At 42.0% G+C, this 288,358-nt stretch overlaps 1 protein-coding gene and 1 long non-coding RNA gene across 3 annotated transcripts; one reads left to right on the top strand and one right to left on the bottom strand.

Annotated features, from left to right (window-relative positions):
- Positions 1 to 105,680: 105,680 nt before the first annotated feature.
- Positions 105,681 to 252,452, bottom strand: fgf10 (fibroblast growth factor 10). Of its 2 annotated transcripts, XM_033030990.1 has the most exons (5): positions 252,269 to 252,452; positions 205,033 to 205,386; positions 204,242 to 204,899; positions 118,359 to 118,462; positions 105,681 to 107,172 (listed from the first exon to the last, which is right to left on the bottom strand). In XM_033030990.1, the coding sequence occupies exons 3-5, from the start codon at positions 204,528 to 204,530 to the stop codon at positions 106,951 to 106,953; spliced, it is 615 nt and encodes a 204-aa protein (XP_032886881.1). In that variant the 5' UTR covers positions 204,531 to 204,899; positions 205,033 to 205,386; positions 252,269 to 252,452; the 3' UTR covers positions 105,681 to 106,950. The 2 variants fall into 2 exon arrangements, with proteins under 2 accessions (XP_032886881.1, XP_032886879.1); XM_033030988.1 differs by lacking the exon at positions 252,269 to 252,452 and having other exon boundaries at positions 204,242 to 205,411.
- On the top strand, positions 234,281 to 272,939 carry LOC116979483. Its single transcript, XR_004413736.1, has 3 exons — positions 234,281 to 234,397; positions 252,753 to 252,873; positions 272,865 to 272,939. It is a non-coding gene; the product is annotated as an uncharacterized LOC116979483 (long non-coding RNA).
- The last annotated feature ends 15,419 nt before the right edge of the window (positions 272,940 to 288,358 follow it).

Here is a 288,358-nt window from a genome sequence, read left to right as displayed (position 1 = left end):
ACTAAAATTGATGAACAAGTATAACATACAGGATATTAACTATAGCTTGAGCGCAAAACAAGTCAGAAGTGACAATATATACCTAATGACTACAGTGAAAGATATACCAGAATGTACTGTAGAAATATATGACAATTAATTTATTCCAAAAGTGGCTACAGAATGAATTACAGAAGAATTTACACGTCAACAGTGAGATGAGTGTGAATATTCTACATATTCAAGAAATAACCAAAAAGCTTATTACCCAAAATGGCTCAGGAAGATCTAAGTGTCTGGGAAAACCAGTGAGCAGATTGAACCTGTACTGTTGTACACATGTTAAACAATCAAAGAAAGAAAGGCAGGGGTACGGTATACAGAACACTAAATAAATGAGTCATGCATTTATGTGAAGGACATGAAATAAAGAATGCAAACATGTGACAGTTGTAAGTTGCAATAAAGTGCTTCTGCATGTTCTGAAGCACTTAGTGTCTCCTTATAGTTTATATTTGCCTTAATTGCCCGATCTTGGTAGCCATAATCCTCATTAACATTAAGCAAATATAATGTGAGGGACGATCTGCTAAAGAGTAAACTAATATCAGTTTGGCGGATATGTGCAGTGGCCCGGTGCAGTAAGAGGGAAGCTTTGGAGATTTGCAAAGGGGTTATTGTTTCAAGCATGGACACCACACCACAATGTGGCAGCTATCACACATCAGGATGGAAATGTGTTTGCACTTACTGCAAGCTGTTTCGTTTTCTTAATAGGCAGATTAATGGCATAAAAATGGATGCTACTGTTCACATTCACAGGCATGAAATGTGTTCAAGGTTCAAAATTGTCACCAAAAATATATCATAACAGGTGATTATGTTTCAGCAAGTGTGGTAAATGAAGCCAGATGCCTCTTTATGCATTGGCTTCTCTTTTACTATTTGGAGCAACACAACAGCATCGTGTTTCATTAATTTCAAACAAAATACAGGATGGACGATCATAACTTCCCTGCCTGTAAATCCTGATTCCGTGAAGTGAGGTGAGAAGCCAATGGAACCAAAAACAATCCTGAACAAGATAAGCAAAGCCTTACTTTTAACAAACTGTGTGATGCTGGAAAGAAGCAGACGCCATATTGAAATCAACATTTCTAGATTTCAAATGAGAATTGAATACAGCGACTGGTACATACCATGTATTTTCAAATTCATCGCCAACGCTCTCTTGAGGAATTAGTAAAGCAATATACAATGAGTTAACTCACAAATTTATATTTACCCAACTCATTAGACAAAAAGGGCGGCACAGTTACACTGATGCCTGACAGAGGCAGAGCCCCAGTTTCAATCCCGACCTTGGGTGCTGTCTGTGTAGAGTTTGCATGTTACTCTGTGACATGTGTTTCAATAGACAATAGACAATAGGTGCAGGAGTAGGCCATTCTGCCCTTCGAGCCAGCACCGCCATTCAACGTGATCATGGCTGATCATCCCCAATCAGTACCCCGTTCCTGCCTTCTCCCCATATTCCCTGACTCCGCTATCTATAAGAGCCCTATCTAGCTCTCTCTTGAAAGTATCCAGAGAACCGGCCTCCATCGCCCTCTGAGGCAGAGAATTCCACAGACTCATCACTCTCTGTGAGAAAAAGTGATTCCTCGTCTCTGTTCTAAATGGCTTACCCCTTATTCTTAAACTGTGGCTCCTGATTCTGGACTCCCCCAACATCGGGAACATGTTTCCTGCCTCTAGTGTGTCCAAACCCTTAACAATCTTATATGTTTCAATAAGATACCCTCTCATCCTTCTAAACTCCAGAGTGTACAAGCCCAGCCGCTCCATTCTCTCAGCATATGACAGTCCCGCCATCCTGGGAATTAACCTTGTAAACCTACGCTGCACTCCCTCAATAGCAAGAATGTCCTTCCTCAAATTAGGGGACCAAAACTGCACATAAAACTCCAGATATGGTACAATTCGGGCCCCGTATAACTGTAGAAGGACCCCTTTGCTCCTATAACTCGACTCCTCTTGTTATAAAGGCCAACTTGCCATTCGCTTTCTTCACCGCCTGCTGTATCTGCATGCTTACTTTCATAGACTGATGAACAAGGACCCCCAGATCCCGTTGTACTTCCCATTTCCCAACTTGATGGCATTTAGATAGTAATCTGCCTTCCTGTTTTTGATACCAAGTGGATAACCTCACATTTATCTACATTAAACTTCATCTGCCATGCATCTGCCCACTCCCCAACCTGTCCAAGTCACCCTGCATTCTCATAACATCCTCCTCACAGTTCACACTGCCACCCAGCTTTGTGTCATCTGCAAATTTGCTAATGTTACTTTGAATCCCTTCATCCAAATCATTGATGTATATTGTAAATAGCTGCGGTCCCAGCACCGAGCCTTGCGGTACCCCACTAGTCACTGCCTGCCATTCTGAAAGGGACCCGTTAATCCCTACTCTTTGTTTCCTGTCTGCCAACCAATTTTCTATCCATGTCAGCACTCTACCCCCAATACCATGTGCCCTAATTTTGCCCACTAATCTCCTATGTGGGACCTTATCAAATGGGTGCTCCAGTTTCCTCTGGGTGCTCCAGTTTCCTCCCACATCCTAAAGACGCACAAGTTTGTAGGTAAGGTAGCTTGTGTAAAATTGCCTTTAATGTGTTGTGAGTACATGAGTAGGATAACATAGAACATATGATCGATGGCCAGTGTGGACTTGGTGGGCAAAACGGTCTGCTTCAATGCTGTACATCTAGAACTAAAAATGTAGAATTATGGATGCAATGTGCAAAGTAAAGAAATAGCTTGAAGATTGAGGATATGGTTAAAAGGTATACATTTGTGCATTTGAAAACTTAAAATTTTGAGATTATGGCATCATTATCAAAGTTGGCAAAATGCCCACAGTGGAACACCATTTACAACTTAAAACATTCTTCCTTCCAATTGCAACGATGCTTCAGCAGCTTTTGATCTGGTCCACTAATACTTGCCTTTGAAACCTTAGTTCCATGACTGAAGATTTCTGCTTATCTGCTCATGAATTGGGATCAATTGTCACTTTCCTGTTAAAAGTCTTTGAACTTGTACCATTTCCCCTGCATGGTAGCAGAGCTCTGACACGACATCCTTTGGAATGCAGTGCCTCGCTGATAGATAATCCCACTGATATACTTTGAGGGTAGCTCAACTCTCACCTGGGTTAACGTGGCTGTCAAAGTATTTAAACGTTTATTCACCTCATGGTGTGTTACATTGGGAAGGCTGGAAGTGTCGTCATGGGTTCGTGTCAGTTTGGCCATTCTCTGTTTTTCTCTTCTACCTTGTGGGACAAGTTACAGGGCTTAAAGGCTCAGGATTCCAAACTCAAGAGCAACTTCTTCCCCACTGCTCTCCGCCTCCTGAACCAATCTTCACTTTCTCGCCCCATTCCCGAGATGATGACATGTACTCTCATTGTTAACTCTGCCTCATCTGGTTATACTGTTATTCTACTTTTGTTTTGTTTTTTGCATTACCTCAGGTCGCACTGCAATCATGGCACCATTCTGCTGTTTTGCATTCAGCATTGTATTTATTGTCGGATCTGTCATTACAATGTATGCTGTAGGAAGGAACTGCAGATGCTGGTTTAAACCAAAGATAGACACAAAGTGCTGGAGTAACTCAGTGGTACAGGCAGCATCTCTGGAGAGAAGGAATGGGTGATGTTTCGGGTCAAGACCCATCTTCAGACTGGTTAGGGATAAGGGAAACGAGAGATATAGACGATTATGTGGAGAGATAAAGAACAATGAACAAGAGAAGTGCAAAAAAGTAATGATGATAAAGGAACCAGGCCCTTGTGAGCTGTTTGTTGGGTGAAAACGAGAAGCTGGTGTGACGTGTGGGGGAGGGATAGAGAGAGAGTAAATGCCGGGGCCACCTGAAGTTAGAGAAATCAATATTAGAGCCTCATGCAAACAACAGATTTCATTACACTCTTGTGTAGATAATAACAATCTAATCTCTAATCTACTAAAGGCACCGCATGAAGGCCCCTCTGCCTACAGTCTGTTCGTTTTCCCATCTTTTTTTAATTTTTAATTTTGTTTAAAAGTATGTTGAGGAGTTTTCTTTCGTTTTTCTATGTGGGGGAGGAAACTGTCTCCCAGTTGCCTCCTGGCGAGGAAGCGACTATTCTCCGAGTCGCGTCCTCGCCCCCCTCCTCTCGGCCTACCACCTGGATTGGAGCGGCCTTTCTTGCCGGGGACCGGACCAGAGCTTCAGCAGCGGCGGCACAGCGCTGGATACATCGCGGAGCGGGCGATGCCTCACCTGGGATTGTCGTTGAAGCTCCGGAGTGCTGGGCCTGCTGCAACAACATCGTGGGCTGTGGTTTGAAGTGCTTCCAGCGCGGGCGGCACTGACTTTAACATTGCAGTGCCCTGGGAGCCTTCAGTGTGGGTCTCCGCTCGTGGACTTCGGGACCCGCGGACTCCGGTTGGAAGTGGCCGATTCGGAGGTCCAAGCCGCTGAGGTTGTATTCCCGTTCCGACGTCGGAGTTCCATCATCCCGGCGAGAGGGCCTGAGCATCGGGCCACCCGTAGCGGCGACTGCGGAGGGCTGCGGAGGGCTCGGGAGGACCCGACCACGTGTGTACATCAAAGAACATCTAAGAGGAGGATGACTGAACTTTGGGCCTTCCCTCACAGTGGGAAACTTTGATTCCGCTGTGCAGGGATGTTTATGTTAAAATACTATGATGTTTTGTTCTTTTATTGGTATGGCTGTATGGTGACCCCAAATTTCACTGTACCAATTGGTGCATGTGACAATAAATGTCTCTTGAATCTTGAATCTTGGATATAATCCAGCCCAATCTATATTAATCTCTAGTCTAATCTAATCTAATCCAATCTAATCTAATCTAATCTAATCTAATCTAATCTTTCAGGAACTGTGAACAAGTAAAAAATACCAAAAGAAAAGAAATAAAAATATGAGAGGACAGTTTGTGTACTTGGAAAAATGCTCCAAAAGGAGACATGGTTGGAAATAAAATCCATCAATTTTAAAAGCTATTTAGGAGCAGAGATCCTTCAGATAAAATATGACCATATTCTCCTTCAATTAGCGCAAACATCAGCTCCCATTTCAGTCCAGGGCTGAGGGTGGGCTACCTAACATTGGTTGATATATTAAATTGAGCCCCATTTGCTCTTTCAAATGAAACTAAAGAATTCCATGGGAACATTATGCTGAATGGGAGATGCCAGAGAGTAATGGTGGATGGCTGTTTGTCAGGTTGGAGGCAGGTGACTAGTGGGGTGCCTCAGGGATCTGTGTTGGGTCCACTGTTGTTTGTCATGTACATCAATGATCTGGATGATGGTGTGGTAAATTGGATTAGTAAGTATGCAGATGACACTAAAATAGGTGGTGTTGTGGATAATGAAGTAGATTTCCAAAGTCTACAGAGAGATTTAGGCCATTTGGAAGAATGGGCTGAAAGATGGCAGATGGAGTTTAATGCTGATAAGTGTGAGGTGCTACATCTTGGCAGGACAAATCAAAATAGGACGTACATGGTAAATGGTAGTGAATTGAGGAATGCAGTTGAACAGAGGGGTCTGGGAATAACTGTGCATAGTTCCCTGAAGGTGGAATCTCATGTAGATAGGGTGGTAAAGAAAGCTTTTGGTGTGCTGGCCTTTATAAATCAGAGCATTGAGTATAGAAGCTGGGATGTAATGTTAAAATTGTACAAGGCATTGGTGAGGCCAATTCTGGAGTATGGTGTACAATTTTGGTCGCCCAATTATAGGAAGGATGTCAACAAAATAGAGAAAGTACAGAGGAGATTTACTAGAATGGTGCCTGGGTTTCAGCAACTAAGTTACAGAGAAAGGTTGAATAAGTTAGGTCTTTATTCTTTGGAGCGCAGACGATTAAGGGGGGACTTGATAGAGGTTTTTTAAATGATGAGAGGGATAGACAGAGTTGACGTGGATAAGCTTTTCCCATTGAGAGTAGGGAAGATTCAAACAAGAGGACATGACTTCAGAATTAAGGGACAGAAGTTTAGGGGTAACATGAGGGGGAACTTCTTTACTCAGAGAGTGGTAGCTGTGTGGAATGAGCTTCCAGTGGAAGTGGTGGAGGCAGGTTCGATTTTATCATTTAAAAATAAATTGGATAGGTATATGGATGGGAAGGGAATGGAAGGTTATGGTCTGAGTGCAGGTAGATGGGACTAGGGGAAAATAAGTGTTCGGCACGGACTTGTAGGGCCGAGATGGCCTGTTTCCGTGCTGTAATTGTTATATGTTATATGTTATATGTTATATATGTTATTATCATTAAAAGATCGTGTCTTGAAGCATTGCTAATATTTTTCTCACAATGAAATTGCTAACACAGATTATCTGATTATTAACAACTTATTCTTTGTGGGTGCTTGATGCATATTTTCTGCATATGTTGTGTGGCAACATTTCACATGTATTCCATTGGCAGTAAAGTTGTTGGTGATATCTTGATATGATGAAGGGAGTTATATGAATCTAAGACTATTACATCATTGGAACTTTTGTTTAATATTAGCTTTCATACAACCACACCTGATCAGTGTAATGCTTATAATTGTTTCTCCGTCTTAAAACTGTGAAGGGATAGATGGGGATAGATGGTGTAGGCAGAGAGAAGCTATTACCATTGAACGTGGGATGAAGAATTCAGAGGTTTAGAATGAATATTTTTGGCAAAGCAAGTGTGCCTGAGGATTACTTCTCAATTTGATGACTGTCAGAGAGCAATATATCATGGAAACAGACCCTTTGGCCATCTTGTCCATGCTGACCAGATTGCTTAACCAAGCCATTCCCACTTCCCAGCACCTGGCCCATATCCCTCCAAACATTCCTATTTATGTACATGTCTAAGTCACTTTTAAATGACGTAATTGTATCACTTCTCCCGGTAGCTCATTCCATGTATGCACGACAGTCTGTGTGAAAAAGTTGGCCCTCCTTTAATCCCCTTTTAAATCTTTTCCCTCTCACCTTAAACCTCTGCCCTCCAGGTGGAGCAGGATTAGAATTGCTGCTTTATAGACTCTGGTTCGATTCTGACTAACGGGTGCTGTCTGCAGGGAGTTTGTACGTTCTCCCCGTCACAGCGTGGGTTTTCCCCGATGGCTCTGGGTTCCTCACACACTCCAAAGATGAACAGGTTAGTAGGTTCATTGGCATTGGTAAAGATTGTAAATTGTCCCTAGTTTGTAGGTTAATGCTAGTGTACGGGGACCACTGGTTGGCGTAGACTCGATGGGCCGAAGGGCCTGTTTCCGTGTTGGATCTCTGAACTAAACTAAACTAAACTAAACTAAACTAAACTAAACTAAACTAAACTAAACTAAACTAAACTAAACTAAACTAAACTAAACTAGTATTAAACTCCCTATTGCCTTTGCAAAGAACTAGTACATACACTTAATGGGCTGATTGGAATCCTTTCCTGTAGCTATTCAATGATTCTGTAAGTCTTCATCTGGGCAAACTGTAATCTGGAAATTCCATTCTTTGTATTGATTGCATATTTCTTTGTAGAGACCTTTAATGTATTACTACAATTTCCTTATTATATATGCTGTTCAGGATATTCTGTCAGGACGCTGTGGCTTTTCTGTAACCAAAAGTCTGTCTTCTGGATGGAGATGGTGGGTGTACGCATTGGAAAGCCATCTGTTAGTCATTCAGTGAAGACCCTATTGAAAAGGCATCTGATGCCAATAAACTTTCTGTACATGAAGGATCACAGCACAGGATAAAGCAAGTTTTATAGAGTGTCTGGCATACCCAATGCCTTAGAGGCAATTGATTGTACCCACATTGCTTTTAAAGATTCTAATGAGGATGAGTTTGCTCATGTGATTAGTGAAGGATACCATAAAATTCCAGATGGTGTGTAAAGCTGGGGGCAACAATTGATTGAAGCTACTTGGTGGCCCAGTGAGCCACAATATTCTTTTATCTAACTGGATTGCTCTTTGGTAGTTTTTAAACTGTCAGTCTAAGTTTTTAATTCTGTGCTGAACTCAGCCACATTTCACAAGAGAATTCAACTATATGCTAGTACTTTTGGAGAAAATGCCATATGCAATCAGACATAGAATATTGACTGACATCTATGCAAACCCACTGACTCCCATAACTATCTTGACTACACTTCTTCCCACCCTGCTTCCTGCAAAGACTCTATCCCCGACTCCCAATTCCTCCGTCTACAATGCACCTGCACCCAAGATGAGGTGTTCCATACTAGAACATCCGAGATGTCCTCATTCTTTAGAGAACGGGAGTTCCCCTCTCCCATCATAAATGAGACCCTCACTCATGTCTACTCGGTACCTCGCAGCTCCGCCCTTGCTCCCTCTCCCCCTAGTCGCAACAGAGACAGTGTCCCCCTAGTCCTTATCTTCCACCCCATCAGCCGTCGCATACAACACATAATCCTCCAAAATTTCCGCCACCTCCAAAGGGATCCAACCACTAGCCACATTTTCCCATCTCCACCCCTTTCTGCCTTCCGCAGAGACCGTTCCCTCCGCAACCCTCTTATACATCGGCGAGTCCAAACGCAGACTGGGCGATCATTTCGCGGAACATTTTGTTCAACCCGCGTGAACCAACATGATCTCCCGGTTGCTGGACACTTTAATTCTCCTATTGATTTCTCTCACTTCAGGTAGCCCAGGCATTCCCTCTATCTCTATCCCTCCCCCAGTCAAGTCACATTAGCTTCTCATTTTCACCCTACAAACAGCTTAAAATGGCTCGTTTCTTTTAACGTCCTTACTTTTTTGCATATCTTTCATTCATTGTTCTTTACCTCTCCGCATCACGGTCCATATCTCTCATTTCCCTTATCCCTAACCAGTCTGAAGAAGGGTCTTGACCCGAAACATCACCCATTCCTTCTCTCCAGAGATGCTGTCTGTCCCGCTGAATTACTCCAGCTTTTTGTGTCTATCTTCAGTTTAAACCAGCATCTGCAGTTCCTTCTTACACAATAAAATATAAATATTTATTGAAAGTTTTGTGTTCAAAAGTTATAACATAAGAACCTAACATATTAAATTATTCTCATTCTAGAGCTCTGCAATTTGAAGATGTGCATGATTTCACAGAGGAAACCAACTGTGGGAGCATCTGGCCTGTGTTCCCACTTGTCTTTGCTTTCAACCCTGGGTTCTTGTAAATTTAAAAAGTGAGGTTTCAAGGTCAAGATGTGGTGAGCAGTAACAGGAGCACACAATTTGTACGTTTTGATCTTCATCTCCATCTCTACAAAACCCTCAAATTACACACTGAGAACCAAATATTTTTAATGTTTAGCTTCTGACTACATCTCAACAAAAATGTTGAAAAGACACTGTGAGGCTACATAGCTTTAAAAAGAATTGTCCAGGTTCCATGCAATTCCTTTTACCATTCAAAGGATTGGAAACAATTAAATAAAAATAATCTTTTTTTTTCCTTGGGTGAGTGAAGGCTTTACAAAAGTCCCATTATCGATTTGTGGAGGCTGTCTTAGAAAGAGTATTCAATAGAAATGAATTATATAAATAACAGCAAAATAACTACAATGCATTGTGCCTTGCAGAATGCAAATACAGATGATTGGATTCTTGCAGAATAGTAATTTCTACCAACTCAGTTTTCTGGATATGCACAGAAATGGTCTCATATCTTTTTTGCATTGTGTATACAGGTGACTTGCATCTGATTTTAGAAAGATCAATAATATCGATGAAAGCTGATACATTGCTTCAAATGAAATGCATAAATACTGAGGGTAATATGACCAGAATAGCTGCTATTCAGAAAGTTACTGACTAAAGATTTTTACAGAGATATCTATATTACTAAAAGTCTGATCTTGATCACTTCCTGTTGATCTGTATATTGATTTTAGAAAAAACGCTGCCACTTACGGCTGTGATTTTTAGCCATCCTACTCAGAGTCTGCGCAGGACAAGAGGATTTTTCCCATTGATGAAAAATAAGAGTTACTAGTGTTTAAAAAATGTTGAGATTCTCTCTCCTGGAGGCCACGCCCCTTCCGGAGGGTCTATAAAACCTGGAAGTGTGGAGGTGCCTCAGTTCTATGTAAGAGGGGGGAATGAGAGGTCGCAATTCTCAGTCTGAGCTGTGAATAACACTGAACACATGTCTACTAAACTGTGAGTGGTTTTACTGACCTGTCACCTTAATGTGGTTTGAAAATGTAATTTGAAAATGCAAAAGTGTGTTTTGGTTTGAAAGTGCTAAAGCTGTGTTACCTTTGGTTTTGAAAGTGCTAAAGCAAGCTGTGTTACCTTTGGTTTTGAAAGTACTAAAGCAAGCTGTGTTGCCTTTGGTTTTGAAAGTGCTAAAGCAAGCTGTGTTGCCTTTGGTTTTGAAGGTGCTGAAGCAAGCTGCCTTGCCCAAGGTTTTGAAAGTGCTAAAGCAAGCTGCCTTGCCTAATTAGAGCTGCCTTGCCTAATTAGAGCTGCCTTGCCTAATTAGAGCTTCCTTGCCCAATTATAGCTGCCTTGCCTAATTACTGCCTTGCCTAATTAGAGCTGCCTTGTCTGATTAGAGCTTCCTTGCCTTCGATATAATGAAAAGTCTAATCTTGACCACTTCCTGTTTGCGCTTTGTATAGATTTTAGAAAAAACGCTACCACGTACGGCTGTGATTTTTTGCCATCTTACTCAGAATCCCTCTCCGCTCATCAGGTGCCGAGGATTTTCCCATCGATGAAAAATAAAAGAGTTATTAGTGTTTAGAAAATGTTGATTCTCTCTCCTGAAGGCCACGCTCCTTCCAGAGGGACTATAAAACTAGGAATGGTGGAGGTGCCTCAGTTCTCTGCAAGATGGGGGAGCGAGAGGTCGTAATTCTCAGTATGAGCTGTGAATAACACTGAATACATGTCTAATAAACTGTGAATGGTTTTACTGAACTGTCAGTCCCCTTAATGTGGTTGGAAAATGGTGTTTGAAAATGCAAAAGTGTGTTTTGGTTTGAAAGTGCTAAAGCTGTGTTGCCTTTGGTTTTGAAAGTGCTAAAGCAATCTGTGTTGCCTTTAATTTTGAAAGCGCTAAAGCAAGCTGTGTTGCCTTTGATTTTGAAAGCGCTAAAGCAAGCTGTGTTACTTTTGGTTTTGAAAGTGCTAAAACAAGCTGTGTTGCCTTTGGTTTTGGTTTACTCAGAGTCCCCCTCCGCTCATCAGGTGCTGAAGATTTTTCCCATCGATGAAAAATAAAAGCGTTATTAGTGTTTAAAAAATGTTGAGATTCTCTCTGAAGGCCACGCCCCTTCCATAGAGACTATAAAACCCAAACGTGTGGAGGTGCCTCAGTTCTCTGCAAGATGGGGGAGCGAGAGGTCGCAATTCCCAGTCTGAGCTGTGAATAACACTGAACACATGTGTCTTAAACTGAGTGGTTTTATTGACCTGTCAGTGCCCTTAATGTGGTTTAAAAATGTAGTTTGAAAATGCAAAAGTGTGTTTTGGTTTGAAAGTGCTAAAGCTGTGTTCCCTTTGGTTTTGAAAGTGCTAAAGCAAGCCGTGTTGCCTTTGGTTTTGAAAGTGCTAAAGCGAGCTGTGTTGCCTTTGGTTTTGAAAGTGGTGCTAAAGTGAGCTGTGTTGCCTTTGGTTTTGAAAGTGCTAAAGCGAGCTGCCTTGCCTTTGGTTTTGAAAGTGCTAAAGCAAGCTGCCTTGGCTAATTAGAGCTGCCTTGCCTTCTATATAATTAAAAGTTCAATCTTGACCACTTACTGTTTGTGCTTTATATTGCTTTTAGAAAAAACGCTACCACGTACGGCTGTGATTTTTGGCCATCTTACTCAGAGTCCCACTCTGCTCATCAGGTGCCGACGAATTTTCCCATCGCTGAAAAAAAAAAGAGCTATTACTGTTTAAAATATGTTGAGATTTTCTCTCCTGTCAATCATGCCATGAAGGCCACACCCCTTCTGGTGGGAGGGGGGAGGAACTATAAAACCTGGAAATGTGGGCGTGGCTCAGTCTCTGTAAGATGGGGGAGGGAAGTGGCCATGCACCCTGCTTGCAATGGTATGAAACTGCACTTGAATTTGGGGCCCTTGCACCCTGTTTGAAATGGTATTTCAAGGAATAGCCGTGAGTCAACTGCGAGTCCACCAGCCATGAGTGAGTGAGTTGCCAGCACAACACACTTGAGTGACTGAGCGTTGGGGGGCCAGCCATCCCATGTGATGCTGGGACCCAACGGGTCCCACTTAGTCTAGTAGAGTCATATAGCACTGAAACCGGCCATGCAGACCAACTCATTCATGATGATCAAGATGCCCATCTCCCTTAGTCCCACTAGTTTCCAGTGTTTGACCCATATCCTTTCAAATCTTTCTTCTCCTATTTTCTTTGAAAGGTATACTGATCCATAAACATTGAAAGCAGAAGGAAAAGCAGGCAGATTTACATCAATTCGCTGGCTCACTATCTTGAAAAAATCCCTTCTTCTTCGGCACCATTTTGGGTTCAAGTTCAACTTAATTCCGCTCCAGTTCTGTCAGATCTGAGGTGGTTGATGCAGCTAATGAGGGATCTGGAGGCTCTGCCACAGGTGGAGCAGGCGGTGCTATATAGTGTGAATGGATAAATGAGGATGGGCAGCTCTGGAGGTTGCGGCTATTCTTTATTGTTTATACAGGGCTTCTGTGCGTTCATGACTAATGCAGTCAATGCAATGCCATCCCAAACATTTATTCTTCACTTTGAATGGTTATGGCTAGGGATTCCCACAAATGATTGGGAAAGTTAATCCATTTTCAATGGGGTTGAAACCTTTCCCTTAATCCACTCGATAATCCTTGAACATTTCACTTAATCCATTTGATAATCTCCTAGGATGACAGAGCTCAGAACGGTGGTCCCATTTCCACTTGGGAAAGCATCTGTATTTAACTTGGAGGCAAATGTTAAATGGATCAGTATCTAGTGCACGACATACATGTGGTTTATTTAGCTCTAGGTGATACATATCAATGTTCCACAAGGAATATTCAGAGCACCTCATGTCCTGATGTCGAGACAACAATCTTTCTCTCAATGTCCGCAAAACAAATGAGATAGTGATCGACTTCAGGAAGTGAAGTGGTACACATACCCCAGTTTGCATTGACGGCGCCGAAGTTGAGATGGTTGAAAATGTCAAATTGCTAGAGGTCAACATCACCAACAACTTCTCCTGGACCACCCATATTGAAGCAATGACCAAGAAAGCACACCAACGCCTCTACATCCTTGGAACGCTTAGGAACTTCAGCATGTCCCCAACACTCTTACCAATGTCTACAGATGCGTCATAGACAACATTTTATTAGGATGCATTACAGATTGGTTTGGGAACAGCTCCATCCAAGACCACAAGAAATTGCAACAAATTGTGGACGCAGCCCAGACCATCGCACAAACCGACCTCCCTTCCATTGACTCCGTTTATACCTTACTCTGCCCTGGCATAATCAAGGATGAGTCACACCCTGGCCACTCCCTCTTCTTTCCTTTCCCATCGGTCAAAAGGTATAGCAGTGTGAAAACGTACACCTCCAGATTCAGGGACAGTTTCTTCCCAGCTGTTACCAGGCAACTGAATCATCCTACCACAACTAGAGAGCGGTCCTGAACTACTATCCACCTCATTGGTGACCCTCAAACTATCCTTGATCGGACATTACTGGATTTACCTTGCACTAAACATTATTCCCTTATCATGTATCTACACTATACACTGTGAATGGCTCAATTGTAATCATGTCTATAAATCACTTATAGAATCTGTACTCACCTTTAACATCACATCCTGGTTCACCCTCACCTCTGTCAAAGACAAATCAAAGCTTTCCCGGATCATCAATCAAGCAAGCAAAATAACTGGCAAAACTCAAAATCAATTATCAGTACTTCACACCCAGGCAGTTAAAAGGAAAGCCAACCTCATTACACAGGATCCCACCCACCCCCTGCACAAGTCCTTCCAACTTCTGCCATCAGGCCGCCGATATAAAGTCCCCCTATCCAAGAAAAACATCCACAAAAACTCATTCATACCCATTGCCATAAACAGCTTAAATAAAAAATGAACAAGGGACAAATTAACCCTGACGCAGTTACTTTACACGTATCCACAACTTTTATCTTGTCTATTTTTACAGTTTCTAATCATTATACTTGCTTTTAAGATCTATACACACTGTGTGTGCTCGCAGAAATCTGTGTTGTATGACTGCTTATCAGTACATTGTCCTGGTTGTATGTTGAGCCACGTCAAAGAAGATTTTCTGTTACGACAGACAATAAAGTTTTCTGAATCTGAATCTGAATCTGAATGTATTGTCTTTCCGCTCACTGGTTAACACGCAACAAAAGGTTTGCAGTGTACCTCGGTACACGTGACAATAAAATAAACTGAACTGAATTGAACTACCTGGTACAATGCCCTGAGTTCCTACCTGAAGTTCCTATTTTCTCAGTTACCTTGTCAGCTCTTTGCACCCAGGAGTCATGCAATGAGATCCCAGTGCCTGAGGTTGGACTGCACCAGCAGACTTTGACATTGAACAAAACTTGGAGTGGAGCCCTGACTCCCGTTGAAGTGTTTACAGACTGTAATGGCTTTTAAATGGCTCAAAGGCATTTAAGATCGACTAAAATCATTGAAAACAGGCCGTACAACAAAGGAATAGTATTACGACAAACAGAATTGCCCTGCAGTCAGCCAACATCTTCTGAAAAAGATACAAAATGCTGGAGTAACTCAGTGGGTCAGGCAGCAACCCCTGGAGAACATGATGAGGTGATGTTTTGGGTTGGGACCCTTCTTCTGCGTGTGAAGAGGGGTCCCGACCTGAAACATCACTTATCCATGTGCTTTAGAGATGCTGCCTGACTTGCTGAGGTTCTCCAGAATTTTTTGTCTTTCCTTGGTAAACCATATCAGCAGTTCTTTGTTTCAGCATCTTTTGTGGATATCCTGTACTTGGTGCCTCGGCAGATATTCTTTCCTGATGATACAGATAATGACAACTGCTTCTTGCATTTTCTGTTTTTATCTCAGATTCCCAACATCCACAATTGTTTGCTTTTTATTTAGATTTAGATGTACAATACAATGCAATACTACTTTATTAGCCAAGTATGTTTTGCAACATACGAGGAATTTAATTTGCCAAGTCAGTCATACAAATAAAAAGCAATGGAACACACAAAATACATTTTGACATAAACATCCACCACAGTGACTCCACATTCCTCACCGTGATGGAAGGCGAAAAAAAGTTCAATCTCTTCCCTTCTTTGTTCTCCCACGGTCGGGGGCCTCGAGCCTTCTGTTGATGGGACGATTCCGACTCCCGTAGCCGGCGGCGTTTGGGCCCTTCGCATCGGGGAGATCATCTCCCAGATCAGGAGGATGTCAGCTCTCCCGCACCGGGCAATCAAATCCCTGGTCGGGGCTTGCTGAACCGCTGTGTCGTTGGAGCTCCCGACTCGGCCTCTTCGAGACTGCAAGCTGTCGATGTAAAGTTCGCAGGCCGTGGTTGGAGCGATCCCAGGCAAGGGATCAGCTCCGATGGTAAGTCCACGTCCCGCGGTGGGGCTCATAGTCAGTCCGAGAAGGCCTCCAGCTCCACGATGTTAGGCCGCAGATCCGGAGAACAATCGCATCTCCGGCAAGGTAAGAGACTGAAAAGTTTCCCCTGTACCCCTCCCCCTCCCCCCACATAAAACAAACCACAGAACACTTACACAAACTATTTAAATGCACTAAAAATAACAAAAAAAGACGAAATCCAATCGTGCGGTGCCCCTGGTGGAACATCATGGTGAATGAAGGCCCTATTCTTATTCCATATGACACCAGGAGTAAAATAGTTAAAAGATAAAAATTATTAAAATAAGCTTCAAAGGTTATAAAATATAAAGCTCTTCAAAAATGCTGCTTGTAAATCACTAAAACTCAACTATTACTTAAAAAAGATTCCCAATTTCCTCATTCCACAGATTATGAATCCCCATTCATAAAGTGTGCAATAGGGAAATCAGGAATATTTTTCAAGTGAATGCAGTGTGCAGTCTAACTCCAAGTCTGACGAAATGTAATGAGTGAGTAGCGATTATCCAGCCTTATTGCGGGACATCCTAACGAGATCCATCACATGTAGATTCCTGCATAATGAAGGTTGGTTGCGATCCGTCTCTCTGTAAACCACGGACTTAACAGTTCTTTTAGCAACAGGACTTTCTACAGTGGCAATGTTTTGTTTTGGATCTTCCATCCAGAACTATATATAGGAAGGAATTGCAGATGCCGGTTTAAACTGAAGATAGACGAAGATAGACAAAAAGCTGGAGTAACTCAGCGGATCAGACAGTATCTCTGGAGAAAAGGAATAGATGACGTTTCGGGATAAGACCCTTCGGTCTCGACCCGAAACGTCACCTATTCCTTTTCTCCAGAGATGCTGTCTGACCCATTATTACTTTAGCTTTTTGTGTCCAATTTCCATCCATAACTCGTTTGGCCCCTTATATTATTGTTATGCAGCTCGCTCCTATGGATCTAGGCATTGAGTGGAAGGAACTGACTAGAACATCTTTAATTACTTTTGCTCAGTCTTTAAAACATACTCACTCTTGTTCTTTGGGAAATAATGATCTCTGTATTCTTTGGATGATGCTCATTATCTGAATTAAACAGCCCAAGAATGAGATTCAAGGAATACTCAGTTCAGTGACATGAAGCAATTTAACCCAGTGAAATGACATCTACAATAATATAATTTGAAAACTTCTATGAATTATGATTTTACTGTTTATAAAATGTATAGAACCATTAAATGTACAACAGGGTGAAGTGTTTGCATTGGCACAGTAGTCAAGCGGAATTTTTATGAGCATTAATGTATTATGTCCTGTATTAATAACATAAATTTATCTCTTTAAGCATAAATATTGTGTTCTCAGCTTCTACCTTCTGTGCAGATTTTAGACCTATTTGGAGAATATACTTTGCTCAGAATTATCTGCCATATTGTCCACCATTATGGTAGTGAGCACATGAAACTGCATAGTATAGTACTTATGTCAATTAGTTTCAAATTTATTAAATTGTGTGCAATCATTTATAGTGCAGCTTACACCAGCCACCATATTAGCGAGGACAGCGTTGTGTGCAATGATCATGCATATTGTAACTATGCAGACTCAGGATCTTGAGGATTGCTAAGATCCTCAATCTTGGTATAGTGCTGATTTGATGTGAGTTCCCAGTTTGTTTTCAATCAAGCAACTAATAACGCATATTTCTGAATAAAAACGCAGTATTTGGCTGCAGTAGGGAATCCCATGATTACCTGCTGTATTTAAATATATCACCTGTAACTTGCTGTCTTGCTGATGATAGATCTGCACCAGTACTAAGAGAGAGACATTCCTTCATGAGTACAAACCCTGTCACAAATCCTGAAGTTCACAGGGAAGTGTGGCACAAGGAAGATATCCATCCAGATTTTTACGCTTCAACTGAGCCCTGTTCTTCCTGAGCATGGGTCACCATTCTTCTTAGTCTTCAGCATGTTAGGAAGAATGGGAAGAGCAGGGAAACAGGGCAACTTGTTAGAAGAGGGAAGATGTCTGTAGGAGAAGGGCTCATTGCAGGGATTTTGCTGCAGCTGTTTCCCCACATAAACCTCAAAGAGGAATGATACTGGAGCCAACTTTGCTTCCCCACGGAGTTAATGACAGCGATATATCACTTGTTGAATCTGGAGAACCGGGTCAGCTCTCAGTGCCAGCTTCATTGAAAAGTTTGATGGTCATCTATTTTCATACCTTTAGATCTTTCATGGCTGTTTGTGGGGACATAACTGATATCTCCCAAATGACAATACATTGTTGTGTTAGGGAGGTGACAAATGTGCTCCACACCAGGAGAGGTGCCGTTCAGCTTTTGTTCTCTTGCTATACCAGCAAGATCCAAAAGCAGATGAAATGTATAGGATTGGGAGCTTTCAATGTAGCATGACGTTATCACATTGAATCATGAGATCTTTTGTAGGGATTGCATTCCTTCCAGATGCAGCTGGTCAGTGCTATTAAAATGCACACTCTGTGGCAGCCTTACAAGCTCAATGGAGATGAAGAAAAGAAAAAGGAGGTGATGTGAGTGGAGAAAAGCTTTGGAATATGTTAAAAGAATTGCAAGAAGCAGTATTCTGAGGAACAGACTCATCGGGTCAAAGACCTGTACACGTGGAAAGAGGCTCTTAGGCCTATCTTGTCCATGTTGAAAAAGTTGACATTCTGGGTCAGTTCCATTTGCCTACATTTAGGCCATTGCCCTCTAAACCCTTCCTATCTATCCAAGTCTTTTGAAAGACAATTATTTCTACTATAGTTTCCTCTGGCAGATTCTACCAGATACAGACCACTCTTTGAATAAAAAAGTTGTCCCTGATTTCCCTCTTAAATCTCCCCACTCTCACTTTAAGGCTATGCAATCAAGTTTTATAATACTCTTTCCGAGTAAGTGTATTGTAAGTGTTCACATTATCCATACCCCTCATGATTTTGTATACTTCAACATTTGGAAAGAAAATGTCCTAGCCCATCCAGCCTCTTCTTAAAACTCATGCCTGAATGTCCCAGTGACAGCCCAGTGAATCTCTTCTGACCTTTTTACAACTTAATGACATCCTTCCAACAGCTTTAATCTATTCTCTCTACAGCAACCCTTTTACTATTAATATACCCTATAGAAGATCTGAGGATTTTCCTTTACTTTGCATGTCAGATTAATCTCATGTCCACTTTATGTTCTCCTAATTACCTTGTTAATTGGCCTCATGGACTTCTTATAGTCAACAAGAGACCAACCAGCTTGATCTTGACTGCCAAAATCTGATATATGTATCTTTTTTTCTGACCGGAGCCTCAACGACTCTCATCAACCAGGGTTCCTTATATTTGTTGTCCTTTCCCTTCATCCCAACAGGAACAAGCTGCCCCTGTTCTCTTGTCATTTCACTTTTGAAGGTCTCCCACTTGCCAGTTGTCCCCTTACCTGCAAACAGTCAAGGGAAATGTTAGAACATCTCAGTTATATCTTCTCATGAGGCAGAAGAAACAATAGTGTCGTGGGACTTCCTAGGTGTGATTGGAAAGATATTATTGGGCACATATTGTAAACTACTAATAAGTTGCTACCTTCTTCACCACAAGGCTGAATAGTTGCTTATTTTAATGTTTTTTACAATTTTTATTCTTTTTTTCCTCCTCTCTCCCCAGTCTAAACATGAAAGAGTCGGTGGGGGTGCTACGAGTCGGCAGCCCTGTCAGCAGCGTGTTCGTTATTTTGGCTTTTTTGTTTTTTTTTGGTGTGTCTAATGTTAGTTTGGGTGTCTCTTTAGATTAGATTAGATTAGATTAGATTCGTTTTATTGTCATTCAGACCTTTCGGTCTGAACGAAATTTTGTTTCCCTGCAGTCATACATATAATTTTTAAAAATGGCAAAAACACACAATCAACACAAATTTAACATCCACCACAGTGAGTTCACCAAACACCTCCTCACTGTGGTGGAAGGCAAAATCTTAAAGTCTCTGTCTCTTCCCCCTTTGTTCTCCCTCTGCGCCGAGGCGACGGTTCAAACTCCGCGGGTGGTTGCTGCCTCCGCCGCAACTCCAGGGCCGAGTCGGGTCTCCGCCGCTGCTGCTGCTGCTGCTGCCGCCACCGCAGCTTCTGTGCCGAGCCGGGTCTCCGCTGCCGCTGCTGTTGCTGCTACAGCTCCAGGGCCGAGTCAGGTCTCCGCTGCCGCTGCTGTTGCTGCTACAGCTCCAGGGCCGAGCCGGGTCTCCGCTGCCGCTGCTGCCGCCACAGCTTCTGTGCCGAGCCGGGTCTCCGCTGCCGCCGCCACCGCTCCAGGGCCGAGCCGGGTCTCCGCTGCCGCTGCTGCCGCCGCCACCGCTCCAGGGCCGAGTCAGGTCTCCGCTGCCGCTGCTGCCGCCGCTACCGCTCCAGGGCCGAGCCGGGTCTCCGCTGCCGCTGCTGCCGCCGCCACAGCTTCTGTGCCGAGTCAGGTCTCCGCTGCCGCTGCTGCCGCCGCCACAGTTTCGGGGCCGAGTCAGGTCTCCGCTGCCGCTGCTGCCGCTGCTACAGCTTCGGTGCCGAGTCCGGTCTCCGCTGCCGCCGCTGTTGCTGCTACAGCTCCGATGTCGCCAGCTCCGCCATTAGGCCTCGGCGCAGACGGAGACGGGGAATACGACCGAAGAAAAAGTCGCATCCCCCGAAGGAAGAGACCAAAACATGTTTCTCCCACCCCACCCACACACATACACAACTTAATAAAACAAAATTAACTAAAACATGACAATGAACAAAACGAAAGAAAAAAAACAGACGGACTGCAGGTGGGCCGCAGCTGTGTCTTGTGTAGGGGGTAGGTGGGCCGCAGATTGTGTCTTGTGTAGGGGGTAGTTGGGGGAGAAAAGGGGGGAACCGCTTTCGGTCGCCTCCTCAACGGAGAGGCGACTTTTTCCATGTCGCCTCACTCGCGGCCTAACAGCATGGATTGGAGCGGCCTTTCCCGGAGTTGGACACGGAGCTTCAGCAGCGGGCGCAGCATGGACTTTTCCATTGCGGAGCGGGCGAACTTTTGCCGGGGGTCGCCAGAGAGGAGTGCTCCGATCGCTGGACTGGTGACGTTGACATCGTGGGGCTGTGGTCTTCAGAGCTTCTAGCCACGGGTGTGGTGTGGACTTACCAACCGGAGCCTGGGACCCCTCGCCGGGGATTGCCAGAGAAGAGCTCTGACCACCGGCCTGTGGCCTATAACATCCTGAAGCCGCGGTCTTCGGTAGGAAAGTGCCAAGTCGGGACCTTCAAGCCGCCGAGTGTGTTTGACCATCCCGACGTCGGAGTTTGGATCCCCCATTCAATTATGGTTGACTCCTGTCTTCTCCCCAAAACCCCCAACACTCGTCAGGGGTGACACACAAGGTGTGCAGCACGGCTTATGTAATGGTAAGATATATTAACCTAAGACTGTCTGGTTTTCAGGCAAGGTGCAAAATGCCATTCCTCTTTTGAGGAAAAATCTGTTTCTCCAGGTATAACCTGTAATTCCTACCCTAACAAAAAATACTTAAAAGCCAATTGCTGCATCCTGCAATACTGTAGTACTGGTCTTTAGGCTGTGCAAAATACAGAGTGCTTATTCAGTGATTGCGCTTCAAAATGCATTATGAAGCTTCTTAAAATGTGAGGGAGTGCTACACATATTCAAGTTTTATACTCCAGGCTATTGACTTATCTTGTGCTAATTTTTACAAGGACCATATGTGTTTTGATTGTGAAGGATTTAGACACCTATGCTATTGGAAACTTCAGCAAACAAAAAATCAAATGATTTGCTTCAACAAATTCCCAATTGCCTATTCCATAAAGAGTGATGCGCTTTGTTGTAAACTTGGTATTGTATTTTCCTACAATTATATTTTCTGTGTTGCAACAGAACACATCCAAACATTTCTGCTCTTTTGGTTTATTTCAAATCCAATCAACCTGGGCTACCTCTTTGAAAGAACAAGCCAATTAGTCCTCGTTTCTCAAAGCCCTAGACATTTTCATGGTTCAAATAATTAACTAATTTTATTTTGAAGTCACGTGAGTGACTACGTGAAGAGCCCGCCAGCCCGCATGCGCGTCAATATGTGGACCGCATGGGGCGCGAGTCGGAGCAGTTCGCTCCGAACGGGAGCACAACTGCTCTGACAAGTAAGTTAATTTTATTTTCAGCGGGCCGCTGCGGCAGCGGGCCCGGAGTAGCTGATGGAGGCGGCCAGTCTTGAGCCGCCGTGGAGGCTCCATTAGATTCCATTTTGCGGCTGCCGCCGTTGGAGCTCCTTCATAGGCCGGTTTTGTAGCTCCGAACGGGAGCAGGCGGCCAAATTTGGAGGCCGCCGTGGAAGCTCTATAGGAGCTCGGGTTCGTTATTGCGGCTGCCGGCTTTGGAGCTCCAAACGGGAGCAGGCGGCCGGATTTTTAGGCCACCGTGGAAGCTCCATTAGGAGTTGGGGCTGCCGTCGCAGCTAGTGAGCTCACTGCTAAGATTAGCAGCAGACAGTTTAAATTAGCCGCGGCTAGTTTTTCGATCGCTGTTAAAGATAACAGCAGCCGGTGCTTTTGAAAATTAGTCGCAGCCAGGGCAGAGTACGCTAGGTAAGCTCAGCTGCCATACCGCCAAAAAAACTTTTTAAACTTAGATGCTGCTAAGGCAGCATACGCTGTAGACTATATAGAGTGTGCTCTTTTTTTAGGGGCATTTCTATATTCTGCAGATAGTTCTTTAATTGGTCAAAAATCTGTAGAACTGTGTAAGGCAGTTATAAATAGAGTTGGCAGTTTTAATAGCGGTTGCTGTTTCGGTCACGTTTGTGACTATCGCAGCAGATAGGACATTTATTATCATACACCATATGATGTAGTAAAATTTGACTTGCCATTACGGCACAGTATGGGGTTCCACTGGAGCGGGCGGCTGTTCAGAGGAACTCCATTGAGGCTCCGGGAAGGAGCTCCTGGCTTTGGAAGCCTTTTTTCAGCTGTGTCTATTAGACACCTGTGGAGCAATACCTAGTGCAGGGTTGGGTCATGATAATTTCCGCTCAGTAGAGGGGACTGTTGGAAATTTTTTCATAAGAAACCACAACCATGTGGATATCGACTTTGAATCTTTGATCCAATGGGACTATGCTTCTGTTTAATCATATGAACTAACTATGTTCCATATACCGGAGGCATTACAGACGGCTCCAGTAATTTGCCTGTGACAACACCTGGCGGACTATCGGGAAGAGGTGACTCCGATTATAATGCCGGCTCATCAACGTCATATGGGGGACAGAGGCCTGAGGAAACAACACCTGGTGCAGGGTTGCGCTCTATTTCTCCCTGAAATAACCCGTTGAGGCTCCAGAAAGGAGCAAGTGCTCGGAGTTACTAGCAGGTGCAACCTTGTCTGGTAATTATAATAAATAATGATTTATACCGACAGAGCGCCGATCTGCACAGCTAGTCCTGATTCGGCTCCTAGAGGGAGCAGCTTGGCAACCCGAGTCGGGGCAAAGCAAAGCCAAGTCTGTGGGACAAGTCCTGTCGGACGATTTGGATCAAGGGGATTCTGTCCCCACATCTATGGAAGATGTGTTTGGCCATTTGTCTCAATTGTAACATCTGATGAATCAGATGGTGACACAAAAATGCTCCGTGTTACGGAGGCATGTCAGGCAGCAGCTCCTGGTTCAGGATTGCAATATTCCTCCCACTTGGGTGAAAGGAGTGTTGGAGATGGTGCCAAGTAAGATGCACATATGCCTGAGGCAGCTCCTGGTTCAGGGTTGCAATATTCCTCCAACTCGGATGAAAGGAGTGTTGGAGATGGTGCCAAATAATATGCTCCGTGTTACGGAGGCATGCACAGGCAGTTCAAGTCATATGCCTGGAGCAACTCCTGGTTCAGGATTGCTCTATTCCTCCCACTATAAGGGAATGTTCAGAATATGGAGATGAAACCGAACGTGATTCCGAACATGACTTATGCCTGAATCCCATGCTTTCCCAACATGGTCCCTGAAGGACCATGTTGGGGAACTGGAGAAGCAAGTGGATGACCTCAGGTTCGTCCGAGAAACGGAGTCGTTCCTCGACAAGTCCTACAGTAAGATTGTTACACCTAAGGTACTGGAAGAGAGAAGGTGGGAGATGGTGAGAAAGGGAGGGAAGCATGGAATGCAAACGTCCCCGGGTGTTGTACCTCTTGTGAACAGGTTCACCCACTTAGAAGCTGTCGGAACAGAAGGCGTTTATACACTGAACGGCAGACTAGCTTGCGATGCGAATAGGGCTGTTGAGCCAAAACTAAAAAGGCCAAAGTCGGGCAACGCCATTGTAGTGGGAGACTCCAATGTGAGAGGTACGGACAGGGGTTTCTGCAGCAACAGACGGGACTCGAGGATGGTGTGCTGCCTTCCTGGTGCCAGGATCCAGGATGTCATGGACAGAGTGCAGAAAATCCTCAAGGGCGAAGGTGAACAGCCGGAAGTGGTAGTGCATGTCGGCACAAACGATGTTGGAAAGAAGGGGATGAATATTCTGCAGCATGACTTTAGAGAGCTCGGAATAATGCTGAAAAGCAGGACCTCCAGGGTTGTTATCTCCGGTTTGCGTCCAGTTCCTCGTGCTGGCGAGAGCAGGAACAGGGAGATACGGGACCTGAATGTGTGGCTGAGGAACTGGTGCACAGGGCAGGGATTTAGATTCTTAGATCACTGGGATCTGTTTTGGAGTAAGGGGGAACTCTACAAAAGGGACGGATTGCATCTTAACAGGTGGGGGACCAGCATTCTGGCAGGCAGGTTTGCCACTGCTACACGGGTGGTTTTAAACTGAATAAGGGGGGTGGGGTGTCAAATGGGATAGTTGAGGATGGTGTTAAAGGGAAAAGGTTTCTTAAATGTGTGAGCGGAGAGACAGAGGGGTGTAAAATGAGGGTAGAAGCAAGCAGGCAGACAAATCCAGGGCAAAAATCAAAAAGGGCCACTTTTCAACATAATTGTATAAGGGGTAAGAGTGTTGTAAAAACAAGCCTGAAGGCTTTGTGTCTCAATGCAAGGAGCATTCGTTATAAGGTGGATGAGTTGAATGTGCAGATAGCTATTAATGACTATGATATAGTTGGGATCACGGAGACATGGGTCCAGGGTGACCTAGGCTGGGAGCTGAACACCCAGGGATATTCAATATTCAGGAGGGATAGACAGAAAGGGAAAGGAGGTGGGGTAGCGTTGCTGGTTAGAGAGCAGATTAACGCAATAGAAAGGAAGGACATTAGCTTGGAGGATGTGGAGTCGATATGGGTAGAGCTACGAAACACTAAGGGGCAGAAAACGCTAATGGGAGTTGTGTACAGGCCACCTAACAGTAGTAGTGGAGTTGCGGATGGCATCAAACAGGAAATTAGAAATGCGTGCAACAAAGGTAAAACAGTTATAATCAGTGACTTCAATCTACATATAGATTGGGTGAATCAAATTGGCAAGGGTGCTGAGGAAGAGGATTTCTTGGAATGTATGCGGGATAGTTTTCTAAACCAACATGTAGAGGAACCAACAAGAGAGCAGGCTATTCTAGATTGGGTATTGAGTAATGAGGAAGGGTTAGTTAGCAGTCTTGTTGTGCGTGGCCCCTCAGGCAAGAGTGACCATAATATGGTTGAGTTCTTCATTAGGATGGAGAGTGACATTGTTAATTCAGAAACAAGGGTCCTGAACTTAAAGAAAGGTAACTTTGAGGGTATGAGACGTGAATTGGCCATGATAGACTGGCAATTGATTCTTAATGGGTTGACGGTGGATATGCAATGGGAGGCATTTAAAGACTGCATGGATGAATTACAACAATTGTTCATCCCAGTTTGGCAAAAAAATAAATCGGGGAAGGTAGTGCATCCATGGATAACAAGGGAAATCAGGGATAGTGTCAAGACAAAAGATGAAGCGTACAAATTAGCCAGAAAAAGCAGCCTACCAGAGAACTGGGAGAAATTCAGAGTCCAGCAGAGGAGGAAAAAGGGCTTAATTAGGAAAGGGAAAATAGATTATGAAAGAAAACTGGCAGGGAACATAAAAACTGACTGCAAAAGCTTTTATAGATATGTGAAGAGAAAAAGATTAGTTAAAACAAATGTAGGTCCCTTGCAGTCAGAAACAGGTGAATTGATCATGGGGAACAAGGACATGGCAGACCAATTGAATAACTACTTTGGTTCTGTCTTCACCAAGGAAGACATAAATAATCTGCCAGAAATAGCAGGGGACCGGGGGTCAAATGAGATGGAGAAACTGAGTGAAATCCAGGTTAGCCGGGAAGTGGTGTTAGGTAAATTGAATGGATTAAAGGCCGATAAATCACCAGGGCCAGATAGGCTGCATCCCAGAGTACTTAAGGAAGTAGCCCCAGAAATAGTGGATGCATTAGTGATAATTTTTCAAAACTCTTTAGATTCTGGAGTAGTTCCTGAGGATTGGAGAGTAGCTAATGTAACCCCGCTTTTTAAAAAGGGAGGGAGAGAGAAAACGGGGAATTACAGTCCAGTTAGTCTAACGTCGGTAGTGGGGAAACTGCTAGAATCAGTTATTAAAGATGGGATAGCAGCACATTTGGAAAGTGGTGAAATCATTGGACAAAGTCAGCATGGATTTATGAAAGGTAAATCATGTCTGACGAATCTTATAGAATTTTTCGAGGATGTAACTAGTAGAGTGGATAAGGGAGAACCAGTGGATGTGGTGTATCTGGACTTCCAGAAGGCTTTCGACAAGGTTCCACATAAGAGATTAGTATACAAACTTAAAGCATGCGGTATTGGGGGTTCAGTATTGATATGGATAGAGAACTGGCTTGCAGACAGGAAGCAAAGAGTAGGAGTAAACGGGTCCTTTTCACAATGGCAAGCAGTGACTAGTGGGGTACCGCAATGCTCAGTGCTGGGACCCCAGCTATTTACGATATATATTCATCATTTGGACAGGGGAATTGAATGCAACATCTCCAAATTTGCGGATGACACGAAGCTGGGAGGCAATGTTAGCTGTGTGGAGGATGCTAGGAGGCTGCAAGGTGACTTGGAAACGCTGGTTGAGTGGGCAAATGCGTGGCAGATGCAGTATAATGTGGATAAATGTGAGGTTATCCACTTTGGTGGCAAAAACAGGAAAGTAGACTATTATCTGAATGGTGGCCGATTAGGAAAGGGGGAGATGCAAAGAGACCTGGGTGTCATGGTACACCATTCATTAAAAGTAGGCATGCAGGTGCGGCAGGCAGTGAAGAAGGTGAATTGTATGTTAGCATTCATAGCAAAAGGATTTGAGTATAGGAGCAGGGAGGTTCTACTGCAGTTGTACAGGGTCCTGGTGAGACCTCACCTGGATTATTGCGTACAGTTTTGGTCTCCTAATCTGAGGAAGGACATTCTTGCCATAGAGGGAGTACAGAGAAGGTTCACCAGACTGATTCCTGGGATGTCAGGACTTTCATATGAAGAAAGACTGGATAGACTCGGTTTGTACTCGCTAGAATTTAGAAGATTGAGGGGGGATCTTATAGAAATTTACAAAATTCTTAAAGGGTTGGATAGGCTAGATGCAGGAAGATTGTTCCCGATGTTGGGGAAATTCAGAACAAGGGGTCACAGTTTAAGGATAAGGGGGAAATCTTTTAGGACCGAGATGAGGAAAACATTTTTCACACAGAGAGTGGTGAATCTCTGGAATTCTCAGCCACAGAAGGTAGTTGAGGCCAGTTCATTGGCTATATTTAAGAGGGAGCTAGACGTGGCCCTTGTGGCTAAAGGGATCAGGGGGTATGGAGAGAAGGCAGGTACAGGATACTGAGTTGGATGATCAGCCATGATCATATTGAATGGCGGTGCAGGCTCGAAGGGCCGAATGGCCTACTCCTGCACCTATTTTCTATGTTTCTATGTTTAATGCATGATGTACAAAAGTCGCATAGGAAGAGTTGCCTGCTCTTGCCTCTAATTTGCTGTTCCCTCGGGGATGGGCAAGCCACTACAAGAGGAGTTGGCCAGCGGCATCAGCTATGTAACATCACACCAGCTGAAGAAATGGCAAGCATGGCAGACAGGGTCTGCAAATGGAACTTCGCTGTAGCTCCAAGAAGCAAATCGACCCGGGTTCAGAGACGCTGGCAGGTAAGGCCTCTTTATTTACCTCCGTAAAACTCCAAAATGGAGCAGTCTGTCGGCCCAGGTTTGGGTTTTCTGGCAGCATGCGCTGTCTCATATTTTCTTACTGTCTCTGGGATAGACCAGGTTGATGGAGAAACATTGGCAGGGTGCCTTGCATTGTAACTTCAGAAAGAACAGCTTGGTTACTCTGGTTCAGGGTAGCCCATCATGGACTGGCTGGCTATATGGATCATATTGGCCAGGGAAGCACTGCCTCATCATCTATGATTGAGGTTATCAGGCTGCTCAGTAGAATGAAGTAGTTTTTTATTTAAACACATGTTTAAATTTCTGCTCAGTTAGCAGAGTTGCCGGTTCATTGGAATCATCATTGCCATCCTCTCTGGGATAGGTAGCTGCCAGCAGGAAGCTGGTCTGGCATATAATATTTTTATCCGACCTGCAGGTTCATGTTGTGAATCAACAATGTATTTATAATCATCCGTAGGCTCTCGATACCAGTATTCCTGATTGAGTGGCGGGCCGAGGAGATTGGGTTGTACATTCTGGCGACTCAGACAAGTGGTTTCAGTCAGAGGACTGTGAAGCAATTCCTGATTCAGGTTGCATTATGCTTTATTCCACTCTGAGGTAGAACGCTGAGAATTTGGGGTGACTCTCATAGTCAAGAGTTGACACGGTACTTGTATTCCCACATCAAGGGGAGACTGTGTTTCAGCTTTAGTCATAAGGTTCTGACTATAGGTTATCAGCGAAATGTATTAATCACTAGATAATGCATCTTCCGCGGCAAGAGAAGCCAGAAAAATTTCCGTCCGTATGGTCAATAGACGAACAGTCGTTCCGAGGACAATCAGTGACATCTCATCGGAGGATGAGTGGTCTGGCCAAGTACTAGAGGGGTATATTTCTGATACTTCTCAAGATTACAGAAATATGGAGCATGCCGAATCAGGTTAGCATTTGGCTAATCTGATCATGTGTTTAGTTACCCAGTTTAAATGGATGATTGGGTTTCTGCAATTTAACTGATTCAGAGAATCGATCTTGAAGATGCATATTTTACCATATCTATACACATGAGCCACAGATTATCTGGTGGTTGATAACAAAGCCAGTGGTGGAAGCCAATGCTGCCCTACTCAGACCTAAGGGCATTTTGGCATCAAGTTTTAGATAATATGCAACATTTTGCAGCTGATAAAACTTGAGGGTTATCAGTAGATACTTCTTGCGATATTAAGTATGAGGCAACATGACATTTAATAGTGCCAATTTTGCCTATTCATTCAGGCCATGGTAAGGCGGCTGAGGCAACTCCTATTTACTCGCTCACGAGTAATGGCTGGGGCAGCCTGTCTTCTCGGGTAGCTAGCTCTGCACGATTGTATGGGAAATTTGTGAACAAAATATGTGAGTTATTTTTTAAACGGAAGTAACAGAGGTTTTATGTGGCTTTCAGTTTGAGCCTAGAGAAGCGTTTATGTGATAGCATGTTTGACATTGCTTGTGCTGCTTTGTCATTCTCTATAGTACCATAAGTGGGACAATAAATTATTGGTTATTCACCTGCTGTTCACTAACGTTATGCAGGGTGTCTTTTATATGACCACTCTAATAGCCTACACTCATTGTAGTGTGTGATGTATATCAGTAAATTATTATGCAAATATTCTTCTACTGTATTCCTATTGGGAGCAGTATTTTTAAGATGATTATGTTTTCAGTAACTGATCTCAGCACAAACAACACAGAGATGCACTATTTACTACAAATGGTGGCTTGGGAGCTTTGGTTTATAGTTCAAAATGCACTACTTACTGCAAATGGTGGCTTGGGAGCTTTGGCTTGAAGTTTAAAAAAATCACCATTCTCTCTGCTGCACCTGCTAGAGGGAGGTAGAGGGACTATAAAACCAGGAAGTGGTGTGCCTTACTCTCTCTCTGCAAGATGGATGAAGCCAAGGGTCACATCTCTCTGAGCTCTGAATGACACTGAACAAATGTCTACACAACTGTGAGTACCCTTAATGTGGTTTGAAAATGTAAATATGTTTTTTTTTGAAGTAAAAAGGCACTGCCTGCAAATGGTTGTTTTTGGTGCTTTGGCTTGAAGTTGAAAGGCACTACTTACTGCAAATGGTGGCTTGGGTGTTTTGCTTGAAGTTGAAAGACACTACATACTGCACATGGTGGCTTGAAACGTTGGCTTGAAGTTGAAAGGCACTACTTACTGCAAATGGTGGCGGGTGATTTGGCTTGAAGTTGAAAGGCACTTCTTACAGCAAATGGTGGCTTGGGTGCTTTGGCTTGAGGTTGAAAGGCACTACTTACTGCAAATGGTGGCATGAAGTTGAAAGGCACTACTTACTGCAAATGGTGGCTTGGGTGCTTTGGCTTGAAGTTAAAAAGCACTACTTACTGCAAATGGCGGCTTGGGTGCTTTGGCTTGAAGTTGAAAGTCACTACTTACTGCAAATGGTGGCTTGGGTGCTTTGCTTGAAGTTGAAAGGCACTACTTACTGCAAATGGTGGCTTGGGTGCTTTGGCTTGAAGTTGAAAGGCACTACTTTCTGCAAATGTTGGCATGAAGTTGAAAGGCACTACTTACTGCAAATGGTGGCTTGGGTGCTTTGGCTTGAAGTTGAAAGGCACTACTTACTGCAAATGGTGGCATGAAGTTGAAAGGCACTACTTACTGCAAATGGTGGCTTGGGAGCTTTGGCTTGAAGTTTAAAAATTCACCATTCTCTCTGCTGCACCTGCTAGAGGGAGGGGGAGGGACTATAAAACCAGGAAGTGGTGTGCCTCACTCACTATCTGCAAGATGGATGAAACCAAGGGTCACGTCTCTCTGAGCTCTGAATGACTGAACAAATGTCTACACAACCGTGAGTGCCCTTATTGTGGTTTGAAAATGAAAATATGTTTTTTTTTAAGTAAAAGGGCGCTGCCTGCAAATAGTTGTTTTTGGTACTTTGGCTTGAAGTTGAAATACACTACTTACTGCAAATGGTGGCTTGGGACCTTTGGTTTAAAGTTGAGAGGCACTACTTACTGCAAATGGTGGCTTGGGAGCTTTGGCTTGAAGTTGAAAGGCACTACTTTCTGCAAATGGTGGCGGGTGTTTTGCTTGAAGTTGAAAGGCACTACTTACTGCACATAGTGGCTTGAAGCTTTGGCTTGAAGTTGAAAGACACTACTTGCTGCAAATGGTGGCTTGGGTGCTTTGGCTTGAAGTTGAAAGGCACTACTTGCTGCAAATGGTGGCTTGGATGCGTTGGTTTGAAGTTGAAAGGCATTACTTACTGCAAATGGTGGCTTGGGTGCTTTGGCTTGAAGTTGAAAGGCACTACTTACTGCAAATGGTGGCTTGGGTGCTTTGGCTTGAGGTTGAAAGGCATTACTTACTGCAAATGGTGGCTGCAAATGGTGGCTTGGGTGCTTTGGCTTGAAGTTGAAAGGCACTACTTGCTGCAAATGGTGGCTTGGATGCTTTGGTTTGAAGTTGAAAGGCATTACTTACTGCAAATGGTGGCTTGGGTGCTTTGGCTTGAAGTTGAAAGGCACTACTTACTGCAAATGGTGGCATGAAGTTGAAAGGCACTACTTACTGCAAATGGTGGCTTGGGTGCTTTGGCTTGAAGTTGAAGAGCACTACTTACTGCAAATGGCGGCTTGGGTGCTTTGGCTTGAAGTTGAAAGTCACTACTTACTGCAAATGGTGGCTTGGGTGCTTTGCTTGAAGTTGAAAGGCACTACTTACTGCAAATGGTGGCTTGGGTGCTTTGGCTTGAAGTTGAAAGGCACTACTTACTGCAAATGTTGGCATGAAGTTGAAAGGCACTACTTACTGCAAATGGTGGCTTGGGTGCTTTGGCTTGAAGTTGAAAGGCACTACTTACTGCAAATGGTGGCATGAAGTTGAAAGGCACTACTTACTGCAAATGGTGGCTTGGGAGCTTTGGCTTGAAGTTTAAAAATTCACCATTCTCTCTGCTGCACCTGCTAGAGGGAGGGGGAGGGACTATAAAACCAGGAAGTGGTGTGCCTCACTCACTATCTGCAAGATGGATGAAACCAAGGGTCACGTCTCTCTGAGCTCTGAATGACTGAACAAATGTCTACACAACCGTGAGTGCCCTTATTGTGGTTTGAAAATGAAAATATGTTTTTTTTGAAGTAAAAGGGCGCTGCCTGCAAATAGTTGTTTTTGGTACTTTGGCTTGAAGTTGAAATACACTACTTACTGCAAATGGTGGCTTGGGACCTTTGGTTTAAAGTTGAGAGGCACTACTTACTGCAAATGGTGGCTTGGGAGCTTTGGCTTGAAGTTGAAACGCACTAATTTCTGCAAATGGTGGCGGGTGTTTTGCTTGAAGTTGAAAGGCACTACTTACTGCACATAGTGGCTTGAAGCTTTGGCTTGAAGTTGAAAGACACTACTTGCTGCAAATGGTGGCTTGGGTGCTTTGGCTTGAAGTTGAAAGGCACTACTTGCTGCAAATGGTGGCTTGGATGCTTTGGTTTGAAGTTGAAAGGCATTACTTACTGCAAATGGTGGCTTGGTTGCTTTGGCTTGAAGTTGAAAGGCACTACTTACTGCAAATGGTGGCTTGGGTGCTTTGGCTTGAGGTTGAAAGGCATTACTTACTGCAAATGGTGGCTGCAAATGGTGGCTTGGGTGCTTTGGCTTGAAGTTGAAAGGCACTACTTACTGCAAATGGTGGTGCGTGATTTGGCTTGAAGTTGAAAGGTACTTCTTACTGCAATTGGTGGTTTGGGTGCTTTGGCTTGAGGTTGAAAGGCACTACTTACTGCAAATGGTGGCTTGGGTGCTTTGCTTGAAGTTGAAAGGCACTACTTACTGCAAATGGTGGCGGGTGATTTGGCTTGAAGTTGAAAGGCACTTCTTACAGCAAATGGTGGCTTGGGTGCTTTGGCTTGAGGTTGAAAGGCACTACTTACTGCAAATGGTGGCATGTAGTTGAAAGGCACTACTTACTGCAAATGGTGGCTTGGGTGCTTTGGCTTGAAGTTGAAAAGCACTACTTACTGCAAATGGCGGCTTGGGTGCTTTGGCTTGAAGTTGAAAGTCACTACTTACTGCAAATGGTGGCTTGGGTGCTTTGCTTGAAGTTGAAAGGCACTACTTACTGCAAATGGTGGCTTGGGTGCTTTGGCTTGAAGTTGAAAGGCACTACTTACTGCAAATGTTGGCATGAAGTTGAAAGGCACTACTTACTGCAAATGGTGGCTTGGGTGCTTTGGCTTGAAGTTGAAAGGCACTACTTACTGCAAATGGTGGCATGAAGTTGAAAGGCACTAACTGCAAATGGTGGCTTGGAGCTTTGGCTTGAAGTTTAAAAATTCACCATTCTCTCTGCTGCACCTGCTAGAGGGAGGGGGAGGGACTATAAAACCAGGAAGTGGTGTGCCTCACTCACTATCTGCAAGATGGATGAAACCAAGGGTCACGTCTCTCTGAGCTCTGAATGACTGAACAAATGTCTACACAACCGTGAGTGCCCTTATTGTGGTTTGAAAATGAAAATATGTTTTTTTTGAAGTAAAAGGGCGCTGCCTGCAAATAGTTGTTTTTGGTACTTTGGCTTGAAGTTGAAATACACTACTTACTGCAAATGGTGGCTTGGGACCTTTGGTTTAAAGTTGAGAGGCACTACTTACTGCAAATGGTGGCTTGGGAGCTTTGGCTTGAAGTTGAAAGGCACTACTTTCTGCAAATGATGGTGGGTGTTTTGCTTGAAGTTGAAAGGCACTACTTACTGCACATAGTGGCTTGAAGCTTTGGCTTGAAGTTGAAAGACACTACTTGCTGCAAATGGTGGCTTGGGTGCTTTGGCTTGAAGTTGAAAGGCACTACTTGCTGCAAATGGTGGCTTGGATGCTTTGGTTTGAAGTTGAAAGGCATTACTTACTGCAAATGGTGGCTTGGGTGCTTTGGCTTGAAGTTGAAAGGCACTACTTACTGCAAATGGTGGCTTGGGTGCTTTGGCTTGAGGTTGAAAGGCATTACTTACTGCAAATGGTGGCTGCAAATGGTGGCTTGGGTGCTTTGGCTTGAAGTTGAAAGGCACTACTTGCTGCAAATGGTGGCTTGGATGCTTTGGTTTGAAGTTGAAAGGCACTACTTGCTGCAAATGGTGGCTTGGATGCTTTGGCTTGAAGTTGAAAGGCATTACTTACTGCAAATGGTGGCTTGGGTGCTTTGGCTTGAAGTTGAAAGGCACTACTTGCTGCAAATGGTGGCTTGGATGCTTTGGTTTGAAGTTGAAAGGCATTACTTACTGCAAATGGTGGCTTGGGTGCTTTGGCTTGAAGTTGAAAGGCACTACTTACTGCAAATGGTGGCATGAAGTTGAAAGGCACTACTTACTGCAAATGGTGGCTTGGGTGCTTTGCTTGAAGTTGAAAGGCACTACTTACTGCAAATGGTGGCTTGGGTGCTTTGGCTTGAGGTTGAAAGACATTACTTATTGCAAATGGTGGCTTGGGTGCTTTGCTTGAAATTGAATGGCACTGCTTACTGCAAATGGTGGCTTGGGTGCTTTGGCTTGAAGTTGAAAGGCAGTACTTACTGCAAATGGTGGCGTGTGATTTGGCTTGAAGTTGAAAGGTACTTCTTACTGCAATTGGTGGTTTGGGTGCTTTGGCTTGAGGTTGAAAGGCACTACTTACTGCAAATGGTGGCTTGGGTGCTTTGCTTGAAGTTGAAAGGCACTACTTACTGCAAATGGTGGCTTGGGTGCTTTGCTTGAAGTTGAAAGGCAGTACTTACTGCAAATGGTGGCGGGTGATTTGGCTTGAAGTTGAAAGGCACTTCTTACTGCAAATGGTGGCTTGGGTGCTTTGGCTTGAAGTTGAAAGGCACTACTTACTGCAAATGGTGGCATGAGGTTGAAAGGCACTACTTACTGCAAATGGGGCTTGGGTGCTTTGGCTTGAAGTTGAAATGCACTATTTACTGCCAATGGTGGCTTGGGAGCTTTGATTTAAAGTTGAAAGGAACTACTTACTGCAAATGCCGGCTTGGGTGCTTTGGCATGAAGTTAAAAGGCACTACTGCAAATGTACTTACTTCCTGTTTGCACTGTATATTGATTTTAGATAAAACGCTACACTTATGGCTGTGATTTTTGGCCATCTTACTCAGTCCCCCTCTTCGCTGAGCAGGTGCAGATAATTCTTCCCATCAATGCAAAATAAAAGTGTTATTAGTGTTTAAAAAATGTTGAGAATCTCTCTCCTGTCAATCACGCCCTGAAAGCCACACCTTTTCCGGTGGGAGGGGGAGGGGTTATAAAACCCGGAAGTGTGGGTGTGGCTCAGTCTCTGCATGATGGGGGAGGGAAAGGTCATGACTCTGTCTGAGCTGTGAATCAACTGAACACACTGAATGTCTACTGATCTGTGAGTTTGTGTTTTGTGTGGTTTTATGGTGGTTTCACCTTGCATGAAATGGTATGAAGCTGCATTTGAATTTGGTGGCCTTGGACCCTGCTTGAAGTGGAATATAACTGCACTGAATTTGGTGGCCTTGCACCCTGCTGAAAGTGGTATGAAACTGCACTTGTATTTAGTGGCCTTGGATCCAGCTTGAAGTGGTATGAAACTGCACTTGAATTCGGTGGCCTTGCACCATGCTTGAAGTGGTTGGAAACTGCACTTGAATTCGGTGGCCTTGCACCCTGCTCATAGTGGTAAGAAACTGCACTTGAATTTGGTGGCCTTGAACCCTGCTTGAATTGGTAGGAACATGGATTTGAATTTGGTGGACTTGCACCCTGCTTGAAATGGTAGGAACATGGATTTGAATTTGGTGGACTTGCACCCTGCTTGAAATGGAATTTCAAGGAATAGTCATGAGTCAACTGCCAGCCCACCAGCCGTGAGTGAGCTGCCAGCAGATCTGGCTTGAGGGACAGAGCTGCCACCCCAAGAACCCATACCAGCACTCCAGAAAGCCCCCCCCCACTGGCCACCAATATTGGAATTGGTGGAGAGGTGGAATATTGCGTCGGGGAACCAGCCCTCCCATGTGAATATGGGACCCAATGGGTCCTACTTAGTCTAGTAAATTATAAATTTCGTTGAATATGTCTGAATATTTGCACAATGTTGCATGAGTTATTGTCCAACTCAAAGTTAATTGCGACTATGGTCCGGTTAAGAACAATGGCCATGTATGCAAGTTAGCATCATGGTATTAATAACCCATGTTTTTTCTACCATTAATGGTTTATCTGTTTAAGTGTTTCACACACAGATTGGGTTACTGCATGAAACCATAGAGCTTTGAAGTCTTCACGTAGCACTAATGTGACTTCGAAATAAAATAGAAAGATTAAACGAGAACTTACCATTTGAACTTTGATCTTTATTTTATGAGAAGTTGAAATGAGGGATTACGTGCCCTCCACTCCCAACCCTACTTCTCATAAAGATAATTCGGTAGTTCTAAGGTCATTAATCTTTCTATAGTTTAAGTTCAGCAACTAGTCTGTGATTTCATACAGCTGCTCTGAAGATTGACGTGCATGCGGGCTGGTGAGCGCTTCACGTATTCCCTCATCTCAACTTCTCATAAAATAAAGATCAAACTTCAAACGGTAAGTTCTCGTTTAATCTTTCTATTTTGTTGGAAATGTGTTATTTAATCTGTATTTGCCATTTTATAAGATAAAGCATCCAAGTTAAAATTACTCATTTTGTAAAATGTTCTTACCTCATGATGTCTCTGCTTCTGTTGCTAAGCATCTCCGATTATTTCCTTCCATTTGCAAACGCAGCAGAAACAATTTCTTCTTGTTCCTTCTATCTCATACCTCAAACAACTTGATACCTTAAACACCTCTCTCAAATCTACGTTTAACTGTCTCTCCTCTAAGAGGCTTCCTCTTGCATCCAAGTGGCAATAATCCCTTTTCCCTGGGATTTTCAATTAATTATTTCATGTGTTCACTCCAAAGCCTTTACTGCTTTCCAGAAATGCAATATTAACAATTAGAAGGTACACAAAATTGCTGGGGAAACTCAGCGGGTGCAGCAGCATCTATGGAGCGAAGGAAATAGGCGACGTTTCGGGCCGAAACCCTTCTTCAGTCTGAAGAAGGGTTTCGGCCCGAAACGTCGCCTATTTCCTTCGCTCCATAGATGCTGCTGCACCCGCTGAGTTTCCCCAGCAATTTTGTGTACCTTCGATATTCCAGCATCTGCAGTTCCCTTTTGAACATTAACAATTAGATGCTGGTTTCAACTGAAGATAGACACAACATGTTGGACTAACTCAGCGGGACAGGCAGTATCTCTGGATAGAAGGAATGGGTGACACTGAGTCTGAAGAAGGCTCTCAACCGGAAACATCACCCATTCCTTCTATCCAGAGATGCTGCCTGTCTTGCTGTTACTCCAGCATTTTGTGTCTATCATATTTTACATGGTTTAGTACTCTTGCTTCTATTTAGTAAGCCCATTTATTCCTCACTTATTTTTAGTGTCCTCATATTTTCAACATTAGTCTATGCAGTTCTCTTCTTGCATCTACTTTTAAATGGTACCATTTGTCATGATAACCTGGCCTTATTTTGTCAACCTTATACTTTTCTCATTGGATTTCACCTATCCACACATTATCCATTATCTATTATGTGTATATTCCACTGTTAACTACATTTCCAAGTTTTGTGTAAATATTAAATTTCTGCCTGTGTGCTCATTTGAATCAAATGTATTGAAATCAACAGCAGTCCTGTTTAGATCCTTAACTATATTTCCCTGCTGTCCAAAAAGAAAAGTGTTATTTAATGCAGCACCATTTTCTACTCTTTTGGCCATTTTATATTCATGCAGGAATTGCCATTTTTATCCCATAGCTTTGCTAATTAGCTTGTTATGTGGTGCTTTGTCAATGTCATTTGAAGATTCATAAATTTCCACAAGTGCTCATTGCTGGCACTTCTTTACCAGTCTACACATGTCCATGTGGTTGCTGATATTCTGCATACTTTTTCCAAAATCTTTCCCATGAATTATGTTAAACTAACTAGCCTACAATACCCAGGTCTTCCCTTCATTTTTAATCAAGTGGGTAACATTTGCAATGCTGCAGTGTTATGGGCCTGTCCCACTTAGGGGATTATTTTAGGTGACTGACAGGCGACTAGGCTGACGCCACATGGTCGCCGTGGTGTTGCCTGCATGATCGTGAGTAGTCTCCTCAGTCGCCCAAAGAGTCGTAGCGTCTTTCTGGCCGCTGCTAAATTTTCAACATGTTGAAACATTTTTGGAGACAGTCGGCGACAGTGGGTTTGACGCCAATGAGCATAGCTTAACTTCTCCTGACGTAGGTGCTGTTGTAGTTGTCGCCAGGTTAACGTAGGTTGTCGCCAAGTTAACATAGGTCGTCGCCAGGTGATGTAGGTTGTCACTGGCGCTGACTTCAGTTTTTTTTTTGCTGTTAATGTAATGATTCTATTTCAAATTTTATGTCGAAAGGTGGTCCAGTGGCCGTTTTTTCAGCGACCTGCTATGACAATGACAGTCACCGGCAGTCGCCTAAAAATAGCCTTAGTAGGACAGTCCCATTAGGCTGCATCTTTGCCATGGAAGGAGAATGGAACGTTATGACAAATACCTCCAAAATGTTGACTTTTGTTTCCTTTGACACTGCATCTTGTTTATGTACCGTTACTTGTTCCCATTTCCTCTGTAATTTATAGTTAACATCCACCTCAACCAACTCTGTCATCCATCTCCAGTTTTGATTGCTCAATGTGGGAATAATTTATTAAAAAGTTGAAGGAGACTTAATTGGAAGTTTTGATAGTGTTCATTGCTTTTATGTTTCAATCACAAGTAAAGGGTAGTCATATATAATATGATGTATGCATTAAAATCTTCATTATGATTACCTAAATTTAACTTTTCTTTTAATCAAGATTAGGAATATGTGGTCATTATACAGACTACTTTCCTATTTTGACAATTAGAGATTTCATTTTCTTTATAGAGAAGTCATAACATAATATGTAATGAATTTATGTTATATTCCTTCCCGTGTAATTTTTTTGACATTATTAACTCATTCTTTTAAATAAGTCAACGATTACATCTAAATAATATTGACATACATTTTACGCAATAACCAATGAGATAAAAACTGTGGAATATACATCTTAATTTATCAAGATCGTTACAGGTAAAATTAATTTGTATACTATGGATGCATTTGTGAAATATATTTTCTTGTCAAGGAGATGAGCAAATTTGATAATCCTCTTGCTCAGGGCAACTTTAATCGACGGATAATCCTGCAAAAGTCAATCGACGGATAATCCTGCAAAAGTCAAAGTCAAAGGGGCGCTCCTCTGTGTGCAGCCATGTCAGCAGCGCGTCAGTTTTTTCACTTTTTTAAATTTTTTAGTATGTTTTAAAGTATGTATTTAATGTTCCTTCGTGTGTCTTGTGTGGGGGGTGGTGTGGGGGGGTAAGGGGGAAACCGCTTCGGTCGCCTCCTCCATGGAGAGGCGACTTTTTCCAAGTCGCCTCCCCCGTGGCCTAACATCAAGGATCGGCGCGGCCTTTCCCGGAGACGCGCCCGGGGCTTCAGCGGCGGGCGCAGCGTGGACTCTCGGCGTGGAGCGGGTGAGCCCTCGCTGGGGCTCGCTGGAGGGGAGCGCTCCGTTTCGCTGGCCCGGGGCAGCCGGCAGCCTGAAGTCGCAGCCCGAAGCCGCGGTCTGCAGAGCTCCAGCTGGTGCGGCGTCTACAGCCCGGGATCCCTCGTGGGGGACCCGGGGGAAGAAGGAGCCATCACTGCCGGCCTGCGGCCAACTTCTACCGCGGGGCCGGCGTGGACTTACCATCACCCCTGGAGGGGAGCTTCGACCGCCGGCCCTGCAGTCTACGGTGCTTCTGGCTGCGGTGGAGACTTTAAATCTCGACCGCCGGCCTGCGGCCTACACCATCTTAAAGCCACGGTCTCCGGTGAGGAAGAGCCGATCCTGGACTGACTCTGGACTCTGGTCCTGTACACGGGGGGGAAATGGAGGAGGACTGGCCAAATATTTGTGCCTTCCACCACAGTGATGAATGCTGTGGTGGATGTTTGTGTTACAGTTTTATTGTGTGTTCTTTATTATTGTATCGCTGCTGACAACCCAAATTTCCACCGACCCTGGTTGTGTGGCAATAAATTATATCTATCTATCTATCTATCTATCTATCTATCTATCTATCTATCTATCTATCTATCTATCTCTGCACTATCTTAAATTCTAATATCCGAAGCTCTGGGTTTGGAAAGAAAATTCACAGAAACATGATGCCAAAGGTAAAAGAGTTATTTTTGAATACAGAGGTGAATAGATACTAATCCAGCTGAGATTTCAGAAAATATACTTTTCAATCACAGATTGTCGGCATGGTAACGCAGTGGTAGAGTTGTGTTTTACAGCGAATGCAGCACCGGAGACCCGGGTTCGATCCCGACTACTGGTGCTTGTCTGTACGGAGTTTGTACGTTCGCTCCGACCTACGTGGGTTTTCTCCGAGATCTTCAGTTTCCTCTCACACTCCAAAGAAATACAGGTATGTAGGTAGGTTAATTGACTTGGTAAATGTAAAAATTGTCCCTAGTGGGTGTAGGATAGCGTTAATGTACGGGGATCGCCGGTCGGCGCGGATATTTTCCCTACACCTTTGCCAAAAAAGTAATGTCATTTCCTATAGAATGTTTGAAAAAAAATTGTCAAATAAATGGGATGATGGTGATCCAAAGTTGTGATTTAGATAGATAGACTTTATTAATCCCCTTATTCAGGGGAAATTCTGATGTCCTTGCAGCACACTAATAAAAATACAACACAGTATTCATAAAGAAATTCAACACCAAAACATCCCCCCACTGTGGGGGAAGGCACAAAGTCCAGTCCCCATCCTCTTGTCCACCCATAGTCGGGCCTATTGAGACCTCCACAGTCGCCGCCACGGCGCCCGATGTTCTCGCCGGGTGATGGTACTCCGGCGTCGGGAGAACCCCCAGCGGCTTGGGGTGCCAGGAACGGCCGCCTTCCCACCGGAGCTTGCGGCTTCCAAGCCAACAGACCACGTCAGACGGAGCTCCGCACACTGGTGATCTCGGCGAGATGTAAGTTCAACGTCGCAGCTGGCCGCTCCGCAGAAACGCGGCTCCACGATGTTTTCCTCGGCGGTACCAAGCATACTGGAGTCCCAGCGCGGCGACCCAGGAAAGGCATCGCCCGCTCCACGACAGCGCTCCAGCGCTGCGCTGCCGCCAAAGCCGATGTTCTGCGCCGCCACCAAAGCCGATGTTCTGGCCAGGTCCCCTCAGGGAAACGTCGCTCCAGGACCCGCTGGTAGGCCGCGAGGACAGGTCGAAGACGCTGCTCGGAGGAAAGTAACCCCTCCGACCAGGTAGGGACTTAGAAAAGCAGTTTCCCCCTTCCCCCCCACCACCCCCCCACACATAAAAGATTTAGACCCCCTGACTGTACACTTAACTAACTAAAAATAATAAAAAAGAAGGGAAAAAAACGGACAGCTGCAGGACAGGCAGCCGTTCAGGACAGCGCCTCCTCCGGGGTTTTATACATGTTTGGCAAAATTTCCTCTTCCTAATTTTTTTTATTTGCCTATATTATGTTTTGATCAATCTACGTGATCCTGTATTAGAGTAAAAAAGACTGATAATCATAGATAGTAGACCTTGAAATACAGAACAGAGAGCCACTGACTGGATTCATTGACTTTAAATTCACTTTATTGGTCTGCCTACCCACTGTTTTCAGAGACATTGATTTAATGATCAAATGCTCCATGACCTATGTGAAAATTTAACAGTGGATTTGGGTATCATGATTACACTAATTATATTTTGTGGTGCCAGTGAAGGTGACTGTTGTACTTACACTCAATGCTAAAGGCATTTTACAGATCTCCCACTGGGGTGTCCATTGGTATCAGTGGACAGAAAAGTCCAGCCATTTCTCAACTGCATGCTTTATTCCCTGCTCTAAACCCCCCAGACATCCCCACTAGAACAGAGAAGTGTGGAACCTTGTTTCTTGTCATTGACTCTTTCAGTCGCTGAATATTTGCAAGCTTTTTGCAATCAGAAAGATTTTTTCTTTTCCCATTTCACACTTGGCCTCATCATCCACTCTGAATTTGCTGATTTGTATTGGTATTTGTTTATATAAGTGTGTCGTGCCATCTCAAGACAAGTGACTGGTCTAAGTGTGTGTGAGAATTGTCCGTATTGGCAGGCTATGAATTCTTGGTCGGGAGGCATCACAACAACAAAAACACGCAAATCTTCCTCTAAGAACAGGAGTAAGCTACCAGAAGTATGTATCCATTCTTATTTCAGGAAGACGTTTTTTGGTTGTATTTCAACTAGATTATTCCAAAGCACTCATGACCGGGTTCCCTCATTCTACCCTTAATACATTTGAGGACATCTTAAGCCATGCAGCAGCCTATATCCTAGCTTGACCAAATTTCCTGATCATCTATAGCTCATTCTCGATTAACCTCCAGGTTAAGCAAACACCCCAATTTCACTCTTTAAAAAAAAAATTCCCTGCTTCATTACGCTGCCCCATATCGCAGTCCTCATCCTTAAAATGGTTTAAGATATCTGTGCTCCTCCAACTTTGACCTCTTCAATGCAATGACTAGATTTAACTGTTCCACCAATTGCAGCCACACCCTAATCCACAAACACCCATAGCTTTAGAATCATCTCCAATCTACTCACTGCTTTACCTTTCTTTCTTCCTTCCTATAAGACACCTCTTTAACTAAGCTCTTGGCGATCAGACTGAATAACTACTTCAAATATTGTTTGATAATATTCCCATTAAATCTCTTTAAACATTTTGCCATGTTAAAGACACATTATAAATGGAAACTGCTGCTCTTATTGGTTGGTGGTTTGAATCATGTCCTGGATACTCGGAGAAGCAACCATTATTTTAACAAGCTACCTTGTTAGAAAAGGGAAGGCAACACTTCACCTTTGTTTTTCTCACGCATCTGTATGTAATTCCAGAAACATCAAATGAAGGTACGGTTCTTTCCAGTGGGGCAAGACTTGCACTTTGCTTGTGCTCCAAGTAGCACAGATCCCCGTTGCTCACAATTACTTCAGGCAATGCTGCAGATGATGTGTCTTTAGCAAAATGTAAGATACCAGGGATATCTAGTGCTCATGTAACTCACCGGTTCAGACAGCATTTGTGGTGGGAAAAAAACAAGCGGCTTATTGGGTTGGGACCCTTCCTCAGACTGACCCGACCTGAAATGCCGCCTTTCCATTCCCTCCACAGATGCTGCATGACCCACTAGCACTTTGTGTTTTGCTCTACAGTCCAGCATCTGCAGTTTCTTGTATCATCAGGGACATCTGCTGGCCCTTAGGGCAGGGTGAAACCCTACAGGCCACATAGTTGTTCAGCATAGTTCATAATTTGGATAATATAGAATCTTACAGAAGACTTGTAAATAGATTTGTTGATATTTGCAAGTCTTCTGTAAGGTTCAATATTATCTTCTATATTATGAACTTTGCTGAACAACTGTTGCTGAGCAACACAACAATAAGAATAAGCAAGAACAAAGAATGCATTTTCCCACATACCTGCCCATATTCATCATGACAGCTCAGGAAACAAAACTTCTACCCATGTGATGCTACCCAGGATAGCAGCACATGGCACTGGGTCTGTACTCACTGGAGTGTAGAAGAATGAGGGGGGACCTCATTGAAACATACAGAATAGTGAAAGGCTTGGATAGAGTGGATGTGGAGAGGATGTTTCCACTAGTGGGAGAGTCTAGAACTAGAGGTCATAGTCTCAGAATTAAAGGGCATTATTTTAAGAAGGAGATGAGGAGAAATGTATTTAGTCAGAGGGTGGTGAATCTGTGGAATTCTTTGCCACAGAAGGCTGTGGAGGTCAAGTCAGTGGATATTTTTAATACAGAGATAGATAGATTCTTGATTAGTACAGGTATCAGAGGTTATGGGGAGAAGGCAGGAGAATGTGATAGATCAGCCATGATTGAATGATGGAATAGGCTTGATGGGCCGAATGGCCTAATTCTACCCCTATCCCTTATGACCTTATGACCTTCACTTGTGTGCTCCTAAGTGCCATTAGTTTTATAGAGAGGGATTAAACAGATATAATAATATGGGTTAATTTACCAAAGTACCACTTAAAATTTTTGTTTTCTTTTTGTGTCTCAAATATAAATTGAAATATTTTACAGACACATGAAGAAAAATGTTTTCTTTCCATTCTTTATCATCTTGTTGCTTTGTAGTTTTTGCCCATATCACCTTCCTGGAAAGACACAACATGCTGGAGTAACGCAGTGGGTCAGGCGGCAGCCCTGGAAAACATGGATAGGTCAGAACCCTTCTTCAGACTCAGCAAGCTTGGCTTTTCAATAGAACATACAACATAGGACGTTACGCACAGGAACAGGCCCTTTGACCCCTGATGTCTGTGCCAAACATGATGCCAAGTTAAACTACTTTCCTCTGCCTGCATGTCATCCATATCCCTCCATTCCCTACATATTCACATCTATTGAAAAGCCTCTAAACTCCACTATTGTATCAGTCCAGGCAATGGGTGATCCAGGCACCTACCATTTTCTGTGTGAAAAATCTATCTTGCACATTTCCTTTAAATTTTGCATCTCTTACTTCAAAGCTATGATCTCTAGTATTTGACATTTCCACCCTGGGAAAAATATTTGGATTGTCTATCCTATTTATGCTTCTCATCATGCTATACATCTCTATCGGGTCTTCCACCGCAACCAATGCACCAGGGAAAATAATCTGTTTGTTCAAACTATCCAACAGCTAATGCCGTCTAATTCAGATAGCATGTTGGTGAACTTCTTTTGCATCCCCTCTAAAGCTTCAACATCCTTCCTGTAATGGGGTGAAGTCACTTTTAACTTCTAAATTGATTCAGTTCATGCCACCATGTACCTGTGGTTCAGTCTCGCTGTGCTCTAGAGTGGTCCCAGGTGTATCACCTTACCACTGATAATATAGGAGGGCACTGACAAAATAGAAGCCTCACTGGGTTTGGGCTAAATGGGCAGACACCCAATGAATAGTGCTGTCCCACATGGAACCCTGTTCCACCTTATTAGCTTTGCATTGGGATACTGTATCCTCTCCTAGGACATTGGAGTTGGTGCGGTGGTGAAATTGAAAGGTTTGTAGTGTTTTTGTATATAACATTGATTTTAGGTTCCTACTTCTTATCATGAATAGTTAAGCATAAGCTATACCACATGGAGCCAAGGTCTTCAGCCCAACCGCAAGGAATAGCTGAGAATGTTCCACACCAATCAATCAATCAATCAGTTTTATTCATCACATACACATATAAGTTGCATATACATCAAGTTGCGTAACTGATGTAGTCCCACTTACCTAAGCTTATCTCAAACCTTTTCTATCCACGTACTTATCCACGTTTCTTTTAAATTATGTAATTGTACCCGCTTCTATCACTTCCTCCAGTTTCCTGTTTCTTTCATTTTTGAATGTCATTAAGAAGCAATTGGCAAATTCATGCTGCATTCAGTCACACTGTTCAAGAGGTTGGCATTTTCAAATCTCCATAAACTTATCTTGTTTCATCTAGTACCTTAGAATCTTTGGAAGGGATAGGAAATCTCACTGGATTGGTGCTCAGATTGTTTCCCAAAAATCTTCCAGCTACCATGTTGCAATGATACTTACAAATCAAATTATCTGCTGATATTAATCAATGCATTCCCCAATTTCTGCTCTATTTTATCATCATCTATGCCATATTCCTCGACTGCAGAATCAAAAAGTATGGACCCAGTTCTGTATTTGTGCTGGTGATACTAAGCCCCAGCTATATCACTCCTTCATTAATCCAAAAGCTCTTGCTGCATTCTCCAACTTTCTATCCAATATCAAACCCCAATAGACCAACATATTCTCCAGCTAAATATTGGCTTATTTAAAGCAATCAATTTTTGGCTATAGATAATCTTAGCTATTAATCTCCCTGTCTGAGTCAGGAAGTGTAGAATTGTGTACTGCATTGCTCTGTACTCACTGTCATCATCTCAAACCACTTAACTCTCAGCTTCTATTCCTTGCTGTCCATTTTCTCCATTAGCTCACATTCACACCTCCATCACTTTGAAGGTAGACAAAAATGCTGGAGAAACTGTGGGAGCGCTGGGAAGGGGAGGGGAAGGAGGGAGAAAACAAGGACTACCTGAAATTGGAGAAGTCAATGTTCATACCACTGGGGTGTAAATTACCTAAGCGAAATGGCCATGGAGGAGGACCAGGACAGAAAGGTGGGATTCGGAATGGGAGAGTTGAAAGTGCTGAGCCACCGGGAGATCAGGTTGGTTATTGCGAACCGAGCGGAGGTGTTTGGCGAAGCGATCGCCAGGTCTGCGCTTGGTCTCACCGATGTAGAGCAGTTGACACCTGGAACAGCGGATGCAGTAGATGAGGTTGAAGGAGGTGCAGGTGAACCTCTGCCACACCTGGAAAGACTCCCTGGGTCCTTGAATGGAGTTGAGGGGGGAGGTAAAGCAACAAGTGGAGAGCGAAAGAGTCACCACCTCAGGTCAACGATCATTTGGTGTCGGCCTTCTTTCCTCACTCCTCACTCCATCTGCCCCTTTCTCACCGGCTACTTTTGCCTCTGAATCTTTGCAATGTGACTCAAAGGACTAATGGACTGTTCCTAGTTCTAATCCTTGCGTTCTTAAATACTGTTTCAATGTGAAGAGTTCTTAGAAATATAAATACCTTTTCTAAGGTCATACTTTAACAAATGGCAGGAACGATAACACAATTTAATTCAGAATTTCATAGGAAACTGGAGAAATGAAGAAATAGGAAAAATTAACATTATTTTTTTTAAAGTGGGAATCAATCTTAGTTGAATCCTAATTGAATCTTTACTTGACTGAACCAGGAAAGCATTATTTTCTTTACCAAATTGTAAAACCGAGTAATAGTATATGGAATATACTTTTGATCTATGTGAGAATTGTAGAAAGGTTAGAATACTTGAAGGGTCCAGATGGTCCTTTTAAATAGGCAAACAAAAGTAGTTTATCGAAAAAAGAGACAAAGTGCTGGAGATACTCAGCATGTCATGCAGCATCTCTTGAGAACATGGATAGGTGACTTTTCGGATTGGGACCTTTCTTGGAAGGGGGAGAAAGCTGGACGAGAGAAAGTGCAGTACAATGGCTGACAAGTGAAATGCAGATCAGAGACCAGAGGTCAGAGATGAAAAGTGAAAAGATGTGAGATAAGGATGGAAGAGGTATAAATTGTGAAGTCAGGAATTATGAAGGATTATATATGGAGGGATAGGGGGGAGAGGAGAAATGGGTGCATGTCCAGGTGGAGCATAGGAAAGGGTGGGGGAGGGGGGGGGGGGGGTGGGTGGGGTGAAAGGAAGGAAGGGTTGTTTGTAGTTCAGTTACCTTAATTTGAAGAATTCAATGTTGATACCGTTAGGTTGAAGGCTACTCAAGCGGAATATGAGATGCTGTTCTTTCAGTTTGCATATGGCCTCATTCTGGCAATGGAGGAGGCCCAGGACAGAAAGGTCAATATGGGAATCTGAACCTCATCATATATTATATCCTGGAAATGCTTTGCAACTTGTAATATTCTTTCCAAAATTAACTGTCTGATATTTATTTGGGCAGTTTAATTATATTTTCAGCCAACTGTTTCTTTTTGGGCCACTGGCCAATGTCATGGTGGAGAACAATAAATGGCAGATTCCCAGAGCTGAGACAGTAAATTGTATTGCAATGCTACCAAAGGTTATTTCACAGTGTGTCAACAAGGAATTAAATTGTCCATGTGCATAATATAGATGAACCATACCGACTGTCAGGATACTCTCCAAACACACAGTTGTGGGGAACGAGGGCATCTGAGGGAAGTGTAAATGCAACACCTCTGAGCCCACAACACATTTACAATAGTTCATAAACCTACTGTCATTAAAAAGAACACAGCAAACCTGTGATTTCTGGTTGTTTATTAAAAATATATATGTATGAGAAAGCATTCTCGCAATATGCATGTACTACCAAGATAATGAAACTTTGAAAAAACAAATGTGTGGAGTTCACAAGTACGCTGTAAGGCATTTCCTTGGGGATTTTGAGAATATCTTGTTAAAGCTATTACAAGAAACGGGTAGAGCTGGGCAGATTTTCAAAGTTGGATTAGGACAGAGGTTCCTGGTTGTTTCATAGAGGAAACACATTGGCAAATAGTGTAATCTTTTGAAAACTAGGCTGTAGAAAGTTATGCCCATTCCTTTCCCTGTGTTCTTTTTAACTTTGAGAGGGCAAACATTTCTCTTTGAAGCAAGCTTCTGCTAATTTGGGACTTTGGTGCCAATGAGATCAGTATGAGGCCTGCTTCAGATCAGATTCAGATTCAACTTTAATTGTCATTGTCAGTGTACAGTACAGAAATGCAGTATACTACTTATTGCAGTAAATTGTTGGTCATCATCAATAAGACCAATGTTCTTTATTAATCTACTCCAGACTTTGGAAACAACTCACTCTTGTGGTACAAATCCTGGGCTTAATCAAGCATTATTCCTACATTGATAGCCAACTTTTTTACCAACAAACTTCAGTGATAAGATCCAGTAAAGGGTTCAATGTGTTAGTAAATCCTATGAACACCACTTCTCTGAATCAAATCCAAATGTTGTTATCATTAAATGCTTATCCTACTTATTGCATAGACATAGGGCTATACAACATTAAAATAGGCTCTTCGGCCCATCTTGCCCATGCTGACCAATGTGGCATTCTGGAATAATCCCTTATGGCCTCTATCTCGCAAACCTTTCTCTATATCTCTACCCCTGCCCTCCAACTCAAACCTTTTTGATCCATATATATGCCCTAAAATCTTTTCAAAGCCATTATGGTATCCACTTCTATAGTTTCCTCTGGTAACTCATTCCAGACTACACTCTGAGTAAAATAATTGACCATGAGGCGCTTCTTAAATTTCTCCCCTCTCACTGTTAGCCTATACCTGATAGTTTTAAAGTCCCCACCCGGGGAAAAAAACAATGAGCGTTCAATTGCTCTATGCCCCTCATGATCTTGTACACTTCATAATGGTACCATACCTTAATACAGTCAAATCAAGAAGGCACTGAAGTATTGTGATAATATTTCCTTTGACCATCATGGTATCATTAGCAGTAAATGATCAGGGATATAACATATGTCTAGCGAGCTGGTTTCTCACATAGTGTCCAACAGAGCTGATACCCAAGGCCTTATTGCTGGTGATGTTGGCCATGGTTAGAGCTGAGACAATGTAACAGTTGTCTTTTTCCTTTAATGTGAATGAATTTCTGGAGGCAGCATTGATTGTGCTGATAGGTCATTGTTCACTCAATGTAAACCTGTAGAGAAAGGTTGGAATGATAACAATATTTGGATTTGATTCAGAGAAGTAGTGTTCATAGGATTTACTAACACATTGAATCCTTTACTGGATCTTATCACTGAAGTTTGTTGTTAAAAAAGTTGGCTATCAATGTAGGCATAGTGCTTGACTTAGCCCAGGATTTGCACCACAAGAGTGAGTTGTTTCCAAAGTCTGGAGTAGATTAATAAAGAACATTGGTCTTATTGATGATGACCAACAGTTCTAGGCTTTGGTAAGTTTTTGAAAGAGATTTAGCACATATTTTAGTTGACTCTTTGTGTGTGTGTGTGTGTGTGTGTGTAAGGATGGAGAATTGTAGTGAACTAGAGATCAATGAAGATGCCTTGGAAATGTTGGTTTTGGAATGGAGATATCTAAGATGTTTAACGTCAATTCCACCAGGAAAGCAGTTTTTGTGAAATCAAGGAAGATTGCCTGGAAGATATTTAAACCTCTGAAATATTATGTGCTCTTCTATTCATCGCTCTTTAGGAAGGATGTGATTGCACTGTGGAGGGTGCAGAAAAAGTTCACCAGAATGTTGCCTGGGTTAAAATATTACAGTAATGAGGAGAGACTATGTAGAATTGGTTTGTTATGTCTGGAGCGGAGAAGGATGAGGAGGAACTGAAAAAATGATGTACAAAATTATGAGAAGCATAGATCTTTTAGTAAGATACTTTTCCCCATGGCAGAGGTGTCTAAGCCTGGAGGGTATACATTTAAGATAATGAGAAGGAGAGTTAGCGATGATCTGAGGAAGAATTTGTTCATCCGGAGGGTGATTGCAATCTGGAACATACTACCAGAGGGAGTGGTGGAAACAGGTACTACCACAATATTTAAGATATATGAAATGGATCTTGCAGGCAAAATAAAAGAAAGTCCTAAGAAATTCTACAGGGTATATTGTTTGTAAAAGAGTGGCTATAGTGAGAATATGTCTCCATGAAGATCAGCATTGTTTTCGTTTAGTAGAGTCAGATGAGGGAGATATCAAATGAATATTTCACGTCATTTTTTACTGAGAAGATCATGAAAGCTACTGAATTGAAGCAGATATGTTGTGTAAGAAAGAACTGCAGATGCTGGTTTAAACCGAAGATAGACAAAAAAATGCTGGAGTAACTCAGCAGGACAGGCAGCATCTCTGGAGAGAATGAATGGGTGACGTTTCTGGTTGAGATCCTTCTTCAGACAAGAGTCACGGGAAAGGGAAGCAAGGGTTATAAACGGTGAAGTAGAGAGATATAGAACAAATGAATGACAGATATGCAAAAAAGTAATGATGATAAATGAAACAGGCTATTGTCAGCTGTTTGCTGGCTGAGAACCTGAAGCTGGTGCAAATTGGGTGGAGGTGGGACGGAGAGAGAGGGAATGGAGGGGTTACTTGAAGTTAGAGAAATCATACTTCAGACCACTGGGTTGAAAGCTGTCCAAGCAAAATATGAGGTGCTGTTCCTCCAATTTACGTTTAGCCTCACTCAGACAGTAGAGCAGGCCGAGGACAGAAAGGTCAGTGTGGGAATGGGAATTAAAGTGTTTGGCAACCAGGAGATCAGGTAGGTCCAGGTGTTCAGGGAAACGATTGCCCAGTCTATGTTTGGTCTCAGCGATGTGTAAGAGTCCACATCTTGAATAACGGATACAGTAGATGCGGTTGGAGGAGGTGCAAGTAGGGGATTCTGAGGGACAGGATTTACAAACTTTGGTTACGTGGGGACTGATTAGGGATAGTCAGCAAGTCTGTGTGTGGGAAGTCATGTCTCACAAATATGATGGAGTTTTTTGAATAAATCACCAAGAGGATTAATGATGGCAGGGCAATGGACAAGGTCGCAGTGGTAGGCTAGTCAGGAATGATGGATCACATGGAATCCAAGGTGAGCTGGCCAATTGGATTCAAAATTGTCTTTGAGAAGGTCAAAGGTTAGTTGTAGAGGGATTCCTTCTGACCAGTGATCACATGAGTAAGTGCTGGGTCTGCTGTTGTTTGTTATCTACATTAACAATTTGGATGACAATCTACTTAACATTGGGTGTAGATTTGCAGATGATATTAAAATTGGACAGAGGAAGGATATCTAAGTTTTGCACAGGATCTAGATCAGTGAAGGAAAGTGAGCCAAGTAATGGCAAATGGAATTCAATGCTGACAAGTGTGAGGTGTTGCATTTTGCTATGTCTAACCGTTAGGATTTACACAATAAATAGATTAGATTAGATTCAACTTTATTGTCATTGCACAAATACAAGTACAGGCACAACAAAATGCAGTTTAGCATCTAGCCAGAGTGCAAAGTAGTAAAATGCTGATTAAAACAATATATACAAATGAGGATATATTGATCTATGTACATAGGCATATACATATATACAGATAAAAGATTGACATGTGCTATATTCTGGTGAACAGAACTTAACTGTAAATTATATAAACTATAAATAATAGTGATGAGAAGGGGGTGGGGGCTAGTGCCGGGCCTGTGAGTTCAGAAGGGTAATGGTGTTTTGGAAGAAGCTGTTCCTTAGCCTGAGTAGAGGCCTGTAGTAGAGGCCTGTAGAACGTTGTAGATTAGCGGGGTGGTGAAGAAGGCATTAGGCAAACTTCTTGGAGAAAGGCATTGAGGACAACAGTTGGGACATCATGGGACACTGCACAAGTTGTTGATTATGTCACACTTGGAATGCTGTGTTCATCTCAGATATAGGAAGGATGTCATTAAGCTGGAAAGGGTGCAGAGGAGATTCACCAGGCTGTTACTGGGGCTCGCAGCCTTATTTTAGGGACAGGCTAGATATGCTAGGACCTTTTCTTTGGAACATAAGCAAGTTGGGCTAAAGAGCCTGTTTCGATGTTGTTTAGCTGTATAACTCTGTGACTCGCTATGTATCAAGAAGAGAACTTGAATTGGCAAGCTATAGAAGGCTATGGACAAAGTGCTAGCATGTTGAACTTCGACAGGTGCACAGTAGAGAGCATACTGACTGGTTGCATCATAGCCTGGTTTGGCAACTTGAACGTCCAGGAGTGGAAAGACTGCAAAAAGTTGTGACCACTGCCCAGGCCATCACCAGCTCTAACCTCCCCACCATCGAAGGGATCTATCGTAGTCGCTGCCTCAAAAAGGTAGCCAACATCATCAAAGGCCCACACCATCGTGGCCACATACTCATCTCACCACTGCCATCGGGTAGGAGGTACAAGAGCCTGAGAACTGTAACGTCCAATTTCAGTAACAGCTTCTTCCCTACAGCCATCAGGCCATTAAACACTACAACCTCATGCTATGAATTACAATAGACTATTAATATTATTATTATTATTATTATTATTATTATTATTATTGCATTGTTATTGTTATCAGATCATGCAGAAAGCTCACAATTAATTTTGCATGGCAGGCAGAAGTAAAGATTTCATGATTTATGGAGTCAATTGTTTTTGTTAGCCTGAGTTCTGGCACTCAGATCCTGAGACATGAATTAAAAAAATTAAACTCGGCGGCTGATATAGAAAAGACTTAGTACAGACTTTCTGAGCTCCTGGCATATTTCAGAACTGCAATCATTTACAGTTATATGGGATGATTAAACAAAAAGAGGCATCCTAATCCTTTGGGCAAGTTTCCATACATGGAACGAGAATTAAGAAAGATACGTCTGAAGTGGCAATGGATGGTATGCTGCTACCTTATGTTCTTATAATATATGAATAATATATGGTCACAGTTAAACTCTTAAATAAATCAATTTTTAAAAATCAAGGTTGAAAATTGGAACTTTCTTGAACTCTGGTTAGGCTTGTTCAACAATAGGAAATACAAACAAGGAGTCTTTCAGTAGCTACTAGAGCAACACTCAATAAGTTCTTGTCTCCTTAAATATAGCAATAATGCTGGCATTTTTTCAAAACATCTGGGTCTTTACTTTGAAGATAGACACAAAATGCTGCAGTAACTCAACGGGACAGAGATGTACTAGTTCTTGAAGAAGGGTCTCGACCCGAAACATCACCCATTCCTTCTCTCCAGAGATGATGCCTGTCCTATTGAGTTACTCCAGCATTTTGTGTCTATCCTCGATTTAAACCAGCATCTGCAGTTCTTTCCTACACATTGGGTCTTTACTTCAGTCTTTAGACTTTAGAGATACAGTGCAGAAACAGATCTTTTTCCCCACTGAGTCCATGCCGATCAGTGATCACCCCGCCCACTAACCCTAGCCTACACACTCGGGACAATTTACAATTTTACCGAAGACAATTAACCTGCAAACATGTACGTCTTTGGAGTATGGGAGAAAACCGGAGCATCAAGTGAAAACCCACGCGGTCACAGGGAGAACATACAAACTCCGTAAAGACAGCATCCGTGGTCAGGATCGAACACGGGGCTCTGGCGCTGTAAGGCAGCAACTCTACCACTTTGCTATTCTGCCGCCCATGATTTCTTGATTTTCCCATATTTGGAAAATAAGGGAGATTAAGTTGCAGTTTTGCACGATCAGCCATGAAATCTTCAGCCAACATGATATTTGCTCCGGTAGCTGTTGTCCTTGGCTTGGTTAATGATGTATCTTACTTCTTTGATGGATTGTGGAAATAGCATTTGAAACGTTTTACATTATTCCCATTTTTCAGGATATGGGTATCACTTACAAAAGTGGCACTTATTGCCCAACCCATTTGTCCTTCAACTGAGTGGCTTGCTAGGATATTTCAGAGAATATTTAAGAATAAACTATATTGCTGGAGTCACATTTGTTCAGATCATGTTAGGACAGCAGATATGTTTTATTTTTCAACATTGATAGTGACCATTTATCCACTCAATGCAGTCTAATTTTTCTGACTTATTTCCTGAAAACCTTCTCTCTCACATGCTCATTAACTCGTCCATATTCTCCTACGAGCCAGTTTGTTGAACTAGTAAATGTTAATGAACTAGTACATCTCTGGTAAGTGTGAAGAAATGGGTACACCCAGGAGAACCCATATGGCCACAGGGAGAAGATACAAATTCCCTACAGAGAGCAGGTGAGACCAGGATTGAACCTGGTTTGTTGAAGCTGTGCCTCAGCAGCATTAATTGCACTACCACTGTGAGATACAAGCTTGTGATTTTTCTGGAGTTCTAATGTGCCTTTGTGGGCATGGAGATTCTAACATAATATCTTCTGATTTCTCTGCAGTTGAAGATAAGAGCACCCATTGTTGGGATTATAACTTTCGCTGTTCCATAATGCACCATCTATGAACCTGAGTGCAGTAAAGAGGTGAGAGTCACCTCAAGGTTTCAAAGCTGCTTGCAAAAGGCACTCAGATAAACCAACATAAACATCTTCTCCCAAGTGGGGTTTGTTCTTCACCCTATGACTATGTGCATTTCCACCAGATGCTCCGGTTTCCTCTCAAATACCAGAGCTATGTGGGATGAATGGTTAATAGGCTTTGTAAATTGCCCTTGGTGAGTAGGTGACGGCAAAACCTGAGGGGGGGGGGGGGGGGGGGGGGTGGGGGGAGTGATGGGGAGAGGGAGGCTAATGGGAATGTGGGGAGAATAAAATGTGATAGGGTAGTATAGTGGGCCTGTCTCTGTGCTGTTTCTCTCTAGGGCTCTATGATGAAGCTGTCCATCATCTAATGTTCCCAGTATGTTTTTTTATTGCTGCAAAGTTGGGCGAAGATCGAACAGTTTCCACCTTTAATGTCTCTCAAAAACATTCTCGATGTCGGTCTCAACAAAGAAATCCTTGAGAAAGTTGGCCCACAATCAATCCAGATTATGCTGGATGCTTGCATGCTTCACAAGCTGGGACTTGTGGTGTGCACGCCTTTATGAACAAATTTGTTACTTCTCCTTTCATCTGTCAAGGTGTTGGATAGCCTTTTAATAGAATGTCCAGAATGCAGCACAATGCGCCAACCACAGCCGACTGATTTTACAGAAATTAAATATTACCTCCACTCTCTATACATTGTGGAGAGAGCACAGTACATGCGACTAATATTAATCACCATGGAAGCTTAGTTCACTTCCAAAGAATGCAAAACCAGAGTATAGAGTTATAGCTGTGTAGACTACCGTGTACTGGGAAGAGAATAATTTATGCAAAGTTCAAAACAATTCAGTTGAAAAAAAATCAAGTGGCAAATTAAAGTAGTAATAGTTAAGACAGCTAAATGCTTGGTGACATTACAAAATGATTGAATCATGCTTCGATAATGAGCTATGGTGTATTTTCAAATCCCTCATATTATGTGATGAACTTTATAAATAAACATAAATTATGTTTACTGTATGTCTGGCAAACAAACACAGTGTCAGTAGAGTTCTGCACCAGTAGAAGGAACAAGGCAGTTGTCTGTAACATCTTCCAAACTACTTCAGGTTTGAAAATATCTCCTATTGAACCAAAGGTGCATGTCCCTCGAGTTCTAAAGGGTGCTGTTATGCTTAGTACTCCCAGGAAATAGGTGGGACTAATGTAGATGGGGAATGTTGGACGGCATGGGCAAGTTAGGCCAAAGGGCCTGTTTCCATGCTGTATGACTCTATGATTCAATGATTCTAAACATGTTGTCTTGATACAAGCTGCAGAAGAATTCATAATATTAATATTAAGCAAATTTGAAAATCCCATTCTTAAAATATTTCATCTTCAGAATGTAAAGGCATATGATAGTGAAGAATGGATTACATTAGCAAATACTGTACTTTTTTAAATAGCTGCCATTTCTATATCAGTTAGTTAGAGTTTTCTGTCCATTCTGCTTTCATCTCTGGCCTTTGTTCCAATCATCTGCCTATCAAAACTCCCCTGCACGTGAACACCAATTACTTGCCATGCCCTGTCCTGCTTCTCCTCTATTCCTGCTTTCTATCCCCGCCCCACGCCCCCACTCTCGCCCCCCCCACACAGTCAATCTGCTGACCTGAAACATTACCTATCCATGCTCTTTGGGGATGTTGCCTAACCCGCTGATTTACTCAAGCACTTTGTGTCCTTTCGTGTCAACCAACATCTGAAGTTCCTTGTTTTTACTAATTGCCATCTCACTTTGCTGTTCACAAGGTTTGCATAATGATTTACTGCAATCTAATGCTTTTCCTGCTATGCTACTCTGCTGTATTCATTCATCAAACTAGAAGTGAGATGCTGTCAATACTGGACTTCTTAATGGTCAAGTGCTGCCGGAGTCAGTCGAGAGTAATCATGCTTCACAAGAAAAGAACTGGCAGTTATATTATTATCCCCTAATAAGATACATTCTTATCCCCTAAACGCTAAATATCTCACCTCTGAAGCAGATTGGACTCATTTCAGCATCTCTGTGAGGGAACTAAATTTACAGCCTGGTTGGGAATCTTGCAAAATATTGGGCACATCTGTATGTGTTGCTTTCCAATTTAATTTGAAATGCTATTTTTCCAAGCAAACATCTCATTGTAGCTGCCAACCACTGGGGGTGTGAGTGTGATATGATACAAATCACATGCACTCTGAAGTCTATCATGGAATGAGTGGTCATCTGGAGGGATGGTGCATATGGACACAGTAACTAGCACTTCAAATTTTGATTGAAGTCTCAACTGGTCTTATTCAGACTCTGGGTATTACCTTGTAAAGTTTCACGAATGAAGACATAAATTGCAGAAATGAACTCCTACAACAAGGAGTGTCAGGTCAGAGAAAGCCACATAGAGACATGGTAGCAAAATGAGGAGTGACTCAAATTGCTAAACATATGATCAACATAACAGTGTTTCTGCGGCACAGATGCTGGCTGCATCTGAAGCATGACAGATAATCATTGGGGATTATTCTGGAAATTCCTGAGTTTAAATTTCTTGCATTTTATTTTTAAATCCAGATTATCCTAAATTTCCAGTAGTTTATCCAAATTCCTTTAGTAATTTCATATCATTATTTACGAAAGAACTGCAGATGCTGGATACATTGAAGGTAGACAAAAAATGCTGGAGAAACTCAGCGGGTGAGGCAGCATCTATAGAGAGAAGGAATAGGTGACCATTCGGGTCGTAACCCTTCTTCAGACTGATGTCGGGGGGGGGGGGCAGGCGGGAAAAAGAAAGGAAGAGGCAGAGACAGTAGGCTTTGTGGGAGAGCTGGGAAGGGGGAGGGGAAGGAGGGAGAAACCAAGGGCTATCTAAAATTAGAGAAGTCAATGTTCATACCGCTGGGGTGTAAACTACCCAAGCGAAATATCCTCACTTTGGCCATGGAGGCCCAGGACAGAAAGGTCAGATTGGGAATGGGAGAGGGAGTTGAAGTGCTGAGCAACTGGGAGAGCAGGTTGATTAGTACGAACTGAGCGGATGTGTTGGGCGAAGCGATCGCCGAGCCTGCGCTTGGTCTCACCGATGTAGAGAAGTTGACACCTGGAACGTCTTAAAGCTGTGTAAGCCCCATCAGTCTGAAGAAGGGTCCCAATCCAAAATATCATCTGCCCATTTCCCTCCACAGATGATGTCTGACACTTTGAGTTCCTCCAGCACTTTGGTTTTTACTGTACTTATTATTCCTAGTTCTTGTGAAAGGTGCCATAACGAAATGCTGATGCTGGCAAAAGGATTTGAGTATAGGAGCAGGGAGGTTCTACTGCAGTTGTACAGGGTCTTGGTGAGACCACACCTGGAGTATTGCGTATAGTTTTGGTCTCCTAATCTGAGGAAGGACATTCTTGCCATAGAGGGAGTACAGAGAAGGTTCACCAGACTGATTCCTGTGATGTCAGGACTTTCATATGAAGAAAGACTGGATAGACTCGGCTTGTACTCGCTAGAATTTAGAAGATTGAGGGGGGATCTTATAGAAACGTACAAAATTCTTAAGGGGTTGGACAGGCTAGATGCAGGAAGATTGTTCCCGATGTTGGGGAAATCCAGAACAAGGGGTCACAGTTTAAGGATAAAGGGGAAATCTTTTAGGACTGAGATGAGAAAAACAGTGGTGAGTGGTGAATCTCTGGAATTCTCTGCCACAGAATGTACTTGAGGCCAGTTCATTGGCTATATTTAAGAGGGAGTTAGATGTGGCCCTTGTGGCTAAAGGGATCAGGGGGTATGGAGAGAAGGCAGGTACAGGATACTGAGTTGGATGATCAACCATGATCATATTGAATGGCGGTGCAGGCTCGAAGGGCTGAATGGCCTACTCCTGCACCTATTTTCTATGTTTCTATGTTTCTATGTTCCTCCATCTACAGACATTGCCTAAATTGCAGTGTTTTGTTTTATTTCAGATTTCCAGCAGCCATAGTATTTTACTTTATCAGGTTGCTCTCAATCCTGTCTCAGATTTACAGTTGTGTTCAAGAAGGAACTGCAGATGCTGGAAGATCGAAGGTACACAAAAATGCTGGAGAAACTCAGCGGGTGCAGCAGCATCTATGGAGCGAAGGAAATAGGCGACGTTTCGGGCCGAAACCCTTCGAAGGGTTTCGGCCCGAAACGTCGCCTATTTCCTTCGCTCCATAGATGCTGCTGCATTCGCTGAGTTTCTCCAGCATTTTTGTGTACCTCAGATTTACAGTTTGCAGGTATGCACTAGTGATGTAAGGTCAAGGTTGATATGTTTTTAGGAGATTGCAACATGCTTCACACTTCCTAGGAAGTCACTACGGGGCTGTGAATATGGTTAAAAATCACAACAGCGTTATTCCAGGAATAATGTCTTGGAGCTCAGCCTGATTGGAACCCGACACAATAAAGTGGCTTATATCGGCAGAGACGTTAGTGGCTCAAAAGCTGATAATGTCCAGATGGTACACTCAGACAGAACAATCACCCTGTTAGTCACTGGATACCACACACAGCTAGGCATTGTAAACACAAATTGATGCCCTCTGATTCATACATGACCAGAGACTGAAAACCCCGAGGGAAGAATGTAAGACTTGGGTTGATTTTTAGGAAGTGGTTTAAGCTCGCTGCTGGCAGGCGAATAGAAATTGTATCTCAATGAGTTTGAGAGAGGGCACCTAATAAAAGGCATTATATAACGCAAAAACATTTTGGAAAATCTGAAATATATTATTTACTTTTCAGTTATTCCAATGTGGTTGTTTCATGTAATTTACCCACATAACTCTTGCTATGTTATGAGGAAACATTTAAAATTCATCTTGTTTATGTCAGTGAGTTTGCATCTGGCTTTTGTGGCTGTAACAAATCTTTTCGAAGAAATGGGAGGCACTAACAAAACCACCAACTCTTAATCCAACCTTAGGGCATCTCCATGGATGGAAGTTTTTTGAATGGGTAGTGTTATTTATCCAACTTCATTCCTCTAATAGCTTAATTCTTTAGAAATCCTCTCCTTCCTTTACCCTATATTATTAAATACTGCATTGTGGAGTAACATAGATGGCATTTTATAGATTGCTAAGAGTTAAACTGTTTGTAAAAGCAGGGATATATAAACAATCTTTGTTGCTGCTCATAAAATTGTAGGAAAGATGTATATGCTGTCTAAAAGTATGGTATGTTGTCAGCTTCCCAATGAATATGTGGTGCTGGAACTCACTTATGTATCGCACCATCAATCGTAAATGTCTATTGCCTTTCTTGAAAACATTTTTCTATCAGAATGCATGCTTTAATCACACAGTTCACCAACGAATTGAAACACATTGATCATCTATGAGAAAAGTCTAGTATTCCATAACTATATTCTGGGCAAGGATACAATGTGCAATGGCAACAGGCATGGCAGATCCACATTGAAGAAAGCAATTCCAGTTCAAATGGATACACAAGAAACTGCAGATGCTGGAGTCTTGAGCAAAACACATAGTGCTGGACGAACCTAGTGGATTACACATGATCTGTAAAGAGAATGGACAGATGACAATTTGGCTCGGGACCCTTCTTCAGAATTCCAATCAGAACATCACTTTTAGTAACATATTTCAGTTTATTAAAATTTTTACACAAATCTGGATTTCCGCACCTTGATCATGAAAATCATTATATTACTGAAACTGTTTGGGGATGTTGTAGTTGGTTGCTGAATTTTCTTTAATGTTGGTAGATTATAAATTTGAATAGAAGGATCAAGGTAATTATTATCTGTCATCGGGGTTGTGAAGAAATCATCACTTTGATGTGGCGGAAAGTTAAAAACACAACGGTGCCAGAACTGCAACAAGTAAATATTTTTCAATTATTGTGGATTCAACACCAGATTTATTGCATGATGATGATCTAATTTTTGTACATATGTTTGTTAATTTAGAGTGTGAATCTGCAGAATAATTTGTGGATCCAAGCCACGAAACCACATACATTCAAACCATACTGACAGTGTATTTTGGATTGATAAACTTCCTGGGATTGAAGTTTTCTAATTACTATAGACGAGTGTTTCTTAAACTGGTGAATGGTTCACCCAAGGGCAAATGAAATTATTTTGGGGTGAATGAAACTAGAGGGGTGAATGAAGGGCGAATGACTTAATTTTTTCAGATATTTATATATTTTATTCTATAGTTAAAAAAGGCATTAAAGTGTTTAGTAAGCTCTTATTGGTTTTAATGGCAGTGGAGCTGGAAATTTGATATGTGTTTTTTCTCTCTACCTATGGTTTTCTAATTTCAAGGTACAGGTAGTAGGATATTTCCCAAATTTACTGTAATCTCACCTTTTAGGAAAGACCAGACGAGCTAGTGGAATTATAAATTTATAAATGGCAACACTGGAGGATCGCGGTAGACAACTTTTGAACTGTAACTTTACTTCGTGTTGCCAATTTAGCTACTTTTCTGCTAGAACTAGAATTCTATATATATATATTTACTGTACTTAAATCTACCAGCACCTATTTGCATCGCAACATGAATTCTAGCTATATTAAGGAAATTTGAGCCTCGTTTTTAGGCAATCTAAAGTTAGATTGTGCCATTTTCTTGTAGTGATATTCTGCATTTTCTATTCCAGCGACTTCAGTATTTTGTGAGTTGAATAACATAACACTTAAGAAATTAATTATTTTATGTTTTTTGCTCATGTGACAAAATAAATTATATATACAATTATATGCAAGGGAGAATGACGAAAATTACCAAAAACATAAGAAAATTTTGTCGAGTGTAAATTAAATTTACCAACAAATACTCAAGGGTGAATGACACTGAAATATGACACAGTTAACAGTATGTTGGGACAATACAACAATCTGCAAGCAAAGCTCAGGTAATTAAACCCAGTTATCTTCTAAGTCCTTGTGCCGCACATTCTTCAAATTTGGTGAAAGTTGATAGTATTCATAAAACCAATTCAAATCTTGTTTTTTTTTTCTTGTCTTTGCAGTTGGCCTATACTTCATACTAGAAAAATGTTTTGCTGGAAGCAGATTTTCCAATAAAAGGTGCAACCGATCATTCTTCACACACAAGGTCTGTAACAAGACTGAACAGTGCTGATTCAACAAATGCCCTGTGTCATAGCCATAATGCAGTTCAACAAATCTGAGAAGACCTTGTCAAAAGGAATAAATAGTCTCAAGAAATATGACTTAAAGTTACATTGGCAACAGTAAGAATAGAGCAGTTTACCATTTGCCAAACATTTGCACTGTGTTCACCAGGATCTGCTAGGTATCCCAGTTGCTAGCCATTTCTAGCCACTCCCCTTTCTATTCCCATGCCAACTTTTCTGTCCTTGGCCTCCCCCATTGCCAGAGTGAGGTCAACTGCAATATAGAATAATGGCACCTCATATTCTGCTTATAACCCAATAGTGTGAACAGTTCTCCAATTTCAAGAATTACTCCAAACCTCCACCCCCTCTTTCCCCAAATTCCAGTGCGCATATATTCCTTCATCACTAACCATGCTCCTTTCCCCTCCTCCATACACTCTTCTCTCATCCTTGAATTCCATATATCCCTTATATTCCCACTATTTTCCTTCCCCCAGTCTCTTTCCATCATCATCCCTCTCTCTAGCTGTCCATTTCACTCCTTTTATCTGTCACTCTTTTGTCACCTTTTCACCTCTAGACTTTGTCACTTACTTGACCCATCTGCTGACCAGCTCTCCTCACATATCCACCTTCCACTTGCTAGTCTTTTGCCCACCCCCACTTCTCTTTTCTAGCTTAGAGAATGGCCAGCTGGGCTTGTACACTCTGGAGTTTAGAAGGATGAGAGGGAATCTCATTGAAACATATAAGATTTTTAAGGGCTTGGACATGCTAGAGGCAGGAAACATGTTCCTGATGTTGGATGAGACCAGAACCAGGGGCCACAGTTTAAGAATAAGTCATTTAGAACGGAGATGAGGAAACACTCTTTCTAACAGAGATTAGTGAGTCTGTGGAATTCTCTGGAGGCAAGTTCTCTGGATACTTTCAAAAGAGAGCTAGATATGACTTTTAAAAATAGCGGAGTCAGTGGATATGGGGAGAAGGCAGGAACGGGTTACTGATTGGGGATGATCAGCCATGATCACATTGAATGGTGGTGCTGGCTCGAAGGGCCAAATGGCCTACTCCTGCACCTATTGTCTATTGTCTTTCTCCCACCTTCTGCATTCAGTCTGAAGAAGGGTCTCGACCTAAAACTTCTTCTGCTCATACTGTCCATGGGTGTTGTCTGACCAGCGAAGTTTAGTTTAGTTTAGTTTAGAGATATAGCGCGGAAACAGGCCCTTTGGCCCACCGAGTCCGCACCGACCAGCGATCCCCGTGTACTTACCCTACCCATACTTGGGCAAATTTACCATTTGACCAAGCCAATTAGCCTACAAACATGTACGTCTTTGCAGTGTGGGAGGAAACCGTAGATCTCGGAGAAAACCAATACAGGTCACAGGGAGAACGTACAAACCCCGTCCAGACAGCACCTGTAGTTGGGATCGGACCCGGGTTTCTGCCGCTGTATGTGTTGTAAGGCAGCAACTCTACCGTTGCGGCACCGTGCCGCACAAGAGTTCCTCCTGATTTTCTGTAGCCTTTGTCATTTGCAATCCTCAGAAAGATTGTCATTTCCAATCCTCAGGTCTTCTGCAATATCTTCCTTATTTCCTTCAGCATCCTGGGATGCATCACATCTGGACCAGATGATTTATTCACTTAGCGTGGCAAGCTTTGTTAATACTTCTTCCCTCACAACTCATCCAGAAACTCAACTACTCACATGTTTGCTGAGATTATTATTCACTGGCTTGGAGGTTTGATTGGCAAATATATTTTCCTTCCATTTTAATGGTTATTTTCCCACCTGCACATGATTGTGCCAATGAGCCACTGTTGTTGGTATCATTATCACTCAATAGGTAACGGTCTCGTATTTTAATTCATTTTAAACACACAGAATTACTCCAGTACTTTGTGCTTTTTGCTCGCTCAAGATTCCAGCATCTGCAGTTCCTTGTGTCTACTGAGCACTGTATGTGCTGCACCAGAATGAAAGTGATACATTACGATAGTCAACAGATTTTGACACAACCATTTTATAACCAAAAACAGCAACAAACAATCTCTGAAAAGATTTGCAGAAATGTAGTGGTTTGGTCAATGCCCATCAAAGAGATGTCTGGCAGAACAATTAATCCAGGAAAGAAACATACTCCATTCCTTCCCATTAAAAAAGTCAAAGCAAGAATTATAAATACCTATAGCTTCTATCCTAAACAGAAAATGAATCAATTTAGGAGAAATAATAACAACGTTAATAGTAAAAATGCTTCAGTCTAGAATTGTGCGTCATTCTAACTCTTAAGTGTAAGATACTGTCGTCCCCATCTGTTAGTTATTTGCATCCATTACCCAGCAGTAGTTGAATAATGAAGTACTAATTACAACCTCTTCACAATCATAACCATTTCCTCAAAGATCCTAATTGGAACAATACTGAGTAATCAATGTTCGTTATGTTATAATCATCTCATACGTAATTAAAATCTATTTTGACATATAGGGAATCGCTTAAAACAGGATTATTTGAACCACCAACTTATTCCTTCCTAACGCAAATCATTTTTATTTGGCCACCATTCTTTTTATGTCTGTGTGGAAGGTGATGATAATCAACCAGTTAGGAAATATATAGATTGATTAAAGACGGTCTGTATTTACTGTGAAGGTCATAGAAGCCAGCGAACTTGGGGAAGAGAATAGTGATCTTCTGTGAAATAACAAGAAGAAGATGTGTTGACGGACTTGAGGAGCATAAAGGTTGATAGATCCCTCTGGCCTGACCAAATGCATCCCAGAGTATTGTGGGAAGCAAAGGAAGGAATTGCTGGGCCTCTGGCAGAGATATCTTTCTTATCTACACGTGAGATACTGGGAGGCTGAAGGTGGTTAATATCATGCCTTTATTTAAGAAGGGTCATGAGGACAGGACTGTGATCTACAAGCTGCTGAGCACAACATCAGAGATACACAAAAAAGCTGGCGAAACTCAGAGGGTGCAGCAGCATCTATGGAGTGAAGGAAATAGGCAACGTTTTGGGCCGAAACCCTTCTTCAGACTGATAGGGGGTGGCGGGGAGAAGGAAGGAAAAAGGAGGAGGAGGAGCCCGAGGGCTGAGGGATGGGAGGAGACAGCCCGAGGGCTGAGGAAGGGGAGGAGACAGCAAGGGCTAACAAAATTGGGAGAATTCAATGTTCATGCCCGCAGGATGCAGACTCCCCAAGCGGAATATGAGGTGCTGTTCCTCCAATTTCCGGTGTTGCTCACTCTGGCCATGGAGGAGACCCAGGACAGAGAGGTCGGATTGGGAATGGGAGGGGGAGTTGAAGTGCTGAGCCACCGGGAGGTCAGGTAGGTTCTTGCGGACCGAGCGGAGGTGTTCGGCGAAACGATCGCCCAACCTCCGCTTAGTCTCACCGATGTAGATCAGCTGACATTTAGAGCAGCAGATGCAGTAGATGAGGTTGGAGGAGATACAGGTGAACCTCTGTCGCACCTGGAACATCAGTGTTGGGAAGGTTGCATGAGTGGATTATGAGAGAGGATCTATCTGCTTTAGAAAGGTAATGACTGATTAATAATAATTATAATAATAAACTTTATTTTGGATTCAAGGTCCAAAATGGACAACATTACATAAAAATACATTGCATATAAAAACACCATAAAATACATATAACAAATCTTAGTATATCACTTATAAAAGCATCATCAATTTTCTATAAAAAACACAATACATGATTTAAAATCCAGAATAAAAAAGAAAGATCAATGTCCTACAATAAGACAGTGATTCCAGTGTCTCCACAACTGGGATTCGTAGCGTGTGGTGCTAAACCTTATGTTTGACAAGGCCACGATAATTACATTTTTAGAGTCATTTATCCTGCAAATGAATTTATACATATGATTTCTTAGGATAGCTTCTAATGTACTGACTCCTGCAGCCACAAACATGTTACCAGCACAACACCATCTAGGTTTCCTTAACTGTTCTCATGGCATCATTATAGGCCACCTTTAGACTCTGTAAACTTGTCTTTCCCTAGTTCAACCACAGGGTGCACAGTATATAGAATGGTGTGCAATATGCTCTAAACAGCGACATCTTCACCACATCTGTACACGCATCAAACTTACGCAAGAGAATATTCGGTCGTACATACATGATTAGAGATACACAGCATGGCTTTAAGCAAGGGAGAAGTCTCATGAATTTAACTGAGATTTTTAAAGAAGTGACAAAGAGTATTGGCAAGGGGAGGGTGGTAGATAATGTTTACATGTACCTTAGCAAGGTTTTTAACAAGATCCAACATGGTACAGCTGTCTGGAAGGTGAGATTCAAGATGAACTAGCTAAGTGAATATGAAATTGGCTTGTTGGAAGGAGTCAAAGTAGTAGTGGGGGGGTTATTCTGATAGGAGGGTTGTGACTAGTGGTGTGCCATGGACTTTGATGCTGGGACAACTGTTCTTTGTCATATATGTTAACGATTTGGAAGAGGATGTTGGTGACTCAAAAATGTTGAGGACAGTCAAGAAGGTTGTTTAAGGTTACAACAGAATTTAGAACTGGGAAAGTGGGAGAAGGACTAGCAGATGGAATTTAACTCAAACAAGTGTGAAGTGATGCATTTTGGAAGGTTAAACCAGGGCCGGACATATACTGTCATTGGCAGGGAGCTGTAAAATAATGTTGAGCAGCTCAAGAAAGCACCTTGGTTGGCATGGACCTGTTAGGCAGAAGGGTTGGTTCCTGCACTATATATCTTTATGACTCTAAGCCCCTATTCATTGGGGTCTTAATGCCGGCCAAAAAGGGAGGATATGGTTGACCTCAAGAGATGCTGGAGGCATAGACATCTGCAAGGTGGATCCTGTTGCTGTATACATTGAAGAGTCAGCACACGCATGCTATACTGTGGAATACCACAGTAATTGAAAGTATAATCATCCATAATTTACTACATGCTGTGGTTGTTCACAGCTAGAAGGCAATCTGATAAATTCAAGAAGTATCGACTGCAGATAGCATTTTTCTTACAAATGCTGCGACCCTCAAGTGCCCATTTTTGTTGCCCATTTTTTGTTGCCCTTTACCCTTCACATGCTTACTGAATCCATCTGTCCTTCCAGCTCACAGCCTTCGACACACAGTTTGCTGGTTCCTGGGCCAGTACTGGCAAAGGAATGAAAGAATGAGGGGCCTCTTCAGAAAGGTTTGTCTCTTTCGTCTGCAAGGCTGCACAGTTAGAACTGTCTGAAATAATCCAGAAAAATGCTGTGGGTAAAGGTTAGCAAATAATGGGAATGGAATATGATGGCTTGTGAATGGCAGTATGGCCCATGCTGTCATTTGTGCTTGTGTGAATTTCTCATCTGGAGAGGCGTGGGATCAGAATACGTCTTACTGCATGTGGCCTAGAGATCTGTCATCTCCAATGCTGAATTTGCCCCGTCTGTAAATCTTATTAATGGTGGCATGATACTATGGAGGTCTGCCACACTCAAAATGGGAATTATTTCTCCAATTACGACATGGAATCAAGTATCCTTCCAACAAGGCATATCTTGCAATAATATACAGCTGCATTATTTACTGCTTGGGAGGATGGTTAAACATTGTGGTGATAAAATATAGAGAGAGAAGGAAATACTCCACTATTAAGAACAATTGAATCGAAAATACACTGGCGAACATGGCTTGGTTGAGGAAAGGACAGTCATGAGGCTGTAAAACCCTGCATTGAAGCTTACCTTAAACTCTCACCTGATCTTGCCATATTTGGATGCTTGGTAGATTGGGGAAGATGTCTTAATCCCCCAGCAACATTGTCACCGAGTCCCCAATTACACAACAGATCAGATAACACAATAATTTTACCAGAATCAAGGGACTCCACAACCTTGCTCTGTCTGGCTGTGTTGACTTATAACCCACTTACTTTTTCCTCTTCTCCCCACTCCCATCAGGCAAAGGGTACAGGAGCTGGAAAATGCATACCTCCAGATTCCAACACAGGAGCTCAATCTGAAACATGATCTATTCAGAATAATGGAAAGCAATGGGATGATTAATCTATCTTATTTCAATTAATAATAATCTAAAATGAAGGACAACAAACTTAAACATCAGTGTAGGAAGCAACTGCAGATGCTGGTTTAAACCAAAAATAGACACAAAAGGCTGGAGGATCTCTGCGGGTCAGACAGCATTTCTGGAGAAAAGGAACAGGTGATGTTTTGGGTCAGGTTTGAAGAAATGTCTCGACCTGGAACGTCACCTATTCCTTTTCTCCAGAGATGCTGTCTGACCTGTAGAGTTACTCCAGCCTTTTGTGTCTAAACTTAAACATTTATTGAATGCATCATTAATATGCTGAAGATACAGTCACATCAACACCACAACTAGATTTATCACTGACGCTTCCCCACTCATTTGTGGGTGTTTCTGACCACTGGAATTGCATTTAAAACTCTATACTCAAGTTAAATAATTTCAAAATCGCACTTTTCTACTTCACACGGGAGGGCTGGTACCCCAACGAAACGCAATATTCCACCTCTCCACCAATTCTGGTGGCCAGTGGGGGGGAGGGGGGGGCTTTCTGGAGCACTAGTATGGGTGTTGTGGGCTGAAGGGACTGGTTTCAAGAGGGCTAGTATGGACATTGTGGGCCAAATGGATTATTGGGCTGGCGGCTCAGTCACTCAAGCCTGGAGTGCTGGCAGTTGACTCACGGCTATTCCTTGAAATTCAATTTCAAGTAGGGTGCAAAGCCACCAAATTCAAGTGCAGTTTCATGCCACTTCAAGCAGGGTGCAAGGCCACCAAATTCAAGTGCAGTTTCGTACTTTACAAGCAGGGCGTAAGGCCACCAAATTCAAATGCAGTTTCCTGCCATTTCAAGCAGAGCACAAGGCCACCAAATTCAAGTGTAATTTCATGCCATTTCAAGCAGGGCGCAAGGCCACCAAATTCGTGCAGTTTCATGCCACTTCAAGCAGGGTTCAAGGCTGCCAAATTCAAGTGCAGTTTCATACCACTTCAAGCAGGGTGCAAGGCCACCAAATTCAAGTGTAGTTTCATACCACTTCAAGCAGGGCGCAAGGCCACCAAATTCAAGTGTAGTTTCATACCACTTCAAGCAGGGTGCAAGGCCACTGAATTCAAGTGCAGTTTCATACCACTTCAAGCAGCTTGCTTTGAAAATGCTAAGGTGTTGATTGCTTTGAAAATGCTAAAGTGTTGCTTGCTTTAAAAATGCTAAAGTGTTGCTTGCTTTGAAAATGCTAAAGTGTTGCTTGCTTTGAAACCACTACATTTTCAAACCACATTAAGGGCACTCATAGTTTAGTAGATATGTGTTCAGTGTTATTCACAGCTCAGACTGAGAGACCTGATCCTCTCGCTTCCCCCATCTTGCAGAGCCTGACTGAGGCACTCAACACTTCCGGGTTTTATAGTTCCTCCCCCACTCCCACCGAAGAGGCGTGGCCTTCATGGCGTGATTGACAGGAGAGAGAATCAACATATTTTATTTATTTTTTTCTTCTTTTTTTCACTTAAATTTTTATTGATTTTTAAGAGATATTTTCAAAACAGTGCAACACCATTACCATAAATAAAACAAAGTAAGAAAAACAGCAATCAAAATAAAAAAATAAGTAGATGGGGAAAAAAAAAAAAAAGAAGTAAATAAAAAAAAAAATTTGGAATAAGACCGTGTGGTTCACTTACCAAATTAAAAAAAGAAAAACCATTACATTGATTAGTTATCTGGAGATAATTCAACATTCATACAAACATACCATCTAGTTCTATATAACGCAATCTTCCCATATCTAGCTCGGCATTTATCTAATTGGTGTCATGGCTCAAATAAACAGTCCATTTTTCCCAGATCTTCTCAAATGAATTCTCCTTGACTCTCAAGGAATATGTCAATTTCTCCATATTAAAGATGTCTCGCACAATTTCTAACCACTGTTCCTGTTTTGGACTTTTTTCATTAAGCCACTGCCTGGTAATGGCCTTCTTACTTGCTGCAAGCAAAACTTTAATCAAATATGCATCTTCTATTTTTACACTATCTTTAATACGCCCCAGATACATCACAGGGCAGGTATTTGGGATTTTATAACCCAAGATATTATTTACAGCTGCATTAACATTTTCCCAGTATGGCCTTATCTTTACACAGTTCCAGAAAATATGCGAGTGGTCTGCCTCCGTATTCCCGCACAGCCTCCAACAGTGTTGTTGGACAGCAAGTTGTCTGCTTTTTATTTTGGGTGTTATAAAAAAGCAAGATAGATTCTTCCAGCAAAATTCTCTCCATACTAGTGAGCTTGTGGATGAACATTGTGTTTCACACATTTGATACCATTCTTCTTCTGTTATTTGAATCTTTAATTCTGCTTCCCATTTTGTTTTTATGTAGAGCGTTGATTCTCCCCTGCTTTCCACCAGAGCTTGGTAGAAAGCAGAGATGACCCGAGACCCCTTCTGTTTGTATGCATCCACAATCACCTTGATCACATTATTTGAAGTTTCATCTAGTTCTGGCCTTATCTATTTTATAAAGTAGTCTCTTAATTGCAAGTATCTAAAAAAATCTTTGTTTTCGAGACCATACTTTGACTTTAAATCTTGGAAGCTCATAAACTCGCCATTTTCTGAAACTGTATACATTGCCGTTATGCCTTTTTGTGCCCATTCTTTGAATTTTGAATCATACACCCCTGGCTTAAACTTTGAGATATGCGAACCACTTCAATGCGTGAACCCCTCTTTTTAATTTGTATTTTTCCACTATAACATTCCATATTTCTAACGTAAATGCTACTATTGGATCCATAGCATGTCTCAAAGCCCCTCTCAGATATTTGTCTCCCACCAAAATCTGGGTCTGGTAACCCTGTATCTCCCTTTCCATTTCCTTCCATCGAGATTCATAATCAGGTCTACACCAACAAGCCAGAGGTCTGAGTTGAGCTGCATAAAAGTATTTCTTCAGATTTGGTAAAGCCATTCCACCCTTGCTTTTCAGCAGTTGAAGTGTTGTTAATTTTATTCTTGGTTTTTTGCTATTCCAAATGAATCAACATATTTTAAATATTAATAAGCCTTTTATTTTTCATCGATGGGAAAAAATCCTCTTGTCCCGCCTAGCGGAGGGGGACTGAGTAAGATGGCCAAAAATCACAGCCAAAAGTGGTAGCGCTTTTTCTAAAATCAATATGCCGGGCAAACAGGAAGTGGTCAAGATGAGACTTTTAGTAATATAGATGATACAATTGACATTCTTATGCATCAGCTCTTTTTTTTCAGAAAGAACATAAATATATTGTTGAGACACAAGAAACTGCAAATGCTGAAATCTTGAGCAGAAACAAAGGCTGGGGATACTCATTGGGTCTGAGGAAGAAATGGACAGATGATGTTTTGGGTTGGGACCCTTCCTCAGACTGATTGCAATCATGGGGAGAAAGCTGGAAAGGAGAGGTGGGGGTGCAGGAAGGCCTTGCAAGTGATAGGTGGGGTGAGGGTGTGGTGGTGATTAACCATTGAGGGTGTGGTGGTGATTATAGCCATTGCTTCCTACAAGGCAAAACCAATTGGCAGCTCATGCGAGAGCGAGGGATCACTCCCACATGATCTCAATGCACATTTCAAAAGGGAGAATACTGATATGTGTTCAAAGCCCCCGATGGCATTGTAATCTCAGTCATCGAGGCTGACGTCAGTAGATCCTTCATGAGGGCGAAACCTAAAAAGCATTTGGACTTGATGGTGTACCTGGTCGTGATTTCAAAACCTGCGCAGACTAACTAGCTGGAGTTTTTGCGGAAATCTTAAACCTCTTATTACTGATGTCTGAGGTTCCCACCTGTTTTAAAAGGACAACAATTATCTCTGTGCCTAAGATGAGTAAGGTGACATACCTCAATAACTACCGACCAGTGACACTAACGTCCGTGGTGATGAAGTGTTTTGAAAGGTTGGTTATGACACATGTCAACCTCTACCTTAGCAAGAACCTGGACCCTCTACAATTTTCCTACTGCCACAATAAATCAACAGGGGAAGCGATCTCACTGGTTCTCCTCTCTGCACTGGACCATATGGACAATAAGAACACTAGTGGGAGAGTCCATGACTAGCGAACATAGCCTCAGATTTAAAGGGAGTTCTTTTAGGAAGGAGATGAGGAGAAATTTCTTTAGTCAGAGGGCGGTGAATGTGGAATTCTTTGGCACAGAAGGCTGTGGAGGCTGTCAGTGGATATTTTTAAGGCAGAGATAGATATCCTTGATTAGTACAGGTGTCAGAGGTTATGGGGAGAAGGCAGGAGAATGGGGTTAGTAGGAGAGATAGATCAGCCATAGCGGAGTAGACGATCGGCCGAATGGCCTAATTCTACTACTATTTTTTTATGATGTTATGACATAACACATACATCAGACTGTTGTTCATTGATTACAGCTCGGTGTTCAACACCATAGTCCCCTCCCACTGTGTTACCAAGATCAGGAAACTGGGTCTTTGCACTTCTCTTTGCAACTGGATCCTTGACTTCCTACAGGTGCACAGTAGAGAGCATGCTGACCGGTTGCCTCGTGGCTTGGTTCAGCAACTTGAGTGCCCTGGAGAGGAAGAGACTACAAAAAGTTTTAACCACTTTCCAGTCCATCATCGGCTCTGACCTTCCTTCCATCGAGGGGATTTATCGAAGTCGCTGCCTCAAAAAGGCTGGCAGTATCATCAAAGACCCACACCATCCTGGCCACACACTCATCTCCCTGCTACCTTCAGATAGAAGGTACAGGAGCCTGAAGACTGCAACGACCAGGTTCAGGAATAGCTACTTCCCCACAGCCATCAGGCTATTAAACCTGGCTCGGACAAAACTCTGAACATTAATAACACATTATCTGTTATTTGCACTTTATTTATTCATGTGTTCAAGAAGGAACTGCAGATGCTGGAAGATCGAAGGTACACAAAAATGCTGGAGAAACTCAGCGGGTGCAGCAGCATCTATGGAGCGAAGGAAATAGGCGACGTTTCGGGCCGAAACCCTTCTTCAGACTGATGGGGGTGGGGGGGAGAAAGGAAGGAAAAAGGGAGGAGGAGGAGCCCGAGGGCGGGGGGACGGGAGGAGACAGCTCGAGGGTTAAGGAAGGGGAGGAGACAGCAAGGGCTAGCAAAACTGGGAGAATTCAACGCTCATGCCATCCGGACGCAAGCAACCCAGGCGGAATATGAGGTGCTGTTTTCCGGTGTTGCTCACTCTGGCAATGGAGGAGACCCAGGACAGAGAGGTCGGATTGGGAATGGGAGGGGGAGTTGAAGTGCTGAGCCACCGGGTGTTCAGGTAGTTTATTGCGGACTGAGCGAAGGTAGGGGGCGCTGCACTGGCAGCAGCCTGTCGGCAGCGTGTCCGTCTTTTTTCAACTTTTTTATTTTTTTTAGTATGTTTAAAAGTCTGTTTTTAATGTTTCTTTGTGTGTTAAGTGTGGGGGGTGGTGTGGGGGGATAAGGGGGAAACCGTTTCGGCCGCCTCTTCCATGGAGAGGCGATTTTTTCAGGTCGCCTCCCCCGTGGCCTAACAGCATGGATCGGCGCCGACTTTCCCGGAGACGCGCCCGGAGCTTCAGCGGCGGGCACAGCGTGGACTCTCGGCGCGGAGCGGGTGAGACCTCGCTGGAGGGGAGCGCTCCGTTACGCTGGCCCGCGGCAGCCGGCAGCCGGCAGCCTGAAGCCGCAGTCTGCAGAACTCCAGCTGGTGCGGCGTCTACAGCCCAGGATCTCACGTTGGGGACCCGGGGGAAGAAGAAGCTTCCACCGCCGGCCCGCGGCCGTCTTCTACCGCGGGCGTGGTATGGACTTATCATCTCCCCTGGAGGGGAGCTTCGACCGCCGGCCCTGCAGACTGCGATGCTTCCGGCTGCGGCACGGCAGGTACTTTAAAACTTTGACCGCCGGCCTGCGGCCTACACCAACCTGAAGCCGCGGTCTCTGGCTGGGAAGAGCCGATCCTGGACTCACCTTGACTTTGACTTTGTCCCTTACCATCTGGACGCCCGCAGCAACGGCTGTGGAGGGTGGTGGTCCCGACCACGGGGGAAAATGGAGGAGGACTGGCCAAGCTCTGTGCCTTCCACCACAGTGATGAATGCTGTGGTGGATGTTTGTGTAAAATTTTTATTGTGGTTGTGTTCTTTATTATTGTACCGCTGCTGGCAACCCAAATACCACCGACCTTGGTTGTGTGGCAATTAAATTATTTCAATTTCAATTTCAAAAATTTCAAAGGTGTTCGGCGAAACGATCACCCAACCTCCGCTTAGTCTCCCCGATGTAAATCAGCTGACATCTAGAGCAGCGGATGCAGTAGATGAGGTTGGAGGAGATACAGGTGAACCTTTGTCGCACCTGGAACGACTGCTTGGGTCCTTGAATGGAGTCGAGGGGGGAGGTGAAGGGACAGGTGTTGCATTTCTTGCGGTTGCAACGGAAAGTGCCCGGGGAGGGGGTGGTACGGGAGGGAAGGTAAGAATTGACAAGGGAGTTGCGGAGGGAGCGGTCTTTGCGGAAGGCAGACATAGGGGGAGATGGGAAGATGTGGCGAGTGGTGGGGTCACGTTGGAGGTGGCGGAAATGGCGGAGGATTATTTGTTGTATTTGCCGGCTGGTGGGGTGAAAGGTGAGGACTAGGGGGACTCTGCCCTTGTTGCGAGTGCGGGGATGGGGAGAGAGAGCAGTGTTGCGGGGTATGGTTGAGACCCTGGTGCGAGCCTCATCTATGGTTGCGGAGGGGAATCTCCGTTCCCTGAAGAACGAGGACATTTCCGATGCCCTGGTGTGGAACGTCTCATCCTGGGAGCAGATGCGGCGTAGGCGGAGGAATTGGGAGTAGGGGATGGAGTCTTTACAGGGGGCAGGGTGGGAAGACGTGTAGTCCAGATAGCCATGTGAGTCAGTTGATTTGTAGTGTATGTTGGTCAGAAGTCTGTCCCCTGCGATGGAGATGGTGAGGTCAAGGAATGGTAGGGAAGTGTCGGAAATGGTCCAGGTGTATTGGAGTGCCGGATGGAAGTTGGTGGTGAAGTGGATGAAGTCAGTCAGTTGTGTGTGGGTGCAGGAGGTGGCCCCAAAGCAGTCGTCAATGTAACGGAGGTAGAGGTCGGGGATGGGGCCCTGGTACGTATTGAACAAGGATTGTTCAACGTACCCGACAAAGAGGCAGGCGTAGCTGGGGCCCATGCGTGTGCCCATAGCTACGCCTTGTGTTTGGAGGAAATGGGAGGAGTCAAACGTAAAGTTGTTGAGGGTGTCAGTGGCTGGGTATAGGTTGCTCCTCTGGTCGAGGAAGAACCGGAAGGCTTTGAGGCCATCCTGGTGGGGGATGGAGGTGTAGAGTGACTGGACATCCATGGTGAAGATGAGGGGGTGAGGGCCTAGAGAGTGGAATGCGCGGAGGCGGCGGAGAGTGTCTGAGGTGTCTAGAACATAGGTGGGAAGGGATTTGACCAAGGGGGATAGTATGGAGTCAAGGTATGTGGAGATGAGTTCGGTGGGGCACGAACAAGCAGAGACAATGGGTCTGCCGGGAGAGCCGGGTTTGTGAATTTTGGGGAGAAGGTAAAATTATTTATTCATGTGTTTTGCAGTCAATGCCTACTATGCTCTGTTGTGCTGAAGCAAAACAAGGGACACATGACAATAAACTCACTTGAACTTGAACTCATCAACAGACCACAATTGATGCAAATTGGCAACAACACTTCCTCCTTGGTAACTGTCAGCACAGGAGCACCTCAAGGATGTATGCTCAGTCCCCCGCTCTACTCACTCTATGACTGAGTAGGTATACACAGTTCCAACTCCATTTTAAAGTTTGCCAATGATACCATTGTTCTTGGTTGAATTTTGGGTAATGATGAGTCAGAGTATAGGAGAGAGGTTGGTCATCTGATTGAATGGTGCCAGAACAACAACTCTGTTCTCAATGTCAGTAAGCTCAACGAGCTGATTGTTGCCTTTAGAAACGGCAAGCTGAGGATCCACAAACCTGTCTTCATCAACGTGGTTGTGGTGGAGAGAGTCAACAATATAATATTCCTGTCCTCAGCAGAGCACATTGGTGCAATCATATAGAAAGCCCATCAATGCTTGTACTTCCTTAGAAGATTGAGGAGATTTGGTATGTTGATGATTACTTTGTTAAACTTCTGCTGGTGTACGGTAGAGAGCATATTGACTGGTTGTATCACAATCTGGTTTGGCAACTCAGACACCCAGGAGTGATGGAGATTACAGAAAGAGGTGGACACTGTCCAGTCCATCACGGGTACTGACCCCTTCCACTGCCGAAGGGATCTAAAGGAGGCGGTGCCTCAAAAAGATAGCTAGAGTCATCACCACCCTCATTTCACTCCTGCCATTGGGAAGAAGTTACAGCAGTCTGGAAAATGTGACCTCTTGGTTCAAGAACAGCTTCTTCACAACAACCACCAAGCTCTTGAACACTACAAATACCAATTAAACTATAAACTACGACTGTCTTTGTTGCAATAAGTCCTTTGGATTTTGTTTTGCACTAATATTGTTTTTTTAATTGAATTTTATTTTGCTAATTGTGTTATCTATGTGTAAGTACGATGTTTACCAATCTGTTGTGCTGCTGCAAGTAAGAATTTCTTTGTTCTGTTTTTGGTGCTTATGACAATTAAACACTCATGACCTGACCATTGATTGACAGATGGGTGGAGTAAATGACAAACACTAGTGAAAAGGATATCAAAGGGTGTCTGATAAAGAATGAAGATGTGGAGTGGAATATAAAGCCAGAGGGAGGGATATGGATGAAAGTGGTAGGGGGAGGGAAAAGAAGGGGGAAAAGTGGAGGTATGGGACTTGGGGATGAGACATGAGTGAACAAAGGAGGGGAAAGGAGCAGAATGATGGTGGGAGAAATGTGTTCTAACTGGGGCGGAGATGGGGGTCATTGGAAAAAGAGGGTAGGTGAGAGGGGGTATTATCAGAGTGAGGCCACACACAAACTGGAAGAACAATGCCTCAATTTCCGCAAGGGTAGCTTACAACCCAACAAAATGAACATTAAATTCTCCAATTTTAAAATAACCCCACCCCCCAGCATGCCCAGTGTCGTCTGTCCATTCCCTTCACATATGCTTTCTGACTTGTTAGTCTCCCAATAGTTTGTTTTATGCAAACACCTTGTTGTAAGAGCTTCTATAAAATCGAACTTAGGGAGGGATGCTTTCATTGAGAAACGGCCACATGTCAGAGCAACACACATGCTTCTGGTTAAATGGTCCCATGGGATCAATATAGATTGACTCTGGTTCCCTGATGGATACTATAAAAGTTCATTTTGCAGCATTAACCAAGGTGTCTTTCTGCACAAAAGGCATATTTTAAAATAATAAATCCGTCCTGCTGCTATGGGCAATAATTTTGTATTTGATCAATTAAACAAATGCTATTTGCAGAAGAGTTAAATACTTTGAAGGGCAATGCAAATATTGATCCTGGGCAGAGAGTGAGGTGCTATTCCCACCTCAGTGAGAGTGTTCATGATTGCAAATCTGCACAGAAGAGTGTGGGACCAGCACTGCTGTTTTTCTACCACAGTCATGGAAGAGACCATTTACAATCAATACAGCCTAGGCAGGCTTGTTATTTGTGGAACTATACAGCTGTGAAAGGGCTGTCCCACTGCGGCGACCTAATCCGCGAGTTCTGGCGAGTTTGCCTTCGACTCATACTCGCAGCATGGTCGACACGAGGTCCTAGGAGGTCTTTGTAACTCAAGATTCTAGATTCAAGATTCCCCACAGCCATCAGGCTATTAAACTCAACTCATACAAAACTCTGAACATTCATAGCCCATTATCTGTATTTTTGCACTTTATCTGTTTATTTATTCATGTGTGTATATATTTATATAATGGTATATGGACACACTGATCTGTTCTGTATTATTTATGCCTATTATATTCTGTTGTGCTGAAGCAAAACGAGAATTTCATTGTCCTATCTGGGACACTCTCTTGAATGTTGAACTCTCCTTCATGCTCGAGAGTAGTCCCTGCGTACTCAAGGCCTCAGCTAGGTCGCGCCGTATTTTTCAACATGTTGAAAAATGCCCATGAGTAAAAAAAGGTCGCCATGGAAAAAATCGATACTTTTTTTATTCGTAGGTTTAGTCGAAGTAGGTCGTAGTAGGTCGGAATGTTATTCGTAGGTAATCAAGGGAAGTCGAAAGTAATCGAAGGTAGTCAAAGGTAGTCGTAGATAGTCTTTAACATAGTCGAAGGGAGGTCGAAGGAGATCGAAGGAGGTCGTCCTCACTCTCCGCTATTCGGTGTCCAATTTTCCCGAAGCTAGTCGAAGTTATTCTTCAACATAGTCAAAGGAGGTCGTAAGAGGTATTCCACATAGTCGAAGGAGGTCTTCAACATGACATTTTTTCAAACTCTCCTAAACTCTTCTAAACTCGCGAATTACGTCGCCACAGTGGGACAGCCCCTTGAGAGCTTGAACAAAATAAATCTCCTGCTGAGCAAGACATACTTTCTTCTCCTCTTGTCTGACATTTTTTGGTAAATACTGATATTTACCCTAAAATGTAGGCTTTCACTTACAATGCTCTCAGATGAAGCCTGTACTTTGCAGCCAGGGTGTAAATTGGTGCCTGCTGTTTGAAAATATGTACTTTTAACCTTTCATTTTCAAGATTTTTTTCTATATAAAGGGTAACTTACCCTCATTTCTTCATTTCTTTGCTGAGCTTGGTTGGGCCTGATCTGGTTTGATAGATGGAGACACAAGAGAGTGCAGATGCTCGATTCTTGATCAAAAACAGGCCGTTGGTGGTACAATTAACCTGGTCATTAATGCTGATACATCACTGGTGCAAAAAATATAAATTATAATCACAACACAACTGCAAATTAAAATCATTTACAGGAGTTTTTACTTGTTTAAAAGGCTTCGCCCTGCAGCTAATCACGCACAACATACATTTCTCACAAAAGATAGACACAAAATGCTGGAGTAACTCAGCAGGACAGGTAGCATCTCTGGACCTTCAGCCTCTGAAGAAGGGTCTCAACTCCAAATGTCACCCATTCGTTCTATCCAGAGATGCTACCTGTCCTGCTGAGTTACTCCAGCATTTTGTGTCCATCTTTGGTGTAAACCAGCATATGCAGTTCCTTCCTACACATACATTTCTCACATATGGTCTGAACTATAAATATTAAAATAGTGAATAATTGTATAAGATCACGAGAGGAAGAGATAAGGTAAATGCAGAGTATTTTACCGAGAGTAGGGGAATCGAGAACCAGAGGACTTAAGTTTAAGGTGAGGGAGGAATGATTTAATAGGAACCTGAGGGGCTACCTTTTTACAAAAAGGGTGGTGGGTATATGGAACAAGCTGCCAGAGGATGGAGGCTGCCAGCATCTGCCGTTCCTTCCTACACTGAATTAACATTGAAAATCAATGTTGAAAATCAATAACTCTATAATAACTCTTTTTACGCTGATGACAGGCAGTTCGGTTGTTCTGGAAATACACTTATTAATTTGTAATTTAGAGCATGATTTTCATGCCTTAGTTTCTTTGCAGCCAAGTACTTCTGCGCCATCCATGCTTTTTTTTGTTTGCATCAGACCTTAATCCACATTATGAAAGCTCACTGGGCTTTCGCGTGCAGAGAATCCAAGGCATTTGGTTGTTATTGCACAATGAATGGCTTATTCATACATGAAAAATGATTGCATTACATTTTTTTTGAAGTTTGAGACTGATGTCACTAAAATTGTAAAATTGTTGCCTGCCTTCATCCAATTATCGCTGGAAGGTTATCGAGTCAGTGATGAAATATGCTTTATTATTATAACCAGAAATGGTTTTATGTTCCAGATCTTTCAATTAATGACTAACATTTTATTCAGACATGAGTCTTGAATCCTTGGCTTGGCTCACTTGCCATTTTGAATCAGATGGTGTATTCACTTACTGGAATTGACTTGGAAGTGTTCCAAAGGATGAAGGGCATTCTCAACAGGATATGAATTTGTGAAAATTTGATGGATGAAATCTATGTGAAGTGACACAGTTTGGTAGGAAACAACAAGGAAAAACAATAAAAAAAGTACAAATCTAAAGTAGGTGCAGGAACACAGTGTCTTTGGAGTATATGTGCACAAATGTTGGAAAGTAATTTGAAAAACCCAGGGTGTTGTGGGGATAGGCGTAGGGATGGACTGGCGACACGATTAGATCAAACCTCCCATAACACACATATTCTGCTGCAACTAGAGTATTACATTCAAATCTGGTCACCAGACGATTAGAACAAGGTGGAGGCCTTGCAGAAATGCAAGAAAGAGGGTCTTATATTAATAGACTGCAGTAATTGTTGTTCCTTTTAGTGTAGAGAGGATTGAGAGGGAATTTGATAGAGGTATCCAAAGGCAAATTAAGCCTTCTGACAGCACCCACTGACTAAACTCATGTCTGATCAATGGCCACACAGATAAGATAGTAGGTGCAGCCAGGACCTCTGAAGTTATGGTTCAGTGTGTATCAGTGGAAAGAACAATAAAGGAAGAGGAAAGAACAAAAATCAAATCAAAATGCAATCAAAAATCAATTGCTGAGACAAATTATATAATACTAAATACGCTTCAGGAAATGACCACTTGGTCAAAGTGAAAATGATTACTCACGATAATTAATTTAATTTATTTGATCTGATTCCAATTATATTTTATAGAATTGCAAGTCATATTATGCATTATAAGGCCCATGTCCCCTGGTTTATTGTGTAATTTTGTGAAATGGAACATGATGCTCTTTTATTTGAACGAAATGACATAAATGGCATAATTTTCCAAAGACTGAATAAATCAATTGACCTTCATTAGAATATGTGAACTTAGTTATTATATTGAAATATATGTTTGTACTTCAATTTGGTGATTCAAATTTGACGCAGCACATGATAATTACACCAAATTAGACGGCCTAATAATCATATTTATTTATTCATCACAATTAATTTCAAACTATTCAAAGACTCAATACACGGTTAAAATAATTCCGAAAGTCACCAGTTGGGCTCGGATATTACTTGGTCTCGATGAACCTGGTTGGGGTTTGAGGTGACGTGTTCTTGTCTGAGTCCTTGACTCAGGGTCTTCGTCTGTGCTGGTTGGTTTCTGGAATTAGCCTGTTAGACACCATTTTATATATTCCTTTGTGTATCATCTCCCAGATATAGCCTGGTCCTCACATCCATTTGTTTGGCTGTATTGAAGTCCTTTCCCTTTATGTTCTTATTCCTTTAATTTCTTCAAATTTCTGCTGAGACTGTTCCGTTATTACTGTAACTACCATTCATTGTTAGGGGAACTGTTTATGCTTCTACAATATGTTGGACTATTGGTTACAAATGTCATAGAATGTTTAGTTGTATCAGAACATTTTGATCTTCTTATCTTCGTGTTCTTTTTACTTTTTCTTTATGTTTATATTTCTAATAATTTCTGAGTGTATTAATCTGTTTAGTTTTTAAATTAATTTCAATGTGGAAAATTATTTAAAGCAATTTTAATAGTTTTTGTATTAACTTAATGTCTGGGAAAATTGCAAATTTTTACAAAGCTCTGAAAGGTTTTGGCAGGAAGTGGGTCTGTGCCTGCATCTTTGCTTTCTGCCCGTGGCTGTCAGGATGTTCCAGTGGTGTAGCCTCAGCTGTACGCTCTCTCCTCAGATGTGCGTGGGTAGTTTGCTTGTCCCTCCACATCTGGCTCAAGTAAGTGCAAAAGGTGGGCGGTGGGGAGGAAGACTGATCGAGCTCTGGTCAATTCTGTCGACTAACACGACTCACAAAGCCATGTGGAGAAAGCAAGAACTTACAGCAGGTGTCACAGCATCTAATTTAATGATATGCCATAAGGTCCAGCTTTCTCCCTGTTCAAATCAATCTTAAAACTTGTGATCACAATCCCCACAATACTCTTCCACTGAAACACCAGTCTGAAGAAGGGTCCCGACCCAAAACATCACCCATTCCTTTTCTCCAGAGACTTTGCCAGACCCGCTGAGTTACTCCAAAACTTTGTGTCTATCTTTGGTACATACCAGCATCTGCATTTCCCTCCTATACTCCAATCACCTGGCCAGGCTCGTTTCCCAACACAAGGGGCAGTACATTCCCTTCTTGGTTGGACTATCCACATACTGTTTCAAGACAGCATCTTGGATACACTTCACAAATTCTGTCCCGTCTAAGCCTTTGGCACTCAGCAAGTCCCAGTCAATATTGGGGAAGTCAAAGTCACTCACTAAGCCAACCCTGTTGCTTCGGCATCTTTTGATAATCTGTCAACATATTTGTTCCTCTATCGACTGCTTGCTATTGGTGGAAGAGGGAAGCCTATAGTTAAAATTTAATTGGAGTGCTTTTACCTTTCTCATTTCTAATATGTCATCTCTGAGTGCCGCCATGACAGTCTCCCCGATTAGTAGTGCAACTCCGCCACTTCTTTTGCCTCCCTCCCAATAATGCCTAAAACATCGAAATATTGCCAGTCGTGTTCCTCTTGCAACCATGTTGGCCAAAACATCATAGTCCCAAGCACTGATCTAAGTTCTAAATTCATCTGCTTTCTCCACAATCCTCCACGTTTCATCTAAGAGAATTAGGAAGCTGCCCACAGTGGACTTTATTGTAATAAAATTGTACTTTAAGGAAATAATGGAGGGCCTCAAAGCTGTTCATCGGCGGTCACTCGAAACGAGTATGAATGTCCTCTCCTCTCCATAGTGTCGTCTACTTGTGGGTCTGCAGATGTCTGTAGCGACTGATCTGTGATCCACACACCTTTGTGCAATGTGGGCAGTGGAGACTGGCAGTGGTTGGTAGTGATCGAGCCCCCTTCTCTCTCTCCTTACGGTGCTGTCGCTTTGTCTCTGCGACACGGCGTAGCTCCGTTTCATGACAGCTCCTTCCTGCGTGGATTTCCTCCAGGAGCATCTGTCCAGTGCAATTTGCTCCCAGTTGCTCAATGCGATGTGGAATTTCTTCAGACTGTTCTTGATCTTGTCCTTGAAGCGTTTCTTTGGCCTGCCGGGGGCTCGCCGACCTTCCTTCGGTTGAGAGTACATGATCTGTTTAAAGAGACGTGTGTTGGACAAGCGGATGACATGGCCAGTCCATCGAAGTTGGTGCTGCATTATTGCGATGGTGATGCTGGTCATGTTGACTTCCTCCAAAACGCTAATGTTGGTGCCTTTGTCCTCCCAGCTGATCCTCAGAATCTTTCGTAAGTATCTTTGATGATATTGTTCCAGGGCTCTGAGGTGCCTGCTGTAGGTTTTCCATGACTCGGCTCCATACAACAGGGTGGGTAGGACAATGGCTCTGTGGACCAGCAGTTTTGTTTGAGCCTTTAGGTCTCGGTCTTCAAACTCTTTAACTGAGTCTGGCGTAGGCTCCGCTGGCACAACTCAGGTGATGGTTGACCTCAGACTCGATGTCAGCTTTTGAGGAAAGAATGCTGGTTACACAATGACCAGGATCCCTATGAAGTTCTTCATCACTTCTTTTTATCCTGGTACACAGGGTGGCACAGTTGCACAGCTGGTAGAGCTGCTGCCTCACAGCATCATCTATCCGCTCCCCCGGTGCTGCCTGTGTGGTGTTTGCACATTCACCCTGTTGGCCAAAACATCATAGTCCCTGGTGCTCTAGTTTCATTCCACATCCCAAAGACATGCGGGTTTGTAGGTTAATTGGCCTCCATAAATTACCCCCAGTGTGTAGGGAGTGGATTAGATAGTAGGATAACATAGAACTAGTGAGAATGGGGTGACTGATGGTCGGCATCTACTCGTGTGCCCAATGCTGCACCTCTAAATGAAGCCTGATTCTACCAGGCCCACATTTGTCAACCCCATCTCTGCCCGTTGTAAACTACAGGACTCAGATTTAAAGTCTTTGCCCCTATCTTTTAAATCAAGAATTTCCTGTATTTTTGTATCTATGCTATTTAATACAAAAAGAAAACACTATGTCTAAGTATAATTGTCTGGTTAAGTCATAATTATTTTCAATATATTTATTCAAGCTTGTCAAAGTGGGCTTATGCAAAATCTTTATCCTTGGGAGACGCCGATGAGGTGGGGAACATAAGGGATCATTACCAAGATAATTCCCATTGCTAGTAGAATAAAATGATGAAACACTTGTAGATTTGACAGTTTATAAAATCTTACTACACCGCTCCCATTTTGGACCAGTGGAAAATTCATTCAGTTTAACTGTTAGAGAAAGCTTTGAGTGTCTATGATGTGTTAGGGAATAAATGAAACTGGTACTTAGAAAAAATACAGTCCATTTCCAAATGACTTTTATGCCAAACAAAATGTACATCAATATCCTGACAACGATGTGATTTGATGAAGACCTTGTGTGGTTCACAAATTGACAAGCACACTTTATTAAATGAATGTACAAGGTACGATATCCAACAAGCCAACCAGTGACAGCAAAGAATAACATCCAACATAATTTATTTTCAGTATTTTACTAAAAGAACACAATATCTCGATCAGGTTATTAAAGCCTATTTACGATCATCTTTTATTTGACCAAATAAATAAATAATCATTGTTTCACTGCATGACTATTGTTTATTGTAACCTTCTGGATACTATTAACTCAAAGGATTTGACTGCTGTAATGAATAGGAACTACAGTGACAAAAAGAAAGGGGAAGGAAGAAAGATGAAAATGAATCTTATAAATAAAATAAAAGTGTTGTGGTTTGGTAGTGTAGTGGTTTAGGCGCACCCTTTATGCTGCTGTGGTTGCTGGCTTAGATTTTCAATGTGGTTGACATTCAAATCTGCTAGCCACATGTCCAATACTTTTGGAGAAGGACCACCAGATATTTTAAGTTTATCAATGAGTTGCTATTTTTTTTTTCATTTTCTCTTACCTTCTGCTATAAGGAAAACCTTATATAGTTCTTGGATTATTCACCAAAAAATGGCAGTGTGACTATGAAGTCTATTTTTTTAAATTTGGTTTGTGACAGAGTTTTCTTCTTATAACAATATGACGCGGTTATTACAATGAAAACGCATTAGAATTGGAATTTGCAGCAATTAGGTGCAGAATTCTAGAACATAGACCCAGGGGTGATGGAGGAGCATGCAATATATTTCCAAAATAAGATGACGTGATTTGGAGGAGAACCATAAGATTGTACTCCCCATGCATCTTAAACCATTGTTCTTCTTAGTTGTAGAGGAAGTGCTATTAAATGCCCTTGCAAATACCTGTGATATATTTTTGTAGCTGGTATGCACTGTGTGTCACTGTGCACTGTGGTGGAGGGAACAAATGTTTAGAATAGTGAATCATTGTTAATATAAGCAATCTGCTTTGTTCCATGTAGTATTGAGTTTCTTGACTGCTCTTGCAGTTGTGGTCATCCAAGAAAGTGGAGAGTATTCCATTACATTCATGATGTGTGCCATGAGGAAGCCGGAAAGGCTTTGATTGTTGGAGGATGAATCCATGCATGATACTCAACCTCTTCCTGGCTTTGCAGTTACAGTATTTATGTGCTTGTCCACTTAAGTTTCTGACCACTGTAGTTATGTAAGATTTGTTGATAGTAATGCCATTAAATTCAAAGGGTTTGTGTTATTGTTTCTTACTCTATTAATTAATTAAAATTAATGTTGATATAATATTCATAATATTGCAATATCAATAGCATTATAATTATAATTCTATAAAATAATAATAATATAGTTATTCATATAAATGTAGCTGCCATTCTGTCTTGCTAGCTAGCACTTCTCACCCCATATGTAAATGTTTCTCAGGTCTTGCCACGTGCAGACATTGGCTGCTTCATTTGCTGAGGAGCTTCAAATGCAACTCAACATTGTGCAATCATCAACAATTATTCTCATTTCTCACCATATGCTGGTAGGAAAATCATTGAACTTGCTGCCAGGATTGGTGGTGGAAGCAGATAAATAGTGGCCTTTAAGTCCATGAATATGAATATGAATATGAGCAGAGATATCCAGGGAATGGACAGATATGATCACATTAAGAAGGACATTAGTTTAATTTTAATATTTTATATAGACATTGTGGGCTAAATGGTCCTGTTCCTGCATCGTGCATTACGAGGAATATCTAGACTATTTCCAGAATGTTGGGTACATGTCAAGTTGTATTTGCAGGAGAACACCTCAACGGATGGTATAGTTTGCTCTGGAGCCCATGTCTTTAGCACTTTAGCTGTACTTTAGCTCCCAGTTGCTAAGCACTTTAACTCCCCCTACCATTCCCATACTGACCTTTCTGTCCTGGGCCTCCTCCATTGTCAGAGTGAGGCCCAGTGCACATTTGAGAAACATTGGTGAGGAGGTTAGATTAACTGCAGATAAACGCCGCACTATATCTTTTGCTTCTCTTCTGGCTCGGCAAACAATCCTGCTCAGGTGGACGGAACCTACCCCGCCCACTCATACACAATGGCTGACAGATATTATGTCCTGCCTAAAGCTCGAGAAAATCAGGTACTCACTTCAACATTCAAATGGAAGGTTTCAGAAAGCATGGGGACCTTTTTTAAATGCATTCCAGACTTTATAAATGCTTGATCATCAAGCACAGTTTAACAGTTTAACAGTCTACCCATTCATTTATCGTGGATTATTGTTGGGACAGGCTGATATTTGCATATGCTCACTGGCAGTGACTGGGGAGGGATTCTTTTTGGTATCTCATTTTTCTTTTATTGTTGTTGTCTTGTTATATGTTAGCATGTTGGGAAGCTGTTTCCTGCCTCTAGTGTGTCCAAACCCTTAATAACCAAGCCGCTCCATTCTCTCAGCATATGACAGTCCCGCCATCCCAGGAATTAACCTTGTAAACCTACGCTGCTCTCCCTCAATAGCAAGAATGTCCTTCCTCAAATCAGGGGACCAAAAGTGCACACAATACTCCAGGTGTGGTCTCACTAGGGCTCTGTACAACTGCAGAACTACAACTGTTGAATCGGAGAGTAATCCTGTGTTGTGGCTTCATATTTTTGCTAATTCCTGTTTCCCTTGATCTACCTTTCTCATTCTTTGAATCATATTCCCCCCCTCTGGGTTGATAGTAAGATGGTGAATCAATTTGAGGTGCCAGGTCAATTTTGGAACTATCACATTTAGTTTAGTTTAGTTCACAGATGCAGCGTGGAAACAATCCCTTCAGTCCACCAACATGCTGACCAACGATCATCTGTACACTCGTTCTATGTATCCAAATTTCACAACCTACACACTAGGAGCAATTTACAGAAGCCAATTAACTTACAAACCTGCATGTCATGAAATGTAGGAGGAAACCAGAGCACTCAGAGAAAACCTATGTGGTCACAGAGAGAAAGTAAAAACTCTGTATAGACAACACCCTTAGTCAGGATCGAACCCGATGAGTTGAGCATAGGAGCAAAGAGGTCTTCTGCAATTGTACAAGGTCCTAGTGAGACCACACCTGGAGTATTTTGTGCAGTTTTGGTCTCCAAATTTGATGAAGGACATTCTTGCCATTGAGAGAGTGCAGCGTAGGTTCACAAGGTTAATTCCCGGGATGGCGGGACTGTCATATGTTGATAGAATGGAGCGGCTGGGCTTGTATACTCTGGAATTTAGAAGGATGAGTGGTTATCTTATTGAAACATAAGATTATTGAGGGAATTGGCCACACGAGAAGCAGAAAACATGTTTCCAATATTGGGGGAATCCAGAACCAGGGGCCACAGTTTAAGAATTAGGGGTAGGCCATTTAGAACGGAGATGAGGAAAAACTTTTTCACCCAGAGTGTTGTGAATCTGTGGAATTATCTGCCTCAGAAGGCAGTGGAGGCCAATTCTCTGGATACTTTCAAGAGGTAGTTAGATAGAGTTCTTAAAGATAGCGGAGTCGGGGGATATGGGGAGAAGGCAGGAATGGTGTACTGATTGTGGATGATCAGCCATGATCATATTAAATGGTGGTGCTGCCTCGAAGGGCCGAATGGCCTCCTCCTGCACCTCTTGTCTATTGTCTCTGGCACCGTAAGGCAGCAGCTCTACTGCTGCACGATTACACCACCCTTAAATACACATGAGTGCCACATGAGTACGACGGTAGTCTTTAGTGTGAATGTAAGACTCACTGCCTGCCAGAAATCCAGTCTGAAGACTATTTCCTTCAGGATTCCGCAAGCCTGAATGATGGATATTGCAGTTCCCCTGTCCCTTATTCAATGCCCTTGCTACTCTCTAAGCATCTTTCCAATACTATAGAGGAATTGATTCACCATTAACTACTGATTCACCAGCTGCAGGAGGAATGTGGGTGGTAATTAGTAAAATATATTTTTGGCCGTGTGTGACCCAATGTCATAATAATTAAGGGGATCTAGAATCAATGTGGAAAACACTTAGGAAAATTCTTCAGTCAATGGTGGATCTGTTCTGATGGACCTATTTGTAATCACAGAATTTTACCTGCCGGCATTCGTCAGGCTGTTGCTTGACTAGTTTGTGGGAGAGTTTTCCCAATTTGGACAATTGTCCACAAAGGTTTGTGGGAGGATTTTGGCTGATCAACCTAGTAGGGAGTAATTTTGTCATGTTGGTGCCTGTGTTATCGGCTAGTGCTCCATATGATTTTATTATGATGATTTATTGCAATGGTCTAGATACAACTGAATTGCTTACTTGATCATTTCAGAGGTTACAAATATGCCGGATGAGTAAATGTGGACATCAGTGAATCTGGAAAGTTATATCACATGGGATCCAAGGAGAGATAGCTGAATAATTAGAACATTGGCTTCATGGAAGGAAGCAGAGGGTGATGGTGGAAGGTTGCTTCTCGGACTGGAGGCCTGTGACTAGTGGTGTGCCTCAGGGTTTGGTGCAGAGCCCATTACTGTTTGTCATCTATATCAATCATTTGGATAAGAACATACATGGCAAGATTAGCAAGTTTGCTGATGATACAATAGTGGGTGGTATTGCAGAGAATGAGGATGGATGTCAAAAATTGCAGCAGGATCATGATTGATTGGCCAGGTGGTCAGAGCAATGGTTGGTGCTCGATGCTGGGACTCGGTGCTGGGACCAGTTATTTACAATATATATTAATAAATTAGACAAGGGAATTAAATGTGATATCACCAAGTTTGCGGATGACATAAAGCTGGGTGGCAGTGTGTGCTGTAATGAGGATGCTATGAGGCTGCAGGGTGACTTGGATAGGTTGGGTGAGTGGGCAGATGCATTGCAGATGCAGTATAATGTGGATAAATGTGAGGTTATCCACTTTTTTGATGGCATGAACAGGAGGGCAGATTATGATCTGAAAGGTGTCAGATTAGGAAAAGGGGAGGTGCAAAGAGACCTGGGTGTGCTTGTACATCAGTCACTGAAATTAAGCATGCAGGTACAGCAGGCAGTGTCACAGAGTCATAGAGCGATACAGTATGGAAACAGGCCTTCAGCCCAACTCGCCCACACTGGCCAACAATGTTTCAGTTACCCTAGTCCCACTTGACTGTGCTTGGTCCACAACCCTCCAAACCTGTCCTATCCATGTAACTGTCCAACTTTTTCTTAAACGATGGGATAGTCCCAGCCTCAACTGCCTCCTCCGGCAGCTTGTTCCATGCACCCATGTGAAAAAGTTACCCCTCGGATTTCTATTAAATCTTTTCCCCTTCACCTTGAACCTATGTCCTCTGGTCCTCGATTCCCCTGCTGTAGATTAGTTACTCTACACTAACCAATTGTAGTGCCTTATTTGTAGATGCTCCGCATGCACAAGCTATGTGCTGAAGTGTACTGTAAGTGATCTTTAATAAAACTATGTTGTACCATGTTGTGCGAATGACTGGGTCATTTACACCTACTCTGGGTAAAAGACTGTGCATCTACCCGATCTATTCCTCCCATGATTTTGTATACCTCTACATGAACTCCCCTCATCCTCCTACGCTCCATGGAATAGAGACCCAGCCTACTCAACCTCTTCCTATAGCTCACACCCTCTAGTCCTGGCGACATCCTCATAAATCTTTTCTGAACCCTTTCAAGTTTGACAATATCTTTCCTATAACTTGGTGCCCAGAACTGAAGACAATATTCTAAATGCAGTCTCACCAATGTCTTATACTACTGCAACATGACCTCCCAACTTCTATACTCAATACTCTGACTGATGAAGGCCAATGTGCCAAAGGCCTTTTTGACCACTCAATCCACGTGCGACTCGACCTTCAAGGAATCATGCACCTGTACTCGTAGATCCTTCTGCTCTACAACACTACCTAGAGCCCTACCATTTACTGTGCGGGTCCTGCCCTTATTCGATGTCCCAAAATGCAACGCCTCACACTTCTCTGTATTATATTCCATCAACCATTCCTCCGCCCACCTGGCCAATCGATCCAGATCCTGCTGCAATCGTTCACTACCATCTTCACTATCTGCCACTAACTTTTGTATCATCAGCAAACTTGCTAATCTTGCCCTGTATGTTCTCATCCAAATCATTGATGTAGATGACAAACCGTAACGGGCCCAGCACCGAACCCTGTGGCACACCACTAGTCACAGACCTCCATCCTCCAGTGAAGAAATCTAATGACATGTTGGCGTTAATTGCAAGTGGATTTGGGTTTAGGAACAAGGAGGTCCTACTGCAGTTGTACAGGGCCCTGGTGAGACCGCACCTGGAGTATTGTGTGCAATTTTAGTCTCCTTAGTTGAGGAAGGACATTATTGCTATTGAGGGAGTGCAGCGTAGGTTCACCAGGTTAATTCCTGGGATGGCGGGACTGACATAAGATGAAAGGATGGGTCGACTGGGCTTGTGTACACTGGAATTTAGAAGGATTAAAGGGGATCATAGAAATATATAAAATTCTTAAAGGGTTGGACAGGCTAGATGCAGGAAAAATGTTTCCAATGTTGGGAGAGTCCAGAACCAGGGTTCACAGTTTAAGAATAAGGGGTAGGCCATTTAGGACTGAGATGCGGAAAAACTTCTTCACCCAGAGAGTTGTGAATCTGTGGAATTCTCTGCCACAGAAGGCAGTGGAGACCAATTCACTGGATGTTTTCAAGAGAGAGTCAGATTTGGCTCTTGGGGCTAAAGGAATCAAGGAATATGGGGAAAAAGCAGGAACAGGGTGCTGATTTTAGATGATCAGCCATGATCATATTGAATGGCGGTGCTGGCTGGAAGGGCCGAATGGCCAACTCCTGCACCTATTTTTCTATGTTTCTATGTTTTTCTATGGTGGAATTTAATACAGAGAAATGTGAGGTGTTGCATTTCGGGAAGTCTATCATGGGCAGGACCTACACTGTGAATGGTATGGATCTGGGGAGTGTTAGGAATAGATTGGGTGGAAGCACGAAGTCTCTTGTCCAGAGTAGGAGAATCGATGACCAGAGGCCATAGCTTTAAGGTGAAGATTTACTCAGAATCTGAGGGGTAACTTTTTCCCACGAAGGGTAGTGGGTGTTTGGAACAAGCTGCCACAGGAGGTAGTTGAGGCAGGCACTCTTGCATCATTTAAGAAACAATTAAACAGGTACATGGATAGGACAGGTTTAGAGGGATACGGGACAAACACAGGCAGGTGGGACTAGTGTAGATGGGACATGTTGTGTCGGTGTGAGAGGTTGAGGCAAAAGGACTGATTCCACTCTGTATGACTCTATGAATGGGTTTTTACCATAATCCAGTATTTTCTTTATTAAGTTGACTAAATTTAAGTTATTGAACTGGTTGGATTTATGTATTAGATCAATGGTTTAAATATATAGATTACTTGACCTTTGGGGTTGAGGGTGACTTACTCATGCTAGTTATAAACCAGTAGGCCTCCATCCTTAGCCTGCTAAATGAGGTATAGAAAATACTTTTCCAAATTTATTTTCAACACCATCAGAGTTTTGTCTCTACTATCCTTCTGATCAGTGAGATCTTCTCCAATCTTTATGCCTTAGGTTGCTGTTATTACCACAAATATATGTCCTTTTGACATTGACTTCATTGCTTAGGGCTAGAGGTCCAACCGATTTACATTTTATAGGCTTTTTATAACTTTATACATTATGTTACTCTAAATCTAATTATTTATGAAAGCCATGTCAAAAGTTCATTCTGATGTGAAGCAAGTTGGTATTGTAAGGTAACCATTGTTTTTTAACGAATAATGTATGTAAAATATGGTAGAGTTACAAAAAGTTGCTATAAGTAGCGTTGTTACAAAACCTACCATCAGCGGCGCTGTAGATCTGCCACTGCCGGTGCGGGGTAGATCCGGGGGGGGGGGGATTAAAATGCAGGTTTGTATTGGTTGTAGGAGAGGGGTTTCTTCGGGCTGCTAGCTGATGAAGAAAAATCGTTCGGGCTTCCCTTCCATTGCGTCGCTGGATTGAACTTAAACGCGACTAGAAACGCATTCAATGCATTCAACATCACGGATCGCAATATCAGGACAAAACAAAAGGTATGCCGTTTATTTAACATATTATTCTGCTTTTTGGTGTGGTTTCATCAGTACCCCTAATTCTTATGATGCGAAAAATGTTATTTAGGCCCACATACGAATCGGCCATTTCTTGCCTGCCGATATGGGCTTAAATTTATGGCAACGGCAACATTCCAATCGATCACTTTCCAGAAACATCCACTCTCAAGATAATCAAATTCATTATTTTTTTGCACAATCATGCCATAAGAACATCTAAATCATCTATATTTTGTGTTATTGTCCATCCATGATCAATATTTTCATACAAAATATCCACAGTACCGTTTTAGTCAGATGTATTGTGCAAAAAAATAATGATTTTGATTATCTTGAGAGTGGGTGCTTCTGGATTAATTTATGGGAATTAAACATTAAATTCCTTCCATTTGGCATATAAATTCATGACAAAGTGAGATTTAAAAATCATGTTATATTGTGAATTCTTGTGTGAATGGGATCAGTTTGTTATTTGTTATTTGGATACTTAGGCTATTTAAAATGTTTAGCCTTTTCTTAAGAAATGGATAGATGTTTAGATCTAGTAATTGAATTTAGATGAATTTAATTGATTTGATGAAACTGATGGATATGAATTTTTGTTGGGTATTTACTACTTGTTTTAGCGTTTAAATTTATCAATTCTACCTTTTTTTCTAAAACTGCAAATAATAACTTATTTCTGTTAATGCTGTTCAGTGTTTTCTTTTCTTTACATTTTAATCAGATGTCTCCGAAGAAGGAATGCAAAATTGTCAATCCAAATGCCCAGCAAAAGAGACGGATTTAGACAGCATTCACAGAGATTATTCGAATTTGGATTACTCCAAATGTGATGATCTATAGGACATACATAATGGGAAAGTAGTGGGCAGAAAGGCATGTCATGCGTGGTTTGAAGAGCAAAAACTTGTAGTTTATAACGCCAAATTGAAAAGTTGAGGAAAAACAAGGTGTACAGAGTTGCTTATTGGTTACAATCTGAGGAGTATGATGGTGCTACTGGTTATGGTATGCCAATGTACCAACTAGCAACTGATCTTCTCCATAAAGACCTGGTCTTTTGCTGGAAATTGTAATTGCTTTACCTATCTGTTACAGACTTACAGCATATAATACAATAATATTAAAGTTCTGATCTTGAGAATATCACATTTTTGAATTTTCAAGGTAGTCTGGGTGTTTATTACTATTTCCGTCACAACAATTTTGAAATTAACTACAATTAGGTAATTAACTAATTATATGCTTTAATTTCAGGTCATCAAGTAAAATGTTTCATATTTGTTTCAGAATGCTTCTGTCTATAATAACTGAAAATTCCAGAATAATAGCCATTCTATCTGTGGAACTGGTTTTCTCTGTTTCAATTAAGACACTCGAACTGTTCAGACGCTTACCAGACAGGCTTATCTGGCTTTTCAATAACACAGCCCGAATTAAATTTCTGAACTGAAAGCACAGATGGAAGCTCAAGGTCGCAGGCTCGTTGCCAAGTCCTTCAGCCCTGACAATTATGATACTGTCCCCTTTTGACATGGCCATGATATGATGCATCTGTCCAACATTATATGACCTATTATTTACACATATAACATATAACTAACTAACTAATTAACTACTTAAGCGCAATAAACTCAACTAACGTTAAAGGCATAATGTACTATACTAACACGACTAACTATATAGCAGGAAGGATGGGGGAGGTTAGACATATATTTTAAATACTAATTATGAATTAACTAACATACAGGTTAATGAAAAGTGTAATTATTGACGAGGTAATTTAACCCATAATTACCTTTATTTTAGTCCAAATCTTCTAGCTTCTCTTTTATTCTATTTTAAACTATTCAGCTATTAATTGACCTGATATGATAATTTTGGTTACAACTAGAGGGAACCGACTAACGTTGGGTCACACTTTAATAGGGGGGTAAGGCACAGTGCATAATTTCATCGACGGAGGTCAATTTAAAAACAAACCTAGCTACCATAGGTGGCTTTTTTGTAAGATATTGCTTTTTTGATAACTTACACTCACTTTTTTTGTTTATTCACAATTATGTGTTGTATGATTTAACAATTTTTATGTACACTTTATGTTATGTTTTTCTCTTTCCCTTAATTATGTTTAATAGTGTCAGGAGATGTAAAGCTACTGCAGAAATTATGAAGGACAACTCTGGAATTGGGATCCCGAGGTACTTGGCTGCATCACATGAATCATACAGTCTGGTAATAATAGCCAATGCAAGATAAAAGTCGAACAAATATCGGAGGTCTCACTTTCTGTAGTTGGAACATCAGAGGTGCGAACGAGCCAATTAAGAGGGGTAAAATTCTGGCACAATTAAAATCATTAAATATGGATATTGCTTTCCTACAAGAGACACATTTGAAACAACAAACTCAGATCAGATTAAGGGCAAACTGGATAGGTCAAACCTATTACTCCTCATTCACCTCTAAAGCAAGAGGCACGGCCATTATAATTCGGAAGGGTATACCTTTTAAATTAAAGAAACCCATATCTGATAAAGAGGGAAGATACGTTATAGTCACGGGAGAAATTTACAATACACCATTAACTATGATAAATATTTACGCGCCTAATTTTGATAACCCACAATTTTTTAAGAAAATAATAGATTTAATCGCTGAGCATAATTATCAAAATATAATAATGGGGGGAGATTTTAACTGTGTTATAGATCCATACTTAGATAAATCAATAAAGGTAGGGAAGCGTCTTGTTAAAACTAAGACCTGTGAATTTTTAAATACTTATATAAAAAATAACAACATAGCTGATGTTTGGAGAATAGCAAATCCAAGTGGTAGGGAATATTAATTTTACTCATCAGTTCATAAAACTTATTCACGAATTGACTATTTCTTATTGGACACAAAATTAATCCCGTATACGAATAAACCATCATATCATAATAGTATTATTTCTGATCATTCACCATTGACTTTTATACTTAAAATTGAAGGAATGCCGGGTATAAAACCTTTTTGGAGATTCAACGCACACATATTAAATAACCCGCAGGGCTATGAGTATATAAAAGAACAAACAAATTTTTTTTTCGAAATAAATGACACGCCGGGTATTTCTGCACCGCTATTATGGGAAACCTTCAAGGCATATATTCACGGCGTCATAATCTCTTACCAAAGTTTTCAAAATAAGGAAAATAAAAGAGAACTTCAGCGGATAGAACAGGAAATAAAATTACTAGAACTGGACAATGCAACTGACCCAACCATAGATAAACATAATAAGATAACTTTATTGAAATATAAAATCAATAGAATACTATCGGCAAGAGTAATAAGATTATTCCAAATTACAAAACAAGCACACTTCGAATTTGGGGATAAGCCACATAAATTACTTGCGAGGCAACTGAAGCAACAAGAAAAGGAAAAAACTATCACTAAAATTAAATCGGATAAGGGTGAGTTTCTAACACTGCCAAAGGATATTAATAAGAGGTTTGCCCAATTTTATCATAATTAATATACATCTAAAATAAATACAGATGTTAGTAAAATTACAAAATTGGATAGTTTAGAACAAGAGCAATTAGGAGCACGGATTACTAGTGAAGAAATAAAACAAATAATAAACTCACTGAAAAATGGGAAGACCCCAGGACCAGATGGTTTTAGTAATGAATTTTATAAAAGATTTCAGGTGTCAATTGTTCCAAGATTATACATGCAGGCTTATACCGAAAATAAACTACCAGAAACCCTAGCAGAAGCAACAATAACGCTTATACTAAAAAAAGATAAAGATTTAGATGAACCGGGTTCTTATAGAGCTATTTCACTTCTAAATACGGATCAGAAAGTTTTAGCAAAGATTCTAGCTAGAAGACTAAATAATTATATTAACAATTTAATAAATACGGATCAAACGGGATTTATACCCAAAAGACAATCATTTAATAATTTGAGAAGGCTTTTCAATATAATGTACTCTCACAATGAGGACAATGAAGATATTTCAGTTGTTACGCTGGATGCAGAGAAGGCATTTGATCAGGTAGAATGGCAGTATTTATACAAGGTACTCCAAAAATTTAATACAGGAGAGAATTTTATTAGATGGGTTAAACTACTTTACGATAGACCTACGGCAAGAATATTAACTAACAATATGCTATCTCCAAAATTTTACTTATCAAGGGGTAATAGGCAAGGTTGTGCCTTATCACCATTGCTATTTGCCCTTATGATAGAACCGCTGGTCGAAAAGATTAGAAATCACCCGAATATTCACGGATATAACACTAAGGACTCAAAGAATAAAATTTCATTATACGCTGATAATATCCTTTTATATATTACTAATACACAAACGAATATACCCACATTATTAACATTAATTGAGGAATTCGGCTCTTTTTCAGGATATAGAATAAATTGGAATAAAAGCGAAATTATGTCTTTAAAACCACAGGATTCGAGACACTTACTAAAATTCCCCTTCAAAATTGCAACAGAAAAATTCAAGTATCTGGGTATTCAAATTACGAGAAGACACAAATCATTATTTAGTGCCAATTTTATGCCACTATTAAATAAACTGAATGATATGATTAAATTTTGGAAAACGCTCCCGCTCTCATTGATAGGTAGAATTAACGCTATAAAAATGACCTTCTTACCACAATTAATATATTTGTTTCAAGCGAACCCAATATATATTCCAAAATACTTTTTCAAAAAACTAGATTCTACTATCACTAATTTTATATGGGATTACAGACCACACAGAATTCAACGAAAGCATTTGTGTAAACTTAAAAAAGTTGTGGGGTTTATCATTACCTAACTTTATGTATTACTACTGGGCAGTGCATATTAAGAACATAATGTACTGGTTGGATAGTTCCACTCAGCAGTTGGAGTGGATAAGAATGGAGAAAGAGGAGTGCTATCCGCACGATATAGGAACGATCCTGCTCTCACCGATAAAATTGAATAGTATAATATATAAGAATAACAATTATTCACAATACAATAAGAATTTGGAAACAAACAAATAAAAGTATCCTTGAAATTAAATAATCTATCAGTACTAACCCCACTAGTGAACAATCCCGCATTCAAACCATCTCTCATCGACAAAACATATCAACAATGGGATAGACTGGGGATTAGGAAAGTAGGGGATATGTATGAATTGGGTAAACTGTTATCATTTCAACATTTAAAATTAAAATTTAAACTGAAGGATAATCAATATTTTAAATATATACAGATATGTGACTTTATGAAGAAATATATACATAGATTTCAAACTATATTTTTAGACCCTTTAGAATAAGCAATGAATATTAAGGCTGATTCACAAAAACGAATATCATACTTTTATAATAATATATTAAATAGAGAATTACCCTCAACAGAAGCACTAGGAGAAGATTGGGAACATGAGCTAATGATAAAGATCTCGAAGGATAGATGGGAAAAGTATCTGATGAACACACATAATTGTTCTATTAATGCAAGACATAATTTAATTCAATTCAAATTATTACATAGACTATATTATTCAAAAACGAGGTTGAATATATTTTACCCAAACGTCTCTCCCAGATGCGATAAATGTGTGTTTCAAAACGCTAATATAACACATTCATTTGTAGGATGTACAAAGTTGAATAAATTTTGGAGCGATATATTTGATATATTTACAAAGCTTTTTAAGTCCACGATAGAACCTAAAACGGAATGGATTATATTTGGAATAATAGTAGAAGATATCAATTTAAATAAAGACCAAAACGTTTTTTTTAATTATGGGTTAATAATTGGAAAGAAATTGATACTTAAATTTTGGAAAAATACAACCATACCAACTGTTAAAATGTGGATTAGGAATATGATGGACATAGCACGCCTTGAAGAAATGAGACTCCGACTAATAGATAAATATGACCAATTCTTAAGGAGTTGGTCTCCTTTCATCGACTTTTTGGAATCATGTGATGCAGCGGTACCGTAAGGATTGCTGATTTCAGTTCATGACGCGGATAGATTTACATCTCCGAATAAAGATTTGAAAATTTCTCTTTTAATGGGCCTTCTCTCCTATTTCTACTATTTCTCCTATTCCTATTTCTACACGTTTTTCTATTTTCTACCATCTATTTTTCCTCTTTTTCCCCTTTCTATTGTTTTCTTTTTCTTGTCTTACTTCCCTTCTCAAAACATAAAAGTAGAAGTTGTACATAGAATGGATTACGGTATGACATAGTTGGCACCTAAAATTAGGTTCCACTGTACTGTTTTGTACTCTAAAAATAAAAAAATAATAAAAAAAACAAAAACAAAAACAAAAAACTGAAAATTTCATTCAGTTCTCTTAATTTTTAATAAAGTTATGGGCTTTTGACTGTCCTCAATCACAGCTTTTGTGTTAAATCAATGGAAAAGCAATAGGTAACAAGATGCTAATTTCCGAGTATGAAAAGGACCATAGCTTTTTTAATGCTGAAGATATGAAAGTAAATTAGGTATAAAATCAAAGTTCTTTTTATGCTTTATCTGATGGGATAAATTAAAGGCTTGATTTTTAAAATCTCAAAATTTTGTAACATTCCTACTATAAGGAAGCAGCTTTAATTTTGTGATATTTTGTCCAACTGTTACTCCTAAATCCAGTAGATTCTGTATTAAAAAGATTTAAAACATTTGAAGGTCAGGCTCCTTATCTGGTCAATAGACCAATCCATTACTATATTTGTCATAGGTTTGCTGGAAAATCACACACATCAACTTGTATTGCTTGGTAACCAGGAAAGGTAACATCAAAAGATTTATCTGGACATCTAAACATTCAATGTTTTTGACTTTTCTCAAATCCTAAAATAGGAAAAAAAAAGTTTGGGATAAAGTAAAAACCAAAATATGGACAATTAAAATCTAAATTGAAATATATTCCAAAATCAAATCAACGCTTAATTAACATCTCGGTGCTAAATCGATACTTATAATTTAATGAATAATTGCTGACAGGATAAAGATATGTTTTTAATTCTTAATCTGGTGAATGGAGACATGCATGGAATCTTGACCTCACTGAACACATATCCCTGACCACGCAGTTGTTCCAGGATTCAAGAGAGTCAAGAGAGAGAGTCAAGAACGTTTAATTGTCATATGTACCAACAACGGAGCAATGAAATTCTTACTTGTCCTAGGTAGCTGCACAACGTAGGAAGTGTTAAAGCTCAATTTTGAAATTTGAATAACAGTGGTGCAGTAGTAGAGTTGCTGCTTTACAGTGTCAGAGACCCAGGTTCGATCCTGGCTGTGGGTATTGTCTGCACGGAGTATGTACATTTCCCTGTGACTGCGTGGGTGCTCCGGCTTCCTCCCTTACTCCAAAGATGCACAGGTTTATAGGTTAATTGACTTCTGTAAATTGTAAATTATCCCTGGTGTGTCGGATAGTGCTTGTGTATGGGATGATTACCAGACAATAGACAATAGGTGCAGGAGTAGGCCATTCGGCCCTTCGATCCATAACTGCCATTCAATATGATCATGGCTGATCATCCACAATCAGTACCCTGTTCCTGCCTTCTCCCCATATCCCCTGACTCCGCTATCTTTAAGAGCTCTATCTAAATGTCTCTTGAAAGCATCCAGAGAATTGGCCTCCACCGCCCTCTGATGCAGAGAATTCCACAGACTCACAACTTCCTTAGAGAAAAAGTGTTTCCTCGTCTCCGTTCTAAATGACTTACCCCTAATTCTTAAACTGTGGCCCCTGGTTCAAGACTCCCCCAACATCGGGAACATGTTTCCTGCCTCTAGCGTGTCCAAACCCTTAACAATCTTATATGTTTCAATAAGATATCCTCTCATCCTTCTGAACTCCAGAGTGTACAAGCCCAGCCACTCCATTCTCTCAGCATATCCTGCCATCCCAGGAATTAACCTTGTTAACCTACGCTGCACTCCCTCAATAGCAAGAATGTCCTTCCTCAAATTAGGGGACCAAAACTGCACACAATACTCCAAATGTGGTCTCACTAGGGCTCTGTACAACTGCAGAAGGACCTCTTTGCTCCTATACTCAACTCCTCTTGTTATAAAGGCCAACATGCCATTTGCTTTCTTCACTGCCTGCTGTACCTGCATGCTTACTTTCATAGACTGATGAACAAGGACCCCCAGATCCCGTTGTACTTCCCCTTTTTCTGTCATCTCTTTCTGTCTTCAAGGGACCCACATTTGTCTTAACTAGTCGGCGTGGACTCTGATGTTCTCTGATCTCCTCCCACATGCCAGTGTTGTGCTGCTGGTAGGTTAATTGACTTTTATGAAGAAGCAGGGAAATGAATAATACGGGGCCAGGCAATTGTTTCTGTGGTGATGAATGTGATTCCATTATGGGTGCAATTTCCCATTTGCCAGGATCCAGCATATAACTGAATGGTTGCAAAAAAATTCTAAGGAGGAGCATGAACACTCTGAACCCTACCATTCACTATTATCAGTAAAATGAGATCCTGCATAAAAGAGGTAGGATGTCAGGTACTCAGTGGGATAGTGGGAGAGTATTGACGAATGATTGGTTGCAGAGATTATGCAGGAGGAAAGCTATACCCAAGTTCTCGGCGAGGTAGAACATCTGTAACTTAACATTCACCTCAACAAAGATGGGGTAAATATCTATGCAAGGAGGAGTACTAATGCAGCGGATGACAAGTTAATTTAGTTTGGCTGGGATGGGAATCTTGATGTGGCCTTAGAGAGAACAAACAATAGCATAAAGTTTTGAATGTTACAGACGGCACTATGGCAAGGAATACAGTATTTAATGGAGTCATTCTGAGAGGCAATATATCAACATCTAGTTGGGTTTTGTAGCAAACGTACATAAATGCACAAATTGTGGTGAACAAGAATAGAATTATAAAATTGTGGCTATGCAGGGTCACAACTATAAATTCATGAACTTTCCCTTTGTCTTCCTTTTCCCTGTTCTTGCAACAGTTTGTTTTTGTGTGGCTCCAGCATGCTAACTTGGGACGTTATTTAATGAGGAAACATAAATGGTCAATGGGTGTTGAATGCGCTTAAGCAATTTTAACAGAGTGACACATAATAAGCTTATCAGCAAAATAGCACAGTGAAGTGCTAAGTGATACATTTATTTAGGTGGAATGAGTAAAGAAAATGTAATATAAAGCATTAACTCTGTAGAAAGTTCAGGATTAATGTCTTGTCTGAAAATTAAAAACAGTAATGCAGCTTGAGACATGCCATTTGACTTGGCATGGACAAGTGGGCCGAAGGGCCTGATTCCAAGATCATAATCACAATCATATTCATACTTTATTAGCCAAGTATGTTTTGCAACATACAAGGAATTTGATTTGTCATAAAGTCATACCAATAAAAAGCAACAAGACACACAAAATACATTTTAACATAAACATCCACCACAGTGACTCCTCCACATTCCTCACTGATGGAAGGCGAAAAAAAAAGTTATCTTCTCTTCTTTGTTCTCCCGCGGTCGGGAGCCTTCCGTTGACGGGATGATCTTGGCTCCTGTAGCCGGTGGTTAGGCCCTCTGCGTTGGGGCGATCAAGCTCCTGTATTGGGGGGAATCTCAGCTCCCCCGCGGCAGGCGATCGGATCCCTGGGTCAGGGCTAGTCGAACCTCCTGTGATTTTGGAGCTTTCCGACATCAGTCTCTACCCGAGACTGCAAGCTCCTCGATGTTGGAATCTGCAGGCCATGGTTGGAGCGTTGATCTCAGGCAAGGGATCGCAGGCTGCGATGGTCAGTACACGGCCCCGCGGTGGGGCTCAAAGTCAGTCTCGAGCAAGGCGTCCAGCTCCATGATGTTCGTCCGCAGAGCAACCGGAGATACGATCCGGAAAACAATCGCATCTCCGGCAAGGTAAGTGATTGAAAATAAATTTCCCCCGACCCCTTCCCTGCCCCCCATATAAAACAAACCAGATGTGTAGCTCTATGAATGAATAACTTGCTGAGTTCCTCCATCAATTTGGTTTTTGCTCCAGATTCCAGGGTCTGCAGTCTCTCGTGTCTCCATCATGCTAAGTAAGGGTTGGTTATTTAATGAGGTAAATGATTGATGGTTCTTAAATGCGCTTAATGTTCCCCTCCCAGTTGTCAATCTATGCACCCGCATCAGGTGCAATTTACAAAAGAACAATTAATCCACCACCAGCTCAACTTTGGCACATGGGTGGAGATCAGAGGGCATCAGAAGAATAATCCATGTGCAAATTCCACACAACCAACACCAAAGATGGGAATTAAACTTAAACTGGGTCTTTGGAGTGGTGCAGATGGAGTGCTAACTGTTGCCTCACTGTGTTGTATCCAAAAGGGAAATTGACTCCTTCCATGATGTGAAAAATTTTATGATTGAATAATTTTACAAAAATATAGCATCTGGGAAATGGAGCAACACTATGAAATTTAATAACATCCTCATAGGTGGAATCTAATTGATTTTTATGTCATGTTTAGCAAAACCACCATAATTTGGTTCTATTCATAGGACAACATACTCCCAGCCATTTCCTTAATATCTGTATTTCAGAGGTTACAGCAATTCATAATTAAAATTAATCGTAATCACTATGTGATAGGCGTGGTTAAAAATATTACATGTTCAAACCAACATCCACTCAGATTAACTATCGTGTAACAGAAATTTATAAAGGTAAATCTGTTTTTATCTTTTATCAATACCTACAGAACCAGGTTACTCTTTGACTTCACAGATGCCATTTGACTTGGCATGGACAAAATGGGCTGAAAGGAGAGTTTCGATGATGTGTATCTATAACTGGCTGAATTCCTCCAACATTTTGGTTTTGCTCCAGATTACAGCACAGGCATTCTCTCGTGTCTCCAGTATGCTAACTTGGTACGTTATTTAATGAGGTAACATAAATGGGTGATGGTTGTTGAATGCGCTTAAGGCATTTTAACAGAGTGACACATAATAAGCTTATCAGCAAAATTGCACAGTGAAGTGCAAAGTGATTCATTTATTTGGGTAGAATGAGGAAAGAAAATATAATATAAAGCATCAGCTCTAATGAAAATACAGGATCAATGTCTTGTCTGAAAATTGAAAACAGCAATGCAGCTTGAGACATTCATAAAATCCTTGGATTTTTAGTAGGCATCAACAAAGATAAATGGTGATGTTGAACTCTATGAAACACTGAATTGTCTGCAAATAGAGTGTTGCATTACAATGTGATACTCAAAATGCAGGTAGAATGTGAAAGCTGAAGACAGAATGTAAGAAAAAAATTAAATAACGTTCCTGCGGTAGAGAGACTTCAGACTGGAGGCTATTCTCCCAAGAGCAAAGAATAATAAGAAATAATTTGACAGATCTTGACTAAGTGAATGAGGAGAAACTGTTTCCATTGGCAGATGGTTGATCAAAGATGACTGGTAAAGGAACCAGGCATGATATGAGATGCAAATGTGTAGGAAGGAACTGGGTTACACTAAGATAGACACAAAATGCTGGAGTAACTCAGTGGGTCGGGCGGAATTTCTGGATAGAAGGAATATGTGACATTTTGGGTCGAGATCCTTCTTCAGTCTCGACCTGAAACATCAGCCAATCCTTCTATCCAGAGATGCTGCCTGTCCCACTGAGTTACTCCAGCATTTTGTGTCTATCTATGATACGAGACACAATCTTTTTATGCAGTGAGTTGTCATGATCAGGAATTCACTGGCTGCAAAAGGTTGTGGAAGGACACTTAATTGCTGCTTTCAAAAGGGAACTGGATAAATACTAGGGAGTAAAACATTAAGGTCCATAGGGAAAGAGCTGGGAAAATGAGCTCTCTGGATAGTACTTTCATAAAATAATACAGGTTTGTTAACCCACTGCATCCGACACTACCCATCAAGTACCCACCTGCACCACACCTACACTAATCCCATTTCTCTACTTGCATCTCCATCACTTTTTCTTACACACCTCCTCCTCCCAGTTATCATGCTGCCCATCTAAACCAGGGGTAACTCATATAATTCAATTAACCTACCAACCAGCAGCACAACTTTGGCATGTGGGAGATCAGAGAACATCAGAGGAATAAGCCATGTGCAAATTCCACACATACAGCACCCATCATGAGGATTAAACGTAAACTGGGTGTTTGTAGTGGTGCAGGCATTGCTAACTTCTGCATCACTGAGCTGTATCCAAAGAGCAAATTGACTTCTACTCTGCTGTAACAATTCCATGATTCAACCATCTTACAAAAAATAAAACATCTGGGAATTGGAGCTTCGATATCAAATTTAATAACAACATCCTCAAAGGTAGAATCTAATGGAATTTGGTGTCATCTTTAAATTTCACTATAAATTTGTTCTATTGACAGCGAAACATATGCCCATCCTTTTCCTTAATAGCTGTATTTCAGAGGGTACAGAAATGCACAATTAAAATTAATAGCAATCACAATGCAATAGCCATGGTTAAAAATATTACATGGTTAGATCAATATTCACTTAGGTTAACTATCTTGTACCAGAAATTGATAAAGATAAATTAGTTTTATCTATGTTCAATACTCCACTTCCAAATAATCTGTGACCTGCAGTACAGAACCATGTTACTCAGGTAAGGAACTGCAGCATAGTCGGTGTTTGTGGAATTTATCCCAAAAGCAAGATTTTGTTGTTAGTAATAGAGGGATAGAAGATAAAACTGAGAAGCGGCAAAACTTATAGCGCTAGCAGCGCCGAGGACCCGGGATTGATCCCGACCACGGGTGCTGTCTGTACGGAGTTTGTATGTTCTCCCTGTGACTGCGTGGGTTTTCTCTGAGATCTTCGGTTTTCTCCCACACTCCAAAGACATACAAGGTTTGTAGGTTTATTGGCTTGGTATAAAAAATGTAAATTGTCCTTAGTATTAGTGTTAGTGTGCGGGGATCACTGGTCGGCGCGGATTCGTTGGCCCGAAGCAGGGCCTGTTTCCGTGCTGTATCTCTAAACTAAACTCGAAACTAAACTAAATATCAGTCACATTTCTAACGAGTAAGTTAAGACCTTTCCAAATTCTAATGCTTTCAATTGAAACATAAATTCTAACTTGGATATACTGTCCCATGTTTTGGAGACAATCAACTTTATTAATGAAACCTGTAATGTGATCAAATGGTTTTTCACTATGCAACATAGAAAACATCTTTTGTACAGCAAGTGATCAAACATATAACATTTTTAAACATCTGATGTGATGGACAGAAATGCCTGGAATGGCACGTTAAATAATAATGAGATACCAGCAACAAAGAGATTAAATTTGGGAAGAAATCTACAGACCAACTTGCCAAAAATGTTTCTTCATACCAAAAATACTATTCCCAAACAACAAAAATAAACAAACCATTTTACAACAACAAAGTATGAAGAAAATGCAGCATCAATATTAATCTTAATAGAAATATCTTTAAAGGTATTTAGAACAAAATACAATTTAACTACTAAGTGTTCTTCTACTCACTGTAATAGGAGCTTTATGCAACTCAGTGTGTTACAAAGTGAAATGGGTGTATACTGATATTTTGTTAAACCTGCTCCATCAAAATAAATCTTGTTTTGAACATAGGGGACATTTTAAGATTAACATATTGTGCCATAACTTTAATACTAATTTATTATCACTAGTGTATTTACTTTCTAGAGATTATTTTTAATCAATCATCAAAATCAAGTTTAATTTTGCAACTATTTATTTTGTGGACTTTAACATGCTTTGTAAACAAAGCAGTTTAAATGTAGAGCTTAGAATTGATCGATTAAAGAGCAAAATCAAGACTTATTTTGTCAGAGCAGATTAATATTTTCTGCATTTGATGGGTCCTGTCTGTTGTGCTGAAGTGTAGTTACAAAAAAACAGTTCTTCTCACATCTGATCCAAAGTGCTTCCAGATAAATGCGTGTTTAACCACTCAATGGATAATCATGCTTGGATGAGCATATGTCTTTGATATGGGGTAGGACTCCATAAATAACATCTTCTCACGAAGATCACACAACATTGTACAACTGCATTGTCTCTCGTGCTTCAGGTTGCATCACAAGACATTTTGACATTGGCTGCCAATGAAATATGTTCTCTTCAATTTGCATCATTCTTTACTGGCATGGGAACCCCTTGTGCCAGTAAGAGTCATTTTGAATATCAAAGGCTTGTTCAAAGTTTTACAAGCAGATGTCTGTGAGTTTACTGCCTGAGCTCTGATAATATTCTTCATTAGGACTTCCATACTTTAATAGAGTCGTGCGATGTTAGGAAATAAATGTAACGTTGAATTAAGACCAGCGCTCATGAATGTGGTGCTATGTCCACACCTATTTTAGTCTGATATTATAGAGACATCATGTCTCACCACTATTGGCAGAAAGTGGGCTGATGGGTGTTTCCGTCTTGTTTTGTGCCCTCTCCGTGGAACCCCTTTTCCATTCAAGGTCACAAACATTTGCCGTCCTTTTTGCGGCTTCCGCCTCATGGAAGCATAGGTGTTGTAACCATTCTCTTCTATCCTCTCTTTAAGTTCGCAGTCAACGTTAAAGTCTTTCTGCAAAACAAAAGTTATAATAATGTTGCAAGTATTAAACCTCCACAATTAAACAGAATTATCTGTGATTTAGTGATAATGTATTGGAATTGTGGACCGTAACCATGGACTTGGTTGTAATCATGTATGGTCTCTCCGCTGACTGGATAGCACGCAACAAAAAAGCTTTTCACTGTACCACATTATATGTGACAATAAACTAAATTAAACTCTAAATTGGATTGTTACAAAATGCTATTTCGGCATTCAGATCTGGGCCACATTTATCAATGTTAGTAAAGTAATTTATAGAGAAATAAATTATTAAAATATATACCAATTAAATTCCTAGTTGCTAACAATGTAATCATTACTTGTTAGTCGATCAAACACCAAGACTTACAATTTTTTTCAAATCATTTAACTTTCGTAATGGAGAAAGATTGTGGCTGATGGCAGTACAGAATAATCTAAATGTTATTGTGCACACTTTGCAAAATGTTAACAGGCCATTTAGCATGTGGTTTGGAAAGTACATTGTATATTGGCCTTTATTGACAGAGAGACAGAGGGATATCTTGTTACAATTATACAGGGTATTGGTGGGGTCACTCCTGGAGCGCTGTGCACAATTCTGGTTCTCTTATTGAAAAAAATAATGTAGTGACATTGGAGGCGGTCCAAAAGAGATCCACTAGACTAAATTCTGGGATGAGAGGGCTGTCCTATCAGGAGTGGAGATATAAATTTGAAGTTCAGAAGAAGGAGGGATGATCTTATTGACACAGAGAGTGTCACAGAGAGTTATTTACACAGAGAGTGGTGAATCGGTGGAATTCTCTGCCACAGGTAGTTGAGGCCAGTTCATTGGCTATATTTAAGAGGGAGTTAGATGTGGCCCTTGTGGCTAAAGGGATCAGGGGGTATGGAGAGAAGGCAGGGATGGGATACTGAGTTGGATGATCAGCCATGATCATATCGAATGGCGGTGCAGGCTCGAAGGGCCGAATGGCCTACTCCTGCACCTATTTTCTATGTTTCTATGTTTCTATGTTTCTATGAAACAATAGACAATAAACAATAGGTGCAGGAGCAGGCCATCCGGCCCTTCGAGCCAGCACAGCCATTCAATGTGATCAAGGCTGATGATCCCCAATCAGTACCCCGTTCCTGCCTTCTCCCCATATCCCCTGCTTCCGCTATTTTTAAGAAATGTAAAATCCCAAGGGGAGATGACAAGTTAAATGTCAATATATTTCCCCCAGTGGGGGAATCTCGAATGATGAGTCAGAGTTACTAGATTGTATGCAGTAATTCAAAATTGAGTTGCATAGAACTTCCCCTCACGGAAGGGGCAAATCTCTAGAATTCTCTATCCTAGACTTTGCAGGGTATTTAGAGATGCAGTCGATCCTTTTTGAAATCAGGCTATAGGCAACTGGCAAAAAAGAAGAGACAAATTTGGGGGCATATGAGCCATGATCATATTAAATGGTAGGGTAGGGTTGAGAGACCTATTGCCTATGCTTGCTGCTAGTTTCTTATGCTCTAATGCACTTTCTTGCCCAGAAATTGGATTTCACCATTTGGGGTATGCAAAAACATTGCTGTGTATCATACTAGCACTAAATTAGCCTGCAAAATTGGATAAATGGAAGTATGCATCAGTGTTTGCATGGTTTCCATCTCAAAGAAAAAGTGGAATTCGGGTATACGCATCTCTTAATGGGAGCACTATCACTGTAACTCAGATTGCATCACTTTGATATATGGCACCTATAATCCTATGGTAGGCAGTCATCATAAACTGAGGAGATATCAATGAGGGTGAACAAAGTAGTTGGGGAGAGTGTATTTCTGTGTTTCATTCCTTTGGGGCACTACTTTCCCAGAGTTGCTTCACACTTAGCCACCCACTGAATGATGATTGAACTAAATAGAATCATAGTCATATATTGTGGAAACAGGCCCTTCGGCCCACCTCATCCACGCTAACCAAACATCCCCATCTATGATAATCCCATTTGCCTGCAATTGGCCAATATCCATCCAGACCTTTCCTATCCATGTGCCTGTCCATGTTTCTTTTAAATGTTGTTAATGTACCTGGCTTCAACTATCTCCCCTGGCAGCTTATTCCATATACCCACCACCTTTTGAGTGACGAAGTTGCCCCTCAGGTTCTTATTAAATCTTTCCTCTCTCGCCTTAAACCGATGTCCTTTGGTCGATTCTTCTGCTTTGGGTAAAAGACTCAAGACTGTGCATTTATCCCTAACTTTTCCCTTCATGATTTAATACACCTCCATAAGATTACCCCTTAATCTCCAGCGCTCTAAGGAATATATTCCTACCTTTCCCAATACCTCCCTATAGCTTACGCTCTCAAGTCCTGGTAACATTCTTGTAAATCCTCTCTGCAGTCTTTCCTGCTTAATGGCATCCTTCCTTTAGCAATCCTTCCTGAAGCCAATATGTAACATGTAGGAAGGAACTGCAGATGTGTAGGAAAGAATTGCAGATGCTGGTTTAAATCAAAGGGAGACACAAAATGCTGGAGTAGCTCAGCGGGACATGCAGCATCTCTGGAGAGAAGGAATAGGTGATTTATGTATTATATGTAATGTAATATGTAATGTATTTTCTCTTTAGCTACATTTCTCAAACAAAAACACAATGTTATGGAGGTGTACACAGTCATGAGGGGAATAGATATAGTAAATGCATGTCTTTTACCCAAAACAGGGGAATCTAGAACCAAAGGACATTGTTTTAAGGTGAGAGCTGAAAGATTTAATAAGGTGCTGTGGGGCAACTTCCTCACTCAGAGGGTGATGGTTACATCGAATGAGCAGCCAAAGGAGGTAGTTGAGGCTTGTACAAAATGCAATGTTAGTTTGAGCATAAACTGAGCACTTTGGAATCTATATCATGTCTCCATTAGGTTCTGAAGCTGTCTGTGAATTATCTCAATATCAGTAGTGTCCTTTTAAAATCTCTAGTAAAGCACAAACTTGGCACAATGTGCTTTCAGTTCTCATGAGACTGTTCCCTGATGATTCTCATGTGGAGCTTTGTGTTCCAATTTATATTGATGTGGGCTAAAACTGCTGTTGCATGCCAAATTATGTCATTAGATGCATGAATGACACTGGAAATATCAGGCACGCTATCATGAATCTTGACCAGAAGTGTACGGTCTAATATGTGATTTGTCAATTTCACCCAGAAATAATTGCTCATGTGATATATTTCAGGTAAATTGGACATAAAATAGCACTCTACTACCTAATTTCAACGCTATGTAGCAGATGGTCAGGAGTTCATAGCCTATGATTTGTGGTTAGGTGGTACTTACTTTAGCTTGGAAAGACATAACTTACTGGAGTATCTCAGTGTGTAAGGCAACACCCCTGGAGAATATGGATGGGCAGTGTTTCAGGATGGGACCCTTCTTTAGATCTGGAGTCTGAAGAAGAGTCCCAAAGTCTGAATAAGGGTCCCCACCCGAGATGTCACCTATCCTTGTTCTCCGGGGATGCTGCCTGACCCGCTGAGTTACTCCAGCATTTTGTGACTTTCCTTGGTAAACCAGCATCTGCTTGTTTCTATTTACTTTAGCTGGATGCGGTTTCACCAGTTCTCAGCTGAATGGACTGTTCCACAGAGCTGAGATGGCTCATCTGGAGAGTGTGCAGGGAAAATGCCATCATAAATCCCAAAATGACTCATTTGAATTGTTACTGTTATAAGTTGGCTTCTCATGTTTTCCCATTCTTGAATCAGAAGCCATCAATCCATAACACTTCTTACTTTTTTTAACCTGTGTCATAAAATACTGGAGCACTTCATTTCATTGAATCTGGACAAAGTATGAACTCTCACCTTTGTCGCCTGCTCATTTTAACTTTTGGCAATGTTTCCCATCATGAGTTGCCTCAAATAGCAATAAATAAACGCCTTTGAATCACGTTATGTTTGTGTGTCTTACAAAGCTATGTTGAACTTTAGATTGACTTGACAATTTTGACCATTTTGAAAAAGTAATGTTGAAATAATTTACTTTTCCTGACTGACTAGTGGTGTTCACGTAAAAATTGATTTAATTATGAACATCATAACATAGGATATGAATGTTTATTTATGTATTGTATTTATTTACCTTTCTTGTACATCAGTGGAGCTGCACACTAAATCTCGTTGCACTGACATGCAATGACAATAAAATATATATTATTATTATTATTATTATTATTATTATGAAGTTAAATGAAAATAAAATTGAAACAAAATTGATATGGCACTGAAAGATATGTGACTGCATTTTATATTTGATTCAGAATGGTCCAATGGATAAATTGCTTTCAGAGTGAAAATTCATTGCAGGGGTGTGATTGGTCCTAAGATATGAAAACATCATTTAATAGAAGTAGGAGGAATCAGAGAACTCGCATTAGATAAAATGCAAGCCATTTAAGATATACCGCCCAAGTTGGGAGAAAGTTGTAAGGACGAATAAAAATACATGGCAATTCTTTCTGAAGAAGGGTCTCGACCCGAAACATTATCCATTCCTTCTCTCCAGAGATGCTGCCTGTCCCGCTGAGTTGCTCCAGCATTTTGTGTCTATGTTGGCAATTCCTTCAGATATGCGTAATAATTGGATTATTTTCACCACAGCCTTTTACAGTGTTAAGACCATTGCACTTCCAATGACATTGAATTTTACTTCGGAGTCACGTGAAGAAGGCCGTCAGCCCGCATGCGCGTCATTACGTCTAACGCATGGCGCGCGACTGGCTGGCAGGCGCGCTGCTGCTCCAGTGGTAAGTTTCAAACCTGAAAGTAATTTTCAAACTTATTTTTCAGGTTGTGCTTTTACCTTGCAGGAAGCTCTCTACAGAGTTCCTGCTGGATGTAGTTCTGGGGAAACCCGACTCCGCGGGGAAACCGCGGGGAAATCCCGGCTCCGCGAGGGGAACCCAGCTCGGGGAAACCCGGAAGCGGAGACTGCGGGAAATCCCGGCTCCGCGAGGGGATACCAGCTCGGGGGGAAACCCGGCCATGGTGACCGCCGGCTGCGGAAGCCACGTGGAATCCTGGCTCCGTAGGAAATACTGGCTCGGCAGGCCGGTTAACTTCGAACTATCCGGCCAGGAGAATTCACCTCCTGCAGTGGGAGCGTCTTCGGACGTTTCTTTGCCGAATAGAGCATCTCATGGGGAGATGCTCCACCTGATACTCCAAGGAAGGGAGTAATATCAGCGCGGGTCTCGGGGGCCCGCGGCAGCGCCTGGTACAGGGCTGCATTATATCTCCCTCTCTGAGGAGGGGAGCTAGGCAGTCGCAGTTTGGTGGTATGTTGTGAGGGAACTTTCCACGACACGCCAGCTGCGTGACACCTGCAGCAGCGCCTGTTGTGGGGCTCCATTATATCTCCCTCTCTGAGGAGAGGAGCGTAGGCAGTCAGTGTATGACTGACTCCAAATTCAGAAGTATGTCCGTGAAACATACTGGAGTGCATGCGTGAGGTCAGAATTCTGTCATGGCATTAAGGATTGTGATATCCACGCAAACGGAGGAGCCGCTGCAAGGAAAAGTAGGCTTCCAGCCTCTGGCAGAAAATCTGGAGCATGGTAAGCATCTATGACCTCACGTCACATCATTACAGGGTGCCGGCAGTGAACAGCGTTATCTGGGGAGCGCGAGGCCAGCAATGTCCAGCCGCCGAATCTTCTCCTTGGAGAAGACCTAGCCAAACAGGCAAGAAACCTGGATGAGGTAGTGAAGCTGTCAGACCAGTCAAGGTACCTACGACGAGCAAAAGCCTCACCATTGCGGCGACTATACCCCAACGCCTCCATCGGCAGTAAGTTGTTCACTGAAGCTGGTGGCAGCTTGAGAGCTGATCCTCTGGGCAGAGGTCTTTTAGGCCAGTGCCCAAGCCGGCCCGAGGGAAAATGTGGATTCACAGGGTTCACCGAAGATATTTGAAATTTAACTGGATGGGCAACGATAGCAGTTAAAGCGTTGCAAAATGGGCTAACTTCAGCTCCCAGGTTGTTTACCAAATTACCAAGCTAGTGCTTGAGCTGCTCAAAGCTCGAAAATACATATTTATGGCCTATCTGGATGATATTCTAAAATGCTGAATCATGCTAAATTAGCTGTTTCTGCCACAAAACACATATTTGAGAAATTGGGGTTTCTCATCCATCCAGTTAAATTTAAGTTGATGCCAACTAGAGTTATAGATTGAGATGTACCTTTAACTCTATTAATTGTCTGTGACTCCGCCCTGGGCCAAGAGATTGTGGCCAGTGTAAATTGGCAATTAAGTGGTTGTTTCAGCTGTGTAATTAGGACCTTTGCATTATCAGAACTTACATTGTGCAAAGGAGCAAGCTCTCAAATACCATGTAGATCATTTTCAACAGATCTATGCTATTACCAGCTGAAGCTATGTCACAATGATGGACTCATTAACTGGTCTGACAGCTTCACTACCTCATCCAGGTTTCTTGCCTGTTTGGCTAGATCTTCTCCAAGGAGAAGAGTATTCAGCATTGCTCCAGTATTTTTGGTCATTTTTACCTTCAGTTATGTTACAAACTATTGCTAGTGCTCAAAGATGGTGAATTACTATCCCATCTCTAGTCACAGAGGCGGATGGGATGTGCATGAGTTACCAATCCATCAGTTATGTGGTATCAACTACCTAAAATCACTAGGTGCATTCTATGGGTTAAAGGCTTATTGTGCGAATATGCATATCTGCATGCTCACCTACAAGTTGACACACTATGGTGGTGGCATATTTTAATCACATGGGTTCAATTAAGTTAATATCCTGTGATAGTTTACCTAACCTCATTTGGCGCTGGTGTATCATCACGTTAATCAATGACAACACAATGAATGTTGGATCACTAGTATTTAATGACATTATGGATTGATGGTACACCAAATATCGATTTATTTGCATCTAGTCTAAATCAACAGTTTATGGCTGTTCCTAAACACAAAATCTACTGGTTTACCCCGTGACTGGGGAGAACCATCCTCTGTATGAGCGAATCAAATTGTTGGGTTGCAGACTATGAGAAGACCTTTCCTGGGGTACGGACTGTCAGGTTGTACGGTGGATGTAATCACTGCGGCCTGAAGAGATAGTACCAAGAAACAGTACATCTCCTATATCAAGGAATGGTAAGGGTCCTGTTTACAGTCCAATATATCGTATGACACGGTACGTATAACAGATGTCTTGGTATTCCTCTCAAAGCTATATTTCACAAGAGATGGAGTTATACATATTGTGCCAGTAGTGCCTTGTGGGTATACCTCCTGCTGGGGTCGGCACACCACGCTGTCGGGTCTCGACCTCTAGTATCCAGATTTGTGAAGGGTATCTTCAACTCAAATTCCCCCCAGGCCCAGGTACTCAGAGATATGGGATGTTTATGTCCTGCTGAAGCCGCGTCGCTGGTGGACTCCAGCTACATTCCTGTCCACGGTCTATTCACTTACAAAGTGGTTATCCTCATGGCACTAGGTTCAGCGCAACGGGCCCAGTTGTTGCATAAGCTACGACTGGACAGGATGGTTACAGCTGCAAATAATATGATACTTTATGTTCATGACTTAGTCTTGCAGAGTAGACCGGGGGCGTCAGGTCTCAAACTAGTCTCATGGACCTTTGGTTGTGTGTGTAGTCACACATCTACAAGTCATTATGTCACCTAAAGCCTTAGAGGCTCTGAACCAGCAATGTTTGTTAGTTGCAAAAAACCTCATACAGCTGCAACAACATCAGCAGCGAGGGTTGTGAATGTTTCGCTGGACCTCTTCCTAGTGGCTGCAGGATGGTCAAACCAGCGAATTTCCAAATGTGTCATAATAAACCCATTTGCCAGACCGGGGGTATTTGCCAACACTATTTTTATGTTCTATTTTTAATTCCTCCTGGATGATTGGGATTACTATTGTCATCATTAAAAAGCACCAGCATGTTTCAATTGATGTCATGCTTGATTAAATTTCACTCATCCCTGGTCAATTGATGCAGTGTGTGACTCGTTTCCACGGCATGAAATCACAGAGCTTCAAAATCTTCACGTAGTCACTCACGTGACTCCGAAGTAAAATAGTAAGATTAAACGAGAACTTACCAGTTTGAAGTTTGATCTTTATTTTATGAGGAGTTACGATGAGGGATTACGTGCCCTCCGCTCCCAGCCCTCTCTCATAAAGATCAGCTGGTAATTCTAGGTTCTCGAATCTTACTATATTCAGTTCATCAACTGCTATCTGTGATTTCACACCGCTGCTTTGAAGATTGACGCTCATGTGGGCTGACGGCCTTCTTCACGTAATCCCTCATCGTAGCTCCTCATAAAATAAAGATCAAACTTCAAACTGGTAAGTTCTCGTTTAATCTTACTATTATATTTCTCATAATAATTTTTACGTTTTCGGTTTGGTACTGCTTGAAAAGTATTAGGGTATTTGAGTTTAAATAATTTAATATGTAAAAGGTTTCCATTGATTTTATGAAATAAGCTTGTTCTTTCGTAAACATTTTGAATTTGCAGCCCAATTATTTTCCTCCATTCTGTGTTTGCATTCTGCCCCCCACATCATCCTGAAATATGCATTAATCTCTTTGTGTTTTTTTAGCAAATGGATTTCAAACTATTTAATTTTAGTCTTACCATAAAACTATCTGCAGCATTACATCCTCAATTCTACACTTTAATCCAATCCTTTGATTTTGTCTGGTGCAGCTACCCTGCATTTCTGCTGATTTTCACTCCTGTTTCTTCCATAATCATTAACGATTGGGATATGAATTGGGCATCACTGTGAAAATGTTAAAATGATAAGATTGAGAACAAATGTTCTATACTTTAAAGCAGTTTGAGTAATGTATGATTAGAAACTGAGCTGGGCCATTTATCAGACATCCCTCGTTGCTCAAAGCAGGCATCAGACCTCTTGCCATGTAACCAAGAACCTAATTTGGTTTATGGCCTTCCCACATAATTTGAGCAGTGATAAATGAGCCACGAGCCGCCTCTAATTCACTTGGGTTCTTCTACAGTCAAACAAAGCAAAGATTTGGCTTAATAACAAAAACAAATCAAAAAACATTAATGAAGTGGAGTGATCTCTCAATTCCACGCTCTTGTGGAATGTGTATTGGCATGACTGACACCAAGACTCATTTTAATAAAATATTAAAGCCCTGCTTTGAATAGCCTTCCACATTTCTTTCTTTGGAACTTCTCTTTGAAGTCCCGCCTCAAGTATTTTATGAGCCACATATTTTGGGGTGCTTTCAATTAGTCTTACTACAATCAGTATAATTATGAAAATAAAAAATGCTTAAAATTCTCAGTAGATCAGACTATATCAATAGAGAGAAAAATTGAGTTAACACTTCAAGTCAGGAAATTTACTAACTGGTAAAGGTCACTGTTATTTTCCCTCATTTGTTACTCTCTGATCTGCTGAATCTTTCCATTATTTTCTGCTTCACTTGCAGATTTCCAGAATCTGTGGTATTTTGCTCTTGTGTTTGTGAGTTCGAGTTGTTCCAAACAAAATATCCCAAGCCCAGGTCAGCATGCATTATAGAAAATAATTGGCTCTGGTTTTCCTAGAAATGTTATAATTTCCACGTGGACAATTTGGCATTCTATCATAAGTGCCAGGAGATTTAATTTACAGTAAGAATACGGAAATAATTGTGTTCCTGGTGAGTGTTTGGTGTGGCTTTACAAACTTCACAAATTCCTCAGCCCTTATGCTAGGGAATTTGCCTCCTGAACTTCAGCCAGGTTGGAACCAACACATAGACTATGGTCCCTTTCACTTCAATAAAATGGAATTGATGCAAGGGAACACAATATTGGGCCATTTACATGTTTTAATTAAATGAGTTTGTTCAAGTCTTTTATTTTATTTTTTTATGCTTAATTTAAAAGAAAAGATAAATCTTTATCTATTTAAATAGTGTTTGATAGCTTTTAGATTTGGCCGTTCACAAACTCTCAAATCTTTTGACAGTTGGCTAAGCAAGGAGATACCGCTGGTCAGATGTGAAATCTTTTTATGATTTTATGATAGACAAAAATGATTTCAGTCTGCAGTAGGGTCTCGACCCGCATCTATTTCCTTCGCTCCATAGATGCTGCCTCACCAGCTGAGTTTCTCCAGCATTTTTGTCTACCTTCGATTTTCCAGCATCTGCAGTTCCTTCTTAAACATTATGACTTTTCTGGGGTGTTTTTCTGGTACTGCTGTGTGATCAGATTTATATCCAAATGCCTCTTGGGTTTACTGTGATTAGCAGATAGATACCATATGGTTGCAAAGGAAGCTCTTGCAAAGGATCATCTCAGAGTAAGCAACGTCTTAACAGCAAAGACATTCGACACCCAATCTCAGGTTAATGATGGTTAGACTTTAATTTGTCTATAAATGTAGGTCAACGGAAGTAAAATATCATTTTAATAGTTCTTAAATTGCTTTGAGTATTCTGCTCATATTTGAGTTAATTTTCAAATATGGAATTATAGTATGCTATTACCATTGTCTGCACTCTACAATTGGCCTAGATGGAGGGTGAATTAAATGCCATTCCTACTCCAGACTGTACTGAAGATGAACAAATTCCTTTTCTCCAGAGATGCCGCCTGACATGTTGAGTTACTCCAGCATATTGTGTCTATCAAACAAATTCAAGTTTGGGCTGCATCTTAAAAGTTTTACAATCATATATGAAATAACATCACCTTGGAAGACAATAAGGTTAGGAATAGGATCACCCGCTTAATGGACCTACAGCCCAGTTTGAACCCCTTCAGGACAAACATGGAAATAAACACAGGTTAAAATCACATCATGTATTAAACAGGGGAAAGGCTTGCTCAGACACTACAATACCCCAGAAGCCACAAGGGGGCTAAAGTTAACACAGTCTTCAACAGTTCTTCAATAATTAATTCAATTAAACCTAATCTAATCAACCCAACCAAATCCAGCACTAATCTGACAGTAGATATGTTCTGTGGTTCAGGCTTCATTTTATTAATAACTAAGTCATTACTGACCTCATTATAATTTGCAGATAATGATGCCATTAATCACAGTAATCCCTTCTTAAATGCTTTATAATTGAAATACTTTGAAAGAATACTTACTGAGCCATAGATCTTTCCATTCTTGTTCATGGCCAAATAATAATTGCTGCTAATTGCTTTAATAGCAACAACCCCGACTTCCACAGATGTAATTTTCAGTATACCTAGAACAAGACAAAAATAACTTGTTACCATTATGACTGCAGTGGTGGTATTTCAGAGTACGTAGCTCATTCATTGCTTATTCAAAATACAGAAAATATCTGAAAAAGGATTGTAAAATTATCATGATGCTCATGACACATATGTGCTTCACAGAAATGGCAATTCTGGATGACATAGAAATGAAGTTTCGTTGGCATTATCTGGTTCAAAGTTGTAATGTCCTTAGAATGCACCAGAGCACATTAAATAAATGTCCAAAAAGGGAGAGGCATACCAACAACTCATCACTTTAAGTATTTGTTCAGATTTTCAGCTAAGCTGAAAAATAAATGAAAATAAATGTTTCTGAAGCTTATATTGTTTAATATGCAGGCACTCACATTGCACATGAGAAAATAGTTTGTTGCCTAGATAAAATGCATTTTGCTTCCTTTTGTAAAAAAAACCTTAAAATTATAAAACAATAAAAATTTGTGCATTTCATGGATAAATGGTGCATAGAAACATAGAAAATCGGCGCAGGAGTAGGCCATTCATTCAATATGATCATGGCTGATCATCCAAAATCAGTACCCCGTTCTGGCTTTCCCCCCATATCCCTTGATTCCCTGAGCCCTTAGAGGTAAATTTAACTCTCTCATGAAAACATCTAGTGAATTGGCCTCCTGTGGCAGATAATTCCACAGATTCACAACTCTTTGGGTGAAAAAGTTTTTCCTCATCTCGGTCCTAAATGGTCTACCACATTCTTAAACTGTGACCCCTGTTTCTGGACTCCCCCAACATCGGGAACATTTTTCCTGCATCTAGACTGACCAATCCTCTAATAATATTTATATGTTTCTATATGATCCCCTCTAATCCTAAATTCCAGTGAATACAAGCCCAATCGACCAATTCTTTCATCTCATGTCAGTCCACCCATCCCGGGAATTAACCTGGTGAACCTACGTGGCATTCCCTCAATAACAATAATGTCTTTCCTCATATTAGGAGACAAAAATTGCACACAATACTCCAGGTGGTGTCTCACCAGAGCTCTGTACAATTGCAGTAGGACGTGCTTGCTCCTAAACTAAAATCCTCTCGCAATGAAGACCAACATCCCATTAGCTTTCTTCACTGCCTGCTGTACCTGCATGCTTACTTTCAGTGACTGATGCACAAGCACACCAAGGTCTCGTTGTACCTCCCCATCTCCTAATCTGACACCATTCAGATAATAATCTGCCTTCCTGTTCTTGCCACCAAAGTGGATAACCTCACATTTAACGACATTATACTGCATCTGCCATGCTTCTGCCCACTCACCCAAAATATCCAAGTCACCCTGCAGCCTCATAGCATCCTCCTCGCAGCTCACACTACCACCCAACTTTGTGTCATCCGCAAACTTAGAATGTTACATTTAATTCCCTCGTCTAAATCGTTAATATACTGTATATTGTAAACAACTGCGGCCCCAGTACCGAGCCTTGCGGCACCCCACTAGTCCCTGTCTGCCATTCTGAAAAGGACCCATAATTCCTACTCTTTGCTTCCTGTCTGCCAACCAGTTCTTTATCCCACCCACAATACCCTGTGCTCTAATTTTGCACACTCATCTCTTGTGTGGGACCTGGACAAAGGCTTTTTGAAAGTCCAGATACACCACATCCACTGGCTCTCTCTTATCCATTCTAGTTGTTACATCCTCAAAATATTCCAAAAGATAAGAAGCATGATTTCCCCTTCATATATTCATAGAAAATGTAGAAAATAGCTGCAGGAGGAAGCCATTCGGCCCTTCGAGCCAGCATCGCCATTCATTGTGATCATGGCTGATTCATACTGACTTTAACCAATCCCGTGACTGCAAGGCTTGTTAGGATCATACAATACCCCAAATGCCACAAGGGAGCTTCTACTGTTACTATTTAGTCATAGAGTCATAAAGTGATACCGTGTGGAGACAGAGCCTTTGGCCCAACTCATCCACACCGGTCAACAATGTCCCAGCTACCCTAGTTCCACTTGCCTGCACTTGGTCCATAACCCTCCAAAGCCTATCCATGTACCTGTCCAACTGTTTCTTAAACAATGGGATAGTCTACTAACAGGTTTTCAGAATCTTCCTGACATCTTCCTTACATATTGTGTTGTTGAATCAATTCTGGAATTCTTTGGTTCTAGGTTTGAACTCAATTGTTCTTTTGTAGAACACGAAACTGATTGAGTTTTATGAAGATGTGACGAGAATGATTAATGAAGGCAGAGCTGTAGATGTTATGTACAGTATATGGATTTCAGCAAGGGATTTAACAAGGCTCTGCATGATAGGCTGCTCTGGAAGGTTATATTGCATGGGATCCAGGGAGAGCTAGCTAACTGGCTTTATGGAAGGAAGCTGTGATGGTGGAAGACAGACACAAAAAGCTGGAGTAACAGCCGGTCAGACAGCACCTCTGGAGAAAAGGAGAAAGGCTCACGTTTCGGGTCAAGACCCTTTTTCAGATGGTGGAAGATTGTTTATCGGACTGGAGGCTGTGATGAGCGGTGTGCCTCAGGGTTCGATGATCGGCCCATTGCTGTTTGTCATCCACATCAATGGTTTGGATGAGAACATACAAGGGTTGATTAATGAGTTAGTGGGCAGTATTGGAAATAGTACAGATGGTTATCAAAAATTGTAGTAGGATCCCAATCGGTTGAGCAGGTGGGCTGAAAAATGGATAATGGAGTTTAATAAGGAGAAGTGCAAGGTGTTGCATTTTGGGAAGTCAAACCAGTGCAGGACCTGCTAAGGGATCTAAGGGTGCAGGCACATTGTTCCTTGAAAGTAGCATCACAAGTAGATAGGATGGTCAGGAAGGCTTCATCAGGCAGAGTATTGTATAGTAGTTGGATGGTCATGTTACAGTTGTAGAAGACATTGGTGATGCCACATTTAGAGTATTGTGTTCAGTTTTGGTCACCCTGTCATAGGAAAGATGTTGTTAAGCTGAAAGGGTGCAAAAAAGATTTATGAGGATATTACAGGTGTTGAAGGTTTGAGCTATAGGGAGAGGTTAACCAGAAAAGGACTTTATTCCTTGAAATGCAGGAGGAGGAAGGGTGATCTTATAGAGGTGTATAAAATCATCAGAGGAATAGATGCACAGAGTCTTTTACCCAGAGTAGCGGAATCAAAAAGGGCATAGATTTAAGGTGAGGGGGGAAAGATTTCATAGGAACCTGAGGGGCAACTTTTTTTTACACAAAACATGGTAGGTATATGGAAAGACTTTAGAACCCTCCATTTCTTCCTCGACTGCAGAACCATCCAATTTCCCTCTACTAACACTATACTCCGCCTAGCCGATCTGGTCCTCACGCTCATCAATTTTTCCTTTGACTCCTCCCACTTCCACCATCCAAAGGCTCAAAGGTTCAAAGGTTCTTTATTTGTCAAATACACCAATTGGTGTAGTGAAATGCAGATTGCCATTGCAGCACACTAAAAAGTACAGAACATAACAATAATAAAGACATTTAAACATAAAAACATCCCCCCACAATGGTTCCCCATTATGAGGGAAGGCACAAAGTCCAGTCCCCACCCCCATGTCTACCCATAGTCGGGCCTATTGAGGCCTCCGCAGTCGCCTTTAAGGAGGCCCGATGTTCCAGGCCGTTCTCGCCAGATGATGGTGCTCTGGCGTCGGGAGAATCCTCTCAGCGGCTTGGGATACCTGGAACGGCCGCTTCCTTACTCGAGACCGCGGCTTCCGAAGCCGACAGGTCGCGCTGGATGGAGCTCCACCACTGGCGATCTTGGCGAGAGATCCCAGGCTCCCGATGTAAAGTTCAGCGCCACCACCCGCAGCTGGCCGCTCCACAGACCCCGCAACTCTGCAATGTTTTTATCGGCGGTCCCAGCATACCGGAGTTCCAGCGCGGCGAACCGGGCAAGGTATCGCCCGCTCCGTGATAGCGCTCCAGCGCTGTGCCACCGCCGAAGCCGAGGTTCTGGCCGGTCCCCTCAGGAAACTCCGCTCCAGACTCCGATGGAAGGCTGCGAGGACGGGTCAAAGGTGCTGCTCGGAGGAAATCCGCCTCTCCGACCAGGTAGGGGCCCTGGAAAGCAGTTTCTCCCTTCCCACCCCACCCCCCCTCCCCCACCCCCCACATTAAAAAGGCTAAACCTCCAAAAACAAAACATTTTAACTCACTAAAAATAAAAAAAAGAGGTGAAAAAACAGACAGCTGCAGGCTGGGCAGCCATACCCAAATAGGACGGCGCCCCTACCCGTAGCTATGGGCACCCGCATGGGCCCCAGCTATGCCTGCCTCTTTGTAGTGTACATTGAACAATCACTGTTCCAGGCGTACACTGGCCCTATCCCTGAACATTACATTGATGACTGCATCGGTGCTACCTCCTGCACCCATGCAGAACTCATGGACTTCATCAACTAAACTAATTTTCATCCTGCACTCAAATTTACGGACCATCTCCAACAACCCCCCTTTCTTGATCTCACAGTCTCCATCACAAGAAATAGACTATTGACTGACATCTATTACAAACCCACTGACTCCCACAACTATCTCGACTACACTTCCCACCCTGCTTCCTGCAAAGACTACTCCCAATTCCTCCGTCTATGCCTCATCTGCGCCCAAGATGAGGTGTTCCATTCTAGGACATACAAGATGTCCTCATTCTTTAGGGAACAGGGGGGTTCCTTTTCCTTTCCCTTTCCCATCATATATGAGGCCCTCACTCGTGTCTCCTCGGTATCCCGCAGCTCCGCACTTACTCCTCCTCCCACTAGTTGCAACAAACAGAGTCCCCCTTCCACCCCATCAGCCGTCGCATACAACACATAATCCTCCAAAATTTCCGCCACCTTCAACGGGATCCCACCACTAGCCACATTTTCCCATCGCCACCTCTTTCTGCCTTCCACAGGGACCATTCCCTATGCAACTCCCTGGGTAACTCATCCCTTCCCACCCAAACCACCCCCTGCCCAGGTACCTTCACCTACAACTGCAGAAGATGCAACATCTGTCGCTATACCTCCTCCCTCGACTCTGTCCAGGGACCCCGACAGTCCTTTCAGGTTAGGTAGAGGTTCACTTGCACCTCCTCCAACCTCATCTACTGTATCCGTTGTTCAAGATGTGGAGTCTTATACATCAGCAAGACCAAACGCAGACTGGGTGATCGTTTCGCGGAACACTTTCACTCAGCCCGCGTGAACCAACTTGATCTCCCGGTTGGTGAACACTTTAATTCTCCTTCGCATTCCTACACAGACCTTTTTGTCCAAGGTGTCCTCCATTGTCCGAGCTTGGCTAAACGCAAATTGGAGGAACAGCATCTCATATTTCGCTTGGGCAGCTTATAGCCCAGTGGTATGAATTTTGATTTCTCTCACTCCAGGTAGCCCCAGCATTTCCTCGCTCTGAATCTCTCCCCCACCCAAGTCGCACTAACTTCTCATTTTCATCCTACAAACAGCTTACAATGGCCTGTTTCCTTTATAATCGTTACTTTTTTGTATATCTTTCATTCATTGTTCTTTATCTCCACATCACCATCTATATTTCTCATTTCCCTTATCCCTAACCAGTCTGAAGAAGGGTCTCGACCCGAAACGTCACCCATTCCTTCTCTCCAGAGATGCTGCCTGTCCCACTGAGTTATTCCAGCATTTTGTGTCTATCTTTGGTTTAAACCAGCATCTGCAGTTCCTTCTTACACATGTGGAAAGAGCTGCTGGAAGAGGTAGTTGAGTTGGGTACTATCACATTTTCTAAAGCAATATTTAGATAGGTACATGGATAGGATAAGTTTAGAGGATAGGGGCAGGACAAAGCCTGACAAGTGATGGAAGGATATTGGTGGAGGTGTTTGATTGGCAGGTGGAGTAAGTAACAAAGGTTAGAGATGATAAAGGTGTTAAATAAAGAGAGAAGCGGAGTGAAATGTAAAGCCAGAAGAGGGTTATAGGTTGAAGGGAATGGGAGTAACGTGGAAGGATAGTTGGAGAAATGGGTGAGCACTAGGGTGGGGAGGGTGGTTTGGATGGCAGGAAGGACAGAGGGGGAATAGGTGGCTTTATTTGGAACTAGACTAAGTGGGACCAGTCGGGTCCCAGTCACACGGGAGGGCTGGTCCCCCAACGCAACCCATTCCCCAACGCAATATTCCACCACTCACCCGTAGCCCCTAACTGTGCAGGCGCGGCTCTTTTCCCCTAGGGGTGGGGGGTGTGTGTGTGTGGGTGGGGGAGAGGGGTGTGTGGGTGGGGGGGGGGGTGTTGTGTGGGGAGAGAGGGGTGTGTGGGCGGGGGGGGGAGTGAGCTTGGAAAAAATATGGGGGGGCGGGGGGGAACAGCCATGGGGGAGAGGGGGGCATCATGGGGGGGGGGGGAGGAGGGGCAGCGAGGGGGACCAGAGGGGTAGTGGATGGAATTGATGGTGCGATGGTGTCTCGCAGCGGGTGCTGGTCGCTGGTCGTTCTCCTCCGCTGGGATCAGAGTCGCAGCTTTTGGCGACATTGGTGGCATCTCCAACTCCGGGCTGGGCAGGGTCTCTGACTCTGGGCTGGGCTGGGTCAATCTCCGACTCTGGGCTGCTCGACGCTGGGCTGCTCGGGGCGGGGCTGCCTCGGGTCCCTCCGAAAGTCCGGTTGGAAACCTCCGCCGGCCATCTTCAGCTCCTTAAATACGCGATGGCGCAGGAAAGGGTGGATCATCCAGGGGAGTGACAGTGGAAGAGGCTAATCCGCAAGGCGCTGACTGGCAGGAGAAGAGATCGATCTGCGCACGCGCGTTTTTTATGATTTTTAAACTTCGCTAACTTTTAGGACATTCAACCAATCAGAACAAAACTTCGCAGCATAGGAGAACGGTGAGTGAACTGAAGAAAAATCGTAGCGCTATCGCGAACGTTTTTTGCGCAAATAGAATGACCGCCAAACAGGAAGATAACAAGATCAGAGTTTTAGTTATGTACTAGACTAGAGAGGGGGAAGAGTAGGGAGGGGGAGAGGCAGGAGGAGAGGGAGTGTGTGGGGAAGGGGCGGGAGATGAGGGGGGTGTGAGGGAGAGGAGGGGGAGGAGGGGTGAGAGGGCGAGTGGGGGTGAAGGGGGCGAGCGTACTTGGGCTGGGCACGGGGCTTTAGTCCACAGCGGCGGGGGGGCGGCGCCTGGAGGCAGGTGGGCCTGGATTGGTCGGCATGTGGGCATTGTGACGTCAGCAGCTCAAGCGCCGATTTTTTTTTTTTAAAGTGAGTTTGTGATCAATTTTATTCAAAATCTGGGAAAATAATTGATCAAGGTGTGTATTTCTGAAATAAGATATATCTCTACCGAAATTGTAAAAATCTCTGCGTTTTTGCGTCAGGTTTTCTAGGAAATACGTTTCAAAGGCAAAATGCCGTACACCCACACACACACACACACACACACACACAGATTTAAAAGTATATAGATAGATAGATAGATTGCAGATTTCAATGTTCGTTCTGTTATTATGTGTGCTACCCAAGCGGAAAATTAGGTGCTGCTTTTCCAGTTCGCGCTTGGCCTCACTCTTGTAATGGAGCAGGCACAGGCTAGAAAGGTCGGTATGGAAATAGTAACAGAAGATAATATGATTAGTATCTTTCATTTAATTGTTGTACATTTTTCTATATCACCATCTATATCTCTTGTTTCCCTTTCCCCTGACCATCAGTCTGAAAAAGGGTCTCGAAAATAGCATTACATATTACATTACATCATCATCATCATCATCATCATCATCATCGTTGAAAACATCAACGGAACAGTGATCGTAACTTCTACTGAAGCGTGGATGACCGTTGGCTCACTAGGAGCTCATCCGCCCTTTGACAGGTCTTGTTTTTGGTCCTGCTGGGGGTCCACAGCCCCCTCCTCACCGTGTAAACCAGGTGGGGGAGACGGTTTAGTCACCGACTATCCGACCATGGAGCAGGTAGCACGGGATTACATGGTACGCGTGGCGGGGGAATTGCCCCCGATCTGAACGTACATAAACTACATGTATTACATACATCACCTATTCCTTTTTTCCAGAGAAGCTGTCTGACCTACTGAATAACTCCAGCTTGTTGTGTCTATCTATGATTAATAACCAGTTCATTTGTCAGACTTGCTTAGATCTGTTATCTCAGTTCCTGAAGTTTGCAATAGCTTCAACTCAAAGACAGTTTAATGATTAAGTGGTTCAAAATCCAAACTAGCAGCGGTCACTTGATTTGAATGAGGTTTTAGATTTTTATCACCAATCTCGATAGATATCTCTTGGTTCTGCAAACCTCAACCATGGTTTACATCTTTCATGTGTAAGCTCACCTTCGTAAATGGTTAAGAACTGAACATACGCCTTTCCCATAAAACTGTGTTCCTTTTAGATTTTGACTCAATGACGTCTCTTCAACTCGAGAAGTTACATTTGTTGAATTCTGAATGTGTGCACTTGTGATAAGGTTCAGGGTTATTTTATACTTTAGCAAGAAATAGACAAAGTGAAATTTCATGCTAAGTTTTAGGCATCCCTGCAATGCTTGCTTCTTGGCAGCTTCGGAGGTGATTTGGCGACCCTCAACTCATACATTTGAAGTCACATAATATAACAAGGTATGCCAAATACCAATCCATTTCATAAAGTATCCCAACAGGGCAGATGTGGGCAATTGCCAGAAGCACGCTCTTTCGTTGATATGCAGACATGGACTCCAACAACATATTCAGCAGTGCTGCAAGAATTCATATTCAATCCACTTTGAGAGACCATTGAATGACAAGAGGAAATTCGATTTTCCACAACATTTTCCACGTGCTTTCTGAAAAGGCTTAGTTCATGATTTCAAAATAATTTTTGATGATTTACTCCTCTAATTACATATTCTTTAATACTGCATTTATTGAATAATGATACAATATGAGGAAAGCAAACCAAACTTCTTGTGCTTGCTGTCATAATGACTATCCCTGAGTGTTCAGTTTTAGTTTAGCTTCGAGATACAGCACGCATGCAGGACCTTTGACTCATTGAGTCTGCACCGACCAGCAATCCCCGCACACTAACGTTATCCTACACACTACTTGAGGCATGCATGATGCACCTATTTGCATCCAAAAATGCTGCTGTGGTTGCTTAGATATTAAAGCTTAAAAGATAAAAGCTTTTGATCTGTTGCTTGGATAAAACAATAACTGATGGAACACATTTCCTGCTTCCCCCTTGATTTGTACAAAATTGCTCTTGCTCTTTGTGGGCTTGTGAGAAGCAAAAATTGTGGGGTTTTTATGCTCATTGTCCATTCTGCAATTTATTATGTCGACTACACCATAATACTGCTTTGCACTTCAACTCATGATTAGTAAAGACATCTTCCTTTCATCATATGCACTCTGTAGCTCTTTGTTCCACATCCACTTCTCATACTTCTTCAACAATTGATTTAATGATATGGACGCCATTACAAGATCTGGAAGGAATGATGTGAAACACTGAACCACCACAATGTCCAACCTTACCTCTGTTATATATTTAAGCCTGTCTGTATCGGTGAAGCTTCTACTGTTTCCAATATCATCAATATTCATATTCAGGTCCACCTTCTTAAAAAAATATGCATATACTTTGCTTTGGACTCAATGTTTAAGAAGGAACTGCAGACGGTGTTAAAATCGAAGGTAGATAAAAATGCTGGAGAAACTCTATGGAGCGAAGGAGATGCTGCCTCACCCACTGAGTTTCTCCAGCATTTTTATTTACCTTTTACTTTGGACTCAAATCATTTCAGTCATCGGAAGTTAGAAGGTTTTCTTCCTTGCTCTGTTATGAACAGTTCAACCTGATTGCATAATCAATGATTCACTCTTTGCAACACCTTATACTACATTACGGCCTGAAAAATCTTGACTTCTGTGGAAATTGTATGTATTGTACGTAAGGACATTTTAGTGCAGTTTTAAGGTCATGTTCTCCTGGTTATCTTTGCACGATGAAACAAACTATTGAAACAGACAAAGATAAATGGGAAGAGAGTGACTGGCAGAATAAAGCAAGATTAGGGTGCAAAAGTCATACGTTTATTCATTGTTGGAGAGGTAAAATTATGTATTTGGAGTGAGATGTATTGGCATAACATGGTGCAATGCATACATTGCAGCAAACCTTTTGAACTTGCTCTAAATGGATCAACTGATAAGGAAACTGGATTGTTTCGAAAAGAAATATTGCACTTGTACAAGTCAAACAGAGCATGTCACTACTATAGAACAACTATAAAAGTAGATATTCTACTTTTGATGGTCATGAGAGAGGTTCCATTTTTGGAATTATTTTGTGCCTGCTCTCCCAGGCCAACATCCCCAGCATTGAGGCTCCAATTTCACAGTGCCTGCTCTGATGGACAGGCCATGACATTGATATTTGCAATACCAGACTGCTGAAATAAGTATTTTACTCTTAGCTCTATTCAGGCAAAGAATTGCCAGGAGTAAAGGAGAAATAATTCAAGGATGTTCACAAAGCACTTTTAAAAACGTGTAGTATCACCTTGAATCTGTGGAAATCTCAGTCCCATAACCACTCAAGGGGCTGGAAAAAGCTTTCAGAATTGCATTGCAAATCATAACTCTCCACAGTGGGAGCATGCTGAAACTCAGAGCAAATGGCACATGGTCTGTAGATTCTGGGCTGGTTTCATCAGGTACCACAGAAGCCACAGAACAAGAGTGGAGGCAAATTGCCCATGACTGTGAGGTATTGCCCAAGAGTGAGGTTACTGGATCAGCTGTTCAGATGTCTGCACTCTTCAACTCCCTGGAGGAGAAAATTTCAAACAACCATGGGAAATATCATTAACTGAAAACAGTCATCATTTCAATGACTTTTGATAGCAAAAGAAAACCAAATAAAAATGGTTACCTGCTCCAAATACATTAAACTTCCCTAATAATTCTATTTAATTACACATATTTTAGAACAAAGTCTGGCACATCATTTGCACAGTGATCAGGACATTTCATGTGGGAATCCATCTGTTCATGTTATATGAGCAATACATAAATTCAAACATTCCTCTCGTGAACTAAACTGATTCTGATTCATGAATAATACAGACACACAAGGAACTGCAGATACTGGTTTACAACAAATAATCATAAAGTACTGGAGTAACAGCAGGTCTGGCAGTGTTTCTGCAGAACACGAATAGGTGACGCTTTGGGTTGAGACCCTTCTTAACGGTCCCCACCCAAAATGTCACCAAGTTCTCTAGGGATGCTGCCTGATGCCGTTAGTTACTCCAGCACTTTGTGCCCTGAATTATACACTTACATGAATATTTACTAATTGAATGAATCCGATGCGGCTACGGAAATTTTACTCTAATTAGAACACTCCATGTGTTCTAATTAAAACACATGGAGTGTTCTATGTACGTATGTATGCCTGATGTACGCAAATGAATAACCTAATCAGAACATCCGCAGCATGAATCAGTCTGATTTTGATACGTGCCCCACATATTCATCATATTAATCCTCATATGAATTAGTATGATCTTGATCGATGGTTTACGATTGATCAGAATAAACTTTGTAAATCAGTTGATATAAATTTTACACAATAATTAAAACAATCATGTAAATGACTCCAATTCTTTATAAAGATTTACATACCAATGAGAACATGGGAATCTATCTGATCATATTTCAATTATGCAATAACCAGGATAGCAATACTAATTATTATAAATTCTTGTACATAAAATGATTACACATTCTTCCAGAGAATCAGTCCTTAGTCAGATCATCATCTCTGTGAATTGATCACATGCTGGTATATAATTTACTCATTAATCAAATTATTCTGTACGGGAATCAAGATAATCTTGTGATATCAAGATTCATATCTTGACACATGAATTGCACACCCGTCAGAACAAATTCTGTGCAAATCAGTTTGATTTTCACACATAAACTGCGAATAATCATAATATTCCACCAGTGAATCAATCTGACCCAAAGACATGATTAACTCACTTGCAGGTTTCTTCCCACAGTGAGTCCATTCAACCCTGATGCATGAACTGCCCACTGATCAGAACCTTTCCTGTGTGAGTTAGACTGTTCATGATACAGGAATTTCACATTAATAAGGGAACCGTGCATATGCTCCACATACATGAATTGATATTCCCATGAATATTCTGATCACGATAGACAGCTCTTTAACTGGAATGTAACCTTGTGTAAAATTAGTCTGCTTTAATAATATTTGTTTTTGTTAGCTTAAATTACATGTTTATCAGATCATGTCCAATGATGCTTACACATGATTCAGGCACTAACCAGAACATTGGCAATGTGAGTGAGAATCGCCCATTACATAAATCACATTATCTGAACACAACTGAAAATTAGCCCATTTTTTGATACTAGAGATCCATGCTAAACGGATTAATCCTTCTGTGAAATTAGTCTAATCCTAAATAAATGAATTATATATTAATCAGCTCCTTCCATGTGAATCCATCCAGTCCTGATACATGATTTATTTATCGATCGGTACAATCTCTGTGTGAATCAAATTCATACAATATGTATGATTTACAAACTAATCAAATAATTACATCTGTGGATTTTTCTGATTTTTATATCAGGATTGTATACTATGCAGGGCATTCGGATAGTTGAATTATTGTTTATAACATGTCCCATGTGGCAAAGTCTGATTCTGATTTATGAATCACAAACTAAACAAGTCATTCCACTGATGAATGACTTTGTTATGAAATGCACATACTTATCAGAACATAACACTGTATGAATGAGCCTGTAACGATACAGGAATTACACGGTAATCAGAATACTTGCCATACAATTGAAATTGATACAGATACATAAATAACACACTTATCAGACCATGCTTTGTGTGAATAGTTCTAATCATTATATGTGGATTGCACAGTTCAATGATGTGAACTGATGCATTTTTGTTGCAGGGACCCTGCATTATTCAGATGATTCACATTATTCAGATGATTCCATCTATGAACCTGCCCGATTCTGTGGAAGCAATGATAAAATTTGAATCGCAAACAAATCACATATGTTGCAACAGTTCCCATGATAGTCATCTGATCCAGGAACGTGATATATATTTTCCATGTGAATCAGTCTGCTGTTGATATGTGATTTATACAGTAATCAGATTATTCTGTCTGAAAAACTGCGTGATTCCAATCACATCAATCTTCATTCACTGTTTAATAGGTAAATCATACATAAATCACAACGTTTTCACGTGAATCAGCCTGATCCAAACTCAGAACTACACACTAACCAGATCATTTATGTTATTAATTGGACTGATTTTGACGCATGATCTACATTCTAATCAGTGAACAACCTTGTGAATTAGTCTGTTATTGATAACTGATTTAAACACTAAGGTGGACAATTACATTTGAACACCCATTTTTGTCCTGATATGGCAATTACACACCATACACAACACTCCCCTCAAAAATGGGATTAATCCGATATATAAAGTGCACATCAATCAGAAATTCCATGGGTGACCTGCATGAATTATATACCAACAGTATCAAAACAACTTTCATGTGAATCAGTTTGTTGCCAACATAAGCTCTATGCACCAGTCTGATCACATCACGTGAACCTATCTGTTCCTGATATATGAATTACACACTATTCAGAACATTCCCAATATGAGTGAAAAATTACCGTCATCCATGAGTCATACACATCAGAGCATACATGTTTGTTTAATCTCTGCTTGGTGCAGGAGATCCACAATAATCAGGTCAATCCCTGTTTATATCAGACTAGATCTGATACACCATTTTCAACTAATCAAATTATTCCACCTATGAACCTGCCCGATTCTGTGGCAGCAATGATAAAATTTGAATCTCAGACAAATCACATACGTTGCAACAGTCCCCAAGGTGAATTGGTCTGATCCTGTTACATGAATAAAGATAATTTCTCATGGGAATCATGGGAATCAGATGGATACTAACACATGAATTTTTCAGTAACTAGAATCTAACCTTGAGTGATTCGTTATAAAATAATCAGAGCACTCCTGATGTGAATTAGACTGATCCTGAAACGGCACTTTTATAGCAACTAAAAGGTAACCTCTAGTGAATCAATCTTTCATAAATAAACTCAATGACATAAGATGACACAATATTGGAGTATTCACGCTATCAATTAATCAGATCTTGATACCATATAACCATATAACAATTACAGCACGGAAACAGGCCATCTCGGCCCTACAAGTCCGTGCCGAACAATTATTTTCCCTTAGTCCCACCTGCCTGCACTCATACCATAACCCTCCATTCCCTTCTCATCCATATGCCTATCCAATTTATTTTTAAATGATACCAACGAACCTGCCTCCACCACTTCCACTGGAAGCTCATTCCACACCGCTACCACTCTCTGAGTAAAGAAGTTCCCCTCATGTTACCCCTAAACTTCTGTCCCTTAATTCTGAAGTCATGTCCTCTTGTTTGAATCTTCCCTATTCTCAAAGGGAAAAGCTTGTCCACATCAACTCTGTCTATCCCTCTCATCATTTTAAAGACCTCTATCAAGTCCCCCCTTAACCTTCTGCGCTCCAGAGAATAAAGACCTAACTTATTCAACCTTTCTCTGTAACTTAGTTGTTGAAATCCAGGCAACATTCTAGTAAATCTCCTCTGTACTCTCTCTATTTTGTTGACATCCTTCCTATAATTGGGCGACCAAAATTGTACACCATACTCCAGATTTGGTCTCACCAATGCCTTGTACAATTTTAACATTACATCCCAGCTTCTATACTCAATGCTCTGATTTATAAAGGCTAGCATACCAAAAGCTTTCTTTACCACCCTATCTATATGAGATTCCACCTTCAAGGAACTATGCACGGTTATTCCCAGATCCCTCTGTTCAACTGCATTCTTCAATTCCCTACCATTTGCCATGTACGTCCTATTTTGATTTGTCCTGCCAAGGTGTAGCACCTCACATTTATCAGCTGCAACATGCAACAACACGATCTAGGAGTACAGGTGCATGGTTCCTTGAAGGTAGAGTTGCAGGTAGATAAGGTGGTCAAAAAGGCTTTTGGCACTTTGGCCTTCATCAGCCAGAGTATTGAGTATAGAAGTTGGGAGGTCATGTTGCAGTTGTATAAGACGTTGGTGAGACCGCATTTAGAATATTGTGTTCAGTTCTGGGCACCATGGTAGAGGAAAGATATTGTCAAGCTTGAAAGGACTCAGAAAAATTTACGAGGATGTTGCCAGGACTAGAGGATGTGAGCTATAGGGAGAGATTGCGTCGGTTGGGCATCTATTCCATGGAGCGCAGGAGGATGAGGGGAGATCTTATAGAGGTGTATAAAATCATGAGAGGAATAGATCGCGTAGATGTACAGAGTCTTTTGCTCAGAGTAGGGGAATCGAGGATCAGAGGGTATAGGTTCAAGGTGAAGGGGAAAAGATTTAATAAGAATCCGTGGAGTAACTTTTTCACACAAAGGGTGGTGGGTTTATGGAACAATCTGCCAGAGGAGGCAGTTGAGGCTAGGACTATCCCATCTTTAAGAAACAGTTAGACAGGTACATGGATAGGACAGGTTTGGAGGGATATGGACCAAGCACAGGCAATTGGGACTAGTGTAGCTAGGACATGTTGGCCGGTGTGGGCAAGTTGGGCCTGTTTCCACACTGTATTACTCTATGACTTTATGAACAATGCATTAATCAGAACACAACGTCTTGAGAATCTGTCTGTTTTCATTTATAAATTACAGACTAACTGTAACGTTTCTTATGTGATTAAATCTGATAAATTATATACAAATCAGAACTAAAGCCCGCATCAATTAAAATAGAAAATGTTAGAAATAGACAACAAGGCAAAACATCATCCCTGGACAGGGAGACCAGGTTAACATTTCAGGTCAATGACCTTTAAGTGAAGGGGATGTAACACTCTGAACCTGATACATGAAGTGAAGTAGATTTCGGAGAGAGGGTCAGAAGAAGGGTCTTGACCCGAAACGTCGCCTATTCCGTCGCTCCATAGATGCTGCCTCACCCGCTGAGTTTCTCCAGCATTTTTGTCTACCTGATACATGAAGTGCTCACTAGTCAGAACAATGCCCAGCCCGATCTGTTATATACAGACATGAATTACACACTCATCAAAATCTTCCCTGAATTATTCTGATTCTGATGTATAATTTATACACTAGTCAGAACATCCTCTATGAAAATCATTACATTATTGAACAATGACCTCCACAGTTATCAGCATATTCCCAACGTTAACCAGTATGATCCCAATACATCCATAACACATTGATTCAAATAAAATGAATGAATCAAAACAGAAAATAATAAAATTTGTCAGTAGTCCAGGCATCATCTGTCAAAAGAAAATAGAGTTAAATGTCTTCGGTCTGTCCATCAGCAGAAGGGTGTCAATCAGTTTGGCCCCGATAGATAAAACACTCATCTGCAAAAAGATGTGAATCAATTCAATTACAAATTACGCATTAATGATTTAATTGCCCATTTGAATTAGTCCAATCATGCTACGTAAATAATACATTAATCAAAACATTCTTGGAAATTAATTGGCTTGAATTTTGAATCAAGAATTTTGCGCTATTTAGAAAATAGGAAATGTGAATGTCCGATCCTGATACATCATTTACGCACAAAACAAAACAATGCTCTTCGTGAATCGATTGCTTCTTCATTCTTGAATAACATGCCATGAAAAACGAAGTTAGTGGGCTAAATTATGCTCCAGTATTTGTTCCAGCTGTTGTCTGGAACTAATTAACTGTTGTCCAGACACCCTCCACTGCTCAGTGTGTTTTTGACTTCCACATTTATGCACCGCATAAGAACGTAGAAATAAACTAGGCATACACCATTCATACCATCTTGGTACAACTGGCTTCCTGCCCCAATGCTGGGCTCAGCTAGATACATTTGGTATCTGGTCGAATCAGGACTGGCTGGCATATCTAGAGGAGCCCCGTTCACTGTAGTGGGCTCATAAACCTAAATAACAAAGGTTTATGGAGTAATATACAAGTACAGCATGGAAACAGGCCCTGCAGCCATGATCATGCCCATCTACATTCATCCTATTTGGCTCCATTAATTCCATATTTTTTATTGTCAAGAAGCCTTATAAATGTCATGATTAATAAGGGCATCATAGGTTGAGGGAAGTAGGCAGGAGAATGGGGTTAAAGGGAAAAATTGATCAGCTGTGATTGAATGGTGGAGTAGACTCGATGGGCCTAATTTTAACATGGGAAACAGAAATGTTAACTACTCTATCATGGTTTGCTTCTTTTGTTTTTAATTCACTTTATATTAATGTTTCTAATTTACAAGAGTTCTGAATGTGTTATGTACATGTTGTTTTTATTTTTTTGAAACAATCACATTTTTTTAGTTGCTTCTATCTATCTTTAAATGTTTCTGACATTTTGATCACTTGTCACAATAGATCACCCTACCTTAAGTGCAATTCGCCCTGTAGAATGACAAAAACTGGTTCTCTCTTATAACTTTCTCTCTTACTTCCTATCTTTAAAAAGAAACTGGAAGCAGAATCAATCCACAATTGATAATATTAATAATGTACGACTGATATACATGAAATGTTTATAATATGTGTTTGCTTCTAATAAAAATATTTTAAAAAAAAAGAATGACAAAAACTGAATGTGCTTGTGGAGATCGACTGGGTGGAGGCTGTTTGTGGAGCGTGGATGGTGACCAAACATGAAGCATGACCTCCTTTAAGCTCGCTGCAGCCAATGTTTCAGGCTGTTGACATGAAACGTAGAAGGTTTGAATCAGGCTGACTCCTGATACTTGAAAAATAAACAACAAAGAGGACTTTCTCTATGTGAATCAGACTGATCCTGAGACCGATGCTATGCTCGAATTAAAACATTCCGGGTGTGAATATTTACTATCCTGATAAATGCATTACACACAAATTTAACCTGACACAAAAATGCCACACTAATCAGAATTTACCTGTTAGAATCAGTCTGATCCTGATACATGAATTACACACTAATCAGAAAAAAACCCGTGTGAATCAAAACAGATAATGGAAATACTCAACAGGCCAGGACGCATCTGTGGAGAGAGAAACAGAGTTAACGTCTCAGTTCTTTCCTCCGGTATATGAATCAGTCTGATTCTCACACATGAAACATTAACTAATCAGAACATTCCCCTGGGAACTATTTTCATCCTTACAGGCGAATTACAAACTTGGAGACCATTTCCTGCAGGAATCAGCCTGAAACCGATACATGAAACACCATCTGAATCAAAACAGAAATGGTGGAAATAGTCAGCATGAAAGACAGCATCTGTTGAAAGACAAAGTTATCCTTTCGGGTCCATGAACTTTAGCAGGCGTGTGTGCAACAGATTGAACTTGAACCATGAACTACACACTAATTGAAACATGCCCTGAGTGAAACAATGTAAACCTCAATCATAAAATACACATTTGTGGCAACATAACCAAATAAATTGGTCTAATGCTGGTACATGATTCACACACTAAACATGTCATTTTCTGTGGAATCCATCAGACTGTGATAAATGAACCTCACAAATCAGAACAAAGGCCTGTGAATTAATCTGACCCTGCCACAGGAATTGCACACTAATCTGGTCATTTTACATGTGAACTATTACAATCTGGATGAAAGAATTACAAAGCCATCAGAAGATCTTTCAAAGGTACACAAAATTGCTGGAGAAACTCAGCGGGTGCAGCAGCATCTATGGAGCGAAGGAAATAGGCGACGTTTCGGGCCGAAACCCTTCTTCAGACTGATGGGGGGTGGGGGGGAGAAGGAAGGAAAAGGGGAGGAGGAGGAGCCCGAGGGCGGGCGGATGGGAGGGTGGGAGGAGACAGCTAGAGGGTTGAGGAAGGGGTCAGTCATTCTAATCCTTCAACATGTGTGACGTATTAAACAGTCGTGTGACGTACTCAACAGTGATGTCAACACCACGTGATTGCTCTGATCCTGATAAACAAACTGCATTATTCAGAAAAAGGCACAAAGTGCTGGAGTAATTCAACGTGTCAGGCAGCACTCCTGGAGAGCATGGATCGGTGACGTTTTGGGTTGATACCCTTCTTCAGAATGAATGCAGAGGGTGCTTCCAGAAACGTCACCTGTTCATGCTCTTCAGAGATCTTGCCTGACCTGCATACTCCAATACTCCAGCACTTTGTGTGTTTTTTGTAAACTGACATTTGCAGTTCCTACATTAGTCAGAACATCCACTTGTGAAATGGTTTCAGTTTGAAGCATGAATTACACACTACACAGAAGAATTTCCTGTGTGTATCAACCTGATACTGAGATTTCAATTATACTATACACTAACCAGAGCATTTTATGTAATCAATTACATGGCAATTTAAACAAATCCTATGTGAATCAAAACAGAAAATGCTGAAAGTACTCAGCACTTCAGACTTTGTTTGTAAAGGGAGGGGGAGGGGGGGGGGGAGGGGTGGGGTGGGAGAGCTAGTACACATCAGCCTGTGATCTGATCTTTACACTGACTGGTACATTCTCCATTCGAATGTGTCACAACCTGACGCATGAATTGCTATCCAGACCTTGCAGGTGTGAATCAGTCTGATCCCGAAACATGAATAATACCAAGCAGAATGAAATGTGATATTCTTCTGCTGGAATCAGTGAAAGGGACTGATCTACCAATATGAAAAGTTAACTAGTCAGAACATTTCCCATGTAAATCATGCTTCTGATATATAAACTCAACTGTAGCCAGAACTATTCACCATTCAATCCATTAGATCGCTTACGTGAGCTATAGGCTGTTTAGACTAGTTCTGTGTGAATCAGTCTAATTTTGATACTTGATTGATACACCAATTAAGCAAAGCAAACAGAAGGTAAACAAAAATGCTGGAGAAACTCAGTGGGTGAGGCAGCATCTATGGAGCGAAGGAAATAGTCGACGTTTCGGGGCGAAACCCTTCTTCAGATTTTCCCGCATCTGCAGTTCCTTCTTAAGCAAAGCAAACATACCACATTTAGTATTATGTTCTTGATATACTAATCAGTTATCTGTGTGAAGATTTCTGATCCAGATGAATGAACCTCATCTTAATCAGTCTACTCCTGATGCACAATCTACATAATGATTTTAATCTGCATCAAATAACTGAGTGAAATCCAGGTTAGCCGGGAAGTGGTGTTAGGTAAATTGAATGGTTTAAAGGCCGATAAATCCCCAGGGCCAGATAAATTGCATCCCAGAGTAATTAAGGAAGTAGCCGCAGAAATAGTGGATGCATTAGTGATAATTTTTCAAAACTCTTTAGATTCTGGAGTAGTTCCTGAGGACTGGAGGGTAGCTAATGTAACCCCACTTTTTAAAAAGGGAGGGAGAGAGAAAACGGGGAATTACAGACCAGTTAGTCTAACATCGGTGGTGGGGAAAATTCTGGAGTCAGTTATTAAAGATGGGATAGCAGCACATTTGGAAAGTGGTGAATTTATTGGACAAAGTCAGCATGGATTTATGAAAGGTAAATCATGTCTGACGAATCTTATAGAATATTTTGAGGATGTAACTAGTAGCGTGGATAAGGGAGAACCAGTGGATGTGTTATATCTAGACTTCCAGAAGGCTTTCAACAAGGTCCCACGTAAGAGATTAGTATGCAAACTTAAACCACACGGTATTGGGGGTTCAGTATTGATGTGGATAGAGAGCTGGCTGGCAGACAGGAAGCATAGAGTAGGGGGGTACCGCAAGGCTCACTGCTGGGACCCCAGCTATTTACAATATATATTAATGATCTGGATGAGGGAATTGAATGCAACATCTCCAAGTTTGCGGATGACATGAAGCTGGGGGGCAGTGTTAGCTGTGAGGAGCATGCTAGGAGGCTGCAAGGTGACTTGGATAGGTTGGGTGAGTGGGCAAATGCATGGCAGATGCAGTATAATGTGGATAAATGTGAGGTTATCCACTTTGGTGGCAAAAACAGGAAAGTAGAATATTATCTGAATGGTGGCCGATTAGGAAAAGGGGAGATGCAACGAGACCTGGGTGTCATGGTACACCAGTCATTGAAAGTAGGCATGCAGGTGCAGCAGGCAGTGAAGAAAGCAAATGGTATGTTAGCATTCATAGCAAAAGGATTTGAGTATAAGAGCAGGGAGGTTCTACTGCAGTTGTACAGGGCAACTTGGCGACAAGGTCACACTTGCATCATCCAGATCATTAACATATAACGTGGAAAGTAGCAGACCCAACACCAACCCCTGCAGAACCGTGATCACATTGAATGGCGGTGCTGGCTCAAAGGGCCGAATGGCCTACTCCTGCACCTATTGTCGATTGTCTATAACACCAGTAGTCACTGGCAGCAAACCAGAAAAGACCCCCTTTACTCTCATTCTTTGCCTGTGATGACACAATGATGCAGTGGTAGCGTTGCTGCCTTGCAGCGGCAAAGATCTGGGTCAATCCTGACTATGTGATGTCTGTACAGAATTGTACGTTCTCCATGTGACCATGTTGGTTTTCTCCAGGTTCATAGCAAAAGGATTTGAGTATAAGAGAGTGGAGGTTCTACTGCAGTTGTACAGGGTCTTGGTGAGACCACACCTGGAGTATTGCGTACAGTTTTGGTCTCCTAATCTGAGGAAAGACATTCTTGCCATAGCGGGAGTACAGAGAAGGTTCACCAGACTGATTCCTGGGATGGCAGGACTTTCATATGAAGAAAGACTGGATAGACTCGGCTTGTACTCGCTAGAATTTAGAAGATTGAGGGGGGATCTTATAGAAACTTACAAACTTCTTAAGGGGTTGGACAGGCTAGATGCAGGAAGATTGTTCCCGATGTTGGGGAAGTCCAGAACTAGGGGTCACAGTTTAAGGATAAGAGGGAAGTCTTTTAGGACCGAGATGAGAAAATCATTTTTTACACAGAGAGTGGTGAATCTGTGGAATTCTCTGTCACAGAAGATAGTTGAGGCCAGTTCATTGGCTATATTTAAGAGGGAGTTAGATGTGGCCCTTGTGGCTAAAGGGATCAGGGGGTATGGAGAGAAGGCAGGGATGGGATACTGAGTTGGATGATCAGCCATGATCATATTGAATGGCGGTGCAGGCTCGAAGGGCCGAATGGCCTACTCCTGCATCTATTTTCTATTTTTTTATGTTTCTAAATGAATCTTTGATTCTGCCACATAAATCATGTGCTCAGGTGATCTCCTGTGTGAATCTGCCAGATTATGATGTAAATGATACAATAGGTAGAACAATTCACCTGTGAATGAGTCTGAACCTGATATGTGAAGTGTACATCATTCATGTAAATCAGTCTAATCCTGAAAAATGAGTTACGCACAAATCATAAACTACACACAAATCAGATTAAAAAAAATAAAAAATCAGATCATTCACACGTGAAAAATTATTCCTGCATCATGATTACACACGTGAATTAGTCTGAAGCACATACGTGAATGACACAATATTCACTCTGAAATCCTGTGTAACTCCCAATTCTGATAATGAAATTGCACAATCATTAGAACATGCTGACGTCTGATTCTGATGACGCGATTATCTGGACAAAAGTCCGTTTGAATTTACCTGAACCTGATACGGCAATTACACACAACTCAAAGTGTAATCCCCTGTGAATCAGTCTGAGCCTCATATATCAATTACAAGACAATCAGAATATTTCCTGTGTTATTCAGTGAGTTTCGATAAATGAAACACAAATTTAATGAACAAACTGTGTGAATGAAAATTAGAGCTACAGTAGTCAATCGATGAAGCAACATTGGTCCAGTGGGAAGCTGGGTTACGTTTAATCTGATGCACTAACCACACACTCACATCCACAGTAATCCCAGGGATGCATTCACTGAACTAAACATTTGTGCAAAAGGGGGAATGCTTCCACCCACAAAGAGGTTCTCTTCCAAATAGCTAGTTAAAAGTAAGTATGTTTCAACACATTATTTGGAGACCTGGAGAATAGGAGCAGGAGCTCCTTCACGTCAGAATCAGTCAATGTCATACCAGCTCTGACCATTTCTTGAATGGAGACCTTACTGTTTTGTCAACAGGGACTTCATGGCAGCATTTCTGTGAGAGCAGAGGAGGATAAGACAACTTGGAAGTCTTAATCTGCCTTGGAAACTAGTTTAAAAGATTTAGACAGAGGCACGGTGAATGGTGAATGGGAACAGTCCAGCTGACCTGCACCACCAGGGAAGGGCAGATAAACACGCTTCAGGAATGGCCTATGCACAACACATGATCTTATCAACAACAACACCTGGAGAAGGGTCCCGACCTGAAACGTTGCCTATCAATGTTCTCCAGAGATGCTGCCCGATCTACTGAGCCACTTCAGCAATTGAGTCTTATTTTGCAAACTAACATCTGCAGTTCCTTGAGTGTATCTGAGTATTAAAACAAGCTCAGCGCTGAAGACACACACATTTGGTGGATTCACTCAAAAGATGGAGAGGAATTTGTTGTTTTGAAGCAATTTATTTTCATTCTGATTTTTGTGCTGTGGTTAAACTGGATTTGAATCTATTAACTAAAAGAGACCTGCATTTACCTTATACAATAAAAATGAAATTATTGGATCCAAAATAGTCAACAGAAGTCCACACAGCTAACACTACGGACAACTAACTATGTGAGTTATGGAAACTTTCCAATTAATCTTAATAAACTTATTTATTTTTCAGTAATTTATGAACCTATTTATATTTCCAAATATATAACAATGGGAAAACAATATGGTAATTAAAAGGGCTAAAATAATTAGTTTTCTAAATCATAGGTAACAATGTGTCATCTGGGGTCAGGATTGAACCTGGATCGTTGTAGCTGTGAGGCAGGGTTTCCGCTACTCCATCACAGAGCTGCCCAATTATCATTGTATATCTCCAACATCCTTATCTTTGGGCATTTGCAGACTGTATGCAGGCTTTTATAACCTGCTAGTTCCCATGTAGAAATATAACGAGTGAGGTGATTTGACTAAGCCCAGGCATCATTACCACATCTTTGTTATTACCATCTAATGTTTATACACCCTATTTCAGCATTTAGGTCAAGAAAATTTCCATGATTTAAAAAAATAACAACTCATGGAATTAGAATCAGGCCCAAAATCTATCGTCATTTGAAGCAAAAGACCCATCTTTCCAGTGGACGCAATGTGCTTGATTTTGAATGTTAAAGTTAGAAAAGAGTAAGAAATATGCTGCGTTGCAAACTGGATAGCTAAGGTATAGGTTTTGACCTCAAGCCAACTGGTCATCATTCTTCTCTGTAATAAAGGAAATTGGGGAATCCTCTGGGAATGTATTATTTTCAGAAATCTCAGATTACAATGAAACATATGTGTTTGAAGGGTATTAAGACACCTGTTCTATTAGGCCACAGAGTCCACTTTCAACGTTGTATCTAGTTACAAAACAGGGGTAAGGCACCCTTTGTGTTCGTCTGTGGGATAGAAATTGTGTGCTTGTGAGAACATCAAGGCCTCTATGTATAAGGAAGGAGATTAAACCATCAAGTCCTAAATTATTGCTAATTAGCAATTTGTGAAAAATTGGTTGAATTATAGACAGAAATTTACAAGCCCCGAGACATTTGAGGACATTTATGGTTCATGGTAAGGTGGTACCTACAAATGATTAAATGTATTGCCTCACTGTCTGTTTCACAATGTGATTTGGTCATTATGATCACCTTACCGATCTTACCATCTGATTTTACTTACACATGGTATAAGAAAACATTTTATGGCCCAGTATGGTAGATTTTCAATTTCCTGCTCGGATAGTTTTGTCCTCATCTCAAACAACTGAAACGGTTTTTGATCAATAGACTTGTCAGTTGAAATGTCTTTTTTTTAATGCATTTGCAGATTTAGCATGTTCTGCCCCCATGTAATCAGGTGCTTTCAAAATGGACACCTATATAGCTACACTCGGCCATTGAACTTTCTGACAAGGTGTTTTACAGTTTTTATGAAGCAGGGTGAGCAGCTCGAGCTGAGGCAGCTGCTTCCTGCCACACATGTGCATTATGTTACTCCTCTCAAGTCATCTACCTTAAACTCGAAAGAGATAGGGTCAAGGCTTTAAACCCAACAGTATAATTAAATTTGACCTTACATTCACCAAGTTCAGACTGTAAGCTAGTTACTATGAATGGTTACTACTTTCACCTCACTCGCCATTGTAACAGTGTAGTAGATAAATGAAGGGCGGGCACTATCAAAATTAAGGGCAGATGAGGTAATGTTTGGTGGGTGCAAAATTTGGTATATTTAATGGAGAATAGGGAATAAGATAGATTACATTGCCCTTAATTATCTTTATATATTACTACATAGTCACCATTGTATCCTTCCTTCATATTTTTGGATGGAAAAATAATGCAATAAAACCTATCCAAGCAGATGGTCGGATCAAGACTGACAATGATTCATTAGACTTGCATGAAGCACTCACCATGATGGTGCTACTAATTGACATCCGTATTTTGTGCTTCATATCATTAGAGAACAATTTGTGGTTTTGCAGAAATAACTTTTTTTTTCCGTTCTGATCCCCTATGTGTGTGTGTGTGTTTTTTTACCTCATCTGGCAATGGCCATGTTTGCACAGTGACAGATACTGATGGGACCCTAACTTCTGCGAAGTATAGCTGTCACTAGCATTTCAAATTACAACCATAAGTTCAAGTAATGCGTATTGCAGGTCATGGGCTATGCTATATAAAATCTACACCTCTCTGTCACTTCAATAATCTAAAAGAAACATATGCTTTGGCTGAAACATATGGCCCAGCTTTTAATTTTTCCGTTTCCTGCTGGGTGCTCATAAGGCCAAATTGAACTTGGCTTGCGACCTCTCAAGACCACTTGCAAAACTAATTATTTAGTTCGGAACCTAGGAGGAGAGAAAGAGATCCCACTGAGCTCATGAGAAAGGACATAGCTGATCTTACTGAGGCCTCACACACTGGGAGTGATTCTTACTTTTACTGGGATTCTGAGGAGGGACACTCTGGGGGAGTCAGAGGTTATGGGGAAAAGGCAGGGGAATGGGATTAGGAGGGAGAGATAGATCAGCCATGATTGAATGGCAGAGTAGACTTGCTGGGCTGAATGGCCTAATTCTACTCCTATCATGATCTTATGATCTGACCCCCATCCAGCCTCTGAGATGTGGGTAGCTCACTGGGTGACCCAGCTATATATCGGTAGAATAGAATTGAGGGCATAAATAAGTACCATGCGCTTATAGGTGCTAAGAATGGGAGTGCCCGCTGCCCTCCATGCCCTCGTCTTAATCATCCCTCTCTGTCTGCCACGATTCAGCCATCGCTCCACCCATACCCCATCGTGCCCTTTATCCGGACATTCCCAACCCTCTGCCCTTCATTTGTCACCCACTTGTCATCCACTGATTATTACAATCAGCCTATCCCTGACCTTGTGAAGTGCTCTGAGACCCTGGCTTGGATCTTAGCTGCTGGTGGATTTCCGGTAGGAACAATCCTGGCGGGTTAATTTCCCGACTGCTGAATTAACTCTCAAAGGTCAATTTCCCAGCTGCAACAGCTTTGGCCAATGACCCTTTTTGACTGCTCAAGATATAGTGACATCATGAACAGGTAAGGTGCTTGTGCCCAAGAATTTGGATTTTACAAAATATGCGCTGAGCAAAACACTAATGTCCAATTGTTTACCCGACAAAAATGTGTAAAATTTTGCAAATGTACACTGCTGCACATGTATTTCAGAGGAGCCTCAACATTTAAAGGCTCACTCCCATGGCAGGCAGGCAATAATATCTGCCACGAAGAAGGCAGAGGATGCAATAACATAGAAACATTAAAAAGAAGGGGAGGGGAATGTCATTCAGCCCTTTACGCTTGCGCTACCATTCAATATGATCATGGTTGTTTGTCTATTTTCTGTACACTGATAATGGTTTCTCCCTGTGTCCTTTGATCTCTTTAACCATTTGAACAGCATTTAACTCCTTCAAGAATATATATATATTGATTTGGCTGCAATTGGCTTCTGTGGTTGGGAATTCTGGACATTCACGGCACCGCGTGCAAAAATTGCTCAGTCCTAAATAGTCTAATCCATACCTGAAGCTGTGACCCTTCGTTTTGATTTCCCAACCAATGGGAACATCCGTCATTCATCCAGTATGTCTAATCTGATCAGGATTTTAATATGTTTTAATGTGACCCTCTTGCATTCTTCTAAACTCTTGTGAATATAAGATCAATCATTGCAATCTCTCAACAGAAGTCAGATCGACTATCCCAGGAATCAGTCTGGTAAATCTTCCCATAGCAAGAATTTTCTTCCTCACATGAGGAGATAAAAAACGCATGCAATTTTCAAGGTATGATCTCACCAAGATCCAAAGTAATTGTTGTGATAGATCCCTGCTTGCAGTAAGAGATCCCTGATCTGAAGAAGGGAACTAACCACCTGTCCATTCCCTCCCAAATGCTCCCTGACCCACTGAGTTTCTCAAGCACCTTGTGCTTTATGCCAGCGATCCCTGCCATTGTACTCAATTCCCCCATGCTCTGAAGTACAAGGAAACAGGAAGGCAGGTTATAACAAATTAGGAAACCATCTTCTTTCCTCATTTGTTGCTTTCAAATAATAACTTGTCTTCTTGTTTTTGCCACCAAGCATTTATCAACATGATACACTGCACCTACATTAAGCAGTGCATTTACCTACTTATTCAACCTGTTCAAATCCACTGGAACTGTTCTGCATCATCCTCACAGCCCATGTTGCCACCCAGCTTTGTGTAATCAGAGCATGAGCAGATATTGTAGTGTATTTAATTCCCTCATCTAACTTTTTATAGGTTTGTAGGTTGATTGGCTTTTGTAAATTGCCCCTTGGGTGTAGGGAGTGGTCAAGAAAGTGGGATGGCATGGAACTAGTGTGAATGGGTGATTGATGGTCTACGTTGGCTCAGAGGGCTGAAGGGCCAGTTACCACACTGTAGCTCTCTAAACTCTAAACCCATTAATATATATTGTGAATTGCTGGGGTCCAAGCACAAAACCTGTTGGTAACCACCAGTCAATGCTTTCCACTTGGAGAAGGACCAGTGATCCTATTCTTTGTTTCCTGTGGCACAGATTTTCTTTCTTCTGTAGGGTCAGAGACTCAGCCCAACTTATGCACCCCTTCTTTGTGAGCAGAGTCCTGCTGAGATAATTCAGAGAGATGACTCTAGAGAGTGGCGTGAATACCACTGGGACCTGTGATTTGGGTACTAAAAAGGACCGCAGATGCTGGTTTATAGCAAAGATAGACAAAAATGTTAGAGTAAGTCCAGAGAAAATGGATGTATGGATTGCATTTTGGGTTGGGACCTTTCTTCAGACTGATTATAGGTGTGGGAGAGGGTGGGGAGGGGGGGGGGGGGGAGAGAACTGGAAGCAAGAAAAGACCAAGACAAATCAGGACTGGCAACAGATGACCTCAGGCAGGGTGGTTCCCTGAGAGGTCAATTGTTGGCTAGGGACAGTGTGCTCCCAGGAGCGATACATCATTGCAAACTGTGGAACTGGTTAACCAGCTTTTAATGGAGGGGGAGGGGGAGGGGGGGGGGGGGGGGGGGGAGGGGGCAAGGCGGGAGGGCGGTGGCTAGTGTTTGTATACGTTATCTAAAATTTGAGTTGTAAGCTACCCAAGTGAAATAAGAGGCGCTGTTCCTCAAATTTGCATGTCGCCTCACTCTGGCAATGGGGGAGTCCAGGGCAGAAGGGTTAGTGTGGGAATGGGAAGGGGTGTGAAAATTGTTAGCAACTGGAAGATCCAGTAGGCCTTGGTGCACTGAGCGTAAGTATTTGAACTCCTATCTGCCTCATTGGTGACACTCAGACTATCTTTGTTCGGACTTTACTTGCTTACGTTACTTTAAACTTTATTCCCTTATCATGTATCCATACATTGTAAATGGTTTGATTGTAATCATGTATTGTCTTTCCGCTGACTGGTTGGCACACAATAAAAGCTTTTCATTGTGCCTCGGTGAATGGCACGTGACAATAAACTAAACTGAGCTGAAACAAATGAATTTGGAATGTGTTTGAGCAGACTGCGGTCATTTCTGAAGCTGCAGTCAAATTTCTGATGTCAAAAGTCTGTCTCTTTAAATAGAGAAATAAGCAAAAATTGCAATGCGCCACTACATATTCTGTGAAGTAAATACAGGAACTGTGGTCCAAATATTATAACAGTAGGGTATTCCTTGCCTTTGTATTAAGGCTCTTGTAAGGCATTCATTGCTATAATTGGATGGGAAAAAGCTTTCTTGTTGTATAATGTGACTACCAGGGGGGCAGGTGGCAAACTCGATAGACATTAGGGTCTTTTCATCTACCAGGTGCCATGTTATTCACACTCTGCATAGGTAAACCATGTCTCAGATGCAAACATTTTTCCAAATATAAATCATATGATTAAACTACACAGCGAATGCAATCCATACATGCACATGCTGCAGGCTTCAACTCTGAGTCTATTGATGTCTTATGGTTTTATGAAATGCATACATACTAATATTGTCCCACAATAATTAGCAACACTGACAATGTGGTACTAAATGCAAATGTTACTTTACGCCTTTAGTCATATTCATACAAAACTGAGGTAATCAATATGTCTGAAACTTACAGTATAATCAGGGGTTCAACAGTTTATTTGCTATTCAGAATAATTGGCTAAGTTTCTTTAACTATTATATGCATGCTTATGGATCACTGGTTTTGTGGATCATATTTCTATTTTGCTTGAGAATTGTTACAGTTAGGGAGTGCAAAGAAAACAGAATGATAAGCACCTGGGGTTAATCTATGAAAAATGTCAATGTACATGAGGGTTTTTAGTATTAAGCAATGCAAAAAGCACTTAATTTGGGGCATATTTTCACCGGGTAGCACGTCGATGGCAGCCTCGCCTACAGTCTGTCTGTCCTTTTCGTCTTTTTTTTGTTATTTTTAGTGTGTTTAACAAAGTATGTGTTAATATTCTCTGGTTTATTTTATGTGGGGGGGGGGGGGGGGGGGGTCGGGGGAAACTTTTTTCAATCTCTTATCTTGCCGGAGATGCGATTATTTTCCAGATCGTATCTTTGGTCGTTCTGCGGCCTAACATCGTGGAGCTGGCGGCCTTTGCTCGGGACTGATTTTGAGCCCCATCGCGGGGCGTGGACTTACCATCAGAGCCAATTCCTTGCGTGGGATCGACGCTCCAATCGCAGCCTGCGGAATTTAACATCAAGGAGCTCACAGTCTCAGGTTGAGACCGATGTCGGGAAGCTCCAAAAGCCACACGACATTCGACTAGCCCCAACCCAGGGTCAGATTGCCCGGTGCGGTGGAGCTGAAATTCCCCCCCCCCCCAAAGCAGGAACTTGATCGTCCCGACGAGGCGGCCCGCCGCCGGCTAAGGGAATAAGATCGCCCCGTCAACGGAAGGTTAGAGCCCCCCGACTGCTGGAGGACAAAGAAGGGAGAGATTGAACTTTCTTACACTTTCCATCACAGTGAGGAATGTGGAGGTCACTGTGGTGGATGTTTATGTTAAAATGTATTTTGTGTGTTCTGTTGAATTTTACTGCTATGACTATATGGCAAATCAAATTCCTCGTATGTTGCAAAACATACTTGACGAATGAAGTATGATTGTGATTATGATTATGATATTTACAAAATTAGCAAAGGAATATTCTGATTCAATACATATAAATCATTGGTCTTTTAATAGAACATTTACTGGTAATACTCATCACAAGGTAAGGATGATTAAAAAACAAACCTAATTATATATTATATGGTTATGTGCAGTAGCTGTTTAGTAACTTATTCAGAAATGTTTTAGAGATAGAAAAATAATATTTTCCAGGCTTTCTTCCTTTCAAAAGATATCAAGTTACCCGCTATCATTGGTGATGTAAGTTAATAGCTACCCCCTCCCAACCCTCAGGTTGAACAACACAAGTACAGAAGAGAAGTAAGGTGAAATGAGATGACTGAAGATGTTGGGAGATTTTTAAATCCTTTGCGATCAAAGGTAAGCAGTCTTCAGGAAACAAAGAGACCACATGAAAAGTCCACACTGCCTTGTGATTCCTTGTGAATGCAAGCACAAAACTCTTCTCCCGACCTCTTACATAATTTCTGAAGCTACAGCCTGTAAAAGCAGACACACTTCACAGCATTTGTACTGGGTGCTTAATTCCAAAACTTTGATGTGGTTTTTAAACTGTCAACAATTTTCCCCCTTTCTCCCTTCTTGGTCAACCGCACTAGGAACTGAAAAATACATAATGCAATTGTATTGTGACATGGGTCCAAATACCTTTGAGATGAAACACAAAGATTTCCTATTTACCTCTGCAGTCCCGTTTAGCAGTGAGCAGTGACCAAAGTGCCTCATTTCTATCAATGGTTCAGCAACTTCATTGTTCCTCTTTTCATATGATTCTTCCACTCAACAAAAATGACTCGGATTTTGTTACTACTTTGAAGAACAGATGAAGGTGAACCTTAAAAGAACCTCTACAGCCACCTGTTTGTGGTTAGATGGGGAAAAGGACAATTCCTAAAGGCAAGATACAGTTCGATCAAAAATAAATTAATTTACAAATATATATGAATCAAAAAATGATACGAAAATGTTTGTTAATTGCAATGTTAACTGTTTGAAGAGGTAGAATTTAGCATTTTTGGAGAAATAGTTTGACATTATTTTGTTGTCTCTGTGAGATCTCACATCTAACACGTCACAACAATCTGCATTTGCATAGCACTTTTAATGTGGTACAGCAAGGTACTCAACGGAAATATTACCAGTCCAAATCTGTCACTATTTAAAAGTAGAATAAATTAACATTACTTAAACAGGTAGGCTTTAATAAACCATCCTAAAAGGAAAACAGGAGACAGTGATGCTTAGAGGAAGAATTCCAGTGTGCAGAGCAAAGGCACCACAGGCAGGACTGCCAATGGTGCAGAGATTGCAATCAGCGACTCTCAAGAGGCCAGATTTGAAGGAATGCAAGTTGCCCAGAAATTCACATGCACCCTTGAGTGGGAATGGGGTTGATGTGGTAAAATGACAACCATGTTGGTTATAATTTCACCGCATCAAATATCATTTGTGGCTGAGGCCTGAAGCACTTATCAGAATTGGGAGGTAGCCTGGCATTGCTTTTAGAATTGTACAGCACAGGAACAGGCCCTTCAGCTCACAATGAGGAGGAGTGGTGGAGGAATCTAGAAGGTTCAGGATGTGAGGCAGGAATAACATAGAACTAATATGGTTGGGTGATCAATGATCAGTGTGGAATTGATGGGCTGAAGGACCTGTCTCCATGCTATATCTCTAAATTTGAAAGTCTATAAATACAAAATCTGAAAAAAATTTGGAATTCCTTGCATTTTGACAGAAGCTGTCCCACTAAGTGTAACAAGTGAATTCTGATTGCTCTATTCTTCTGATTTGACATTATCAGCACAGTTAATATCAGCATCTTGGTATTTACCTTTCCTTGACCAGTTACAAAATAAACATCTGAGTGCAGAAAGCAGGAAGGCAATAATGCAGCAGAAAGCAGAGGAATTTCAAACCTTCAGAAAAATGAATATTATTTTAACCAATTGGTTACTAGCGCTAATGGAAACTAATCTTTTTCAAAATAGACAGAGTGATGATAAGCTATAGTGACTAACACTGAAAAAGAAAGAGAGAATAGAGACAAATATTTTTTTTAATGCTTCATGATGGTGAATAAAATGCAAATTTCATAATTTTACATGTTGGCCTCATAGGATACAAGGACCTGATTAGGGCAAAATTCCACATTTCACAGCCCCAGTTTTTTATCAATAGAAATACAAATACAGTGTGGGAACATGGAGGTAGAATAACTGCCAAGACGTAGATTGATAGAGCTGCCTAAAAGGTCAAGTGGGCACACCAGCTCCTAATTCTTATGTACATAATACAGCAGTGCAGGACATTGGTGAGATTGCAGTGCAGTTTTGCTTGTCGTGCTATTAGAAGGATGGCAAATAGATTCACAAGGATGTTGCTGAGGCTGGATGGCTTGAGTTATAAGGTGAAACCAGATAGGTTGGGATTATTTTCCCTGGAGCAAAGGAGGCTGAGGGGTGACTTTAAAAAGGGTTATAAAACCATGAAGAGCATACATAAGGTGGGTGGTCACAGTCTACTACCCAAGATTGGGAAATCTAAGACTAGAGGACATAGGTTTAAGGTAAGAGGGTAAAGATTTCAAGGAGAGCTGAGTGGCAGGTTTTTCATAACTGTCAGGGGAAGTGGTAGAGTTGGTTCTACTTACAATGCTTAATATAATTTGGATAAGTACTGTGCATGGATAAGAAAGGCTTGTTGGATTTGGGCAAATTGGACGTTCAGATATGCACCTTCATCAGCATGGATCAGTTGGACCGAAGGGCCTGTTTCCGTGTGTAAAGGGCCTGTCCCACAAGCATGCGACTGCATGCGGCAAGCGCAACCTAACGTGGTCGCTTGAGCCGTACGGCCTCGCGGGGCCGGTCCCACTTCGATTGCCGGAGTCATATGGAGTTGTGCGGAGCTGGTCCCGCCATCGCGCGGGGCTCCGAAAAACTGACACTGTTCAAAAATTCCGTGCGGCAACAGCTTGCCGGCCCGCAGCTGCATTGAGATCATACGCACCGCCTCGACAGGCGTACGCACCGTCTCGATGCCGTACGCAGCGTCTTGACGGCATACGCCTAGTGCGTGCTTCCCGCGGACTTCGCTCGAACTTCACGTCAACTCATACGGGATCACTCGACCTCTGCGCGGCCCCCGCTTCCGGTTTGGTCGCGCTTGCCGCATGCAGTCGCATGCTCGTGGGACAGGCCCTGTACGGGGATCACTCGACCTCCGCTCGGCCCCCGCTTCCGGTTTGGTCGCGCTTGCCGCATGCAGTCGCATGCTCGTGGGACAGGCCCTTAGTTTATGACTATGACTCAAACAACAGTTTTTTCTTGTGAGGAGCACCAGTCAAACAATCTGAATCACTTCTGAGGACAGTCGCCTGCACTCGCAAAAGAAGTCGCCTAAGTGGGACAGGCCCTTTAAGTTGGTAGTCTGAAGAATGGTCCCCACCCGAAACATTGTCTATCCTCCATGTTCTCCGGAGATGATGCCTGTCCTGCTGAGTTATTCCAGCACTTTGCATTCATTTTGCCATATAACTTGCAGGTCTTTAGGATGTGGAAGGAGGATAAAGTTAAAAAAAATCCAAAAAGATTCTCAAAGTATAGATGGCTGATAGTAAGATAAAGGAGACTCCAAAGAAATTTTACATGTATATCAAAAGTCAAGAATGGTTAATTGTCATTAGCACTGGAATGAAACAATGAACTTCTTACTTGTTGCAGCCGTTACAGGTGCATTAATGCAATACCACAACAAATAAATGTACAATATACAATAATACAACAAATCATCAGGTACAATAAATATTCAGATGATAATACTGCAAGATGAAGTACATCATACAATCATTATAAAAATTCTGTAGCAGTTCGCCGCTGAGGTAGGGTTATGGTTTGATTTGTATAATGTGGCTCAAGGGCCTGATAGTTCATGTCATTAGTGATAGGAGTAGAATTAGGCCATTTGGCCCATCAAGTCTACTCATAGTCATAGTCATAGAATGATACAATGTGGAAATAGGCCGCTCGGCCCAACTCGTCCACACCGGCCAACAATGTCCCAGCTGCACTAGGCCCACTTGCCTGTGCTTGGTCCATTGGAGGGATATGGACCAACCTGTCCTATCCATGTACCTGTCTAACTGTTTCTTAAACAACGGGATAGTCCCAGCCTCAACTACCTCCTCTGGCAGCTTGTTCCATACACCCACCACCCTTTGTGTGAAAAAGTTACCCCTCGGATTCCTATTAAATCTTTTCCCCTTCACCTTGAACCTATGCCCTCCGGTCCTCGATTCCCCTACTCTGGGCAAAAGACTCTGTGCATCTACCCAATCTATTCCTCTCATGATTTTGATAAGATCTCCCGCCATCCTCCTGTGCTCCATAGAATAGAGACCCAGCCTACTCAACCTCTCCGCCATTCAATCATGGCTGATCCATCTTTCCCTCCTAACCCCATTCTTCTGCCTTCTCCCTGTAACCTCTGACATCTTGGGAAATAATTGTAATTGAATAAGGAGGTTATGTTTCACAGGCACCTGAACCTTCAGGTGTGTTCAGGGTGGTGCAAGTGGTTGGTATAAATTTCCCTACAGATTTGTTCAGTAGTGGGGAGGTCAATGAATGATGGAGTGAGCAATATCACCACATCTGCAGCCTCCTACCTTCTTGGGTTGTGAATTACTGAACCATGATATAACCAGTCAGTATGCTCTTTGAAGAGATGACCAAGAAGATTTAGGACAGTGGAATATATGTTGGTATCACATGGGAGGTTGGTCTTGGAGGTTAAATCACTTCTGGAGTATTATGTACAGTTTTGGTCTCCTAATTTGAGGAAGGACATCCTTGTGATTGAGGCAGTGCAGCGTAGGTTCACGAGATTGATCCCTGGGATGGCGGGACTGTCATATGAGGAAAGATTGAAAAGACTAGGCTTGTATTCACTGGAGTTTAGAAGGATGAGGGGGTCTCTTATAGAAACATATAAAATTAGAAAAGGACTGGACAAGCTAGATGCAGGAAAAATGTTCCCAATGTTGGGTGAGTCCAGAACCAGGGGCCACAGTCTTAGAATACAGGCGATGTCATTTAAGACTGAGGTGAGAAAAAACTTTTTCACCCAGAGAGTTGTGAATTTATGGAATTCCCTGCCACAGAGGGCAGTGGAGGCCAAGTCACTGGATGGATTTAAGAGAGAGTTAGATAGAGCTCTAGGGGCTAGTGGAGTCAAGGGATATGGGGAGAAGGCAGGCACGGTTTATTGATAGGGGGTGATCAGCCATGATCACAATGAATGGCGGTGCTGGCTCGAAGGGCCGAATGGTCTCCTCCTGCACCTATTTTCTATGTTTCTATGTTTCTATGTTTCTATGTGATTCAGGGCGAACTCGGCCACTGGATACTAAATTGCCTTGCACATAGGAAACAGGTGGTAATGGAGGCCTGTAATAAATGGTGTACTTTAGAGTTAACTGTTGTTCATTATACACATTAACAATTTGGATGTGAATGTAGCTGTCAAGATTAGTAGGTTTTCATAAGTTTACCTAAAGTTGAGGTACAGTTGACAACGAAGAAGGTTATCTTTCGGAAAAACAGGATCATGAGCAACTGGGCCAAAGGGCTGAGAAATGCCAGATGGAGTTCATATCGGATAAATGCAAGGTGTTTCATTTATCTAAATTAAACTCCATCTAACATTTCTCAGCCTTTTGGGGGTTGCATTTATCCAGAGGACTCAAATTTAGGGAATAAATGACTGGCAGACCAGCCCTGAGAAATGGAAGAGAAAAATCTGAGACTGTAAACTTTGCACCTTGCACCTAACAATTTAATTAGGGCAGCATAGTAGTGTAGTGGTAGAGTCGCTGCCTTACAGCGCCAAAGACACAGGTTTATCCTGATTAAGGGTGTTTTCTGTATGTAGTTTGTACATTCTCCCCGTGACCATGTAGGTTTTCTCAGGATGCTCCGGTTTTGTCGCACACTCCAAAAATGTACAGGTTTGTAGGTTAATTGGCTTCGATAAAATTGTAGATTGTGCCTACATTGTGCAACATCTTATACTTCAAAAAAGTTCATTTCTATCTTCACAAGGACATAGAATCATAGAGTTGTACGACATGGAAACAGGCTCTTTGGCCCAACCTGCCCATGTCGACAAAGATGCCCCATCTACACTAGTTCCACCTGCCGCGTTTAGCCCCTAGCCCTCTAAACCTTTCCAATCCACATGCTAACCTTGTCAGCAATCCCCCATAGTCAGGAAAATGATTTAAAATATATTAGAAGGTTCAACAAAGCTTGCAGCTATCTCTGCTGCCATGATGTCATTCCTTCCCTCGCCTGCATACTTCTCATGCTACAATACAGTAAACTAATCCATTTCAAAAGAAATAGAGCTCAAATCCCTTGGAGGAGGTGATGATAGGTGGGTCAGATTTACTGGAGTGAGGAACTCAAATGACTCCTACAGGGTTTTGGAACTGTGCATTCTCAGAGTGATTGGTTAAACTAGCGGAGTCATTACATTATAACAGGGCAGGTCACTAAACCCACTGACTCTATGGTTTCCGTGACTTCAGTGTTAAGCCGTGCTTAACACTTCACTTGCCCCATCACCCTGCAATGTTTTTCCCTTCAAATATTTGACCAATTCTTTATCAAAGCAATAATTCAATTTGCGCTTTCAGGCCGTGTATTCCTTTTGCTGTTTAAAAGCTTTTACTTCATATGAATAAACTTTACATTGTAGATGAAACTGAAACTTGAGATTCTGGAAACCTGAAATAAAACAAAATGCTGCAAATGCTCATGATGTCACGCACCTCTATCAAAAGCAAAACATTTAACATTTATGACACTTCAACTCTGTTTTTCTTCCCACAGATGCTGCCTGATGTGCCATATGATGGGGATCATAATTTGTATGTTCTATCCCGATCCTTCCTAAGCGATGTATGCATGAGTGGCTCTTAGTTTATTTGAGTACATACATAGTTAAGATTATGAGCAAATGTTTAAATAGTATATTACATTTCTTGACCGAAAACATTATAAATGATGGCTCTTTAAATGAATTATAGTAGTAGTCATACTGCATGGAAACAGGTTCTTCAGCCCATCTCGCCCACGCCAACCTAGATGCCCCATCTACACTCTTTCACCTGCCCACGTTTGGCCCATATCTTTCTAAACCTATTCAATCCATGCACTTGTCGAATTGAATTAGAAAAAAAAATCTAATGTTTTAGCAATTCTCATTTTGTTCCATGTATTAGCCATTTTATCTAAAGCATGACCCTGCTGCGGCAATGAAAGGATTGTAAATTGCATGTTTTATATGCACTTGAATTCTATTATTTTCCGTCAGGAAACAATCGTTGAACGTAAAATATCCCCGATTATAGTTTTCTTAAGGTAGCAAAGAATCCCAATGCACTTCAAAGGATATTTATCAAACAAAAATTGCTAAAGTTCATGAGATGAAATCGGGACAATTGGCCAACATCTTAGACAAAGCTGCAGATTTAAGGAGCTTCTTCCAGTAAATGTGATAGTAGACAAGTAAAGAATTTTGTCTGAAGAAGGGTTTCGACCCGAAACGTTGCCTATTTCCTTCGCTCCATAGATGCTGCCTCACCCGCTGAGTTTCTCCAACATTTTTGTCTACCTAAAGAATTTTAAGGATGGAATTCAGAGTTTTGGATCTTGGTTTCTGAAGATATAAAGGTGAATCAATTAATTATGGAAATTATCATGGGCCCAGAAATAGAGGGGTCCTGGATAGGTTACAGGGTTATATACCTGGAGAATATTACAGATAGAGTTCATAGCAGCTTTATTTGCCACATATGCAACTGCACAGTGACATTCTATTTATATATATTTTACACATGCAGGTGCCGCCACTGTGGCACCATAAAGAGAGGAGTTAAGTTGTGGACAGTTTTCAAAACTGTCATCAGATGATGTAAGTTCAATCACATGCAATAGGTTCTTCTCACGCTCTCTGTCGGTGGGGGCGCTGCAAGCTGGCAGCCCTGCCAGCAGCCTGTCCGTTTTTTCTACTTTTTAAATTTTTTTAGTGTGTTTAAATGTATGTTTTTAATGTTTCTCTGTGTGTCTTGTGTGGGGGGGTAAGGGGGAAAGCGCTTCGGTCGCCTCCTCCACGGAGAGGCGACTTTTTCCATGTCGCCTCCCCGGTGGCCTAACATCAAGGATTGGGCAGCCTTTCCCGGGGATGCGCCCGGGGCTTCAGCAGCGGGTGCAGCGTGGACTCTCGTCGCGGAGCGGGCGAGCCCTCGCCGGGGCTCGCCGGAGGGGAGCACTCCATTCGCTGGCCCACGACAGCCTGAAGCCGCGGTCTGCAGAGCTCCAGCTGGCGTGGCGACCACAGCCTGGGATCCCTCGTTGGGGACCCGGGAGAAGGAGAAGCTCCAACCGCCGGCCCGCGGCCTACTTCTACCGCGGGCGCGGCGGGGACTTACCATCAGGAGCGGGGTCCCTCAACGGGGATCCCTGGAGGGGAGCTTCGACCACCGGCCCTGCGGTCTGCGGTGCTTCTGGCTGCGGCGCGGTGGGAATATTAAATCTTCGACCGCCGGCCTGCGGCCTACACCAACCTGAAGCCGCCGTCTCCGGTGGGGAAGCGCCGATTCTGGACTTACCTGGACTTTTTACCTTGTCTACTCATCTGGACGCCCGCAGCGGCGGCTGCGGAGGGTTGAGGTCCCGATCACGGAGGAAAATGGAGGAGGACTGGCCAAATGTTGTGCCTTCCACCACAGCGATGAATGCTGTGGTGGATGTTTGTGTTACATTTTTATTGTGTTTTTATGTGTTCTTTTTCATTGTACCGCTGCTGGCAAATTCATTTCACTTGCACGTTATGTGCAATGTGACGAATAAAACTGATTGATTGATTGATTGATTGATTGATTGGATGGAGCATTCTGATGCTGAGAACTCAGTTACAGCCTCAGTATGGGTCTCAGATTTGAGCTTCTGATTGACATGTTTTTTAAATTGCTTCACAGCATGCTCAGGAGTAAAGCGAGGAGCTTATTTTTAACGTAGCATTTTATGTTGACTTTGCATTGACTGGGAATGCTGGTAACTAGCACCTTTGATCTTGTCTCAGCTGGTCTCTACACTGGGCTTTTGTTATGAAAGGTGGGGATAGTCTGACTTTTGTTCAATGAGCTGTACCCTGTACTGGCTCCAGCATCATACTTTCATGTGTCAACATGAGATTTAATTAACCCTCCAATGCCACCTACAACCTGAGAAAGTAAAAAGCTATAATGATTTTCCACACTTCTCCTATTTCTTTGTATTTCATTGCCCTTCCTGTGTGGAATGTTATCTATTCTTGTAGCTGGATACAATATTTTCTGGAGGTAGTATTAATAAAATGTTCTTCCTAATTTGGAAATGCAACTTAAAGACACAGCCTGCCTGGTGTCATATTGTTATCTTCCATTCCCCCCCTATCTCGTCATCAAGACTGGTTGATAGGATATACTATCACTACTAAGAATTAATGCTCCAGTGTGCTGACTTGCTGACATTTTTAACATGTCAGCATAATCAGTGAGAGAAACAGCTGACACTTTATTTGAGAACAAATTTGGCTATAGTCTCGATTGTGGTCCACAAGTGCAATTGAATCTTTATTGTATTGAAATAAATGTACTTTAATCAAACCACCTTTCATCACTCCCTGCCGTACTCCTGCCTATCGTGTCCAGTAAACGTGCTGTCATTTACTTCAACTTCCTGCCTCTCACCTGTGTCACTAGTGTATTGGATCTGGCCCCCTGCTTGGGTTTCAAAAATATAAGAACAATATAAAAGACCGGGATAGACATGAGATTCTGCAGCAGCAAATGGGACTCCAGGGTGGTGTTTTGCCTCCCTGGTGTTAGGATTCAGATGTCTTGCAGCTGCAGCAGAACATTCTCAAGGGGAAGAGAGACACAACGTGCTGGAGTAACTCAGTGCGTCAGGCAGCATCTCTGGGGGAAATGGATGGGAAAAAGGAAACATTCTCCATAGATGCTGCCTGACCCTGTGAGTTACACCAGCACTTTGTATCTATCTTTGGTATGAGCCAGCATCTGCAGTTCTTTGTTCCTACATTCTCAGGGGGGAGGGGGAGCAGCCAGAAGTCATTATGTACAGTATATTGGCATGAATGACAAAGGTAAGAAAGGAATGAGTTCCTGCAGAGTGAATATAGGGAGTTTGGCCAAGGGTCAAGAAGCAGGACCGCAAGAATAGTTATCTCTAGATTACTCCCTGTGCCGCAGACTAGTGAGGGTACGAATAGGAAGAACGGACAGATGAATGCATGGGTGAGGAATTGAAATCGGAGGCAGGATTTCAGATTTTTGGACCATTGGGCTTTCTTCTGGAGCAGAGGTGACCGGTACAAGATGGAAGGGTTTGCTCCAGAATTGGAAGAGGACCAATTTCCTGGTGGACAGGTTTATTTGTGCTAATTGAGAGGGTTTAAAGTAGATTGGTAGATTATCATTAAATATTGATACTCCTGATGTTCAGTCAATGCATATCTTTCTGTCATATATGTTTATCACCTTGCATTTTTTACATTATGTGAATGTTTTTAAAGTTATATAAATCGCCCTATTGCCTTTGGTGATTTGCTTATGACTTTTCAAGGTGCGCTTTGTTTTCATTGCCATGCACCTAATTCAAACAAGAACCTTTTTGTTCTTGATTCTCATTAATGACTTTTGTAGCCATACTGGATTTTCCCACAAAGTACACATAGGCAGTTAAATGGCAAACATATGTTCAAACACTCACAGGAAACATTTCATTTTCTGCAAATCAGGACCAGTAGTTGTTAATGAGTTTGAAAGGAAGATTTAACTTTGTAACAGTGTTATCAAATAGAGGCTCATAAAAATATCAGATTTTTAAAACCGATAATATCAGAGATAATTTCCGATCATATTCCCAGTCTTGACTTTGATGAATTAATGCTTTCTGTATTTACCTGAGCAAATAAAACCTGAGCCTCTTCGACAAACGAAATAAAATATCAGAGCTCACTACCTGTTTTAATTTATCCTAACACCGTTATTTGCATATTCAAAACTAAAGCTAGCCCTCACTTTTCATGTAGAAACGAGGAACTGCTGATGCTGCTTCAAATAAAATAACACAAAGTGCTGGAGTAACTCAGGCAGCATCTCTGGAGAACATGGCTATGTGACATTTTGGGTTGGGATCCTTCTCTAATCAACTCAAATTGTCACCTATCCATGTTCTCCATAGATGTTGCCTGACCCGCTGCGTTACTCCTGCAGAAAGTTTCATGTATTTTGTGTTTTTTATGACTGTTGGCAAATTAATTTCCCTCCTGGGATAAATAAAGTTCTATCGTATCGTATCGTATTTTGTGTCCTCACTTTTCATGGTTTTATCCTCAAGGAGATGAAATGGCCCCTTTCACCAGAATATGCAAATTCCCTCTGAGTTACAGGGCCACTGAATTATTGGTGTTTTACTAGCCTTCTTACATGTATTAGATGGAACACACTAGTAGCTCCCAAACAATGTATCTTAATTCCAAGTTTTAATTTATCTTAAGATAAAAGCATAACTATTTATTTGAAATTAGTTCTGTGATTCAAAGATTTAGACTATTTGTCTTACCTACTTTATTGCGTACCTTTTAGCTTAGTGGTCAGATACATATTTTTCATTACTTTCACTTCAGACCAATTAACAATTGAAATTAAGTTGTAGGGCAGACGGTTCAAAGTGGGCCTCAAATTGGTTGGCAGATGATAGCTGGTATTGATCCAAGTGACCTAACATTGTAAATCATTGTTTCAGTAAAATTAAATTTCTGTACTAGAGGACCCACCACTCTTTTACTCAACCTTAGATCATCAAAAACAAAATGACAATAGCATGTTCATTGAAATGAGTTACTAGGATAATTCAAGAAATGTAGAGTATATGCTGTATCATATTGTCTGGTTGAAATGGAAAGTGAATCTGTGTGCCACATTAGTGCATTAGTGCTACTCTAATAAAGAATATAAATCAAGAAATAATGGACATATCTAAACATAAGTGCACTAATCATGAAGACTTTAATCTTCATATAGGTTGAATCAAGCAAATAGTAATTTGTAGCCATGAGAATGAATTTACACAGCAGATTCAGGTTATTTTCCCAATGCAATATGCCATGGAGCCAAGCAGGGAATAGGTTATTTTGGATTTGGTAATGTGCAACAAAACTGATTTGCTAAACAATCTCGGAGTAAAATTCAGCTCAGAAGGGATCAGAACATTATTTAGTCTCCATTCCATTTCCGAGTGAGAAATAACTATATTAAACTCAAATAAGTGGGATTAGAAGGTAAGGAAGTTAGAGTTGGTTAGGGTATATTGGGCAAATAAATTAGGTAAGACAATAGATAAGCAGTGAAAGACATTTAAAAAAAAGATAATTCAAGACTCCCAGCTAGAAAAGATCTCAAAGGAAATTAAAGAGAGGATTAAGTTGAAGGGAAAATGTGTAAAGTGCCGAAAGTTAATTGTCATAAAACAGATGACCACATTATTATGCAAGAGGTAGGGAGATAAACTAGGACCATTTGTCATTGGGTAAATCCATATCTGACACGTGAGAATACTTTACATCTGTCTTCACCTGTGAGAAGGGCACGGACAAGTGTGAGATAGGACGTAGAACAACGTCTGTGACAAACATGTTGCCAAGACCAACTCTTTCGAAATATATATATATATATATATATATATATCAAATTTATCTTCACAACCACCCCTGTCAGCGCGTTTCACCCGTCACCTCCCATCCCCTTGCACAAAAACAAACGTGCCCCATACATCTCCTTTAGACTTTGTTCCCCTCACCATAAAACTATGCACTCTGGTATTTGATATTACCATCCTGGAAAATAGATTCTATCTATCTACCCTATCAATGCCTCTCATAATTTGAAATACTTCTATCAGGCCTCCCCGTAACCTCTAGTGTTCCAGAGAAAACAAGCCATATCTGTCAATATCTCCCTGTAGCTGATACTTTTAATCCAGGCATCATTCCGGTAAACCTCCACTGCACCTTTTCTAAAGCCTCCGTATCCTCCCTATAATGCGGCGATCAGAACCACATGTCATACTCCAAAATGCAGCTTAACCAAAGTCCTATAAAATTGCATCAAGACATACTGACTCTTATACTCAACGCCCTGACCAATGAAGGCAAGCATGCCATTTGCTATCAAATTGCATTGCCACTTAAATAAATACATTTTGGAAAACCTTCTCAATATGTCACATTCGCAAGTTAACGATATAACATATGAGGGTGTGGTTATTAGACCCCATGAAGATTATTATACTGCAACAATCAAGGCTAGTAACTCAATGCAGAGCTACGCCAGTACTAGATTTTCAGCAGCAACATCTTTTTGATGAGATGTTATATTAAGGATTATGTGCAGACAGATATGAGTTAGTCTTGACATCAAGTTTGGCACAGACATTATGGGCCCGAAGAGCTTGTTTCTGTGCTGTACTGTTCTATGTTCTATGTCAGGCTTTATTCAATTTCCGAATGCAGAAAGTTATCAGGTTAAGCAGCTGCTGGTTTATACCGAAGATAGACACAAAATGCTGGAGTAATTCATGCTGGAGTAATTTCGGCAGCATCTCTGCAGAAAAGGAATAGGTGACGTTTCGGGTCGGAAGTCTGAGAAAGGGTTCCCATCCGAAACATCATCTATTCCTTTTCTTTAGAGCTGCTGCCTGATCTGCTGAATTACTCCAACATTTTGCGTCTACCTATGGAAACTCATCACCTGGACTAAGGTCTCATATTATGGATGAGGGAGAGTTTAACTCTGTTCTGACTTGTTCTGAGCTGGTATGATTACCTATCTCAATATGCAACTCCTCTGAAAATGAAGCCAATGAGGGGATGTAAATAGTGCCTGATGTCATTTCTGATGCCATTGTCTCAGGATTCCCAGGGCACTAAAACCTGAAGTAATTGGAGCAATGCTGGTCCACTGAATTGGTTCATCTATCTCCAACATCTGTGATTCCTCAGTAAGGGAAAAGCAAGATCTAGATGTAGATTGGGGATGTAAGGGAGCTAGGTACACAAGATGTAACTAAACCAATGTCTGGATCAGCTTGAAGTCTGAAAAAGGCTCCCATTCCCGACACCCGAAATCTGTCAATTTCCCTCCCTAGCCTGCTGAGTTGCTCCAGCATTTTGTTTTTTTTTCCAAGTTTCACTAAGCAGAGTTCATAAGTTCATAAGTTATAGGTGCAGAATTAGGCCATTCGGCCCATCAAGTCTACTCCATCATTTAATCATGGCTGATCTATCTTTCCCTCTCAACCCCATTCTCCTGCCTTCCCCCCATAACCTATAGCCCCGAACACTCCTGAGTATCATATGAAACATTTAAAAGGAGGCACGTGATAAAATATAAGGATTTTGGCAAGGGAATTTCAACAAAATAGCTGTGTTGTCTAATTTGGAGACCATTTTAAAATATACTTTACTTGGTTGAAATGTTGCATGTTTATTACACAGGTCGTTAGTCTTTAATATCTTTGGCAAAGGGTTTTTTATTCCAAAAATAGATTTTATTCCATTAACAAAAACATTAGTTTGCTGGACCAACTAGATGTTGTAAATGTCAAGTAAATTATACCCACTTGAGACAGTAAATTCTGACCCACTTAACAAAGAACTTTAAATAGCATTTCCAGGAAAGCATACTTCCCTCTTTACTTGCAAACATTACTCATATTCTGAGTTTTTTCTTTTACGCTCCTTTAAGCAAAGAAATGAGATGAATCACTGGAAACCAGTCTATGTTATTACAGTACTATTAATGAGGATCAGGTTTAGAGCCATATATTGCCAGCTCCTAAAGGGTTAGGTAACAGGTGTATATAGCCAAAGCTATTTAACTAAAAAGGGATATATTAAAACAAGTATTTAATGCCTGAATAAAATGGATGGAATACAGTGAAACCTCCTAACAGGTATTGTATGGCATGCCACTGTATTGGAAAGCTGTAAAGCAGCTGGAGATTTAATGCAATCCACTGCTACTGGCAAAGCTACAGCCTGCTTTCAATCACACCATCTTCTTGCAACCACAACACATGTAATGCATTAACAATATGAACCATTATTATACATTCTTGCCTGGTGCATAAAAGTTGAGTCCCAGATGGTCTGACCATTATCTTTGATAAATCACTGCTCTTTGTTACATTGATCTGTTACTGTTCATTACAAATCATGATATTGCCAGGTGATCTTGTTCTCTTGCTCTATCTAATTGTACTTATTTGATTGTGCTTCTGATGGTGTTATATGCTTGCAGCCAAACAAACGTAGAAACATTCCTGACTTTATAAAATGAACTGGATGAATAGCCAAGGAAAGAACAGAGAATTTGTGACATCGAATTACAGAAGGAGGCAATTCAGTACATTTGTGCTGGTTGACAAAGAGCCTTTAGTCATAATTCCACTGAGTAGTACTTGAACCGTAATCCAGAAGCTTCAAGTATATTTTCAAGTGCATTTTAAATATGATGACATTTCTTGTCTCCAGCATTGTTTCAGGCAGTGAGCTCCAGATTTTTTAACCGCCTCTGGGTGAAAACATTTTCCCCATCTTTCCTGTTATCCTTTTAATGATTACATTTAAAGGATTGGCCATATAGCTAAATGGAAATGGGTCATTCCTATTTTATTTAGCCATGCCCCTCATGATTTAGCACATCTCAAGTAAGTATCCCTGAAAAACTTTAGTGGGCAAGAATGGATTTGCTGAAGAAGAAAGAAAGACCTGTAATTATCTAGAGGCGTTCATAAACATAGGAAATCAAATATATTGAAAAATATATAGTCATAGTCAGGCAGCATAGAAACAGAGCCCTCGGCCCAACTCGGCTATGCTGACTAGTATGCCCGTTCTAAGTTAGTTCCATTAGCCCTCATTTGACACATATCCCTCTAAACTTTTCTTATCACAAATATCTGTCCACGTGTCTTTTAAATGCTGTTATAGTACCTGGCTCAACTACTTCCTTTGGCAGCTCGTTCCATATGCCCCCCACCCTCTGAGTGAAATAGTTGCTCCTCCAATATGTCCATGACGACCTCGATACCCATCATAGCTAGTTTGCTGTGTTTGGCCCACATTCCTCTAAACCAATATTGTAAATGTAGAAATGTGGTAGTCACTTTGCACACGGCAAGGCCATCCAGACATCATGTAATTACCAGTGGAGTGCTTGGTTTAATTGTATTCTTGGAAGTGAATTCTCTGGTTCTTCTTCAGAATTTCTTGGAATCTTTTATTACCACCCAAAGGAAACATTCTATGGCTTATTATCTTATGGGCTCTTCAGTAATATTTTGGCTGAATGTTGGCACAAGTTTCTAAACATGCAACAGTCTGTTAGTATTACGAATATGGAATTAGCTTTGACTTTGTGCCCAATTCTGCAGTGTCAATTGAACCAGCAATCTTCCCAATCAGAGGAGAGGGTGCTACCACTGAGCCATGGGTGCCTTTTAAGCTAAGACGTTTGGGACTATTTGACTGGAAATGTATTAAAATGTTCCAACCAGCAAATCAATCAGTAACACCTGCCAGTAGTTAAAATCAGACACCTTGGAGGTGACTAGCTAGGTCTTAACTAAACTCAAGGAGAATTAACCATGGATTTGAGGCATTTGAATTTGGAGAGGAAGTTGGTGAGTTCAATGAGGGTACTTACGAATGAGGAGAGTAAGGAGATGTACCGCACTGCTTATGCTCCTTAAATTACATGCAACCAAGTAAGTTATAGTTAAAATTAATCTGCTACTGATGTTATTGAGATCTGATTTAGCAGATAATTCATTTAACTTTGGAACCTGTAGTTTAAAATTCCAACTGATTAGGTTGGGACCAAAACTGTTCTGCTCAGTCTCTGCAGTTCATAGAAACATAGAAACATAGAAACATAGAAACAAGGTGCAGGAGTAGGCCATTCGTCCCATCGAGCCAACACTGCAGCTCATTATCTTTAATATTTACCATGTGTTAGCTGGATCATACTGCAAAGAAACCATCTTTAAAATCTCTGACTACATTCATCATCCAAAATCTGTACCCCATTCCTGCTTTCTCCTCATATCCCTTGATTCATTTAGCCCTAAGAGCTATATCTAATTCTCTCTTGAATACATCCAGTGAATTGGTCTCCATTGCCTTCTGTGGCAGATATTTCCACAGATTCACAACTCTCTGGGTGAAAAAGTTTTTCCTCATCTCAGTCCTAACTGGCCTACCCCATATTCTTAAACTGTGACCCCTGGTTCTGGACACCCCCAATATTGGGACCATTTTTCTTGCATCTTACCTGTCCAATCCCTTAACAATTGTATGTGTTTCTATAAGATACCCTCTCATCCTTCTAAATTCTAGAGCATATAAGCCCAGTTCATTGAGTGGTATAGGATTGTGATGGCAGGCATTCAAACACCGCCTGCATATATTAAATAACTTTTAGAGACTTTATAAGTAAAAAGGGATTGGGAGAAGGAAGATGGGTAAAGTTGAACATGGTATAACCTCTCTTGATAATGACAATCCTGATTTGATGTAGTGGGTGTCAGTGACGTGGCTGAAAGAAGATTATCTCTAAGAGCAGTGTTTTGTATACTTGTCTGTGACTGCTAGGCAGAGATCTGAATTGCTGGCTGCATGCATGTTCTGCTTCTACATGAATAGTTGAACAAAAACTTGGAGGAAAACAAATGACCTAACAGAGATCAGATGAAAGGCATTAAGTTTGTTTCTTACTCTGGTTTCTGAAATTAAGCCATTTGCCCTTCAGTTATTTCACCACGTTTCTTTTTCACTTAAAGTCCAAATGGCTCTGCAGCACATTATCTTTAATATTTACCATGTGTTAGCTGGATCATACTGCAAATAAACCATCTTTAAAATCGCTGACAACATTCATTAAAGCTGAGCCTCTTGATGGTTTGTTTTATATTATTTAGACTTCATCTTCACAAACTATTACTTTCCAAAGCAAATTAATACCTCCTCTTAACTTCAATCCTTAATGCAAATCAACCCATATTATTGTGGAATAAAAATGATACTGAAGAAGATAACTTTCTACAATTATCTTTTTATACTAAAATACACAAGTTGTGAAAAATACATCACATAGACATTTAATCTAACTGTAAGGCACAATTGCTTAACATAATGTGTTATTTGTGTTAACGTTTACATAGAGGAAGTAAAAATGCATAATAATTAAAATATCAACGATTCTCTCAACCATCTTATCCCTGGGTGCAAAGTTCTCACACTAAATGAAAGTTATTGACTTTACAGTCACTTGTGTTTTTGTTGCGGGTAAAATTCTACAGGACTACTTTATTTTCACAAGGTGATTTTGTGTTGTGAAATGAAATCATGTTGGGTTAATGCGAGCCGCTACATTCAACACAACTGATTCTTCAAAGCAACTTCAATACTTTTTTTTCTTGTGGATGGCTTTAAGGATGAATGCTATAGGAATATCTGTGATAATGAGAAGATATCTTCTAAATGGAACATGTATCTCACAAATAGCTGATACCCTGAAGCTAAGATCATACTGATCAGCAGCATAATAGGAGTGGGATTTAGTAAAGTTAGAATACGGAGAGCAGTGATTTCATAAATATAATTCTGTGATGTGGGTGGGTGGAGCTGGAGGTGTACACTAGACGAAAGGCTGATCAAAAGAGTGATTGATTCTAGAATTGAGAAAGGAACATTTGAGTGTTTTGCAGCAGGCGACCTAGCAGATGGATGGAATTGTGAAAAATATAAACATGACTAGGTGGTAGAGAGTCTATGTGGATTGTAGATCAGCTTGGAATAAGATCAAATGAAAATGAAGACAAATGAACCATACCTTCCTTGATGTAACTGGAAGTAAGTTCCAACCATGCAGAATTTGAACTCATAGGATCATAGAGTTGAAACAGGCCCTTTGTCCTAACTTGCCCATGCCAACCAGAATGCCCCTTTTGGTCCCACCTGCCCGCATTCGGTCCATATCCCACTAAACTTTACCTTTCGAAGTACCTGTCCAAATGTCTTTTAAATATTGTTATATTACCTGCCTCATCTGGCTACTTTTTCAGTCAGATAAGCAGTGATAAATCAGAGACATAGAGTTACATGATAGCGATATGACATATTTATTAACCTTTCAATTGATTGATTTGCAGACTGCACCACATTTTAATAAAACGGTAATGTTCTTTGGCCATCCTGAGATTACAAAAAATGCTATACAAATGCAAATTCTCTCTTGGCTCGGTAGAGTCAGAAAGTCATACAGTGTGGAAACAGGCCCTTCAGCCCAACTTGCCCATGCCAACCAACATGCCCCATCTACACTGGTCCCACCTACCTGCATTTGGCCCATATCCCTCTAAACCTATCCTATCCACATACCTGAACTATGTACTTGCACTCCTAGATCCCTCTGCTCTACAACACTCCTCAGAGCCCGACCATTCACTGTGTAGGTCCTGCCCTTTTTAGACTTCCCAAAATGCAACACATCATATTTCTCTGTTTTAAATTCCATCAACCATTCCTCCGCTCACCTGCCCAACCGATCAAAATACTGCTGCAATTATGTGACAACAATCTTCACTATCTACAATTTTGGTATAATCTGCAAACTTGCTAATCATGTCATGTAGTTCTCATTCAAATCAAATGACAAAAGTAATGGGCCCAGCACTGAACCCTGAGGCACACCACTGGTCACAGGCCTCAAGTCTGAAAAACAACCTTCCGCCATCACCCTCTGCTTCCTTCCATGAAGCTAACTTTCTATCCATTCAGCTATATCTCCTTGGATCCCATGCTATCTAATCTTCCAGAGCAGCCTACCATGTGGAACCTTGCCTATATATATGTCTATAGCTCTGCCCTCATCAATCTTTTTGGTCACATCTTCAAAAAACTCAGATTCGTGAGGCACGACCTTCTAGGTACAAAACCATGCTGACTATCCCTAATCAGCCCTTGTCCATCTAACTGCATGTATATCTTATCCCTCAGAATACTTTCTTGTAGCTTTCCGACTACTTTCTTGTAGCTTTGGAAAGGCACATGGATATGCAGGGAATAGAAGGATATGCAGACAGAGAAGATTCATTGAACTTAGCATCCTGTTCAGCAAGGACATTATTGATCAAAGGGCCTGTTTCTGTGCTGTGCTGTTCTATTTTATATGTTCTATAAGACCACGATTGGAATAGTGTGCACAGTTCTGGTTGCTATTGTGAGCTGAAATACCTGTTCGGGTCCATGCTCTATGTTAAATTAATGTAGATAGAGGTGAGGATAACATTTTAGTTAGTATTACATGAACTGGTGAGTGACTGCAAACTGATCTCGGAGATCATACTTATTTATCTTCACCGAACTTTTCAAATTTCTTCGAGATCATACTTATCCGAGATCATACTTGTTTATCTTCTCCAAACTTTCTCCAAAATAGCCATACCTATTTTTTTTTATCGAACAGAAAATCTTTCACAAACGTTTTCAGTCTGGCAGTGTTCTACAAATATTTTTTTAAGAAATAGTTATTGTCAAGTATTCTTCCTGCACGTATCTAAACATGTTAAAGATTGATGAATGTTGCTAAAAATCGGGTTGTCACAAAAAGAAGCAAATCAATCTACCAGGAGTAAGAGATCTCATTATTTCCTGAAGAAGGGTCTCGACCCAAAACGTTGCCTATTTCCTTCGCTCCATAGATGCTGCCTCACCCGCTGAGTTTCTCTAGCATTTTTGTCTACCTTCATTATTTCCTCAGTCGCTTCTGTTACTATAGCTTTAGCCCAGTGGGACTTCTACCTATTCACAATATGTTTTCCTAACCTTGGACCATTTTATGAGGCTCAGTGCATTTGCAGGCATACGGCAGACATTATTCATAGTAATGCAGGTTCAGTTGGCCTATGTTGGGGCTAGATTTCTGCCATAGTGTCTTGCTGTGGAGGAAATGGGCTCTGTGACCAGAGTGCAAGTTCAGAAAATGTGGAAGTCAAAAGTCCTGTATCACTCGCAATTTACAAAAGAGACATTCCATTACTAAAACCATGCATGCATAACCATCACTTTGAATTTAGTTTTGCTGGGGAGCAAATTATGGAATATACTTTGTATGGATTATGTACTACATTTAGAGTGTAATGTATTAAGCAAATTTAACATCTGCCACTCCCATTACCTTTGGAGTTTTTCACAATTGCAAAAATATAACGAGCGACATAAAAACTCACAGCTCTTTCCGTGCTTCCTTTCCATCAATATTACCTTGGCACACGTGTGCATTAGGACAGGTATCGACTAGGTGGGCAGAAGGGGATGTTTGCACGCTGTACACCAGCCATCTTATAAAATTGATGTTGCGTCCAATCCCATTCAATGGATAATTGGTTTAAGTTCCTTACACTGACTGTATTTTTATCCAGTGGTTGACTGGTCTGATGAAAAATTCCCAGCATCTCCCACTTTTATTATAGATTTTTGTTCCAGTCTGAAGACAAATATGATATTTGGCTCTTGTCCAACGTTCTAAGAATGTTTAACCACTGCACATTCATGTGACTCTAGCCTCTTTCGTGAGTGCCGCAGTGTACTGTAAACAAATTGTCTATGAAGACATCAATAGCGTGGTAGGCATTTAAACCACACTTGGACAGAGTGTACTGTTTAGTCTAGGGGATAAAAAGCCCACGTAATATATTTAATCTTATTTCAGTCTGCACCTTCTTTGATTAGCATATAACTTATTACCGATGAAAGGCAGTTAGTACCTGCCAGATGGATCACTTAAAAGCTCTCCTCAACCCACTACTCTGTACTTAACATGAGTATCCTTGACTTCACTCTGCAGCTGCTCAACTTAGCAATAGGCTTAAAAGACCACCCCACAACCAATCCCAAGTACCAAACATGGCAGAGAAGTGTTCTTGGCACAATTCCATTGTCTCATCACCCTCATTTTAAATAAGGATGGCATGCCTGACGATCTCACAGATGCCATAACTGTAAACATTTTCAAGAAAGGAGACATGTCTGACTGTGCAGTCAGCCATAGGGAAAGTCAATGTGAAGGCCTTTTACAAAGTTTCCTCCCATTTGGCCAAAGAGGTAATCCCACGCATTGCAGAATCTATCCATCAGTAAGTGCATGATCTTGTTCAGTTGAAAAATCCAAGAAAAATATAGAGGAGAATTCTAATGCACAAACCTTTTCTAAAAGTCTTTGACCCCATAGCCCATGGGAGATTATAGAGCATTCTCCTTGTGGTATACAATATCATGCAAGCCATTATCCTAACCATCACATCTTCCATGAATCCAAGCTGAGATCAGATAGAGGTCAAGCAAGCCTGTGTTATTGGACAAATGCACTTCTTAAACTTCTTCACTGCAATACTCCAACTCACCATCTAAAATCTTCTCACTGAGCTGGTTGAAACTGTTCATCTTTCTCAATCATCACTCAAAAGCTATGATAACCATTATCGCATTACAGTTCCCACACAATGTTTGCAAATATGCATATTCAGAGAACGAGCACCAAGTTTTTGTTGATACAGGAATTGCAGATGCTGGTTTACAAGAAAAGACGCCTGAGTAAGTCAGCCAGTCAGGCTGTATTTCTGGAAAGCCTGGAAGGTGGTTTTCTTTAGATGAAAATGTCACCTTTCCATGTTCTCCAGAGATGCTGTCTGACTAACTGAGTTACTCCAGCACTTTGTGTCCTTTTTCCAAGACTCTTATTGACATGTTCATTGAATCTAATGACCAGAAGGAGCTTATACTAAATATTTGATTGTCAAAGATCCTTTATTATTTTATTCCTGCCACACAACAATATCTATTTGTTTTCTCTGGAGAAGCTGCCTGACCCACTGAGTAACTCCAGCATTTTGTGTCCATACCCTGCAACAATCAAGATCAATAACAAGACTCTGGCAAACACGGATCACTTTCCAGATGTGGACTCACTGTCACTGAGGACAGATATTGATGCTGAAATTCCCCTTTGCTTCAGTACACTAGTAAAGGTTGGCACAGGGGCGCTGCACTGGCAGCAGCCTCTACCTACAGCCTGTCTGTTATTTCAATCTTTTAAAAAATTTTTAGTTAGTCTAAAGTTTTGTGTTGGGGGAAACTTTAACTTTTCTATGTGGGTGAGGGGGGCAGGGTAAGGGGGAAATCGTTTCCCAGACTCTTCCTGGCGGGGACGCGACTATTTCTCCGAGTCGCGTCCTCGCCCCCCACCTCGCGGCCTACTAGCTGGATCGGAGCGGCCTTTCCTGCCGGGGACCGGGAACCGGACCGGGGCTGCTACAACGGCGGCGCAGCGCTGGAGTCACCGCGGAGTGGGCGATGCCTACCTGGGTCGCCGTTTGGAGCTCCGGAGCGTTGGGCCGTTGCTCCAACATCGTGGAGCTCTGGTGCGGAGAGCTTCCAACGCGGGCGGCGCTGACCGTCATCGTGGAGTCCTGGGGCGCCTTGCAGATTGTCTCCAGCAGCAGTCTCCACCCGGCGCGGCCTACGGACTTTGGGAGCCGCCGACTCCGGTAGGAGGGGGCCGACTCTGTGTCCACGCCGCTGAGGACGTCCCACAGCCCCGACGTCGGACTTACAACACCCCGGCGAGCGGTCCTGGACATCGGGCCGCCCGTAGCTGCAACTGCGGAGGGCTTGGGGAGGCCCTGACCACGGGGAACAGTGGAGGAAGAGACTGACTTTGGTGCCTTCCCACACAGTGGGAAACTTTGATTCTGCTGTGTGGGGATGTTTTATGTCAAATCTAAAGTGTGTGTTCTTTATTTTTTATTTATTTATTTATTATTTATTTTTATTTTTTTTATTGTATGGCTGTACGGGAATTTCATTTCACTGTGCCATTTGGCACATGTGACAATTAAATGTATCTTGAATCTTGAATCTTGAATCTTGAATCACAGTGGCACAATGGAGAGTTGCTGCCTTATAGTGCCATATACCTGGGTTCAATCCTGACTACGGGTGCTGTCTGTATGGAGTTTGTACGTTCTCCCTGTGACCGCGTGGGTTTGCTCTGGGTGCTTCGGTTTCCTCCCACACTCCAAAGATGTGCAAGTTTGTAGGTTAATTGGCTGCGGTAAGTCGTAAAATTGTCCTTAGTGCATGTAGGATAGTGTACGGGGTGATAGCGGGTCCATGTGGACAGTGGGCTGAAGCTCCTGTTTCCACGCTACATCTCTACAGTCTAAAGTCTACAGCCTTTGGCAGACTGAGGAAAGCAGATTTTTAATGCCAATACTTCAAACAGGATATGGAGCTTTACTCAACTGAACCACAGTGATTCCTGCTCACCCGTAAAATTGGCAGGCCTCTGAACTTTGGAAAAATTCCGTTGTGGCTGTATCTGCAAATCTTTCTAACCTATAGCAGGGTATGGAAACCAGTGTCAGTGTTCTTTCCAAGATCAACATCCTAAGAATTGAGGATTTAATCATGCATAGCCATCTGCAGTGGCTGGGCCACCCTGCCTACATGTTTGACACTAGACTCTACTTCGGGATAAGAGATTCCCAGGAGTACAAATCAAGTACTTCATGGACTTTCTCAAAATGTCCATTAAAAAAAACGACATCTCCAGGGCTCAAAGTAGAAGGGACACATCTGTGGACATTGAGAACCTCAAGCCTCTGCAACAAAGAGTACAAGGAGGCCATGTGTGAACAGTGGAAGAAGCATACCATTTCACTAACTAAACATCAAGGTCGGTTAGTAACTTTGTAGATGATACCAAGATTGCTGGGGTCGTGGACTGTGAGGAAGGCTGTCAAAATATACAGCCCCATTAGGGGAAAGATGTAGAGGATTTTGAAAGAGTGCGGAGGAGGCGCACCAAAATGATGGCTAGATTAGGGGGTATTAGCTACAGGGAGAAGTTGGACAGACTTGGATTGTTTTCTCTGGAATGGTGGAGGTTGTGGTGAGACCTGATAAGAAGTAAATAAAATTATGAAAGGCATAGATAGGCTAGAACCTTTTTCTCAGAATGGAAATATCAAATACTAGAGGATATAGCTTTAAGGTGAGAGGAACAGAGATTAAAGGTGATGTTCAGGACAGGTTTTTAACCCAGAAGGTGGTGAGTGCCTGGAACACGTTGCCAGGGCTAGATTCAAGAGTGACATTTAAGAGCTTTTTGAATAGGCATATGGATATGCAGTGAATTGGGGGGATATGGATTATGTGCAGGCAAATAAGAGTTAGTCTGGGCATCAGGTGCAGCACAGACCTTGTGGGCCGAAGGGCCTGTTCTTGTACTGTGCTGTTGTACGTTGTATGTTCCATCTAAGCACTTACTCCTTTTTCTTCTCAGGCAATCGTTGGGGAGTGAGTATGATCTGAGAAGAAAATGGAGTAAAAGATTGCCTGTGACTGTAAAATATCTATCTATCTATCTATCTATCTATCTATCTATCTATCTATCTATCTATCTATCTATCTATCTATCTATCTATCTATCTATCTATCTATCTATCTATCTATCTATCTATCTATCTATCTATCTATCTATCTATCTATCTATCTATCTATCTATCTATCTATCTATCTATCTATCTATCTATCTATCTATCTATCTATCTATCTATCTATCTATCTATCTATCTATCTATCTCATAATATCCTGCCACTCTCTGCTGTCCTTAGCCAGCCTGCTATCTCTGACCAGAGAGTTGATGTTCTTTTTGCTGCAGTCTGCTTTCAGACAGTCATTCTATTTGGTGGCACTCTTTGGTGGTCTTCCTCTTGAGCAGTTTCCATGGACAGGTGCCTCAAATGCTAGTTTGGGAAAGCGTGATGGTGGCATTCGCTGGATATGGAAGTAACATAGTCTTTTTGTTGTAATTCTGTCCAGAATGGTTAATTGCATACCAAGGGTTGCACGTACGGTGGTGTTCCGGTTCCTGTCGAGACGTGACCCATTATTTTGCGAAGGCACATTATTTCAAATGTTGAAATATAAAATAACCAAATGCAAATACATCAGATTTCTTTGCATCTGCAAATCAAATACCCTCTTGTCTTATTTTCAGAGTTTTCTACATGGTACATTAAGGCAGGTACAGGATACTGAGTTGGATGATCAGCCATGATCATATTGAATGGCGGTGCAGGCTCGAAGGGCCGAATGGCCTACTCCTGCACCTATTTTCTATGTTTCTATGTTTCTATGTGCAAATACTATGTAATCTGGTACCATTTACAGTGACAATAACTATTTTTAACATTGTCAAGCATGTAGGCAAGGAGGCCCAGCTACAGTGGATGGTTGTGCTTGAATACATGCTCAAGTCTTAGGATGTTGGCCATGGAAAGAACACTAACATTGGTTCCACTACACTACCATAGATTTAGAAGATTTTGGAAGAGACAGCCACGGTGGTACTACTTTATATCAGCTCCCACACAGAGCACGCCTTGATTGGCAATGGCACCAAGAAAACTGAAACTCTCATCATATTTTTAATAGTTATGCAAATGCAGACACTGTGTACTCTGATATAATTTACAATTAGAATAACAATGTTTGACATTGTGCAGAGCTTTAAACTGGTTAAGTTGGCAGCCTGTTTTACATCTGTTCTTATTTATTTCCACGGACCTTAAAACTAAACTAAAAATGGTGCTGCTAATTTTTTGTTCACAGATCTCTTACTTGTCTTAAAACTATTTAAATTGGTTTTGTGGATAGAATAACCATGGAAATCAAATAAACAGAAGTAATTTTGGTTGTGTCACTGCCCATGCTACATATTTGCTTGTACAAATGCTGGCTTGTCAGCAATAAATGTTTGGGCTGATGGGCTATTTAACAACTTAAGGCTCAACTGGGGACTTTAAATTGGAAGAATAATTACTAAAGTACTTAATGATCTTAAGAAGTGATCCAAAGTACCTGACTCTCATAGTTGCTATAACTTACTAGCCAGCTATTTGCTAACATCAAATTTTGTTCTGCCAATATGGTTGGAAGGAGCCTCCAGCAATAGACGGTCTTGCAAATAACTTGAGCCTTCAGGGAAAGAAATCATTGAATCTGTCACCTTGAAAAATTTCATGTAAAGAGACTAATTCATTATTTGTAAATGAATCAGCCACTAAGCCATGGGATACTTCGGTGCGATATAGTCAAGCAATTAATGTATTTTTTGGATTGCAATCTAAAGAACTCCTTGTAAAAATATAGAATCATAATGCAAAGTTGGGAAAAGGAGAAGTACAACGGGATCTGGGGGTCCTTGTTCATCAGCCAATGAAAGTAAGCATGCAGGTACAGCAGGCAGTGAAGAAAGCAAATGGCATGTTGGCCTTTATAACAAGAGGAGTCGAGTATAGGAGCAAAGAGGTCCTTCTGCAGTTGTACAGGACCCTAGTGAGACCACACATGGAGTATTGTGTGCAGTTTTGGTCCCCTAATTTGAGGAAGGATGTTCTTGCTATTGAGGGAGTGCAGCGTGGGTTTACAAGGTTAATTCCCGGGATGGTGGTACTGTTATATGCGGAGAGAATGGAGCGGCTGGGCTTGTATACTCTGGTGTTTAGAAAGATGAGAGGGGATCCTATTGAAACGTATAAGATTATTAAGGGTTTGGACACGCTAGAGGCAGGAAACATGTTCCCGATGTTGGGGGAGTCCAGAATCAGGGGCCACAGTTTAAGAATAAGGAGTAAGCCATTTAGAACGGAGACGAGGACACAATTTTTCTCATAGAGAGTTGTGAGTCTGTGGAATTCTCTGCCTCAAAGGGCGGTGGAGGCCGGTTCTCTGGATACTTTTAAGAGAGAGCTAGATAGGGCTCTTAAAGATAGCGGAGTCAGAGGATATGGGGAGAAGGCAGGAACGGGGTACTGATTGGGGATGATCAGCAATGATCACATTGAATGGCTGTGCTGGCTCGAAGGGCTGAATGGCCTACTCCTTCACCTATTGTCTATTGTCTAAAAGATTGAGTAACTGTGCAACACTAAGGCTAAGCAGTATCTAACATTATATCCATTATACCAATACACCTTCTGCTGATCATGCACTACTCTCTTTTCAAATATTTCAGTATTCTCATTCTTTGCTACATTTAATGGATGTTGTGATCCTGCTGGGCCTCTACAGTGATGAGGAGCAGGAGACGAAGGGGTAATGTATGATCATCCACAAGAAGAACCCAGCAGAGGAGCGGCAGAATAACTGCACCAGCCTATGTGGTAGTCTTAAACTGTCTGAGCTACCATGCATGATGCAGCTAATGTGCAAAACACTCTGCCATGAGCAGGGGTAGAAAATTGTACGGCCCAGTTCCTGGACTGTCTTCATGCCCTTTTGACAACATGCTGATGACAAGGCTGTTTGATTATTTTGAAATGCATTTGATAAATTAAAAATATACAATTTTACCAACAAACATCGTAAAATACTATAAGCAAATAGCAAACTGCTGGAGGAATATAACAGGTCAGGCCGCATCTGTGGAGAGAAATAGATAGACAATCTGGAAAAAGGGTCCCCAGCCAAGATGGCCATTCAAGGATCCAGTCGAGGGAGCTGCCCGAATCGACTGCCTGATCCTGTTCCGAGCCTACATTCGGGTCCATGTGCCCCTGGAAAACAAACTTTGCACTGGGGACTCAAGTGCATCGTGGATACAGCTGACATTGTTGTAATTTGGTGGTTGATGTTCACAAACCACATGAAGAACAGTTTGGATGAATGCAGTCTATTGTAAATTGTCAAAGAGTCATACGGCATGGAAACAGGCCCTTTGGTTCAACTTGCCCACATTGACCAACATGTTCCATGTACACTAGTCTCACCTGCCTGAGTTTGGGCCATATCCCTCTAAACCTATCCTATCCACATACCTGTCTAAATGTTTCTGAAACATTGCGATAGTACCTGGTTCAACTACCTCTTCTGGTAGCTTATTCCATACACCCACCACCCTTTGTGTAAAAAAGTTACCCCTCAGGTTCCTATCTTTCCTCCCTCACCTGAAACCAGTTAAATTAAATTTCTTTATTTATATAGCACATTTTTAGTCAACTTGCATTGACCCCAAAGTGCTTCACATAATTACATTCACACACACAGGCAAAGATGGGTGAAGTGTCTTGCCCAAGGACACACACAGGCAAAGGTGGGTGAAGTGTCTTGCCCAAGGACACAACGACAGTATGCACTCCAAGCGGGATTCGAACCAGCTACCTTCCGGTTGCCAGCCGAACACTTAGCCCATTGTGCCATCTGTCGTCCCAGTGTCCTATGGTTCTCGATTCCCCTACTCTGGGCATGAGGCTCAATGCATTTACCTGATCTATTCCTCTCATGATTTTGTACACCTCTATAAAACTTCCCCTCATCCTCCTGCGCTCCAAGGAATAGAGTCCTAGCCTATTTAACCTACTCAGCCTACTCAACCTCTCCCTGTAGCTCAGGCTCTCGAGTCCTGGCATCCTTATAAATCTTCTCTGCAACGTTCCCAGCTTGACAACATCTTTCCTATAACATGATGCCCAAGACTGAACACAGTACTCTAAATGCGGCCTCACCAATGTCTTATATAAATTCAACATGACTGCCAAACTTCTATACTCTGTAGGCCAATGTGCTGAAAGCATTTTTTAAAATTTTTTTTATTTTATTAGAAGCAATTGTACAAGGAGAAAGTAATCGACATAACAAATGTACAATTTTCGTACAGCTTCAGTTTTAACATTTTATAAACTAATAAGTAAATCGGAAAAAAGAAAAAAGGAAAGAAGGGAAAGGAAGAAGAAAGGAAAAAGAAAAGAAAGAATTTTGAAAAAGATACGAAAAAGAAAAAAGAAAAACCCCTGAACTAACGAAGAAGTGAAAAAAAGCGGAGATATATCCCACTACCCTTCCCTACGCCTGCTCACCCGACCATAGCGTCGGTTTTGAATTTGTGTTTTTGACCATGCTATCTATCTGTAACGCCATTTTCAAGGAACTATGTATCTGCACTCCTAGATTCTACAACACTCCCCAGAGCCCTAGCATTCACTGTGTGTGTCCTGCCCTTGTTAGACTTCACAAAACACGTTGTGCTTTGCATCAAAATGCCAGTATTTGCAGTCCCTTCTGTCTCTGTAAAATACTACAAATTGATTCAAAATATAAAGTAAACTGAAAGGATCTAAACAACCAATTACATTTTTATTCAATCTAGGCAACCCCAGTTAATGAATGTGATAGCACAAACCAATTGATCCAGTAGAAAGTATATCAAACGCCTGGTGCTCTGCGCATTGATTCAGTGATGGTTCCTGCAATGGAGCAAGGGCTATTTTGTATTCATTTATACTTTGTGCATTTTATAGTGGCATACAAGCCAGAGATGACTTGATCCACAAGGACAACTTTCCAGGTCATTCTCTGCAGAGTCACTGCCCACAGCCAAGTATGTTTATGTCCAATGTCTTTGTGGGAATTCTCAAATAGACACATCGACAGAAATCATAAAATGAGCTGCATATTTCATGGGGGGTGGGGAAACAATGGACAATGGAGGATCCGGCGTGGGGTCCGCTGTGGGGCGGGGGCGGGGGAAGAACAAAGGAGGAGCCAGCGTACTTTGTAACTTGGTCTGCATCGTAGGTGGCCGCTATATGCATACCTTGGGTATGCAAGCAAAGTATTTCACTGCGCCTTGTCACATGTGACAATAAAGTATTCCATTCCATATTTACTGATGTCATGACATTTCAATTTGTCTATTAGGGCAAAGATTTGCTCAGAGCAACTTCTCCTGTGCTTCACAGTGTTGTAGTTCCAGCTGCCAACATTATGTTGGTTGCTGCACACAAAAAAATTGCATATTTATCTTGGGTTGCTGCACTATTAATTCCTTTGTAGTGTAACAGCCTGTCTATTTCTGGTAACCTCTGACATGCAACTTGGATACAGAGCAGCCACATAGTGCTGCTCTATTGCTATAGATCCTTTGGAAAATATCCACATTGGCACAATGGAATCATTTCTAGACATTTGTTAGTTTGTTTATGAACATGCTCCATCAATAGACATTTAGAACTGGAGTTAAATCCTTTCATAATTTTTCCTCTCTTCTCTTGAGGTCCTGCAAACACGCTGTATAGGTCCATGATAAAGACAGGATATTCTAAGCTCCTGCCAATGGTAACCTGAAACAACTGGCTACATGTTATGGATATTTAATTCCTGGCCACATTTAATCATTCCATCCACCTTCCATGGTGACATTTCAGCCTGTATTCTCTGCACAACGCAAGCACAAGGAACAATACCTCATCTTCTATCTGGGCACATTACAATCTGTGGGACTCATCAATGAGTTCCCCAATGCTATATAACACACTCTTCTGTTTGAGTTTGAACTGGTCGATTTGCCTCAGCAGTTCTCTTTTTTGGTGTTGTCTGCCCTTTGGTCATGTCTCATAGCCAAACAATTACCAACACATTACACTGGATTTACACTGTACCTCACTGCTAACATCCTATTTGATTCATTCCTTTTGTTCCATCCAACCCCTTCCCCTCACCCCTCCCAACTCCACACCACCCCATTAGTGTTTTTTCTCTCTTTCCCAATTCTGGACCTGAAACTTTAACAGTTCCTCTTTCCGCAGATTCTGGCTGACCTATTGCGTGCTTCCAGCATTTTCCATTTTACTTTCGAAATCTCTCTCACCTTAGAGACATACTTGGCTTCCGCTTCTGCTAATTATCAACTTGTATCAACATTGCTGAAATCAGGAGCTAAATGAACTGAACGTAACTTTAGCATTTTTGTTTCTTTTTCTTAAATTGTGTATTCAAGCGATTTCTGTCTTCTCGTAAATAAAGATCCAATGTTGTGGGGTTGAGTTGTTAGGCCACAATATGCTGAGCCATCAGGTCCCCTCTGTTTATGCAGATTTGATGACTACAAAAAGTAGGATTCAGATGTTTATCAGGATTAAAACTTTTTATTGTTCCCCTCACATTGTTAAATTTAAATTCTATTTGAAGCAGATAAAATGGGTGCTTTTCAAGTACAATTAAACTCTAAGTTTTTTCAGTGTGAGTTTGTCAACAAGACATATTTTCCACACAACATCAGAGACCCATTACCAAGGCGGTCAAAAACAAGATTGAAACATTTAATTATGTTGCTCCTGATGGGAACCAGATGAAGTGATCTGACATGGCAAAGGTCATGAATTGGTCTTTTTGTCTTGAATAGTATGTGACTTCATTGACGATGGACCAAACACAGAATTACACAATTTGAATCTTTTTAGATGTTTAATTAAAAAATAGTTTCCAAAGGTTCAGATCAAGATGTTCTCTGTCTTGAGCTAAGACTACATTTGTAATTAGTCATGTATGTTGCTTATTGCTCATTATTTCTTATCATTTATCAAGAATAGCAATTAGAATTACTTAACTATGCACTCTTTTCTTTTAACCTAACCAGGCACTCTTGTGGTTTATTTCTCCAGTACTTACTACTCGGCAGAATATCACTCATTCAAATTTATGACACGATCCCTGATCCATTATTTTCACAGATAGGATGATTTTCAATAGCTCACTTTTAAAATCCAGCCTCATGCAAAATTATTAAGGAAAGGATGCAGAGTTTCTGGACAGGTGAACTATTCTTGCAAATGTTGATTCATTGAGCCAGTCTCAAGGCAGCCTAAGGCAAAGAGCAGAATTATCACAGGATCAACAGGAGGAAGGAAGTAAAATGTTATTAATTATACTCTGACCCACTAAAAATAAATGAAGGTGGCACGTCATTATTGCAAAGCATTTTCTAATTATTGAATCTATTGATCCAAGTGAAATGCATTCAAAAGCTATGTGAGACTTGCAAACAGGTATAATAGATTCAGATGGACACGCCTATCATCAAGGCGCCCACGGACAGCACTATTTTCTAATAAGAAAGCTCTTTCACTCTGTAAAAGGTTGTGGCCACAATATGACAATGAGGTGCAAGTGATGCATACAAATAGGGGAAATCAATAGGTGGAAAGGCACATTCAGCAAGTTGAGCAATATCAAGTTGTAACGTAAAGCTCGTCTCTGCAGCCTTGTAGCTTGCCAGTGCAATGCTAAATTATTGCTCCTCTGGTTCTTTCTGAGGAGGAAGAACCTGAATAAAGCCCGTACCTGAATGCTTCTGTCAGTAGTCCTCCAAAACCTATGTCACTAGCTTTTACATGTAGGTTTGCCAATGTGTGATTTTCCATTAGTATTTTTATCCTAATAACATAGTTGGACCACAGCACGTATGAACTCATGACATATCTAAAAAGTGTGGTTAAAGTAGTGATGTACTAGGAAATGAGTGATATATCACTGTTCCACTCCAATGTAAGCACACAAGATGAAGTTATGAAGGGTCATTAGCCTAAAACGGTAACTTTATGTCTCTCTCCGCAGATGTTGACAACTCTCTCCTGCCGAGCATTTCCATGTTTTACGGTTTCTATTTCAGATTTGTAACAACATCATTTTTTTGTTGCATTTCAAAGAAATATTGGAGGTCCGTTTTTCAGGTAAAATATTAACCAGACCCCTTGTCGACTTACTCAAACAGACTGAAAACATCCTATGTTTAAGAAAGAACTGCAGATGCTGGAACAATCGAAAGTAGACAAAAGATGCTGGAGAAACTCAGCGGGTGTAGCCCTTGCTTTCCCCCTCCTTCCCCTCCCAATTCTCCCACAAATCCTACTGTCTACGCTTACCTACCTCCTTTCTCTTTCCCGCCCCCACGCCCCCCACCCGACTTAAGTCTGAAGAAGGGTTTCGACCCGAAACGTCACCTATTCCTTCTCTCCATAGATGATGCCTCACCCGCTGAGTTTCTCCAGCATCTTTTGTCTACCTGAAAACATCCTATGATATTATATGTAGAAAAGCAAGCATCTAAAGAGGCACTTAACTCTCAAACAGTGTTAACAAAAGCATGTTATCTACAATAACCATGCTGGTCTTTTGGATCACGTTGTGGGCATCAAGGTTACCACATAACATGGCAGTTTTTTGTTACATTTCAAAAGTCAAAAGCATTAACAGTAATATTTCCTGCAAATGTGAAATATCTCATATAAATGGCATCTTGCTGATCATTTCTTGTTCCTGTGGGTGAAAAGGAAGGTACTGTTGTCTGATTTTTGACTCAATACTGATTTTAACTCACTGTTATACTGATATATGTGGATTGGATGATAGCTAATGTTACACAACTTTTCAAGAAAGGAGCGAGAGAGAAAACAGGGAATTACAGACCAGTTAGCCTGACTTCGGTGGTAGGAAAGATGCTGGAGTCAATTATTAAAGAGGTAATAATGGGGCATTTGGATAGCAGTAAAAGGATTAGTCCAAGTCAACATGGATTTATGAAAGGGAAATCATGCTTGACTCATCTTCTGGAATTTTTTGAGGATGTGACAAGTAAAATGGATGAAGGGGTACCAGTGGATGTAGTGTATCTAGACTTTCAGAAAGCCTTTGATAAGGTCCCGCTCGGGAGACTGGTGACTAAAATTATAGCGCATGTTATTGGGGGTAGGGTGTTGACATGGATAGAAAATTGGTTGGCAGACAGGAAGCAAAGAGTAGGAGTGAACGGGTCCTTTTCAGAATGGAAGGCAGTGGCGAGTGGAGTGCCGTAAGGCGTGGTGTTGGGGCCGCAACTGTTTACCATATATATTAATGATTTGGAAGAGGGAATTAGGAGCAACACTAGCAAGTTTGCGGATGACACAAAGCTGGGTGGCAGTGTGAATTGTGAAGAGGATGTTAGGAGGTTGCAGGGTGACCTGGACAGGTTGAGTGAGTGGGCAGATGTGTGGCAGATGCAGTATAATATAGATAAATGTGAGGTTATCCACTTTGGCGGCAAAATCAAGGGGGCAGATTATTATCTCAATGGGGTTAGGTTAGGTAAGGGGGAGGTGCAGCGAGACCTGGGCGTCCTTGTACACTGAAAGTTGGCGTGCAGGTACAGCATGCAGTGAAAAAAGCTAATGGAATGTTGGCCTTCATAACAAGAGGATTTCAGTATGGGAGTAAAGAGGTTCTTTTGCAGCTGTATAGGGCTCTGGTGAGACCACATCTGGAGTATTGTGTACAGTTTTGGTCTCCTAATTTGAGGAAGGACTTCCTTGTGATTGAGGCAGTGCAGCGTAGGTTCACGAGATTGATCCCTGGGATGGCGGGACTGTCATATGAGGAAAGATTGAAAAGACTAGGCTTGCATTCACTGGAGTTTAGAAGGATGAGGGGATATCTTATAGAAATATATAAAATTATAAAAGGACTGGACAAGCTAGATGCAGGAAAAATGTTCCCAATGTTGGGAGAGTCCAGAACCAGGGGCCACAATCTTAGTATAAAGGGGAAACCATTTAAGACTGATGTGAGAAAAAATGTTTTCACCCAGAGAGTTGTGAATTTGTGGAATTCCCTGCCACAGATGGCAGTGGAGACCAAATCACTGGATGGATTTAAGAGAAAGTTAGATAGAGCTCTAGGAACAAGTGGAATCAAGGGATATGGGGGAGAAGGCAGGCACGGGTTATTGATTGGGGACGATCAGCTATGATCACAATGAATGGCGATGCCGGCTCGAAGTGCCGAATGGGCTCCTCCTGCACCAATTTCTATGTTTCTATGTTTCTATGTTTCTATGTTTCTATATACACATAATATAATTGAATGTTGCCATCAACAACATTGATGAGAGTGAAGATATTACTTCAACAAAAAAAAATCCACAAGGGAATGGATGGATAGCATGGAAACATACTCTTCAGCCCACAGAGACTGTGCTGACCAACTATCACTCGTACACTAGTTCTATCCTACACCCTCGAGACAATTTGCAGAAGACAATTAACATACATACTTGCACATCTTCGGAATGTGGGAGGAAACCAGAGCACCCGGAGAAAGCACGCGTGGTCACGTGGAGAATGTACAAACTCCGTCCAGACAGAAGCCACAGTTAGAACCCGGGCCTCTGGTGTTGTAAGGCAGCAACTCCACTGCTGTGCCACTGTTCCACCCCACAGATATGGATAGATTCATGAAATATTTATATTTAGATTTTGGAATAAAATACATCCTATTTTCTTATTATCAATGTGATAAATAACTTGCATAACTTAACATTAAACGCTGCTGCCATTTGATGTAAAATAATTGTTAATTTCAAAGATTAGTTGCTCACTTTTCCAATGGTGTAGCTCTAGTTTATTGTCCAGAATTAACCCCACCACTTCAGTAACCCCATGTACCTTAAAAAGAGATTGCATGTGATCGATTGAGAAATTTTAATCGGACAAATGCAATGTCAATGCTGTAATATCTGATTTTATTGCATAATAGGCAACCAATAATTACGAACAAGTGTCTTGATTGTCCCTTTAAAAAAAGTATCTTTACAGAAATAGTGAATACTTTCAGCTGGTTAAAGCTTGTTAAATCTGAAATCATTAAAGTATTCATATATAAATCTTTTAAAGTATGTTCCAACTTATATTTAAGGTATCCTTTATTAAAACAGTGAATGATAGATTTTTGAACGAATCTCTTAAATGGTTTTGCTAATTTCATACACAATCTCCATTTCCCAGAAATTAGCAATATTTAACTAGTTAGGTCTCAAATGTTTCATTCATGTTGTCATTCCTTAATTTCGCTATGCTCCAATAGATTATTGTATGCCTCTTTTCCAAGTATGCAACATCAGTTTAGCTGAATTGATAAGTTGAGTGATGCATGATCTAACCACACAATTACAACATGGTAGTTGAAATTATGTAATAAGCTACAATGTGCAAAAATATAATTGCAATAGTTCCTTAAGGTAAGTACACAAACGTGTTCTGTCATCAAGAGCAATATATATCATGTGAGCAATTTTGCACACAACTGCAAATTACATGCAGAATCGAAGGTACACGGCAAATAACTCACAATTCAGCTGTTAGATTTCCATGCAGTTTGATTGTATATAGAAACTTCACAACCTGTACTTTTAATCCTTAAATAATAATGATCACTATTTCTCATGAAAGGTGTTCACAGACTCCTAACATCTGTGATAATATTTTATGTACAAATATAGGATTTTTAATGGCCGAAATTCAAACTTTTTAGTATTCAAGAGAAACATATTCATATTTTATAAATCTCTATGTTTATTTAATTAGGATTTTTGATTAAACACTCTAAATTTTTACCTGTTTGTAAGTCATAGGCAAATATTTTGTACCTGAAGGAATAGGAAGTTCAGACCAATAAACTTCTCCACACTGATCATTCATACAGTTTCATGATTAGTTTGAGGGATGAATCATTCAAAGCTGGCAACCCAAATAGTGCTAATTTATCCAATTTATGAACTGAGTGCATTTCGTACATCTTTCTATTGACACTGCTGGGAATGGAAATCCAGGAGTGCTCATATTTAAAAACAGCAATCTTAACACCCAAGTATGCATCTTACTTTTAATCTCATCCTAAAAAAATTGAATGATTTTTTAAGGGTCAATTCTCACAGCTGGAGTTAGTGGTATTTGGCTGTTGTCTGGCCTTCATTAGATTCGAGTGGGTCAGCCAGGTTTTTTTAATGCACTGGGGAAAGTAACAAGCTACTACAAGCATGCTGTGGGATTCTGACACTTTTAGTGCCTTGTGACATATGATCTGTGAAGAATGGACCTTCTTCAAAAAGAAATGCCATGCCAATATGTGGGATGTCAAAAACTATAAGGAGCTACAATTTCACACATTGACCTGACAGTGTTAACCTCTGCTTGAAATGAATAGAGAGCAGTAAAAAGAACAGGGTCCGATGTAAACAGAAGCAAGCATTTTAGACCCATCGTTTCTTTTTGAAATAATACTTTGTGGTATCATGTTCATCAAAAATTATTGTAATCCGGAAGAAATACAGCGTTTAGTTTAGTTTAGTTTATTGTCACATGTACCGAGGCACCGTGAAAAGCTTTTTGTTGCGTGCTATCCAGTCAGCGGAAAGACTGTATGTGATTACAATTGAGCTATCCACAGTGTACAGCTCTGTGATTATTACGACCACCCTCTCCGGCATTGCATTCAAAGATTGCAACCACTCTCTGGGTGAAAAATATCTTGCTCAGATTCTGTCTAAATCTTTGACTCATTTTACTAAACCGCAGCAGTTTGGGGAAAAAAAATTCTTATAGGCCTTTTCCCCTTAGGCAAATGTTTAGGCAACTACAGGATACTATGCGGTCGCCACATGCTCGCGGGTGGTTGCCGGGGAGTCGCCTTCATGGTGAAAAGGAACTTAAGGAAGTGGCTCTAGAAATCGTGGATGCATTGGTGATAATTTTCCAATGTTCTATAGACTCAGGATCAGCTCCTGTGGATTGGAGGGTAGCTAATGTTATCCCACTTTTTAAGAAAGGTGGGAGAGTGAAAACAGGGAATTATAGACCAGTTAGCTTGACATCGGTGGTGGGGAAGAATGCTGGAGTCAATTATAAAAGATGAAATAGCCGCACATTTGGATAGCAGGTACAGGATCGGTCCGAGTCAGCATGGATTTACGAAGGGGAAATTATGCTTGACTAATCTTCTGGAATTTTTTGAGGATGTAACTGGGAAAATGGACAAGGGAGAGCCAGTGGATGTAGTGTACCTGGACATTCAGAAAGCATTTGATAAAGTCCCACATAGGAGATTAGTGGGCAAAATTAGGGCACATGGTATTGGGGGTAGAGTGCTGACATGGATAGAAAATTGGTTGGCAGACAGGAAACAAAGAGTAGGGATTAAAGGGGCCCTTTCAGAATGGCAGGCAGTGACTAGTGGGGTACCGCAAGGCTCGGTGCTGGGACCGCAGCGATTTACAATATACATCAATGATTTGGATGAAGGGATTCAAAATAACATTAGCAAATTTGCAGATGACACAAAGCTGGGTGGCAGTGTGAATTGTGAGGAGGATGCTATGAGAATGCAGGGTGACTTGGACAGGTTGGGAGAGTGGGCAGATGCATGGCAGATTAAGTTTAATGTGGATAAATGTGAGGTTATCCAATTTGGTATAAAAAACAGGAAGACTGATTACTATCTAAATGGCGCCAAGTTGGGAAAAGGGGAAGTACAACGGGATCTGGGGGTCCTTGTTCATCGGTCTATAAAAGTAAGCATGCAGGTACAGCATGCAGTGAAGAATGCAAATGACATGTTGGCCTTTATAACAAGATTAGTCGAGTATAGGAGCAAATAGGTCCTTCTGCAGTCGTACAGTGCCCTTGTGAGACCACAAGGTATTGTGTGCAGTTTTGGTCCCATAATTTGAGGAAATTTGAGGAAAGACAGTCTTGCTATTGAGGGAGTGCAGCATAGGTTTACCAGGTCAATTCCCGGAATGGCGGGACTGTCATACGCTGAGAGAATGGAGTGGCTGGGTTGTTAAAGATTTGGACACGCTAGAGGCAGGAAACATGTTCCCGATGTTGGTGGAGTCCAGAACCAGGGGCCACAGTTTAAGAATAAGGGGTAAGCCATTCAGAACGGAGATAAGGAAACACTTTTTCTCACTGAGTTGTGAGTCTGTGGAATTATCTGCCTCAGAGGGCGGTGGAGGCTGGTTCTCTGGATACTTTCCAGAGAGAGCAAGATAGGGCTCTTAAAGATAGCAGAGTCAGGGGATATGGGGATAAGGCAGGAACGGGGTACTGATTGGGGATGATCAGCCATGATCACATTGAATGGCGGTGCTGGCTCGAAGGGCCGAATGGCCTACTCCTGCACCTATTGTCTATTGAAAAATTAACGGTGACCAGAATGAGGCCGCCATAGAGAGTAGCGAGAATTCTTGTGCCGTAAGTGCAGTGGTAGTGGGTTGCCAGGAGGTCGAAGGTTGTCATAGGTTGCCTGAAAAATCTCCTAAGTGGGACAGGCCCATTACTGTGCACCCCAATGTGATGATAGCATTTAATGGGACTCAATAAAGCTGAAATGTGTATTGCTGCATTTGCTGCATCTCAAACTTCATGGGCTTATTCTCAGGGCTTATTCAAAATTTTCAGTAATACTTTGATGGAAAGAGTATCATTACTTTGATTAAATTTAAAGGGTTAAGTAAACATGTAACTACAACACTATATATTTTGTGACTAATGGTGCGTGTTAACTACACGTTTTGTGTTATTACATTTTCCACATCACTATTATGAAAGATGACCTGGAGCTGAACTGGAATCAGTTGGGTATTTTCCAATTTGACTTCAACAGCTGCAAAGCTTTACAAATTGCCTTTTAGTGCTTGGTGTGAAAAAAAAAAGTTCTGTCAGTACTCATCTAATATTAGAGGCTTGACATACATTTATTGATTGGTGAGCAGAATGAAGCATTGCATAGCGGTTACAACAGTGGACAGAAGTCTGAACTCGAGATCAAGAGACACAAGTTTGAAATCCACAATTGCAAGTGGGAATTTAAAATTCAAGTAATTAAGTAAATCTGAAGCTTTCTTTAAAAAAAAAAACGAGTACTGTATCAGCAATCATAAAACTACGGATCTGCAGTTCTAAATTCATTTGGATCACAAAGTAAAATCAAAAGAATAAAATCTCCTGCCTTATCCAGTCTGCTATGTGTGTGACTCCTTGTGTGGTTGGCTCATATGTGGCGTGTCAGTTCAGGAATAATTAGGGATAAGCAACAGATACTAGCATTGCCAATGATGGGCACATCCCAGGAATGGCTTGTCTCTGCACATGACTTGGATGAGGGATTCGGGTGCATTGTAGCCAAATTTGCAAATGATATAAACATAAGCAGGTTAGCAAATTGTGAGATCTTAAAAAGAGATCAAGAGTGAACAAGAAGGTGGCAGTTGGAAGATAATGTGGAAAATGTGATGTTAACTGCTTTGGAAGGAAGAATGGAAAAACAATTTATTATTTAGCAAGGATGATATAACAAAATGTTGTGGTACAAATGGATCTGAGGATACAAAACAAGTGCAGTACAGCAGTACTAATGCAATATTGGCTCTCAAAAGCTATGAAATATAAAAGTAGGGACGTTTTGATACAACTTTACAAAGCACTACTGAATCCAAATTGCAATACTGTGCACAATTTTTGCCTTCATATTTAAGGAAAGACATACATGCATCAATGCAATGTAGACTTATTTGTCTCTGACCTCCTACACGTTATGATGATGACCAATGCAAGCTTGAAGAGCAACATCTTATATTTCCTCTGAATGGATTGCAGCCTTCTGGACGGCTTCAGCTTCACTAACCTCAGATAACTCACTTTTTGTTTTTGTCAACATCAAAATTGGCCATTTCTGCCTCTCAGTCTCATTTGTTCTCTCTCTACTACCACATCTTGCTTGCTGGGCATGTCCTACAACCCTGCTATTCACAGCATTTAACACATAGAAGCAAAATCTGCTTTAAATGTCATATTAGCTTTTTTGGTGTAACACCATCAAAGATGTTCCCTTTGCTCCACCCATCCCCCCCATGCACACCTTATTTGCAACTGAAACCAACTTGTTTTCCCAGTTCCTTTCCCAGTTGTGATGAAAGGTCTTGGACCTGAAACAGTGACTCTATTGCTCTTTTTACAGATGCTGCCTGACCTGACATATTCATTTCACTTGCACTTTATGTGCAATGTGACGAATAAACCCGTATTGTACTGTATTGTATTGTATTGTATTGTATTGCTAAGGTTTCCAGCAGAGAAGATATACCAGGTTGGTTTCTGGGATTAAGTGGTTGGCATATGGAGAGAGATTGAGCAAGTTGGGTTTTTATTCCTGGTGGGTTGGAGGAATCCAAGGTGATTTCCCTGAAACTTAAAATTCTAAGAGGCATGGACCAGCCGAATTATTGGAGAATGTTACTCCTAAAGGGGCATAGTTTCAGAATATGAGTACATTAATTTCCATTGGTGATGATAAGGAATTTCTTCTCTCAGAGTTGTGAATTTGTGCACAGAGACACAGATTCACAACTACTGAATCTGTGTTCATAGATGTAAACATCTTTACTTTTCAGTTTTAGTTTTAGAAATCCAGTGCGGAAACAGGCCCTTTGGCCTACAAATTCTGCACCGACCAGCGATCCCCACACATTAACACTAGGGACAATGTTTACATTTATACCAAGCCAATTAAGCTACAAGCCTATACATCTTTGGATTGTGGGTGATAACCAAGGTTCTCGGAGAAAACCCACGCGGTCACGGGGAGAACGAACAAACTCTGTGCAGACAAGCACTCATAGCCAAGTTTAAACTCAGGTCTCTGTGGCTGGTAAGTACCTCATGGCCAACAAAATCTATCCCAAGTTGCTATGTAAAGCAAGGGAGGAGATAACTGTGGCTCTGACAGAGATTTTGCATCTTCATTAAGTGCTGTCAGGCAACAACTCTACCGCTGTGCCACCATGCTGCTCTCTGTTCAGTACTGTTCTGAACAGCGGTTCAGAAAACTAGGTGGAGATTGACGGGTATTGGAACTGCAAGAGATATAGTGGGTATGGAGAAACAGCAGGAATTGCTGTTGCGGGTGTGATTGAATTAGCTGTGATCTTATTGAAAGGTGGACAGGTTTGTGTTGACTGGCCTACTCCTGTTCTTGTTTCTTACATTCCTAAATTCGTACATGTAGCCACGTCTGCTCCAGCACTCAGTACGATTATGACAAATCCTTGGGACACTCAATTCTCCCACCTGTCGCTCATCATCCCTTAATTCCATTGGAGTCGACAATGCTATTATGTTACTTGGGAGGGTTTAAACTGATTTAGCAGGAGTGGTGAGAAGCAGAAGAGTAGCACAGCAGGCTGAGAGAAACGTATTGAGGGTAAATCCAGTGAGTTCAGTGGGCAGAGCAGTCAGAGGCAAGTTAGGGAGCAGGAAATGGTATAAAAATAAAGTCTGGAGCAGGTTTGCATTAAGAAGGAGGCGATGTCAGATCACGGGCTGCTTCACTCCGTGGGCTAGTAAGTACCTCATGGCCAACAAAATCTATCCCATGTTCCTATGTAAAACAAGGGAGGAGATAACTGTGGCTCTGACAGATATTGGTGCATCTACATTAGCTGCAGGTGTGACTTTAGACTTTAGAGATACAGTATGGAAGCAGGCCCTTCGGCCCATCGAGTCCATGCCAACCAGCCATTAGCCTTTACACTAGCACTATCCCACACACTGGACAATTTATAATTTTTATCAAAGTCAATTAACCTACAAACCTGTATGTCCTTGGAGTGTGAGAGGAAACTGGAGCACCTGGAGGAAACCCACGCAGTCACAGGGAGAATGTGCAAAGTCCGTACAGACAGCATCTGTAGTCAGGGTCGAATCCGGGTCTCTGGCGCTGTAAGGCAGCAACTTCCCCACTGCGCCACTGTGGGGCCCTTAATGCAATGCCTAAAGACTGGAGGGTAGCTTGTGTTGATCCACCATTCGAGAAGGGCAGATGGGATTGATCATGTATCTACAAGCTGGTGAGCTATATATCAGGGGTAGGGAGATTATTGGAGAAAATCCCGAAGGATAGGATACATGCACATTTGGAAAAGTAGGGGCTTATCAGAGATAGTCAGCATGGCCTTGTGCAGAGGAAATCATGCCTCACTAATTTAATTGAGTTTTGAGGGGATATCTAAGAAGATTGATGTAAGCAAGGTAGTAGATGTTGTCTACACAGACTTTAGTAAGCATTTGACAATTGCATGGTAGACTGGTCCAGAAGGTTAAGACATGAGATCCAAATTGAGCCGGCATAATGGATCATAAATTGGCTTATTGATAGGAAACAGAAGGTAGTAATGGAAGGATACTTTTCTGATTGGAATTCCATGAACAACAGTCTATTATAGGAATCAGTGCTTGCACCTTGTTGTTTGTGATATATTCACAACTTGGATGTGAATGTAGGTGACATGATTAGTAGGTTTGCAGATGACGTAACCTTGGTGGAGTTGCGGACAGTGAGGAAGATTCTAGGGCTAGAGCATGTTATAGATTAGATAGAGAAATGTACGAAGAGTTAGCACAAGAAATGTATTCCTGACCAGTGCATTTAGGGAAGTCTAATAGGGTTGGATATACACAGTAAATGGCAGGGCACTGCGGGCTGTTGAGGAATGGATGGGCTTGAGGTTCAAATCCCCAATTCCCAGAAGGTGGTAACAGAGGTGGATAGAGTTGTGAAGAATACCTTCATAGGGCAGGGGATACAATATTAAAATTGGAATATTGGAGAATATGGTGTTGATTTAACAGGATGCTGCCTGGATTGAAAGTTTTTAGTCTTGGGGAGAGATTGGATAGGCTAAGCTTGTTTTTCCTGGAGGGAAGGAGGCTGAGGCTGGATGTGTATAAAATTGTAAGTCATTGATAAGGTAGATATGCAGAATCTTTTCCCATGGCAGGCATATGGGATGCAAGGGCCTGCAGGCTTAAGGTGAGAAAAAGAGTTTTAAAGAGGATTGAAGTATTTTACACAGAGTGTGGTTGATATCTGAAAATCACTGCCAGAGCAGATGGTAGAATCAAATACAATCATTACCTTTGTGACTGATGCATGAATAAGCAAGGCATGGGAGAATATGGACCCAATGCCGGCAACTGTGATCAGTGAGGATTGGTAGAAAGGTGGGTATGGACATTGTGGGCTGAGGGCCCATTTCTATGTGTACGTGTATGAAGGTAGATAGATCTCCAGGGCCTGATCAGATATCTCCAAGGACATTGTGGGAAACTAAAGAGGAAATTGCGGGAGCCCTCGTTAAAATTTAAGAGCCATCCTTCAATACAGGAGAGGTGCTGGAAGACTGGAGGGTGGCAAATGTCGTGGCTCTATTCAAGAAGGGATGCAGGGAAAATGCTGAGAACTAAAGGCCGGAGAGCTTAACATCTGTAGTTTAGTTTTAGTTTAGATATACAGCGCGGAAACAGGCCCTTCGGTCCACCGGGTACCGTGCCGACCAGCGATTCCCGCGCATTAACACTATCCTACACCCACGAGGGACAATTTTTACATTTACCAAGCCAATTAACCTACAAATCTGTACGTCTTTGGAGTGTGAGAGGAAACCTAAGAAAACCCACTCAGGTCACGGGGAGAACGTACAAACTCCGTACACACAGCACCCATAGTCGGGATCGAACCTGGGTTTCTGGCGCTGCGTTCGCTGTAAGGCAGCAACTCTACCTCTACGCCACTGTGACCGCCCTGTAGCCGGAAAGTTACCTGAGGGTATTCTGAAGGATAGGTTATACAGGCATTTGGATGGGCAAGGGCTGATTAGGGATAGTCAGCATGGTTTTGTACGTGGGAGGTCATGTCTCACAAATCTGATTGAGTTTTTTGAAGATGTGATGAAAAAGGTCGATGAGGGCAGAGCTGTAGATGTTGTATACATGTATACATATACATGTTGTAAGGCATTCGACAAGATTCTGCATGGTAGGCTGCTCTCGAAAGTTGGATCACATTGGATCTAAGGAGAGATAGATGGAAGGAAGCAGAGGGTGATGTTGGAAGGTTGCTTCTCGAACTGGAGGCCTGTGACTAGTGGTGTGCCTCAGGGTTCGGTGCTGGGCCAGTTACTGTTTGTTATCTACATCAATGATTTGGATGAGAACATATAGGGCAAGATTCGAAAGTTTGCTGACGATACAAAAGTGGGTGGTTTTGCAGATAGTGAAGATGGTTGTGAAAGATTGCAGCAAGATCTTGATCGATTGGCCAGGTGGGCAGAGGAATGGTTGATGGAATTTATTACAAATAAATATGAGGTGTTGTATTTTGGGACGTCTAATAAGGGCAGGACCCACACAGTGAATGATAGGCCTCAGGGGAATGTTGTAGAGCAGAGGGACCTAGGAGTGCAGGTGCATGGTTCCTTGAAGGTCAAGTCGCAGGTAGATAAGGTGGTCAAAAAGGCTTTAGGCACATTGGCATTCATCAGTCAGAGTATCGTGTATAGAAGGGTTTTGGCCCGAAACGTTGCCTATTTCCTTCGCTCCATAGATGCTGCTGCACCCGCTGAGTTTCCCCAGCTTTTTTGTGTACCTATCATGTATAGAAGTTGGGAGGTCATGTTGCAATTGTATAATACATTGGTGAGACCACATTTAGAGTATTGTGTTCAGTTCTGGGCACCATGTAATAAGAAAGATATTGTCAAGCTTGAAAGGGTTCAGAGAAGATTTACGAGGATGTTGCCAGCTCTGAGCTATAGGGAGAAGTTGAGTGGCTGGGTCTCTATTCCTTGGAGCACAAGAGGATGAGGGGTGATCTTATAAAGTTGTATAAAATCATGAGAGGAATAGATGAGGTAAATGCACAGAATCTCTTGCCCAGAGTAGGGGAATCGAGGACTAGAGGACATAAGTTCAAGGTGAAGGGGAAAAGATTTAATAGGAATCCGAGGGGTACTTTTTTTCACACAAAGGGTGGTGGGTGTATAGAACAAGCTGCCTGAGGAGGTAGTTGAGGCAGGGAATATCCCAACGTTTAAGAAACAATTAGACGGGTACATGGATAGGACAAGTATGGACCAAGCGCAGGTTGGTGGGAATAGTGTGGCTGGGACATGTTGGCCGGTGTGGGCAAATCGGGCCGAAGGACCTGTTTCCACACTGTATCACTCTATGACTATATAGCTCTAAGACTCTAGAGGGCATAGATGTAAGGTGAGAGGGTGAACATTTAATGGAGATGTACGGGGCATGTTTTTTTTTTACACAGAGGGAGGTGGGGACTGGGAACATGTTGTTAAGGGTGGTCGTGGAGGCAGGTACCATAGTGCTGTTTAAGAGGCTTGTAGATAGGCACATGGAAGTGTAGGGAATGGAGGAATATGGATCACATGCAGCAGATGAGATCAGTTCAGCTAGGTATTATGTTCGGCACAAACACTGTGGGCCGAGGAGCCTGTTCCTGTACTATTTATTCTGCTCTGTGATTCTACGTTTTGATTTTCAATTGTTATGTCTGAAATATATTAAGCAAAGCACATGATTAAAGTTGGGATGTGTCTTATATGTATTTTGTTTGTCAGGTAGTCACAAAAATACAGGCGTACCCCATTTAACGCTACCCCTCATGCCACACCTTTGCTATAACACTCTTTCATTTTGGAACCTTATTTGCAGTCCATGCTGTGGCTTTAATGAAAGCTGGATGTTTAACAGGTAGAATGGAGGTGTTTTTGAAAGTGCAGAGGCATAATTGTGGGTCGGAGCCACTGTGTTGGGTGTACGGAGGTGTTTAAGGGGTTGTGGTGGTTGTGCCTGTGGGGTTTACGGCTTCTTCTGCCAGGTGACCCTGGCCACTGGGAGACTGGGGGAGCCAAGGGGTTGGATATGCTTGTTTCTACTGGGCTGGATGTGCCTTCCACTAGATGAGTACAGGTGATCTTTCTCGGGCGATCAGGACACAGGGAGTGCAGGGGACAGGATCTGGCGGATCCTATGGGTCTCCAGGCTCCTTCTGCTGGGTTCGAGCTGCTCATTTACCCACTAAGGTTCATGTGGGTTCCAGTTCATGCTCAGTGTTATGTCGTTCCCTCCGGTTAGGTTTATGGCTGGGGTCAGGTGGGGTATGATCCAAGTTCAAGTTCAAGTTACATTTATTGTCACATGCACCAATTGGTACAGTAAGATTTGAGTTATCATACAGCCATACGAATAAAAATAACACAATACATCATAGAGTTTAACAGAAACATTGCTCCACATGGTCCACGTTCCTCTGGGTTATGGTCCACTACTCGTCTGCATTATGGCTCAGGGGTTCCCCGGTTAGAGCTAGATAGTAGACACAAGGAATGGCAGATGCTTGAATCTTGCATAGAATACAAAGTACTGGAGTAACTCCGGAGGGGAATTGGAGCATAACTTTGGAGTTACGCAGGGCAATCAAAGCTCCAGTTGGAGAATCAAATCCGGTTGTTTCATGTCTCTTTTTATATTGGAGCCACAAATGGAATAATTGAGTTAGAAATAACTTATCAGGATCACAACCCCATTTATGCTCTGTTGTAATGCTGTTTCGTTTAGTGCTCCATTTTCCAGGAACGTATCTAGTGCACTAATAGAGGTATTACTATATAATACAATCATTTTAATTAACATCTAGGTGTTATAAACACACCAATCGAATATATTACCGTACAATTTGAAAGAAAGGAATGACTGATGGGCACAGTCTTATTAAAGTCTGTCAAATATCAAAAGTAAAGTTTCATTCAGATTGCTGCCTGGAAATGACTTCTGTTTATCTGTTCTTTATTATAATGGATGTATGGCAAAGGCAGGGGGTAGTTTATTTCATTTTCACTTAAGTTGCCTGAGGCTTCCCAAGTCCTGAATGACCAGCACACTCTCTGTAGCTGATGTGTTTTGACATCCTTATTGAAAAGAAAATGATCACTGCAAGTTTATTGATCATCTGCAGCTGATTACTAATCATTTACTGTCAATTCAGATTATATCATGATATGCTTATTATCCCAGAAATCTAAAACCACCATACCAAATCCTATTCATTTTTGTGTTTAAAAAATGCTTCATATTTAATTTTCATTTTTCTAGAAATCTCTCTGTGTTAGAAGCAATTTATTTCTCTTGGCTTCCTCGATGTTTTGCTGGGGTTCGGGGCTTGCATTACACCATGGGCTAGCTCTTGATATCGGATGTGTGCCTTTCCTCCAATCAATGTAAGAACCACAATTATGAGGAGATTAAATACCTTCATTCATCCTAAATGCAAAGCTAGCAAGTTACCTTCCAAATTGAGTCAGGATGTGTATGAATAACAAGTTAGAGGCTATCCCCACTAAACCTGGAAACATGTTGTACACCAGGAGAGGAAGATGAAACAGAAAAGCCCATGTTGACCTGTCACAGAGAAAGAAAATCTTAAAGGGGTTTACTGAGATATGAGGGGAAAATGGACACTAGGCCTAAGAGGGACTTGGTGGCCAAAAGCTGAGCCAGAATGTTGGTTTTAAGAAGGGTCTGAACCATGAGAGTGCTGCTATTAACATAGATAATCACCTCACACTCAGAACACTTTTAATACAAAAGGAAACAAAACGGGCAATACGGGCTGAAAAGATGAAGTACGAAGGGAAGCTGGCCAGGAATATAAAGAAGGACAGTAAAAGCTTCTTTAGAATGTTGGGCGAGTCCAGAACCAGGGGCCACAGTCTTAGAATAAAGGGGAGGTCATTTAAGACTGAGGTGAGAAAAACCTTTTTCACCCAGAGAGTTGTGAATTTATGGAATTCCCTGCCACAGAGGGCAGTGGAGGCCAAGTCACTGGATGGATTTGAGAGAGAGTTAGATAGAGTTCTAGGGGCTAGTGGAGTCAAGGGATATGGGGAGAAGGCAGGCACGGGATATTGATAGGGGACGATCAGCCATGATCACAATGAATAGCGGTGCTGGCCCGAAGGGCCGAATGGCCTCCTCCTGCACCTATTTTCTATGTATGGCCATCATAAATTCAGCAGTGGAGCGGACAAATCAGCAGACAGGTTCCACCACAAGGATTAATTAACAGAATAGATTTATGATGTTTTTTAAGGCAGACTACCCTATTCCTCTGGAGAGCAGATTACCATTGCTAATGGCAATTTTGGTACATGTGTATAGAACTGGTCTGGGATATGAATTCCTGTATGTCCATAAAGAGTTGACAAACATGACAAAGTAGTGTTAAGAAAGGAAGTCCCCTGGCGGGAAGTTATATTGAGAGGAAATGAGTTAAAAGGGCACATGATAGCAGGATACAAAGGTGAGAGACTATTGATAGCGACTCAGGAATGAACCAGGAATTCAATGAATTCCTTGCAAAAGTAATTGACCATGGCCTCAAACACTCCTTTCAGTTGAAAGACCATCTTACTCATACGTTTTTCAATCTAGGTTTCTACATTTGTTATTTATTTTGATGCCTCCTCTACTTTAAGGAGATGAAAAAGAGATTGCATGACTGCCTCACAGAACATCTTTCAGACTGCTAGCATGACCCTGTACTTCCGGTCACCTGCCACTTTAATTTTCAGGCCCACTCTCACACTGACTTTTTTATTTTGACCTCCCACACTATTTCAAGGAAGCTCAATGCTCATGGGACAGTGTTTTTTCCTCAACGATATCTCCAAGAATTTCAGATAATAATTACATTTCTTCTGGAGCTATGATATATTTGCTTGTCCTATCACCATTCTGTTTTAATGTGATCTCATTAATTTCTGCAAATGATCATAAACCTTCCTTTCTGTTTTTTCCTGTCATTCTCTTCACCCTATCTCTTCATCTTATAATTTTTACCAATTATGATGAAAGATCTTTAATATAACATTTATTTTTTTCCTGGCACCTGTTGTTTTACTTGTTGAATATTTCTTACAATTTCCCTTTATGTTTCAGATTCACAGCAGCAACTGTTTTTTTTCTCATTTTTGTCAGGGTCAAAAATAACATGGCTTTGCAGAGATAACTCCATTGTACATCAAAAGGACCTTTTCAGACAATTTTGAATTAATAGAAACATAGAAAATAGGTGCAGGAGGAGGCCATTTGGCCCTTCGAGCCTGCACCGCCATTCATTGCGATCATAGCCGATCATCCATTTCTGGTCTGTTTTTAAGAACCACAGCAACAAAAGTAAAACTTGCCAACATTAACTTGGTCTTCCAGATTTATACACCTTATATATTACAGCAGTTTGCTCAGAGATTATTTTAATAACTGCTTCATAAGGTAAAACACAGCAGGTGGTAATTATAAAACTGTCAACATTTACTATTAGGACTGCTAGTTTGCTTTCCCCGCCAACCCACTAATGAAGACTAGCAGTTCAATTTCGCTTTCAAACTGTTGGATTTATTACATGTGCTATGGAAGATGCGTGGTCAGAAATGCAAGTTTGTAAAACTCACTTTAAAACAATTGTAGATGCAGAAATTCATTTCAGATACATTTTTTTCATCTTTAATTTGATTGTGGATGCATTAAACATGAGGATATGTAAACAATACATATTAGAAATTGCATTTGTAATGATGTTTACCCCAGAATCCTTGCTGAATAAATAAGATGAATTAGGAGTGTAGACTGCTGAGCATTTCCATTAGAAGTATTTCTTGAGGATGAGTTAAATTTTAATCTTCTCATAGCCAGTCTGAGTGTGATAGACTCAAAACATTTTAGACAAAGACTAATTATTTCATTGCTATTTCACTGGAATAAACCTGAAATAAATAATACTATTTTGTAGAGATTTGCTGTGGGTTTGCAGCATTTTTCCATATCCCTTTCTCAGGTATGCTCCTATCATATAACAGTCACTAGCAAACATAGTACACTGTGGTAACTCAGTGGTTCGGGCAGCATCTGCGGTGAGAAATAAACAGTTGATGTTTTGAGTTGAGCCCCTTCATCTGGACTGAACAAGTAGGGGGTAGATAGCTAGTAAAATGTGGTGAGGGGAAGGGTGGAACAAGAGTTAGCAAGCAATAAGTGAGAGTGCATTGATTGGCAGGTAGAGCCTGGTAGGAAGGGTGGAGATAGAGACCGAAGCTGGAGGGGGTGGGTAGTCATGTGGAGGCCACAAACAAACATCTGACAGTCAACCCATCTCCTGAATCTATCTATTGTTTGCCACCTCTTGCTCCACCCTCCCTTTCACTTCTTTCTCTAGCTATCTCTTCTCTTCTCTCAGCCCAGATGTAGGAGCTCGACCCAAAATGTTGATTATCCATTTCCCACTACAGATGCTGCTGGGCTGCTGAGTTCCTCAAGCAGTTTGTTTGTTGCTCCAGACTCCAACATCTACAGACTCTTGTGCCTTAATATAATTGTTTTCACTGGCTAACTTTCCACTCATTATTCTTTTCTACTTCCATTTTTTAAAGTGGTTTGCACCTAAAGCCATGAATTATTGAAATATATCATGGTTTATCTATTAACTACAGCAAAGAAGAAGAGTTGACAAGCAAACTGAACCTGGGTCTCCAGGTTAAAGCTTAAAATTCAATTTAATATAAAGGCATAACACTCCAAAATGAAGGAGATAACTTGATGTTCAGTTTTTTCATAAAATAATGTTGATCTGACTGTTAGGAAGTCATTGAGACAGGCCAGAAAGAAAATAACTTTAGGTTTTTCTTACCTTTAATGTTGAGGTAATGTCCAGTCTCAGTAGCATGACCCATACTCCATACAATACCTTTCTGGAGACATGGAGGTCTGCCATTTGAAGAATTACATTTTCCTTCTAAATTTGCAATAAACCATTTTTTCATCTCAACCAAACTCTTGAATCTATTTCTTCTTTAGACAACATTAACATGCCAGTTTGGCGGTCAGTATATATAAAAGAACTATGTTTCAAATCTCTCCTTGCGACAAATCAGCACTAGATAGCTCTAGTGAAGCCATCAGTCTGAAGAAGGGTTTCGGCCCGAAACGTCACCTATTTCCTTCGCTCCATAGATACTGCTGCACCCGCTGAGTTTCTCCAGCATTTTTGTGTATCCTAGATAGCTCTAGTTTAGTTTAGTTTAGTTTATAGTCACATGTACCGAGGTAGAGTGAAAAGCTTTCATGTTGCATGCTATTCAGTCGCCGGAAAGACTAACCATGATTACAATCAAGTCAACGGCAGTGTACAGATACTGGATAAAGGGAATAGCTCTACCAATGGCTTGTCAATGTCCACTACTAGGAAAGACATTCTGAATGTCTCTCAACTTAACAAATGATTTAACATTCCAAAAGTAATGATGATGTTAATCAGTCCATTAGCAATTCACTCTCATCTGACACTATTTTATCCAATTCGTTCATTTTGTCCTGGTTTGAAATGAAGTATATTTTAAACCCCTTGACTGAATTATATCAGATTGTTGAACAATGAACAATACTTGAAGTACAGCAGATTGAACTTATAAGACCTTTAAGATAATCACAAATGCATTTAGATGTAAATCCTACATTGCTGTTTATTTTACAATGAAAAAAATTGCCACTAATGGAAAACAGATACAAATTCAGATTCTGATATTTCATTTATGCCCCAATGACCACTGTTGCATAACTGATTATTAGTGTATGATTACAGGCTTAGGAAACGACTAAACATGATTGAAGAGGTGGTTATTTCAAAGTCAAGAGTCATAGTTTAATTGAGCAAGTTGCCACTAAATGCGGTGAGTGTTGGATCTTCTGAAGCACTGACAAAAGAAGCAGACACGTTTTTGATTAGGGAGTGAAAGGATACAGACTTATGTTGCTGCAGGAAACAAATAACATCGCTTATAAGGGTCACAAGTACAGAATGTTGGCAAACAGTGAAATGAGCTGGATAAACTAAATGGATTGTTCACATTCTCCAGCCTTAATATTTTCTTGCCAATGAACAGTACAACAAGAAATATTTAATGACCTTGAGATCTGTTATATTTTATTGGTTGCAAAAGAATAACACCATCCATTTTGCATTTTTTACTGATGGTTAAAGGCTCAGTTCATTTACGAGTAAAAACTGTTGTTGCTTTCACAATTTTCATTTTCAGTATATTTTAGAAATTACACAGATCAATTAGTAGTCGTACATTTTTCTTCACCCCACTTTATACAGACTGCAATTCTGCATATTTTCAGAACACAGAAACTAGACTTGCAAATTCTGGAAACAATAAATATGGACATATGGGACCAAGGAGACGACAATTAATCTATTCTGGTCTCGTTTTCAATGTAACTCATGTAAAGGAGAGGAAAGATGACAAAACATTAACACTGATAATATCAGATGTTGTTGAAATATAAAATAAATCTTCCATTAACTAATTGAAAGCCATGTTTTTTCCTGGGGTAATAACTTTAAATAACATCTTCATTATTTAAAAAATGGTACATACTTCACCATTTTGAAGAAATCTATTCTTCTAATAACTTTGTATTGAGATGTAATTTGCTGATTATAATGTTTAGAAGTTTAAAATGCCATGGAAGAATACGGCAAGGACTCATAAAATTTCAGAATGCCACAAAGAACCACAGATTGTCACATATATTACTGACAATACAGACACAGAATAGTATCGAGTTACCAACGAGGCATCAGAAAAGACAAATAGCAGTAGTGGTGCCTTAACGTTGCCTCTTTAACTGCAATCGTTCAAAGCAACAAGCAGGAAAATAAAATTAAAAACAGAACCAGGCACTGTTTGTTAAACTTGTAAAAGATGTAATGTCCTTAAAGTTATATAAAATGGCTTAATGACATCAGTAATTATTTTAAGGCTTGGGTTACAATTTAGAGGTACCTTGGTTAATATTAACAGGCATTAAAAAATAATTACATGACAATTATACCAGTAATTATGCAAAAACTGATAATAACAGGCAATCACTAATGCTTTAAACCTCTGCATGTAACATACAATACGCTTCTATTTACAAAATATGTTATTTCTATAGAAGTAAAAATCAATTGTTCTTGCTATTAAAAACCAAACCAAAGTCAATGTTAAACATTCAAACATCCGTAAATAAACTGAATGAAGATTCCATACTCACTGAAGGGAGAGTTTTCCTTCTTTGTTCCACCAACTTTGCCATTCCTATCGATCTTGAGAAAGTATTTGGTGAAAGAGAACAGCTTTCTCCACCGCACATCTCCTTCCAGGTATTTGTAGCTGCGCACATGCCTTCCCAGGCTGTATGAAGAGCTTGTGATATTTGGAGACCGCATATCTCTGCTGATGTCATTGGAGGCAACAGACGAAGAACAGATCAGGAAGAGGAGAAAGACATAAGCCAGGTGTGTAAAGGCAGAGGCACCCTTTGTCAGTATCCATTTCCACATTGTAGTGAAGCTCTTAGCACTAGAAATAGTCTCATAAAAAGAAACATGCTGGAATACCAAGGACACTTATGCGGCAGGTTGAGAGTTTGTTGCTGGTCTTCTCTGTTTGACCCCTGTTATCCTTTGAATGTCGTTCATCAATATCCATACTTCAGGTGATAAATCATATCCAATGCGGGTTTTCTTTTACTTCCGTAACGAAGTTACTGAGCTCTTCAAATATCCCTTTGGTGCTTTTATTTTTATATCTTTGGTTTCTGTTAACGTCCTTCTCAGAGTACTGGTTGATAATGTAACTCCAGAAAGGTGAACAAAGTCCTGCAGTAAGTTCACTTTCCCTTGACGACGACACAGAAAGCTAATTCAAACCTGTTGAGGGCATCGGACAGCTCAAGGCAAGTGAGTAACTTGGCAAAAACAGAAGTGCTTTACTTCATAGTAAACAGGTCAAAAAGTGGTGATAAATATCAGTGATTACCACACTGAGCAGGGATGTGCTTACCGCAGTGGCGTGTCAGCCAGTTATGGATCAGACAGCAGTGGACATCTGAAATCAAGTACTGGAAGAAAATTCTTCTGAGGGAACTATGCAGATCACTGATTGTAAGCCTTCTGAAGCTTTCAGTCTTGCTAATTGCCGTTACTGTTCCTCTTCCCTCTGACAGACGGCCACCAGCATGGGTTGTATAATCATGCTTTACTAATCTCACTCTCTTCCGGGCTGAACCCAACTCCCTCTAGGGAGCCCCTTTGGACTTTCCAGCGTGGGCTTTTTTTGGCAGCGAAATTCTTGAGAGCCACCTGGAGCTCGCTGCTTTCCGACTGTTCCTGTGAAGGAGACCAGTCACACAGAGTCCTGCAAACCAGATTATATACTGGTCAGGAAGAGCAGATAGATGCAATTAATTTCTTTTTTTAACCTCTGCCAACTCTGAAGGAAATCCTAATTTCATAAATAATTTGTACTTAGCTTCCATAGAGGAGACATTCACACTTCTAGTCATTGAGTTCTATCTTTTGTTTAGAAACCATGTAAAGTTTTCTGTGTTAGAGCTTCTTTATGTTTATAGGATTAAATAAAGCCTGATGAACAGATTGTAACTGTTAACATGAGTCATGCATTTTCAGTCTCCTTTCAAAGCTCATGCACTTTGTACCATTATAAATGTTTTGATCTTAAAAAATACAAATCTGTATTTAAACATACTATGACCAGAACACATAGAAAAAATATGTTCCTAATCACTTTATTATGCTGCCTATATAACAGATCATCATGCATATTTCTGAGTTACTCAGGCTTCTCCCTGACTTTCAATCGCATCTACTGCACCAGTAATGCAGCATCATTCTGTGTCCTACTGCATTGTATTATTGAGTCACGTCAGGATTAAATAGAGAAACCCTGAGAAAAGTTCCAAAGCAAAGATGTACTATGTAACGGAATTCAATCTCTCCCAATAGATTCAAGCTACCAACATAAATGTATGAATGCAGATTATATCTCTGTAATAAGGCCCGATTCATACTCAGTTACTTCAAAGGCCTGAAATTCTACCTCCCTCTTAGTGGCAACAATCAGATCTTAATAGACTCCATTATTAATTGTTTTGCTGCTCTCTTTGAAAAAAATAATTGTTCTCAATATAAAGTTTCAAAGTTGAGGATTGCATTTAAATGTACTTATTTTACCTTAAAATTACATACATTTTAAAAGTTGAACATTCAGACCGCGCACTAGTACTAAGGTTGGTGCATATGAACAGGTAATAATTAAGACTTAATTCCTGTATTCTCAGCCTCTTCTAAGTCTGTATATATATGTAAGTATACATATCTAAGAGATAAATAACGCATCATCTGATTGGCGAGGCCCAGTCTTTTATTGCTTTGTGTACTGACTAAATGGGAACATTGCTACAATTCAGGGCAGAGGTGGAAGAGAGTTATAAGAGGCAGAAAATTACTCTGAAAGCTTCAGCAGGGAGGCCTAGGAATCTGTCACTCTGCTATCAAGGTTCAGACAATAACATTCTTCAGTGAACCACACTAATTGAAATTAACTCCCTGTGAACTAACAGACACTTCCCATCTTGACACGAAAAGAGTTAGCTTTGAGATTATATAACTGAGAATTGCTTTCTCATGTGGCCCGTACAAGTATTCCCAGACCTTTTAATGTTGTCCAGTTTTGACTAAAATCACCAAAGTGGTGTCAAACTCCATGTCACAAACAACAAAGCCATGCCTTGGGTGTATTTTTAGTTTTATGTGTAAGCTTCTTCTTTTCAATTCCAACATATATCCAGTAGTAAAATAAATGTTAAATGAACTTTACAGACTTGGGAAGTAAATACATACTCAGATGCTTATTCATTCTTCTCATAGGTAGGATTGATATAAATCCTGTGTTTTTAGCATAAGTTTTGCCTTGCAATACAGTTAAAAGGAAGTCAAATTTGGAAGATTATGCTGTGAACTATTTTCACTGACAACGGCACAACAACTCTCCCTCCTGGTCATGAGTTCCACACCAGTGGAGCACTTGCTGCTTTTGCTGCTGTTGCTGTGCTACATAATTTATTGTACTATCATATCATAGGGTTCTTCATTTGATCGTCACTGTATTGTTAGCTGCCAGGGCACATTTGCAGGTGGATGCACTTTACTAGCCAGATGTGCAAAAATACTAAAAACATACATATCAGATTTTATGCAGAAACATACTGAAGAGGTTACATTGGTACTTACACTAGGTACTAATTGTATACGTGATGCAAAGTTTCATCAATTTCTCATTTGCAACATTACCACCCTTTGAAGATGTATTTTTTGAGAATGTTGCCAAGACTCGAGACCTTGAGCTGTATGGTGAGGAAGGGCAACTAGGACTTTATTGTTTCGAGTGCAGGAGGATGAGTGGTGATCTTTTAAAGGTCTATGAAATAAGAGGGGAATGAATAAGATCAATGTGCAGAGTCTTTTATCCGGGGGAAAGGAATCACGAACCAGAGTAAATCGGTTTATGGTGAGAAGAGGAAGATTTCCTGGGAACCTGAAGCGAAACGTTTTCACTTATAGGGTGGTGGATATATGGAATGAGTTGTCAGTGGAGGTAGTTGTGGCAGGTACCATAATGGTATTTAGAAGACATCTGCCAGCACCTCCTCTTATGCCATGTGGATAGATTTCAAGAAATTACTATTCTCTTCCCTGAATTCTCTAGTTTCTATGACCCATTCCACAATAAATATTGATGAGAAATATTAATTTAACACTTTTTCTATCTCCTGTGGTTGCACATATAGACAGCCACATTGATTCATAGGAGGACATATTCCCTCCCTGGTCACCCTTTTGCTCTCAATATAGTTTAGAATCTCTTGGGATTCTCCAAAGTTTCTTTTGCCCTCCTGACTTTCCTCTTAAATGTACTTCCTACATCCCAACATTCCTCAACGGTTTAGCTTGATATCAGCTGCCTGTGCCTGATGTATGTCCTCTTCTTTTTCCTGACCAGTGCCTCAATATCCATGATAAAACCAGGTTTCTCCAATCCTTCCATCCATTCCCCTCAATCTAATAGGAACACGCAGTCCCTGAACTCCCCCTATCTCACTTCTGAAACCCTTCCACATGCCTGACGTCCCTTTACCTGCAAATATTCTCTCCCATTCAACTTTTGCAAATTCTTATTGAATGCCATTAAAATTAGCCTTGCCCAATTTATGACGTTAACTTATGACCCACTCCTATGTTTTTCCATAAATACTTTAAAACAAATAGAATTACGGTCACTCGTCCCAAAGTGCTCTCCCTGCCTGATTTCTCAAACAGGTCGTGTGTTGCCCTCTCTTTAGTATCTCTCTACACATTGTTTGAGAAAGTGTTCCTAAACACACTTAACAATTTCTGCCTCATCCAAACCCTTAGCACAATGTTAGCCCCAGTCAATATTAGGGAAGTTAAAAACACTTACTGTCACAACTATTACTCTTGCAGCTCTCTATGATCTCCATATATACTTATAGGTGTTTGTAAGGTGGGAGGTTAGACTTCATAGAGGATTAAAATGAACATTTCTGAGTTAATTGTTATGTTGTTAAAACATGGAACATGGCAGTGAAGGGGATTGTCTGACAGAGCAAACTCAGGTAGGATAAAATGAGAGCATGGGGAGTTATAAAACATAGAACATAGTACAGGAAAAGTACAACACAAGATCAGGCCCTTTGGGATATTTTTGCACAGGATACACATCTCTGTAATGGGGCACAGCTGACGAAGAGTTGGAGATGGTGTGAACAAGTAATGATATGGACGAAAGCTTTTGTAGTGTTCCAGGATATGGGGAACTGGACATATGTGGAGTTAAATGTCAGTTCAGGAATGAACAGAGTGTAGGCTGTGCACCTGATTCAGACTGAGTGAGTGACATTAATGTACACGTGTCTGGCAGCTTTACCATTTCTAAATTCTCAACTGAAAATTAATGCTGCTCAGGGATAGAGAAAGAGTTTGGCCCGCTGAGGCAAGGTCTCTGATATAAATTTCAAGACAGGGCAACAAATTTGTTATAATATATTTTTGTTTCCCTTTTCTTACAGTGCCAGAAAGAAAGGAGTGTAAAATGAGACTGATTATATTACAGGTTCTTGCAATGTCATGCTTTATGCCTAAGCACTAAAATGGGAAACTTATCCCAATACAATTTTACTACTCCTTTTGTGGTAAATGGTAAGAGTCAATTAGGATACAGCATTTTTCATAGCATTCAGGCAGTTAAATGCAAATGACCTCATATGCTCCTCTTCATTTCCTTCAATGCAACAGCACAGCCTGGAGGAAAAAGATTTGGAATAAAATACATGGTTTTTAGCCCAGCAGTGATCCATGCTCTCCTATAGTGGGTACATAGCACCACTTTCTGTGCTGAATGATTACGATTATATAAAAACACATTGGGACCAGTAACCATAATTCTATTAGTTTAAAAAAAGTTATGATCAAAGAAAGGACTGGTCCACGAGTTAAAGTCCTAAATTGGGACAAGACTAATTTTGAAGATATTGGACAGGAACTTGCAGAGTTTGTCTGGGAGATGCTGTTAAAGGTAAAGAATTAGACAATAGACAATAGGTGCAGTAGGCCATTCGGCCCTTCGAGCCAGCACCGCCTTTCAATATGATCATGGCTAATCATCCCCAATCAGTACCCCGTTCCTGCCTTCTCCCCATATCCCCTCTTTGCTATTTTTCAGAGCCCTACCTAGTAGATAGATAGATAGATAGATAGATAGATAGATAGATAGATAGATAGATAGATAGATAGATAGATAGATAGATAGATAGATTACGTAGAATTCTCTGTGGCAGGGAATTCCATAAATTCACAACTCTCTGGGTGAAAACATTTTTCTCACCTCAGTCTTAAATGACCTCCCCTTTATTCTAAGACTGTGACCCCTGGTTCTGGACTCGCCCAACATTGGGAACATTTTTCCTGCATCTAGCTTGTCCAGTCCTTTTATAATTATATATGTTTCTATAAGATCCCCCCTCATCCTCCTAAACTCCAGTGAATACAAGTTTAGTCTTTTCAATCTTTCTTCATATGACAGTCCCGCCATCCCAGGGATCAATCTCGTGAACCTACGCTGCACTGCCTCAATCACAAGGATGTCCTTCCTCAAATTAGGAGGCCAAAACTGTACACAATACTCCAGATGTGGTCTCACCAGAGCCCTATACAACTGCAGAGGAACCTCTTTCCTCCTATACTGAAATCCTCTTGTTATGAAGGCCAACATTCCATTAGCTTTCTTCACTGCCTGCTGTACCTGCACGCCAACTTTCAGTGACCGGTGAACAAGGACGCCCAGGTCTCGCTGCACCTCCCCCTTACCTGACCTAACCCCATTGAGATAATAATCTGCCCCCTTGTTTTTGCCACCAAAGTGGATAACCTCACATTTATCTATATTATACTGCATCTGCCACGCTTCTGCCCACTCACTCAACCTGTCCAGGTCACCCTACAACCTCCTAACATCCTCTGCACAGTTCACACTGCCACCCAGCTTTGTGTCATCCGCAAACTTGCTAGTGTTGCTCCTAATTCTCTCTTCCAAATCATCATTAATATATATGGTAAACAGTTGCGGCCCCAACACCAAGCCTTGCGGCACTCAACTCGCCACTGCCTGCCATTCTGAAAAGGACTCGTTCACTCCTACACTTTGCTGCCAACCAATTTTCTATCCATGTTAACACCCTACCCCCAATACCATGTGCTCTAATTTTAGTCACCAGTCTCCCGTGTGGGACCTTATCAAAGGGTTTCTGAACGTCTAGATACACTACATCCACTGGCACCCCTTCATCCATTTTACTTGTCACATCCTAAAAAAAAATCCAGAAGATTAGTGAAGCATGATTTCCCTTTCATAAATCCATGTTGACTTGGACTAATCCTTTTACTGCTATCCAAATGCCCCATTATTACCTCTTTAATAATTGACTCCAGCATCTTTCCCACAACCGAAGTCAGGCTAACTGGTCTGTAATTCCCTGTTTTCTCTCTCGCTCCTTTCTTGAAAAGTGGGATAACATTAGCTATCCTCCAATCCACAGGAACTGATCCTGAATCTATTGAACATTGGAAAATGATCACCATTGCGTCCATTATTTCTAGAGCCACCTCCCTGAGGACCCTGGGATGCAGACCATCAGGCCCAGGGGATTTACCATCCTTCAGTCCCATTATCCTACCCAATACTATTTCTCGCCTAATGAAAATTTCTTTCAGTTCCTCTACCCCCTTAGATCCTCTGTCCTCCAGTACATCTGGGAGATTGTTTGTGTCTTCCTTAGTGAAGACAGATCCGAAGTACCTATTCAACTCTTCTGCCATTTTCTTGTTGCCCATAATAATTTCACCCGTGTCTGCCTTCAAGGGACCCACATTTGACTTTGCTGCTCTTTTTACCTTAACATATCTAAAGAAGCTTTTACTGTCCTTCTTTATATTCCTGGCCAGCTTCCCTTTGCATTTCATCTTTTCAGCCCGTATTGACCTGTTATGTTTCCTTCTGTTGTCCTATGAAAGTTTCCCAATCCTCTGGCTTCTGTCTACTCTTTGCTGTGTTATACATCTTTTCTTTTAGTTTTATTCTATCCCTAACTTCTCTTGGCAGCCACGGTTGCCTCCTACTCCCCTTAGAATCTTTCTTCCTTTTTGGAATGAAATGATCCTGCGTCTTCCGGATTATGCCCAGAAAATCCTGCCATTGCTGTTCCACCATCATTCCTGCTGGGATCCCTTTCCAGTCTACCTTGGCCAGCTCCACTCTCATGCCTTCATAGTCCCCTTTGTTCAACTGCATCACTGACACTTCTGATTTAACGTTCTCCTTCTCAAATTGCAGATTAAAACTAATCATATTATGATCACTACCTCCAAGCGGTTCCTTTACCTCGAGTTCTCTTATCATATCTGGTTCATTGGACAACACTAAATCCAGAATTGCCTTTTCTCTGGTCGGCTCCATTACAAGCTGCTCTAAGAATCCATCTCGGAGGCATTCTACAAATTCTCTTTCTTGGGGTCCTGAACCAACCTGATATTCCCAGTCTACCTGCATATTGAAATCCCCCATCACCACAGTGGCATTACCTTTGTTACATGCCAGTTTTAACTCCTGCAGCAACTTACACCCTCAATCCGGGCTACTATTTGGGGGTCTGTAGATAACACCAATTAGAGTCTTCTTGCCTTTACAATTCCTCAACTCAATCCACAGTGACTCTACCTCATCAGTCCCTATGTCTTCCCTCGCAAGGGACTGAATTCCATCCCTCACCAGCAGAGCTACCCCCCCTCATCTGCCCACCTGCCTGTCCTTTCTATAGGATGTATAACCCTGAATATTAATTTCCCAGGCCCGATCCTCCTGCAGCCACGTCTCAGTAATCCCCACAATGTCATATCTATCAACCTCTAACTGAGCCTCAAGCTCATCTACTTTACTTCTTATACTATGCGCATTCATATACAACACTTTTAATTCCTTACGCATCTCACCTTTCACATCGATCCGTATTACACTTGGCCACTCTCCTATCCCTTTGTGAGCTTCCTTTCCCGTTAATTCTGGGGTAATTAACCATCCATTTACTCTCTTTCCCTTTAACTCCAATACAATTCAATACAATACAATTCAATTTATTGTCATTTGGACCCCTTGAGGTCCAAACGAAATGCCGTTTCTGCAGCCATACATTACAAACAAATAGACCCAAGACACAACATAATTTACATAAACATCCATCACATTGCTGTGATGGAAGGCCAAAAAAACTTCTCTCTCCACTGCACTCTCCCCCCCGATGTCAGAGTCAAAGTCAAAGTCAAAGCCCCCGGCGTGCGCTCGCAGAGTCCCGCCGCCATTCCAAGCCACGCGGGGTGGTGCTGTAAGGCCCCGCTCCAGGTGCTCTTCAACCCCGCAACTCGGGCGGGAGAAGTCGCCGCTGCGGAAGCCCCGAAAAGCGGTCTCCCTCCAGGGACCCGCGGGCTCCCGGTGCCGCCGTCTGCCAGACCCGCAGTTGCAGCCACCGAATCTCCGGAGGTCGGGCCGCAGCAGCGTCCACCACAGCTCCACCCGCTCTGGACTCGACCAGTTCCGCGACGGTGAGGTGAGTAGTCGGCACCAGTGCCCCCGGTCTTCCTGTTGGAGGCCGCTCCTCGTTGCAGCCCCAACGACAACGGAGACCCGACAAAGAAAAGGTCGGGTCTCCCGTGCAGGGAGAGATTTAAAAGTTACCCCCTCCCCCCCCACACCACCCCCACCCACCCACACACATACCCCAACAAAAAATAACAAAAACTACATAAAAACATAGACATAAAATAATAAAAACGCAGACGGACTGCAGAGGCCGCTGCTGACGAGAGTCGCGCCGCCTACCGGTTACTCCGTCCTCGACTATCCCATTTGACACCCCACCCCCCCTTATTCAGTTTAAAACCACCCGTGTAGCAGTGGCTCTCTCTTGAAAGCATCCAGAGAATCTGCCTCCACCACCCTCTGAGGCAGAGAATTCCACAGACTCACGACTCTCTGTGAGAAAAAGTGTTTCTTTGTTCTAAATGGCTTACTCCTTATTCTTAAACTGTGGCCCCTGGTTCTGGACTCCCCCAACATCGGGAACATGTTTCCTGCCTCTAGCGTGTCCAAACCCTTAACAATCATATATGTTTCAATAAGATCCCCTCTAAGTTTTCTAATCTCCAGAGTGTACAAGCCCAGCTGCTCCATTCTCTCAGCATATGACAGTCCCGCCATCCCGGGAATTAACCTTGCGAACCTACGCTGCACTCCCTCAATAGCAAGAATGTCCTTCCTCAAATTAGGGGACCAAAACTGCACACAATACTCCAGGTGTGGTCTCACAAGGCTCTGTACAACTGCAGAAGGACCTCTTTGCTCCTATATTTGATTCCTCTTGTTATAAAGGCCAACATGCCATTCGCTTTCTTCACTGCCTGCTGTACCTGCATGCTTACTTTCATAGACTGATGACGACGGACCCCCAGATCCCAATGTACTTCCCCTTTTCCCAACTTGACGCCATTTAGATAGTAATCTGCCTTCCTGTTTTAGCTACCAAAGTGGATAACCTCACATTTATCCGCATTAAACTTCATCTGCCATGCATCTGCCCACTCCCCCAACCTGTCCAAGTCACCCTGCATTCTCATAGCATCCTCCTCACAGTTCACACTGCCAATCAGCTTTATGTCATCTGCAAATTTGCTAATGGTACTTTGAATCCCTTCATCCAAATCATTGATGTATATTGTAAATAGCTGCGGTCCCAGCACCGAGCCTTGCGGTACCCCACTAATCACTGCCTGCCATTCTGAAAGGGACCCGTTAATCCCTATTCTTTGTTTCCTGTCTGCCAACCATTTCTCTATCCATGTCAGCACTCTACCCTCAATACCATGTGCCCTAATTTTGCCCACTAACCTCCTATGTGGGATCTGATCAAATGCTTTCTGAAAGTCCAGGTACACTACATCCACTGGCTCTCCCTTGTCCATTTTCCTAGTTACATCGTCAAAAAATTCCAAAAGATTAGTCAAGCATGATTTCCCCTTCGTAAATCCATGCGGACTCGGACCGATCCTGTTACTGCTATCCAAATGTTCGGCTATTTCATCTTTTATAATTGAATCCAGCATCTTCCCCACCACCGATGTCAGGCTAACTGGTCTATAATTCCCTGTTTTCTCTCTCCCGCCTTTCTTAAAAAGTGGGATAACATTAGCTACCCTCCAATCTACAGGAACTGATCCTGAGTCTATAGAACATTGGAAAATTATCACCAATGTATCCACAATTTCTAGTGCCACTTCCTTAAGTACCCTGGGATGCAGACCATCAGGCCCAGGGGATTTATCAGCCTTCAGTCCGATCAGTCTATCCAACACCATTTCATGCCTAATGTGGAGTTCCTTCAGTTCCTCCGTCACCCCAGATCCTCTGGCCACTACTATATCGGGAAGATTGTTTGTGTCCTCCTTAGTGAAGACAGATCCAAAGTACCTGTTCAACTCGTCTGCCATTTCCTTGTTCTCCATAATAAATTCACCTTTTTCGGTCCAACTTTGGTCTTAACTAATTTTTTCCTCTTCACATACCTAAAGAAGCTTGTACTATCTGTATTCTTGGTTAGCTTACCTTCGTACCTCATCTTCTCTCCCTGTATTTTCTTTTTGGTTACCTTCTGTTGTTCTTTAAACATTACCCAAGCCTCTTGCTTCCCGCTCATCTTAGCTACGTTGTACTTCTATGCTTTAATTTTTATACTGTCAGAGATGTCCCTTGTCAGCCATGGTCGTCCCTTTCTCTCCTTGGAATCTTACTTTATCCTAGATTCAGATTTATCCTAGGAATGAACTGATCCTGCACCTTCTGTACCTGCCATTTTTGATCCACTGTCATCCCTGCTAGTTTATCTTTCCAGTCAACTTTGGCCAGCTCCTCCCTCATGGCCCCATAGTCCCCTCTATTCAACTGTAACACTGACACCTCCGATCTACCCTTTTCCCTCTCCAATTGTAGATTAAACTTGACCATGTTATGGTCACTACCTCCTAATGGCTCATTAACCTTGAAACATAGAAACATAGAAACATAGAAAATAGGTGCAGGAGTAGGCCATTCGGCCCTTCGAGCCTGCACCGCCATTCAATATGATCATGGCTGATCATCCAACTCAGTATCCTGTACCTGCCTTCTCTCCATACCCCCTGATCCCTTTAGCCACAAGGGCCACATCTAACTCCCTCTTAAATATAGCCAATTAACTGGCCTCAACTGCCTTCTGTGGCAGAGTTCCAGAGATTTACCGCTCTCTGTGTGAAAAATGTTTTTCTCATCTCGGTCCTAAAGGATTTCCCCTTTATCCTTAAACTGTGACCCCTTGTCCTGGACTTTATCAAATCCGTCCTTTATCAAATCCGGTTCATTACATAACGCTAAATCCAGAATTGCCTTCTCCCTGCCAGGCTCCAATACTAGCTATTCTAAGAATCCATCACGAAGGCACTCTATAAAGTCCCTTTCTTGGGGTCCAGTACCAACCTAATTTTCTCAGTCTACCTGCATGTTGAAATCTCCCATAACAACCACAGCATTACTTTTGCTACATGCCAATTTTAACTCCTGATTGAACTTGCGCCCTATGTCCAGGCTACTGTTTGGGGGCCTGTAGATTAGTCCCATTAGGGTCTTTTTACCTTTACAATTCCTTAGTTCTATCCATACTGACTCCACATCTCCAATTAAATGTTACCCCTTGCAAGGGACTGAATTTCATTCCTCACCAACAGGGCAACCTCAACCCCTCTGCCCACCTGTCCGTCTTTTCGATAGGAGGTATACCCTTGAATATTCAGTTCCCAGCACTGGCCCTCTTGTAGCCATGTCTCAGTAATTCCCACAACATCATAGTTGCCCGTTTCTAACTGAGCCTCAAGCTTGTCCACTTTATTCCTTATACTTTGCGCATTCATATACAGCACTTTGACCTCCGTATTCACTTCCCCCCTCGCACGTTTGCAATTGGCCCTGACCTTACTCTGTTGTCCATTCTCTAGCTTTCCTTCCCATTAATTCGAGAATCTTTTGTAATTTTTCCTGTAGCCACTTCGCCTTCAACTCCATCTTTATACTCCCAATTTGTCAATCCCTCCCCTCCACTATTTAGTTTAAACCCACCCGTGTAGCCATAGCAAACCTGCCTGCCAAATGGGAGATTTTTTAATGGTGAGTGTCAAGTCAAAGGACTAATGAAAGGACTAATGCTAAATTAAAATCACAAGCGCACAATAGTAGGAAAAGAACATATACCGTACAGGTGAAATGGACTTAAAAGGGGAGGAGTATTATGTATGTAATAGAAGTGATGTTACCTGCCTCCAAGTTAAAGGAGGAGGAGCGTTAGGTATGGGATAATTAGGATAAGTAATTGGTGTCTTGTGATGTCTTGGACAAGTACGCATGAGCAGGGGGAGACTGGAGGTGGCGTCCTGCAGTAAAGAAGCTTGTATGATTCCTCCCGTGTCCGAGCCTTTATTCAAGACTGTTCAAAGCATCCGAATACACAACAATTGGCGACGAGGATAAAAGAACGAAGATAAGAACAAGGCCAGCAAGAAGAATCGAAAACAAAAGTTAAAAATGGAAGTAGTATTTGGAAACAAATGGAACAGCACCAAGCCAAATGGTTTTGAATTGGCGCCAAAAAGAAAAAAGGTAGGAACGGGAAGCAATAGCTCAGGGAAGAGCTAGGAAAACAAGCAGGGGCAGTAAGGGTCACCAAGCACGGTGTCAGCTTACCTGGAATGTATCCAGGGCTGTGCAGCCCACAGCCAAGCCCAAGCAGCAGCCACAGTCATCAGGTGGGGGCCTAGTACCGTGAAGGCCACGGACAGGTCCAGAGAAGCCACCGACAAGAGGACCATGTAGCCCACGGCCAGCCCCAGTAGCAGTCACAGACATCAGGTGAGGGCCTAGTACCGTGTAGGCCACGGACAGGTCCAGAGAGCCACCGACAGAGGCTGAGTCTTCAGCCCAACCGGGAACAGTCAACCCGGTGGGGGGAGAAAACAGAGAAAGCCCAGTCGGGATCAGAGTCAGCCCGACCGTGAACAGAAAAGCGGACAGGCCCGCGAGAGAAGTTGACTTGCGGCTAAAACTTGAACAGTATAATCTAAGAGACTGTCCTCAAAAACTGCCTCGATCGCCAGCAAAGGCATGCAGGACTGATTATCTACAGCACCCGATTAGCAGCTGGTTTTTCACCTGCTAAAAGACTAAACTGTTAAATACCTTAAGACCTACAACATCCAAATGCCTTCAAAGTAATGGCTGAAGCAATAAATCAAGTGGAACTGTAAATTAATTGCTGAATCTGCCAAAATAAAAAGGGGAAAAAAAAATGGAAAAGAAGTGTTTGGTCATTGAGTGAAATCCAGTTCATCATTTCGGGGTGGATGAATCAGATCCCTTTCAAGCGGGGAATCTGCACAAAAACATTAGAAGACTTGACAGTGAAAAACCGGCTGCTAATTGGGAGAATTCAGGGACAGTGTCCCAAAGGACAAAGGACAAAGGACATTTATTGTCATATACACCAATTGGTGCAGTGAAATTTGAGTTACCATGCAGCACACAAATAAGATTTATCATAAAACATAAAACATTCCTGTTGAATTGAAGAGCAAGGCTGGTAGCTGGACAGAGTGGTGAAGAAGGTATTTAGCACAGTTGCACAGGGTACTGAGGATAGGAGATGGAATATCATGGTACCGTTTTCTAAGAGAAGAGAGGGACCACATTTGGAATATCGTGTACAGTTCTGGTTATCCTGCTTTAGGAAGGGAGTTATTAAGCTAAATAATAAAGGAGGCAGAAAATTTTAAGCAGGATGCTACCGGGACTAGAGGGCTTGAGTTATAAGGAGGTTAAGCTGGGACTTCTTTACCAGGAACATAGGAGTCTGAGGGTTGACCTTATAGTGGTATACAGTGGTATAGATAAAGTGAACAGTCTGAAGAAGGGTCTCGACCAGAAATGTCACCCATTCCTTCTCTCCAGAGATGCTGCCTGACCGGCTGAGTTACTCCAGCATTTTATGTCTACCAAGTGAACAGTCATATTCTTTTCCTTAGGGTATAGGGGGTCTAGAACTAGAGGGCATAGGTTTAAAGTGAGGAGGGGAAAGGTTTAACAGCGCCCGAGGGGCAATTTCTTCATGCAGAGGATACTTGGTATGCAGAATGAGCTGCTGGAGGAAGCTGCAGAGGTGGATACAATGGTGACATTTAAATGACAGTTAGATGGCGAATTGGACAGGAAAGGTTTAGAAGGATCAAACATAAATCTTGGACAAGATGGGCCAAAGGTCTTGTTGCCATGCTGAATGACTATATGACTGCTCAAAATGAAGAAGGAGAATTTCGGATGATATTAAGAGCCCAAGGTGCTTGTATCGAGAGCACACAGCAGCCCTGGCAGAAGGAGTGCACAATCACAAAATGTGGCCATCAAGCAACTCCTGCTCTAGTGGAAAAGTCTACAGTTTCTCCATTGCCCTCAATAGTCACCTCAGAATCCACAAAACTAGACTCAATACAACTCATCGTGTATCCTGACTAAGAAAATAAGGGAAATTAAAATGTTCCACTTGCTAAAATCTCATTTACTGTGTTCGCAGGTAAGGCCGTGAACAACACTTTGTATGAAATGGTACTTAAAAATCAAGGAAGAAATCACTTTAAATTTGTCATTTATCATGATGTTTTGACTTGAATGTTTCTTTCAATTTTAAATTTGGCAGAGGCTTATATGGATCAAACATCTGTTCCATGAAAAATAACTTGCCCCTCTCACTCCATCTTTATCTTTGACTGCTAATATTTTCAACTATCTCATCAGCTTTTAGAATAATAATTCTTCAGATTTTCTACCACATTAAGAACATAATAGCATGGGGGCATATGCATTAATTTACATTGAATGTCATTGAATTTACAGCACAGTGGATCATGTGATTATAAGGCTTTTGCCGGTATATATGCATATTCCATCTACTACATCCCACTCTGTCAGCACTTCTGTTTAATCCTTTTTCTCTCATTTTTTAATCCAGATACCCTAAAAGACATCCATGCTATTTCGCCCAATCATTTCTCACCACTCTGACTTTGAATTTTTTTCCAAACACTTTGCTGATTTTATTAGTGACTAACACATATCTCTGGCTCTTAATCTGTATCAGTGAAATGTTCACTACTACCTGCACACACAGTTGAAATACGTGTGTATTTCTACAACTTATTTGTTTTCTTGATGAATGTGAATGTTGAGGCATCATGGTGGGTGCAAAGCCCCAAACAATTGATGACAAGAGTGTCATGCAGCTGGAACTGAAATGATAACACAATTCAAAGCTAGTTCATATCAACTTTAAGAACATATTCATGGAGATAACATGCATTGTGCTAATGTGATTCTATAAGTCTCTGCCTTCAGCATGTGGGCTGGTTGAGAGAGAGCCGTCACATGTCTTCAAGGTTACGGAGGACAAACCTAGACACGAGTAGCCACAAATTCAATCTGTTCAGCAAATTGAGTTGCATGTGGAACTGGCACAGAGGAAGAGTGGAGGCCTGGGGCTGATTAGCTATGATGGTATTGAATGGCAAAGCAGGCTTGTGGGACTAGGTAGGTTACACCTGCTCCTAATTTTCTTGTGTTCTTATGTTATCTTGTATTCCCTCTTTAGGGCTCCCAAATGCAGGAAGTACTCAATTGATATACAGGTATAATAATATTTATTAATATTATTAATGGATTGAAAAACTTAGCATACACCATCATTTTTAACTATTGGGTGTTTTGGTTTTATAAAAAAGCACTAGAGGGTGGCACAGTGGAGTAGCGGCAGTGCTAGGCTTTACAGCACCAGAGGCCCGGGTTCGATCATGAATATAGGTGCTTGTCAGTACGGAGTTTATACACTCTCCCCGTGACCGCATGGGTTTCTCCGAGATCCTCAGTTTCCTCACACACCAAAGATGTACAGGTTTGCAGGTTCATTGAATTGGTACGAATGTAAAATTGTCCCTAGTATCTGCAGGGTAGCGTTAATGTGCCGGGATCGCTGGTGGATGCGGACTCAGTGGGCCAAAGGGCCTGTTTCTTCGCTGTATCTCTAAACTAATCTAAAGTATAAACAGGATTCTTTCATCTATTGTATTGCATTATCTGTGGGTGTTGAAGGAGGAGGATGCAGAATCAATGACTGCTCCAAATGTAAAATTCAGTTCTCATGGAATTTGTGCCTGTTGTGATCTTATTAGGTCATATGGTTCTCTCAGCAAAGGGTTAACCCACATGCAAAATATCCTTGTGCACTCTACTGAAACTAATCACAGAATGGTACTTTCCTTTACATCCAAGCACCCCAGGGTACGTTGAATCAAAGATGCAAGTGTTTGCAACTAAGTATTAAAAAGCAAAGCTGCGTTTCAGGAAACTAGAAATGTATAAGAAGTTTTCTTCATTAAATGACAAGTACTGCGGTTCATGCTTTTTAAAGCTTCATGCTGTTACTGCCTGACCACTTTCTTCCTGTACTAATGTGTACCTTTGCTCTCTCCCTCTTTTTAAGCAGTCTTTGTTCATTGTGCTGGGAGCTCACAAAAGATGCTGCAAATCTACACTTTTGTTCAGATGGTTGGATACCATGTCAAAGTGTTCGGTTAAGCCAAATGGAACTTGCCTCACTTTAGCCATTGGTTGGTTCGCCAGTTGTGGTCTGAGACTTATCTGAGTAACTTGAGAGTTCTGTTCAATTTCCCTTCACTTGCTTTCACAGACCAGTACTTTTTATTTCACCTCATCTGTCTGCTATCATGTTAACAAGCTGAAGTGAATCTCTGCAGTGTATTGACAACATAATAAAACAGGATTTGGATTTCATTGTGAAGAATGACTCACTTCTTGGGTTTTAAAATTCTACCTCAGGTGCTTTCATCTGCTTCAGTGATCAAAACAGCTGACATAGCAGATGCCTGAATGAGAAGCAAAAAGGTAACTTAGTTTCACTGCCCAAATAAAAGGCTTGTCCTCTATATCTGTCTGCTTACAGCTACCTCGTGAAAAGAGAAGAGAGCAACGAGTGCAGGATTTTCATGAAAAGTGCGCTGTTATGTGTGAGGGGGTGGGGATGGCAGTAGGTTGATGGAAGAAGAATCTACATAATTTAAAAGCATAATTTCCTCCCCAAATCTGGAAAAGAATGGCTCATGGAAGCAGCAAAGAAAATGGAGAACATTTGTGATGCAAGATACTATACCGTTATTGCACTTATTTTGGAAATAATACGTTCATGTTTACTTATTTGAATATTAATTTAAACTGAAATTACAGTCGACACTTGAGACAACTTCACTTCCCCCTTTAGTGAAGGGAATGCTTGGTACTGTGTGGTACTTTGTCACCGTAACCATGTTTGAGCCTGAACGATGAATACTAGCATAACATGGTGGCGCAGTGGAAGAGTTGCTGCCTTACAGCGCCAGAGACCCAGGTTTGATCCTGACTGCAGGTGCTGGCTCTGTGGAGTTTGTATGTTCTCCCCATGATCTGCATGTGTTTTCTCTGGGATCTCTGGTTTCCTCCCACATTCCAAAGATGTGCAGGTTTGTAGGCTAATTGGCTTGGTATAATCACAAATTGTCCCTAGTGTGTGTAGGATAGTGTTTGTGTGCGAGGATTGCTGGTCGGCGTGGACTCGGTGGGCAGAAGCGCCTGTTTCTGTGCTGTATCTCTAAACTAAACTAAACCACTTTGTGGGAACATCTTAAGGTCATAAGTGAGCAGAATTCGGCTATTTGGCCCATCAAATCTACTCCGTCATTCAATCATGGCTGATTTATCTCTCCCTCCTAACCCCATTCTCCTGCCTTCTCCCCATTACCCCTAACACCCGTACTCATCAAGAATCTATCTATCTCTGCCTCAATGGCCCATCCCAACCCATTTCTCATGCAACATCCACTTTGCTGCATCAATCATATGATCAAGATTATAATTACTGGCCAAGGTCATCTGTAGATTCTCTATCTTTGGTGAGACCAGCTAATCTGCCACAGAAGGTAGTTGAGGCCAGTTCATTGGCTATATTTAAGAGGGAGTTAGATGTGGCCCTTGTGGCTAAAGGGATCAGGGGTTATGGAGAGAAGGCAGGGATGGGATACTGAGTTGGATGATCAGCCATGATCATATCGAATGGCGGTGCAGGCTCGAAGGGCCGAATGGCCTACTCCTGCACCTATTTTCTATGTTTCTATGTTTCTATCTTTGGTGAGACTAGCTAATTTAATATAGAAACTGGGAATTTCAGACCTCTAAAGTAAATATATTCACACATATCAATTTGTGTTTAGTAAATCTATATCAGTTGGAAATGTTCATTGTAAGTGAATAGTGCAATAAATTATTTCCACCGTCATACCGCAACCAAAATAAAGTTACTTTCTGTTTTTGTGTTCAAACTGGCTGCCTTCCTTCCTGCATTCCATGGCTTTCATAACAGTGAAGTAAGGGGTCATGGGTTGTGGGAAGTATAATAGCATGGTTAATAGTTAGAAGTATGCTAAAAGCGGCCATCTTTAGTCAGAAGGTGGTGAATCTGTGGAATTGTTCGCCACCGAAGGCTGTGGAGGCCAAGTAAATGGATATTTTTAAGGCAGAGATAGATAGATTCTTGATTAGTACAGGTGTCTGGGGTTATAGGGAGAAGGTAGGAAAATGAGGGGGAGATAGATCTGCCATGATTGAATGGCAGAGTAGACTTGATGTGCCAAATGGCCTACGTCTGCTCCTATGACTTATGACCTTATGATCTGCAAACTGTACATTAGTGGGGTGCCTCAAGAATTAGTGAGGGATCACAGGTCTTTTACAATCTTTATTAATGACAGATAAAAGGGCTAAATGTAGGGTTGCAATTCTGGCGATAGCACAATGATAGCTTGAGGATACAATGTGTCTACAAATGATTGATAACAGAATAAGTGAATGGGCAAATAATATCTATTGGAATATAAAATGGGTGAAAATGTGACATTGTCTGTTTTGGGAGGTAGAAAATAAATGCACGGTACTAGCCGGATGGTGTGAGACTGATGTGGGACAGTTTCTTCCCAGCTGTTATCAGGCAACTGAATCATCCTACCACAACCAGAGCAGTCCTGAACTACTATCTACCTCATTGGTGACCCTCGGACTAACCTTGATCGGACTTTGGTGGCATTACCTTGTACTAAACACGGTGGCTTTATCTTGCACTTATCTTGTATCTATTCTCTGTAAATGGCTCGATTGTAATCATGTATTCCGCTGACTGGATATCACGGGACAAAAGCTTTTCACTGTACCCCGATAAACGTGACGTTGTTCATAAATATCTCAGTGTTCTCTGCCTAAGAGGACAGTGGAGGCAGGTTCTCTGGATGCTTTCAAGAGAGAGCTAGATAGGGCTCTTAATAATAGCAGTCAGGGGATCTGGAGAGAAGGCAGGAACGGGGTACTGATTGGGGATGATCAGCCATGATCATATTGAATGGCGGAGCTGGCTCGAAGGGCTGAATGGCCTACTCCTGCACCTATTGTCTATTGTCTATTGTTCTCACACATCAAACACAGAAAGTTAACATGCAGATGATGCAAGCAGTCAAGGGAAATAGGATGATGGCTGGGATTACAAGGGAGGTACAGTTCAATGGAAGGAAGGCTCTCTGCAGCTATACACAATGTTGTTGACATCATATCTGGAGTATAGAGTGTGGTTTTGTTCTCCTTATTTACAAAACAACATACTTTTTATAGATTCCTGTGATGCAGGGGTTGGCCTCTGAAGAAAGATTGAGCAGGGCTTGTCCACTGAGGAAAGTTTGTCCACACAATCTGGAGTTTAGAGGAATGAAATGTAATCTCTTCAAATACATATGAGATCCTGAGCAGGTTTGCTGGCTTGATTACTGGGATGATAGTTACCCTGGAAGGAGGCACATGCTCAGGATAAAAGGTCAGTGATGGTGATAGATGGAATTTCTTCACTTTGGAGGGTGGGGAATTCTCTGGCGATAGAGCTAAGGTTGCTGAGCTATTAAGTATATTTAAAGCTGTGATTAAATATTTTTTGGAATATAGAGGATCAAAGGTTAAGACGATCAATCTTGCAGGATATCAACCTTACATTATCAACCTTTTAATTAATGAAGATTGCAATTTCAATTACTGCATCAGCTGTAAAGGACATTGAAATGTTCTGATGGTGTAAAAATCTTAATTTATTTTCAAATCTTATATAAAAATCTTATATCAATATTACAATTATAAATCATATTATATGATAAAACTAATGGTATTGAGAAGGTTCGAGATAAGAGGTTTTGTGTTCAAAAGTAAAGAAGGTGGGATTGGGAATAATGTACTAATGTAGATCCAGAGTTGGTTGACAAACAAGAAACAGTGTAGGCATAAATGGATCCTTTTCTGGGTGGCAGCTAGTGAATGGAGGGGCTGCAATAGGGATCAGTGCTTGGGTCCCAGCTACTCACAATGTCTATTCATAATTTAGTTAAGCAAACTAAATGTAACATTTCTAAGCTGGCAGATGGCACAAAGTTGAAGTTTTTGCACATTGTGAGAAAGATGCAGCTTAAGCTCTAAAATTAATTGACCAAGTTGTGAGAGTGATTAAATGCAGGGCAGGTGCAGTTGAATTTGCATAAACTTGAGGTTATCCATTTTTGTTCTAAAACAAAAAGGGCAGACTATTATCTAAATGTTGACAGATTGGGGACAAGGAAAGTGAAACCACTCCCGAGTGACCTGTGTATGTGTCGCTGAAAGCAAGCATTCAGGTGCAGAAAGTAATTAGGAAGGATATGCTGTCCCTCATTGCAAATAAAATTGAGTATAGGAACAACAATATCCTGCTGCAGCTGTACATTTTCAGACCACATATGGAGTTAGTCATAGAGTCATGGAATTATACAGTGTGGAAACAGCAGCCTAACTTGCCCATGGTTTCCAGCATGCTCCATGTAAACTAGTCATTATGTCATAAGTGATAGGAGCAGAATTAAGCCATTCAGCCCATCAAGTTTTCTCCTCCATTCAATCATGGCTGATCTATCATTCCCTCCTAACCCCATTTTTCTGCCATCTTCCCATAACCCCTGATACCTATACTAATCAAGCATCTATCTATCTCTGCTTTATCTCTGCTATCTATCTCTGTTTTGGTGGGACTAAACAGGTGGGACTGGTTTGGCTCATATCTACACGGATAGAGTTTGGCCCATATCCTTTGTGTTGTCAGTCATGATGCCAGATCGGTAATGAATACGCACACACACGCACTAAGGTGAACGCACATATTGGGATTTATTTCCAACAATAAACAAGGGCTAGAATCATCCCCACAGCTTCCTTTGTCCCATCCCCTCTGGGCTCCTGTGTTTATAAGGGGTAGATCTGAAGGATCGGGTTAATTGGTCCAATGAACCTTAATTGGACTTGGTTGTGGCTCGTTTGCCCAGGGCCATGAGAGGAGCGAACCTGAAAGTGGACATGTCGTCAAACCTTCTATCCATGTACCCGTCCAAATGTATTTTAAACATATTATAGTACCTGCCTCAACTACTGCCTCTGGAAGGTCGTGCAATACACCTACCACCCTTCATGTAGAAAGGTTGCCCCTATAAGATCACCCCTCATCCTCTCGCACTCCAATAAATAAATTCCTAGCATGCTCAACCTCTCCCTATAGTCCCAAGTCCTGGAAACAACCTCGTAAACCTTCTCTGTACCCTTTCCAGCTTAACACCATCTTTCCTATAATAAGGTGACCAGAATTGAACACAATACTCCAAATGTGGTCTCAGCAAGTTCTTGTACTGAGTTCTATGTTTAAAATGTTTTCTCTCCTAATCTGAGGAAGGATGAAGGAGTACAATCAGGGCTGTGAAGGCAGGAAGACTGATGCAGAGTTAGGTCCAGTGTTTACGGGATTATAGAAGAATGAGGAATCTTATGACAACTTTGGATGGACTAAATAGACACAAGGATATTCCAGATGGCTGTAAAATCCACAACCAGGGACCATGGCATCAGGATACAGTTTGGCCATTTAGAACTAAAATCAGGAGAAATTTCTTTACCTAGAGACCGTCAAGCCTGTGGAATTCTCTGTTGCAGAAGGTACTGAATGTCAGACAATTGAATACATTCAAGAAAGAGGTAGATATATTTTGGAATACCACAGAGATAAAGGAATAAAAGCAGATGGTGTGAATCGGATACTGACATGGATAACCAGCAATGATTGTTTTGAATGGTGGAGCAGGCCTGAAGGGTTTCAAGGCTTAGTCCTATTTTTTAAATCTTTATGTTCGAGACATTAGGGTGAAGATGTAATAATTCCAGAAAACCCCACTGCTGAGCCAATATATGGCACAACTGTGATATCTGAAAATAGTTGACACAAGATAATTTGTTTGCCACAGGTTCATCACCCTTTAGGTGTGGGCAATGGAAATGTACAATTATTGCTTGTCTATAATTTTAAAAAAATATTGAAAATATAGGACATAGAAGGTCAGGCCACTTCAATGGGATGAGAAGCAGAGTTAACGTTTCAGGTCGACTGAACCTGTAATAACTGGAAAGGAGACAAAAGAAGCTTGTTAAACTGCAGGGAGGGTGGGGGAAGGGGGTGTCTGATGGGGTAAAACTGGGATGACCATGGAGATAAATTGTGAATTAGATTTTCTGGTCACTGAGTGAATGGGAGTGAGAAAATAAACAAACGATAGAAGTATTACAATGAGGCATTTGTGAGCCTGAGGAATTTCACCTCATCTTCTGTCATGGAACCTACAACAGTCTTGTAGACTCAATGTTGAATTCTACAAGTAATTTGATTTCTCTGTTTGGAAGTGGAAGACATGCCCTCAGCCTTACCTGCCAGGCAAGTCTCCCTGTTCTGTAGTTTGCTACTTCTACACTCTTCTGGTTATGTTCTCACTCCCTAACTGGCCCCGTTCACTCATTGGCCAGATAGCCATGTTAACAGTTTATCCCATGCTCATTCCAGTTTTACCGCGGCAGAGACATCCCCTTTCACACCCTCTCTGCAACTTAACAAGCTTCCTTTGCACAAAATATCTCTTCTCCATACTTCTAATGAAGTGGTTCCATACCACTGGCATGGAGGCATTTTAGCAAAGATTTCCAAGCTCAATATTATTGCTAGCCCAGTATCCTCCTGTTTTCAAAAAGTGTCATTGCATCATAGACTTGCATAGCATTGACAACTCGTCCATGCCTATCTCAAGGCCTATTTTGCTATTTCCATTAACCTGCATTATGCCTGTATTCCTCTACATCTTTCCTCTCCAAGTACCATTCTAATTGCCATTATATGATGTAATTGTATCTGCCTCGACAACTTCCATTGGTAAGTCATTCCATCTGATCTCCTTTTCATTTCTCACCTCGCAATTATATTCTCTAGTTTTAGATTCCCCCAACCTAGGAAAAAGATTCATACTATCTACCCTACCTTTGGCCTTTATCTAACTATGATCTACCTGTCTACTCTCATTATTTTATAAACTTATGTCTGGTCATCCCTCAGACTCCTGCATTTTGGTGAGAATAAACCAATGCCTATCTAAGCTCTCTAAGTAAAGCCCACCTTTCCAGGCAACAATCTAATGAAGTGGGGACACAAGAGCAAATGCAGGAATCTGGAGCAAAACACAAACAGTTGGAGGTTTTCAATAGCATCACGCAGCATCTTTAGAAACAAAGGGATTGTCCCTTAAGGAAAAGGAATATGTATTTTCCTCCACAGATGCTACTTGACCCGCTGAGTTCCTCCAGCAGTTTATTTTTTAACATCATGTTGACTCTCCTCTGCACTCTTTCTAATGAGACCATAGAGGGAGTACAGAGAAGGTTCACCAGACTGATTCCTGGGATGTCAGGACTTTCATATGAAGAAAGACTGGATAGACTCGGTTTGTACTCGCTAGAATTTAGAAGATTGAGGGGGGATCTTATAGAAACTTACAAACTTCTTAAGGGGTTGGACAGGCTAGATGCAGGAAGATTGTTCCCGATGTTGGGGAAGTCCAGAACAAGGGGTCACAGTTTAAGGATAAGGGGGAAATCTTTTAGGACCGAGATTAGAAAAACATTTTTCACACAGAGAGTGGTGAATCTCTGGAACTCTCTGCCACAGAGGGTAGTTGAGGCCAGTTCATTGGCTATATTTAAGAGGGAGTTAGATGTGGCCCTTGTGGCTAAAGGGATCAGGGGGTATGGAGAGAAGGCAGGTACAGGAAGTGGCGGCGCCGTGAAACGGCTGCGGCTCGCCTGCAGTTTGTCTGTTTTTACTTTTTTGTGTTGTTTATTTTGTCTTGTTCAGTTAAACTTTTGGTTATTAGGTTGTGTTATGTGTGGGGGGGGGGGGTGAAACAGGGCTTTCTGTCTCTCCCTTCGGGGGGGAATGCGACTTTCCTGTCGTATCCCCCTTCTCTTCCCCCGTCTGAGCTGAGGCCTAATGGCGGAGCTGGCGGCCTCCAACCTGCGACCGACCTCGAGGATCCGGAGGTAGAGCCAGCCAGGACTTACCAACGCGAGGCTGGCCGTCTTCGAGCTGCGGCGGCTTTCGGGCAGCGGCACGACTCGGCGCTCTGGTGAAGGCGGACGGCGCGGGGCTGAGACACTCCTGTGAGGGCGGCCCGGCTCCCGGCTGGAAGGCGCTCCCGTGTGGGCGGCCCAGTGCGGGGCTGGAGGGCGCTCCCGTGTGGGCGGCCCGGTGCGGGGCTGGAAGGCGCTCCCGTGTGGGCGGCCCGGTGCAGGGCTGGAAGGCGTTCCCGTGTGGGCGGCCCGGTGCGGGGCTGGAAGGCGCTCCCGTGTGGGCGGCCCGGCTCCCGGCTGGAAGGCGCTCCCATGTGGGCGGCCCGGTGCGGGGCTGAGACGCTCCCGTGTGGGCGGCCCGGCTCCCGGCTGGAAGGCGCTCCCGTGTGGGCAGCCCGGCCCCTCGCTGGAAGGTGCTCCCTTGTGGGCGGCCCGGCTCCCGGCTGGAAGGCGCTCCCGTGTGGGCGGCCCGGTGCGCGGCTGAGACGCTCCCGTGGGGGCGGCCCCGTGCGGGGCGGAGACGGTGCTCCGGTGGCTGAGACGGCGTTCTGGCGGCGGAAACCTGAATCCGGGGCTCGGCCGCGGGCCAGTGGATGACATCGTCGGGAACTCGCGGGTCAAAGGTCAAAAGGTCAAAAACATTATTTGCCATTTGTGCTTACACACATAGGAACTCTTGTGCGGTTGTTCAGTGAGTCAAGTCAAGTCAAATCAAAAAGACACACAGAAAGACACATAATCTATAAAAACATATACTTCTCTAGAAATAAAAAAGAAAGTGCCTAAAACCCTATATAAAGGGGAAAGTGAGAGCATTGTAAATTGCACAAACCCTATATAAAAGTGTCGATTGCATTGTAAATTGCACAGGCCCAGGAGACAATATAATATGATATAATATGATATGCTATGAGGTAGGTCAGGACATCAGTTCATTTTGTTTTGGCCAAGAGTCTCACTGTGGCAGGGAAGAAACTCTTAAAAAACAGGTTGATGCCTGTTTTCGGGACCTCCCGTGGCAACAACTGCGTCCGCTGGACTGGAGGGCGGCAGCTTCGAACACCCCCGGGCCGCGGAGCTTGAACCGCGGGACTGACTTAAGGGGTCACAGTTTAAGGATAAGGGGGAAATCTTTTAGGACCGAGATTAGAAAAACATTTTTCACACAGAGAGTGGTGAATCTCTGGAATTCTCTGCCACAGAAGGTAGTTGAGGCCAGTTCATTGGCTATATTTAAGAGGGAGTTAGATGTGGCCCTTGTGGCTAAAGGGATCAGGGGGTATGGAGAGAAGGCAGGTACAGGAAGTGGCGGTGCCGTGAAACGGCTGCGGCTCGCCTGCAGTCTGTCTGTTTTAATTTTTTGTGTTGTTTCCCATGTGGGCGGCCCGGTGCGGGGCTGGAAGGCGCTCCCGTGTGGGCGGCCCGGCTCCCGGCTGGAAGGCGCTCCCGTGTGGGCGGCCCGGTGCGGGGCTGAGGCGCTCCCGTGAGGGCGGCCCGGTGTGGGGCTGAGACGCTCCCGTGAGGGCGGCCCAGTGCGGGGCTGAGACGCTCCCGTGGGGGCGGCCCGGTGCGAGGCGGAGACGGTGCTCCGGTGGCTGAGACGGCGTTCTGGCGGCGGCAACCTGAATCCGGGGCTCGGCCGCGGGCCAGTGGATGACATCGTCAGGAGCTCACGGGTCACAGGTTGATGTCTGTTTTCGGGAGCTCCCGTGGCAACAACTGCGTCCGCTGGACTGGAGGGCGGCAGCTTCGAACACCCCCGGGCCGCGGAGCTTGAACCGCGGGACTGACTTACCATCGCCCGGTGGGGTATCGCCTCAGCGCAGAGGGAGAAGAGGAGGGAAGAGACAGCAACCCTTAGACTTTTTCCTCCATCACAGTGAGGAGGTGCTTGGTGAACTCACTGTGGTGGATGTTAATTTGTGTTTATTGTGTATTTATTATTACATGTATGGCTGCAGGCAACGACATTTCGTTCAGACCGAAAGGTCTGAATGACAAATAAAGGATTCAATTCAATTCAATTCAAAAGGATACTGAGTTGGATGATCAGCCATGATCATATTGAATGGCGGTGCAAGCTCGAAGGGCCGAATGGCCTACTCCTGCACCTAATTTCTATGTTTCTATGTTACACTTCACTTAGTGTGGTGACCAGAACTGAACACAATATTCCAAGTCTGGCCTAAGTAATGTTTAGTACAGCTTCAATATGGCATCCTAACATTTATACTCAATGCCTCAGTGTATGAAGGCAAGCACGTCAAATGCCTTCTTCACTACAATCCAGCTGCGTTGACAGTTTCAGAGAACTGTGAATTGCATCTGAGGCCTCTCTGTACATACTTTACTTTAAACACTTTAGACATATAACATGGAAACAGGCCCCTTGTCCAAATGCATCTGCGCTGACCAACATTCACCCCATACACTAACACTAGCCTGCACTCCGGGACAACTTACAATTTTAATTACCAAAGCCAATTAACCAACAAATCTGTACATCTTTGGAGTGTGGGAGGAAACTGGAGCACCTGGAGAAAACCCACCTGATCACAGGGAGAATGTACAAACCCGTATAGACAGCACCCGAGGTTAGGATCGAGCCCGGGTCTCTGGCACTGTAAGGCAGCAACTCTACCACTGTGTCACCATGCCACCTAAAGAGTACATCTACACTCTTAAGGTCCCTACCATTTACTGTGTATATCCAGTTGGTACATGACATCCCAAAGTGCATTACCTCACACAGATTACATTCCTTCTGTCATCATTATGCCCAACTTTCCCAACTTAGTGTATATGAACCTGAGGGCAATGTTTTCACTCAGGGGGTGGAGCATGTATGGTTTGAGCTGCTGTTAGTTGAGGAGTTAGTTGAGGTAGATGGTAAAACAGCATTTAAAAGACACTTGGACACATACTGTAGATAGACAGGAAAGTTTGGAGCGATATGAGCAAATGGGACTAGCTCAGATGGAAAATCTTGGTCCGTATAAACTAGTTGGACCGAGAGGCTTGTTTCCATGCTGCATGACTACTTGATATCACTCCACAAATCATTCGGTGTTGGGTGACCCTCCTGGTGAAGTATAGCTGCCATTTCCTTTTTTCAAACCTGGATTTATTTTCCACGGATGGATAGATTCAAGAGCATTTTATTACTGAGAATTAAATTACTCACATTCCCTTTCAGCGGATCCGTGAGTTAGTGAAATTAAATATATGTGTGTTATTCCAGAGTGACAGTTTTCTAATAAACTGAAGGATTTTCTGGAAAACAGTCCAAAATCTGTCAGGACTAACCTGATTCTAGACATAGTAGGAATAAACTTGCACTCGAGGTGTTCAATCCAAAAACACATCCGGCTGTAAAGCAATGTTCAATCTGGGGGCTGCCGTCCACTCCAAGTCATTGAATGCTTGCAGCTTAGTGTACAAGGTGTCTGTGGTGTCTGGTTGGCAGTCGGGGCAAGGAATGTTTTCGATTAACTTTAAGCAATAATGAAAACCATTACAGCTCTCTTACTAAAGCATTAGCTCTTTCTGATGTCTCATATAAAACTACGGAAGTCTGACTGTTTTTTACACTCTTAGTGGGAGTTAAACACAATCAATTATGACTTTTGTTTCTCGGTATGATTTCACCAGAGACTTGTAGCTTGGTCAGATGTTGTAGAAGTCAATGGTTCAACATTGCCTTGGAAGTTGAGGAAATTCAACGTGTTTAATGAGAAAGCAGGGTCCGTTATTTCTCAGTCTGAATGGATGTTTTAAAGCTTTTAGGTGCTAGAAGAAAAGTAAAGATTATTAGCTGTCCTTACAGATGCTAGAATAATGGACGGCAGGGCAGGAGTAGGAGGGGAAATGAAAATGAAATTTATGAACATGATCATGCATTAAAGAAAAAAATCTTTATAGCACAGCACTGAGATCATTCTGTTAATATGGAGGATAGAAATCATTGAATTTTGTGAGCAATTACCATTTTACTTGTTGATTTCTTTACTTTTGTATTGTAAATAATTTATTTTATGATATAAAGCTTTGGGGCCCTAGGCAAAAAATAGTTGTTCGTATTGCGGAGCATGGCATGTTTTCAAACAATAGCCTACCCAGTTAGAAGGGGCAAACTTGCACACAGGTAAAACATTGTTCTTGCTGGTGAAAATGTTGCTAAAGCATAGAATAGTATTAGAAAAATACTACCTTGCAATCAGAAAGTCAGTAATTATCCTGGCTTTTAAGTAATACTAGGTAGACAAAAGTGCTGGAGAAACTCAGCGGGTGCAGCAGCATCAATGCAGCGAAGGAAATAGGCAACGTTCCGGGCCGGGATCCTTCTTCAGAATTTTATTTTATTTTATTTTAAGTAATACTGCCTTATTTACAGCCAAATACAAGGAGACAGGAATTATAAGGAGCGACAAGTTATAAAGAAGAGCGGAAAGCAATTCTCTTGTTGCAGTGCATACGTAACTTAAAACAAGTTATTTTCCTAATTTCAGAAAAGAAAAATCATGAATCCAGCATTTTAAAATGCATTCAAGATTTCGCCAGTTTTGAGCAACAGAGAACATCTTCACCCTTTAAGAAAGTTCCAAATAATGATTGGCAGCTATCTAATTAAACTGGTACAGCTTGAATGTTGATGTATATTTTACACCTCGTAGAACGGAATTGATGCAATTGTTCAATGATCGGTTTACCATAAATCGTTTGAACTGGCACTTTTAAACTCGTGCGGAAAATAAACTAGGGCTTGTGATATATCTATCAAAGATCCTTGGCGAAACTGGCCACTACATGAGCTGGACTGCAGGCGTGACTGAAATGGCATGGCTTCAAGTCCCCCCCCTCCCCCCCTCCCACCCTTTCCCAGCATACTGTCAGCAAATGTACAAGCTACTGAGAACAAACTAGATGAACCTAAAGCAAGACTTACCTAAGAGAACTCCTGTGTGCTTTCTTTTACAGGGATATGGCTCACCCTTGCCTCTCCTGACTGTGCCGTTCAACTTGAGGACTTCTAGCTACACCAGATGACTGCACGGCATCCTCAGGCAAGGTAAATGTTGGAAGGGTCTGCTTTCTAATTAACTCCATATGGTGCCCAGATATGGCGGTCCAAGCGAGCTCCTACTCCCGAGAAATGGAATATCATATGGTGAGATGTCATCCCTGCTACTTGCCATGGGAATTCACTCTGGCTATCCTGTCTACATCCCACCCAAAGCTTGCAGTTGAGGAACTGCACACTATCACCAATAGCCTTGAAACATAGTACCCCAAAGCCCCAGGCCATACTCATAATAACCATGGACTACAATCAGTCCAACTCCAAGAGTGTGCTTCCAAAATACTATCCGCTGATCTCCTATCCAACTAAAGGCCCAAGATCCCTCAAGCACTGCAACACAAACATAAAAAAGGAAAACTGCTTTATTTCCACACCGCACTTTCATAAATCTGATCACCTGGATGTTCTTGCTTCTACTCCTTGCTTACAAGGAGAAACTGAAGTATGATGATTGGATTGGATTGGATTCAATTTATTGTCATTGCACTTTTCAGTGCAACGAAATGGTTTAGCCTGCAGTCATAACATAGAATAAATAACAAGACAAACACTCAACACAGTTTAAAGTCCCAAAGTCCTTGTCTATTCCCTCCTTGCACTCCCTCTGCGCTGAGGCAATCCAAGCCTCCGATGTTGTGACCCCGCTGGGTGATGGTGAGCAAGTCCTGCGGCTGAATCCGTGCTCCGCAAACGGGCCGGTTCAAACTCCGCGGCCTGGGGCGGTAGAAGCTGCCGCCCTCCAGTCCAGCGGACGCAGCTGTAGTTGCGGGAGCTCCGGAAAAACAGGTCACCACCTGTGACCTGCGAGCTCCCGATGATGTCGTCCACTGGGCCCGCGGCCGAACCTCCGAGGCTCCAAAGTCGGGTCAGAAGTTGGGTCGCACCGCAACCACAGCCCCGAAGTCGGCCAGCCTCGCATTGGTAAGTCCTGGCTCTGCCTCCGCAGCCTCGAGGTCGGTCGCAGTTGGAGGCCACCAGCTCCGCGATAGGCCTCAGCGCAGACGGACACGGAGACGGGGGGATACGGCAGGAAAGGTCGCATCCCCCCCCCGAAGGAAGAGTCAAAAAACATACCACACCCACCCCCCCACACATACACAACTAAATAAACAGAAATAAACTGCAACAACGGGACAAAAGAAAACAAAAAAAAGAAAAGACAAACGGACTGCAGGCGAGCCGCAGCTGCAAGGCAGCGCCACCACTTCTGAATCTGGTCTGGTAAGAAAGTCGTGCAGTGCTGGTCCGAGGAAGTAGATGAGTCCTTCGCTACTGCTTTGAATCGATGGACTGGTCCCTATCCAGGTACTCTGAGGCTAACTTAGATGAATATTGCACTGCTGTCACAGACTTCATCAGCAAGTGTGTAGAGGACTGGGTACCATAGAAGACAATACGTGTGTTCGCCAACTGGAGACCATGGATGAACCTCAAAGTACACTTCCAGGTGAAGTTCAAGACTGCAGCGTTCAAGTCAAATAATCACAAGCAGTACGAGGCATATATCTATGACCTTTGCACAGCATTAAGGATGCAAAGAGGAAATTCCCTACCAAGCTGCAGCCTCGAGGTAATGACACAGATGACATAGAATTTGGCAAGGCTTGAATGTTATAATGGGCTACAAAGTAAAGGCAGGCAGTATTGCTGGCAACAATGGGTCTCTCTCCAAAGACTTCTATACTTTCTATGGTCTCTTTGAAAGTTGGTCACTTTGAAACCAGAAAGTTGGTGGTGGAATGTCACCTGCCAGGCCAGTCTCGGTGCGCCTATACTAGCGGTTATTGCGCAGATGCAAGGTCAGCCTTGCTGAGGGTGAATCCAGGGAAAGCAAATGGTCTGGATGGAGTCTTCAGGACCTGTGCGGATCAGCTGGCAGAGGTATTCACGGATATCATTGACCTCTTACTACCCCATTCTGAGGTCCCGTCCTACCTCCAGAAGATCAGCCAGGGGTCAAAGAAAGTTAAAGTAGCGTGTCTTAATGACTCATCCAGGGACTCTGACATCCACCATCATGAGTTGCTTTGAGAAACTGATGATGGCTCACATTAACTCCAGCTTCCCAGTCAGCCTTGATCCACTGCAGTTTACCTACCATTGCAACAGGTCTCTCTGGCCTTACACCCATATCTGGAACACCTAGACAACAAGGACTCCAACATTAGAATTGTATTTATTTACTATTGCTTCACCTTCAACACCATAATCTCACCCAACTCATCTCCAAACTTGTGGACCCAGGAATCAGTCAATGTGTCCTCAATTTTCTGACCCACAGACCATAATCAGTGAGCTTGGCTGACAACACCTCCTCCGCACCAAATCTCACCATCGCTGCCCTGCAGGGATGCATTCTGAGTCCCCCACTATATGACTGTATGGACACATGTGGCTCTAACTCCATCAACAAGTTTGCTGATGACACCACTGTGGTGGACTGGATCACGAACAATGATGAGTCGGAATACAGGATGCAGATAGAGAACTTAGTAACTAAGTGTCAGGACAATGATCTGTTCCTCAATGTCAGAAAGATGAAGGAGATAGTTAGCTCCTAGCAAGATGGCGGCTGCCTGCGGCGACTTTTGCGGAGCACCAGAACCTAAAAGGCTTAAATACAACTTCAATGAACTCACCTGGATCAGGAAAACAGCAGAAATCGGTGCTGTTTCGGACAAGCTGCTTGAGCATCTCAAGGCTCTCGTAATTTCGCGATCTCCCGCAGCTGTGGGAGCCCCGAACTATAAATTTTCCCACGCTGGCTGTAAAACTCCCGACCCGACTGAGGAACACAGGTATTGTATCTGGAAACTCCGGGATGACCTCCAGAGCCGACGGGCTGGATCTCCCAGGAACAATGAAGCTGGAGCTGCCGACTGAGGGAACCCCCTTTCGTTACGGAGCTGGAGCTGCCGTCTGTGAAGGAATTCCCGTTCCAGCGAAGATTCGCAGAAACAGCAGGAACAGTAAACACAGTACCTGGAAACAAAGGGGAAGCCTTAATTGTGTCCGGAAATATGGCCGACGGGCAGGACTTCAGGTCAGACTAAAGCGCAGGGGACTTCGGCCCCCTCTCCCTACTATCCTACTGGCCAACGTACAGTCCCTTGAAAATAAAGTGGAGGGCTTAAGGGCAAGACTGCTTTATCAAAGGGAGCTGAGGAAATACTCTGTGTTCTGTTTCAGATACATGGCTCACTCCCAGCTCCCCAGACTCAGCAGTCCAGCCTGAAGGGTTCTCCGTCCACCATATGGACCGTACACTGGCATCTGGGAAAGGGAGAGGAGGGGGCGTCTGCTTCATGGTCAACTCTGCGTAGTGCTCAGACGTGGCAGTCCTGTCCAACTCCTGCTCTCCACACCTGGAACATCTGGCGGTGAAGTGCCGTCCCTTCTACCTTCCGAGGGAATTCACCTCCATCATCCTGGCCGCGGTATACATCCCACCCCAGGCAGACATCCGTCTGGCACTGGAGGAGCTGCACGCCGTGGTCAACAAACACCAGACGTCTTACCCCGAGGCATTTAGTACCATTGTTGGGGACTTCAATAAGGCAAACCTAAAGAAATCACTCCCTAACTTCCACCAACTTGTCTCCTGCTGCAGCAGAGGACCTAACACACTCGACCACTGCTACACCACCATCAAGAATGCCTATCGTTCTATCCCCCACCCTCACTTCGGTAAATCTGACCATATCGCGGTGCTGCTTCTTCCTGCCTACAGGCAGGAATTGAAGAGCGCACCCTCAGAGGTAAGGACAGTACAGAGTTGGTCGGGGGGGGGGGGGGGGGGGGGGGGGGGGGGGTGGCAGGGGGGCAGAAGAACAACTCCAGGACTGATTGGAGTCTGTAGAATGGGCAATGTTCAAGGACTCAGCAACGGACTTGAACGAGTATGCCACAGTTGTTACAGACTTCATTGAGAAATGTGTGGAGGTCTGCATCCCTACAAAAACCTTCAGAGTGTTTCCCAATCAGAAGCCTTGGATGAACTTTGAGATCCGCATTCTTCTGAAAACTAGACACCGGGCATTCATGTCTGATGATACAGTGCTCTACAAGAAGTCCAGATACACCTTGGTAAGGCCATCAAAGAGGACAAAAGGGACCTGCTCCAAACTGGAGGATGAGACAGATGTTCGGAAGCTGTGGTGGGGCCTGAATGCAATCACCTCCTACAAGGCAAAATCAGGAGGTAGGTCCCTGATGAGCTCAATGCGTTTAACGCACGCTTTGATAGGGAGAACACTGATGTGTCTTCCCGAGCCCCCATTCGCTGTGATGGTGTTTCAGTCTCAGTCACAGAGGCCGATGTCAGAAAATCCTTCAGAGGGGTGAACCCTCGAAAAGCGCCTGGACCTGATGGTATACCCGGTCGTGTTCTAAAAACCTGTGTGGACCAACTGGCTGCAGTTTTTAAGGACATTTTTAACCTCTCACTTCTGAGGTCTGAGGTCCCCACCTGTTTCTTGAAGGGCATCAATTATACCAGTGCCCAAGAAGAGTAAGGTGACGCGCCTCAATGACTATCGACCAGTAGCACTAACGCCTGTGGTGATGAAGTGCTTTGAGAGGTTGATCATGACGCAAATCAACTCCTATCTCAACAAAAACCTGGACCCACTGCAGTTCGCTTACCGCCACAACAGATCAACGGTGGATGCGATCTCGCTGGCCCTCCACTCCGCTTTGGACCACTTGGACAACAAAAACTCATATGTCAGGCTGTTATTCATTGATTACAGCTCAGCATTTAATACAATTATCCCCTCCAAGTTGGTTGCCAAACTCGCAGAACTGGGTCTCTGCGCATCCCTCTGCAATTGGATCCTCGACTTCCTCACTCTCAGACCACAGTCTGTTCGTATTGGTGGAAATGTGTCAGACTCGATAACAATCAGCACGGGAGCACCTCAAGGCTGCGTGCTCAGCCCCCTGCTGTACTCACTCTATACTCATGACGGCGTAGCCGGTCATAGTGCAAACTCCATCATCACGTTCGCTGATGACACCACTGTTGTGGGACGTATCACTGATGGGGATGAGTCAGAGTATAGAAGAGAGATCGAGCAACTGTCCATATGGCGCCAGCACAATAACCTGGCCCTCAACACCAGCAAAACCAAGGAACTGATTGTGGACTTTGGAAGGAGTAGGATGGGAAACCATATATCAATGGGTCGATGGGTTGAAAGGGTCAAGAACTTCAAATTCCTGGGCGTGCACATCTCTGAAGATCTTTCCTGGTCCGAGAACACTGGTGCAATTATTAAGAAAGCACATCAGCGCCTCTACTTCCTGAGATGATTACAGAGAGTCGGTTTGTCAAGGAGGACTCTCTCTAATTTCTACAGGTGCACAGTAGAGAGCATGCTGACCGGTTGCATCGTGACTTGGCTCAGCAACTTGAGCGCCCTGGAGAGGAAAAGACTACAAAAAGTAGTAAACACTGCCCAGTCCATCATCGGCTCTGACCTCCCTTCCATCGAGGGGATCTATCGCAGTCGCTGCCTCAAAAAGGCTAGCAGTATCATCAAGGACCCACACCATCCTGGCCACACACTCATCTCCCTGCTACCTTCAGGTAGAAGGTACAGGAGCCTGAAGACTGCAATGACCAGGTTCAGGAATAGCTACTTCCCCACAGCCATCAGGCTATTAAACTTGGCTCGGACAAAACTCTGACCATTAAAATCTGTTATTTGCACTTTATCAGTTTATTTATTCTTGTGTATATATATTTATATAATGGTATATGGACACACTGATCTGTTTGTAGTCAATGCCCACTATGTTTTGTTGTGCTGAAGCTAAGCATGAATTCCATTGTCCTATCAGGGACACATGACAATAAACTAATTTGAACTTGAACACTTGAGCTACTTCAGGAAGTGTAGTGGAGTACATGCTCCAATCAGCATCAATGGTGCCAAAGAGGAAATGGTTGTGGGTTTCACGTTCCTTGGCATTAATATTACCAACAATTTGCCATGGACTAACCATATTGAAGTAATAGCCAAGAAGGCACACCATGCATCTACTTTCCTTGGGAGATGGAGGATATTTGGCATGTCTCCAATGAGTCTTATAAATTTCTACAGATGCGCTATAGAAAGCATATTGTCTAGTTGCATCATAGCTTGCTTTGGGAACAACTCTGCCCAAGAGCGTAAGAAATTTCAGAGAGTTCTAAATATGGCCCCATCCAACACAGTCCAAACTTCCCACCCCATCTACATTTCACGATGCTTCGGAAAGCAGCTAACATAATCAAAGACTTGCTTCTCCCCCTGCTCTTGTCAGGCAGAAGATACAGAAGCTTGAAAGCATGCACCACCAGACTTAGGAATTGCTTCTTCCCCTCTATTATCAAGCTTCTGAATGGTCCTTCCATAAACTAGAGTACTGCCCCACCTTTATTTTATTTTGGACATTGAACTTTGTCTACGGAACTGTTGCTCTACAATGCAGAGAACTAAATTCTGCATTTTTTGTCCTTCCCTTTGTTCTACCAATTGTACTTAACTTTAACTTAATTGTATTTAAGTATATATAACATTATCTGATCTGACTGGATAACACATAATAAACCTAAACCTAACACAATGAAATAAATAGTGATGTAAGGGGAAACTAGGGATAGGTAATAAACTAACATAATTTTCACTTCCCTCTGTTGGAAAACAATGAGGCTATATTTGATGTGCAGGAAGGAAATGCAGATGCTGGTTTCGGCATCGCTGTTTCGGCGCCGCCGTTTCGGCACCGCTGTTTCGGCGCCGCCGTTTGAACACACCCAAAACCACTACAACCAGGTAGAGAGCAGAAGTTTGAGGGTAAAATCAAATCATTTTTAAAGTGCAATCATTAACAAAGTAGACAGTAAATTATTACAAAGTCTCGAAATGCATTCTACTGGTTTAGCGTCAGGTTTATTATTGTTATATACTTATTGTTATATATTTAGATGAATTAAGATTAAAATTTAGATGAATTAAATCAGTTCCCGGCTGGTTATTTTTATTTTGGGTATAGGAAAATTCATGACACAATTTATAGGGGACAACAGAAACCTACATTTATATTAAACGGGGGACAATCAAAAACAGCGGTGCCGAAACAGCGGCGTCGAAAAGTACCCGACCCGCTGGTTTAAACCAAAGATAGCCACAAAAAAGCTGGAGTAATTCAACGGGTAAGACAGCATCTCTGGAGAAAAGGAATAGCTGACGTTTCGGGTTGAAACCTTCAAACTGAGAGTCAGGGGAGTGGGAAACGTGAAATATAGAATGTGAATGAAAGATATGCAAAAATGTAATGAAGATTAAGGAAACAGGCCATTATTAGCTTTGGGCTAGGTTCTTAAGTTCATAGATTCTTGGGCAGAATTAGGCCATTCAGCCCATTCATTCTACTCCACCATTCAATCATGGCTAATCTATCTTTCCCTCTCAACCCCATTCTCTTACCTTTTTTCCCCATAACCCCCGACACCTTTACTAATCAAGAATCTGTCAATCTCTGCCTTGAAGATATCCATTGACTTGGGCTCCACAGCCATCTGGGGCAATGAATTCCACGGATTTCTTTAGCCCCTCTGACTAAAGAAATTCCTCATCTCCTCTCTAAAGGTACATCTTTTTACTCTGAAGGTATGGGTTGTGGTCCTAGACTCTTCCACTAGTGGAAACCTCCTCTCCACATTCATTCTATCCAGGTCATTCACTATTCGGTCAGTTTCAATGAGGACCCCCTCATCTTTCTATTTGACATTAGGGAAACAGACACCATTTTGCAAAATGCACTCATGAATCTTGTTTGACTTAAATATATATGGTGATATGGAAAGATTTACCAGCAACTTTGCTGAGCAAGAAGACCATCACTCAACAACAGATCAATGGAGAACTGCAACCAGTTAGTACCAGATCAGGAGGATCAGACTGTTTGGTTTCACTATTTATAGAATGCAACAAATTTGGCATTGATCCTCGGAGAATAATATTTAGTTTAGTGTTAACAACTCATATGAACTGTTCCATATAACTAATGTTTCACTGTTTCAGAACTGGGTGTGTATTAAGTTCTAATGAAAAGCTGTTTATGAGAATTCAATTGCAAGGATGACAATAGGCTCTATGAACTACTTCATGAATAAAGTGTCCTTGTCGATAGTTAAATTAGGTTTAGGTTTATTATTGCCATGTGTACCCAGGTATAGTAAGGAGCTTTGTTTTTGCATGATATCTAATCAGTTCAGATATACCATACATAAACACAATCAAGTCAAACTCAAGTACAGTAGGCAGAGCAAAGGGGAAGATGCAGAATGTAGAATACAGTTCTCAGCATTGTAGCACAACAAAATCCAATGTCTGCAATGGGGTAGAGGTGAACCGGGCAGTACTCTAGTATGGAAGGACAATTCAGATGCCCGATTACAGAGAAGAATAAGCTGTTCCTGTGCCTGGTGGTGCACATTTTCAAGCTTTTGTATCTGTTGCCGTATGGGAGCAGGGAGAAGAAGGAACGACCAGGGATGGGACAGGTATTTGATTAAGTTGGCTGCTTTTCTAAGGTAGCGCGAAGCATGGACAGAGTCAGCAGTGGTGAATCCGGTCTATGTGATGGACCAGGCTACATCTACAACTCTGTACAATTTCTTGTGGTTTTTGGCAGAGCTGTTTCCAGACCAAGCTGTGATGCAACATGACAGTATGCTTTCTAGACTTTTTACAGTAGTCAAGGGAGTGAATAAAAGAGATGCCGAGACATTCACAGCCACAGTCCCATGGAGCTGGAAATGAATCACAAGTTGGTTGAGTTTTATTTCAACAATGCTGGGAATGTTAGAATGTTAAATTACAAAGTAGTGACCAGGCATAAACCTCTGGTAAGCAGCATATGGGAATCAAAGAAGGCAAATAGTGTTTCCCTATGATTCCATCTGTTAGCATTTCCTAATGACTCCCATGTTTTCATTTCAAGTTTTCATTGTTATACTTTACTGTTATATTGGTTTTCTCCAGTATCTGTTAATCTTGTCAGAACTTTGAAACTATCAAATATACCAATGGAAGAAAAAAAGAAGAGACTAGAAATGAAATAAAATAACAATACTTAAAACTTCTATTCAATCTTATAAAAGCAAACAAATGCAAACTGGTACCAATCAGATTTGGGTTTAATTTTTTCCCATTTTTACTCACGAAAGCCTCTCAAGTTACACATCTGAGGGGTTTGAGGATGCATTATGAATTGTGTCAACAGAGAGCGTCCTTGATTATTTAATATGCTCATTGAAATGAAAGGACAGTTTCATATCAGAATTCAAAACTGAAATTCTAACTCCAAGTTGTCTCAATAAATGTTCCTATTTCTGGCAATTTTGCATTTGTTTCTCACTTTTTCTCATTACCAAACTTACAAGAAATTCATTAATTGGAATGAATATGTGTAAAAAGAAATATTTAAAGTACATCATTTCTGATGATACAGGTAGGTCACGAATCAGAAATGCTGTTTCTCTTTCCAAAGTCGCAGCCTGACCTACTGAGTATTTGCATAATGTTCATTTTTTAATTTTGGAATTGAATCATCTGCAGTCTTTTAAAAAAAAAATTTCAATTTCTGTTCCCCATGTCAACATGACATAACACAGTGCTTTAGTCAAAGATGTCTTCACAATTTTTCATCAATGATCAGCTGACGGCAAAAGTGTAAACTAAGGGGAGTAAGAGAGATGAGAGCATGAGTTCCCTTCTCACAGACTGAACTCATTGTTTCTGAATAACTGTGGTTGGAGAATGATTAAAATCACCAAACAAGTCAATCAACTGTTCTTTATTTGGGAATCAATACAAAATTAATCATAGTTATTTGTTTTTCCACAGTCTTATTACTTTCATGTCTCAATACTGGAAATTTGACAAGGTTCCTGAAATTATCCTGATAATTTAAGCTTACTATTCAATAGACAATAGACAATAGGTGCAGGAGTAGGCCATTCGGCCCCTTGAGCCAGAACCACCATTTAATGTGATCATGGCTCATCATCTACAATCAGTACCCTGTTCCTGCCTTCTCACCACATCCCCTGACTCCACTATCTTTAAGAGCTCTATCTAACACTCTTTTGAAATAATCCAGAGAATTGGCCTCCACTGTCTTCTGAGGCAGAGAATTCCACAGATTCACAACTCTCTGGGTGAAAAAGTTTTTCCTCATCTCCGAACATGTTTCCTGCCTCTAGCGTGCCCAATCCCTTAATAATCTTATATGTTTCAATAAGATAGCCTCTCATCCTTCTAAATTCCAGAGTATACAAGCACAGCCGCTCCATTCTGTCAACTTATGACAGTCGCGCCATCCTGGGAATTAACCTTGTGAACAAGAGGACATGACTTCAGAATTAAGGGACAGAAGTTTAGGGGTAACATGAGGGGGAACTTCTTTACTCAGAGAGTGGTAGCGGTGTGGAATGAGCTTCCAGTGGAAGTGGTGGCGGCAGGTTCGTTGGTACCATTTAAAAATAAATTGGATAGGCATATGGATGAGAAGGGAATGGAGGGTTATGGTATGAGTGCAGGCAGTTGGGACTAAGGGAAAAAAGTTGTTCGGCACGGACTTGTAGGGCCGAGATGGCCTGTTTCCGTGCTGTAATTGTTATATGGTTATATGGTTAACTTATGCTGCATTAGCTCAACAGCAAGAGTGTCCTTCCTCAAATTTGGAGACCAAAACTGCACACAATACTCCAGGTGTGGTCTCACTAGGGCCCTGTACAACTGCAGAAGGACCTCTTTGCTCCTATACTCAACTCCTCTTGTGATGAAGGCCAACATGCCATTCGCTTTCTTCACTGCCTGCTGTACCTGCATGCTTACTTTCAGTGACTGATGAACAAAGACCCCCCAGATCTCATTGTACTTCCTCTTTTCCCAACTCCCACCATTCAGATAATAATCTGCCTTCCTGTTTTTGCCATCAGTGGATAACCTCACATTTATCCACATTAAACTGCATCTGCCCACTCACCCAACCCGTCCAGTCACCCTGCATCCTCATAACATCTTCCTCACACTTCACACTATCACCCAGCTTTGTGTCATCTGCAAATTTGCTAATGTTACTTAGAATCCCTTCATCAAAATTATTGATGTATATTGTAAATAGCTGCAGTCCCAGCACCGAGCCTTGCAGTACACCAATAGCCACTGTCTGCCATCCTGAAAGGGACCCTACTCTTTGTTTCCTGTCTGCCCACCAATTTTCTATCCATGTCAGTACCCTGCCCCCAATACCATGTGCTCTAATTTTGCCCACTAATCTCCTATATGGGACCTTATCAAAGACTTTCTGAAAGTCCAGGTACACTACATCCACTGGCTCTCCCTTGTCCATTTTCCTAGTTACATCCTCAGAAAATTCCAGAAGATAAGTCAAGCATGATTTATCCTTCGTAAATACATGCTGACTCAGACCTATCCTGTTACTGCTATCCAAATGTACCGCTATTTCATCTTTTATGATTGACTCCAGGATCTTCCCCACCACTAATGGCTCCTTTACCTCGAGTTCCCTTATCAAATCTGGTTCATTACACAACACTTAATCCAGAATTGCCTTCTCCCTGGTAGGCTCCAGTACAAGCTGCTCTAAGAATCCATCTCGGAGGCACTCCACATACTCCCTTTCTTGGGGTCCAGTACCAACCTGATTTTCCCAGTCTACCTGCATGTTGAAATCTCCCATAACAACCATAGCATTACCTTTGCACCCTATACACAGGCTACTGTTTGGTAGCCTGTAGATAACTCCAATTAGGTTCTTTTTACCCTTACAATTCCTCAGTTCTATCCATACCTACTCTACATCTCCTGATTCTATGTCACCCCTCGCAAGGGACTGAATTTCATTCCTCACCAACAGAGCTACCCCACCCTCTCTGCCTACATGTCTGTCTTTTCAATAGGACGTATACCCTTGAATATTCAGTTTCCAGTCCTGGCCCTCTTGCAGCCATGTCCTCTGTAATTCCCATAACATCATACTTGACAATTTCTATCTGAGCTTCAAGATGATCCACTTTATTTCTTATACTTTGTGCATCCATATATTATACTTTTAATCCAATACTCCCCTCGCCCTTCACGTCGATTACTATTTCACTTGGCCATACTCTCCTATTCCTTCCTGAGCTTTCTGCCCCATTATTTCTGGTGTCTTTCTTAACTTTTCTTATACTCTCTTTCCCTTTAACTCCATCCTTATATCTCAAGTTTGTCTTAGATGGGGAAGAATTTGTGAGGTGTATGCAAGAGAGTTTCTTTATAGAGTATTTGGATAGTCCGACCCAAGAAGAGAACATACCTAACCATGTTTGGAAATAAGCCGGTCCAAGTGAGTGGTATTTCAATGGAAGGGGATTTGGGGGATAGTGCTCACAACTCCATAAGTTTTAACATTATTTTGAAAAGGGAGAGATAAGGATGGCAATGTAAGGGCAAAGTAGTTGTAAATTGGGTCAAAATGAAAAATAAAGGCCATGCAAGTTTCAAGAGGCTGGAATCAGACAGGGCCTTTGAGGAATATAGAGTAAGAGAGAAAGAGCTGGTGGGTAATTGGAAGTGCCAAAAGGGGCCACGGAATGCCTTCGATGGGTTGGGTTAAAGAAAATCTCAAGGATTTTTGTAACTACATTAAAAGCAAGAGGGTAACCAGGGAGAAGGTAGGACCACTCAAGGACAAAGAAGGGAATTAGTGCTTGGAGTCAGGAGATGAAGGCAAGGTACTAAACAAGTACAATGCATCTGTTTTCACCAAAGAGAAGGTCATAAGGTCATAAGGAATTATGAGCAGAATTAGGCCATTCAGCCCATCAAGACTACTCTGCCATTCAATCGTGGCTGATCTATCTCTTCCTCCTAACCCCATTCTCCTGCCTTCTCCCCATAACATCTGATACCTGTACTAATCAAGAATCTATCTATCAACCAAGAAGGACATGGAGGACAGCGAGATCAGTGCAGAGAATACTTAAGCTAAAAAAAATATAAAAACTCAGGCGGCAGGTGGAATGAAACAGTAAATGAGACCATATTATCTTTTATAATTTACATTACTTTATTGGAAGAAAATGAATGAACCCCAGTCCATATCCTGCCACCCATTTTCTTTAATAGATGCATTTTAATGGCTGTATTTCAACAGCAGAATATTCTCAGTAAAACCTAAGGTAAGAGTGTTGCATGTTTGCTACCTGACCTCTGCTCTACAACACTCCACTTTTTCAGATGGTAGAACAAACACATGTTCTGCACATTCTCAGGCATGCTTTTATTACAGCACATCAGCCTCAAAGTACTTTTTTCCTGATGAAAGATCTAAAATAGGTAATCAAACTCAGACTTTTAAAGGTGCTGATAACAGACTCCAAAGGTAGGTTTTGATCTGAGCGCAATACCATTGAAAACTAATTCTGAATTCTAGGGTGAGGTACACATATCTCTGTTCATGTAATGTGACTGTTAACATGATAAAAAATTCAATGATTGATTAATTAAAGATGTCTTTAAAGCTAGCAACACAGGTGCAGAATAGAAGGGTAGAATTACAAAGTGAAAGACCAGTTCCGCAATAAAATCGGGAAAATCTTGCAGATATATACTACCCAGCCAGCGTATGAAAGGGATAGGCAAGCTTATTTTCGCTTGAGTTGTATGATTTTCTTGATTCTTCATAAAGAGAACTAACCTGTAATTCACCTTCAAATACTGACTTTGCCCATATATATATTCTTGATCCGCATAACAGTTAACCATGCAAGAATCAGAACTAACCAACTGAATTAACTTACACTAAACAAAATGCATTCTTCAAGCTCAGATGAGTGAAAGTGAATAAAGAATTTAGAAATCACTATATCACACAGATAATGAATGTGTGAGGGTAAAAGGAACTGCAGATTCTGGAATCTTGCAAAGTACTGGAGAAACTCAGCAGGTCAGGCAGCATCTGTGGTGGGAATTAATAGATGACATTTGCATCAGGACCAGAAACGTCGCCTGTTCATTTCCTCAATAATTGCTGCCTGATCCGATGAGTTACTCCAGCATTTTGTACTTTGCTACTGAATGTACGGAACTTTGTCTGAAGGTAGAGGAGATGTACAATGTCAGTATATTCAAAAGAAAGCTGAAGAGTTTGTTATGAAAGGATGATCGAGGGGTTTAAAGATAGAATACAATTGGTATTTATGGACATGGATCAAAATGACAGATAGAAAGATCTTCGCCGACTCAGTCCTTTGTTTCCTGATACATTCAGTCTCTTCGGTCCCACTCATCCATTTCCCTGCATTTGGCCCATGTCTTTCCTACCCATGTACCTGTCCAGGTGTCTATTAAATGCTGTTGTAGTATCTGCATTGACTACCTCCTCTGCAACACGTTCCATATACCCGCCACCCTCTGAGAGAAAAAGTTAGCCATCAAGTTCTAAGTACGTCTTGCCCCTCTCACCGAAAACAAAACAAAATCTGTGCTTCAGTGGAGAAATACCTGCAATGAAAGCTGGTGTCCTAACTATCAAGTGAAATCGTTCCTATATGATAATGTTTGAAAAAAGAAAAGGAATTCACAGAAGGAAAGTTATATTTAGTTGATAATTAAGAAGTACCTCAGGATGAGGAACAAGTAACTCGTATTTGACTTTGTACATTTCTCCACACTGTGGAATTCTCTGCCACAGAAGGTAGTTGAGGCCAGTTCATTGGCTATATTTAAGAGGGAGTTAGATGTGGCCCTTGTGGCTAAAGGGATCAGGGGGTATGGAGAGAAGGCCGGTACAGGATACTGAGTTGGATGATCAGCCATGATCATATTGAATGGCTCGAAGGGCCGAATGGCCTACTCCTGCACCTATTTTCTATGTTTCTATGTTTCAATTCCAATCGTGGTGGAACAGAATAATCTTAGTCTTAGTTACTCATTAGTATGTCTTTTTACCAACAGAGCAAATTGTTTCTGTATTTTATGTCCAAATATGTGCCTGTGGCCATTAACGTCCAAAAACAGCAATATCACGAGACAACAACTAAGCTTTTCACTGTTTTTTTACACAAAATCTCTATAAATCATTTTTTAACAAAATATACTGGACAATGATTAATAGTGTGAGCCATGGCTTCTTTTAGCAAGTCCAAAGATGGTGGTGTTTGTCAACAATGCATAGAACAGGGATCAAACTTGTGCTTTCTATCCAGTGTATGACACAATAGACAATTGACAATTGACAATAAGTGCAGGATTAGGCCATTCGGCCCTTCGAGCCAGCACCACCATTCAATGTGATCATTGCTGATGTTCCACAATCAGTACCCCATTCCTGCCTTCTCCCCATATCCCCTGACTCTGCGATCTTTAAGAGCCCTATCTAGTTCTCTCTTGAAAGTATCCAGAGAATCGGCTTCCACCGCCCTCTGAGGCAGAAAATTCCACAGACTTACAACTCACTGTGAGACAGAGACACAGTACTCAGGTAATATACTTAGCAGTTGAGGGAACTTTTCAATTGGTTTTTTTTCTGAGTAAAGCTTCTATCATTTATGGGATAATTAAATAAACCATCTGTAATGTAAACTTAATATCATAGATTCAGCTGGAAAAAATATTGAACCAACAATTAATTTTGACATTTCTCATTATTGGAGAAAATGTACTCTGTCAAGCACATGAACCCTCATTACTACTGGATACGTGTGCAAATCCCACAAATTGCCAAATCTGCTTTTAACAGATCATTTAGTTCCTTATTGATTATCCATTATGTGAGGATTAAAAACACGAGGGAAAAGCTTGACAAAATGGTTTATTTTATCAGATAATATTACCTTATTATATAGTAATACAAAAGCACAGTTCTAAAATTCTAAAAGCTCTTCTCTGTGCCCTATGAAACATAAATGTGACCAAATAAAGCTTTCAAATAATTTATAATCCCATACCTTGATAAATACTGTTATTTCATATCAATGCCTGAATCAAGTTTTGATACTTACTGGAAAGAGTGATTGATCTAGGCACAAAACATTAATCAATGAAATCAATTTCACTTGTATTACATCAAAGGTAGTTTAATATAAGTTGATGGGAAGGTATTTAGTGCATGACTACCTTTATATGTTGCCTGCAATATATAACCATTTAACAACCTACAAACTCAGAAACTAAATTTCATGGGGGAGGGAATAGGTCTAGAAATTAATCCTCCCAAAAAACTATAGAATTAAATAAATTGCTGCCTAGCATGAATGATTAAAGTTGCACACACAAAAAAAACTTCTAACTCATCTCCTTTCTCCCTATACTAATAACAGAGGTGCTAAATTACAAAGCGTCAATTTAACCAGCTGTAGTTTGAAATGTAGCTTGAATTAATTCATGCTTCAAATTGGCAGAGCTTTAAACACATTCACTTCAATGCCCATACACTGAGAATAAAGGACTTTCAGTTATTAATGATGTCACTCGACCAAAGATTATTTGACCAAAGACACTGATCTGAATCTTTGATAATCAGATATATGAGGTAATAGACTGCCTTATTTTGAGTAAATGCTTCCAAAGTGTATTACGTAACGCTACCATGCTTCATAGATCTAAAGCAAGTTCGAAAGAATTTGAACTATTGAGGACTTTGGTTGTATTTTATTCATGCAGCAATCTTTCTCAAACTGAAGCACAAAAATGTATTGTTATATAAGCTTGTTATATTCAGCAAAATATATTTCCTGTGACTATGATGACCATAAGACAAATGATTGCAGATACTATTCTACTTATATGGAAAATTGAACAATGAAAAATATCACCAATCACTGTAACTTCAATTAGCAGAATGGGTTTTGGTTGTAATTCAATTTCAACTATGATTTTGCCTATTTTCCAGAACTGTTTCCCTCTATTAAACCAGTTCAATGGGCCAATTCCTAACCTTTCTGATTATAACTGCACATAAACATTATCGTTAGTCTTCTGCTGCGCTAACATTTTTTTTTCTGGCTAACAGAAGAGCTCTTTAAAACCATAAAACCATTAGCTTTTTCTTCCATTGAAAGTGTTCACCTATTGAACAATCATGTTTGATGGAACATTAAATCAGATGAAAGCTATGCCTTGTGACAATAATGAATGGAATTCCAAAGGGCTTTACCATGTCTCATGTGGTTTGCGTGTCCATAGAGAGCACTGAAGAATAAATACAATTGAGGATAATGTGTGAGGCAAAATGAACTAAGAAGTCCTTTAATGCCATTACTGTCAGGTGTGCAAATGAACCTTTCATGCAGTTAATCTGCATGATTTAGTGTGAAGTGGTATCTAGAAAAAAAAAGTTTATTTTAATCATTTGTAAGTGAGAGGTAACGCAGTTTAGGAAATGCCACAGTAGGAAATACAACAAATAATTTAAAAAATATATTCACTTTTCCTCATTCAGTTTGCAGATTGAGAAATGTGACTGTCATCAACTTAGCTGAATCTACTCAATTAAAGTAAAAACACTTGTATGTGGCAAAGAAAAATCGCAGATCTGTCGCTATTAATTAATTTGGGTCGAGTGTCAATTTTATTGTCATCAGCATTTGATGTTATCTTATTTTTTGGTTATTCACTATAACTTAATTCAATTATATTTGAGCATTACAATTATTTTTGATGTAAAAGCAGCAAGGATAAAGATACAATTTATAAATGCCACACCATTTAATGAATCTTGGTTAGGTCTGTTAACACCTTGGCATTTTAAAATATTCTCTACATCTTTTTGAGATAAAAACAGAAGCATACTCACCCTGCAGTGTAGTGGTTAAGGGAGATCACAGCAGTCTAGTCTCTCAATCTGGAACTCATTAGTATCACAGAACAGCAAATCCTACTTGGCAGCAGGTTGGTGTCTCCACAGTTAACAACCTCAGTGAACTGCACCTCTCCAGCTTGCTGCAGTTAAATAATCTCACCATAGCTGAAGAGTGCCTTAGTGCACAAATTGTGTTAAAAAGATTGGTGTTAGTACAGCAACCAATGTTCAACTGAAGTCTTCAAATTGACTCTTGTATTACAGTATTTCATTTGTGGTGTGAGGTGGGGGTGGGGTGAGGGTAAAATTGATGCTCCTCCTCCAAGACTTTCCAACTTGCCCTCTTAACTGAAGCATAAGATATGTCAACTTGTCAGCCCTGTACTGTGAAGAGCCATTCTGCTGCTGTTACTGCAGTTTAGTTCCTGCCTTTATTTTCTCCTGGTATTTGAACCATATCTGACTGTTTTTGTTTCAGAGCTCTACACCCATTACATTAGCAGCCAAGGCAACAGAAGAAACTCTTACATGCGAGTTAAATGTAATTGCCGTAGGGCAAAATGCAGTCCTTTGAACTATGCTGTGATGTTCCTTTACAGGTAGGATAAAAAAAACAAATACATTAATCTTTAAATAAATGATTATACTGACAGATGGTATAAAGTGATACTTTATAGTTATAAACTGAGCAAGCAAATCCCCTTTATTTTGGAATTGTCAGAAGTTTATTTTTTATCCAGAATGATTTTAAGTATTTGCACAATTTGAAAACTATTCTAGTTATTGGGATTATAACTTGCTATGAAAATAACGGTGAGGCCAATAGCTGATATTTATGAACAGCAACTTTATGGTTGGGATAGATATTTAGATGAATGCAAATATCCAAGTTGCACCAATTCATTTCCGTCATGAGAAAAACATATTTTTGATCACCCTGATTGAAACGAACTGAAATCTGCGAAATTTCTGCGCATACAGTGTAATTAGGAACTACACTCATCACAATACATCTTCTTTCAATTTATAAGCATTTTAAGTACAGAAATAAATGATAATTATTATTCCTATTACCATTACTCTTGCGGTATTACAGTTGAGGTATTTCATTCCTTTACATTTTAATTGTTAGTAGAAATTTAATTTAACTGAGAGTTATTGTAGCAGTATGTCTTTGGCACTCGCTTTATCAGTTGTTTGTTCGTGACATGGTAATTTCACGTCAAGAAAACCTCCGAATATTGAGAGGGCTTTTGACCTAATTGTTCAAGTCCAGTGACTACATCCCCAGAAATTAAAGCATCTGAAAGCATCTGAGAGTTCCGCTCACTTGTCAGCCCACCAGCTTCCTCATCCAACACATCATTCTCCAACATTTGCACCACATTCAATGAACTTCCCATTTCCCCATCCCCACCCATTTCTGCTTTCCACAGAGAATACTCCCTTGGTTCATTCATCCCTTCCCACCCAACCCACCCCCTCCCTAGGTACTTTCCTCTGCAACTGCATCACCTGTCCTTGCACCTCATGCCTCACATCCTCTCATGAACCCTAGCAGCCTTGCCAGGTGAGAGAGGAATTCATATGCACCTCCTTAAACCTCGTCTACTGCACTTGGTGCTCCCGATGTGATCTCCTTTACATTGGCGAGACCAAGCGTGGACTAGGCGATTGTTTTGCTGAACACTTACTCTCTATCCGCCAAGGCCTGCTACCTCTCCCAGTCGTAAACCATTTAAACTCACATTCCCATTTCTATACAAACCTTTCTGTCCTTGGCATTCTCCATTGCCCATTATCAATTGTCCTTCTCCATTGCTACACACAAACTGATGGAACAGCACCTCATATTCTGCTTGGGTAGCTTATAACCCAACTATATGAAGGTTCAATTCTTCTATTTCAAGTAATATCCTCTACCTAAGATAGACACAAATATCTGGAGTAACTTAGAGGGACAGGCAACACCTCTGGAGAGAAGGAATGGGTGACGTTTCGGGTTGAGTCCCTTAAGAAGAATCTCGACCTGAAACGCCACCCATTCCTTCTCTCCAGAGATGCTGCCTGTCCTGCTGAGTTACTCCAGCTTTTTGTGCCTATCTTTAGTTTAAATCAGCATCAGCAGTTCCTTCTCACACAATACACTCTACCTCCTCCCTCTCTTCCCTGTACAGCCCTATTGTGCACCCATTTCTCCTACTATCTCCCATTCTCACAGTTACTCTGCTTCTTTCACCTCCTTCACTCATCTCCTGAGTCTATCATTTCCCTTTATCCCTCTTTTTTCTCTCCCCCTCTTGTCCCATTCCTATCTTTGGCTTTACATTTCACTCCTCTACTTATCTGACACCATTCGTCCCCTTTTCATCTCTTTGTCACTTACTCCACCCATCTGCCAGTCAAAACCCTCCCTCGCCTGTATCCACCTATCACTTACCAGGCTTTGGCCCACCTCCATCTTTCTTTTCCAGCTTTCTCTCCCTTACTACTATCAGTCTCAACATAGAGCAGTAGAACACAGAAACAGGTACTTTAGCCCACAATGCCAATGCTAAAAATATTGTCAAGCCATACTCTTATCTGCCTGCATATAATCCATATCCATGGATATCCATGTACCCATCCTGAAGTCACTGAAATGCCACTGTTGTATGTGCCTCCACCACCACCACTCCCAGATGTAGGTTGCTCCTTTCCACAACCCCTGGCAGTATGTTTCCAACTGAAGAAAGGTCCCAACCCAATATATCACTAGTTCATGTTTTCTAGAGATGCTGCCTGACCCGCTGAGTTTCTGCTTTGCTCTAGATTCAAAAATCTGCCATTCCTGATGTCTTTGAATTTCTATCCTAGTATTTGAGGTCCATGTTTGTTTACCTGGTAAATCTGAGATCATAAAATGCAAAGAAATGCCCAAACCTTTCGTTGCCATGATTGTGACGTTATGCTGTTAGTGACGATATCCAATGTAATGGCTGGCTGTTGTATTTTGAAGTGGAACCTGGATTGACAATATTGACACAAACCTCTTTGGTTGTGCAGTGTGAGGAAGGGACAGTAACTCGTGTGTCAGAGTTTGGGACTAATTAGTGAGGTTGGTACACAGCTGTCGTATCTATCGTCCCTTAATTCCTCTATCAGTTAAACTATGTACGTCTTTGCAGTGTGGAAAAAAATCGAAAATCTCAGAGAAAACCCACGCAGGTGTCGGTGATAACGTACAAACTTTGTACAGATAAGCATCCATAGTCAGGATTGAACCCAGGTCTCTGGCTCTATAAGGCAGTATCTCACCGTGCTGCCCTAAAATGGGAAATGCTTCCTATAAATGGATGAGAGGAAGTGGTGAGGCACTGGGTTAGAAGGTGATGGGTGGAGCTACAGTGGTGGCACAATGGTGCAGCAGTACAGTTGTTGCCTTATAGCACCAGATACCCGGTTCGTTCCTGACTATGGGTGCTGTCTGTACAAGTTTGTATGTTCTCCCTGTGAATGTGTCAGTTTTCTTTGGGTGCTCTGGTTTCCTCCCACATTCCAAAGGTCTGTAGGTTAATTGGATTCTGTAAATTGTAAATTGTTCCAATTGAAGAGCCTGTTTCCACGGTGTATCTAGAAAGTAAAGTGAGGAGGCAGGTGAAGGGCAGATGGAGCCAGGTGGGGTGGAGTTGGGAGGCAGTGGCTGGTGGGTAATAAATAGAGACAGATAGAGAAGAGAGGGAAAAAAAGGGGTAGATAGGGTTATGTGAAAAAGTGATGAATGGAGATAACAACATAGGCTGGTTGTTGTGTTCGTCCTTCGTAGTCGAAGAAGACCATGACGTCAGTGTTTTTGTTTGTGGGTCTGGAGGTGACTGGTGAGACCGATCCGGGCCCTGAAGGCTCGCCCGCATATGGGACACAGTTGGGTGGGTGCTGCAGTAGAAGATTAAGTGGCTCGAGCCTTGAGCATGGCACGTTTCCTCAGAGCCTCTGCGGTGCGCTTCTTCCCTGCTGCATGCACTCCTGTGGTGATCCTGCTTCACCCAGTTGGGCGGTATGGGTCCTGAAGTGTTGACTTGTGCTTGACTTGGATTAAAGTGAGGGAGAGTTGCGCAAATCGTCAGCCTTATTCTCTCGTCCAGGCCTAGACATAGTCTAGACAGCTGGCGATAGGTCAGGATGCAGTGGATGGCCACCAGTGTTCTATGTGAACATTGTGCCCTAATTGCGCTTTGCTGGGTCCACCTTCCTACCCATTGGACCACCAAATGGCAGTCTCCTCCGCATATTCTGCCGGATCCAGTCTTCGCCTTCCCTGAATAAGGTAATAGCCACAGGGCAGTGGAGGTTTGCATTTGGTGTTTTCCTTCACCCTTCAAGGGTGCTATATGGAGGACGCCTGTGCATAACTTTGTTTAACGTGGGGAGACAATAGACAAAAGGTGCAGGAGTAGCACTGCACTGCCATTCAATGTGATCATCCACAATCATTACCCCGTTACTGCCTTCTCCCCATATCCCTTGACTCCTCTATCTTTAAGAGCCCTATCCACCTCTCTCTTGAAAGTATCCAGAGAACTGTCCTTCACCGCCCTCTGAGGCAGAGAATTCCACAGACTCTCAACTCTCTGGGTGAAAAGTGTTTCCTCATCTCTGTTCTAAATGGCTTACCCCTTATTCTTAAACTGTGGCCCCTGGTTCGGGACTCCCCCAACATCGGGAACATGTTTACTGCCTCTAGTGTGTTCAAACCCTTAATAATCTTATGTTTCAATAAGATCCCCTCACATCCTTCTAAATTCCAGAGTATACAAGACCAGCCGCTCAAATTTGGAGACCAAAACTCCACACAATATTCCAGGTGTGGTCTCACTAGGGCCCTGTACAACTGCAGAAGGACCTCTTTACTCCTATACTCAACTACTCTTGTTATGAAGGTCAACATGCCATTCACTTTCTTTACTGCCTGCTGTACCTGCATGCTTACTTTCATTGACTGATGAACAAGGACCCCCAGATCCCGTTGTACTTCCCATTTTCCCAACTTGACACCATTTAGATAATAATTTGCCTTCCTGTTTTTGCTACCAAAGTGGATAACTTCACATTTATCCACATTTAACTGCATCTGCCCACTGTCCCAACCTATCCAAGTCACCTTGCATTCTCATAGCATCCTCCTCACAGTTCACACTGCCACCCAGCTTTGTGTCATCTGCAAATTTGCTAATGTTAATTGACTGGTGCACAGGCAACCACCCCATGGTCCTTAACAGATCTGGGTTTGGATCCAGTGACATGGAGTCCAAGATGACTGGAGACCCTTTTCTGCTGCAGCCTTCATCTGCCTTCCCAGCCGTTGTGACGTTCCACTAAGGTCAGCCATCGTCCTCCGCCGGTTGAGGTCTTGGTTGGATTACTCTTTGTCAGAGACCTCCCCCTTGACCTTACCACCATGGGTGGCCCTACCAGGAGCATGGCTCCAGTCGGCATCGCTCTCAGGATCTCAGGTCCACACAAGCTTCTCCACCACGACAAGATGACAATCCCCGGAGAAGTACATAAGCTGGTGGGCGATAACTGGAGTCACAAGAGCCTGCCGATGTTGGAATCTAATAAGTAAGCAAGGTGATAAGTGGAGATGATAATTGGATGACAAGTAGATGGAATAATTTGGGAGAGAGGATAGGAATTCCAGTGGGTAAAGTATTTATAAGAGTCAAAATGCAGCTTTATTGAACTTTGGTTGGGCTGTGTTTCAAGAATTGCATGCAATTCTGGTCGCCCCATTAAGGAAGGACATGGAGGAGTGCAGAGGAGGTATACTACAATGATGACTGGATTAGCTACAAAATGAGGTTGGACAGACTTGGATCATTTTCTCTAGAATGCCAGAGGTTGCGGGGAGACCTGATAAAGATATAAAATGATGAGTGGCATGGATAAGAACCTTTTTCTCAGGATGAAAATATCACATCCGAGTGGGCATAACTTTAAGGTGTGAGGGGAAAAGTTTAAAGGAGATTTAGCAGAGCCACATTTTTACACAGAGGCTGGTGGGTGCCTGGAACACACTGCTGGGGATGATGGTGGAGACCAATAAAAAGGTGACATTCAAGAGACTTTTGGATAGGCACATGGATATGCAGGGAATGAGAAATATGGATTATTCGTGGGCAGATAAGAGTTGGTCTTGGCATTATGTTCTGATGGGCCTGTTCCTGGGCTTAGTTTAGTTTAGTTTAGAGATACAGCATGGAAACAGGCCCGGGTTTGATCCTGACTATGGGTACTGCCTGTATGGAACTTTTAAGTTCTCCTTGTGACTGCATTGGGTTACTCCGGGCGCTCTGGTTTCCTCCTACACTCCAAAGACGTGCAGGTTTGTAGGTTAATTGGCTTTGGTATAAATTGCAAATTGTCCCCAGTAAGTGCTAGTGTGACGGGGATTGCTGGTTGGCTCAGACTCTGGGCCAAAGGGCCTGTTTCTGTGCTGTATCTCTAAACTAAACTAAACTAAACTAAACTAAACTAAACTAAACTAAACTAAACTAAACTAAACTAAACTAAACTAAACTAAACTAAACTAAACAAAACATGAAAGACCTGGAATTGGGGTACAAGATAACACTTGAGTTTTGTGAACTGAGTTTTGTGAACTTGCAGCAGGATATAAACAGGCTGATGGAAATGGCAAGCGTGTGGCAGATTTAGTTTAATTTGGAAAAATGTCAAGTGAAGTGTTTTGTTGGAAGAATGATGAGGGGCAATATAGAACAAAGAAAAGTGTTCTAAAGGGTGTTGAGGAGCAGAGAAACCTCTGAGAACGATGTGGAAAAAACATTGGTAGATTGATATTTGATAGGGGACGATCAGCCATGATCACAATGAATGGCGGTGCTGGCTCGAAGAGCCGGATGGCCTCCTCCTGTACCTATTTGCTATGTTTCTATGAGAAAGTGGTTAATCAGCATACATACATTTCCCCTGAAGCAACCACTCACTTACCTGCAAGAGATGGAAATCCATGTCCAGCTCAGCCTTACCCCATCCCATGAAGCAAACTGCTGAAGAGGACCCGAAGGAGACACAAGATACTGCAGGCGCTGGAATCTTGAGCAGAACACAAAGTGCTGGAAGAACTCAACAGGTTAGACAGCATCTGTGGAAGGAATGGACAGGCAATGTTTTGGGTCAAGACCCTTCTGCCCATCAATGGGCCCATCAATGAGTCAAGATCCAGTAGCCTCCCTGTAACCAACCCCATTACCATAGAAACCAACCATCACTTTTTATCCATAAAAAGCCAGTGCCAACTCTCACCTCTGGACTTTTTCTTTCCTGAGATTCCCTCCAGACATTGGCCCTATCCCCATCTCTAGTCCAGACATACCTGTTTATCCACTGCTTGCTCAGCAGTGGCATGGCATACAAAGGAAAGGACTTGGCTCATGTGCCTCTGCATTTCTTCATGGTAGATTCACAAAGAAAATGTCTATTGCGCTGCTGAAAATTGATTGAATAAACACACACTGACCAGTTTTCAGTCATATATCATTTGTACTTGCTCGATTGAAAAATGGAGGAAAAAAGATAAAATAACTGGTTCTATGCAAAAATAAAAAAAATCATTGACATAAGAAACTGTGTTATAATTAAATATTTGCAATGTGCATTTAACAGTATATCTAAAAACTCCTTTAATAAAAAATAAGTCAAATAAGATACTTGGGCAGCGATGCTTTACTGTATATAATGATAAAAGGCATGTTGCTTGGATTCCTGTTACATACAGCTGGCAGTTTATTAGCAATTCACTGGCACACAGCCTAATCTTATAGCCAGTGATATGAAAGAATAGGAACTGTGGGACAACATGTTTGTGGTTTTCTGATAAACTGCTTACTGCCTTCAAGACTCTGCCTGTGGCATATGATTTTGTAAAATGTTGTTATAGTTGAAACAGCTCCCTTAGTGAATTTGGAACCCAGCCCTTGTTCTTATAATCATAGAACAGTACAGCGGAAGAAATGGCCCTTCGGCCCACAATTTCTATGCCAAACATGATGCCAAGCCCAACTCTTATTTGCCTGTCATAGCTTTTCCCCTCCATTCCCTGCATATCCATATACCTATCCACAATTCTCTTAAATGTCACAATCGGATCTGCCTCAGTCACCACCCCCTTCTGCGTGTTTCATGCACCTTCTGGGTAAAAAACTTTCCCTGGACATCTCCTTTAAATTTTGCCCCTGTCATCTTAATGCTATGCCCTTTAGTATTTGATATTTCCATTGTGGGAATAACGTTCTGACTGTCAACCCTATCAATGCCTCTCATCTATATTACTAAAAGTCGGATCTTGACCACTTCCTGTTGTTCTGTATATTGATTTTAGAAAAAACGCTGCCACTTACAGCTGTAATCTTACTAAGAGTCCCCCTCCGCTGCGCAGGACAAGAGTATTTTAGTGTTTAAAAAATGTTGAGATTCTCTCTCCTGAAGGCCACACCCCTTCTGGAGGGACTTTAAAACCCGGAAGTGTTGAGTGCCTCAGTCAGTCTCTGCAAGATGGGGGAGCGAGAGGGTCATGTCTCTCAGTCTGAGCTGTGAATAACACTGAACACATGTCTACTAAACTGTGAGTGGTTTTACTGACCTGTCAGTACCCTTATTGTGGTTTGAAAATATAGTTTGGAAATGCTAAAGCTGTGTTGCATTTGGTTTGGAAATGCTAAAGCTGTGTTGCCATTGATTTGGAAATGCTAAAGCTGTGTTGCCTTTGGTTTGGAAATGCTAAAGTTGCCTTGCCTAATTAAAGTTGCCTTGCCTAATTAAAGTTGCCTTGCCTTCTATATAATTAAAAGTCTAATCTTGACCACTTCCTGTTTGTGCTTTATATTGATTTTAGAAAACACGCTACCATGTACGGCTGTGATTTATGGCCATCTTACTCAGTCCCCCTCCGCTCATCAGGTGCCGAGGATTTTTCCCATCGATGAAAAATAAAAGAGTTATTAGTGTTTAGAAAATGTTAAGATTCTCTCTCCTGTCAATCACGCCATGAAGGCCACACCCCTTCTGCTGGGAGGGGGGGAGGGACTATAAAACCCAGAAGTGTGGGCGTGGCTCAGTCTCTGCAAGATGGAAGAGGGGGAGGTCACGACTCACTGCCTTTAGTGGCCTTGCACCCTGCTTGAAATGGTATGAAACAGCACTTGAATTTGGTGGCCTTGCACACTGCTTGAAGTGGTTATAAATTGCACTTGAATTTGGTGGCATTGCACCCTGCTTGAAATGGAATTTCAAGGAATAGCCGTGTCAGCTGCCAGCCCACCAGCCGTAAGTGAGTGAGCTGCCAGCACAACAGGCTTGAGTGACTGAGCCGCCAGCCCAAGAATTCATTCGGTCCACAATGTCCATACTAGCCCTCGGGAAACCAGTCCCTTCAGCCCACAACACCCATACTAGCGCTCCAGAAAGCCCCCCCCCCCCCCACCCCCCCACTGGCCACCAATATTGGAATTGGTGGAGAGGTGGAATATTGTGTTGGGGGACCAGCCCTCCCGTGTGATGCTGGGACCCAACAGGTCCCACTTAGTCTAGTAATTACTATATACTTATATCAGGTCTTCCCACAACCTCCGTCATTCCAGAGAAAACAATTCAAGTCTGTCCAGCCTCTCCTCGTAGCTAATATCCCCTAATCCATGCATCATGTTGGTAAACCTCTACTGCACTCTTTCCAAAGCCTTCATATCCTTCCTGTAACAGAGAGACCAGAACTGCTGACAATACACTAAATGTGACCTAACCAAAGTCTGCATCATGAGTTCTTGATTCTTATACTCAATGGCCTGAGCTAAGAAGGCCAGCGAGTTATGGACTAGGACCTTGAGATCCCTCTGTGTATCAATGCTGTTAAGGGTCATGCTATTACTTGTTTAGTTTTCCCTTCTATTCAGCCTCGCAAAATGCAACATCTACAGTTGCTCAGATTAATCACCATCTGCCATTTCTCCGCCCTTTTCTGTAGCTCATCTGTATACCACTGTATACTTTGACAGCCTTCCTCACACTCCATGACCCCTTGGGGTCATCTACAATACTAATACCCCGTCTACGTTTACATTCAAGGCATTTATACATATCACAAACAGCAGAGATCCCAGCACAGATCCTTGCGGAGCTCCACTGGTCACAGACCTCCAGCCTGAATATTGTCCTTCCACCATAATCACTAACTTCTATCAGTAAGCTAGATCTGGCTCCATTTCCAAAACATCTTTAAGACAATGATATTATACTGCATAAAATATGTCTCACAGAAATTAAATTAATTTAGAAAATGTAATTCAAACTTACTATCTGAAATCTGAAGAGTATGAAATATCACACGAGTAAACCCAAATTCTAACACTATTAGTTTGGAGGTGGACAATTACCTATGGAGTGTTAGATTTTTCCATTCAACCTTGTAAGTTAGATGAGTTTGCCTGGCTTGTGTGATACTGACAGCATTACACGCTTGGAGATTACATGACAGGTATGTGTTTGACTGAATGATTAATCCTTGATCACGGAAAAATGGAAGAGGAAGTGTATTTTCTCAGCTCACCTGCTTAAATATTTAAATGAAATTGATGCTGCTATTTAATGTAATGGAAACTGAATTAATGGACTCAGAATGTCCGTCTGCTGTGTACTGAAAAATGTTTGGTCAAAGGGAGACACAATACTATACGTCAATATGTTTATTTGCAATTGTGAAAATAGCAGATATTGATTCTCGTTTTTTTTATGACCATAATAAGACCACAGGATATGAGCAGAATTTGGTCATTCAGCCCATCGAGTTTACTCTGCCATTCATTCATGACTGATCTATCTTTTCCTATCAATCCCATTCTCCTGCCTTCTCCCCGTAGCCTTTGACATCCTTACTAATCAAGAACCTATCAATCTCTACTTTTCAAAATACACAATGACACGGCCTCCACAGCCGTCTATGATAATGAATTTCACAGATTCACCACCCTCTGGCTAAAGAAATTCCTCCTCATCTCCATTCTGAAGGCACATCTTTTATTCTGAGGCTGTGCCCTTTGGTTCTGGATTATCCCTTTAATGGAAACATCCATTCCACATCCAATCTACCTGAACCTTTCATTATCTGGTAGGTTGCAATGAGGTCCCCCCTCATCTTTCTAAACTCTAGCGAGCAGAGGCCCAGAGCCTTCAAACGCTCATCATACATTAATCCAATCTTCCCCGTGATCATTCTTTTAAGCCTCCTCTGGGCTCTCCAAAGCCAGGACACCCTTCCTTAGATATGTGGCCCAAGACAGCTCACAATATTCTAAATGTGGCCTCTCCGGCGCTTGATAAAGTCTCATCATTACATCCTTTCTAAACCCCTTGAAATGAATGCTAGCATTGCATTTGCTTTCCTTACCGCAAACTCAACATGCAGATTAAGCTTTGGAAATCCTGCACCAGCACTCCTAAGTCCCTTTGCTGATCCGATTTCTGAATCCTCTCCCCATTTAGTCTTTGATTTTATTACTTTTACCAAAGTGCATGACCATAAATTTTGCTAAGCTGTATTCCATCTGCCACTGGTTTGCCGATTCTCCCAACCAGTCCTTCTGCAGCCTCCCTGTTTAGTTTAGTTTAGAGATACAGTGTGGAAACAGGCCCTTCAGCCCACTGAGTCCACGCCGACCAGCGATCCCCGCACACTAACACTATCCTACACCCACTAGGAACAATTTTTACATTTACCAAGCCAATTAACCAACAAAACTGTACATCTTTGGAGTGTGGGAGGAAACCGAAGATCTTGGAGAAAACCCAAGCAGGTCACGGGGAAAACGTACAAACTCCGTACAGACAGCACCAGTAGTCAGGATATAACCCGGGTCTCCGGTGTTGCATTCGCTGTAAGGCAGCAACTCTACCGCTGCGCCACTGTGCTGCCCCTGCTTTCTCAACACTACCTGCTCCATCCACGTATCTTCTTATCATCTACAAACTTGGCCACAAAGCCCTGAATCAGATCGTTCACATATAACATGGAAAGTAGCAGAACCAACACCAACCAAGAAAGGCCCCTTTCATTTCCATTCTTTGCCTCCTGCCAGTCAGCCAATCTTCAATCCAAGCTAGCACCTTGCCTTTAATACCATGGGCTCCTATCTTGTGTAGCACCTCAAGTGTGGCACCTTATCAAAAGTTTTCTGAAAATCCAATAAAAAAAAGTGTTGGTTCTGATCCACATTCACTGATCATCCTTTGTTTATCCTTCTTTTATCCTCCCCCAAAACATACAGATTTGTCAGCCAAGATCACCCCTTAGCAAAACCATGCTGGCTTTGGCCTATTTTATCATGTGCTTCCAAGTACCCGAAACCTCATCCTTAATAATGGACTCTAAAATGTGACCAACGGCTGAAGTTAGGCTAACTTCTATTTATTATAATTTTTAATCTCGGTGAGGACTAGAAGTAAGGTGCACCCAGTATGAAAATTCACTGGAACTATATTGACAATCTTGATCCTTGGCTGTGGAATTGGTCTTTCACCAGCTGAATACCTTAATAAAGTTACTGATACTCATTCCAAATATGTGGATGTTGTGCAAAGTTTTACAATGCAAGCTACTGCCCGTGGTTTTTACACCAATAGTTGAGCAGACCAATATTTATGATGCAGGTATCTTTGTAGTTATAATTTCCATTATAGTTGCCAATAAAATAAGTTGTGAGACTTCTTTACGGCAGAAGTTTGAACTAATGCAAATAGGCAATTGCTCTGCTTTATAATTGAGCATTCATTACCTAAGTATATAAGAGACAAGATTCAGTCTAGTTTGTTGCTCGTGCCTGCTCTGATATTTAATATGATCATGATTAATCCAATCATGGTTTTCCTGCCTTCTCCCTATATTCATTCCATTTCTTGGAGTTTAATTATCTGTCAGGCTTCTCCTTGAATAGAGCTGATGGTATTATCTGCATTGACAACCGTTGTTTCACAAATCACATGAAATATTAATTGGGAAACGTGATAGACAAAAGGTTTTGCCTTTATAAAGTGCCATTTGTATTCCCAGCATCACTTCTGAGTCTGACAGATAATGACAGAGTCTGACAGATAATGACAGCAGGCACATCAATGCAAACAACAATATGTGTTTATCGAAACCGGTGAAAAATGTAACCCTCCTTGTTGATGACCTTAATAAAACACAGGTAAAGACATGATATTGCAGTCTCTCAGCATTAGAATGAGTATCAGTTCACTGGATCTCTGACATAAGACATGGAGGTATCATGAGCTTTCAACTAACTTTGGCTGCAAAATGAATGAAACTTACAGATGGCCAGGGAGGCTGCATGATATTGCCCTCTTGCTTACAAATAATCGATGCAGTGTGTACTGACTGTGGCTTCACCTGAAAATACACATATTACGGTTGGCTACCTCTGCCTTTACCTTTATTGTTTATCACACTTCAGAAGCAAAGTGAGCGTCACATAATGAGTATTGTGAGATAATTCTGTATGATCCTAAGGTTCACAGAGACAAGTTTTGCGTCAAAATTACCGTCAAAATTGGGGCACTAATATTTTCATCCTTTATGAAGGGAAATGGAAACATGCCCTAGCGGCCATGTCCCAACTCGGAAGTTCTTCTATGTTGTCTATTCTCTTAACTAAATAGCCAACGGATTCAAGTCACAATGAGAAACAGTGTTAAACAATGCATTAATTCATCTCTTAAGACAACATATTTGTTGGATAATTTACACTTGATTGTTTTGAAGCTTGTACAGACATTTTATATGATACCTGAATTAGCAAAAGCATCAAAATTAAACGCGATGGGCTAGGTCTTGCTGTTAAATGAAAATGGTTCATGGGGTCATGTAGTGGAACTGAATCATGCTGAGATTCCCAGATATTTATTATTAAGCAAAATAGTTTCATAAATGTAACTTATCTTTCTTCTAGAAGAATGAGGTTAGAAGAAATATTAGAAGAATGAGGGGGAACCTCATTGAAATGTACAGAATAGTGAAAGGCTTGGACAGTGGATTTGGAGAGGATGTTTCCACAAGTGAGAGAGTCTAGGACGAGAGGTCATAGCCTCAGAATTAAAGAATGTTCTTTTTGGAAGGAGATGAGGAGGAATTTCTTCAGTCAGAGGGTGGTAAATCTGTGGAATTCTTTGCCACATAAGGCTGTGGAGGTAAAGTCAGAGGATATATTTAAGGCAAGGATAGATAGATTCATGATTAGTATGGGTGTCAGAGGTTATGGGGATAAAGCAGTAGAATGGGGTTAGGTGGGAGAGATCGATCAGCCATGATTGAATGGTGGAATAGACTTGATGGGCCGAATGGCCTAATTATATTCCTATCACTTGTGATTTTATGATATTTTGCCTCTTAATCATTTCCCCTTTGAAATCAAAGGTATCCTGAATCTTCTATTGGGTCTGAGCTGGACTAGGGTTCCAGTCTGCCTTCCAAATATTTTAGCTGGCATGGACTTCCACATTTGACAGCTCATTCATAGAAGTCTGAGACATTGTATAATTTGAAAGTCAAATACAAAAAGTTTCAAATTGAATTACCAGCAATAGTCAGCAAGACTAATAAACTTTAATAAAGACATTTCTAAAGATTATGTGTCAAGCATACAAAATGTGCAACTAATGTGAAAGGATAATAAAGGCAGCGAGATATAATATTAAGTTACATGGCATCATAGAGTGTAAAAGTTTCCCAAACAATGAAAGCACTGTGCATAAACCGTCAGTGTTTAACAAACATACAGTACACTGTTGCTGAAATAAGATTTTTTAATTTTTTTATCCTTACGATGAGATATAAGATTTTTTTTGAATGGTAACACAACATAATTACATTGGAGAGATCTGGAGTGAATTATCCACTGCATTTCAATTGCCATCTTTTAACTTCTTCAAAATTTAATTGCATTTAAGAAAAAAACTCATCATTGGTTGGCAACCAGACATTACTCTGCATTGTTGTAGACTCACTGCGACATTTCACCAAGAAACTGGTGCCTTCAGAGTGTCCTGGGTTACATGAGATGATTCGATAAAAGAAGACCTTCAGCCGTGAAAAGATTGTTTTTTTGCTGGATTCCAAAAACAGGTCACAGCAGGTGAGCAAGTATAATTGTCCATTTTACAAAGTGTTATGGGGAGCTACAGTATTTGTAGTGGTTATCTTTTCATTTACAGAATCAGATGTTAATTCCGATACATTTATAGGTACCATCTGGAGAGTTTATAGCAGGATCTGGAGCAACAACTATTGCCCTGGGAGGTGTTTGGTTCATGGCATCATAAAGTGTAATAGTGTACAAAGCAATAGACTCACTGTATATAAATTACATATCCAGCTTGGTAATAAAAGTACACAAAAATTATGAGGAACCGTAACAATAAAATCCTTCGGCATTTGTAGTAGATTATAATTAACTTTGGCACGAAAATCAGAAGGCAAATGTAGTTTGCTGATTGACTTCTGACATAAAAATATACAAAATAGGATCAGGAGTAGGTGGTGCAATCCATCGCGCCTGTTCTGGCAATCACTAACATTATGGTTAATGTTGTACATAACTCCTCAGTTCCAAACTACATTGTGTCAGGGGATATGGGGAGAAGGCAGGAGAATGGGGCTGAGAGGGAAAGGTAGATCAGCCATGATTGAATGGCATAGGTTTGATGGGGTGAATTGCTAAATTCTGCTCCTATAACTTATGAACTTGTATTGTTCCACAGCAAAATGAAAAAAATAAATAAATGCATCTTCTATTCATTATCTTACAATATATTACCACTGAAATTAAGACCTTAACCATTTGCTGAACATCTTGGAAATGTGAAGAAGCTTGTCTGCTTATGCAGGAAGTCAGGACTTACCTGCACTCAGTATTCCCGCATCTTCCTTGGCAAGAAGGTAACTTCAGAAATTAATTGACATCAACATTTCAAGTATTCTACTGAGATCTCGAACTTGATCTGGACCTTGTCTGGTCAGGTGACAAACAACCACCATAGGTTGACCATCACTGGTGGATATGAGGCATGGTTTGGGGAGTGGAGGTTCCTGATTAGCAAAATAAACTGTAAAGTTAAGCAGATCCTGGTGGTAGGCCAAGATCCCGTTGTACTCTCTATGTCCATGCAAGTAGACTCCCACTCAAAGGTAGAGGAGAAGGCAAGATAAGCTTTGTATGACACCAAGGGACCCAGGGTTACTTTAAATGAGACTAAGGCTCCATATTTTTAGCACATCACCTAAAACTTGAGTCTGGAGCCAACACAAACTGCAGATGTTAGAATCTTAAGCAAAACTCAAACTGCTGGAGGAACTCAATGGGCCAGGCAGCATCTGTGGATTATTATTATTATTATTTATTTATTTATTCTGAACAAGTAAAGACATTAACGACATTAATATTAACAAAATCGAAATTATCAAACAATTGGACATTACAATCAATATTTACAAAGCAATGAGAAGAACAAAATCAAAGTTCCAATGTCCAACTCTGTGTCTGTACAAGCTCGAAAAGGAGTGAGAAGAAGAATAACTTATTAAATCTCACCCCTTTTCCCCAACACTTCTACCATATTTAAAAATCAATTCATTACTAATAATAATACTACCCTAGGCAATTTCCCATAATACCTACAGACATATATATACATACATATACATACATATACATACAACTATTATGTACATACAAACTTCATATCTGAAGTACCCAAACATAAGTAAACAATAGTAAAGCAATAGATAAACATCAACCCCCACTTGTCAACCATCCCCTCCATCCCTGTACCCCTTGAGAAAGACCAGATGACGTTTCAGGTGGGGACCCTTCTTCAAGACTAGAGAAGGTGGGGTACATACATACATCTTTGTTTACTGTATCTTGATGTGGGCTCCGCTACATCAGTGACACCAAGTTTAAACTGGACGACCGCTTTGCAAACACTGGTTCTCCCTCCACCAAGGTCAGCTGGATCTGCCATTTGAAGGCCACTTCAAATCCCCCTCCCACTTCCATAAAGACCTATCTCCTTCATTTCCAGAGTAAGGTCACACGTACATTGGAAGATCGGCTCCCTATTATCCACTTGGGTAGCCTACAGCCCAAAGGCATAAACATTAAATTATCCCCTTCCCCCCTCTCTCTGCCCCACCCTTTGCCCTCCTAATCTTCTGAGATCCTCTCACATTTTCACCACTCCTCCTGCCCCTGTCATCAAATTATTTTCCACTCCTCCACCTCATCATTCTGCCTATCATCCATCCCTACACACCTATGTTTCCCCTATTTCATCCCACCTATTCCCATCTACTGAATATCCCTTCCTCTGGTTCTACATTTCACTCCACATCATCTTTTCTTATCAAATTATGCCATTTGCAACACTTTTTTCTCTACTTGTCATCTCCACTTGTCACTTTGTGACTATCTCCACCTTTCTCTCCCCCACCTAAATTGTCTGATTATCAACTATTATTATAACTTTATCTGGATCCAGCTCTTGCCAGCTCTTGCCAGCACTTGCCCCACCCCTTCCCATCACCTCTTTCTGCCTGTCATCTCCCCTTTATTCCAGTCTTGAAGAAAGGTCCCAATCTGTTTGTTTCCCTCCAAATAAGCTGCCTGACCCACTGAGTTTCTCAAACGATGGACACAAAATGCTGGAGTAATTTAGCAGGACAAGCAGCATCTCTGGAGAGAAGGAATGGGCGACCTTTTGGGTCGAGACCCTTCTTCAGACTGAGAGTCAGGGGAAGGGAAATCTCGCGATATGCAAGGGAAAAACAGAATAGTGACAGAAGAGTGAAAATGACAGATCAAAGCATTTTTTTGACTAAAGACTGTGTCATTTAGCATCATTTAACATTACATCAATATACAAAGTAATTATTACCCGGTTGATTCTGTTGTTTCTCTAGGAATACTCAGTTTTGCTTATTTTCCTATCAACAATGGACAATTATTGAAAAAAGTTTTATGAGCATTAACATTTCAGAACAAAAACCATTTGGAATAGAGTGTGTAGAAAAGAACTGCAGATGCTTGTATAGTAAGTAAGTAAGTAAACTTTATTTATATAGCGCATTTTAAGACAATTTGCATTGAACCCAAAGCGCTTCACATAATTTAAATAATAATAAGTTCCATAGAAAAAGGTTTAAAAAAAAAAAAAAATGAATAAAAATGGACACAACATATTAAAGAGTTCAACACAAACATCCCCCCACAGCAGAATCAAAACATTTCCACTGCGGGGGAAAGGCACCAGAAAGTTTAGTCCTCTTCCTCTGTGAAACATCCCGAGGTCAGGGCCCATCTGTGGCCGTGCAGCCAGTCCGATGATTTTCAGGGCCCTCTTGCCGTGAAGATGAAACATCGGCGTCGGGTGAAACATTCCTCAGCGGCTTGGAAAAGTCTGGAGCGGCTGTCCCCTCCCCGGAGACCGGAGACCGCGGCACTCGTAGTCCTCCGGCCGCGCCGGCTGGAGCTCCGACCCCGGCGAACTCGATCTCTGGCTCTGCGGCGCTCCAAATCCAAATCCAGCGCCGCCCGCGGCCGAACGCCCGCAGCCACAGCTCCGCGATGTTGGAAGTCGGCGACCAAAGCGCTCCGGAGCTTACCGCACGGCGACCCGGTAGGCATCGCCCGCTCCTTGTTGGTATCCCAGCGCTGCGCCACCGCCGCCGAAGCTGTAGTCCCAGCCGGTCCCGACAGGAAAACGCCGCTCCCCTTTCGGTGGTAGGCCGCGAGGACGGGGCGAAGAAACAGCACGGAGGGATGCTGCCTCTCCGACCAGGTAAGGGACTAAGAATAAAGTTTCCCCCTTCCCCACCCCCACCCCCCACATAGAAGACCTCCACTAACATAAAATAAAATAAAGAAAGGTGTAGAGGCGGACTGCGGGCAGGCTGCCATACACAGACGGCGCCCACTCCCGCACATCCGCCAAAGAGGAAGATCAGTGAAAATAGACACAAAGTACTGGAGTAACTCAATGGGAGGCAGCATCACTGGAGAAAAACATGGGTGACATCTTTGGTTAGGACCCATCTTCGGGCCCTTATATTAGGCTTGGATCAATGATTACTGTTACCTAAGCAATAGTTTTACTTCACGTATAATATCTGCCACAGTAATCTCTGCCACAGAAGGTAGTTGAGGCCAGTTCATTGCCTATATTTAAGAGGGAGTTAGATGTGGCCCTTGTGGCTAAAGGGATCAGGGGGTATGGAGAGAAGGCAGGTACAGGATACTGAGTTGGATGATCAGCCATGATCATATTGAATGGCGGTGCAGGCTCGAAGGGCCGAATGGCCTACTCCTGCCCCTATTTTCTATGTTTCTATGTTTCTATAATATTTTTAACACTAAATTTATATTACATTTTGTGGCTAAATGTTGTTGGCACAAGATGCCACATTATGTGGCCACACATGGGATGCACACATATACCACACAGAATGAGCTGCTACAGGGTCACATTACCAACCCTGGGAGAAACAACATTTTTGAATTGCAAAAGAAATAATATTTTCTAATCCTCCAGAGTTTGGCCAGAGACACAGAGAAATATTTCCAAGACACAAAAGTTTGAGCCAATTCCTCTGGAAAAGTAGGAAAGATGGTGGGAGACAGAGATAGTAACCAAACTTTAGATCCTCTGCGAGTGTCTTCTCTGCAATTCCCATGTTTCCAGTCTACGTTCACCTTTATATTACAGCACCAGTGCTGCCATTTCTTAGGCCATTTCCCTCATGAAGACTATTAAAAAGAAAACAGATGTCAATTTCCAACTCTTGTTTTATCTTGTGGGAGAACTCTTCTGTGCAACTGTTGTGTATTTCTGGCACACTTGAAAAATGCTTCACTTAGGTTTTCAGGTGTTTTCCTCATGATGCTTTATAGCATTCAATAGTGTCTTGGCAAACCTCAACCTAGCTTTACACATCCACCTTTTCTATTTTTGTACTCAACATATAAAAAAAAAAGGTTTGCTTTCCCCTCCTGCCAAATCCCCTTTATATTATTGTCTTTATATTATTGCCAGTGAGCCATATGGATCTTACATTTTACATTCTCTGCCATTTCAGAAATAAGGTCCATTTGCATCTTAAAAACTAACATTTTACCTTCCCCATCTTTTCATTCCCACAGGTTCTCAAATTTCTCCATTGCCAAACATTTCTATATTTCTAAAATCAGCTTGTTTGAAATGAAAATGTTTTAATGTATTCATTTTGGTTCCTTCACTTGGAATACAAAACATTATGGCCTCTGGAATAAAGATCTCTTATCTCCAATTTGCTTAAATGTAATCATTTAATTATTTTATTCCATTCTCTTAATTATTCTGGGTAGGAAGAAACTGCAGATGCTGGTTTAAACCTAAGACAGACACAAAAGGCAGGAGTAACTCAACGGGACAAGCAGCATCTCTGGAGAGAAGAAATAGGTGACGCATGATAGCCACTTTAATCTTAGGCCTTTGTAAAACAATTGTTTAGGTCCTTAAGGGGATGGCCCACTTGGGCATCCTAATCCGCGAGTTCAGAAGAGTGTCTTCGACCTTCAAGCTCGAGGGCACTCGCCTGGAAAGCCTTGAGCTGGATCGACCGTCCGCTTTGAAGCCGTGAGCTGGATCGACCGTCCGCACACATACACAAACATGGGGCGGGGGGCGCGGGTGGTAGAGAAGGGGAGGAGAAGGGGGGAGAAGGGGGGGGGGGGGGAGAAGGAGTGGAGACACTTTTAAGAAGTACTAGACCAAGTTCCCCCAACGTGCGGTTGTGGGGGGGAGGGGGGGGGGAGGCAGCATGCAGCGTCACACACACTAACTATCCCCCCCCTGCACTCACGCTAATTACCCCCCTCGATAGGGATCTAGAGAGGGGGGGTGGGGGTAGAGAGTGAGGGCAGAGAGAGAAGGGGCAGAGACAGAGACACAGAGAGAGGGGCAAGAGGGAGAGGGGGTGGAGGGGAGGAGAAGAGGGAGGGTGGGTGAGGGGGGGAAAGGTGGGGGAGGAGGGGAGGAGAGAGAGGGTGAGAGTGAGGGGGAGAGAGAGGGGGTGCTGAGAGGGGGGTGAGGTGGGGAGCAGGGAGGGGGAGGGAGGGGGGAGGGTGGAGGGTAGAGGGTAGTGGGTGTGGAGGGAGGGGGTTTAGGGGAGGGAGGGAACATGGGGGAGGGGATGGAGGGGAGGAGGGGAGAGAGAGAGGGGGGGAGAGAGGGGAGAGGGGGAGGCGGGGGGAGAGGGGGTGCTGATAGAGGGGGAGAGAGGGTGTGCTGAGAGGGGGGTGAGGGGAGGGGGAGAGGTGGGGAGCAGGGAGGGATGGTGGAGGGAAGGGTAGGGGTGTGTGGAGGGGAGGGGGGTTTAGGGGAGGGATGGTGGGGGAGGGGAGGAGAAAAAGAGGGGAGAGAGAGAGGGAGGGGAGGGGGGGGGTGAGGAGGGGGGGAGGGGGAGAGAGGTGGGGAGAGAGAGAGAGTGCCTTTTTACTTCAACCCAAACCCCCCAAACAACCATTTGCAGGCAGTGTTTTTTTACTTCAAACTAACCATATTTTCATTTTCAAACCACATTAAGGGTACTCACAGTTGAGTAGACATGTGTTCAGTGTTATTCAGAGCTCAGAGTGACCTCCATCTTGCAGAGACTGAGTGAGGCACACCACTTCCTGGTTTTATAGTCCCTCCCCCTCCCACCAGCAGGGGGAGCAGAGAGAATGGTGAATGTTTTAAAAACATTAATATCTCTCTGATTTTTCATCGATGGGAAAAATATTCTGGTTCAGGAAGGCAGACCTGGGCTCTGAGCGAGGTGGCCAAAAATGACGGCCGTAGGTGGCGGCGTTCTCTCGGAATACGCAGCACAGTGGGCCAAAAGCGGTCAAGATCAGACTTTTAGTAATATCTATATTACTAAAACTCTGTTCTTGACCGCTTTTGGCAATCTGTGCTGCGATTTCCGACAGAAAGCCGCTACCTACGGCCGTCATTTTTGGCCACCTCGCTCAGAGCCCCCCTCTGCCGCATGTGTGCCGAGGATTTTTCCCGTCGATGAAATATGACCGAGATATTAATGTTTTTACAACATTCCCCATTCTCTCTAGATAGATAGATAGATAAATTTACAAACTCTTTCCAACAAAATGCCAAGAAACTTCAGGCCATGGTGAATAACATACATATCAATTGGCTGAAAAAGCATATGCAGGGGACTCACCTTGGAGTAGAGCTGCAGCTCAGAGAGCCGCAGCAGGGGAGGAGGGGACTATAAAACCCGGAAGTGTCCTGCTTCAATCACTTTCTGCCGGACCACGAAGTGAAAGGGTCACAGCTCTCTGAGCTGCAGCTCTACTCCAAGGTGAGTCCCCTGCATATGCTTTTTCAGCCAATTGATATGTATGTTATTCACCATGGCCTGAAGTTTCTTGGCATTTTGTTGGAAAGAGTTTGTAAATTTTCTCTCTATATTGTGTTTGAAATGTGTATTGAACATGAAATACATTTATATATTTGTCTATCTATATTGTGTTTGAAATGTGTATTGAACATGAAATGCATTTGCATATTTGTCTATCTATAATGTGTTTGAAATGTGTATTGAAAATAAAAAGCATTTGTATATTTGTCTATCTATATTGTGTTTGAAATGTATATTGAACATGAAATGCATTTGCATATTTGTCTATCTATAATGTGTTTGAAATGTGTATTGAAAATAAAAAGCATTTGCAAATTTGTCTATCTATATTGTGTTTGAAATGTGTATTGAACATGAAATGCATTTGTAAATTTGTCTATCTATATTGTCTTTGAAATGTGTATTGAACATGAAAAGCATTTGTTATTGTTATAAAGCGTTTGCAAATTTGTTTCTCTTGGGTTTTAAAATGGTTGCACCCGTTTTCAGGTGACTAAAGCATGATGTCTTTGAAATGTTCATGTAAATTGAAATGCATTTGTTGCAACGTTTTCAGGCGAGTAATGCACGAATAAAGCTTTATATTTGGACCAGAACTGTGTTTAAATTTAAAATCGGCGCTCATTTTGTGATTTTGGCGGTTGCAAGATGGCGGCGATGACGTCATTTCCGGTGATCGGTAAGCCGACGGTGATGATGTCATTTCCGGTGATCGGTAACCCAGCGGCGATGACGTCATTTCCGGTCGGAGGCGATATGGCGGCGATGACATCATTTCCGGTCGGAGGCGAGATGGCGCTGCCCGCAGAGTGCACGAGGTGTTGAAAAATTCTACAGAACTGGTAAGTGTTTGTTTGTTGCAGCCACAGCGGCAATTGTGTTGCAGCAAAAGCTGCAATTGTGTGTGTGTGTGTGTGTGAATATATATGTGTGTGTGTGTGTGAATATATATGTGTGTGTGTGTGTGTGAATATATATGTGTGTGTGTGTGTGTGAATATATGTGTGTGTGTGTGTGAATATATGTGTGTGTGTGTGTGTGAATGTGTGTGCGTGTGTGTGAATATATGTCTGTGTGTGTGTGTGTGAATGTGTGTGTGTGTGTGTGTGAATATATGTGTGTGTGTGTGAATATATGTGTGTGTGTGTGTGTGTGAATATGTGTGTGTGTGTGAATATGTGTGTGTGTGTGTGAATATATGTGTGTGAATGTGTGTGTGTGTGTGTGTGAATATATGTGTGTGTGTGTGTCTGAATATATGTGTGTGTGTGTGTCTGTGAATGTATGTGTGTGTGTGTGTGTGTGAGAATATATGTGTGTGTGTGTGTGAATATATGTGAATGTGTGTGTGTGTGTGTGAATATATGTGTGTGTGTGTGAATATGTGTATGTTTGAATATATGTGTGTGTGTGTGTGTGTGAATGTGAATATATGTGTGTGTGTGTGAATATATGTGTGTGTGTGTGTGTGTGTGTATATGTGTGTGTGAATATGTGTGTGTGTGTGTGTGTGAATATATGTGTGTGAATGTGTGTGTGTGTGTGTGAATATGTGTGAGTGTGTGAATGTGTGTGTGTATGTGTGTGTGTGTGAATATATGTGAGTGTGAATGTGTGTGTGTGAATATGTGCGTGTGTATATGTGTGTGTGAATATATGTGTGTGTGTGAATATATATGTGTGTGTGTGTGTATGTGGAATATGTGTGTGTGAGAAATAATATAGTGTTTTGTAGTTCAGAGCTTATTTGTTATGTTTAGTAGCGTGGTGGCTGTCAGGTAGAAGCTGTTCCTCAATGTATATGTTACAGTTTTCAGTTTACATAAATTGGATGTCACTCCAGAAGTCGGGCATCAGTCAGTCCACAAGCCGTGAGAGTCAGTCAGTCCAAAGTCCATGAGTTAATCCCAAGGCAGTGAGTGAGTCCACAGGTCATGAGTAAATCGCTCACTGCCCCCCTCCTCCACTGACACCCCCCACCTCAAGACGCTGCCCTCCGCCTGGCTATAGAATGCACCCCCTACTGAAGCCCTCCACATCCCCTGCATGAGGACACCCCACCCCCTTCTCATCAGTTCACAACAACCCCTGCCTGAAGCTGCCCTTGGCTGCACGACATTTACCACCCATAGGGCAGTGTCTTGAGGTGGGGGATGAGTCTGTGTATGTGTGTGTGATTGAGTCTGTGTGTGCGTGTGTGTATGAGTCTATGGGTGTGTGGGACTTTGTGTGAATGTGTGTGTCATTGAGTTTGTGTGTGCGTGAATGAGTCTGTGTGTGTGTGTGTGTGTGTGTGTGTGAATATGTGTGTGCATGTGAATATGTGTGTGTTTGTGTGAATATGTGTGTTTGTGTGAATATGTGTGTGTGTGTGAATATGTGTGCGTGTGTATGTGTGTGTGTGTGAATATGCGTGTGAATATGTGTGTGTGAATATGTGTGTGTGTACGTGTGTTTGGCTGAATAAGTGTGTGAGTGAATATGTGTGTGTGTGATTGAATGTGTGTGTGTGTGAATAAATGTGTGTATGAGTGAGTGCGCATATAGAAACATAGAAACATAGAAATTAGGTGCAGGAGTAGGCCATTCGGCCCTTCGAGCCTGCACCGCCATTCAATATGATCATGGCTGATCATCCAACTCAGTATCCCGTACCTGCCTTCTCTCCATACCCTCTGATCCCCCTAGCCACAAGGGCCACATCTAACTCCCTCTTAAATATAGCCAATGAACTGGCCTCGACTACCCTCTGTGGCAGAGAGTTCCAGAGATTCACCACTCTCTGTGTGAAAAAAGTTCCTCTCATCTCGGTTTTAAAGGATTTCCCTCTTATCCTTAAGCTGTGACCCCTTGTCCTGGACTTCCCCAACATCGGGAGCAATCTTCCTGCATCTAGCCTGTCCAACCCCTTAAGAATTTTATAAGTTTCTATAAGATCCCCTCTCAATCTCCTAAATTCTAGAGAGTATAAACCAAGTCTATCCAGTCTTTCTTCATAAGACAGTCCTGACATCCCAGTAATCAGTCTGGTGAACCTTCTCTGCACTCCCTCTATGGCAATAATGTCCTTCCTCAGATTTGGAGACCAAAACTGTACGTAATACTCCAGGTGTGGTCTCACCAAGACCCTGTACAACTGCAGTAGAACCTCCCTGCTCCTATACTCAAATCCTTTTGCTATGAAAGCTAACATACCATTCGCTTTCTTCACTGCCTGCTGCACCTGCATGCCTACTTTCAATAACTGGTGTACCATGACACCCAGGTCTCGCTGCATCTCCCCTTTTCCTAGTCGGCCACCATTTAGATAATAGTCTGCTTTCCTGTTTTTGCCACCAAAATGGATAACCTCACATTTATCCACATTATACTGCATCTGCCAAACATTTGCCCACTCACCCAGCCTATCCAAGTCACCTTGCAGTCTCCTAGCATCCTCCTCACAGCTAACACTGCCCCCCAGCTTAGTGTCATCCGCAAACTTGGAGATATTGCCTTCAATTCCCTCATCCAGATCATTAATATATATTGTAAATAGCTGGGGTCCCAGCACTGAGCCTTGCGGTACCCCACTAGTCACTGCCTGCCATTGTGAAAAGGACCCGTTTACGGGCATGAGTGCGTGTAAATATATATGTGTGTGTGAAATAATATAGTATATCGTAGTTCAGAGCTTATTTGTTAAGTTTAATAGCGTGATGGCTGTCAGGAAGAAGCTGTTCCTCAATGTAGATGTTACCGTTTTCAGTTTACAAAAGTCGGACGTGACTCCAGAAGTCGGGCATCAGTCAGTCCACAAGCCGTGAGAGTCAGTCAGTCTAAAGGGCATGAGTTAATCCCAAGGCAGTGAGTGAGTCCACAGGTCATGAGTAAATCGCTCACTGCCCCCTCTCCTCCACTGACATGCCACACTTCCGCCTGGCTCTAGGATGCACCCCCTACTGAAGCCGCCCTCATCCCCTGCATGAGCCCCCGCCCCCCATTTCTCATCAGCTCACGAGAACCCCCACCTGAAGCTGTGCCCCTCCCTTGGCTGCACAATGTTTACCACCCCCACCTCACCCTGACAGCCCCCACCTCAAAAAAATGTTTTGCACAAAAGCTTCTGTGTTCATTAACAACTGAAATTGTCTTTAGGCTGCTTTTTCAACATCATGTCAGGAAATGTTAGAGGTCAAGGTGATGTGGCTATTGCTGTAGTATCCTCTAGGATAGCAGCTACATTTCTGCCTGGTGGAAGAACTACACATTCTCGATTCAAGATGCCCATCCAAGTGGCCGAGGATACATTGTGCAACATCGAGAAGAACTCTAAGACGGCACATTTCACGAGGCAAGTGAAAGTCATTGTTTGGGATGAATGTCCAATGATTAGGAGAGAATGCCTTGAAGTTGTGGACAGAACTCTTCCAGATGTCTTCAGCAACACTAAGCATTTTGGTGCCCCCCTGCCAGTACAGGCCTCAATGACTGATCTGCCAGCCCTCAGTGACTGAGCTGCCAGCCCAAAAATCCATTCCACCCACAAACTCCTTACTAGCCCTCTGGAAACCAGTACCTTTGGCCCAACATACTAGCTCAACAGAAATATGAAGGGAAATGTCAAAGGTTTCTTGAAGGATGGAACATCGCCCAAGAATGTTGTCATTAATAGCGTGCTTCGTTGAATGATGACTTCTGAGATATTCACAGATTTTCCTTCTTAAAATTTGACCGCTGACTTTCTCTATATTAAAATTGTCTCTTTTTATCAACAGGAAATAATCATCAAGGCAGCGAGCAGCAGAACACAACAAGACTCAACAAGACACAACAAGTAAAAACTTAATAAATCTCATCTTTAAAATTTAAATTGTTCTTATATTTTAAGAGTCATTCACATTTTAAACTTTAATAACACCTTTTTGCACTTTTAATGCTGTGTGTTCTTCTTCACAATAGAACGTAATAGGCAGGAACGGCTGCTCTGTGGGAGAGCCACTAAGAGTGCATGGGGGGGAGGTTGTTTGGAGATGCACTGAATGTGTGGGTGGGAGGGGAATGGCAAGGAGCAGAGTGGGGGGGGGGGGGGGGGGGGGTGAAGGTAGGTGGGGTGACTGAGTGAACTGCCAGCGTACCAGGCGTGAGTCACTGCACTGCCAGCCCACGAGCCGTGAGTTAGTGAACTGCCTGCCCACCAGCTGTAAGTGACTGAACTGCCAGCCCAATAATCCATTCAGTCCACCCTCTTCCCCCTTCTCTCTTACAGTCTCACCTGTTTTGGGCAGAATTTCTGGCAGTTTCTCAGCCGCCAGCCTGCCAGGTCTGAGTGATTGTACTGCCAGGCCTCAGTGACTGAGTTGCCAGCCCTCAGTGACTGTGCTGCCAGCCCAAAAATCCATTTGGCCCACAAATTCCATACTAGCCCTCTGGAAATCAGTACCTTCGGCCCCCAACACTCATACTAGCGCAACAAAAAGCCCCCCCCCCTCCCCCACTGGCCAGCAATATTGGAATTGGTGGAGAGGTGGAATATTGTGTTGGCTGTCCATCCCTCCCGTGTGATGCTGGGACCCAACGGGTCCCACTTAGTCTAGTAGATAATAAAATTTAGCGGGCATTTTATCTACCGGTAGGTCTTCCTTGGTCCTGAAAACTCCAATGAGCCAACCAAAATGCCCGGTCAGCGAAGAAGATTGCCTATGGCTGCCCTCAACTGCCTTTAACTAAATAGCGACCCCACTCCACTGCACTACGAATTCAAAAGAACCATGCCGACCATATTTTACTCGCGGAAAATTGTTCAACATGCTGAAAATTTTTCTGTGACCTAGCTGAGGCCACAAGTATTCAGGAACTTCCCTCGAGCATGAAGGAGTGTTCCAGCGACCTCATAGGTCCTCCTAGGACCACGTGTCGACCATGCTGCGAGTTTGAAGGTCGAAGACACTCTTCTAAACTCGCAGATTAGGTCGCCCACGTGGGACAGCCCCTTTAGTTCCAAGACTGTCAAAGATTAGGATGTAGCTCGTGAGATTGCTTTGGGGTTATTGGACAGTGAAGAGAAGAGATTGACAAAGTTAGGGGCTGCTTGAGAAGATGGTTAAGTTAAAAAATAAAAGGGCCCCTCTGTTCTGGGCTTGAACATGTTGTAATATGCCCTCTATGAATCGCAGTACTACAGTGGGTTCAATACAGTGAGAATGCTTGGCCCAACTGTGACACGTGCTGGGTGCGTGCCAGTACAATGTAATGTAATTGCACGGGCAATATTTTAAAGTACCAAAGCATTGAGCAGTATTGTCATCTTTTGCATGAATGATGTTAAATTCAGTGGAGGTTCGTGCTGAATTTACAGACTAGGGCAAATCTGAATAGAGATTATGATGTTTTAGGCCTGATGATTTCCTACTCCTTCCTGTCTTGTTGTTTTGTCTTTTAGATGGTCATTGATTGTTTCTAAGCCTTTCTGTGACTGGAATAAATATTGTCAGGAATCTCTCCCTGTATATGAGAAGATAGTTACCTTCCCATTAGGAGATCAGCTTTTCTGAGTAATACATCTTACTAGCACTACAGATTTATTCCCCAGATATTCACTGGGGCCAAAATGTGTTATGTCAAATGTCAATATGTCTTTCACTAAGACACTCGAGATTAGCTAGTAAATTAAACTATTAAGCTGCTATATTAAGCAGAATAATTTACAGGGGCACAGAACATGTCCTTTCTCCATACAAGCAAATGGTTCAAGACAGTTCAACATTCACTACATTAGGAACAGTTGATCACGTGGTGCGTTCACAGGGATATATATACCAAGTGTTATTCTTCGCACTTCTTCTTGCAATTTTTTAAACTTATTCCTCATCTTTTGATTCTAAAATTATGTCTATTTTTTTTGCTGGAGTTCAGAGAGCCAAATGGGGTTCCAGGGCAGGAGGTACAATGACTGACTGACATCCCATGCCACCAGGTTCAGGAACAGCTACTTTCTTAGGCCTTAGAACCAACCCTACATAACCCTGATTCTACCTCGACAATGAAACCTCTTCTATAATGTTGTCTAATTTATCTATAATTTGTTTTTGAGTGTTAGCTTCTTTGTGCCTGTGATGCCACTACACACAATACTTTTCATTGTGTGCCTGAACCACACCATACTTGTGCATATGACAATAAACTTGAACTTGAACTTAAGCATGATTTTTCTTTATTCAGGCCATGTACTCTCAATGACTTGCTTCATATCCCAATATATTCATTTGTTGGACATGATAGACCCTGAATTTTGTAATGTTTTTCACATGTATCAAATGCTATATCAATGTAGCCCAAACAAGCTCCAATCCCATGAAGCTATCCAAACGTATTTTAATTGTTTCGACCACTTCCTCTGGTGCCTCGTTCACAATCCCACTACCTTCTGTGTGAAAAAACATATCTCTCAGAAACATTTTAAATCGTTCCCCTCTCACTTTAAACTTATGCACTCTAGTTTTAGACTCCTCTACTCTGGAGGAAAAACTTTATCCATGCTCATCATGATTAAATATCTATAGCTTCAGCTTCCATCATTGTATTCCCAGCCAATATATAACCATATAACAATTACAGCACGGAAACAGGCCATCTCGGCCCCTTCTAGTCCGTGCCTAAATCTTACTCTCACCTAGTCCCATCTACCTGCACTCAGAACATAACCCTCCATTCCTTTCCCGTCCATATACCTATCCAATTTATTTTTAAATGATAAAATCGAACCTGCCTCCACCACTTCCACTGGAAGCTAATTCCACACAGCTACCACTCTCTAAGTAAAGAAGTTCCCCCTCATGTTGCCCCTAAACTTTTGTCCCTTAATTCTCAAATCATGTCCTCTTGTTTGAATCTTCCCTCCTCTCAATGGAAAAAGCTTATCCACGTCAACTCTATCTATCCCTCTCATAATTTTAAAGACCTCTATCAACTCCCCTCTTAACCTTCTGTGCTCCAAAGAATAAAGACCAATCTTGTTCAACCTTTCTCTGTAATTTAGGTGCTGAAACCCAGGCAACATTCTAGTAAATCTCCTCTATACTCTCTATAGGACAGACAGGGCACGTATGTGAGGATGCTCTTCATTGACTATAGCTCTGCATTCAATACGGTCATCCCCACCAAGCTCACCACCAAACTCCACCAGCTAGGCCTCAGCTCACCAATATGCGCTTGGATCCTGAACTTTCTCACGGAGCGACCGCAGGCAGTGAGACTGGGCCCGCACCTGTCCTCCACCATCACCCTGAGCACCGGCACACCACAGGGTTGTGTACTAAGCCCCATGCTCTACTCCCTCTTCACTCACGACTGTGACCCTGCATTCGACACCAACACTATCGTGAAGTTTGCAGACGACACAACAGTGATTGGGCTGATCACCAACGGTGATGAAACAAAATACAGAGCTGAGGTGCACAACCTGGCGGACTGGTGCGCCAATAACAACTTGGCACTAAACACCTCCAAGACCAAGGAGCTGATTATTGACTTCAGGAGGTCCCATTCTGGAGAATACGCCCCAATCTCCATTTATGGGGAAAGTGTGGAGAGAGTGTCCAGCTTTAAGTTTCTGGGCACTCACATTTCAGAAGACCTCACATGGTCCACAAACACCGCCGCGCTGGTCAAGAAGGCACAGCAACGACTGTTCTTCCTGAGGACATTAAAAAAGACTGGTCTGCCCCAACAGCTGCTGACAACGTTCTACCGCTGCACCACAGAGAGCATACTAACGTATGGCATCTCTGTGTGGTATCTCAGCTGCACGGAGGCGGAGAGGAGAGCTCTTCAGTGCGTCGTCAACAGAGCGCAGAGGATCATCGGGACAGAGCTACCAGCCTTGGAGGGCATCTACCACACGCGGTGCTTCAGGAAGGCCCTCAGCATCCATAAGGACTCATCACACCCCTGCCACGGTCTGTTTCAACTACTTCCCTCCGGCAGACGTTACAAGGCCTTCTACGCCCGAACCTCCAGACTCAGGAACAGATTCATCCCAAGAGCTATAGCGGCTCTGAACCGGCCCTAATGAGTGCCCCCCCACCCACCCCCTTTGGACAGTCTCCCTCAGATGGTCACGTCAATCAATTCAGCTTGTTTATTTATGTATTGTATTTATTTACCTTTCTTGTACATCAGTGGAGCTGCACACTAAATCTCGTTGCACTGACGTGCAATGACAATAAAAGATATATTATTATTATTATTATTATTATATTTTGATGACATATTTCCTATAATTTGGTGACCAGAATTGTACACCATACTCCAGAATTGGCTTCACCAATGCCTTGTACAATTTTAACATTACATCCCAACATCTATACTCAATGCTCTGATTTATAAAGGCCAGCACACCAAAAACTTTCTTTACCACCCTATCTACATGAGATTCCACCTTCAGGGAACTATGCACAGTTATTCCTAGATCCTTCTGTTCAACTGCATTCCTCAATTCGCTACCATTCACCATGTACGTCCTATTTTGATTTGTCCTGCCAAGATGTAGCACCTCACACTTATCAGCATTAAACTCCATCTGCCATCTTTCAGCCCATTCTTCCAAATGGCCTAAATCTCTCTGGAAATCTACTTCATTATCCACAACACCACCCATGTTAGTATCATCTGCATACTTACTAATCCAATTTACCACACCATCATCCGGTTCATTGATGTATATGACAAACAACAGTGGACCCAACACAGATCCCTGAGGCACCCCACTAGTCACCGGCCTCCAACCTGACAAACAGTTTTCCACAATTACTCTCTGGTATCTCCCATTCAGCCACTATTGCATCCATCTTGCTACTCCACTATTAATACCCAACAATTGAACTTTCTTAACCAACCTTCCATGTGGAACCTTGTAAAAGGCCTTACTGAAGTCCATATAAACAACATCCACTGCTTTACCCTCATCAATTTCCCTCTTCAAAAAATTCAAAAAGATTAGTCAAACATGACCTTCCAGGCACAAATCCATGTTGACTGTTCCTAATCAGACCCTGTTTATCCAGATGATTATATGTATTATCTCTAAGTATCGTTTCCATTAATTTGCCCACCACTGACGTCAAACTAACAGGTCTATAATTGCTAGGTTTACTCTTAGAACCCTTTTTAAACAATGGAACAACATGCACAGTACACCAATCCTCCGGCACCATTCCCGTTTCTAATGACATTTGAAATATTTCTGTCATAGCCCCTGCTATTTCTACACTAACTTCCCTCAATGTCCTATGGAATATCCTGTCAGGACCTGGAGACTTATCCACTTTTATATTTTTCAAAAGTGTCAGTACCTCCTCTTCTTTGATCCTCATAGTTTCCATAGCTGCCCTACTTGTTTCCCTTACCTCACATAATTCAATATCCTTCTCCTTGGTGAATACCGAAGAAAATAAATTGTTCATTATCTCCCCCATCTCTTTTGGCTCTGCACATAGCTGTCCACTCTGACTCTCTACTGGACCAATTTTATCCCTCGTTATCCTTTTGCTATTAATATAGCTGTAGAAACACTTTGGATTTACTTTCACCTTACTTGCCAAAGCAACCTCATATCTTCTTTTAGCTTTTCTAATTTATTTCTTAAAATTCTTTTTACATTCTTTATACTCCTCAAGCACCTCATTTACTCCATGCTGCCTATATTTATTGTAGATCTCTCATTTTCCGAACCAAGTGTCCAATTTCCCTTGAAAACCATGGCTCTTTCCAATTATTACTCTTTCCTTTCAACCGAACAGGGACATAAAGATTCTGTACTCTTAAAATTTCACCTTTAAATGTCCTCCATTTCTCTACTACATCCTTCCCATAAAACAAAATGTCCCAATTCACTCCTTTTAAATCCTTTCGCATCTCCTAAAAGTTAGCCTTTTTCCAATCAAAAATCTCAGCCCTTGGTCCATATCTGACCTTCTCCATAATTATATTAAAACTAATGGCATTGTGATCACTGCACCCGAAGTGCTCCCCAACACATACCTCCGTCACCTGACCTGTCTCATTTCCTAACAGGAGGTCCAGCACTGCCCCTTCTCTAGTAGGTACCTCTATGTATTGCTGCAAAAAACTATCCTGCACACATTTTACAAACTCCAAACCATCCAGCCCTTTTACAGAATGTGTTTCCCAGCCTATGTGTGGAAAATTGAAATCTCCCACAGTCACTACCTTGTGCTTACCGCTAATATCTGCTATCTCCTTACATATTTTCTCTTCCTATAATACACCCCTATAAGTGTTGCTACACCTTTCCCATTTCTCAGTTCCACCCAAATAGCCTCCCTAGACGAACCCTCTAATCTATCCTGCCAAAGCACTGCTGTAATATCTTTCCTGACAAGCAATGCAACACCTCCACCTTTTGCCCCTCCAATTCTATCACACCTGAAGCAACAAAATCCTGGAATATTTAGTTTCCAATCACAGCCCTCCTGCAACCATGTTTCACTAATCGCCACAACATCATACTTCTATGCGTCAATCCAGGCTCTAAGCTCATCCTTCTTTCTTACAATGCTCCTAGCATTAAAATAGACACATTTAAGAAACCCACCACCTCTTATTCTCTGTTTATTATCTTTTTCTTCTTTCTCCCCTACATTTTGGGTCACAGTGCTACCCTTCTCTGCCTCCTGCCTCACACACTGTCTACTAGCTTTCTCTATTTGAGTCCCTCCCCCTAACCATTCTAGTTTAAAGACTCCCCAATAGCCTTTGCAAATCTCCCCGCCAGGATATTGGTTCCCCTCGGGTTCAAGTACAACCCGTCCTTTTTGTACAGGTCACACCTTCCCCAAAAGAGGTCCCAATGATCCAGAAACATGAATCCCTGCCCTCTGCACCAGTCCCTCAGCCACACATTTATCCTCCACCTCATTCCATTCCTACTCTCACTGTCGCGTGGTACAGGCAGTAATCCTGAGATTGTTACTTTTGCAGTCCTTCTCCTTAACTCTCTTCCTAACTCCCTAAATTCTCCTTTCAGGACCTCTTCTCTTTTTCTACCTATGTCATTGGTACCTATATGTACCACGATCTCTGGCTCCTCTCCCTCCCATTTCAGGATATCTTGGACACGTTCAGACACATCCCAGATCCTGGCACCAGGGAGGCAAACTACCATCCGGTTCTCCTGACTGCGTCCACAGAATCGCCTGTCTGACCCCCTAACTATAGAGTCCCCTATTACTATTGCCCTCCTCTTCCTTTCCCTACCCTTCTAAGCAACAGGACCGGTATCTGTGCCGGTAGCCTGGCTGCTATTGCTACCCCCCGGTAGGCTGTCCCCCCCAACAATACTCAGACAGGAGTACTTATTGCCAAGGTGTACAGCCACCGGGGTACTCTCTAGTCCCTGCCTCTGCCCCTTGCCCCTCCTAATATTTAAGAGGGAGTTTAGATGTGGCCCTTGTGGCTAAAGGGATCAGGGGGTATGGAGAGAAGGCAGGTACAGGATACTGAGTTGGATGATCAGCCATGATCATATTGAATGGCGGTGAAGGGCCGAATGGCCCACTCCTGCACCTATTTTCTATGTTTCTATGGTTCTAACCGTGACCCACTTGTCTGCCTCCTGTGGTTTTGGAGTGACCTCCTCACTCTCCCTGACCAGACAGAGGTCATTGAGCTGCTGCTCCAGGTCCCTAATACGGTCCCTTGGGAACCCCATCTCAACGCACCTGACGCAGATGTGGATGTCTGGAAGGATATCAGACTCCATGCCTTCCCACATCTGACATCCAGAACAGTAAACTGCCCTGGCACTCCCTTTTTGCAGGGAGTGCTAAAAGGAACTGCAGATGCTGAACGCCGGAACAAAATACAAAGTGCTGGAAGAAATCAGCAGGGCAGGCAGCATTTGTGGATGTAAATGGGCATGTAATATTTGAGGTTGGGGCCTTTCCTTCGACTGACCCAGGAGTGGTTGGTGCGGCTGGTGCAGCATCCGGGTGGTAATATCCAGCCCACCAGTCTTGGTAGCATTTATTTTGCATTATTTTGTCTTTAAATACAAGATAGAATAAACCATATGGGTAGATTCCAATTGGTTCAGCAAACTTCACTATCAGGGATAGAAAAGGAAAAATCTTCACAGATTTTTTTGCTAACCCTGCATTTGTATTGAATCTCCATTTTCACAGGGTGGTAACTCACTTGAAAATCTAGTGTACTGCAAGTGCTTTAGAAAAACATGAATGGGTAACCAAATACTAGCATCAAAGAACACTTTTATATTTGACTGGATTCACCTGTATAATTCTTTTCAGGGTTTATCATTTCAACGGGATTAGCAAATTAATATGAGCTTACTGATAAATTCTTTGTTGCAAAGCTTTCATCCTGTGTTTGAAGAGTCAATGCGTAAATGGACCTCTCTAGTTGTGCGATCACCCGATAGCTAGTACATTTCCTTCTGTCTTGCAGGGATGGATTGCAGTGCCCATTCTGCACTGTGAATAATGACCACACTTGCAAGTAGGCATCAGCAAGGGAGTTTGTTATTTGTTATGTGTTTTACTGTCACCAAATCCTCCTCCCAA

This window comes from Amblyraja radiata, chromosome 1 (assembly GCF_010909765.2).
Source record: "Amblyraja radiata isolate CabotCenter1 chromosome 1, sAmbRad1.1.pri, whole genome shotgun sequence".
Lineage (NCBI taxonomy): Eukaryota > Metazoa > Chordata > Chondrichthyes > Rajiformes > Rajidae > Amblyraja > Amblyraja radiata.
This window is presented reverse-complemented; position numbering and strand designations above follow the sequence as displayed.

Coding starts and splice junctions, on each gene's coding strand:
- fgf10 (XM_033030990.1), bottom strand. CDS start 204,530: ATGTGGAAATGGATACTGACAAAGGGTGCCTCTGCCTTTACACACCTG. Junction 118,463..204,241: donor GAAGGAAAACTCTCCCTTCA/GTGAGTATGGAA, acceptor GTCTTGTTCTAG/GTATACTGAAAATTACATCT. Junction 107,173..118,358: donor ATGGAAAGATCTATGGCTCA/GTAAGTATTCTT, acceptor TTTGTTTTGCAG/AAAGACTTTAACGTTGACTG.